Source organism: Rhipicephalus microplus, chromosome 2 (genome assembly GCF_043290135.1).
Source record: "Rhipicephalus microplus isolate Deutch F79 chromosome 2, USDA_Rmic, whole genome shotgun sequence".
Classification (NCBI taxonomy): domain Eukaryota; kingdom Metazoa; phylum Arthropoda; class Arachnida; order Ixodida; family Ixodidae; genus Rhipicephalus; species Rhipicephalus microplus.
The window spans coordinates 200,301,495-200,551,100 of record NC_134701.1 but is presented as its reverse complement, the minus strand read 5'-3'; the positions used below and the strand labels follow the sequence as shown (position 1 = coordinate 200,551,100).

The 249,606-nt window shown below is 44.1% G+C and overlaps 5 protein-coding genes across 16 annotated transcripts; 2 read left to right on the top strand and 3 right to left on the bottom strand.

Annotated features, from left to right (window-relative positions):
- Positions 1 to 6,132: 6,132 nt before the first annotated feature.
- LOC119169603 (uncharacterized) lies at positions 6,133 to 109,472 on the bottom strand. Of its 6 annotated transcripts, none has more exons than XM_075887250.1 (23): positions 109,213 to 109,472; positions 108,481 to 108,591; positions 102,436 to 102,541; positions 95,106 to 95,211; positions 94,539 to 94,644; positions 82,130 to 82,257; positions 74,206 to 74,310; positions 69,233 to 69,608; positions 61,258 to 61,812; positions 58,403 to 58,711; positions 55,491 to 55,558; positions 49,737 to 49,867; positions 46,293 to 46,377; positions 46,040 to 46,183; positions 42,451 to 42,612; positions 41,580 to 41,675; positions 31,641 to 31,753; positions 29,254 to 29,482; positions 25,706 to 25,825; positions 19,909 to 20,013; positions 16,883 to 16,999; positions 12,287 to 12,447; positions 6,133 to 6,417 (listed from the first exon to the last, which is right to left on the bottom strand). In XM_075887250.1, exons 2-22 carry the CDS (start codon positions 108,566 to 108,568, stop codon positions 12,313 to 12,315), a joined length of 3,384 nt encoding a protein of 1,127 aa, XP_075743365.1. In that variant the 5' UTR covers positions 108,569 to 108,591; positions 109,213 to 109,472; the 3' UTR covers positions 6,133 to 6,417; positions 12,287 to 12,312. The 6 variants fall into 6 exon arrangements, with proteins under 6 accessions (XP_075743365.1, XP_075743367.1, XP_075743366.1 ...); XM_075887252.1 differs by having other exon boundaries at positions 69,251 to 69,608; XM_075887251.1 differs by having other exon boundaries at positions 69,233 to 69,605.
- A 2,313-nt stretch (positions 109,473 to 111,785) lies between these two features.
- On the bottom strand, positions 111,786 to 144,355 carry LOC119170486 (uncharacterized). 3 transcript variants are annotated; one of them, XM_075887249.1, is made up of 11 exons: positions 144,218 to 144,355; positions 143,930 to 144,021; positions 143,149 to 143,254; positions 141,656 to 141,809; positions 139,902 to 139,985; positions 139,008 to 139,137; positions 130,628 to 130,696; positions 125,683 to 125,921; positions 121,438 to 121,483; positions 119,671 to 119,766; positions 111,786 to 115,150 (listed from the first exon to the last, which is right to left on the bottom strand). In XM_075887249.1, exons 2-11 carry the CDS (start codon positions 144,015 to 144,017, stop codon positions 115,071 to 115,073), a joined length of 1,092 nt encoding a protein of 363 aa, XP_075743364.1. In that variant the 5' UTR covers positions 144,018 to 144,021; positions 144,218 to 144,355; the 3' UTR covers positions 111,786 to 115,070. The 3 variants fall into 3 exon arrangements, with proteins under 3 accessions (XP_075743364.1, XP_037277562.2, XP_037277563.2); XM_037421665.2 differs by having other exon boundaries at positions 143,930 to 144,019; positions 144,186 to 144,344; XM_037421666.2 differs by lacking the exon at positions 130,628 to 130,696 and having other exon boundaries at positions 143,930 to 144,019; positions 144,186 to 144,344.
- Positions 144,356 to 144,559: 204 nt separating this feature from the next.
- trus (programmed cell death 2 like trus) lies at positions 144,560 to 175,321 on the top strand. 2 transcript variants are annotated; one of them, XM_037421668.2, is made up of 6 exons: positions 144,560 to 144,875; positions 167,229 to 167,401; positions 169,258 to 169,782; positions 170,406 to 170,519; positions 174,564 to 174,721; positions 175,153 to 175,321. In XM_037421668.2, exons 1-6 carry the CDS (start codon positions 144,774 to 144,776, stop codon positions 175,287 to 175,289), a joined length of 1,209 nt encoding a protein of 402 aa, XP_037277565.2. In that variant the 5' UTR covers positions 144,560 to 144,773; the 3' UTR covers positions 175,290 to 175,321. The 2 variants fall into 2 exon arrangements, with proteins under 2 accessions (XP_037277565.2, XP_037277564.2); XM_037421667.2 differs by having other exon boundaries at positions 170,403 to 170,519.
- Positions 175,322 to 231,560: 56,239 nt separating this feature from the next.
- Positions 231,561 to 235,570, bottom strand: LOC119175811 (uncharacterized). Its single transcript, XM_037426798.2, has 8 exons — positions 235,239 to 235,570; positions 234,594 to 234,691; positions 234,170 to 234,506; positions 233,779 to 233,915; positions 233,047 to 233,185; positions 232,895 to 232,969; positions 232,018 to 232,138; positions 231,561 to 231,671 (listed from the first exon to the last, which is right to left on the bottom strand). The coding sequence occupies exons 1-8, from the start codon at positions 235,423 to 235,425 to the stop codon at positions 231,638 to 231,640; spliced, it is 1,128 nt and encodes a 375-aa protein (XP_037282695.1). The 5' UTR covers positions 235,426 to 235,570; the 3' UTR covers positions 231,561 to 231,637.
- A 691-nt stretch (positions 235,571 to 236,261) lies between these two features.
- Positions 236,262 to 238,348, top strand: LOC142761625 (uncharacterized). Of its 4 annotated transcripts, none has more exons than XR_012893873.1 (6): positions 236,262 to 236,491; positions 236,786 to 236,956; positions 237,046 to 237,222; positions 237,296 to 237,370; positions 237,671 to 237,742; positions 238,093 to 238,348. XR_012893873.1 is itself a non-coding variant. In XM_075887248.1 (4 exons), the coding sequence occupies exons 1-3, from the start codon at positions 236,384 to 236,386 to the stop codon at positions 237,217 to 237,219; spliced, it is 453 nt and encodes a 150-aa protein (XP_075743363.1). In that variant the 5' UTR covers positions 236,262 to 236,383; the 3' UTR covers positions 237,220 to 237,222; positions 237,296 to 237,534. The 4 variants fall into 4 exon arrangements, 1 of the variants encoding a protein (XP_075743363.1); XR_012893872.1 differs by having other exon boundaries at positions 238,090 to 238,348; XR_012893874.1 differs by lacking the exon at positions 237,671 to 237,742 and having other exon boundaries at positions 238,090 to 238,255.
- The last annotated feature ends 11,258 nt before the right edge of the window (positions 238,349 to 249,606 follow it).

Sequence of the window (249,606 nt, the reverse complement as noted above, 5' to 3'; positions counted from 1 at the left end):
ATACAGCAGGACTAGCAACCACACTGGCGAAAGGCGTCGATGACATGCACGCCACTTCTCCTCGGGTACAGGTAGTGATATGCACGATACCGGAGGTACCGGTGCGTGATGACAACCTGCAAAGAGCGGTTGTCAACGCAAACCAAGAGATATGGCGGGTGAGTCGAGAGAAAGGCTTTGAGGTGGTTGAAATAAATAGAGAGGTGTATAGGTGGGACAATTTTCAACGAGACAGAATTCACTTTGATGGGCAGCTAGGTCATGAGGTGGGTTGGCGACTTGCAGGACGGGCGCAGTAGCTTTTTTGCGTGGCAAGCAGGCCCTTCGGGGTGCAGGATAGCTAGTAACAAGGAAAACAACCAGGGAGACTCTTTGACAGGTGGTATGGACAGATACGATTCCAAAGTGGCGCCAGTATCTAAGATAGGTAGAGTCCGGGGCAGAAATAGACGTAGCCACGAGTGCCGAGGCCACATAGGGTATATTAACATGCAGGGTGGTAGGAACAGGCTGGAGTGGAAAGAGATAGAAGAACAGCTAAGGAAGGAGAGGCCGATGGTATACGGTTTTGTCAAAACACATCTCAGGGACATGGAACAACCTCTTAAAAATGCAGACTACACGTGGGAATATTGTAATAGAACAGAAGGCGGCAGAAAGGGGGGTGGTATTGGGGCATTCATTCATACAAGTACAGGCTGGCAAAGGGTCAAGCAGGAGTGCAAGGAACATTTATGGCTGAAAGGGAAAGTGGCAGGGCAAATGACACTCCTTGGTTTCGTTTACTTGTGGACGGGAGCAAAGGTCAGAGAGGAAAACCAGGCAATGGTAGAGTGTATATCAAATGACATTCAGGAGTTAGGAGGAGAGTGCGAGATAATTATACTAGAAGATATGAATGCGCACATGGAAGATATAGATGGGTATACCGACCCTATAGGCAAAATGATCATGGATATGTGTGAAAGGCTTGATTTGGTCATTTGCAACAGTACCGAGAAGTGTGAAGGGTAAATAACATGGGAGGTAGGAAGGCTGCAGTCGACGATAGATTACGCACTGATGTCACATAGGATGTATGATAAGCTCAGGGGAATGCACATAGATGAAGGTGGCTCCAGAAGTCTGGGTAGTGATCACAAACGTATCAAGCTAAGTTTTGGAAGAGCGGTGAAAGTGGGAAGGAGACAAGATGAGCAACTACAGGAAAATTTTTATTCAGAAAGGCAAATTGAAATAGCCACTAAACAAATTGAGAAAGTAATCACTGAGGATAATAAAACAGTGTGGACATACACGAATCTAATTAGACTCTTTGAACTAGAGCTTGCTAAGGCACGTGACAAGTCACCCCGGAAAAGAAGACACAAACCCAAAAGTTGGTGGGATGAGGAAGTTAAGAGAGTCATAGCAAAACGTCAGGAAGCCTCTAGGGAACACAGACATGCTAAGCAGCGGGGTGAACCGACAGATGGTGTTCAAAGAAAATGGGAAATCTTTCTAAACTGTAGAAGGGATGCATCCCTTCTGATCAATGAAAATATTAGAAGGAAGGAAGCTCAGTGGCTGGCAGAAGTACATAAAAAGGCAGCTGCGAAAGTTTGGAAACACCTGAACTCCCTAAGAAATGAGACGAGCCTAGAGCAGAGGTTTATAACTACAGCTCAAGGTGCTAGGCTAGAAGGGGACGAAGCTATTGAATATATAAGAACAAGGGTGACAGAAAAATTTCAACAAAGAAGTGCTTTATGCACCACAATAGACAAGGATGAATCAAGTGGCGCAATGGCTCCATTTTCACAACGAGAGTGGGAAAGGGCTGAGAAAAGGGTTCCGTGTAGTACATCAACAGGCCCAGATGGCATTCCAATTATGCTGATAAATTGATTGATATGTGGGGTTTAACGTCCCAAAACCACTATATGATTATGAGAGACGCCGTAGTGGAGGGCTCCGGGAATTTAGACCACCTGGGGTTCTTTGACGTGCACCCAAATCTGAGCACACGGGCCTACAACATTTCCGCCTCCATCGGAAGTGCAGCCGCCGCAGCCGGGATTCGAACCCGCGCCCGGCGGGTCAGTAGCCGAGTACCTTAGCCACTAGACCACCGCGGCGGGGCAATTATGCTGATAAAGACATTAGGTCTGAAGTCTAAGGAGGCTTTGAGAGAGGCAGTGAACCAAATAATAATCGATGGAGAAGTTCCCGATGGATGGAAACTTAGCAGGATGAGTATGATCTATAAAGGGAAGAGGGACAAAGCTGTCATAAACAACTACCGTCCTATAACAGTGACATCAGTGGTCTACAGGCTGGCGATGCAGATTATAAAGGAAAGACTGCAGGAATGGATAGAGGATGAGGGGGTGCTGGGGGAACTGCAGAATGGGTTTCGGAAACACAGGAGGTTGGAAGACAATCTGTTCTCACTGACGCAGTGCATCGAAATAGAAGAAAAAAAAACACAGGCCCCTGTGGCTAGCATTCTTGGATATCAAGGAAGCGTGCGATAGCGTGGCTCAAAAGTAATTGTGGGGAATACTGGACACACTAGGCGTGGAAGATGTAGTCACTAATCTTTTAAAGGATATCTATAAAGGTAACAAGAATTATAAAGCGGGAAAAACAGGTATCCAAGCCTGCAGAGGTAAAACGGGGGCTTAGGCAGGGGTGTCCCCTGTCACCCTTATTATTCATGATGTACCTACAAGGATTAGAGGCCAAATTAGAGGGAAGTGGACTGGGCTTCAACCTCTACAAAAAAACCTCATTGAACAGGCACTACCAGCATTGATGTACGCAGATGATATAGTGCTAATTGCCGACAACAAGGAAGATTTGCAGAGATTGGTGGACGTCAGCGGTAATGAGGGAGATGGGTTAGATTGCAGATTCCGTAAGGAAAAATCCGCAGTCATGATTTTTAATGACAATGAAGGTAGTGAGCTTAGAATACAGGAGGTCACGCTAGAGATAACAGATAAATACAAATATCTGGGCGTATAGATAAGCAATGGGGCCGAGTATCTGAGGGAAAACGAAACATACGTGACGACTAAAGGTAACATGAATGCAGCGGTAATGAAAAACAGGGCACTGTGGAATTACAATAAGTATGATGTTGTGAGAGGACCATGGAAAGGGTCATGGTTCCTGGTCTGACGTTCGGCAATGCGGTCTTGTGCATGAGATCAGAAGCTCAAACAAGATTAGAAATTTAGCAATGTGGAATAGGTAGGCTTGCCTTAGGAGCTCTCGGGAATACACCAAATCAGGGAATACAGGGTGATATGGGATGGACATCATTTGAGGGCAGGGAAGCTAGCAGCAAGATAAAATTTGAGAAGCGATTAAGAGAAATGGGGGAGGAGCGTCGCGCTAGGAAGGTATTCAGCTTTGTACATGAAGAATGTCGATACAAAATGGAGGAAGTGAACCAGAAAATTGACTGGTAAATACAATTGGAAAAGAGCAGGGGGCCAAACCAAAAAGAATTATCGGTTAGGAAGAAGGTGAAGGAAGCTGAGACTGATATGTGGAGAGTTGACATGATTAAGAAGTCCGCACTAGAGATCTATCAAACTTTTAAGCAGGAAATTGCCAAGGAAAGGATCTATGATAATACTCGGGGTAGTTCTCTACTGTTTGAGGCCAGGACAGGAGTATTGCGAACCAAGACATATCGGGCCAAATACGAAGGGGTAGACACGGTATGCAGTGCGTGTGGAGAGGAAGAAGAAACTGCCGAACACTTCATAATGTTCTGTAAAGGGCTTCACCCTGTAGTTCAGGTTGATGGCGCAGAGTTTTTCAAAGCACTGGGGTTTAGGGACAGTGAGGGCAAAATAGACTTTAAGCGGGTAGAATTAACTAGAAGGAGGTTATCTGATTGGTGGCTAAAGTCAAGGCACGAGTGAAAATTAAACCCTTCACTGCAAAGGACGAAAAGGGAAAACAAGACAAATCTAATGGTTACTTCACTAAGTATTACGGCTAGGTGGCGTTAGCCGCCGCCCGATCTAAAGGGTACAGCCGCATATGGGGTCGGCCCCATTGTTTATCCATACGCCCAGATATTTGTATTTATCTGTTATCTCTAGCGTGACCTCCTGTATTCTAGGCTCACTACCTTCATTGTCATTAAAAACCCACGCCGCTGCCATCAGCGCCCCTTGGGGCATCGGCGCGCCGAGTGACCCTCTCGTACAAGCGAAAAGCGCTCCGCTCATCACACCTCCCCATTCTAGCCACCCTACTCTAGCTGTGCCTCGCCGCGAATAGGCAGCGTTGTGTTGTACACATTGGTACAGTGGCATTGTTACCACTTCCCGGCGCTCCGTAAGCATATATATTTAATATACCCCAGCTGCCAGCGGACGGCTGCATGTGGCTAAATACTGGGTAGTAGGTCTGCGTTTCTTGTTAACTAAGGGTAATACTAGCTTGTGAATAATTTAAATACGCACGGACAAATATGATTGTTTTACAGATGATTCCCACGTCCGTGCATGTTGTACCCACTGCTAGGACGCATTGCTACGGTGTCCAAACGCCGAGAGCCGATGAAGGTTGCCACCGATTCTGCTATTGAGCATATTTTTAGTAGGACCGCCTCAATGTTGAATTCGCGGCCGAACATGTAAAAAAAAATAAACATTTCAACTTCGTCGCCACCTGTAAACCTATTGCACACTGCATAGGTCTGAATTTTTAGTTTACAGGAAAACACTATGGCAATTTGATAATTTCAACTATCTCATTTCCACTACCATTGTTCTAAAAGTAAAATTTTGTCGTGACCTATTTTCAGAATAGATTTCTCGACTTTTTTTTTGTTTTACGAGCTACGATTTTGAGCATTGCAAAAAAAATAAACTGCTGCTCCGATTTTGGAAAAAATTTTTTGGGAAAACACTTTTGGCCTTAGGTAGATAATCCACAGTCTTTTTCCAAGTAATCCGAGATGGTCAAGCTCCAAGACAGGGACAGTTGGCGTGGAATGACCTACTGCTAAGTGAGGTTCCAAATGAGTTGCTGCAGTTTCTTTAATCAACCAGAGAGAGTGACAAACTGACTGTTTACCAATACTGTTGCTGCATAGTACTTGAACAGGCAGTCTCTCAGTTAAACTAAAGATAAGTGCTACCAAAAAAATTGTCAGTCTCTTTATAACACACCACTTTTCAGCATATTTCCAGCATATCCATAGGTTGCAGGTTCAGTCTCTATTTATGGGCAAATTTAATTTTTCATTCATTTTGAATTCCTTCCCATATGAGTCAGTTATTACACTACAGTTAAAGCTACATTTTTTGATCAGTGCCCCTCTCTCCTATTTATTTCAGGGGCATTATATGCAATACATATGGAGTGTTCGGACAAAACCGCAAAAAGAAGCCACAAAAGCCACACACTATGATCAACAGAAGTCTTTATTTGTGTCAACAAATTAAAGATTGCATCCACGTGAAAAACAATAAGTGAAAAACAATAATCAGACCTCGCGAGAAAACAACAATGAGGGGGGAGGGGCGCAGTACATTGTACCTAAGAAAAAAAAAAAAGAGAAGCAATCTGACTTTTACAGAGATGCTTCTAGTGTTTGTACTTTGAAAAAGACTAATGGTTACAAATGCAGCAAGGGAAAAAAAAAACATCATGCTGAAGGATAAGCCCTTCAAAAACACACTGCACATGCATTGCTCTGACATAGTACAAGCTCTCAAGCAATATTATATATGAATTCATGTTAGAGAACGTTATCATTGACATGTTCATCAGCGTATCACAAAATCCTGCGCTCTGTTGTCAGGGCAATAAAAACGGGGCAGGAAGTTATCTACAACACTTAAGTGGACAACAATGATAACCCTAACAAATGTGGCAAGGACAAAGATCACAAAACGTTAGCAAATTGGAATGTGTCAGTGCATTACTACAAAAGTGCAGGTAGAAGTCAGTGCATTACTACAAAAGTGCAGGTAGAAAAAAATGAAACTAAGCTAGAACAGCAATGCAATCACTATGACAAGGTGACTATGGAAGCAATAAAAAAAACTCCATAGCTGCAGCCTTATATTAAAAGATTCACTCACAGACAAACAATACTGAAGCCAACAGGAGCAAGGCCACAGGCTCACCACAAAGACTTTTAGTCTTTGTGGTGAGCCTGACACATTGTGACATGACATTGTGGCTGACCAACTGACAACAAAGGGCAAGCTCCGAGTTAGACTGAGGCAGCACCTTCTGATCTAGAGTGAAGAGTCTGACATGCTCTGCTAACAAACAAACAATAATAAATAGAGCAACCTATTTTTATGTAACAACAACAAAAAAGTCACAGTGCATGAGCCTTCTTCAATCCAGGGCAGCTGAGAATCACGTTGGTGCACTGGCTTGACATTCATCCGACTTGCAAGTAAAAGAAGAGATGCATTAGCAGAAAACAGTTCCCAGGGAGAAAAGTACAATGTAGTGAAACCCCGATTATACAACTTTCAGCATACCAGGCAAAATGGTCGTGTAATTAGGGTGTCGTATAATAACAAAAATTTAAGATTATAGGCACTGACACTCAGCCTTGCCCAAAAAACGCGTACTGACTGCCTGAATAAGCACACAGTACGACCTTGTGTCTCTGCAAGAAAGGTAGATTGAATTATTCTTGCCAGTGGCAGGTAATGGCAGCATTACTTCATCGCAGGAGGTGCGAGCGAATGTTTATTTTCAACCTTAAAAAAAAAAAGAAATCGAATCCATAGCACCTATTTCTACCTATTAATATAGTCTCAAAATTTCCAGAGCGTGAAAATGAAACCAAAACTGCATTGCAGGCAGCCTCCCATCGTGTAATACTTAGATACAGTGTCATCCCTATCACATAATGTCGACGGACCACTAGTTTGCATATAATTTTCTAGGGACCAGAGTAGAATGCCTTCGTGCGCAACTGAGCTGTGCGTGTTGCAATTTGTTGTCTAGTGAAGTGCAAGTTCCGCTCGTATTATGAAGTGAAAGCAATTTTGTATGGTGAAAACAGCTGTGTCACGCCCTTATGCGTGCACAAGCCTGCGACTGTGAGAGCGACAAAGGCAGCAGATCAGCTGTAAGTCAGTGTCCGTTTAAACCTTCGAAGCCGAACAGTTTTGACACAACATGGAGCGCTTATATCGTATTTGCGTAGCGGGAAATTCCTCCAAGTGTTAATGTTATTGCCTTCCGTATTGTGCCTTCCGTATTAATTGGACTCGTATGGAGCTACTATGGAGCCGAATGAAATTTCCTACTCTTAGAAACACCACGAAATCGCTGAGTGTTGAGAAGCGGAGCTTTATTATAACTTTATTATACTTTCAGTATACTAAACTATACATTAGTATACTTTAAAAAAAAATGGCAAAAACCCAGAATTGTTAAGAAGAAGCTTTAAAACTGAGACTTGTGACCCAGTTATGTTCACGTTGTTATGCTGGCGCATTGAAATAGACCGAACTTCCATTAAGCTGATGTAGTTCAGGCCTGTCACCGGTGCACCAGTGCAAGATATGCAAAAGGTGGCGATGGCAACACTCCACATTTCATCCACTGATGCCACGCCCCATCATCTGCTGTATCCTCCTGGTGCACTCAGCTGGTGCAGGCACCGTTCAGCAGAAGCAGAAGGAAAAGGAAGATCACTACCTCCCCATAAGTACAACCTTCCCAGCAAGGTTATAGAAGCTCTGCGGCCCACCTATCATCTTTCGGTACATCGTGACGTAGAATCATTAAAATTTTTGCACAACATAACCATTCATACCGCATTTCAAACACAGCATTTTTGTTATTTGCCCAGCCTTCCTCTACTCGCAACTTCCACGAGCTCAATTTGCTACCTATTTTGCATGTACAGATACATTCAAGTAGAGTTTCTTTCCCTGAACAATAGAATTATAGAATTCCTCACCCTGGTCCTGTTCGATCACTCCCCCTGAATGATATTACTATTCTTGTTGAAAATGATTATGTAACAAAAGCTTAACTGCTTTATTGTTATAAATGTGTTTTGTTATTGTTAATGTTGTTATAAATGTGAAAAGCCCTTAGACACAATGCATTAAAACCTCAATTATACGACGCCATTTTATGCCGAACCCGCGTTTCACGGCGATCCACGCGAAGCGAGTGGACCAAATGACGAACGTAAAAGAAGTGTCGTGGGTGTCTTTTGCCGCACCAGCAGGAGCAACCCTTTGCACGCAGACTTTCAGCTGCTTGATGATTGATTGATTTGTGGGGTTTAACGTCCCAAAACCACCATATGATTATGAGAGACGCCGTAGTGGAGGGCTCCGGAAATTTCGACCACCTGGGGTTCTTTAACGTGCACCCAAATCTGAGCACACGGGCCTACAACATTTCCGCCTCCATCGGAAATGCAGCCGCCGCAGCCGGGATTTGAACCACCGCGGCGGGGCAGACTTTCAGCTGCTGTTCGTCTTCCTTTCACCCTCTTAACGGCTGTGAAAGCGGTGTAAAGGGGCGCGGTTCTGGTTTTCCTCATTTTTTTCACACTTTTGAACGACCATTCTCTGCCGCCTTCGTCGCACAAAGGCGTCCGAACGATTTTGTCTTAAGAAGGCTAACCGATGTAGTATCTTAGTTGAGGGGGGGGGGGGGGGCGTTATTATGATGTAATGTAATGTGATGCAATGCTGCACTATTAGGACTTACACGAAAGCACATCTCAAAATGATATCACGTACCTTCAGCAGTTGAGCAACCATCTGCTATCAACAATCACCCTTGATAAATAAATGCATCACTCCCGTTACGGGAGCTTGTACAACCATGCGCATAATGGTCTGAACTCGCAGTCGTGCATGCACAACCTGTGGTCGCAGCTCCATGAGAGTCTTCTCGAGCACGTCACCTCCGCGTACAATATGGCGTACCCACTATCGAAAATGCGCGCTTTCTTGAACACAGAACCATCAGACTTTGCAATGCACTCTGAGAGGAAGCAGAGACGGGGGAAACAAGCGGCACCGGCCCACCCGCGCCGAGGGCGATCCACGGCGCCCGCCTTCCTTCAGAAGCAATGACAAGCTTCTGAAATGCGCTTTTTTTCTGCTTTTACCTTTCAAAAGGGGTTAGTTAAATATCTCAGGAGAGTCAGCTAGGGTGCCGTGGCCCTCTTTTCACTCTTTTTTCTTGGAGTGCGCGTGTTGTCTGCGATTGTAGCGCATGGCTATGCGAGATGTCGCGAAAGCGCACAACTTTTTCGCTAGGCGAAACGCTGGAAATCATCAAAGCCGAGAATCCGCATGGAGCCACAAAAGCAAGTATTGCCCAGGAGATAAAGATAGAGGAGTCTTCATTGAAGGCTATTTTGGCTAACAAGTCTTTGGTTCTTCAGAATGCAAGCAAGTTCGGACTGAAGTGGAAGGATGCGAGAGAAGGCAAACACGAAAATTTGGAGAAAGTAAGCACGGAGCTCTGCCATCAATATTGACGGTGCCATCCTCAGAGAGAAGTCTGACCTTGTGGCATTGCGCCTGGGCATCAATGATTTCAAGGCATCAAACGGGTGGCTGGATCGCTTTAAAAAGCGCAATAATATTGTCTTCAGCCGCTCCTGTGGAGAAAGCTCCTCCAGTGATGTTTCCACAGTGCGGGATTGGAAAGGGTCACTGCCCGACTTGATTATGAAATACAAGCCTTGCGACGTTTTTAACACGGATGAAAGTGGCATATTTTACCACATGCAACACGAGCAGACCTGAAACAGTTCTGAAAAGCTGCCGGTGCTCGTAATAGAAAAATATGGCAAGCCACGGTGTTTCAGGTATTTGCGGATGCTGCCTTGCAGGTACGACTTCAACAAAAAGGCGTGGATGACATCCGCTATATTCACCAAGTTTCTACAGCAGTTAGACAAGAAAATGGGTGCAAAGGCGAGAAAAATTATTCTCTTTGTGGATAACGCACCATGCCACCCACCCAACATGACCTGCCTGCGGAACATCAAGATGGTGTTTCTACCGCCAAACCGCACAAGCTGTCTGGAGCTGCTGGATGCCAGAATCATCAAGTGCGTGAAGCAGGGACAGAAAGCTGCTTGTGAAGCGTCTGCTAGCGCCAATGAAGTGCAGCAAGGAGGAAAAGATTTCAGTGCTTGACGCTATGCACATGATCGCCACTTCGTGGAGCGTGATGTCGCAAACCACAAATGCACTCTCATTTAAGCATTGTGGCTTCGTGCAAGAGACTGCCTCTACTGCTGATGACTCCACATCCTTGATGGACGAGGATTCAAGCGCCATTGACGAAGACGACTTCGAGCATTTGAACCTGGCTTGAATTTGTGGAGGCTGACGACAACGTTGACACTTGCGGTGAACTGTCGCTGGAGGAAGCAGTCATAGAACTTTTCGATGACGACGCTACTGCCACGTCAAACGAGGACAACGCCAAACCGCAGATTCTGCTGTCTCTATGTCATTTGCCGATATGCTACGGCACACAGATGCCATCAGGAGCTACGTTTGTACACGCGACGCCACGGAGGATGTGCTTTCGGACATTTTTAAGCTTGAGGCAAAGCTAAGCTTTTGCGGGTGGACTCAAAGAAAGTGCAGAAGAAGGTTATGAAACTTTTTAAAGTGTGTTCCATGTTTCGCTACGGCTGTTGGGAATCGCACCAGCGGACTGTGGCCCACTCAAGGCTTGTTTCAATGAATCATAACTAGTACCTGCGCGGCAGTATTTTTTTCACTTTGTTGCCTTGTAGTGTTTGTTGGTAGTTTGCGTTGGTAGTTTCTCGCTAATCTGCATTCTGAATGTTTTTTTTTTTTTTGTGGGCGTAAATTTTCATGTTTGTATTTTATGACGCCCGCATTTTACAGCGATTTTGCGCAGTCCCGAGAAAGTTGTAAAATCAGGATTCCACTGTAGCTATTTGAGACACTCTTCAGTATGCATGCTAAATTTCATTACTCTAAGTCAACAAACAGAGGTTTTCTTCGATCACCACCTCCCCCTTAAGTTCTCGCCTGTCCTACGCCTACGTTTACGAAGTGTCCGTCGAAGGCTCATAAACTCTTGTGCTTGTTGATACCGGTGCTTCTATATCTGCGATGAGCCGAAAACTGCCGTTCTATACAAAAAGTTATGACACAACTGTCGAGTACAGTGACAAGCCGCAACTAGTCCACGTTCATTATAACAGACCTGTGTACAAAAGACTTTCAGATACACTGGACAATTATTCAGCTCAGTTCAGAACTCTCTGATCAACTTTGTACCGTCCAGTTGTGTGGGAGCAATAGCTTCCAGTGGCTAATAGGCGGCCTGATTTAAGCAGATAGGCCTTCCTGTGGAGACAATTAAAGAATTTATTTAGAGCAAATCAACAAAAATGGCTGAAAAGCCAGCAAAAATTTTTTTACTTCGGCCAAGCTTTGCTGCTGAGCAGAGATAAATAGCGTCCCTGCCACTACCGCAACTGCGATTGCTCATTAATTAGAACTTGCACTCCGTGTGCTCAGATTTGGGTGCACGTTAAAGAACCCCAGGTGGTCTAAATCTCCGGAGCCCTCCACTACGGCGTCTCTCATAATCATATGGTGGTTTTGGGACGTTAAACCCTACAAATCAATTAGAACTTGCACTGCAATTTTGTTAAACTCTGATGATGATTGAAATCTTTTGTAACCATGCTGTCAAGTACATTCGGCAAGCATAAGCAGAACTGGCCTGCCACATACTGCTGAGCGAAATCGAAACAATTTATTGCCATGTGACAAACGAGATGACAAACATGTGTATCTTAGACTCTCAAAGGGTTAATTTGACCTCCCTTGAGGGTCCTGGCCAGCACCCATACATGAACAAACTTTTATTTCTACTCTAAAACTATATTTTTAACATGATAATTGAAAAACGGTTGCTGATCTTACACATGCCCAACTCCAATAGAGACTGCAACAATAATCCCGTTAACAACAACGTTCGACATCGCGGCATTTAGAGCACAGCCAGTGTTGAAGACTTCAATGCAACAAAGAGCAGCTTAATACAAATTACAGAATTTCTCTAATTTCAAAACGTACCATTATTGTTATTTTGATGCTCCGCAGATTAAGAGGAAGAAACCTGTCGGCCATACAATGCTAAAGGAGTACAAAGGAAAGCAAGTGGGGCGAAAAGCATCCGGATAGAAAGCAAAGATGCTTGGGTGTACAGCAAAGTTCACTTCTAAATACAAGCTGAACAACTTTCGTAAGCAGTGAAAGCTCACCTTGAGGCAGATGGGTAGATGCGCGACTAGTGCAAGCCAGGGCACCGAGTTTGCTTCATGGTTTCAATGACATCGTTATTGATAGACCTGAGCTGCCCCTCTTCATTTCTCCTAAAAAGCTCCACTACAGTCTCCTCCTCGTCCGTCCCTGGTTTGGTCACCTACACACACAAAAGTGCATAATAAACACAAGGCAGTTCACCATGACTACCATATAAACCGAAATATAAGTCTTGATATCTTCAATAAAATAATAAGCTAAAGTTGCCCCTCATCTTATATAGCGGTGTCCAGCCGAAAGTGCGCCGCTGTCTGGCATCATGTGGCTTGCGCATGTGCTTGAGAAGTCGGACGCGGCCATATTTCGCCTCCAAATCCAATCGCAGGCTGTTTTTTTTTCTCTGTCTGTTTTCTTTGTGATCGTTATTTGCTTCCGATCTGTTCCGAATTTTCGCTCTGCTTGACATTGCGCTGCATTTTTAGTGGTATTTTTTTTTTTTCATGCACTGAATACGAGTAGCGGTACGAGGAGGCAGTACTCAGCTGCGTTTAAACAAGATGTTGAGTTCGCAGAAGCGAACGGGAATATGGCTGCTCAGCGCCGCTTTGGTGTATCGGAAAAAAGTGTGCGCTGTTGGCGGGCGCAGAAAGGGAAGCTGCAGATGTGCAATCTTCAAAAAATGTCGTTTCGAGGACGAAGTGCCATTCATTTGCAGCTGGAGGATAAGCTAGCGGACTTTGTGCGGGAAGTTCGTGCGCGCTGCTACCAGTGACCAAGGATACCATTCGCAAGAAAGCCGTGGAACTAGCTCGAGCAGCTGGGCTCACGAGAGAAGAGTTTCATGCGCCAAATTCTTCGGTGCGTCGATTTATGCCACGCAAAGGATCTTCTCTCCAGCGGAGCAAATCCATCTGTCAAAATATGCCAGAGGAGTTCGAAGACAAGCTTATAAACTTTCAGCGCTTCGTGAACCGGCTTCGGGAGCAGAACGACTGCATTATGGGGCAGACTGGTAACACCGATGAGACCACCGTGTGGTCCGACATGCCTTCGTCGACCACGATCACGCAACACGGCGCCAAGGATGTGAAGCTGTTGTCCACTGGCAACGAGCACTCGCACTTCACCGTCATGCTGGCATGCACGGCAGATGGTAGAAAGCTTCCGCCCTACATCATTTTCAAATGCAAAACAATGCCGAAGGAAGTGATCCCGCCCGGTGTTGTCGTTCGCGGCAACAAAAAGAGAAACATGAACGAAGCCATTATGCTCAAATGGATAAGAGTAGTGTGGAACTGTCATCCAGGTGCACTGCTGCGTCTTCGCAGCATGCTGGTGTTGGATGCGTTTCGTGGTCACTTAACCAACGCTGTGCACTCGGTGACAGGAAAACAGACCTCACAGTGATGCCAGGTGGTACGACGTCCACCCTCCAGCTGCTCGACGTTGTGCTGAACAAGCCGTTCAAGGACCGAGTGCCACTGGAGTACTAAAAGTGAATGTCCAGCGACAACCCAAAGACATCGACCGGCCGCTTACAAAGGCCTCTGCTTGCAACTGTTTGTGCTGGGTGCTCTCCGTCTGGCGTTCCTTGCCAGATTTCATGGTAGAAAATGCTTTGAAGAAATATTGCATCGGCAACTCGCTAGATGGCACGGAGGATGACGCACTGTGGGAGGCGGCCAGCAACAAACTCTCGTCTTCAGAAGACTGGTGCTTTCTCGGACGAATAGGAGCAGTTGCGATGGTGGTTGAGGGGAGCTCAGACTATCGAGGTGCGGTGCGCCCGATGCACAAATAAATGTGGTTCGGCAGTTTTGTTTTTCTCGTTTCTTTTTTGGTATACTGAACTTGGAGGGTCGACCTATATTCCCACTTGACCTATAGTCCGGTTTAGACGGTACACAACCACCCATGCAGCAATTCTTTAGAGCCTGAAAAAGCTACTTGGAGAAGTGTATCACAGACGTTGCACGGCACTTTTTAGAGCCCGAAAAAGCTACTTGCAGAAGTGTATTACAGACGTCGCACGGCACTTTTTAGAGCCCGAAAAAGCTACTTGCAGAAGTGTATCACAGAGGTCGCACGGCACTTTGTTTTAACGAGAGAAAATTTCCTCACAATGGACATAACGAACCAATCTTTGTCCGAAACGAGCATTTGCTGATTATTTCGGTACACGTCCATTCAAGATCTATACATTGCGACTATATATACCCATCGGTATAGTGACGATTTACGTCTCATCCCAGCTGCGTAAATTCAAAACTCCCGCCTTGCGCTCTTTGGGAGCCGCCTGCCAACACTATCGAAATGTGCATGGGTGAGAGTCTCCCTGCCTCCCCTTTCTTCAGGAACTAATAGACTCGCCTGCACAACAACTCGCCCTAGCGTGTGTGTCTGTCAGCCTCCCCTCTCTTGTACAACTCGTTAACCCGCCCGCGCATCTAACCTCCTCCTCCCCTTCAGCTCCGCGCCGGGACGGCAGAGACGGTGGTCTTGTTCACCGTCGTTCGCTGTCGAAGAGCAAAACAACCTCTATCAGTTTCCGCCACAAAACGAGATGTGCAACGGCAACGGCAAACGTAAGCACAAAAATATCACAATCAAGCAGGAGTCTAATGTTGAAAGCCGTTGTGTCCGGGGTCAAGAAGAAAAAAGCGACCGAAGACTGCATATAGCATCATTGAGCACGTTGTCGACAATCTTAAGCAAGAGAGAGACCATTACCGGTGCTACCGCACGTGGCGTCAAAGGCAACCGAATGAAGCTGCGAGTTCCCACCTTTAAAGCTATCAAGAAGGCGGTATTCAACTGGTTATTTCAAATCGGAGCAAGCAGCATTCCTGTGAGCAGGGCACTTTTTGCAGCAGAAGGCAAGGAACATCACGTGGATCATGGGGTACAATGATTTTGTGGCTAGTGACAACAGGCTGCAGCGCTTCAAGGAGTGCCACAACTTCGTCGGCAGTGCCGTCAACGGGGAATCGCTATTGTCGACCACAAAGCTGCAGTGGCGTGGATCGAGAAAAACATTGGGCAGCTGCTCGGAAAATACAGCACCAAGGATTTGTTCAACGCAGATGAGACTGCCCTGTTCTATAAGATGTTGCAGCAAAAAACCTTGACCCACAAAGTTTACCTTTGCCAAAGTGGCAAACGGAGCAATGTCAGTGTGACCGTGGTACTATGTGTGAAAAGGTGCCGGCCCTCGTGATCTGCAAGAATGCACCACAAAGATGCTTCAAAGGAAAGCGGAAACTCCAAGTGAGCTGCAAGGCCTGGATGACAAGAGAGATCTTCGTACAATGGTTGCAAAAGTGGGAAGAGTGGCTGGGCAAGCACAACCGCAAGATATGCCTCGCCCTGGATAACAGCGCGGACCACCATACTACAGTAGTGCTTAAAAACATTGAGCTGTGCTTCTTGCCGCCTAACACTACTGCGGTCGAGCAACCCCTCGATCAAGGGGTGATCATGAACTTGATCATGAAGTCTGGTTACCGCAAGCAGACCATCGATTGACCTGTAAATGGTGATTGAGATGTTGCAAGCTGCCTGGTTGGCTGTAACGGCAAGCACTTGGCTCTCAGCAAAGACTTTGGCATTGTCGCCAGTGAGGGTGCCGCGGACGACCAGACCTAAACGCTGTGCTCATCTTCATGCCGCCGTTGTGCCCAACTGCAACATTTTCTGCACGTACGTCGGTACCGATGCTGACGCAGTGGCAACCGAAGAGTTGTCAGATGTGGAAATTGTGCACGTGGTGACAGGGTGCATGATGACAGTGACGTATGTGTCGACACACCGGAGCCTAATGTTAGCAAACGGAACGTACCAACGCCTGCGCAAGCGCTTGGTGTGACAGACCTGCTGCAACCGCTTCTTAGGTGCTTATGAAAACGACGAGAACGAACTTGAAATAGCTTCTGCAGCTGAAAAAGCAATCATCCGCGTGAGGAAGAGTCGGCAAAAGTCTATTAAGGACTACATTTCTTCGAAGTGATCTGCCAGTTGGTGTGCCGAACTTGGCGGAAATAAAGTGCACTGCTATTTATTATTTTGCCAGTTTTTTTTGCCTTTTGATGGAACTTTTCTCTGCGCGGCGGGCTGCTGCGATATTTCAGCTCTTTGGCCAACTTAGCCACGTATTTCCAAGCGGACAATGCAGAAAAAAAACAACAACACGCACGTGGTGCATTGTTTAGCCTGCTGCTACGATGGTAGCGTTTGTTTACGTTTACGCTGGGTGTCCTAGCATTCAATTTTGCAATCTTTGGGCAGCTTCACGTTGTCTTTACTTCCCTACACACGTGACCACGACGATGTTTCCTATCCCAGTCAGCTGACCCTCTGACTCAATAGCCTTTGTGCTCAACATCGCACTAGTGCTCAGCGCAGCGCAGCCAAGGTGAACCATGCTTACCGTTAGAGTGGACAAGCATACCTGTGAGTGTATAGTTCGAGACGCCGTTCAGGCTGGCCATGCATGCAGAACCGAATCCCCCCCGTCGACTTCTTAAAAGCAGGGAACACGCACAAAGAGCGCACTGTATTCACATTCGCGAAGCAAAAGTCATTTAAAAAGCTCTTACCCGACAGAGAAGCTCGGCATGGGGACCCCCAGAAAGAGAAGAGACTTGAGCCGCAACGTCTGCAGACCAGTAAAAGCCATCCTCTTTACGAAGGCCTCGCATCTGGCATGACACAGCCTGAAAGAGTAAAAAGTATAAGAGCACTGCTGTCGATGTCCATAGATACATACATACATACAGTAAGGCCACTTGAACTGGAAGTAAGATAAGCAGGACACATTCAACATACCAGTACGTGTGTCAGAAACAATATAAGAACGATGAAGCCGAGCAATTTATAATCAGTATAATTGCTAAGCGCGACAGCTATGTCTTCACAGAAATGCATGGGAGCGTGATGACACCTACTAATGAGTGCGCCAGCATTCATCGCGACAAGTCTACCAACGATTAAGATCTTAAAGCATCTAGATCAGGGGTTCTCATGCATGTTGATGCCAGGGAACCCACCCTGATAAGCTACATCAAGTGCCGCCAAGAAACCCCCTTCTCCAACCCCCGTAAACTTCTTCCATTTGTATCTTCAAAAAAAAAAAAAATAAATGAAAGCACAGACATGTGCTTATTCACACTTGGGTGGGAATAACGGGAGTTCCCTTGATCGATCACACTTCGAAATTGCCATCTAAGCGAGTTTAGTGGGCGAGTGCAGAATCAGAGAAAATTTATCAGTGGCTCGCGAAACCCCAAGAAAGGCCCTGCTGAGGGCGCTTTGGTTCCGTCGAACCCCACCGAGAACCCCTGACCTAGACCATGAACTGCCCCTTCAGTCATAAGTGTGGCTTATGCCTGTGTCACACACGCAGCCTTGAAAGGCCATTGAGTCAATGACCATTGAAATGTCACAGCTCTATCAACTCATTAGAGTTCTGCTGCTACACAGCAGTTTTCAACAGCCGTTGAGTGTTCGTTGAGTGGTTCAAGTGGTTTCCGCAAAAACTGTGTGGCACCACAAATCCTTATTTTCGTTGTCATGTTATCGTACATGAAAAAAACACTGGTACACTTAAGGGGGGAGGCTACCGTAGAAGGGCAACTTGATTGATTGATATGTGGGGCTTAACGTCCCAAAACCACCATATGATTATGAGACGCTGTAGTGGAGGGCTTCGGAAATTACGACCACCTGGGGTTCTTTAACATGCACCCAAATATGAGCACACGTGCCTACAACATTTCCGCCTCCATCGGAAATGCAGCCGCCGCAGCCGGGATTCGATACTGCGACCTGCGAGTCAGCAGCCGAGTACCTTAGCCACTAGACTACTGCGGCGGGGCGTAGAAGGGCAACTTCTTTGCCGAGATATCCTAATAAAATTTTCAGGGCAGGCTAATAATAAATCCATTTGAATAACGACAAAATTTCATGCCTGTAGGTTCACTGGGTCCCAAGTTACAGCCATTTATCAGGCTAGTCCACATATGTTTCTCAGTCAGGCTCTGATGAATTCAATAAATGTGCTAGCACCGTGAGTTTCACTGTGATGATTCCTACATGGGTGCTTCACACTAGGACAGAGCCCTTTTTTTTTTTCATTTCTTTGCTGAAAATTTTTAGCAGAGCACTGGATTTAGTGTTTGCCATAGAGTTGTTATCAATAAAATTTTAATTATTTCTGACAAAAATTACAGACAAAAAAGTGGCTCTGTCAGTAGGTGGGCTATTTATTAAGGTAAATAATAAAAAAAAAGTGATCGCCCACCTGGAAGAAGCACGTGCCTCGAGAGGCACGTGCTTCTTCCGATCGCGGCTTCGCATCAGAGTTGCGGGAGACCAAAATTTCTGAGAGCCCCCCAATCATGAGCAATTCCCGCTTCGGCCACGCTGCTGATGCTGCCGCAGGTGGCGAAAAAAAAAGCAAGAATTCACGAGCAAAACAAGACCAAAATGGCGGCACTGGGCCGCGTGATTGGTAAATTGCAAACACGCGAAGTTCGGATATTTTCAGCGCTTGCTGGCCACTCCGGCTGCTGCGGCATGTAATAAAATTTATTTGAATTTATTGGGATGTTCACTCATCTTGATGATGCAGCTAAGGCATATGATGTGTAGACCAAAGCCCGGCGAGTCATTCGTCAGCTGTGCCACTCTGTTAGCATGAATCTCTTGTCAGTTCCAAAAAGATTCGATGGTAGCGCACTGAATGTTAGCACATCCGAATGGGCTGAAGTGTTCTTTCGTGAAGTGGCGAACCAAGAAAAGGCCATGCACTTTCGGAAATGTTACAATGTTGTCATCACATATTTTTAGGTTACTAACAGCAGCACAAATAAGGTGATGGGAATTTCAGGCAGTTACTAAGTAGTAAAACTGCAACTTCCCAACAGTGCCTACGGGAATCGGTCGTATACACGCATCACACTTGCGTGGCAGCGTTTTCTGCAATCAATCCTGTGCAACTCCAAAAGCTGCGATCTCGCTGATTTGCCAATGTCAGTTCTTTTCTGCCAGCGTCCAGCCGCACTGTTCTGACTTCAACCAGACTTCAACATGACGCGAGGCTGAAGCACTCGACACATCACAAGGAAAGGCCTAATTAGACAACACAATCAATACAATGCCCTGGTGTTGACTAAACAACATGGCCGCATCATTGACCAAGGTGCTGCGGGCAGTGGTGATGGCGGCAACAGAGCGGTCCAACAGCCGTCTTGGTGATCTTGGCACATGAAAAATTCCTCAATTTATCGAAAAATGAAGGTCGCCTTGAGGCTCTCGACTAAAGAGTAACTTCTAATTAACCAGCATTACAGGCTTTTAACTTTGATTTATTGAGCGTTTCTACCTACAGGCATGCCAGCAAAATTGATGGGAGCGCTTGTTGGCTTCTAATTAACCAATCAAGCTACTTCAAATTATCAAGAGTCGAAAGTAATTGATGCAGCACTTCACCACTGCTGGTATGATGAAATTCTAGAGGGAACACTTTTCACAAAAGATGTTAAAGGGCCCTTATCAAACTCGGTCTAGCAAAATGCTTTAAAGGACAAAGAGTATGTGCACACACACACATGCACAAACATACCTGAGATGGTAAGCGGAAAACAAACTCTCCGAGGCTGTCCACATCTCGCAGCTCTGCGATATAAGCTCTTTGTTCGAAGCCGTGGTCCACAAGTCGAACTTTGAACTGTTACACAGCAGAAAAGAGACAAAAGCATCGAACAGCCTGAGACACTTAAGATGACATCCCTTGCCAGAACATTTTTCATAATGGTAATCAATGTCCAAAGCTTTTCCTGCTGCAACCAATAAACATTTCACAATTTCTCAATTTCGTTAAGCTATTATTTAGTGCACTGTCAGCACTGTCAAGGCGTGTCGCTGTCATACGAAAGAGTAACCATGTACTATAGGTAATACCGTAAAAATTCGAATATAGGTCGAATTAAAAAAAAAACTCAATGAAAAATCTACCCTAGTCATATACCAGTCATTGGCACAAAAAAATTGGAAGTCTCGCAACAATGGGCAGCTGAAATTGAAAGCCTCCATTTCCACCATGGGCATCAGCAGCAGCACTGTTAGGCAAGGCCTACAGTCACAGAGGATGACAATTGCACGATGAAAATTTTTTCTGGGAAAATATCAGTGAGAACAGCTTATTTTATTTATTTTCTTTTATTTTATTTGTACAATACTGCGAACCTTGAGAGGTCCAAGCAGGAGAGGGATGTACACATCCAGAAGACATGCGTACGGATGCAAGACCGACACATGAATGTGAGGGTACATAATCAACAGGTAAGTATGCAATCATTATACATTGGATGATAGCAAGGGTGAACACTATGGCAAAACATTCCAATCGGAAACAGTTCTGGGAAAAAATGAATATTTGTATTGGTCTGTACGGGCAAAGAACGATGTAATACTTCGGCTATGTTTGTGTCGAGACGCTCGACTAGGGTTATTAGCTATGTAATCTTGTGACTGGATTCCCAATTTATTAAAATATAGCTGGTGTAGAAAGTTTAGACGGGCACTTTTACGTCGGTTGGCCAATGGCTCTAGGTGTGCGAGCTCCAACATAGCTGAAGGGGAGTCGCGACGTCTAAAACGTTTATAAATAAAGCGAGCTGCCAATCTCTGAATTTTTTCAAGCTTTTCTTTATTAGTGATAGTATGGGGGTCCCATACAATGCTTCCGTATTCCAGGGTTGGTCTTACAATGGATTTGTATGCAATGAGTCTAAGCGACGAGGGGGCATCACCTAATTTATGCTTCAGAAATCCTAACTTCCTTCTCGCGGAGGAACATATGTTATTTATATGTGTTGACCAGTTAAGTCTGGACGTCAAGGTTAACCCCAGGTACTTATGTTCCTCCACTTGTTTAATCTGATTATTGCCAAGACTATACATGAAGTGAGATTTATTCTTATTGGAGATGCACATGTGAACTGTCTTGTCGAGATTTATAAGCATATCCCATTTATTGCACCATTCCGTATTGCATGCAAAGCATGGTTCAGAACGTGCTGGTCAGCGGCAGACACTATGTGGCTAAATATGATGCAATCGTCTGCAAACAGCTTAAGGCGTAGAGGGGGCTTTACAATTTGGCCAAGATCATTAATATAAATGTTAAATAGAACCGGTGCCAAGACCGAACCCTGTGGGACGCCAGAGAAAACATCAAGAAAACGAGAACAGGCACCGTCATTTATTATTTGATATGCATTTTCTTTCCCCGGGTATTTTCTCGTCAAAAAGCAAGTTAATCCTTTTCTTTACATTCTTACTGTTTCTTTAAAGGGGTCAAAAACTGTTTTCTGAAAATTTTCAACTATGTGTAGATTCAGAATACTGGCCGTTCATTTAAACGGGCAGACTCATCATATTCATTTTTTGTTTATTTCTTCAGTGATCTTGTTCAAAGTGCACAGGATTATGCGGTTTTTTTCTTCTGATTTCAAATATATGATTGATTTTCCTGTACCTCATTTTGTTTCTGAGATAACTTATGTTTACCGCCTAGTGTTAAAGGCCACCATATAAAAAAAAGTGCTTAATTAAAAGTGATATTTAAGATATGGAAACATAGAATAATGACTGAAGATTGAACGTATGCAAGAATTCTTTTGTTTTTTGGCCTTTCTTGGTTATTTTATAGCATTATGAGCTTTCTATTTTCAAAAGCAGGTGGAATTGTGTTACAATTTTCATGAGTATTTAATTAAAAAGGCTTATGCTTTAAATTCTCCTGCCATTCTTGCATTTTATACACGTATAGGCTTTTATTGCAAGAAGAATTATTGTTGTGCCTTCTCTAGCTGCAGGGATATTGAGGCCTAAGTGTTGAACAGGCATAAATTTTCTTTTCTGAGAAAAATGAAAAAAAAAAAAAAAACCCTGGTAACATCCAGTTTGTTTAAAAAAACCCCAATCACGGTGTGCAGGTTTTGCACTCCTCGTAAAGGCGCTCATAAATTAATAGTAGAGCTTCAGACACAGGTCCTGGACTATTATAAAGGGGCCTTAAAATAAACTCTCCATTTTTTAAAGGTTCTGCATTGTGTTAGCACAGTGCAGTATCTGGAATCGGAATGACACTACAAAAAAAATACCACTTCCTGGAGGGTAAAAATTTGTATAGAGATATAAAACTACTTGCAAAAACCAAATATGCCAATTTTAACACCCATTAACGCCAATTTTAAAACTTAATTTTTTGTCACCTGTCGGTCCCAAAGACCTGTCTGCCCGCATATTAGAGGAGCCCTGCAACACTTTTTGAGCATGGTACAAAAACGCAGCAGAAGCTCCCGAGAACACGGGAGCCAAATAATATAGCGCAGAACGCGGCCTGTAATTTACAATAAATTATCAAAGTTAGCTGAAAATTGCTTTCTCTTTTCTCAACAAATGACGGAAAGACACTCAAAAATATCTTGTAGAAGGCCTTCTACAAGCAATTGGCGGATTTGAAGCTGGTGCGCTCGGTCGTTGCAGGGATCACCGCGGGAAGCTCCAACTAGTCCATGCGTGCGCGCGCAATCGCGATAGAAAGGTTGCATATTCTAAGAAACAAGAAGAAAAAAAATGCTCAAGGTCACAAGGCGCACATGACATATTTTCTTTACCCCTGCCATCCCTCCCAGTTTAGCTTCCTCTGCTTTCGTTGGACAAGAAGAGAGAGAATGTGATCGCAGCATGTGACAAATCTTTGTAGCTCTGCTCTTTTAATGAACCTATTTTATGGTTACTTAAAGAAGTCTTCCAGGGCCCCTTTAATACTATACCTCGAATTGCTTCATTGTTCGGGCTCATTTAATAGCTACAAAAACCATTTCGACTCACAGTGATATTTCCCTCAACTGTAGAGCCGACGTCACTTTAGGTCAGCCAATGAGAAGTCTGTCATCAACAAAACATGCCGTTGCAGCGATGCTTGCAGAGCCATATTTGACAGGTTCACAGCATCATACTGTGGCGATTCTACCACAATAAACCCATCACGAATGCTGCTTTCACTTTGATAAGTTGCCTGGCACTGTCTGACGAACATGGTAGGCATAGCGAGGACTAAACCACCCAAAACATGCCGTAATGCATAACTTGCCACACATACATAACATATAACATAACATATAACATAACATATAACATAACATATAACGTAACATATAACGTAACATATAACGTAACATATAACATAACATATAACATAACATATAACATAACATGCTTAACATACACACACTGGAACGCTGAAATGAGCAAAGGCAATACGTGATGGAGCTCAGATGTACATGAAAATAGAACCAAGCCGTTCACTCTGTACTGATACATTCTACACAGCTCCGAGTGTAAGAAGTTTTTTCTATCATATTAAAGAAAAAAAAAGCGAACGCTTTGTTTATAAATGCTGTTATGATGTTTCACTCACGTCACATGTCAAGTACCAACGATGGCCAGTAGGGAGCTCAAGAAAACAGATTTCGTGTGGACATCATTATTTATAGACCGGATATTGCGCCTAAGTACTTCGGAGTAGGCATGTCAAATCTTCACTGAAGCAGGAAAAATTACAACCAGACAGTTTCATTTTCGTTTATTGCCCCCTGTTATGACCGTCGTCAGTAGGTGCCGTGCTGTCGCTGCGAAACGTAGCCGGGCAGCGCTCCCACGCCCAGAACCCCAGTTTCTCAGATCCAGCGGCGGGGAGCGACAAAAGGATTAGAAGACTGTCCGTGAGCCAATGTCCCGACAAGCAATTCCTCCAGGCCAGCTTGTTTAGCGAGACGGTGAAGCAGACCGACCGCACAGGTCATGTCTCCCCCGATTCAAGTATCTACTCCTTGGCTGCCCTTCCTGGGAAAAGCGGAAGATGCAACCCGACCGCCAAATTGTTCCGGGAAGGAACCCCGTTTCCCCTATCGCCAGAGCATTGCATCAAGAGGGAAAATAACTATTCGGTGGACCATGTGCTACTGAATTATGCCCTGTGGTCGGTGTCTTGTGTGATTGACGTTCCAATCAAGGAGGAGGAGCCCGACAGGGTTTATAACGACGCTGCAGAGTGCAGAACGTCCCTCTAAACCATGTAACGGTTCAACAACCACGCTCGTGGTTTGTGAAACTCCTAACCTTTCTATGCTGTAAATATTTGTAAATAGTGCCATAAACCTGTTTGTTTTTCGTATCCCCATCTTGTCAGCGTTCGTTTCCTCAACCCGAAGTTACACAACGCTACCGCAAAAGACCAGGTAGACACCGGTCGGCAACAACGGGTGCTCAGCGCTGGGATTCGAAGCGACTACTGGTGAACAGCGTCGAGAGCCGCAACACCCCTTTGGAACAGCACAAAAAAACACTCTCGAACTTTTGCTCACAGTTGTGGTTTGCGATACTTGAATAGCCCCTTGAATTTCGATGAGCACATGTGGAGAGCAGTTACTACACTAATGGTCAACACTCATCAGAGCCGGGTGAGTGCCCCGTTTTTTTTTAAGTGGTTGCATCAGGCAAGAGAGTGGAAAGTAAAAATCATGCTTCCAGCCACCCCGTCCTCCCTTCCCTCCTTGTAACACTCTCCACTTCGTCGACTTTGACCATGCCCACACACATTTGAGGCATCAGCATGCCTGTGCTCACTGGAGATGTCAACCAATAACTTGTCTACTGTGCGGGAGGCAAGTGTTGGCCGATCCGGATCGATCGGCCAGCCCAGTTCCCATGCCAACCTTGCATTTGACCATTGCGTCATCACGCTTTGTCAGAACGACTCCGAGACAGCTCTCATTCGCAGCAGTGAACAAAAGGGCAGGCAGTGCAGTTACTATTCCGTGTGCGGAAAAAAAAAAACGCTACAATCTGATGAGAGCAGTTTTCTAACGGTTAGGGCTGCAGCGTGAGTGAACTTTCACATAAGAAGCCAAGCACCGTGAGCTTCACAGGCCCAACACTCTCCAGGGCTTGCCACACACGTGAGCAAGCTGCGCGACAAGTACCAGCGGGTGACATGTGGGAGTGACATGCGAAAAGCCCCCCGTCTTCGCTTCAAAAACCGGAATGCCAAAAGTGTGCACAATCATGGCCAGCATGGCCTAGGCATACTGGCCATGATAGTCCATGATGAAACCTTCTCAACAGAGAGAAGGATCACCTTCTTTACAAACCGTTGCATGGGAGTGCAAAAGCTAACATCGCGACCTTGGCAGTGCATTTTCTTGTGGGAGGGAGGGGCAAATCATGCATATTAGCAACAGCCCAAAATTTTGGCAGCACCTAGCACAGAATTAGGCAAGTGCATGCTCAAACACACACACAAATGTTGCACAACTGCTGTAATTGGGCAGTAGCAAAGTGAGGCATACCTCTCCTGACGGAAGTGGCTCAGGTGACACGAGCACAGCTCGATAGAATCTGCTGTCACTGCGGCTTTGACACCCATATATCCTGCCTGTCACAGGGTCGTCAGTCATGGAGTCTGCACCCTGTAAGTTGGAGAAGAAAGAGAAAAAATTTAGAACTTTTTGCCAGTGTGTGCCACACCTCCTGTTGGGTTTTATCGCTGTAAAAATGTGCCCCCCACACCTACCCTCCATTCAGGCATGATGGGAAAGTGTCTTGTCCTGAGGATTCACAGTGAGGCTTAATTAAAGCTGGGCTCATTTTAAACATATCTCATTAAACAAAGGCCTAAACCCATGCCAAAGGCTCTGCATCAGGTGAAAATAAGAGTTTTTTCGAAACGAAGCCAATCGTAGTCTCATTTCACACAGAAAAGATAGAGTCAATGCAACAAGCTAAGCCGCCCCTTTTCCCACCAAGTGCCACCCCGCTTGTTCAGAAAAGAGAAGGCTGAAGGCGAACATTAAAAGTGAACAATGCACTTATTTGCACTCACTGTAAACCTAAAAACTTTAATTACTCAGGAATAATATTTTCAAGAGGCACACAAGGAATGAGGGTCTTAAAATAGCACAAAATTGTAAAAAATGCTAGCTTTCAGGTATTGCAACTTGAGGTACCGTATTTACTCGCATAATCCTCGCACTTTTTTTGGCGGAAAACCAATGCAAAGTTGGGGGGTGCGAGAATTACGCGGGGAAAACTTTTTACTAAAACTTAGAGCGAGAAAGAAAACGAAGCGGCCGCAAATCGGGATTCTCACACCAGCACCTAACATCAAGCTTTGAGAAGAACTAATTAAAACCTACCTCAACAATAAAAGCATAGGTTCAACACAAGACGAGATTTATTTGAGACACAAAATGTGCGAGCAAATAGCATTGGTCGTTCGACAGAAGTCCTCAAAAGGTAAGCGTAGGACGTCAGTTTTAAGTTGATGGCGATTTAACAGAATCGTTCGCAGTTTCCTTCTGAGGAAATAAAGTTTACCATCAATCCCAGTTTTAGGCACACGGCAGTCCCAAAGCGTCTTGGTGGCTTTCAGCCGCTGTCACCAGTAGCAAACACAAAACTCGTAGACTCCAAAGGGCCTTTCAGCGGCCCTGTTGCCGTTGTTTAGTGCATGATCTATCACTTTTAACATAAAAGCAGCCGTGTAGCTTCCGTATCACTCAATAACATGACAAGATTACTGACAACGTATAAAACATGCCGCAACGCGCACTTGCCACTTTGGCTTGACTTGGATTAGATTGAATCTCCGTGCAATAATATTATGCTTGATGCTTAAGAGATCGCGCCAGACGGCACACGCTATATTCATCAGTGGTTGTAACGAGCAGACATTATTGCGGCAGTTTTCAGGGGTGCGATAATTACTCGAAGAAAAAAAGAAATCGTATTTTTGTTGGGCAATGCGGGGGGTGCGAGAATTAGGCGAGTGTGAGCATTACGCGTGTAAATACGGTATATATAGTACAAAGTATTCTTTGGAAAAAATCTTATACCATGACAGAATACCATTTCATTTAGTTGAAAGCTGAATAGATGAAACTACAAATGTTTTTAAAACTTTAAACACACTTTTTTGGCATGGTTATTTTTGTGAAGTAAATCTGCCTTACGGAAGCTTTGAGAAGGTTTCTGTGAAGATATTTAAACAAACATTGTACCATTCTTTTCTGCAGCACCTGAACTGCAGGCTAAAGCTTTTCTTTTTCTCTCATACTTGATAGAATTGTAATTATAGAATAAATATCAGCTCAATAAAGGATGCTCACTTTTACCTTCCCAGTTTAAAAGTTATTTCTGATCAAATAGCCGTTTTGACGTCTTGTTTGCTTCAGCCAGTGGGATGGACCAATTAGAGAAACTGTACTTCCTTTACTGCGAGTTACCGTAACGACCCGTAAGAAGTTACCTCTGTGGAAATTTGTCACTACGCTTCTAAATGAGATATTTGAAATCTGTTTTCAGATTTGAAATCTTTATTTGATGATACATGCGCACGGCAATTTTCACAATATGATAATAAAAACTTTTTTTAAGACCCTCTTTTTCCTTTAAGCCATTCTAGAGCATTTCCTGAGAAATTGAAAGAAAGAAACAGCTGTTGTGCATTATGAAGTGTAAATGCATTCGTCAACTTACAGCGCTACACAGACTAACTTGACTCGTGCGATCAGGCTAGCAACCGACAACCACATTTGCCACTGTTTTTGTGGCACTAGACAGGCTCACTCCGTGAAAACATTTGAGATTTGTAACTAAAGAGATTTGATTGCGTTCGTTCCCTCAGTGCTATGGCAATGCAATTGTATGGCAACTGCCCCTTGAAAATACCTAAAAAACTAGGCTTGTGCGAGTATTCAAATGCTTCCAATGAACAGTAGAGTATTCGAATTCACTTCGAAATATTCGATGATTTAAATTCGAATCGAAGTATTCGACATGAACGAATAGGTGTGTATACTGACCCGCATGTAACCAACCGCCTGTAAATGTAATTCCACGGCAGTATAGTGGTTCTAAGCCATGAAAACAGCTATCCAAACAAAATTTGCTTTGCTGCGAATCCCCACTCCAAATTTAAATGGGCCCAGCAACACTTTTTCAGCATGACCAGCAATCGCTACAGATTGATAGTCAAGGCTGCTGAAAATACGCGAGATAAATATAGCGCAGCATGTGACTTAGAATTAACAATGAATTCTTAAAGTCAGATCAAATCGTTCTCTTTTCTTGGCAAATAAATCAATCATCACTAGCCACTGTACAAGCCATTGGCTGATTTGAGCATTGGGCGTTACTGGGGCTGCTGCGGGTGGCCGAGACATGTCCACACGTGCATGCCCGATCGCATTGAAAAGCCGCATATTCAAAGAAAAAAAAGAAAGAGAAACAGTGCTCAAGGTTACGAGACACACTAGACATATTTTCTTTCCCTATGTCATTTCTCCCGGCTTTGCTTCAAGATATTTCGTCGTGACGAGAAGAGAGAATGCAATTGCAGCATTTAGCAAATCTTTGCGACTCCGCTCATACTGGACAGATTCTAAAAATTTTTGCGGCGGTTAATTCATATGGCAATAAGCCTCTATAGTGAAGCCATTCCATGGTTACTTGAAAAACTGTCACAGGGTCCCTTTAAATGAACGTATCCTCAAATCGATTGATCATTTCCTAAGCTTAAAAGCTTGTTTTGCCGGCTTATACACTGTGTAATAAATAATGTTACGTCTTTTACAGGTTGTCACTTGCATCCTACTGAAAATCAAATTCTCCTACTTCTCGAAGTTGCTCTGCTACTTCTTGAAGTTGAAGACCAGTCTGCCCATAATATATATTCTACTCGAATTCGATTCTAAATTGAATTATTCGACCAAAATCACTATTCGCTTCGAAACTAAAATTCACTATTCGCACGAACCTACTCAAAACAAATCTGTCACACTAACATCAAAAAAGTTCAAACAGCAAGCCTGACACTTATTACGAGACACTCCCTCACCTTACAAAACTCTTCAAACGCACACATGATGTTTCCGAGGGTGTCGAGCCCAGGTCCCATGATCTGCAACCACACCGTGCCAGTGGGGGTAACGTGGCACATATAGCACCGTCCTATACAGCCTCTCTCGGGCAGCCTCGGTGTCATCAAGCTTAGAAACACTGCATGGTTCAAGTTGATTTCCCCAGGTCCCCACGTGTCGAACAGGATTACAGAGACGGGATTTTCCCTACAAAGCATGAACGAGGGAAACAAAAAAAGGCTGTCACATTAATTCACAAAAATGAGGTGAGATACAAGTCCCACCAATTCATTTACTAGTGCAGTCAACGTACTATTTTTCAGACTCCCAGGATACCACGAAATCATCAAAAAATAAATCGAGGTCATGCCTTTTTGCTTTGCCCAAGTCAAATTGCCACAGCATCCGAAGTAGCCTCAAGGACGGAGTTTATTGGGATAGTACAAATTACACACAAAGGAAACAACTTCAAATCTAGCTGCTAAAGATGGCAGCGCTCGGCCCGTTGCTACAGTGCCTAGAATACTTCGATGTGATTACCGCCAAGCGGCGCGTATGAGAACCGCATACACATCAGCCCGCCTCGAGAAATGTATGTTTGCATACTCGACTGCGCGTGTCGTGCGGGCGTTTCGTGTTTTTTTTTCGCTTAAATCATTCCTTGAGTAGTGACGATGACCTGACGACAGAGTCGCTGCTTTGAGCTCCATTGCAAGAGCGGGTATAAATCATGCAAAGAGAAACAGAACAATGTCCCTGCTGGGGCCAAAAGTGGTGAGGGAAGGAAGACTGGACCCTTCATAAACCCCTCCCACTAAAAAAGTTGTTTTAGTACCGTGTGCCCAAGGAAGCGAATGTGTTTGAACAGTGGCAGCACAACATTCCGAGAGTAAACTAGATGCCCAAGCTTGCCTCCCAAATATTTTAGCACCACATCGTGAAATCAACCCCGTGGTGGCACTGATGCTTTGATTCAAGCAAGAAAAAAAATATGGCGAGTAGCCACTCGAGCAACGATGCAGCATAGCGAGGTCCACGATAGAACTGGCTACGAATACCCAAGATTTTAGCATTCCACATCACCTTGAAGAGTTTCACCGGCTTCAAACCTTTCTTATCGATTTTTCTCACAACTTATATTTTCAGTATTTTTCGGTACACAAACAGTCATGACCATTTTGCTAATGCAAATTTTCATTAAGCTAAATATGTGTATGTCCAACAAACCACAGAAAGCAAAATCGTGACATGCATTATTATGGCTGCCTGTTATACGAAGGTTGCCCCTAGTGCTAGTGCACATATTTTTGGTTGTGAAATCACAATGTTTTGTTCGTTGGATCTCATTTGTTTTGATTCACTGCAGAGGCCAAACCTTCTTTTGTGTCCCCTACACTGAATTCACTTTTCTTAACGATTAGTACTTATTGAGAGAGAGAAAAAAAATTGTTACATTTTTATGAGTGTAGGGCCTTCTTATTATAATGTTTGACTATGAAAAATTAAAAAAAGTGCTTTATAATGCTCACATGAGCCTAAAGAGATCTGCCTTATAATATCGTCTTGGGAACACCGGTTCCTAGCGCTTTTTAAATCTTTCTTTTCGACACTTGGCGTCGTACCTTAAATCGGGTGAAATAAGTGCCCTGGACAAGCTGGACAAGCTGCAACTTTGCAATTAATTTATTGTTTCATAGTCGATAACTTCCGTAATGTGTTGATAGCGGATGCTTGGTTTGCCAAATAAAGACGTCACCCAAAAAAAACATACAAACAAAAGCTGCGATTGGAGTTGGAACTGAAATAGTTGCCTTATCCACATGCTATGCAAGCCATGGTTAAATGCAATATTCAAACACGGCTAGTAGCAACGAAAGTAAACAAAAACTTAACGAAATTTAAAATTTACATTGCAAAGACACGCACAGTTCGTAATTAAAGATACTACAAGCACGCACAAGTCGCAGAAAAAAATAGTACACTCAGCCGATTTGCATCGCAGAGAGCAGATAACTTGCTGCGAGTGGAATGCAAGCAGGTGTCAGCGCCACCTGAATATCTTTTTTCGGCGCATCGCAGAGCGGCATTTGAGCCGGCAGCGCGATCTGCACACTTCCCTATTCTAGACACTATAGCTATAACGCTACTGGTGCGCGCGCTAACTTCAAACAAGTTTCAATCTTTTGCGGGCATTTCGCTGCTGCTGGAATGTTTTGAAGGATCACTTTATCACATTTCCCGACCGAATTTAGTGTTACTAATCTGAGAGTAGGTGCTCAGAAGTGTCCCGAAAATAGGTTTTGCTGAAAATCAATTTTTTGGCCATTTTTGGTCGTTCTAAGACAGTTCTCCACTGCAGCCTCACCTCTGTAGGATCTCAGCAACTAAAGTCTTCCCCAGAAGCAATTCCTTGAGGATGTCGACAGCACCATCGCAGTACGCGTACTCGGCAAGCCCATCCAGCTCACATTCAACAGCCTGCAAGGAATGCAAAAGCTTTCTCAGTTTAGGAAAAATATATAAAAAGGCATCAAATGCCTCATGTTTCACAAACTACACATTGTAATGAAAAACTAATTATGTACTAGAAACAAGCCTCACACAAGTATACAACGTCGCTAGGCTTCAACCATATTGACCAAATGTTGGAAACATTCATCAAAAAGCAGCCTCTCCACTTGGCAGATTAGCAAATGTGTAGAACTCTAAGAGAGCTGTGCAAGGAATTTGCAGCAACTACACCAACCACTGCAATACGTTGCACGTGCTTGACCACACAATTAGCTGCCTGGTTACAAGGGTACAAGAAATAAACTTGGGGGCAGTGCAGACTTCATGATGCCTTTCGACTACTGGAGTCGAAAGCAGAAAGCATGAAAAATTGATTTTCATACTTTCGATTGTTATTTAAAAGCGAAGACAGACAGACAGACAAAGAACTTTATTCAGGTCCTGAGGAACTGCATTGTAACGGCCCCGTTTAGGGGGAATCCGTAGCAGTCGCGGGCCGCTCCCACGTAGGGACCGGAAGACCGTGGCCCTCCGCCCTCTCGCAGGCCCTCTGGACAGCCCGAAGTTGAACCAAGAGGTCGCCGCTGTTAAGGGCTTCCTCCCAGTCCTCTTCTTTGTTGAACTCTGCGTCACGTAACGCAGGATATTGCCAGAGCATATGAGGTAATGAGCAATACGCCTCTCCGCAGTCCGGACAATGCGGCTCGATGTTGGGCGAAAAATGACTGAACCTGCCTCGCGAAGGGAAAGACCCCGTTTGGAGCATCCTGTAGGCCAATGATTGCGGTCGCGTAAGTTTAGGATGAGGAAGTAGAAAAGCCCTCCGAGATAGATGATAATGAGTCAAGATCTCGTGGAAAGTGAGTAGCGAGTCCATGTATCTTCCGGCGTCCCCGCCTGCGAATCCGCCGGGACCGCCGCGGTGAGCGATACCTCGCGCACGGTCATGGGCAAACTCATTGGCGTTGGGGACATCAGGATGTACGTTGGCCCCCATGTGGGCCGGGAACCATGTTATGGTGTGAAACCCGGCAGCCCCCTCACAGCCGAGGATGGTCGCTGCCTCACGTGAGATCGAGCCCGAGGCGAAAGCCCTAGCTGCGGAACGCGAATCTGTAAAGACATTAGGACGCGATGGATCCTTCATTGCTATGGCGATGGCGATTTGCTCAGCCACCATTGCCGAAACCGTTCTAACCGAGGCAGAGCATAGGAGTGTGCCACTATGATAGACCGAGACCACTGCAAAGCGATCCTAACGCCCGTACTGGGCTGCATCGACAAAGGTCGCGAGATGCGGTCTGTTTGCAACTGATTTTAATAAGGAACGGGCCCGAGCTATGCGGCGCCCCACATTGTATTGTGGGTGGAAATTTCTTGGAAGTGGAGCTACCGAAAACGTGCCTCTGATCGAGGGTGGTAGTGTTACATTACGCTGGTTAGTCTCCGTAGGACCGCAGCCTACGGATTCCAGGAAGCGCCTACCAGCCCTCGAGGACGATAGTCGCACGACCTGAGCCATCTGCTGGGCCTCGATCACCTCCGAGAGGGAGTTATGCATGCCCAATTGTAGGAGCTTCTCGGTGCTAGTGTGGATAGGCAAGCCTAGAACTCGCTTTATGCTTTTACGCATTAGTGTATCAATTCTTGCCTCTTCTCTTTTGGACCAGCGCAACGCCGAAGCAACATAATTAATGTGGCTCATGAGAAATGCATGATAGAGCTGAAGGAGATTGCTCTCGCTCAGCCCACCCCTGCGGTTCGAGACCCTGAGTATGAGCCTAAGCATGTTCTCCGTCTTGGAGGTGATGCGGGCTATAGTTCGTGAGTTGCCCCCCTTGGACTCTAGCAGGAGTCCGAGGACCCTGATGGAGTCCACTCTGGGTATTTTCTGCCCATCCCGTGTGTATAAAGCTATGGGAATCTGTTCTAAAGGAGTGAGGTTCCTCAGTCCTTGTCGGGTGGGTCTGTATAGTAGTAACTCAGACTTTGCCGATGACAGGCTCAGGCCCGAACCGACTAGAAAGTTCTCCGTGATGTCTAATGCCTCTTGAAGCGCCTGCTCTACTTCGGCGTCGGACCCTCCCATGCACCACACGGTGATATCGTCCGCGTAGGGAGCATGGTTAACCCCGCGCACCGTAGCGAGTCACTCCGAGAGGCCCTTCATGGCAATATTGAAGAGTAGAGGAGAGATAACTGCCCCCTGTGGGGTGCCTCTCGCTCCCAAGGTAAATTCCGTGGATTGGATTTGACCGATCCTTATGGTAGCCCTGCGATCCCTGAGAAAAGACCTAACGTATGCGTGGAACCGTTGTCCTAGACCCATAACCGAAATTGCCTCAAGCACAAACTTGTGCGAGATATTATCAAAAGCTTTGGCTAGGTCTAGAGCTAGGATGCCTCTAGTATCCCTGGTGTTGTTGTCAATGATTTGTCTTTTGATAAGGAGCATCACATCCTGTGTGGATAGTGCAGGTCTGAATCCTACCATATTGTGTGGAAATAGCTCTCTGCTTTCAATGTACTCGGATACCCGATGGTGAATCGCATGTTCGGCCACCTTGCCTACGCAGGACGTAAGCGAGATGGGTCGCATGTTCTCCAAAGCCAGAGGTTTGCCTGGCTTTGGGGTGAGCGCTACCGAAGCTGTCTTCCAGGATTCGGGGACGTGCCCCGTCTCCCAGATTTTGTTGACTTCCTCGGTAAGCTTCTCGATGGATTTGCCATCCAAGTTACGTAAAAGCTTATTTGAGATTCCATCCGGGCCCAGTGCAGAGCGCCCGTTGAGCTCGTGGAGGACCTTCCAGACTTCTGGTTCAGTGAAAGGTGCGTCCAGCTCCGCCACCATTCCACCCCTGTAATGCGGATAGTCCGCATCGCCGGAAGGGCCCAGCAGAAGATAGCTGTCCGCTAACCTCTTTAGGAGGGCCTTTTCGGACACTCCCTTCGCTTTTTGGTTGTGAACGATTCTGTCAATAGCCAATCGCTGATTTCCCTTCGACTGTGACTCATCAAGTAATTGTTTGAGGAGGTTCCATTTGGCCCCCACTCTCATCTGTCCGTCAACCGAAGAACATACTTCATTCCACTGCTGTTTGGAGAGTTCAATAGAGTAGGCTTCGATCTCGCGATTGAGTTGCGCAATTTTCTTTCGAAGTCTGCGATTGAGCCTTTGCGTCCTCCACCGGGACAGGATGGAATTCTTAGCCTCTAAGAGATGCGCGAGGCGTGCATCCATCCGATCAACCCTCAGGTTCGTTTTGACAACCTTGGTCGCAGCATTAGCATCCTCCTTGAGCCTTGCAAAGAGGCTGTCTAAGCTGTCGTATTCATCCTGGTCCTCCTTCCGCAATTTACGAACGGCATCCCAGTCCGTTACTTTAAATTCCTTGGGGGGAGCTGCATTGACTGCTAGGGTAATAGCCACTATGAAGTGGTCGCTACCTAGATTCTCTTGCAAATTTTGCCACCTTGTTCCGGCGACGTTCTTGACGAACCCCAAGTCTGGAGTTGTGTCTCGGACCACCGATGTGCCAATTCTTGTCGGGTATTGCGGGTCCGTAATCAATTCAAGAGAACAGCTAGATACGGCCTTTAGGAGGTTGTTGCCTTTGGGGGACTGCCTGGCGTATCCCCAAGCGTCGTGCGGAGCATTAAAGTCTCCCGCTACCACGATGGGGGCCCCCCTGGCCAGAGCCACCTCTTTTGCCATGATCGAAACGAACCCCTGCCGCTTGTCCGACGGCGAGCTGTACACATTCAGGAGGAATACACTGTTCTTGAGCCAGCTGTTGGGGATTATTTCGAGGATAATGACCTCAGCCTTGCTGTTGCCAAGCTGTAGTTTGTGTTCATGAAAGGAGCACTTTTTTGCGACCAAGGTTGCCAAACCGCGCCTCCCTTGCTCGCCCATTGAGAGGACTCGATAGCCTGGGATAGTTAGCGCATCACCGAGAGTTTCCTGTAACATAATTACGTGCGGTTTGACCGCCTGAGAAGCAATAAAGTGCAGCAGTGGAGTCCTGCGCCTTTTGAAACTGGCACAGTTCCACTGCCACACGACCAGTTCATTAGTGTTGTCCGCCAGAATTACTGTTCTGAGACAGCCAATCTCCTGTCGGGTTGGCTGTTACCGCGCCTGCAGGCGACTGCGCCCTGTTCAGGCCTTTCGGAGGCGAGCTACTCGTAGCTAGCGCTGCCTGTGTACCTTCAAGAGACGACACCCTTTTCAGTAGGGTAGTCATGCTATCAGCCAGTTGTTTAATCGATTGCTGCATGCTTTCCAGAGCCTTGCTGTTGGATTCTGTCTCCATAGCATCCCACTCCCCTTGGGGGGGGGTGAGGCCCTACGTTTTCCCGAGCGCGCCTGCACGTCCCCTGGTGGGGGAATCTGTTGTCTCTCACCCTGCGAGGAGCAATGTTTGCGGAACGACTCAAGGTCAGCCCTCAGCTGTTGAATCTCTGCCTTAAGGCAAGCATTCTCTTGGATCAACTTAGCTACCCTGGGGTCTTCCCTATGCTCTGGCAATGGTACCTGCGTTACCTCTGGTGGCGGCGCCACTGGCTTCGGCTTGGCTCGATCCGCCAAGGTAGGTACTTCCTGGATTCGTACCCGGGAGCAAGAGCGCCCTTTGGTGTGAGCGCGGCCCCTGGAGCGGTCGCGCCGGCGGCCAGCCGGCGTGACGGAACGCCCCTGCCTGGGAGCACTTGCCACGCTGGAATCCCTTGACCGGTCCTCTTCGGCCAGCTGTTGCTGAGACTTATTGACGCGCTTTCGGCGCCGTCGTCTTCTCCGTCGCACGATGTAAGGAACTTGAAAGCGTTCTTTGCATGTTCTGTCCGCCGTCGAATGTGGGCCTCCGCAAAGGGCACATTTCGGCGAGCACTGGTGATCGTCGGGTGGAGACACAAGCCCACAGCCCCTGCACACCCTCTTGTTGGGGTTGGGGCAAACATCGGCCCTGTGACCAAGTCCTCCACACGCGTAGCACACGTCAGTTTGGCGCTTGTAGAGCGTGCAGCGCAGCATGCTGACGCCGCATATGACATAGTTTGGTACCTTCATGCCGTCGAAAAGCACTACCACAGTGGTGGTGTTCTTAATCGTTTTGGCTTCTAGGGCCTTCGGATTTCGCTGGTTGACGATCATCGTTTGGAGCTGGGCCTCGCTGATGTCAGTGTCCACTCCTCGTATGACTCCTTTACAGGTGTTATCGGGGGCCGCGACATATGCCGCCACATGGTACATTCCTTCGCTTATCCGAATCTGTTGGATCGCGGAGTAGGCGTTTGCGTTCTTCTTCTCCGGTGTGGAAACTACGAGAATGTTCTTGGCGATGTTTGGGCAAACGATGTCCCTTTCCGTCTCTGCCGGGGCAAGAGCAGCCGCCATGGCAATAGCCTGTGCGAGCCTAATTTGACTTACTTTTCTGACGTCAAGTCCGTCCCTCGGCCTGACGATAATTCGTATGTGGTCCCTCGGCAGCCGGGGGAGCCTCGATGCAGCTGCGAGGCGCTTCATTGCACCTTGCGGGGCAGCCGTGCGGCGGCCTCCCTTCGAGCCCACATGCGATGCGTTGCCCGCGGAAACTGGCGTTTCTACACGAGCTTTCTTGTTCCTGCCCAGAGCTGTCGTCCAACCCGGGCGATTGGCTTCTTCGTGAGAGATTTCCTCTCCTTCCACCATCTCTACTTCGGGCATGTTGCCCCTTTTCTCCCGCCCCTCGCCGTCGACGTTAGGCTGAGCCCGGTAGGGTTAGCCGAGCCGCGGCGCGTTCCACAAGAAAAGTTCAAATAATTCGGCAAAAGGACCACTCACCGAAAAAAGTCTGGTATCGACGTGATCCTCAGAAGAAACTGCGTCGAATGAAATGCAGCTCAAGCACAGGCACCACAAAAATCCTAACGAAAACATTAACAGAAACGGGAGCCGATCTTCTCGCAACCGCACTGGTCGGCGCCCCTGCGTCTCCCCCCTTAAGCGAAGAGAAATGCGACGCCCGTGTCCAATGGACAGGAAAAATTGAGCAAAGAAAGCAGGGGGGGGGGGGGGAGGCATTGTCAACTAGTATACCCCTCTACCTTGTACTCTCAACACACAGACGGTACAAAAAATGCTTCGCTATCTAGAGCGGCCATCGCAAAGAGGTCACACCATTGTCGTGCCATTTCGAAGGTCCATTCATACGTGTCGTTCGTGCTGTACAGATAGAATCACACTGGTCTAGAGAAGTGGAGCGCGTACCTGTCGACACTGTTGTTAGCCGCGGCTTTTATCTAATGTTAACTACAAGCTTCCCGTTGATGCTTACATTACAGCACAACGGCCTAACACGCAGTACGACTATGTTTGGTAGCAATACGGTGTCTCTTTACATATTTCTCAAGAAAACACCAGCTGGAGCGGCCGGCTGGGCACACTAGACAAGTCCGATACCATCTGTAATTGCATCGGCGTGCAAGAGATGTTTCAGGGGTCTCTATTCACCCAAGTCGCGGATATGAACACCGCACGTGCAGGAAGTTTTTGAGAGTGTGCGGACCTTGCAAATGGCAACACCACCGCTAGCACTTCTCACGGAAGACGTCAAGGCCTTATTACTTGCTATAACAATAGAATTTATCGGTATCGCATTCACTCCTAAGAGCGGATGGGAAACTAAGAAATTGTATTAGTTTAGATCCGATATCGTGTAACTCAAAAGAACGCTCGCTAAAGAGACAATGACCACTCTAGTTGCCAAAGCTTTCGTGCTGTTGGTTATCTAAACCAAAGGAGATGTTAGCAGCACAGAAAGTTAATGAGCACTCTCATTATGTCTCAAGATAGCGCGCACCAGCTACTTCAAGTGACGAAGCAGTCTCCCCTCCACCACCCCCTTCAGAATAAAGCTATAAATGCTATGCCGTGTAGTTCAATTTTTTTTTTAAGCGTCAGCTATTGAACCTAGAAAGCGAGAGGCGGACATGTAATTAGACGTAGCCGCTTCACAGGCCTTCTGTATGATAATCCATGCATTAAGTTTACTAGAAGAAAAGTGTCAACATGTTCTTACCATTTACGTGTTCTTCTGCGGACGCGAAGCATGAAAAATTAGATTGCGGTGCCCAGGCATAGACGTGACTAACGTTGTGGCGGCACTCGTGCAGTTATTAGTGAGAATTGCTTTATTACATGCCATGCAACTCTCTAAACGAAGCTTTCCTGGAACGGACAACATTTGCCAATGAATAACCGCCACAGTTTCACGCTACCGATTAGACTGCATCAGCACCAAACATAGCATCGTAGATTTTAGGACGGACGTGCAACCCCAGTTTATTCAGCGAAGTTAATAGGTACGCGATTGTAACTTTGGTGGCCCTAAGAACAAGGTGTACATGTAATGACGCACCAGCGTGGCTAATGCCAGTCATAGACGCTCCCAAACCCAACTTTAGCACAGTGTGGCGCAATTTCCGTTGATATCAAGATGGAGCAGTAAATCTGATTTGGCACACTTTGGCACCGTTGGGGCAGGAGTGGGATCACTGGGCTTCGTTTATTATTTATTACTGTGTTACGGTTTTGTTTCGAAGAAAAGAACAAACCCTTTTGAACGTCGTGACCCGATTTGAAATGGTAAGCCTAAAGGAATAAAATAGTGAAGCGCAACCGCTGAGCATTTTCCAATTGTCAAAATAAGATCGTGCTAAAGTTTTATTGTTAAAATGTGGTAGCAGTTTATTCATAAGCATATTTATGATGAACTTGCAAAATCGAGCACTAATCTAATTAGTCTAAATACTTTACTTGAAAGCCTAGTTTTTATCAAGCTGAGCCCAATAAATGCTTTTTCTTGTTCCTTTCCTTCCAGTTAAAAATATACCTCATTCGGTGTTTTCAAGCAATATACGTGGGCCTACTTGGCATGTTAGTAGTATTTGGTTTTTGGGGGGCATGAGACGAAGTCCTGATAAGATGAAAAAATTATTGTGGTCCCTTCAAGTTCGTCTTAAAGGGAGTCTACTGTAGTACTGTATTTACTCGCGTAATGATCGCACCCCTAAATTTTGTTGTCTAAATTAGACTTTTCTTTTTTCCCCCCGTAATGATCGCACCCTGAACTTGCCACATCGACATGTCATGTGCCAAGTCTAGCTGAACGCGCCTATCATTGTTTCTGTGATCTGAAAGCGGGCATCACTATGCTAATGCCGTAAATATACTGATTTAAATGAAAGCATTCCTTATTTAGATAGAAGAAACTGTTTTCACGCGTATGATGAACTCACAACCTCCATAACTGACGCAAAGAAGAAAAATAAAGCGGTGGCTTCACTCTGTCAGCCGCCATGTTTGCTTTGACATCCCGCACTGTTACAGCGGCGGCCGCCTGTTGGTCGACCTGTGTTCAACCCGCAGCAATGTTTTTTTTTTTTTTTTTTTCGAGAACACTTTTTTTTTGGTGTGCTTTGTGGTCGTCTGTTGAAGCACCGTTTCACCATGGGGCAGTATGCGAGCTTTACTGTCACGTTCAAGCTGAAGGCGCTTGACTACGCGCTAGAGCACGGCCACCGCGCTGCTGGCAGACATTGCGGCGTCGACGAAATTTGAATTCGATATTGGAAAAACAGCGCGACATGCTCATGGCTACTAACAGCACGCGATGGGCTTTCCGTGGACCTAAATTTGGCAAGTTCCCCGACATTAAAAAGGCAGTCCTCGAATACATGAAGGACATTGCAAGGACGGTTATGCAGTGTCATTAGACTGATACGAACGCAGGCATGCAGTTTCCCGGAGGCTGGGAATAGCCACAAAGGACTTCCGCGCCGGTTTCGGCTGGACGACACGCTTCATGGGGCGGAATGGACTGTCGATGGCGTTTCCAACGCGCTCGACGGAATGGAAGATGACCCTCTGTGGGACAATGAAGACACTGCCGGTTTCTACAGGGAATCGTGCGGCGACGACACTGATGCCAGTGATGCTTCGGAGTTTGAATGAACGTTAGGGGGTCAGAGAGGTAAAAAATAAAAGGGCAGTGTGCCATCCATCTAGCTCCTGCGAAATGCGTGCATTTTATTACAAAGGTAAGCCTTAATTTACTATTATTTTTGGTTATGTTCATGATAGCTACAGTTAGAATTCTGATTAGCGACTTTTTTGCGTTTCCGGTGCTCAGAATATTTCTTCACAGAAAATTTACCCTGCGTAATGATCGCATCCCGAAGTTGGAGTCAATATTATGAAGAAAAAAAAAGTGCGATCATTATGCGAGCATATGAGGTACTTGATCTTTACACACTCCTTTTACAACACACCCAAAGCCTCTTCACTATGGAGGTCTGCTGTAATGAGGTTATATTGTACCACAAAAAGTGGGAAGACTCTGGAGAGAGTGCATTCCATAGCTGTGTAGATCACGATGGCGGCTTTATGTGTGTTTCTGCATGTTTTGATTTGCTGGGAAAGCACACTAGTAGGATTGCATTTAATCGGCCGCTGCACACAAGGTATGCTTCACGTAGATCCAACTTTGTGTGCTTAGGATCTTCATAGCCATTTTTAAATAACACAGACATTCAAGCAAATTTACATGCAATTGCTGCTCGGATGAAAATATAATATGGGCTTTTACGTCCCGGAACCATATGATGCAATTATGGGGGCCGTCGTAGTGAAGGGCTCCAGAAATTTCGATTATCTCACATTCTTAAACATGCGCTGATATCGCACAGTACACTGGCCTCAACCATTAAGTGCGATACGAGTCGCGAACACTGTGTAGCGGCACTCCCTCTGTACCTGATGGGCGAGCTCTGCGAAGTGCTCAGGAAGCTCCCACAGATCTTCTTCACAGATGGGGAGGCTGTTTCCCTCATCAACGAAGCAGCACTCCACCTGTAAAAGATCAACAAGACACTTGCACCACACATGAGCTCAAGGTTTCCTGGACCAGGGCTTGGAAGGGACCAACAAAACCGAACAAGTGATTTAGTGGGTCATATTTAAAAAGGCATAAAAGAAAGCCACATAAACTATTGCTTTATTATACAGCCATCGTTGAATTCTAATGCAGACGCAGTTCTCATAGGTTCGTAATGAAAAACAATGTGCAGCAAATTTTACGATGCCAGAAAGGCAAAAACAAAAATGTACCATGTCTTAAGCTCCGACAGGAATAAGACAGTATGCAAAACTTCGCAGGAAGCTTACTAGTAAATTAAATTTAGAGCAAGCTTTTAAAAAAATTAATATTCTATACAAGATTTTGTTTTCCCACAATCATTGAAAATAAAGCTGTCCCTAGCAATGGGCAAACAGTTTCGCATAATATTGTAATGCAAAGGCCCTCAAAGCAACTGGTGTTATCAATTTATGAAGGTCAACGGGCCTCAATGAAAGTCGCCAAATATGCTGAATGTGACATAATTAGAGGCTTGAAAGATGCACAGAAAGTAGTGTACATATTAATTTACTAGATGAACACAAACCACTCACTCGGCTTACCACAGTTACAGGCTACATTTTGTGCGACTTCAACCAGCGTAAAACATGAATGAAATAATGGTATGCCAAAAAGCGTGTGCAAAAAGAATGGGTGCAAGATGAGTGCCATGTGGCAGCCTACCAGCAGTTTCTTCTATTTTCTTTTTTTCCAAAAGCTCTCTCTCACCTTGCCTTCCTCGGCGTTCCTGAGTGGCTCCACTCGCAGCCATCGACCGTGGTAACAGGTGGCATACAGCTTGGCCACCTCAGGAGAATTGGCGACTTTCGTGGAAGATGCCCCACTTGTGAAGAATGCAGTCATCTCCTGAAGTAGTTTGGTGTACGCCTCCTGCAAAATTTATACCAAGGCATAGTACACTAGACTCTCGGTAAACTTAAAATAACTGCCGCTGAAATGGCACTACCTCCTGCAAGATTGCTTTCTGTTGATCTCTCAGTAAACAGAACTCCTGTTAAATAGAACACATTTTCCCCATCCCTTCAGGTTCCATTTACCGAGAGTCTCCTATATCTAAAGATGTCGGATCAATGACTTTTTCAAAGTGCCACACTCGCATGCCCTGGCTTTAGAAACAATTTAGAAACTTTAAAAACAATGACCACTAGTTCCATTGTGTAAACGTTAACACCTGTTTACTTAAATATACGTGTGTACTTAGGCTTAGGCACCTAGGCTGCTTTAATAATTGCTTATATTTAAGCAATTATAAAAGCAGCCTAGGTGGTCACAATTCATCGAGGTTCCCACACTATCACTTCTGGCTCAAAAGACTTGGGGGCGTCTTGAACTACAAAGCGATTCTCAATATCTCGCTTGCTTCCGTTGCCTTCCTAGAAAACTGTGTTCTCACCATTTTTCGATCAAAAATGCTGTGTTGTGCTGATAGCTGCACCACCATGACCGAGGTGCACCGGGTGCTTAGTAACGCGAAGGAATTGTGCCAGATAGATGATTACTGATGGGCGATAGAAAGACGCTCCAAATTCGTCTTTTTGTTTACAGAGCCACAAATCCGTAAGGCGAGGGCACGTTTTGCCACATCGCGACCCCCTTCGGTGCACTGGCTGCCAACGTCAGTGAACTGACGTTGGGAAAAGAGCGAGATGGCAGCGACGGTGTAACATATTGCATTAGACATTGCAACGCAAGTGCGATGCACGTACGACAGATTTTCAAAGGTGCTGTCGGGAACGCAGCAGAACTACGCATTAATCCGTCCGTCACTTTACATGTGCCGCCGTTAGCAACGAAAAACTATGTGATGACGCCATTGTACGTTACCGAAAGTGCATTGCCTTTTCTATGCTTGCCATTGCACGAAAAAATGCTTCAGCTCATTTGCATGACTATATCTGCTACCATGAAATCATTCCATAACTATGAAGAGAGTATACATGCTGAAGTAGCGGCACAGCTGACGGACGACTCATTAGGCTTCAACTTGTGGGCATATGTTTGTACAGCGATTTATTAGAGAGAACTGGCATGGTTATACCTGAAACGCATTAACATCGTACGTCAGGCTGAGCGCACCCTTAGCTAGTCGCATGCAAGTGCATCGCCTACTAAGCTCCCTTGGCTCCGTGCCCTATGTAAAGAGATATTTTTATTTTCTTCGTGCTCGCTCAGCACAGGACCGAGGAAAGGTAAGAACACAATTTTGCCAGGCCGACAGGACGGCGGCGATTGCCTTCGTTTCCACAAGATACGCACTTGCAGTCCCACGCAGAAGGGCACGGCAGCGGACAGCGTAGTCGGTATGCTTACATGAACCATAACAGCGCTAAACCACTAAGCCACACTTTAGATTGATTGACATGTTTAGTGTTGGTAGGTTTGTCCCGATGACGTGCCACCACATTAGTTGATAGCTATCATCACACTCCCGTGAATTTTCATGCACGCATCCCCGTACTCACGCTGAAGTCGTAGTAATCACTGCATCATCTACTGAGGCTCTTATTGCAAATGCCTGAAATCATAAGTTCTTCCCAGTTACGTATGCGAACGAATATTCGTGAACATCGAATATTTGAGGAATACTTCAGTTAGTTCGAATATCAAAATTTTCAATATGTGGTTATCGAATAAAATACGAATATTACAAATGGAATATTCAATAAATAATCAAAACTTTTGAATATTTGCACACCCTTACCATTTTCCTATGAAGCAACCATAGATAAGGAGGACAGGCACCACAAGGCAAAACTGAGCTTTTGAACAACATTTAAATTTTTAATTCTCACGGTGTCTCAATATTCACGCGAGATTTGCATTAAGTGATTTGTGCATGTGCAGCAAAAGCGTGCACTTAGTATTTGTTGCAAAAGTAGGCACTGCACAACTCAAATGTTTGGTTATGGTCAATAGTAAGAATCACATCCATAAGCTTGCATCGAGCCTCACAAAAAACAAGTAGGTGGGACAATTATAAGAGTAAATTAGAATGTTTCACCAAATAACACAAACAGACTTGAACTGCTGTTTGAATGTAATAAAGCCTTTGGACAAGAAATGCAATTAATGCACTATAATACAGTACGCATCATGAAAGGACCAGTAAAACTTGTACTGTTTAGCAAGTGTGACATGAACAGGGGCACAGAACTGAAGTACAAAATTGACCATATCGATAGATATGTGGGGTTTAACGTCCCAAAACCACCATATGATTATGAGAGACGCTGTAGAAGAGGGTTCAGAAAATTTTGACCACCTGGTATTCTTAAAGTGCAACCAAATCTGAGCACACGGGCCTACAACAATTTCGCCTCCATCAAAAATGCAGCCGACGAGCGGACGCTGCCACCATCCTTGGCCCCCCGGGTGCCATGCCCAGATGTACCCTTCCCCTCCCTCCAAACCAAAAACAAAGAAAACTACTTTTGCGTTGGCAGCGCCACACTTTTAGTGTCACATGTGGAGCCGTGCTGCATATAGAAGGCGCTTTACCAAATGGTTTCATTACTGCATGGTTCCACTGAACGCGTATGGTGTGGCCCCAGATGACGTTCAGTACTGATTTTTTATGAGGACATCCGGGTGATCACTACCAAAGTGATGTCAGATTAGGTGCTCATGGAGACTGTTTGAGACCACGGTGACGACGGATTTTTGGAGGTCTACACATCCTGCGCTTCCGCCTGGCACTGCACCGCACAAATTGACGGGACCACAACTTTTGAGATTAGTCGATTAGCTCTGGTAACATGACGGCACCTTGAATACAATGCAATGGACGCGATAGAAACAAATTGTAATGTTCTATGAAGAAAGGCTGGCAGCTACCTCTTTTGGTTCCAATATTGCGGATCTCCTACAAAACGCTGGTGTAAGCAAGTACGGTCACCGCTCCAGGGAAAAGTGCTCTTTTCACACAAACTCTTCGCGTTGAAAGAGCACCGATTCTTGCCGAAATAGCGCGCTTGCAAGCAATTGCTTGCCCGCGCCATTGAAATTAAAGTTCACTGTTGCTACTCGGGTGACAAGAAATTATTGCTGTAGTCTCCTGAAGTTTGCCATATTGAGGCTTCTATGCATTCAACTTGTTGTCAACATATTACAATTATCTTTAACCTTCGACTTATATGCAAGAGTTAACTTGTGTTTCAACAGACCAGCACTGATAAAATGGCACCATAATTGAACGAAGTAACTACAACTGTCAAGTAGAGCCCACGGCAAGCATGACCTCTCCTGTCGCCCCTTAGCTTCCCGCTACACTGCGGTGCATTTCGCGAGCTATACTCACTTTGTACTCGACAAATCTGAAGTACACCTTGGTAGTGGTTGCCACGCATGAGATGAACACATCCAAATACTCGGAGATGATAGATGGTTCTCCCATGGAGCTGGTGGGTGAGCCTGTCGAGATATCGGAGCTGTGGCCATTTTTCTGCAATTCAGGAAAAACGTTACACACTCGTCGTCTGCCTCAGAACCACTTAAAATATTATACAATGTGTAATACAAGATAACATACCATATAAAAATGCATTGCTTACCACGGGTTCCTGATCGGGTGCACACTTCGTTCTTGTGGATTTAGTCTTAGTGACACTAACAGGGTAAACTATGCACGGGTTTCCCCTGCCAAAAGAAGAGTCGCATGACAATGATTAGTTCTACTCTGGAGCACCTCCTGAAGCATCTCGTTTTTCCTAAAGACTTGGGCAAGTACAAGTCGTTCAGGCACATGTCTGCATAAATACTGTCACGAGGCGTCCTCGTCACCGGTATCCACGGAAAACGAGGGTGCGAAAAACATACTTTATTATTGATGACGTGGATTTGTGCCTCGTACAAAAGAGCAAGCCGAACCAGAGCAGCGGGTACACGCACAGCTGCTGCCAAGCAAAAAACAACCTGCAGCTTATGTGCCACCAGTTTTTAAGCACTGTGTGGTCACACAAGACATGCGCATACGTGTCATCACGTATTACCTGCCTGATGCAATGGGCCCAAGTTTAAAGCTGATCTCAGCCGGCTGTAACCTACTTAAATGAAGTAACTGCTGTCGTTTGACGGCTCCAGCTGCGAAGCCCAGCACAGCACGTGGCAATTCGGGAAACTTTTTTAGACAGACAGTTCACATTCATATGCATGCATTTCACCTTCCTGGGTGACCTGTACAAGTGCCATTAAAGCAGTAGGTCAGCATTTTCCCACACAAAGGCTGTAAACTGCTTATGAGCTCTTTACCATTTTCAAACAAGGAGCACAATATGAACAGTAAAATATATGCCCTCAGAATTCAAAATAAAAAATGTGGAATGAATCTACTCGGAAGAAGCTTTGCTATACATTCAAACCTTAATATAACATAACAAACATGAATATAATTATTTATCAGTTATAATGAAGTAATAAAGAATAGTATGGTCGTAAATACAGTGCCATGAATATACATTTATAACAAAGTTCTGGATGTAACAAAGTACTTTCATGGCAGACATACCATGGTTACGAAATATGAGGGCTCATCAATGGGCATATGAAACTTGCTGACCACACAGCCCGATGATCTCGTCGCCAGTTAAGAGGACACACTGCTCTTAAAGAGGTTTTTATTTCTCTGTTGATTTTGATAAAACTTGGTGAGCTTATGTTCATACAATATAACTTCATTACAATGAATCTGCTTACAACAGACTTTCGGATACAACATACTACCTATTGGCGTCGTTATGACGACTACCCCATTTGTTCCACCGATAGAGCTTTATTTACTACGGATTCGGGTACAATGGACATTGGGTACACAGTAGACTCATTAAATGGAACCTGAAGAGACCAGTAAAATGTGTTCTGTTTAACAGGAGTTCCATTTACTGAGAGATGAGCAGGGCCACACAATGCCAGAACGAAACCCATCTTATCAGAAGCATTTTTTCCATTTAAGCAGCAGTTCCATTGATAAATTTCTATTTACTGAGAGTCTACTGTAAGTGTTCGAGGTATAGCGCATCCAAGACTGGACAAAGAAGAAGACACAGGACACATACACGGCGCTAACTTTCAAACAACATGAATAACCAACAAGCCCGCCGTGCAACCTTAGTCGTCTACTGTAATTGACTACAATGTAAGGCCAGACAGGTGCTTAGGATTCCTATACAGCGAACTTTTCCATTGCGGGCGTCCTAATTTAAATAAATTCCAACTCGCACATTGGCATACTTTTGGGACGGGACCGGTGTGCTGCGGATATCCACGTACAGATTAAAGAACGAAGGTCGCCGATTTGCAGTCGGTTAATGGTTAGTTATGCCTAACCAAGTCGTCAAAAAATCTGCACACAGCATGTTCGGTTTTGCTCTTTGGGGCGCCGAAGCTCGAAATCACCAGCTGCTGCTCCGAGCGGTCGCTGCGCACAAAACTTGGCCGGGTGGTCCGCCGTCGATGCACAATAAATATGCTTATCTACGGTTTTGAGGAGCCAGCGAGCAATGCAATTCATTGCTTTCGACATAGCAGGCTTCATCGCTTTCGCATGTCCGCTAACGCAATGGTCTTGCCCACAAAGTTCAATGCAAAGTTAGGCCTAGCCATGACTTCGTGCAAAAATCTCGGTTTAGATATGCGTGGCCACGGTGCCCAATATTTGAGAGTACGTCATGCTTGATTGCGAGCATAAAGAGTTGTTTTGCGGTCATTTTCGCCCCAAGGTTCGAGCGCTGATAGGCAGCGGGTGCAACGTGACACTATTACAGTGGGCCCAAGACGCCCATGTGCGATGGCTCGCGATGAGTTCGGCGCGCTATAATAGTCTGATAGCTACACTTCTGTTTGCAGCTGCCTTAAAGACATTGTGTCCAGCGAAAACACAACGAGTGCGAGGATGTCAATAAGTAGAGCTGTTTTCAAAGGTTGTGTCGTTTAGGAGATATAACTTTTTTGAATATGCCTTTTTCTTCTGCGACTTCCGCAATAATATTTGCAACCTCAGCAGGCGGAAAAAATTTTTACAGCTTTTCTGCATAGTTTTCAGTGACAATATTTTGGAATCAGATTTTTAAAAATGTGGGTGGGAGGGGCACAGAAACTAAGGGTGATTTTGAGAAAAAATTTTATGCCCCTGTTGAAATTAAATCCGTTCATGACTAGTGATTCTCTCTGCAATCAGATTTGATTCCACATTAATTTGACATGCTGATATACTTTGTAGCACTTAAATTAGACAAAAACTTGCTCCCCAGGACGCACATGAAATAGTGTTTTAAAATTTACACCTTTTACAAGAAAAATAATTGCATATTTGAAATCGGCACACAAACATACGTACACTTTCCAAGTTTTATGAAAATCAAGAAATAGAACTTTTTTAAGTGCCATGTCCTCTCAAAACATCACCAATCAATCACTTGCTGTCATGTCTGATGCCAGCATACTGCGTTGAGTTTTAAATGTTTCGAGCCTATTTTGTCCCGAAACAATAACCCTGATCATCTCTCACCGTTTCTCCTGAATGCTGCTGCATATCTGATACTTGCAGTTCATGCAAAGCCCTCGACTGGTTTATTATTGAAACAAAAGCAGGGGTTACACAGTTCACTAAAAAAAAATCTAGAGAAACATGCACAAAAATCTGTCAATCAGGCATGGATCAAATAATGTCTTGCAAAGCAAAGCAACTATCATGGGCTGGCTCACCACCACCAACACACACACACTCTGATCGCCTTTTATTACTCACTAGATTTCCATATTGTCGGCATCAAGCTATTCTACCAAGCACATCACTGGCGCCTCTACACCATTCCCTATCATCTGCGATACTTTCAAGGTGCTGTTAGTGCACATACATGAAAAAGTCATCTTTAAAACTCTGCTAATAGCTTGCTTCTTGTGGATGAGGAAATATGTGTCATGAGAGAGTTAAATCTAGAAATGCGCAAGGCACACCTGCATCCACGAAACAGCATTGTGTAGCACAGTGAAAGGCATACCTTTCTATGTGAACGGCATTGGACTTCACAAGGTGCTCAAACCAGTTCCCTGGAAGCTGTTCTGAGTAAATTTCCTTGTACTGAGGCTCAAAACCTTCTTTGAGTATTCCGTGCGGTTTATCAAGCACAATCTGGAAAAAAGAAACAAGGCTTTTACAGGAACCGCTATGGAAGAGAAAAGAGGCATTTGCAAATTCTGTGCCAAGATTGGGCAAAAACTTGCTCCCCAGGAGGCACACGAAATAGTGTTTTAAAAACTACATTTCGTACAAGAAAAATAATAGCATATTTGAAATCACCACACATATATACGTACACTCTCCAAGTTTCATCAAAATTGATCAAGAAATGAAACTTTTTTAAGGGGAGATGCTACTAGAAGACACTTTTTTTCTTCAATATTCACCCTAGAGCCATGAAACATGAGCTGTTTATGGAATATCTATGCTGATATTAAATATATAATTTTCTTGCAAGTTGCATACTTTTAGCTTTGCTACATGACAAAGTGAAAACATTAATCCTTTTGCCACCCTCTTTTCATCCCTAAACTTCTGTAATTTTTTACCATTCATACTTCATGTTTCAAATAAAGTGTAGAACGCAAATAACTAATTAGGAAGCACATACAAAATTTGTAATAGGCGTGAAAAATAATAGACGTAAAAAGTCCATATTTACCCTACCCTAGTGAAGGTCCACATAAAATGTTTTATTACACAATAAAATATTGTAATTTCAACTAGATAATTGTATTTGTCATACTTTGAAAAACATTTGGGCAAAATTTCATGCGGATCCGAGCACTATAAGGCTCGAAAAAGAAGGGGCACATTGAAAAAAAAAAATGGCAAAATTTGTGTTTTGAGAAAACGAGTTTAAAGTTAAAATTGAGTTTTTATTTGTGAAAGATATCATTAAATCTTATGAAATTCACACACCAAGAAGAATCCTTCTTGTAGTGGCCACTGCCACTAAAATACACAAGCACCACGAGTTTGTCCCTCTTGGCTTTTTCGAGCCGGCTCCTCACAGACATTTCGCTCACAGACAGAGCCATGAAACACTTGCCAAACTTCCGCTCCATCTGGCAGAGCTTCGTGTCAACTGCAAGCTAGGAAGAAGTTTTACAGGACTGCGAAATCCAAACTAAGTCCAGTGTCATGCCATTTTGCAGCCATGTTTGTGCCACATACCGTCCTACATGATGGCAATGTCGTCCCCGCCGAGTTCCCTCACTGTGAGCTCTTTAGACTTCGCAAGATCGGCGCTGACGTCATCCATTGCCACATCACGAACTTTCCGGCAGACGGGTGTGAATGACTTTGACGCATTGGCTTTTACAAGCCAACAACTGCCGCAAATCGGACCAGCTGCTTGTAGCCTATTCCTACAGTGCATGCTGTACAACAGCTTTCACATGCGAGCAATGGCTTTTTCCATTCATAACAGAGATAAATACACGAGAAAAGCATTGTTCAGCTGCTCAATAAGACATGGACCTCGCAAATAGGCTTCACAGCACATACAGGCGCGCAGTGGCCAATGGTGGTCCCCGATCCGTACCACGTTGTAAGCCAGTCCCGGCGCTCAAAATACGCGCAGAAGCGTGCTTCTATTTATTATTTCTTGTGCTGCATCAGGGAGGGAAACTTGTTATTTAAAAAGTGAGGCTCGACTCTACCGCTGATGTGATTAACAATGGCGAGCGGCGGCGCATTATCGGCGGCAATGTGCTCGAAGACTGGGTCTTTTAACAGGCACCTTGTGCTCTTTAGAAGCAATTTTAAAGCATTTCCAGTTAAATCTCGACCTGTATTTTTTTTTTTTTTTTCATAACAGTAGAGGTACTAATCCTATCAAAACAGGCGAAAATAAAAAATCGGTAATTTTGATGAAAACTCATTTTTCGACCCGCATCTTCCCCTTAGGTGCCATGTCTTCTCAAATAATCGCCAATCAATCGCTCGCTGCCATGTCTGATGCCAGTATACAGCGTAAATTTTAAATGTTTCGAGCCTATTTTGTCCCCAAAGAATAACCCTGATCATCTCACCTACAGCTATTTTTTTTCTCCTGTAAAGCCCTACTGATGTCTCATTGATTGCTGCACATCTGATACTTGCAGTTCATAGAAAGCACTTGACTGGTTTATTATTGAAACGAAAGCAGGGGTTACACGGACTATAAAGAAACACATGCAAGGCTGATGACAATTACAGTTTGGGGATGACATATGCCACAAAGGAGAAAGAATTTATTAAGAATTCTCATGACAAGAATACCTACATGAAAATTTATTCATGGCTCAGAATGCATTGTGTGTTTCTCTGGACCGTAGCAGGAACCATCAAAAAGCATACATATGTCCCAAGATTACATTGTAACACCAGCCACTGCCGCAAACAAGCGTCCTTTAAGATGTAATGAAACTACAATAAAACTCCAGACCACACAGACTGCACAGTGCATGCAGACTACCTAAGTAGCAAAACAATACTGACTGACTAAAACATGTGATGCTAAAAAAAACGAGACCAATGACCTTAAGAATGCTACCGTTTGGTACGATTTCACATTTGCATTTGGTTCTGTCCACTGCACATATCTTCTTGACACACTTGTTCACAAGTATTCAGCTATTTTTACGCAACCTGCATGTACCATACATTTCACATACAGTAGACTCTCAGTGAACAGAAATCATTGAAATGGAATCGCTAATTAAATAAATTACCTTTAACAATCGATTGGTTTAGCTCTTGAACTCTGCACTTTTGTTCATCCCTCAGTAAATGGCACTCCTATTACACAACATATTTTCCAGGCCACTTCAGGTTGCAATGAGAGCCTACTGTATATCACAAATGGAAGAGCCCCAAGAAATTTTTTGTCACTTTGGCTCAGACTTTTTTTTTTTGCAGACATTTGCTGCTGCTGTGCTTAGTTGTAATTATCATCATGCTTAAACACTATGAGTGCTCCAGGCTTCAAACGCTGTCAGTGCATGTTCGTAACAGAATTAGGAAGGCTGTTTTGACCTATACTGAAAAAAATAAAAAGCCAACTATCGCAGGGTGGAAGTTTGAAGTCTGAACAGCAGGAGTGGCAGTGGCAACTGTCACATGACCAAGTTTTAACAGTAGATTCTCCAAAAACAAATCTTAAATAGAACTGCTGCTTACACAGAACTGCTTCTTATATGATTGGCTTCGTGCTTGTACTAAGCACACCAACTGATCGTTAGAACTCCTGTTCAGTGGAACATTTGCCAGGTCCTACCAAGTTCCATTTCAAGAGGTCCTGCCACACTTTTACGACAGCCTTATTTAGCACCAGAATGTGTGTAGCAATGACTGATTAGACGAATGCAACAAGAATGATGGAAATCGATGCATGAAAAGTGAAGTTAGGAGTCCTCAAAGTTAAAAACTTCTACTGTATGCCTGCTGAAGTCACTGACAACAGCAGAAGTTTCGCACAAAAGCAAGACGATAAAAGCAAACGGTACACAAACATGTGCTGGCTATTTTCTGCTTGTCGACACTCTGTATGGGCAACATGTTCATATTTATGGAATAATGCCTACTAGGCCAGGACCAGCTGTTCATTCTTTCTCTGCTTCTCCTTATGTCACAGCAACAACATTTTATCCAAGCCTCACAGTACCAATGACATGTCAACACTGTTGACAGGAAGGGGGGGGGGGGGGGTCATGGTTTGTGAAGTCCAAGACATCTACAGCAATTTTTTTTCTCCTGTAAAGCCCTACTGATGTCTCATAATACAATCGAACATGGATATATCAAACTCGAAAGAGATCGCTAATCATTTCGATATATAAAAATTCTATATAAAAAAATAAACGTAGGCTACAGGTAGGCCCCGAGAGCCTACCTGTCGCGGATCATTAGCTACAATAAGCGCATTTAAGAATGACAACTACCGTAATTCCGCACACATGCCGCAACAGAATGATTTATATGTGTGAAATAAATCACTAATCTTGGCCTGCTTCGTCATTTTTTAAATGTTGAAGACGCTGTTCAAGGCTGTCTAGGTACAACAGCCCGGTTCCCTCTATGTGGCCGATACAACTGCGAATGATGACAAACGCTGCCGCCACTTCAGCGGCGGAGTACACGCGTGTAGCCAGTGCCTCGTCACGACGATCCTCAGCTGTCCGCCTGGACATTGCAGTTCGCTTCCACAAAGTCGTCCGCAGACACTTCGTGTGGAACTGCTGCCAGGAAGCGGGACGACAACTCGCGAAAGACATCTATGCACTCGTCGCCATCGTCATCACCGGTTTCCGCAAGTTACACCGTCTCAAAGCCTGCCTTGCGGAAGCAGTTGACCACTGTGTCAGTCTTCACGTCTCGCCAGGCATTGAAGACCTCTGCAAGAGAAAACTAACCTCTTGTTAGAGATTTCTAATCTCTTCGTCATCCTCTGCTGGATGTCCTGGCTGCTGACAGCTTCGCTTTCGCCAGAATTGATATGCCAACGATGTTGTAGCGCTGCTTAAATCAGTGAAGCCAACCGCTGTAGTCGGCGAAGTTGTTTCACAGAGTGCCGCGGAAAACCATTAGGTCTTGGCGATCAGCATTGGGCCATCCACTGGAACGTTAATAGCGCCCACTTTTAAAAACTTGGCATACAGTGCCTTTTCAACATTCCTGTGGGCAGAAGCGTGCACATGACAGGCTCCCGATGTACGCTGCTCCGCTGCCTTTGCTGCTTTGTTTTTCAACAGAGTACTTAGAGTGCTCTGTCGTACCCCGAAGTCACTGGACGCTGCCAGTGCCAAAGCGCATTCCAACTAGCGCGCGGAGCCGCACTGCTGCGGAGGTCGCAAAAGGGGGTGGGAGTGCTGAAGCACATTTTCCAGCTCACGCACCGTTCGATATATCCGAAGATGGGTAAAAATAACGTTCGATAAAAACGTGCGAATTTTGATACTTTTACTAAATAATTTCAAGGAAATAACTTACGAGTTCGATATACCCTAAAATTCAATATATGTGGGTTCTATATAACCGTGTTCGACTGTATTGGCATTTAATTTGCCGTTTAAATATGTGCAATGAGTACGACCTCAACGTCTTTTCTTTTTTTTAAGGTAGTCTTATTACAAAACACTCAATTTCGATGACTTGCAGAATAACTGATTACGATTTCATTTGAAAACATTTTGCAGCAATGCATATATTGCATATTGATGTCTCTAGCAATCTGTCAATTTGCACTCTCCTGAACGGTCTCATTCCTATTGTCTGCAGAAACACTACAGAGGCAGTCTTGTGCATCTTGCAAGCCAGTTTCCCTACAAGAAATATTATAGCATATTTGAAACCAGTATAAAAAACTGCACAAGTCCACTCAGTTCGATAAGATTTGAACATTAAGTACAGTGAATACCTCCACATGCCATGATGTCCCTCTACCCCTTAAATTCCCATGTCACAGGTACAACACAATGGACACAAAAGTAGACATGCTGGTTTTGCACAATAGATCTGCGACAGGGAATGGCAAAGATATGTGAAAGTTTTGGCTTATGCGTTAATTATACTAAAGCACTTTCTTTTTTTTTTTCTATTTCGCACAGACCAGCAAGACTAGGCTTGGATTGCTTAGCTGTGCCGAAAAATGTGGTTAACAGTGGATCTACTCATGTTTCCAGACAGGCAGGCACGTGAAGAATTGAAATTTCAAAGGTAGTCAACAATGTCGTTTGCTCGGAACACTTACGCTGGTCAAACGGCGCACCAAGACCGCTACTTCATCAGGTGTCGAGGCAGGAGTCACAGGAGTCACCGCTGCATGCAGCAAAAACAAACACTTGTTGAATGAAGCAAAACACTGACCCTGGGAATGTTAAAACACTGCTTTAATGTGACCAGTCAATGCTACATTAGACAGAGATGAAGAAAACTAAGCAGGCAAGGGCAGTTGACGAGTGCTTTATTGTGAAGCTGGGATTTCGCTTAGGAAACTACAACAGTACATCAGCGCAGTGTCAATTTTAGCACTTTTTTTTTTTAGTAGCACTTCGCAGCGGCCACGGCAGCTACGCAGCTCCTGATGCTCAAATCAGTCAATGGCCATGTTTGAGAGCTGTTGAAATGGCACCTGTGGCATCATCCTTGTAGAGAAGAAAGTAAATTCTAGCCGACTACAATATTAATTGTCAATTCTCAGCGGCACGAAGCGCAATGTTTTGCAGACGGGCCTCTTTAAAAGCAGTATTGTAACAGATGAGTTCAACAGTAATTTGGCCTAACTTCTTCGTAATGTCTTTGCTTGCGTCCCGCCGCGGTGGTCTAGTGGCTAAGGTACTCGGCTACTGACCCGCAGGGCGCGGGTTCGAATCCCGGCTGCGGCGGCTGCATTTCCGATGGAGGCGGAAATGTTGTAGACCCGTGTGCTCAGATTTGGGTGCACGTTAAAGAACCCCAGGTGGTCTAAATTTCCGGAGCCCTCCACTACGGCGTCTCTCATAATCATATAGTGGTTTTGGGACGTTAAACCCCACATATCAATCAATGTCTATGCTTGCATTTCGAAATCACAGAAATCGCAAGAAAAAAAAAACGTATGAAGTGGTTTAAGGCATAGAATATCTTGAAGTAAGGTGCAGCAATTTTTTAAAAGCAATGAATGAAACCTGTACTGAATTTATAGCTTGTTATGTATAGGAAGTAGGCTTATCCAAGTGAATTTCAGGTTTGAGCGAACAGTGATATTGGTAGATTAATTTATAATCGAATAATATATATCACACATTAAAAAAACATACTTGTCAGGACCCAACTAACTCGCACAATATTTTTTTTTAATTGAAACAAGGTCTATGCAAATGCCATTATTTTTGGTTCAAATAAGTGGAAACAATTTTCCTTAGTAGCAGGATTTGATTTTCGGTAGAATGTAAGTTTGCATTGATAAGCTGTAAAATAGGTTGCATTTAAATTTTTTTTTCTTACACTTAAAACCAATAAGCCGACATCTTAGTAACTAGAGGGGGGGGGGGGGGGGGGTACGGAGATCAGATCAAAAAGAGAAAGCTTTAGGCCTCACCTCATACAACATTACAACTTGTTCCTATAGTATTAATTGCATCACCCTTGCTGTACAAATGCGACTTCTTTAGCTGTGTACAGCCCCCCATCTTATTTAAAAACCTAAAAGTGACAGTTGATCGCCGAGTCGATAAGCGCGTATAACAGAGTACACCGGCCAAATGAACAAGAATATGGGCATGCGCTCAGTGAGATGTCCTGCACACCTGTCTTTGCTAGGCAGTATGAGAACCGGACACCTACGCCACCGCATCGGAGCACAGTTAGCGCCATCCTTTTTTCTTCTTTTTCTGAACCCTGCAATAAACTTGTATAAAGGATGCTTTACTGCATTCATGAATGGGATAGCAACAAATTGCAAATCTGGCAGCAAACTCTTTTAGATCCGATATCCCGCAGTTTCACAACGCTGGTGCAAGAAAATATGGCCGCACCAGGGAGAGATGATCTTTTCGCAGTGTCTTCGCATTGAGAGCGCAGCAGGAAGAGTTCACGAGCCATTCCTGCTGATGCCTGTAGTGACAGTGCACGTGCATAGTGATTGAAACCGCATCCAATATTCACAGCCTTGACGAAACGCAAACTATAACTGTTTCGATGAAACGAAATAGACGATGTTTCTGCCATGTTTACAGGCACCGGGCTTGAGTCACCCTTCGTGGCTAAATTTGAGTGCTGCTGTGCACTACCCAGCGGATAAACGAGTTTGGTGCAACAAGGCTGGTTCCGCGCAGAATGGCACAAGTAAAAAACATTGGCGCAGAATGGCACAAATGGCGCACTCGTTCCACACGTGCTGTTTAAGTGTTTTCACAGCTTGGCACCCCTTCACGGCAATAAAACCATATTTTACAGTGGGCTACATGCGGACCAAGGAGGATTAGAAAAAAATTGCTGGAGTGAGAGCTCCCACAATGCCTTGCCAGCAGAAATGAATTCAGCTTTTGCCACTGCCAAGATGTCAGAAATATGCTTTTTTCTGATAGTGCCCACTTGTATGTTAGTGTAAATTTTACTTTAGTTCTATATTAAAAGAGTTGTTCCCGTCGAGTATGGGTGACTGCATTTCCCAAGAACTTTGTTTCCAATTAGAAGCTCACTGAGGAAACTTAGTAACACTAAGACTCGCTTTGAGCACCATGTGACACGAAAAAGTTTCCACATTACACTTGTTGGGCTAGCGAGGGAAACGCTCCGTTCTTAATCCCTGAATGGCGATACTTTATCATGCCCCTAGTAAGATGGCCACTGTAGCCGCCATCTTGCCAGAGGCACGGCTTCACTCCAAGGCAATGATTTTCACTCCAGCGATTTCTTTTAATCCTCCTTGATGCGGACTAATAAGCAGTTGGATGGGTCTTTTCGAGGATAGGCACTCCTCCAATGCAGTGAAACCATTTTTACAGAGGAATTACATGCGAACCCATATCCATCGACTTGTTCTTTTCGAATACTTCAAAATTTTTAACAATATAAATTTGTATAGAGTAATATTCGTTTGATTAAAAGCATTCGTGTGTGCATTCAAAGCATGTAAATATTTGCACAAGCCTAATAGGAAGCTTTATTTTCATTGCCTACCTTGTTGGTGAAGCCCAAGCTCCAAGACTGCCCGTGCTGCGGCCACCTCCTTGGCTTCGTCCTGGGTTGCTTTTTCCGTAGGGTATGATGGAAAGTTGCGTTGCCCAAGTCGCAGGGTGGCCAGCCAGGTCGGGGAGTCTTTATTGCGCTTGCTCCGGCTCTGCAAGGTGCTATAGCTATACGGGAGTCCCTCGCAGCGTGCATATGCGTGCACGAGCAAACAGTTGGGAGTCTGGGGGATGTCCTTGTCCTCCACGGTGAAATGCTCGCCCTTTACTGGTTTCTCGTACTCGTCCTCTTCAGATGATGCTACGTACAAATGAAGGAGTGTAGAGGGAGAGAGAGGAGGGGGGGAAGTAATGAACACTTCTTAACCATCGTCAGACACAATAAGGCAAGTCCAGGTTAATTTCGTTCAAACTTCTTTTACTCTTGAGCATACGAGCAAGCGGAAAAAATTTTACTTCTGAGGTACACTGCCAAAAAACAGGCAAAATTTAATTATTTTGGCCAACTAAATCTAATTAAATTTAATAAACAGCCATTAACTACAATTTAGAACACAGGTAATGCATAAAAATTATTTACAACTTCATTGGAGACCATTCAGCAGCATTGTCACACACACTGGGTAAAAAAAAACACGGAAAATTTTCATTTTATGTGGCGTAACGACAAGAAGTTGGTGTTTGGGAAATGCCATTTTAAAACCCGCCGTGAGTCACAGATGCCCAACATAGAGCACCACCTCGTTGACCTCTAAAGCAATGCCTTTCACACGAAAAATTCAAGATGAAAGTAAAAAAAATAATTGCTTCGGAATTTACTGCGCTTGCTAGAATGACCCCAGTTGGGGTCAGAGGCTATTCTAATCTATGCCCCTTGCAATACTCGCTATGTTCATTAAATAGCAGCTGTAATCAGTCCTTTTGCTTATTGGTGCAATAACCTTGATGCTGTACAATCTGCTGTAGAGACCACAGTCTCGAGTGGAAAGCTCTGCACATCCACACACGAGCTCCAACTAGTGGCTCATGCACGAGCTTAAACAAGTAGAGTCTGGCTACCACCACAAAACCAGCCTTTTTGACTCCCGAGACAGCCAGTACCTAATGCTCTACTTTCGCGTGGCACATTTAGCACCCACAGACTTTCTAATCTCTTACAAGTGTTCTCATTACAGTTAGCAAGGGAAAGAGGAGTGTGACACTTACACTTCACAAACTCAAAATATGCTGAATCATGGAAAGTAGCACGACACATTCACCAATAAAAGTGACAAGCATGAAGGAGGGGTACACAATACAGGACAACACAAGATGCCAGGGTAGTTATGCTTGGGTTTCTTTTAGTGATGTTCCGTGCAGAGAATTTCCCCTTTTTCGGAGAATTTGCGCCTGTCATTTTGAGACAAAGGGAAAAAGGAAACTTTTCTGATATTGCAGGGATGATTAAAATATCCTATGACGACTGATAATGAGCAATCAAAGGGCACCTTCATATGCTGTAATCGGTTCTGGCACATGCACCACGCAAGCATAGCCTTTGAGATTTGTTTAATATTTAGGCGGAGCGATTTCCAGTTCACTGGTGGTATTAGCCCACAATGTGCAGTGTACTAACACTATATAAATTGTTGAAGTCGTGTTTTTGTTGTGCGGCAGTGGACGGGCTAGTCATGATTTCAAAAGTCGGCAGTACGTCAGACATGTGTAATTATAATGTGTGTGTGCACGGAGGGGGGGGGGGGCATAAAGTACTGTTGTGCAGAGAATTTCACTGGTAGTTTCGTCAACGTTTGCGGGAAAAAATTCCCAAAATAAGGAATTTTCATGTCTCTGAATGGAAATTCTTCGGCATAGTACAGAACATCACTGGTTCCTTGTTGTTCTCGTTCGTGTTTTTTCTAGAGGCAGATTTATCATGCAGCAAGAACCAACTAGGACAGGAACAAGTTCTCTTGTACGGAAAGAAAGATCCTTGAGCAGTAGTTTTAAATTTTTGTAGATTTGAACACTGGAGAGACTCAAGACAAGAAAACAAGGAAACACAAGCACCAGCATTTGTGTTGTCCATTCATGCTTTGGCCATGTCTGTGTACCTTACTTTCATTTATGAAAAACCTAGGCTCGTGCGAAAAGAAAATTTCAGGTTTGAAGCGAATGATAATTTGGTCCAATAATTTCCCACTGAATTCAAACGGTAATACATCATTATTACAAAAAAATGAGCATGAACCAACTAACTTACACAATATTTTTAAAAAATTCAAACTAGGCATACACAAATGTCATTCTTTTTGGTTTAAAAGAAAAGGAAGCAATTTTGATAAGTAGTGCGAAGACTTCCAGTAGAGTGCAAGTGATAACCGGTAAAATATGTTAAGTTATAAAATTTCCTACATTCACAGCATATAAGCCCACATAACAAGCTTAAGTTGGGCTTCGCAGCAGTGTGGATATTTCTCGGAAAAGTGTATTCACGAAACGGCAATCCTTTAGTGCAGTGAAACCACCTTTACAGGGGTACATGCATAATTTCCTTTTGTTTACTTGAAATACAATTGAAATCCAAATACATTGATATTTGTATGTAAACGCAAATTGGTAGAGTATTTGCACAAGCATACTCTTCTCTCTTTAATTGCTGTTTTTGTCAACTTTTTTTTTTTCTTCTTTAAGCTTGTGCTAATTAAATCCCGTAATCTTCAAAGAAGGTTTGAAGCCTCTATACTAAGAAGTTGCAAGCAAGCCTTGCACATGGCCAGCACAGCATTATCACTCCAAGGTGACGAAATCATGACAAAACTCTATGGCAGGACAAATTTAAAGTGAAGCTTTCTTCTGTTTACTCACATCGAGGCTTGCTCAAGGGCCCTGATGGTGCGGGCACTAGTGTTTTCTGAACTGATGGGGTGGAGGAGTCGGAAAGTAGTAAGGGTGAAATATGCGCCAACAGGGTTGAGGTGGGCTCTTGAGACCGCAGTGAAATGCCGAGCTCTTTTGGAGCAGGCGAAGGCAGTGTGGGTGATGGCAATGTTTTACTTGGCAGCAAACTCGGCACTGCTGCTGCTGCTGCAACTGCCGCTGCCGCCGCATGTTCAGGCGATGGTATTGGGATCTCATCCAGGGAAATTGACTGCCTGAACGGGTCGAAACGGGGCTGGTCTGGTTTGACAGTGGGCTTCCGCTCAGTAAGCTTGCTTGGCCTTACAGAAGGAACTGTACCGATCATGCTAACAGGCTTTTTTGGAATCTCTGATGATGTCATTGATGTTGTTGTACTGGACCCTTGTCTGTCAGCCCATCCGAGGCTTTTGGTGGCTGTCACTGTTGCGACTGGCTGAGCTGGTTCTGCAGAGACGGCTGGCAGCACTGCTTTGACACTAGGAGCAGCCTCAGCGTCTCCTCCTGGAGACAAGAACATTATACATTACCACTATTGGACAATGCACAATGCAACAGAGTTGCTACAACCATCAACAAGCAAAAAATGAGTGGGGCAGACAAGAAGCAACCAGCAAAATGAGAGTCGCTGGACAAGAGTAAACACTGTCATGCTTATCCAAATTTCGTAACACATTGATCTGTATTTCCAGGCGAAAAGCTGAGGGACACATTATCAATGTTGACACAGTCCAGATCTTCCTAGGCTGTCCCAGTTGACAATGTACATATAGACTTACTCCATGCTTGCAAACAACGGTAGGCACCGCAGATACATTTAGCCACTTGTAGCAATGTCGTAGCATGTACACCCCAGCCGATGCTCACGTAAACTCTCCGTGGTCAAGTGACAACTGATGCTGCAAACCCTGCCCTTTGAGCACAGCCCGTCGGCATGCCTTCAACGTTTACGAAGGGGGACCGCAACAGAAGAAATTGCAGTAACTTTAAGAAGGACTCCGAAATGAAATATCACATATTACAAGCAAACCAAATATATTATTATAAGTTATTATTGTATATCCAAAATAATAAACTATACCCCATGTACGATTCTTCTCGATGTGCTGAGTACTATCTCCGTACACATAGTATAAGAACACCGAAAACTAGAACAACCTATGGTCAACAACATATTGATTATCAAATACCGAGTCTCCTCAACAAACTGGGTGACGTACTTGACCTAAATAAGAAAACTTCCAAAAATAAGTTCAAGGAATTTCTCCTTTATAATTGTATTGAATACACTTAATACAGAAATTTGGACTATATATTACTTTCTGTGTCCCAATTGCTTAGAGTACACTATTTGTGTCCTTTTGTTGTTTTTTTTTTTTGCTTATTGTTTGTTCAAGGTGCTTAGGAATGTATGTGTCTCCAGATGCTTTCCTTACCTCACCTATTGTATATATTGCGATGTTTTTTAGGTATTTCATTACTATTTACTGTCCTGTTCTTTATTTATATTTGTGATGGTTACATGTGTGATCAGAATTTGCAAATTGTATCTGTATATAATGATGTTCTCTAATTGCGGCTAAGTTGTGTATGACATGTTATTTTTAGTTTTTATTTTATTTTATTTTGCCAGACTGTATATCGGAGCAAAAGCCTCCGTCAGGCTATGTAGCCTTTTGTTTTTGCTTCGTTTTTTTCTGTTGCACGTACAGAAAAAATAAATTTCAAAATCTCAAATCTCAAACATAACTTCAAATAATTTGAATCATGTGAGCTGTCTTCTTGAGATGTTGCAAAAAGATGGCTTTTGTAATTTGAATTGCTGGAAGATAGCTTGAAAAATAATTTTGTATACTTGACCACACTGTGCGCACGCGTTTCCGTGTGGATGAGTCCATTACTCTGAGGTGCCCGCATAAAAATTTGGTGCTGTAGGAAGAACTACATTGATGAACATGCTGCTTGACTCTTACAGAAGCTGTCAAAATGATTTCAGTTTCAACTGCAGCTCTGCTAGCCTTTCTGCACCACTTTTCCATTATGTCCAGTACAGTAGCTGCAGGGTTGGAAAGAGATGCTGTGCGTGGTGTGTGTCGGATGAATAATCATGCATCTTGTTCGCAAAAACATTGGCACTCTGTGGGCCAGTGGCAGCTGACAGAACACCACGATTCAACATTTTTGTAAAAGTTAAAATGCATTTGATATGGTATCCTGCGACAGCTACATTTCAGAATTTGCGCTGCCACAGTGTGCAGAAAAAAAAAAGCAAGATCTTTTGGGTGAAAGATACAACTACACACGAGTTATCAGCGTGTTTTTAGCATTGCCAAAGCTGCATATACGCTTCACCACAGCAAATACACAAGCCCAATCAAGGTATAACTCATTATCAAAGACTTCGCACACCTGGTCATTGGCAAATCTGGCAAACAGTGGCAATTGTTATTTCTCGTATGAATCTCATACGACTCGTTTTTTATGAAGTGACAAAACTGACAATGCACGTTACAAAGGTCTAAAGGAGCAAAGCATGCAAACACATTATAGGCATCAGGTGCAGCAATGTAATTGTGCCAGAGATTATGTAATTGAGTTATCTGGTTTAAATTCACAAATTTTTAGAAGATTGCAAGGTACGCCACGGAGGAGAACTTCGCTTTACTTTTCATGGAGACTTGTTAACTTCAGCCCAATGAACAGCAAAGGGTGGGTTGAGCTGCTGCCCAATGAACAGCAGCTTAAAACCATGCTGCCAGAAACGCTGTGTGCATGGCAGCATGACAGCATGGAAAATAATGTGTGCTAAGCCCTTGAGCTATCGTTGAAGCATGAACGAAATCTTGTAGCTAATGTGAGGCAAAAGCTGCAGTCAATAGCACAATGGACAGCCACATGCTCTCGACAAGTGCGAGTCTATCTGTAAATCTGCAAAGTTTCTTACAATGCATAGCGGTGTCCATTGTGCTACCGCATTTAAACGATCGTAGGTCAAGCCATTTTTTTTTTTCAAATTTGACAATCCAATGTTGGGGGATCAGCTTAGAATCGAAACCGAACCATGTGCCGCTGGTAACGTCAAAAGAAACGAGAAATCAGGGCAACTACAGTGCGGTTACAACTCCGCACCTATGTTTCCATACTTACGATAAAAATGTAGCATATTAATTTACTGTATTGCATACATTTTGATGTCAATATAGGTGATGCCGATTTTGAAAGAAGTTGGCCACCGCACTTGGAGTGATAATGCTCCCACCGTCTCGTCCGGAAGTGTACTGAACAGCGCCATAACGTGATATGATCGCGGCTCACCGAATGGGGATATTAGTAGTCGATGAAAGAGCCAGGGAACAGCTTCTCTTTGAGATAGCATTTTATAAGAAGCCCGAGTGTTTCTCACTCAGGCTATAAGAAGCTGAGTGTTTCTGTCACTTGTGCTGCTGTGCTTTGCTCAACTGTCGTGCCTGTCATGAATGCCCTGGGCCTGAAGAATTATCGGCGCTCGTTCATGGCAGCGTTCAAACGGGCTGCTATCCTCCATGCCGAGGAAACGAACAATTAGCACCTATGACAGCTGCAGCAGCAGCAGTGAGGATGACTCCAGCGATGATAGAAAAGACAGGCTTATGTTTGCACAGCCCCGTTCGCCGCCCTAGCTGAGAGAGGGCAAAGCTCCGGTAGCTTTGACACGCCGCAGTTTCTTGGTTTTCCCACTGGGCCCACAAAAAACTTATTCCTTAGGGCTTTTATCTCGCATTTTGCATGCAATGGGCACCGCTCCTTCATCATCCTAAAAAGCAAGCACACAATCCTGCTGCATTGTGAGCTGCTACAAATGTTTCAGAATGTCGCAGAGCTGAAAACTGCCCGTGAAGTTCTACAATTCTCAATGCAAGCAGTGCAAGGAGAAAGGTGTCAAGAGTGGATTATGGCAGTTTGTCAATACTTTCACGGTCTTGTCACTTAGGATTTTTGTCTTGCACAGTATTAACAACTACCGTATTTACTCGCGTAATGAGCATACTTTCACAATGAACACACCCCCAACTTCAGTCGTCAAAATTTAGTTTTCCCTATTGTAATAAACGCACCCCCCACCCCAATCTATACACTAAAGTCCAGCTAACCAACACCTGGCGCTTCCTTGCCCTTTGGATCTCTTCCATTTTCTTAATTATGCCGACCCACTCCAGCCACCTCGGCTTGCTTCCCCCCCTCCCCCTATTCGCCGCTGCAGCACGCCATATTGTTTTTCTTCTAACCTGTGCGCGGGACTTCCCTAGTGATTGATTGATTGATTGATTGATTTGTGGGGTTTAACGTCCCAAAACCACTATTTGATTATGAGAGACGCCGTAGTGGAGGGCTCCGGAAATTTTGACCACCTGTGGTTCTTTAACGTGCACCCAAATCTGAGTACACGGGCCTACAACATTTCCGCCTCCATCGGAAATGCAGCCGCCGCAGCCGGGAATCGAACCCGCGACCTGCGGGTCAGCAGCCGAGTACCTTAGCCACTAGACCACCCCGGCGGGGCCTTCCCTAGTGTTTAATTATCTGTGCGCCACACAGCGTTCACGAACGGTGCGTGTGTAGTGTAGAGACATCGCAGCTGACGAGCACACAGCGAGCGAAGGTCATGAAACTGCCCGCGCCAACCAACGATCACTTCCAGCAAATACGAAACATTAAGTAAGGCCCAGCCACGTGCACATTATTTTCGGGGGATGACAGGATTTACTGTCCCCATGGCTGTCGTGAAAGACCAATCATTTCTATCGCGTTGCAGGCTTTTGGAAAACCTGAAAAAATATCGCTTTTCGCTCTGAAAAGATTGTGACTATTTCCACAACATGGTAGCCCCCCGATTCTAGCTTGGGTTGCAATTTGCTCTTCGTGCTTGCTATATGCGCGGACTTCAAGGAATGCAATATATAGGCGACATTTTCTACAGTAACTTCTCATGTGGGCAGCAAGACGGCAACTGTATTTTGTCGTTAATCTTGTTATCGACGGTATATTTTGATGCTTCAGTGGTAGCTTGCTGCAATGCTGGTTACTTGCTAGAATGTCAATGGCGTCGTCATGGTCATTGAGCAAGGTTTCTGCGAAGTTTGCAAAGTGCGTCGTAGCGCATGCTTATTCTGGGCACCCCGAGACATCACAGCAGATACCACTGTTGCTGTTAAATAATTGCAAGAAAAAATAACCGCAAAACGCTTTTATGGCATGCGTGGGCGACGCAAATACAGCTTGCCATAGATAGTGCCATCAGAAGATAAGTAAAGTGCAACAAAGAAGCAGTTTCCGAAGAGTGTATGCGTACAGTAGAGCCCACATATAATGGTTCCACTTAAAGAAAACTTTCACTTAAAACGAACAATATCCGCGTGACCGCGAAAATATACATTGGTTCAATGGCACAAAATCGCACTTACAATGCACGTCTCCGTGTGCACTGATCGGTTACATCGAACGGAGTCGGCGGTCTGCCGACTTTCCGGGAAACTAATTTCGACCACCGATCAAGCATCGACGAGGTGCCCATAAATTTTTATTGTTAAACGTCGGCCCTGCCTCCGCGCCCCTCTAGTTGCCGCTCTCCCCGAGCGCTTTGTTATGCACCCCTCCGCCCTTTGTCCCCTGCTACTCTGAGCACCCCGCATCGCCAGACGAGGCCCGTGTTTTCACACCACCACCGATCTTTCAAAGACCGGTCGGCCATCTACCCCGTTTTTGATCGCTGGTACTGTCGTTGGCGTCGCCGGCCTGGAGTGACCAGACCATTTGCAAACATCGTCAGCCACCGACTGTATCCGATAGTCTGCGCCTAGCGCACGCGCGTACGCTACCCCACCGATTCTGATAATTTGCTATTCGTTTCGTGTTTAGGACTTGCTCTTGCTCACTTCCACGCACGTGCGCATGCCTTCCGCACAAGTGCGGAAGCGCGAAGACGGCTGTTAATTTGTGCGGAACGAATCGCGAAATATCGAAGTTCGTGAGGCCATGCAAACCCGCCAGCGCAACGAAACGATTTTTTGACCACAGCTGCCGATTCTTCGAACACCACTGCGCGCACCGATTCAGGCGGCCATGCACTCTTTCCAGGTTTTTCTACGTGCGAGTTTCACGGACCTTTCAAGCAAGCTACTCACGGCTACCCTTTCCTTTCTCCGTGAAGCTACCCATCCTGCCTCCTTCCCGTGTGTTTTGGTTTTCAAGGTCGCCCTCTCGCTGCATCTTCCCCTCTCTTTATCGCAACTCCTTGCCCTTCTCTCGCAAGTCTGCTCTCCTCTCTTGATCACAACCCCATCGCCCGTCTCCTCCGCTCCCCGACGCCCGCCATGCTGGCTCGAATCAGTTTCGTTTTCTGACTGGAAACGTGCCCAGAGCTGTTCCACGCGTTCTGGCATGTGTGTCATAGAAAGAAAGGGCTGTTCACCAGAGCAATGCACATAGCACTCACTCAAAGACATTGTGTTCGACTTGCTTGGTCCTTCAAATGCTGTCAATGAATCGCTCTCTGTTCAGGTGAGATTCAAATCATGACAACATTTGTACAATATTTTTAAACCTTCAGAAAAAGTCGCAGATGACACTGCACATGCAGGGCGACCAGACAACCGCGCGTGCAGGGGACGTGAACAAGCTGAGAGAGCGCAGGCAGAAGGCCGGTTTTTTGCTAGAAAGGCGGCAAAACGCACAGCGCACCCTGGGCGAGGTTGGGAAGCCTATGAGCAGTTTTCATGAATAAATTTCCTTTGAGTGAACTGCGCTCACAGTTCACAGAAAGGAAACTGTGTGACACTATTTTGGGGGGGCTGACGTACATTCGAATAGACTTAGAATTCTGTAAATAGAGTAGGTTTTTTTTTTTTAATCTGAAGAATGGTCTTAGCTATTCTCATTTTGCACATCAAGCTTACTCTGGTACGCAAGAAAAAAAAAACTCTGAAAAGAATCAAGCTTGTTTTGAGTTGAGAGCAGTTTTTAGAAGTACGAGTGATGCAGAGCTTGTACAAAAAATTGGCCCCGTATGTTACAGTGTTACACTGCAAATGTTGTCGAAAGACGATAGTCTTGCATCTGGAGAGAGTGAACAAAAGGTTTATTTGATGTTCTGCAGGAGAAAATCGATGAATGAAATTCTGGAGGCGCTGCGTTAGAGTGCCTTGAGCGTGGAGCGAAAGAGAACAAGTGCATCAAGTCACGTCACACGTGAGACATGCGCTGTCTGGCATTTATTTTGAAAACAAAGCGCGCGGCTCTGAAACGGGGGTGCGCGCCGTGTCGTCTTAGCAAAGCGCGTCATCTTAGCAAAGCGTTGGAAACACTTGCCTTTTCGTGCAAGCGTTGCATGGTCAGCGCAACAAGATAAACGCTATGGTCCTTAGAATTAATTATGTATGCCTTTTCTAGTAAAAGACACACATGCAGAATATAGACTTGTTGTTATGGTGCCTCAGATATGCGCAATAATTGCTTTTTAATTGACAATCGCACAAGTATGAACACTGAATCTTGAGCAATATTGGTGGGCGCTGCGGATGTGGTAGGCTGTTTGGAGTATCGTTCGGCCACTTTGGTGTCAGTCAGAGTACCGTTAAAGGTGGACACACAGACAAATGTACAGACAGACCAAAATTTTTGCGACAAAGGTCCTCAAGAAAGACTATCGTGTTTAAAAAAGTGAAAAGTGGCCATAGTCTGAATACCTTTCTTTCACAAAGTAAGAATTTCAGGATAAAAACAAGGAGAGAGGGTGAAAAAAGGCACGAAGGGGTGATGTTCGAATCAAGAATAGAAGCCGGTACCATGACCAAAAAAAACTATCCAGCCTGGGACATCATTTTGAGTCATCCGAGCACGACACTAAATTGACGGCACCTGTTTGACACTCTCACAAAGATGTACACACCTGCACTGCAAGCCTCACCGGCAGTTGTCTGTGATGTGGTCACTGACTGCTTCCTGCTGTCCACAGCATCAAATTCCCAGAATTCAGCAGCACTTCTGGTCGAATGCTTGAAGCTGCCCATAGACCAGCTCTTGTCTAGCTTTTGCCAGCTACTGTTCTTGTCTTCTTCAGACTCCTTGAAAGTGATGATGGTTGATGGCTGCCGTGTTGCAACAGAGTTGGCAGCGGCAGTGGGCTCAGTCTTATTCCAGGCATCTCCAGCTTTGCTTGGACTACATCTGCCACTAGTAGAAGTTTGGGCAGGCCTTTGTAACCTTGGAGGAGTCTGGTATGTTGACTGTGACTGGTGACTCGAGAAGGAACTTCGTGTAGTCTGCTGCATGGAGATGCCGACGACATTATATCACACAGAAGGCTAGCAAGAACTACAAGATTTGAAATGAAGCAACACATTCCATTACAATAAAGCAAACCGGCAGACAACAGGCTAGGGATGAATCACTTCAATGCTCCAATGCTAGACAAATCACTTCTCGCTATCCTGATACAGTTCCTGCTAGATTTTTAAAAACATTTCTTCTATAGCTCAACCCCAACACCCCTTAATATGGAGTGGAATAGCTATCAGCGTGGCCACTAATTCAAACTGTAGTTTTACAGACTTGCCTTCGAACATGACAAGAAAGCTGCAGCCCACTGCAGTGTATTTAAAAATACATTTGCACAGCACTATGAAACAAGTCCACCCTCTTTGAGACAGAGTTCATAATGACCACTTTCCAGAGTTCATAATGACCACTTCCTCCCAAAGTACTACTAAAGGAAAGAGAGAATAACTCCAATTTGGCACCCCTCAACCACAAACGAATAAGGCTTATGTGCTGTGTACGCATGATTCCCATGATTACTCGGTAGTTGTAGCATTCTGTGGCTGGGCCTCCCATCACAAAACTTTCAACACAAAGAAGATGCATACAAGGGTCTAGAGAACATTTTCCAAATGCTGGGCACAATGGCTCTAATTAACTCGCAATAAGCTTATCACCACTAATTAACTGTCAGTAAGCTTATCACCATAGGTTTGTCAGCGATGAGCCCTACACTTGCTTTTTGTGAAGGAAGCACCATGTCTCCATGAAATTCCAGTGGTTGCCTGCTAATTCATTTTGCTGGAGCTGTACCACTGCACAGCTGGCCTTGGCAACTGAAAAGCATAGTGCAGCGTCTGCCACAATGAAAGCAGTTTGCATGTCAAACTTTTGCATGTCAAACACATAATGTGGTGCATTCCATTGCGCATGCTCAATAATGTTTATAGCCATTTCCAATGCTTGCCCATATGAGCATCACAGCAGTCATTATCACGGGCCGACCATATTCTGCAACTAATGAGACAGAATATCTCCTGCCGCAAGGCTTGCTGTTAATCCACTCACATGTGTAGAGATTTTTTTTTTTTTTTTTGACAAAGTGATCATTGATAGCCCGGCTGCATGTACAGTCAAGCAGGAAATTTACGGATCACGTGAACACGTGGCACCTTTTAGGAACATTTCCGCTTTTAAAGCAGCAACAAATGGCAGTGCTATGCTATATCGCACCCAACCTTTAATCAATGGCCAGTCTTATTTTTCCACTGAGCACGAGTATTTTCCACCTTTTACATATTAATGCGACGTGCCTTTCAGCAGTCCTGGCTATCTGTTTCAGTCTCGAGAGTAGTCTATCAGCTTACTTACAATTCAAAATCTTTCCTAAAGTGACGTCCACCTAATGACCCACCATTCGAAGTATGCCGTAGAAGCCTTGATTAACTGTAGACATACGACACTCACGTCGCAGATAAGTGCTTGTGTGAAAACAATGAACCAACAGGTAGAGTGTGTGCTCTTTCCCTTATCTGCTTTCTTCCTTCATGGCTGAGCAGTACGCTACCAGAGCGAACTTACGCACGGTAATAGAAAATTAATACACCAATGAATTATAAGACCCGTTTCCGGCCAAACGCAACGGTCTACTGTTGATACAAACTGCTAAGTGGCAAAGAGGCAGTTTGGCATGCACTCATGTGATCCATAAACTTTTACAATTGACGATGTTTGGTGCTTTGTGGCTCAAGGGCCATGTGATGGCCAAAGAGCACCAGTTCACGGGAGAAGAGATGTGGACAATGATTGTGATTAGCGGCTGTTTAAGGGCCTTAAAACTTTGCTCTAAAGCCGGTAAAAACATAGAAGTAATAAAACCATGACCGTGCCATGAAAAGTGCGTGGTGTTAATGGATGACGAAAGTTTGTGATAATAAAAACCATGGTGGACATGTATGCCATTAGCACAAGTGCCTAGATAGTTCACACCCTTACATCCAAGGGCCGTGAGGCAAGTGCTTTGTTGAGTGTAGCCACCGCAGCGGAAACCTCTCTGGAAAGGTCGTGCTACGGAATGCCCGGGTATATGATATGAAAAGTACAAACTTATCTGAAAAAAGCTAACAACGATTTATGTGTGAAAATTGGTTCCCAACTGACGAACATTGCAGGATGAAGTGGTATCTGTTGTCGGTAGGGTAATGGAAAGTGTTGCTTTCTGAGCGTGCAATTCTTTCCACTAGATTAGAATGTGAAGTAAGGTGAGTGCTTCTACATAACTATCACACAAAAGTGGATCACCACCAGACACAAATGAATGTGTTGTTTGTGTATGTCCTGTTCTTAACCTTGTAAGTATTACTTCTGTGGGGCGTGATTTTGATTCACATAAAAACAGCGCCAATAACGAGGGAAAAGAAAAGAAGGAGACAGACAGTGGCATTGATTTACAAGAAGATTTATTTGCCAGAACAGCGCAATTTATACTTGAGCAGTATCTGGCAAATATAAGAGGAATAACAAACCAAAGAAAACAGAATTCACCTATCAACCAAGTAATCATTGCGATAACGCGCCATGAACATCAAGTGTGCAAACGTTCTGAAGAAAATCAATTTGTTTTTGTGATAGAGCAATCGAAGGCCTGCTAACACATACACTGTCCAGCCTTTCTATTTCTGCAGTCTCATAAGTTTCGCATATAATCTGATCCCGATGATGCCTAATGGAGGTACAATGCTGAAAGTCTGGGACACAACCGCAGTCTCTGCAATGAATGCCGAGGTGGCCAGATACTGTAGAAAAGACGTTGTGAGTGTGCTCTTTCAGCCGCTCATTTAAACATCTGCCTGTTTGGCTGATGTACCACTTACTGCAGGACAGGGGTAGAGAGTACACCACCCCATCAAAGCATGGAACATACTTGTTCCGATGCTTAATTTTGCAGCCTCTCTCTCCCCTGGAAACAGGATTCACGGCCTTTCATATCCTAGCTAGCTTCACTGGGGAAAAAAAAAAAAAGTAGGTCTACGTCGCACCTGCTGGCAACTTTTTTGAGGTTGTGGGTGACACCGTGGATATAGGGAATAACGACAGCGTTTCGTTGTCCCTTCCCTTATCCTTTGTACAGGTTCGAGCACTAGTCTCTGGGCTCATTTTGATTTCTCGGAGTAGACACTCAGCAACGGCAGTGAGGCGCTGATTTTGCCGATTAAAGCTGGACCGAATCATGTGATGGCAAGACCTTCGCAGAGGGTTTGTGTGTGAAAACATGCTACGTCTGTATATCATATTGTATATGTGTACATATTATTGTCTTCTGTAGATTCGCCGCAAGTATCGCACAAGCTTCACCGGTGAAAATTCTTGTATCAGAGAGCAGCACGCCGGCTTCCGAAAAGGATGGGCCGACGGCTGCATACGAGACAGAAGTGTTGGACTTTGAAGCATCCGTAAAGAACTCAGGAGATGTGTATTTCTGTTGTAGTTCTAGGAAGTATGTTTGAATATGTGAAATTAGTGCTTGCTTCGTAACCTTCAAGAAAGGCACACCGCAATCTATCGCCTGCCACTGCCATGGTGGCAGGGATAAGTGGTGCACAACTAGCACAACTTACTAGTAGCTGAGCCAACACCTGGCTAAGCACACATGTAAAGCCGCGATATTGATCTTCGAGGCGAGCAGTCTGTAATTTCGAGTCGCGCTCTGAATGGTCTGTGCGTGGTGTAGATCAAGGCACCAAACAAGCGGTATCATTATAGTGCCACTTATAAAAGGAAAGTTGTCCTAGATGCAGAGTCGTCGTGTAACGTTCCAGATGGGCAAGACTTTGGAGTGGACAAAAAAAAAATTGCATCTCTGGAGGGGCTACAGCGCGGGACACCATTGCAGGAACTTTGTGCGCTCTTTCAGGAAGTGAGGCATATCCAATGTGCCTGATGGCACCAAAGATCGTGCACTCTTTGAAGACAGCAATGACAACTTAGAATGAGCGCAGCATCGGCAAGCGCGGCATCTTTATGATGCAATTAACTCGAAGCAGTGCGAAAAAAAAAAACGACAAAAAACGCACACAATAGGACTAGCGGCTTTATGTTTTTCTAGTTAAATGCATCACTAACCAACTGCTTTGTTTTATCTTCATGTCAAATAATTTTTTTTTTTTTTTGTGAACGCTGTTGCTGTTTCGTTCAGTCTATATTCAAGGTAAGTCTTTCCAAAAGTTTCAACAAAATTGTTCCAGAATTCCGATGAAGTTTTTAATAGCAATGACTCCCTTGATACCGACTCCATGACTGCTCTAGTTTACTCAGTGGCAGACACGAGTTTTTAGCTATATTACATGCTTCAGCCACCACGCAACAACAAAATTTTCGTAAATAACAATGCACGTGAACACATCAGTATTGCTAATCGTTTTGAATGTCCACTAAGACTGAACTAGCACTAAGACGAGCGCACACATTGTGCAAAACAAAATAACATATACAAAAAGCAGGACGAATACCAAAAGAAGGTCGCACACATTGTGCAAAACAAAATAACATGTACAAAAATCAGGACGAATACCAAAAGAAGGTAACGAATGAAGTGCTTCAACGTACGGGCATAAAGTACATTGGAGGGATCGGTGAACGCAATACGTAGAGTGGCACAAAAATCAACCGACGAGGCGCACAGGGCCAGTGATGAGCGTAGTCGAGCATGCCCTGCAAAGCGCCGATAATGTCACACGATGCACCTTTGAATTTGATCAAGCATGGTCCGAATGGAACATCCCCCCCACAGTAAAATGGCTCCTTTGCAAATTTTAAGTGCAAAGGAGCCAATCGCGGTCGAGAAACTCAACACTGGTACAGCGACCGGCATAGGCTGGCCAGCACAGAAGATAATGTATTACTTGCGCAAGATACTACAGATCAAGCATGTACCAAACATGCCGGCATCGAAAGGCAACACAATTCTTAGCCAGAGTTCACCATAAAAGCCCGCGTATAGCCCGTTATTTTTTTAAACTTTAAGGTACGAAATTTCAGCCCTATACTATATGCAGGTCCCCAGAACTTTCGGCCAAAATTCAGTTTTGGTTTCGACATAGCGCAGTGTATCATCATCAGGTTTTTGAGTGCTTTTGCGCTATGTGCCAGGTAGTGTTAGCAGCCATAGCACGTCTTGGTCTTACAGACCCACGCGTGCAACAGTGGTCAGTGGGCTTAGCTTCAACTCTGCACACAACGACGGCCATGATTTTGCTCCTGTGATTTTACGCCATGTCAGTACCGCGCAGGCAGTACTCGGCTGCTTTTAAAAGGAAAGTTATCGCTCCTGCCGAAACCATTGGCAACTGAGATGCGGAGCAACAGTTCGGAGTCAACGAGTGGAGTATTCGCAATTGACAGACGCAGAAGGACGCCCCTTTGCTTGCAGCAGCCAGCAAAATCGGCATAAGCCGATCTCAGAGAAGCTACCAAAGAGCTACGAAGAGGACCTTGTGACGTTTCAAAAGTATGTAATTGCATTGCGAAAGGCTGTCCCTTTTCAGCTGGGCCAAATTGGCAACGAGGATCAAACGCCTGTCTACCTGGATATGCCCTCAACGCTGACGGTGCATCAGAAAGGCTCCAGGCAAGTTATCGTGCAATCGACTAGGAAAGAGAAAACACGGGTGACTAACGTTGTCCTGCACTGCAGATGGTCGCAAGCTACCACCCTACATTCCCAACAAATGTCGTCGTCCGCTGCCAAGACATGGGGTGGATGGACAAATCACTAGTGCTTGACTGGATAAAGTTTGTGTGGTGTCGACAACCCGGAGCACTGCTGGGGCTCCCTTCGATGCTTGTGCTCGATGAGTTTCACTGTCAACCGACAGACTCGGTAAAGCAATTGCACTGCACGAGTCCCACATCGAGCTCGTCTGAGATGACATCACAGCTGCAGCCGCTTGATATGTGCCTTAATAAGCCATTTAAAGACTATGTCAAGCGCTTGTACGCAGAGTGTATGATGTCCGCAGAACCAGAAGTGGCCCCTGCCGGTTGGCTGAAATGGGCCTCGCCAGCGATGCTGTGCTCGCGGATAGTCGAGGCTTGAGCCTGGATTCCCGAGGTGCTCGTTTGCCGTGCGTTTAAAAAGTGTTGCATATCGAATGTGCTTAATGGCACTGAGGATGATGTGCTGTGGGAAAACAATTGCGCCAAGGGAGCTCGTGTTCGACGACAATGATGAATGACGTGTGTCCATGCATTTTTCCGTTTTACTCGGGCTATATTCGGGTGAAAACTTTTTTTTCTCGCGTTTGCCATCCCCAAATAACACCCCGAACTATATGCAGGTCTGAGCTATATGCGAGCTTTTACGGTAAGTACTTTGTCACAATCATGAATACCAAGGAGTGCAGCGCTATCCGGTGAAGTATCGCAAAAGTGACACATACCAACAAAATGACCTGCCACTTGAAAACTAGGTGAAGTACAGACCCACAAGCTACACATCTACATAGCTTGGATGAATCCTCTAGACCAGTCACTAGCGCGAAAACTGGCGGAGGTTCCAGCACTTGCAACAGCACAGGCGCTAGTGCCTGCAGCTATCTCGGAGAGCTTTTTGATACCCTTGTCCAAAGAATTGCTTTCATTGGAGAAGGGCATCAATTAATGCGTACACTACATGCAAAGCTGCTGTCAGAACTTTTTGAAAATCAGCTCAGCTCTTCATAGATGAATTAGTAAGCTTATCAAATGACTAGCAATGCTTATGAGCTGAAATCTGTACGTAGGCTAAAAAAAAATCCAAAAAGGGAGGATTCGGGAAAGTTGGAAGCATAAAGAGATGGAAAATTTGTTAACAGGGTGTGTTTAGGAGCTGACATTTTGAACATTTTGAAGACAAGTCTGCTTATTGAAACGTCAGTTCCAGCACACCCCCTATTCAGGCATATTTAACATATTTGGCTGAAGGAAGGGTCGCAGCAAGTCTAGCCAACTATAAGCGCATGCAGCATAAAAGCACAGTATTTCTACGTTGTGAAATACTGTCTGTTCGGGAATACTGTTAAACTGTTCCGACGGTGAACATTATCCTCGTCTTGAGCACAAGGTTGATACCTCCACTCAATGTGTTCTTTGGCAAATTCTATCTGTGTAGTCCCGGCATCAAACTTGCTTTGAGATGCGACTCCCTCAAAGATTTTTATTTTTTCTTTTGTCCATAGAGGGTTAAGATATGCTTCTTAACATTTGGAGAAAATAGTCGAGCCCACTTATAACGATAATGGTTTAAACAAAAATATCAGTTAAAAGAATGAGAAGCTGCTGCACAGTCATCTACTGCATGCTTTCTACGGTGAAATGACCCGCTTACATCAATGCCCACATGCCGCATTCTCGGTTATAAGAAGTTCTGGCAACTGGGTATCCGTGCCAAAAGATAATGTAACAAATCCGTGAAAATAAAGCCTAAAGCAAGAAATTCAAGCTGCTGAAACCACATCCACAATTTCAATATCCCTACGTCCCACTACACTCGCAATATGCTTCACTGCAAGGTGTGTTGGCATTGCAGCAAAGCTTATTTTTGAATTCACTACTGCACGGGAGCAGCATTGGTTTCTGTTAATGCACTTTTGGACATGCAATATGAGCAGAAAGTTGACACTGGGTAGAGTTTCAGCGTCCAAAGGTTCAGGCGCTGTCATACTTTGCTCTGTAGGGCTTGTGGCACTCCCACGAAAGAGTGCGAATTTTCAAGCACTTCTGAAAAACCGGCACCTTCGCCATCCTCATTACTGATTTAGTTGGCACAACCTGCCGCCACTTATTTTGCATTTTTTATTTGGGTGTGTGCAACCTGTCTATAGTAATTATCGGTTATAATCAAAATTTTTGAGGCACTCAAGTTATGTTATAAGTGGGTTCAACTGTAGTCTTTTCTCCACAATCAATCACTTTTCTCCGTATTGGGCCATTACATGTACAGTAGAACCTCGCTGATATGCTCCTGCTTTATACGTTTTCCAGGCTGTTACACTGACAATCGCGAAAACAAAAATAACCCTATTTGGAAAGTATTTTTCCAATCATATAGTTTCCCAGATTGTACATTTATTTTGTGTTCTTTTCCCAATCGTATCAACGATGTTCTACTGTAAATGCCTGTAGCACAATCTAATGATGCAGTAAGTATGCTCTACATACCTTAGCAAATATTCCAATTCATTCAGTTTCCATTTAATGCTTTATTAGAAAAGGAAGCAAGTGAACGTGGCGATCACGTTAAGTTGCCGAGCAGCAGTCACTCGTTACTGTGGATAATAAGGGTTTTCCCTTGACTCCTTTGGAAAAAATCTTACAACATCAAACAAACAAAAAAAGACCTCATAAAAGATCGCCGAAAAACAAAAGCTTACATGTACATCGGCAACTTACCCCACCGATTGTATGCCCCAGCAGAGTCTCCACAAAAATGTGCACAACTGCTCCGCAAGTAGCAACTCGAGCGTATTCAACTTTCAACCACATATGCCCATAACGCACATATGCCTCGTACTACCCATCAAGCCCAAAAGATGGCCACGATCAATCTCGCATCCACACGCATCAGTCCGCTCCCTTCACTGGCTGCGCTGTCTGCTGCTTTTTGTATTCCGATTTTCATGGCTTTCCTTCTCCGGCTATCATATTTCACAGCTCGCGTACTCTTATTCCTTTGTTGTTGAGAGTCATTTTGAGTGTGTCTGGTTCCTATCCTCTCTCCCACATGCTGTAAACAGATTCCACAAGTCCACCAGCAGCCATTCCCATGGGTATGCAAATCAAGTTGCTCTTTCTGTGATTTGAAGCAGCTACAAGGAAAACTAAGAAGTATGACAAGGGTTCAGAAGCTATGCACATTATGGCTCTCATTCTCTTTTTTAACCTGCATTAGCTTTATTATGGTGAAACCCTCATACTAGGAATTTGAGAATATTCAAAGCCTAGAATATTTTATTTCAATAGTTCAGTATTCCAATTGACCAAAAAGGCATTCAAACTGTTCAAAATATTAAAACCTTACAAATCTTGATAGGCAGTACTAAACTCACCAGAAGGAATTGCATACCTATGCTAAATTTCACACCATTTGGCACAGTGAAAAAATAATCTGTTTTGCCTTTTCAGGCAAAAGAAGACATTTTTTTCTTTCTTTAGTATATTACTTTGAACAAGCTTCCGCCGTTTTAGGCAGACAATCTTTTGCACTGTCCTTTCTATACCTAATGTCACTGACAGTGAAATGTTCTGTATAATCTCGCTTATCAGCTCTTCATTGCTGATGCATCCAATAAAAAGAAAAAATTCTGGAGCAGTCCAGTCAATACACAATGGTTCACAGAACTGCGACATTACAAAACGTAAAGCAGTGAGCATTTGACACCTGAGCTTGCATCAACTGAATCCTCTTTGAAACATTACACTGAGTACTGATCTCCACTGAACACGTCAACATAAAACCTAACATATTTACTCGCTTAATGAACCCACTCGCGTTATAAACCAAGCAAGTTTGGAGAAACGCAATCAACTGGGGGGGGGGGGGGGTATTGCGATAGCAATTGTATGAACACTGTCAGCAGAAATTTGTGGTCGCCATAGTACAGGGACCATGGTACAGTCCTGCCGACCACTCGCCTTTCCCTAACTCGACCATCTCCGCTCACCCTAGCTCGACCTTCTCCGCTCATAGCCAGAGAAAACAGGCAGTGTCAGGCACTGTTTTTGGCAACCCTTGCGATTGAGTAAAAAAAACTGAATAAAGCCAAGAATGTTGGAGGAAGAAGGTAAGGATATCAGGGAGGAGCCCTCAATAAACGGGTTGGGGATAAAAGAGACAGTGAGAAGAAAACTGTCCGAATATAAAAAGAGAAAAAATTTTTTTAAGAAGTTTGGACTTGCGAATGGGAGAAGCGGCTGGTTAATCATGGCGGGCGGCTTAAAAAAGCCCTGCCATTAGATTCGAGGAACCCTTGCCAAAGCAGAGCTCAGCTTAGCTCCCTGAGGGAGAGGGGAAAGGGGTTGCATAAAGGAAAGGTACAGAAAGTGCCTGGTAAGGTTCACATAAAAAACAGCGCCAATAACGAGGGACAAGAAAAGAAGGAGACAGACAGCGGCCTTCTTTTCTTGTCCCTCGTTATTGGAGCAGTTTACATGAATCATGTCATATCAACTCGCCCAAGCAATTACGTTAGCCTGGTGAGGTCTGAGCATGCATGCTCAGTTTTCCTTATGGGTACAGGTGGGGGAGAGTGAAGGTCCGTTGCAGCATCAGCCCCTCGCCCCTCTTCGTCCACCCAAGTTGCCGCGCCACTCCCCATTATGTCAATGTAAAGGGTTGACTATGTACTGCCCCCCAACCCCGAAGGTTAACAGCAGCACACCCACCGCTGGCTGCAATAGAACAGCCACTAAACACACTGCGCATTTCAGGAGCGCTCGCCACGTCAGGCAAGCGCTCTTGCTGGAGGCACTCCCTTTTTGCTCTCTTTTTTTCTCTCTCTCACGTGGAAATGCTGGCACATTCAACAGCCAGCAAAAGCATCAACTGTACCACAAGGTCACTGCCCTCCCTCTATTACAACGGAGTTTTTTTTTTTTTTTTAGTCAATGTGCGTGACCTTCAAAAACTGCACAGCCATGTGCGATTTTTTCTGCTCCTACTCGGCAGGCCACATGTCCTGGCACTATTTTTGCCTCTCAAAAATGTACATTGAACCGAGTTGAACCTTGCCACCATCGCGAAAAAAGAAAAAACCCTTTTTACTAAGTGGCCAGACAACTTTGCTCAAGTGGCCAGGCAAAGTGAATGGGTGGGGCAAAACTGGATTTCCGGGAGATTTTCTTATGACCCGTACAACTGGGAGGAACGTTCAAAATCCCGGAGTCTCCGGGGTAATCCGGGAGACTTGGCAAGTATGACCTTGTTCCTTGCAAAACAAAAAAGTACATGTATCTGTGCATTTTATCTGTGTGACAGCCAGTGCCATTGCCAATCAAAACAATGTTAAATCACGTCATTATATCAAAATATCAATGCAATAAAAGTCACAACAGATTAACCACCATGCTAAAAAGTTGTGAGCACGGACTACATCGATTGAAATTTAAAAATTGCGATTTTTTACTGCATAGTGTCATCTGTGGATTGCAGAAGAGATGTTCAGCTCATAGCGCCATGCAAGCACAGCAGTGCAAACACAAAGCAAAAAACAAAGTGCAATCGCACTCACTGCACCAACGGCACAACTTTGCACAGACAACATTTGTGAGCCGCCATCTAGCGCCGCATTTTTGATGACGATCAGCCAGTACGCTAGCAACATGGCCAGTTTTAATGTTAAGGTTGGATGAGCATGCGCTGGAGCATGAGAACTGAGCGACTGATCGACACTTTCAGCGTCAATTCATGCACGTTGGCCTGTACACGTGCTATCTGTACAGCCGTGCAGCAAGTGTCCCACTGCGCCGCATGTGCTGGGACACCTGCCGCACGCAAGCGGAGGGTGAAAGAGTAGCCGCTTGCATGCTGCAGCTGTCCTGGCGCATGCGGGGCAGGTGTGCGGATAGGGCGTGTACAGTTTCGGGTTACGAAAACGATACGTCGCCCATTTCATGGCCCAGAACAGGGACAGTTCCCTTTTGTGGAGAGCGAGGCTCCGTAGTCCTGCCACTGAATTAAAGGCTAGCAGCAGTTGGACAGCTAGTTTTTTAATACCATCATGTGAAATTTTTACTGTTAGAACTCCCTTGACCTTTTTTTTTTCCTCCTGCACAATAAACCCTCTCCCCTTATTAGCATCAACTTTCCTGAAAAAAAAAGGGGGGGTGGGTTCATTACGCGAGTAAATACGGTATGTAGCTATGAACGCACATGAGTAACACATGATTGAGGCAGTCCATTTACCCCAGTGGCATTAGTGTGAAGACCGCAAAGGCCCATAACAGCATCCCTTGACCTCTCGAAATAATGTTTCCTCACCAGCTCATTCTCTTGTATAATATGATACGGCAGTTTTTATGACAGAAGTGGTGGCAATGGAGCGCACACATACTCCCTTTTGCACACAGCAGGCAAGGATGTGTAGGAGGTAGAGTACGTCTCTACGCGTTTGCCATCAAATGAGCAAAGCAACCCATTTCTGCATCTAGCACCGACAGCGTACAACACTACTTACAGCTTTGCGAGGAAGTGCAATTAGACTGCAAATATGCACCGACTTTGATCTAATTACAATTTCCTATAAACTAAGGAATTCATGAGAAAAAAAAAAAGACAAATTAGTGAGAGCAATCCCCTACAAACAGCTGCACAAAGTTCTCATGTGGTATAAAAAAAAAACATACTTGGCATATAAAAAAATGAAGCACTCATGAATGTAAAGAGCTGTTAAAAGAACAAAACGAACTTTTGGACTTCCCAAGGCAATACCAAAGAGATGCTTGTTAGAAATAGAATTCATAACTGTCCCATCAGTTAAAACTGAATTGAGCTCACGTTCGCATTGCTGGCTCCATCAGCCTGTCCAGACCAGCCGTAAGACTTTAGCGGAGACTTCGCTGCTGTACCAAGGCTTCCTCTTTGTTGAGGTGGGTGGTACAGCTCGTACCCTGGTCTCCTCCTGTCTGATCAAGAAAAAAAATAAGAGAAATATAAAAGAGAAATAAGAGAAATATAAAAGAGAAATAAAAGACAGTCCATGGCTTGGCATCACTGACAACAGTGTGAGGGTTGTCATTGACCTAAAATGATATTCTACTATGACACTCAAAGTACTTACGAACAGATGCACACTACACAATCAAGAAAAAACAAACTAGAGCAATGACTCTCGTAGAGCAAAAACTCATATGAGAGCATTTGCCATCCATGGTCATTCACTATGCCCAGACGCATACACAAATAAAAATTATCGGCACAGCCATTCTGCATTCAAATCTCATCAAATAAACACACGAGGTTAGGGTTTTCTAACTACAGTGGAAAGCGACAGTCTGGAAGGGGTTGTGCAAATATTTGTGTCTTCCGAATTTCGCGTCATCAAGACAACTAGCAAAATCAGTTTCTGTCAAAAGAACTTCGTATGTCTTCCTGCAACACAGGTGAATGGACGGGACGGCGCAGCCAGCTGCTGGAAAAGCATGGGCCGAAGCTTCACTTGAGGCCAACTGAAAACTGAATGCCAAAGTATAGCCAAAGTACGCAGATTAACAAGAACGTTACTAGATTCCTTAAACAGAAACGCTAAAACACTTGTAGCTTTTTTTTTTTTACGCCTTTATTGCTTTTAATCTACCACTGTGTAAGCCGCGTGTCCTCAGCTAATAGTCGCTATTGAAGATTGCAAGGACGTGACCGTGGTTTCGCGTGCGGCGGCTGCGGGAAACGACAGCTCTGTTTTCAATTCGCGTGTGCTGGCTGTGCACGTGCCTTGAACACAAAGTTGTTTTTGCAATATTTGATCGGAGCATTTGTGAAAAGCAACGTTGCTGACTGGTTGAGAATTGGATGCACGTGCACTTCCGGGGTTCTGTCAGTTACGTCGTCGCTATGCATGATTACGTCAAGAGCGACCGTGGTTTACGTCAAGAGCAACCGTGGTAACACAACATAGCAGTTGTGTTAAATTACCACAGTTCTGACAGTGCGTGCGGTGGCAGTGCGCGTCACTTCCAGAGATTCGGGCACGCTGCTTTCGATTTTCGTTCGACAGCTTTGGTACTAAAGTTCATACAACCCGCCACGACGACCAAAAGTGTTCGGAACATCTGAATTTCAACCCAATGGGCACAGTAGAATTTGGTTAGGGAATTTCACAGATTCATATCTGCATTTTTATTGTCACTAAGATGCTACTGCACGCTTAATTGAACATTTCAAACTTGTTTACAATAAAATGTGACGGGTTTGTAAAAAGCCTGAATCGGATAGGGCTGTATTTTTGTCCACGCATAGAAATTTCAATTTCTGGGAGATTTTGCTAACAACGGTACAAGCATGAGAACTGGACGAAATCCAGGAGTCTCCTGGAAAGCCTAGAAGACTTGGCAAGTAAGTTGCACACTTTTATTCTTACAAATTAACTAGCTTAGTTACCAGTCATTTTCCCGGCGAAGGTGTACACAAGCACAAATAAGCAACAAATAATTTAATTATGCCTCCTAAAGAAAGATGAGCATAACACAGCCCACTGTAAAATTGTAGACACCAAGGTGGCATTTTAGGCAATTGTAAACTAAACATGCTAGACATGATCTTGGCAAGAAAACACACTCAAGGGGCGGGGCCTTGCAACAGTTCTCCAAGTAAAAGACAAATGCCTTCATGAAAAGAGCTTATTGCCTCACAAATCGGCCACCACAATTTTCAGAATCCATTAAGTACACGAGTTGAGGTTTGTCACACGCTGTAACTACTTGCCCTCTTCTCCCGTCCTGACAAGGGATGGCACCGGGGAAAGTATTTGCATCACGCGCTTGTCATTACCTGGTTTATTTCCCGTGGAACGCAAGGCTTACTTTCAGCTCACGATGCTTAAATTAGTCAATAGCATGATATTTTTTGGGTATGCATGTACGTGTGTGTGTGTATATATACGCGCACGCACACACACACACACACACACACACACACACACACACACACACACACACACACATATATATATATATATATATATATATATATATATATATATATATATATATATATATATATATATATATATATATATATATATATATATATATATACTCACATATATATATACACCATATAATACTCGTTAAATTCACATATATACCCAAAAGTGGCTGGGAGGATATCCGCCATGGTAGCTCAGTGGTCTCGACGCGCATCGCGTCCATTCGAAGTCGCAGACGTTCATGCCCACGGCAAGCTCACTTTTCTTTCTCACATTTACTATCACAATTCGGTCTAATACAACTTCCGCCTATACTCCTTACCTTCTGCATTATTGTCTGTTAGGTCTCATTAATATAGTGTCAAAACACGGAAAAAACGAGCCCTTAAGTATACACTTCTTTTCCTCATTCATTAACGAGGGTCTCGTACTGGCAGACTAGGTGGTCCGTTAGGTTGTATACGAAGGACTATTGTTTAGGCTGCCGCTCTCGTATAATTTACGTGCTACGTGACGCGTACACAGGCTCAGAAAAGGGGGTTCCATGACACTCCCAACGTTCTAAGTTCACATATAAACCGAATAAAGTGGCTGGGGGATAGCCGCCGTGATAGCTCAGTGGCTAAAGAATCGAACGCGTTATTCGAAGGTTTCGTAGGTTAAATTCCTGCTCATGGCACGTTATTTTTTCATCCACTTTTCTTCTTACTTAGGTTACATTGGTTCTAAAAGCTTCCCCCATATATTCCTTGACTTTATTGTCTGTTAGATCTCTGTGTGTATGTATATATATATACATACACACACAGTTGAAACCCGCAATAACGAAACCCCGTGAGTACGAAATCCCCGCGGCAACAAAATATTTCCGGATCCCCGGTGAACGCTCACAGAAGCCTATGTATTACGTATCTCGCGGAAATGAAATGTTTTTGGACAGCGATCCCACATTGATGAATTTTCTACAACGGTGTAAGCCTTATTTTACCCTCCCGCCAAAGGTTAACTGTCGAAAATATGCTCGTATGCGTGTTATGCGCGTACTCAAAATTTGTAAACAAAATTTGCTTTTGCCGCGCTAGCGTGAGTACCACCATTTTTGTTTACTTAAAGGGAGGACGTTGCTTTGGGATCGCGAAAAATGGTGAAAAAAAAGATTTTTTGGATAATCAAGTTTTCAGTTTCTGGAACCCTTTTTCTATCAGATTTCAAAATATGTACACTGAAAACCACGCAGAAGTGCTTCGGAAAATTCATTTCACCCACCTAGGTAGCGAAACTTTTCTGGAAATCGCGAGAAAATGGCGATTTTAAAAAAATTATGGCTTCGCGATGGCGGGGCCGGGAGCCGGCTTTTTGGGCTTATCGGAGAGCATTTCTCAGTGTTTAACTTTGCCGCCTCAGCTGTCTCCTCCCTGTAAAAAAAAAAAAGCGCACAAAAAGCGAATGTTTGAAGGTCGTTTCGAGGCCCTTGATTGACTGTGGCCACCTTGTTGCCTCAGCTCGCTTCGCCATTGGCCCGATGCTCGCTCCGGCAGATCGTCGTCTGCTGCTTGTGCGTCGCGAGGACATGGCTCTCGAAAATTGCTACTTCGTGACGTGTTCACGGCTCAATGATCACTTAAGATATAATTACGCTTTAGTTAGGAGAAGTAGACGGATGCGAGATCAGGTTACTACGAGCGCGGCACGTTATCGGAGTCGTTTTTAGCCCTCATTCCATTGACAGCGAGACTGCCGGCAGGAACGACGCGCTAGCGCACTCGTGGCCACGTGCTTCGTCGCAAGCAATGAAGCTGTAAGCGGAAGCGGCGGCACGGTCAGATTACTACGAGTGGCCGCACTGGATGCACAATCAGATTACTACGAGCGGGCGCGTGGTCTACGAGCGCGGCGCTTCATCGGAGTCAGCCTTAGCCCCAACTTCACCGACAGCGAGACTGCGAACAGGAACGACGCACTAGCGCATTCGAAATAACCCGCGAGTTGTTTTGGATGCGCAGGACACCCTTCGCTCCTTTGGCGCACATGACGATGACATAGCAATAGACCACTTTTTCCAGTGTGAAGGCAGAGCTTTGACGTTGTTGCATGGCAAGGGTCGGCAAATTGCGTAAGTTGACCGACTTCTGGCAATAAATTTTCGTTCTGCTGGCCGTATCACTGTTTTTATGTCTCATACTCGCGGCAACCAAATTTTTCGGTTCTCCCGGCGATTTCGTTATTGCGGGTTTCGACTGTAACATATATATATATATATATATATATATATATATATATATATATATATAGAAGAAAGAAAAGTGGATGAAAAAATGACCAGCTGTGAGCAATTTTTTCATCCACTTTTCTTTCTTCTTATTTACATTCCATTGGTTCTAATAACTTCCCCTGTACATTCCATGGCTTTACTGTCTGTTATATCTCATTAATATTGTGTTAAAGCACGAAAATACGAGCCCTTAGGTATACACTTCTCTCCCTTATATATATATATATATATATATATATATATATATATATATATATATATATATATATATATATATATATATATATATATATATATATATATATATATATAGTGGGAGTAATAATTCAATGGGCCAGTTAGTCTTTGTGGAGGTATGGGATATGGCACAACGGGAGCGTTGTCAACAAGAATAAATATACTTATTTCTTAACAAGGATATATTTATCCTTGTTGACAATGCTCCCGTTGTGCCATATCCCATACCTTCGTGTGTGTGTGTGTGTGTGTATGTATATGTATATATATATATATATATATATATATATATATATATATATATATATATATATATATATATACATATATGGCACGTGCTCTCGAAAGCCTGGACTACCTATCAGCAATGCTCTCTGACCATGATGAAAAACTACTGTCATGCCCCTTAAAACAGACAAGACACAGCTGCGCACGTATCATACATGGTGTGTGATGTTTGCAAGCAGGGGCTAATCCCCAATGACATTGAGCAGATTCCCTAAAAAAAAGAACTGCCACTGGCCAAACAATGAACAAACTCCTTACAATAGCTGTACTAACTGATGCACTGAACTAAAAAGGATTTGTATTTGCAAGTTAATGAGAATAACAGCACTCTACAATGAACCAACTCGCCAAAAAAGAAGTTTTGATGAAGAAAAATAATCTTGCACACAGCCATGAAGAGCGAATGGAGTATGCATATAATATGTACACAACTCCATAACAAAGGACAGTCAAGAAAATGTGAGATGGTGGCCTTTAGGTTGAAAAAAACACTTATTACCTGTGTACCTGTGTATATGTGTGCGTGCACATGTGTGCGCGTGCATGCGTGTGTGAATGAAAGGGGGGGGGGGGGGGCATGGCCCAGAGCCTGTACTCCGAAATTGGCAAAACAGGCACGCACTAGTAGTGCGGGTGATGCTATCAATGCGACAACGCATAGGCAAAGCTAAACATCACACTTTCACATACCATATATAACAACAACAGATAGGAACAGGCTGTGCAGTACTTACAGATTTGATACCAAGTATACCTATCTTTTTTGCCGTATACTTGTAAGCAGGAAAAAGAGAAAAAAAGGAGACCTTTATATCTCACCCCGATTATATGCATTCAACATACTAGAATGAGCACTGAAATCCAGGTACTGAGAAACTGCACTTATAGCGAAGCACAGTAATATTGGACAAAAACTACTTGCGGTAGCAAAGAAACGTAGGTAGAACACATCCACACATTTTGTCCCTAGTCCACTGAACATCTAGCACATTTTCTTCTTTCTCTTTTCAGCACCCGGGATCGGCATGCCCCAACTACGGGAAAAACAATTAAGGAATGTGGAAGGCAATGATATAGCACAGAGCCAGGAGGATGAGTGAAGTCTAGCGGACTAGGCACAGGCTGTGTGCAGTCAAACTTCTTCGAAATCCCTTTCAAAAGACTTCTTCGAAAATCCCCCTCCGAATGTCTATTGGTTATTTTTTTAAATATTTCACTACTACGAATTTAAGAATACCGAATATTTCAGAATCTCTTGAACACTTGAAAATAACGAATAGCAATTTTAAAAAGTTACTCATGGCTGTAAAAATAATGCCCAGCTTCGTACCTACCACTATCAAAAATGAGATTCGAAATGCGGTATTCAAAAATGGGATAGCCCTATCGCTATCCTCATTCCCTGGTACCCGTTTTTTACATCAGGCATGCGGCATCAGGTTTTCACTCCATTAGCCCCATTGAGCTTCAATTAGGCAACTTTACCTGCGTGCCACGGCTGTTTTCGAGCCTTTAGCTTGATGGTTGAACGAAAGGAATGCTAAGAGAGTGAAAAATGTGACGCGAGTGACCTGTGGGATGAACTCGCTGATGTATACCCGAGCATGCTTCAATAACGCTAAACACTTCACACAGTGAGACGACAAAGCAGGCACATGAGCATAGCTGACGACCGTTATGATCCGTATCATTTGTCGTGATAAGAAAACGCTGATGAGTGCAAAGACAACATTGAAACAACGCACGCAAATGAACGTGATGTACACGCTTAATATAGTTTTTCAGCAGACGAGGTGCCCACATCAAGATAGATTGCCCTCTCGCTCGAATAAATGTGCACTGGTATCTTGCGTTTGTTTTTTCTCGCTTATTAGAGCATAACACAGTCGCGAATGTGTACACAGCACAGGTAGGATACTATCGTGTTTGCGTTAACGATTTTTGTGAGAATTTCTAATACTTTCACAACGACTTTTCAAACTAACGAAAATGATTCTTAGCGGTCCCTTAAGATTCGTTGTACCAAGATTTAACTGTAATTAGGCTTAAAGAATTCCAAGAGCCGCTCGCCTTGGGCAAGGAAAACACTTTACCGCCCCTGCTCTCTATTCAACATGTTTTGCGTGGAACACAATGCAACAAAATTCTTGGGAAAGTGATAGAATACCTTGTATTGCAAAGAAGCATAGGAAGCACTTTTACTGATGCAAGCAATTCTATTTTGAAAATTACGAACCACCCAGGAAAATTCAGTCAAATTCTACACAAAGGAAACTGGGCATATCACAATCTAAGCGCTCAATTTACCATTTTCAGGGACTCAATAACATTTCCCATACACATACATTGGTGCTTTACAGGGACACTGAAGGCAAGCAACAATTTATGTCAGAGTATAAGCTCAATGTATTACAACGTCTAAAACAGCAATGTTATCAACAGGAGTGCCTCGCTTGCCAAGAAATTAAGCTACATGCATATTTGCCGACCTTGCAGCACGAAAATTTGGGAGACCACAGCGCGTGGGGGGAGGGAGGGCATGAGAAGTTTTTAGGGGCAAAGCTCCTTGGGGTGTGGGTCATTCCCTCCTCTATAATAGTAGTGGTATATAGCCCATTCTAGTTGGTTTTAAAAATGCTCGCTAGATGGCGTTGTGTGTACATGTATCCTTGAAGATAGTATGACTAGATGGTGTTAGCTGTTTTCATATAGTTGAGGACTTATCATTGACGGACGGACTGACAGACTGAAAACAGACTGTACGGCCCACTCATCTTTTACTCCACGAATATGCTGCGATTTTTTTTTTTTTTTCATATCGTAAATTACGGAGACAGACATTTACAACACGCTGTCATTGCTTCCATCTACTGCGACTGCGAAAGCACTGCGTTTTAAAGCTTCCACCATAGTATTTTCGGCATCTGTAGGCAATTCCTCGACGATGGCAGTTTGTTTTCGTACGACTCTCATCCACACTGCTTCGCATCCAAGCCCTTTGGGAACATTTTACAAAGCAACGATCCTGCATGATCCATAACGCTTAGCGGCAAGTTCTGTTCCACAAGAAGCCCCATGAATAGGCATTCTGCGTGCGCGAACTTTCTACGCACCTATTTTTGAAAAAAGCTTTTGATCTTGTCCTGCCCTTCCGCGACACAAACGTAGTTTCGGTGCGTCTGTAAAGCGATGTGCACCTTTATGACAGCCTTGCTACTGTGCGAAACGCTTACATTGCAAGTGCACGTGATTACAGAATCAGTAGCAGTTCGCTTTTTCCAACTGAACTCGGGCAAACACGTAAACCCAACTCTCCCTCATCCCCTAACAACGCAACAGGAGACGTAGGCCCAGAGTATAGCATACAAATTGTGGGGGTCAAGACGGACAGACAGACAGACACAAAAGTTGTACCTTTTCCCTAACTTTTTTTTGATATGGTGGCAAGCGCTTCTCAGCCTTCACCAAGATGCATGGTGCTATAGTGCCTAGAATATTCACCCCAAGATCGACCTATGGGTGGCAGCACGGTCGCCGCGGTAATGTGAATAGGCGGCCGGCGGCACACACAGAAATGTACGCAGTGCCACTTTTTCTTGTAAGCGATTCGAGCAGATTTTCGGGAAATAAAATAGGGTTTACTGCTGCCTACTCATAACATGTATGCTGTCCATTGCAGATGGGACGCACAAAGCTCGCAGATCATTAACTATTACTAGCGAGAGAAACACGATCGGCCATTAAAACCATTAAGAAGGATTTCTGACACTTGGTGGCTGTCGGCGTTTTCCTATAGTATGTCATGTTTCTTGTATTTTTATTTCTAAGGGTGGAGCTTGTGTCTCTACTATACACCGTTGTAGTGCGACTGAATTCGTTCATTGCTCCATGCATGCAGGTCTTGGATACCACAAAAAAATATCCCATATTCTTGGGCTATGGCTAAAATAACTGCGAATACGCATTTGCATTTTCTTTATTCAATTCTCCATGAAATGAATGTAGGACAGAGGATATATTTATTCAAAAAAGCTATGTTGCCATCAGTGCTTTAGCGCTATTGTTCTTTCTCTAGTAACTGTATAAAAAGGCACTAGTTCAGCACACCGCTTTTTTCGATTGATTACCTGCATTGCAGATGCAACAAAGGTTCTGTTATTACCTTCAAGCGAAGAATGTCCGCTCTTTTACTTGGCCTATAACAATGCCGCAAAAGCGCGCAGGTAATTAAAAAAAAAATGGAACTTTGCATGAAATTATACGACACGCCGTCTACATTAATTTTGGTCATCTGGAGTCCGTAAAGCAAGCCGAAGTCTAACCACATGGGTCTCTCTGTATAAACTAATCACCTCCACGTCATTCCATTTTCTGTTATCTTTAAGGGAGAATTTAAATACAGAAGTGTCAGAATTTACTTGACAAATATTTTTCTGTAGTAAGACCAGGATCGTACAATTAAAAGATATCTCGAGCCCAATCAATGCCCATTGCATAACCGATAAGCAATAACGCTGCAGTTAGACTGTCTAACAACAAGGAAAATTTCGTTTATAACCGAGTCACTAGATCACTGCATTCACACAATATCTAATGCTCCTCATCTGACATTAAGGGCACTTTATGTGCTTAATGCGCTTAAGGTGTGCTTAAGGTGTGAAGCGGCACCTGCGCCAAAATGATCCTGGCGAACAGATTTGATTGATTGGTTTGTGGGGTTTAACATCCCAAAACCACCATATGATTATGAGAGACGCCGTAGTGGAGGGCTCCGGAAATTTTGACCACCTGGGGTTCTTTAACATGCACCCAAATCTGAGTACACGGGCCTACAACATTTCCGCCTCCATCGGAAATGCAGCCACCGCAGCCGGGATTCGATCCCTTGACCAGCGGGTCAGCGGCCGAGTACCTTAGCCACTAGACCACTGCGGCGGGGCTCCTGGCGAACAGTGGGTACAATAACAATACACAGCACTCCAGGCATGTGCGCGAACTGGTCTTATTGCCCTCGACTAGCATATTTGCACATTCAGCCAAGGAAGGCCAAATGTTTCTACAGATCGTTTTCTACAGCACAGCGAGACAAACCGCCCTGTGAGGATGAGCTTGACATACGCAAATATGCTAGCCTTATATGGCTAGCAGACAACGCAGGGAGCAATCCACATTAGGCATGCTTCAGTCTGTGGCCTCCAGCAGGCAGCGACTCTCCTCGATCTCGAGGCGAATACTTAGCGGTACTCTGCGGTATCATTACAATGAACTACAGAACTAGTGTCAAGTGCTTTTCCACAGTGCCACAACTGTCGCAGCAAGAAAGGCTGACGTATGTGTGAGATAAAAAAATGCCTCTGCTGTGGCGGTCACTTTTCTAGAGATTCAAGATAGCATTCGTACACTCTGGATATTAGGTAAAAATTCGGGAATCCCCCCGGACAATTCAAGGGAGTTGGCTGGTAGGTAGTTGTATCACATGACGTGCACCACGAGTGGGACATTGGCGAAATGAGCCCAATGCCGTGAGAGCATCGAACTACAAATCTCTAGTAACCAAACAAGCTGCTATGAAAAAACGTTCTATGCATCAAGAGGCATAACAAAATGCTTCTTGTTCGTTTCCGTTTTATTTATAGAAAAAACAAGAGCCTGGCATTACTATGAGAAATGGCGCAAGTGGTTCAAAAGTTCACTTTTGGGGTCGTTAAGCTGAATAAGTAGTGCGACCTAGCGAGGATCAGTTGAACAAAGCAAGGAGAAAATTGTTTAATGGCCGTTGTTGCTGCCGTGGCTCCCGCTTTCGTTCTGCCGCTACAAGTGTCGGTGGCCACCGTGCAGTAAAGCCAGTCAGCATTGTGAACGACAACAATGAAGCAAGACATACCACTTTCAGGTGGGGGGGGGGGGGGGTGATTTGAAGTGCGAGAATGCAAGGCGGACCTTCCAAACAACTTTATTTGAAGATAAGCACCTCTTTGGCACAAAAGTAGCACTACGAAGTTTCTGGACCGCTATTTAGCAATCAACATTGACTTATTTGTCTTTAGTGCTCCTTAATGTCTTCAGACTACTGCGATTTCGACATCGATTACGCATGCTGCCATCACACAAGGAAAGAAACACTGTCAGCTGCATAGCATAAATTCATACATTCGGAGTCCGAGACAAAGCTTCGCAAAATTGAATGCATCCCTAAAGATGAAAGCTGTCATCGCAAAGCACCAGGAATGCTTTTTACACACATGTACTAAGACACGTTCAGTGGGACAGTACATGAAGTGCTCTTTATATACTATAACCAGTTGCAGAGAATACTAACCATGTGTGCAATGTATTTTAGGAAATTTGTCACTTCTTTTATGTGCTGGTTCTAATTGCCGGACTCATTGACAACAGCCAGGTTGCCAACAGACATGTTTTTCTGCTGGTGGTAGCATTTACACTAAATTCAACTCCCTTCCACCAGATCGGAGTGCATGCAGCCAGCATAATACTTCACAACACACCGCTATATTCACTTGCTCCCGTTAAATGAACTCTGATAAGCTTACCAATACTCATTCACACTCGCTCACATGCTTTCCACAACACTGCATGGCCATATTTGTTTACAAAAAACCCATAGAGTTTTCTATAAATACACTAGAGGGAACTCTGGCACTAGTGTCTATGGAATCGCCCACGCATGGCACTTCAGTGAGCATGGGAATGATGGGTAGTAGATGGATTCGTCTAATTTTCATATTTTCGGCTTTGGTTAGCTTCGCATGGCTTGGAGCTTTTTCACAAAAAAATTAGCACATGTTTAGCGTTTACACTTCACCACCCTAGCCTTTTATTTTAGGCTTACTATTTCAAATCGGGTCACCAAGTTCGAAAGGGTTTGTTCTTTTCTTCAAAACAAAACAGAAACAAAGCAATAAACGAAGCCACAAGTGCGATTCAAGCCCTGCAAGTATGACGACCAGACAAATTCGTGTACTACCCATAAATCCCGTCGTCACAAAGATCACAGTGCCAGAGCCCCCTCGAGTTAATTTTAGGGAACTGTATGAAAAAACCAATATCCTTCATTCAGCAGGTTGGTTTTTTCTTACATTTTTACTTATAAACTCCTGAGAACCAGCAATAAAAAATTTGACAAAACACTGTATTTAACACCACTCAGTGCTTGTTTCCTCCTTGGGAAAAAAAGAAAGTGTTGAAACGTGACTGGTAGAGTATACAAAGAATACACCACCAATCGAAAAAAAGTGTTTCTCTTCAGTGTCCCTTTTACGATGGTTGGTAACACACAGAACTAAGCAGCACCTGAAAGAAATTACCTTAGTAATGCAGCTTTTTCTTTTTTTTTTTTTTGTTCTTTTGGAAGGAAAATTTGCTTATTCTTGGACAACCACTGGCTGAACACACACACATGCACACATTATCACACACAGAGGCAAGAGCTTGTGAAAATGCCCTACCTCCAGACGATGCAGGCGGTGGTCGCGGTTGAGTAAGTCTTGTTAGCAGGCTATTGGGCCTGTACCCGGCATTGTAAGAACCTGGAGGCCGCCGATAAGACTTTTTCTGAAAGACAAGGAAATGTAGAAATGTCAAGAAAAAGTGAATCAACACACTTCCAGCTATTCTATCACCAAATCCAAGGCACAACACAAGCAACAGTTTCAAGTGAGGATGCCTTTGCTTAAATTTGCTGCCCTCAGCAGACAAATGTTTACCATATTGTGAAATCAACAGCATATTATTTTGTTCTCCATTAGATCCTAACCATTCTGTTAACTATTGACCTGCCTCTAGCACACTGCTCCCGAGAGTTGCAGTTGCTTTAGAAGTTTCTGCACAAAATAACTAGTTAAATCCTTCATCCTTCCTGGAACACTTAATAACAGTCCCTAAAACAGGCTTACTTGACATTTCTAAAGGCTTTTACGCTAGTTCAGGGAGACGTCTCCGACAACCTTTTAGTTTTTACTAAAACCATAGCTTTTCCTAAGTATGAAAGTGAAACGAGAGGCAGTGTTACTCACAGCCACGGGCCTTGGTTTGGCAGACTTTTGACCTCTGACCATTTCCGCAACATGCGCCGTAGATTCAGTGACAACGACTGACACTACCAAGTTGCCTTCTGCATTCCTGTAATGACAACAGATCATTTGAAATGTAGCTCACAGAGCACCTTTCATCATCATCACCATCAGCCCAACTACGACCATTGCAAGGCAAAATCCTCTCCATGCATAGTAGGAGGTGCGCATCATGCTGTAAAAGCTTGTAAATTTGAATCTGTGGCCCAGTCAAGCCGAACTCAACGAAACCTCTTGTAATATAAAGTGATGTATAATTAACGTGCCAGTCGGGTCCACTGCGGTCGGCTTTCCGATTAGTGATCTCTTTCCATGCAACACCACAGCCGACAAAACTTGACCCCCCTCCCATCATTATCATGCCCTAATGTCCATCATTTATTGACACCTCAGTGAGAGATCAGTCAAATTTCGAAGGCTATGCTTTCTGATCAAAGCATGCCATGACTGCCTTGCACACGAGCATTTTTGGAGCTGGATGATAGCATCAGCATCAGTAGCCCACTGCAACATGCAGGGAGACACGTAGAGTTCGGTCCACTGTTAGGGGGAACACGCGAGCGCGCGGCCGTCGATCCACGATTGCAAGGGCGGCTCATGCCCTGTGTCGTCTGCTACTTTCCCGCCCAAGCGCTCGGCGGGCGCTAACACCATGCTATGTTTCATGGTTGGAAGGAAGAGCTGGCTATGCTCGTTGCAATAAGCAATAAGTTTCTTGTCTGTTATAAAAAGCAGGCGGTAGGTTCAAGTGCTTGCGCAATGCTTACGAGTGACATTTTAGCGACACTAGGTTGCGCAAGTGATGGGCTTCGTTTTCGCTTTCACAGAATTGCACAGCTGGGGGCGTTATTTTTCGCTGAACAAATTTTTGGTGGCGCCAGCTCTTGGATGTGGTATGGCCAGGGTACCTGTGGATGAAAAGCTCCACATAGTTGAGCTATACACTAAAGAATACAGTCAGCGTGCCGCCGGTGCCATAGTGAACAGGTCACGCAAGGCTGTTAACAGGATTATCCTGGCTTTAGTGATTGAAAATAGAATTAAGGATGCCCATTGAAGACCAAGGTCATGAGTGACTGCTCAGAAACGAGATATGTATATTGTTTCCTGCGTAGCCGACAACCCACGAGCTTCTTTTAATAAAGTACGCCAGTGATTTCAACTGTCCGCTTAAACGTCCTTGGACCACTTGTGCGCATACAAGGTGCCCAGCAGAAAAATATAAGAATATTCTGGACACACTCGGCAGCTGCCACAAATCACCAGTCGCACGACACCGCAGCGTGGCTACATTTTCTAGCACGACCGCTCGCCGGTTAACACGGCAAAAAAGATAGACCGCCTACTACAGCAGCGAAAAATGACTGTGCCCCCCCCCCCCCTTCCCACCGTCCCCTAACTTGAACGTAAATGAAGACGTGTGGGGCAGAATGAAATCATCTCTTCTGCCTAAGTCTCCACGCAAAATCTGTGAAGGATCACCTCTGCGCTAGTGTAAACGAAGAATGGGAGCAGCTTAAGCGTGATTCATCCTTCACGGAAGCTCTGTGCAAGTGTCTCTGCCTGCAAGGATAAAGGCCGTACTCTATGTTGGAGGTGGCAATGCATCACCCGATACTAAACGAAGGTTTTCCTTATTCTAATGCTGAGATACCGTCTATCTAACTTGGTTGATCTTTTGTCACAAAAATATAACAAATAAATTTTCTCTTCCACGTTTACTCTAGTGTATAGTTCTACCTGCGACATTTTTCATGCGGGCACATGTTGGTGAAGCGTAGTACTTTTCGTAGACGTGCATGTCGCTTCAGTGAACTCACACAATTTAGAAAGTAGAAACTAATATTTGCCGGAATATTGAAAGTTTTCGAAAACATTTCATTCGCAAGTGTTTACTTAGCTCGGGACGGTGGTGTAAGGGTCATGGTGCTCGAGTGCCGACCTGCAGGTCACTGGATCAAATCCCGGCAACCGCATTATCGATGGAGGGGGGAATGCTCGAGGCGCATGTCCTTAAATTCAGGTGCGCATTAAGAAACCCCAGCTGGTTTAAATTTCTAGAGCCTTCAGCTGTGCCTTCTTTCATAATCATATTGCTGTTCTGCCATGTGAAACACCTTTATTTATTGTTATTAAGCATTTAATAATGTGCTTATAATTTAAATGCATGGTTTTTCATTGTTTATCGCCTTTAATCAAAATTGACCACTGTGGGCGTCGAACGCATCGTATCAGAAGGGGTCAAAAACCACAGCAAGAAACAAGCTGCACCTTTTTTGTACCTGCTAATTGCCAGACAGGGCACCGGCAGAATGGCAGCAGCATGAATCGCGCCGCAGAAAAATGAGAGCGCTCGGCAAGCGCCGAGACTGAGAGTAGCAGACGAAACCGGACAAGCACCGCCTTCCCGCTTTTATGCGCATGCGCGACATTTACAAATCTCGCCACGAGTTCACACCACGCAGGCCACCGGCGACGCGTTTGCGTGTTTCCCCTAACAGTGAACTGTACTGTACATTTACGAGTTTATTCCTCACATTCAACAAATCGCTAGCACTTCTTATCTGAATATGTCGAGCAAGTGTCATAAGATGGGCAGTGATAACTCCGAAACTCGCTAAGGTACGTTTGTGATTCGCTATAAGCCAGCACCAAAATGACATTGTGGTAGTCCTTTGTAAACAGTGAAGGCTGCAAACACTCGAAACATGCTGCCGCAACATGACCACATCAAATCACACTTAAATATGGTTCGTGAATTCCGCTTGTTACAAACACCTAGTCTGAGTACCACTGTACATCGCAATCTCACCACCGTAGAAGACTATATGCTCTATCACAAGCTGCATCACTATTCACGTCATAGAGCAAGTGCTCGTGGAATTTTTGTACAGATGACTAGTTACATGTTGTTACGACTCGCACCGCCTCTGACACTGTTGCGTAGTACACCTAGGTCACGGGCCGCCAAGGTTGTTTGGTAGCATGGTTCTCAGCACGCGGCTGCTTCTGCGCAGAGCTGATGGGTGGACAAGATGACGGTGAGTTAAAGCAATGTTTGTGTACAGCACAGAAATAGAGGCGTTACATATTCGGCACTGGGGCAGCTTAGGGACTTGAAGAGCCGAGATGTCTTCCCTGTGAGGCATACATCGGCTGCTGGCGACGCGTCCCTTGGCTGTTTTTATAGGCCCCGGGTGATTCCTTACACCACCCACGTCGCTGACTGTGATGTCAGATTCCTCCAGTCAGAAACCGTTGGGTTGCACCCATGAAGGAGAGATGTTGCCACGCATTGCGAAGACTCGCCAGACTGGATAGCGCCGCTTGCATCATCGGGCTGCTATCGGGCCCGTGGGTAGAGGGAGCTCGCCGTGCGTTGCTAAGACACACCGGCACCGCCGAGCTCGCTCGCTGGCCTTGACACAGATTGCCTTTGCAAAGGCAATGACGTTCGGTCTAAACTCCCAGGCGTAAATGCGTAAACACACAAGCTAACCCAAAAGCTTAAAAACAGACACTATACGGCCAGTAATTATAAAATCGCGGTGTTCGAGATGTTCTGAAGTTTAGTTTTTCTCTGGCGATCGACACTTCGATGCTAGCACATGGGCACTTTGTAAATGACTGCCGCAGCTGCCTTGCATCAAATAGACAAGATAGGATAAAAATAAAAATGACAATTCTCACTACCATATCGCTATTTCGCCACGTCCTTTATTTCCCTCGATATGTAGAGCTGAGCTCGTTGGATGCCACATGCGCTTTCGAGTTGCATGCATCACAGTAATATACTCAGCAGTAGCATTACCATACAGCTGAAGCAGCAATCACGATCACCCTTTGAGAAATGAGAATATATAGTATCACCGATTTCTTAAGTAAAAGATGATGGTTCCACAGGCGCTACCATTCCATCATATGCAGCCTTTAGTTCGCTACTTCTGCTAGTATAAATTTCATTTCCTTAGAATTCTCCCAGCAACCATAAGGAATTTGAATTAGCAAGCTTCTAATGTACTTTTGCTACATAATCTGAGACGTTATAGCCATAACAAGTCAAGAGAACAAAAGTTGAACGCCTTTACAAAAGACTCATTAGAGACAGTTTTTATCCCTTACATAAGATGTCTATGACAAGCAGAGGTATCTTGTTTTTATTTCCCAATTACCTGCTATTCTGGTGTGTAACTGCCAAAATAAAATCTGTAGCAGATTTTGGAGCAGCGAAATGTTACTTCTGGAACACTAAAATCCGAATTTGGGGCAGGTTACTGGGAAAAAACATTTTTTTATCATGAAAGACCAAATTTGGAGCAGTATAAGAAAAAAATGCTTACATTTAGTAAAAAAAAAAAATGCATGTACAAAATATCCAACCCACCCAAATCATGCAGAGTGAACATAAGCACTGCTATTTATATAAAAGTACTATTCTGAATTAGCCCACTGAGCAAACACTGAAGTCCACATTAGCATATTCCGCGCTTGTCAAATTTTTTGACAGACTCTGCGGATTCAAATGAGGTGCTGCCAAACTAGAAAGCTTGGCAGCACCAGAAGAAGGGGTGGCAAAAAAAAAAAAAAAAAAGAGAGACATTGCAGCAGAAGTGTCATTCGCTGCTCCAAATGATTTCCAGCAACTATTTTTGGTTGTCAGCTATTGTGCTTTTACTCACCACTTTTATGAGGTGCATACACCCATGAGTACAGTATAGACCTCATATAAAGCAAGTTACGGGAGTCGCGAATGTTCGCACTATAAGCAGTACCACACTACCTTTTTCAAGGACCGCAACTTTGTGCATGCAGCCTCGCGTGTCCAAAAATCGAAGCATGTGATGAATGGTGCTTACAAACATTCAAATTTCCAAATGTTAAAAAAAAGTTAACTACCAAAGAACTGCATTGCAAATGAAATTAACGCGAAAGGGTGTGGGGAAAAGAGGGTCTAACAATATAAAGCAACATTGCAAAAATTTGCCGAGGATTTCTCAGACCACCTTGATTATTCACATTACACAGAAACTAGTATGTCGAATCACGTCTGAAATTTCACGCACTGAAATATCCCAATCGTTCGTTTTCATGGGCGTGCCAGATTTAAAACATCGCAATCAAATCACGAGTCACCATCCAAGTGCTACACGTGCCACCATCGCTTTCATTAACGAAATTACTCTTCCCTTTAAGTACAGCTACCACAATGAGTTTCATTGAATCCTTTGCAAACCACAACCTCGATTGCACACGACCGCTACCCAAAATGCAATTAACGCTGATTAGCCCTAAACCTGCTGTTTGGTATGCTGTCGCAGGAAGTTTGACCAAGACGTGAAGATCAAGACGAAGCTTGCTTTCGCGACTAGGTGATCAAAAAAAACCTGCAAAGCTAATGTAAGACCGCGCACTAGCTGCAAAAGCGAAAGCTTGCGTGATAAAGCCATAAGTTTTCAAATTTGTGGACCAGGTAGCTAACCCGATACCTGTAGCAAGCTCGATAACAACAACGCTTTTCCTGACAAGAAAATCCAAAACACAGTTTATTAGGAAGAGATCACACGTGTCATGTTTAGCCGTATGCAACCAGAAGCAAGCGGCCAGAGCCACACTAGTGAGAATAGTAAATTATATCCACATTGGCACTGGTGCAAAGGCTTCCTGGGCAAATGCCCACGGCCCTTACTCGGCAAAGGTGTACAGTGTCCAACGTTTTTGTTTTTCTTTTCTTTTTCCTCCCTCCACCCACCATTTGTTCCCCCCCGCGTTCTTTCCTCCTCTATAATGACCTCGTCGCTCACTGCCCAGCTGCGCACTCGCTACCGCGATTGCCCTAGAGATTTTCCAGCAACCGCATTTTAGCCGGTTTTTCAACTTGCAGGACTACAGAATAAGAGGTATGCCTATACATGAGGATTCATGAGAAGGTAAACCGGGAGTTGATATTGACCACATTATAACTGGTCCTGCACTATAAGCGGTTACCTTGTAAGTGGTCTACAGTGAAATTGAACAAAATGTGCTTCATCCCAGTAGCACCAACTGCCCCTTCCAAATCGTAATACACTTTTCCGCGGGACCCTGTTTACAGCAACAAAGGTTGCTTAAGAAGCATTCATCACAAGTTTGAACAAGGCCAAGCAATTTTCTAACCGCTACACCCCCCTCCAACCCTGCGCCCACTCTTTTTTTTCACGGTGGGGTTAAGTTTAGGGCACAACTTCCCAACTGGCTTGCAAGGCACATTGAACTATATACAGATAAAGCAACAACAGTGCATGCCTGTTGGCCCGACAACAGCGCCGAAAATTTATCACTGGGACGACGCAACTTCAAGCCAGAAAAACGTGTTGGATAGCAACAACGGTGTTTTCAGCATATTGACCTTGTTGGCACATGGAAGACGCACCATACGCTCCTAACATGCCATAACCACATTTGCCGACTAGGAAATTCATAGTTCCCGCAATGTGTTGGTGACTATAGCAACACTTTCTTTTGCTTGAAGTTCCTTCGTCCTACCAATAGGTATCCACTGCAGTCAGCGAACCGATGGACACGCAGCATTGTTACTTCATCTTATCGTGTCCTCATTAAAATGGAGTGTCCTCACCTAATGAGTGCATAACTTACACCGTGGTTTAAAGTTAGGGTTTGCGCTTGATTTGATTGATGAAGCAAAGTGCAGGTGGCCAATGTGGCCACCATTTCTCGCTGAAATTAGTGCACCTGAGATAATTTTGAGGCTGGTCGGGCATTTTGGTGCAACGTGATGCAATTTCAGGAAATTTCATGGTTTTGGCACAGCTCGGCACAACAATGAAGAAACGTATCAAATCGGCACAATTGGCACAGCCGTTGCACCGCTGACTATTTCAATGCAAGTACACATCAACACACTGTTGTCTCTCTCATAGATAATTGTCTCTTACAAACGTGTTTAACTGCACCAAACAGCCCTAATGATGACTGGATGATCTCAAGCAACAAGTGCAATGTGGAAACAGCTTGGACCACTCTGGCACTTTGCACATTGAAGAGATTACATGTGCAAACAAAGGGCTGTGTTCGCTATCATCATATCAATCAATATATCATTACATCACTACTAGTAATAAAAGTGTCATTAAAACATGTCAGCATACCGTATATACTTAGCAGCACTTTTTTCCCAATATTGAAAATGCAAGAAGCCACAGTGCCATATTCCTGGTGAAAAACTACAGAACTATGCAGCATTGCCTAAAACATAAGTCTTCCAGAGAGCACTTACCTGCTCAACCGAACCACATCAGGAATGCTATAAAGATATTCTTCCAGGGTGTTAAACCCCAGCTGCCTATAAGGAATCCGCATTCCTGTGAGGGTCCTGTATTCGTCTGGAAAGAAGCAGTGAAATGCTGCGTTAGGATTCGCAGCTATGCCCACACAACAAAACGTCAAACTAGGAAAGGGAAAAAAAATGCACTGACTGGTTCTGCAAACCCACATCCATTAAGTCATTCTGCTGCGCTATAAGGCTGGCAGGATATCTAACCAATCGCATTGCTTTGTGCCAAGCTTCCTATGACATGTCCAGGAATTCCAAAACAGGCAATAATAGATATATGTACACCTCACTTTTGATGATGAGACAAGTACAAAAGACTGGTGCTTATTTGTCACCCTCAATCTACTGCTAACTTGCCGGGGAAAATGTGTTACTAAAAAAGTGCGTGAAAAAATAACCTGCCGTGAGCAGAACACTACGCTGCAGAACAGAACAGATACGGTGATGGCAAGACTATACAAGCAGGCTGCTGAATGCAGTAGATTGCATGACAACTAATTTTAGCATGGCATCCTGCTATCCTTTAAATAGCTAAACAGTTACAAGTTTTGTACAGCTGAAGTTGCTAAATTTAGTTACACTGTGACTGGCTGGTTTCCCAATTTTTTTCCCCTCCCAAGTTTGACCACAGAGCCCTAAAAAGAGATGTTCAAAAGTCTCTGAACATTCTGAATAAATATGAAGATATGATGTAATAATATAAAATAGCTTTGATATTGTTTCCTATAAGGTGTATGCATCATCACGATGAAAAAACGTAGGAGCAAGGTCACTTTTATGAATGTCTGCTGAACTATTATCTGGCCACATAAAATGTAGCACATGAGGAGACAATCAAGTGAGTGCAATCAGCATCAATGTCGTAATGACCTGTGCCTGCACAACCAGAATAAACTACTTCACAAGGCCCTGCAAAACTTTTTCAGCGTGGTGAGAAAGCGCTGCTGATTGGCAGTCGAGGCTCCCGACAACATGCAGCCTGGAATTCCCTTCCTTTCCTCTCGACAAATGATGCTATACACTCAGAAACACTGCATCATATCCTCAAATTCCATGCCATTGGCCAATTGAAGTATGGCAAGCTCCGTAGTTTCCGCAGCCGCCACAAGAGATCTCCATGCGCCCACATACGTTGCGATACCAGTGAAAAACTAGTGTTCAGAGCAAAAAAAAAAAAAGTGATCCAGGTCACGAATCGCACGAGACATGCCACGACAGCGTGCGACAAATCTCCGCTTCTATTTCACGGATTCTGTATATTTTCATGCCCGTTTATTTACGTGGCACTAAGCTCCTTTAAGTGAAGCCGTTCTATGGCTACTTAGAAAAGTGTTGCAGGGCCCCTTCAAGGTACCGCGAGGGTTGATATGCAGTATCTTTTGATTATTAAAGCAAAAGCCTTATATTTCATGCAAATGTGAACTTGAGCAAAAAGTCGGGGTGTTTTATTGACTCGCATGACCACCTGCTCGCCTTGATCCATGAGGCATGTAATCCACATGTTCACTTCATTTTCTCTGCACCTGCTTTACTAAAAAGTTCTAAAGGTGATACCAACACCTGAAGGCTTTCGCATTTTGAGTTATCTGAGGTAGCTCCATAAGAAACACTGCGGGTTCTTTTATTTCTTTGTTCCGGAACCTACATGGCCCATGTTGTCATCATTGCAAATATGGTCCAAGCAGCTACCAGTATAAGACTGAAGAAAACAACAGGAAAGTTCAGATACTCGCTTTTGATTCTAACTGCTCCTGAAATTTAAGCACAAAAGAATGCACGCACCACCACATCTCTACAATTTATTTGTGGAACCCTTTTAACAATATCCTTTTTGAAAGATTAGCAGTATGGGCTATGGGTATGGGCCCACCATGCAGGATCTTAACTGTATCAATAAACAAACCAAAACAAAATTTTAATAGAACAGCATTCTCATTGCAGAGATTTTTTATCTAGCTTGCTATTCAAGTTAATTGCATTTTAAGGAGAGATGCTACTCGAAGACACTTTTTTTTTATAACATGCACTCCAGAGCAATGAAACATGAGCTCTTTATGTAACTTAGTATGCTGATTTCAAATATATAATAGGTTGCATACCTTTCAGCTCTGCGGCATGACAAAATGAAAACCTTAACCCTTTTGCCCCCCCCCACCCCCCCTCTTTTCATTCTTACTTCCGTATTTTTTTACCATTCACAGTTCGTAATGTTTCAGTGTGGAATGCAAATAACTAATTAGGAAACACATACAAAATATATAATAGGCGTAAAAAATAATAGACGTAAAAAAGTCCATATTTCACCTACCCTAGTAAAGGTTTACATACAATTTTATATATTATAAGAACATTGAAAATTAAACTAAATAATTGTATTTGTCATACATTGCAAAAAATTTGGGCAAAATTTCATGTGAATCTGAGCACAAAAAGTACCCAAAAAAGTAGGGGCACATTGAAAAAAATGGCAAAACTTGTGTTTTGTGAAAAACGTGTTTTAAATTTTAAAATTGAGTTTTTATTTATGAAAGATATCATTAAATGCAATGAATTTTGCACACCAAAAAGAATAACCCTTCTTGTAGTGGCTACTGTCACTAAAATTCGCCAGCACAATGAGTTCGTCCCTCTCGGCTTTTTCGAGCGGACTCGTCACAGACATTTCGCTCACAGACAGGGCCATGACATGCCTGCCAAACTTCTTCCGCTCCATCTAGCAGAGCCTTGTGCTGTTTGCAAGCTAGGAAGAAGATCGACAGGACCGCGAAATTTAAATTAATCCAGTGTCGAGGAACACAACAGTGCCGATGCCATTTTGCGGGTACGTTTGTGCCAAGTACTGTTGTACATAATGGCAATGTCGTCCCCTTTATGTTCCTTCGGCCTCCCAAGATTGGCGCAGACATCATCCATTGCCGCATCACGAACTTTCCAGCTGATGGCTGTGAATGACTTTCGATGCATTGGCTTTTGCAAGCCATCAACTGCCGCAAATCTGACCAGCTGCTCGTAGCCTACTCCTACAGGGCATGCCGCCACAACGGCCCTCACGCGCGAGCAATGGCTTTTTTCATTCATAACGCAGATAAATACATGAGAAAATCATTGTTCAGCCGCGCTGCTCGTCAACACATGGAGCCCGCAAGTAGGCTTCACAGCACATACAGGCGCGCAGCGACCAATGGCGGTCTCCGATCCGTACCATGTGATAAGCGAGTCGCTGCGCTCGAAAAAAGGACAAAAACGTGCTTCTTTTTATTATTTCTTCCACCGCATCTGCGAGGAAAACTGTCCTTAGTTGAATAGTCAGGCTCGACTCTTCACCTCATTCGATCGACAATGGCAAGCGCATTATCGGTGGCAAGGTGCTCGAAGACTGCACGCTTTGACCATTTAACAGGCACCTTGTGCTTTTTAGACCCAATTTTAAAGCATTCCCTGTTAAGTCTCGACATGCATTTTTTTTTAGAACAGTAGATCGTATCAAAACAGGCGAAAATAAAAAATCAATCATTATTAAGAAACTCGCGTTTTTCAACCCCTATCTCCCTTAAGTTCAGTCAGTAGAACAAAAACACACACACAGACATTTGCTCAACACAGAACTGGTAAATGTGGACATGTGAAATGGTAAATGTGGGCTCATGTGAAAAACAAGGTGGGTCGCAAATGCTCCGTATGTATGCGTATGTTGCCAATCACGAACTTGACCAGCTTCAGGTTTTAACCTATAGACCTTTTTACTGAAGGCTCTCTGGGTGCCGCCATAAGCCCCTCTGGGCTGTGCATGACCAGAAGGGTTAACATGCGTAACCTCCCAAAAATACAGGGCCAAAGCTTTGACGTCAGCTTTCGTTCTTCCATGCAACAGCCCAGAAAGGAGAGTATCCTCCTCTTTGTTAAAAACGTCTATAGCAAGAGGATTTCAATGTAAAGGGCTTTCACTGAATGAAATGAACCAAGTCCAAAGTGTCACGTCACATCTTCAAACGTGCACCAAAATATACACTCCAAGATGAAATACAGTGTTTGGGGAGTAATTCCTGCCACAAAACAATTCTAATCAAGGTCACTCAAGCTGCCTTTCTAGAAAACTCTGCTTTCTGCACTTTCATGTCAAAAATTCCATGTTACGCTGATAGCACGCTCGACTTCTGCGATCAGGGATTGCCAGTACCACGGTGATAACGCAGAGAAAGCACACATGGTAGATGGTCATCGCTAGGAGTGTGCATACGCTTCAGGTAACACCCTTGCCCAGCCCGAGAGCTGGGTTCGAGCGGGTTGTGCCAGATGCAAAAGTTCAAATCAAGTCAAAGACGTAGATGTTGTGCGAGAACCGTCTCCCACTACGTAGTGCCTTTTCCGCTACTAACTGTTGCCCCCTTTCTCAGTTATCCTCTTTATGTGTAAGGGAAGAGGGCAAAGTTACATAAGATGAGCTATACAAAGAATAATCCCCTTTTCCACATTTGACGTACTAGACTTCTGGATGGACAAATGGTATAAATACTTCAAGCTTGCTACGCTTCCGAAAAATGTTTTGGCAATTCTGGTTACCAGTGCGAGCAGCGAACGGACCTTCAGTTAGGTGGGACATATGTGACGTAAGAGCACTGCCTTTCACAGAAGCTCAAGTCGCTGGACAGCTTATTCACACACAACTTGTAATTGTTGCACATAATGACTGTCATGCGCCATTTGTTTATGTTTCACTTTGATATGTTGAATAAAATGCCACTACTGAATAAATGCCATTATAGGACAACATCCCTCTACAGCAAACCTTCGTAATGCCATGCCGTGGCCATCAAACCGGGCCAGGCAGGCTACCAGCCGACCTGGCTTAGCATCAAGCTCGGACAGGCCTTCAACGCAGGCAGCGGGCACAGATCCAGCTCAGGCTCTAAAATTCAGCCTGTGCACAGTTCTGATTGTAGCTGCGTATCAGAAACACTTCTGCTAATACTCTATTCTTAAAGAGCATAAAAAACCCATTTTAGCATTCTTCGCCCCTACTAAGTTGCAATAGTCCAGCCAAAGACTTGAATCAAATATTTCATGCTCCAATGGGGACCGCCAAACGTTACAATGCCTTACACACCGTCATACAGCCAAATAGCATTTAAATTCAGCAGAAACTTTAGAGCCTCATCATTCAGGCCACTTATTCTTACCTTTAAGTTTACAAATATCATTTCACCAACCATTGCATAGTATGCTACACAACCGCTCAATGATTGGATAGGCACAGTCCGTACGAACTTATGTTGTAACACATACAATGATCATCACGACCATGTTTTTTCTGCACCTAGCCCTTATCATGTAAAATAAAGTACCGCTGAATGTGCATATTGAATATTTTCCACCTGCACTTGACACTCCACCAAGACACTAACGGCAAGCAGGTCTCTCAGTACGGTTAACATCGTTAGTGCAGTATTCGAACTAGTTTGCTGATAACCTATTCACAACAAGGCACAAAATCCCTTTTCTTAAAACCTGCAAGAAAATACTTTTTTTTTTTTTTGCAAATCGCAAAGCAGGCTTCAAGCACGGCCCGTACGGAGATTTAAATTGTTCGCGAAAGCACAGACTGTTGAACGCAGCACAAACGCTTTCCCCGCATTCTTGTTCGTTCGCGCGTTTAGAAATAATGAACGCCCACCAACTGGACTGGACCACATACCATTTTTAATTACAACTGTGGAACGGATGCCACCTTCGCGCGATAAGCTCGGTCCACTTTAAAACTGCAACGCCGCGGGCGCGTTCTTACACCCCGTATTCAGAAACGCTGCTTGACTTGCCACCGACCTCAACGCAGCACAAACGCGTTTCGAACGCGCTGTCTTTAGGCGGTGCCAAGGCAGCACAAACGCCCAGGCGCGTTTCAAACGCGCTGCATTGAAGGCGGTTTCAAGTCAGGTTCAAGTCAATGAGCGTTAACGCCGAACTTCTAAACAAAAACATGCGTGTGCTTACTGTCCAGGTAACGCAGTTGTATGCCCGCCTTCTCGCTCGTAAGGATTGAGCGGAGTATCGTCTTCACCTCCTCCATGGAGTCCCCCATTTCTCAATGGTCGACGTATCAAGCTGCCAAAAAAAAAAATGATGAGCGTCAATTTGAGGGCAGAAGTAACCACACCTAACTCACGAACGTACTAAGTGCGCGCAAACGCAACATCAACAACATCGTGTCGGATTCTTACCAGCAGACGCACTTGGCAACAGCAATTACTGTTAGAAGCATGCCCCTTTTTCTTATTTGAGACTTTTAGCCGAGCACCTTTCGAGGTGCGCCGCTAGAAACCCAAAACAAAGAACAAACTGGCGAGACTCATTACCCATCTCGTATCGAACAAGCCTCTTCTAAAACACTACTTGCCGCTGCAGCTCTCAGGCCCCATACAGGTAACTGCTCAGCGCAAAAAATTTTAGACAATCAACACAAGAGGCGCGGACCAGCGCTTAATAATGGAATACCAACTAGCCCAATCCCACTCTTTAGCCAAGCAGGAGAACCTGAAATGAATGCACAAATGGCAAGCTCTTGAGAGAACTTTCTAACTACACCTCTAACCCTGAAGTTATCAAATGGCCGCGCAACATTACTAACGGTAATGCTTGAGAAGTTATGCACATTTTAGACATAAAACCGACAGTATATTGCGACACGCCACGAAAATCTGACGAAGCAACAGTTTCAGAACAAACCGTTAAGGTGGCAAACGCAGGAGAAAAGCGGTCCTTCCGCGCGTTAACTTGGGGGGGCAGCGGACGATGGGAGACGCGTGACCGTGCTCGAAAGGAATGTTCTGAACACTGACGCCGTGCCAGAACGAGCGCTCTCGTTGCCTGATTACGTCTACTAAAATTAAGATGATGATGATGTCACCAATTTTACGTTGTAAAACGCAAGGGCGATTCCCACTGCCGCGGTTCCACTGCACACACCACAAAACGACAGATATTGGACATGATTGGACCAGAGAACAGCTACCCTCGACTCATGCGTGCTCAGCACCAGCACATGAAAACGAAACCAAAGTCTGCTACCTCCGATTTGTAAGATAAAAATGTCATTGCATTTCGGAATTTCGCTGGCTTATAAGAGCAGCGGCCAGAATTTACAGCATTAAATATGCTCGCACGTTGGTCCGGCTGAGGGGGACGTCTGATTATTTAAACAAAATATTTTTATACATTTCCTATTGCCTAGCTTATGTTGTGGCCAGCAGCACTATGCCAGCATAACGGGGTCTCCAACACGTAGCCAGAAAAACTATCGAGAACTGTTGCGCTGGTCAAGTTCGACGCGTCCCAAGCGTGCCCGAAATATGTTTCGGCACTAGCTCATATGAAGCATAGCCTTTGAGATTGCAAACGCGTGGCGGCGCGCTCCTGCCATCTCGGAAGGCCATGTATAAAGCAGCATACAGATTAGAAACATAAACATGTCTACGGTGGAAACAAGGGCTGTTAGCGGGAAGTAAAAAAAAAGGCAAAAATAAAGAGCATTAAAACCAAAGTTACTCCGTAGTAAAAAGCGCTAGACCGAAACAAAGAGTTCTTGAACTTTATTGGCACACAGATCACTATCGGTCATTGAGGGGACACTCATAGCGTTATAGTGTTCTAGAATAATTTAATAGCGTCCAACCTAAGCACATCTACAGTGGCTAGAATAGATTCCTTTTCTAGCCACTGTAGCACAGCCTCCTAGATTTCCCTTGCCTGTCGAATTATCGGTGGTCACTTGGGAAGTGGCCATCGTCGGAACTGCGGAACTTAATGTGAAGTTGTATATGATGGTATGTATATGATGGTTGTGATGATGGTAGCAATGAGGGCATATTGACAGGGCTTGTTGTTCTACTGAGTAATTTTGCTGAGGATGGAGCCACCAAGTTGTACATCTACTGCAGTAGTTTAGGCTGACAGCATGTGCACCTCGTACAGCTGTAACAGTTTGTATTTTCATAATTTTTCACCAGTATGTCCAAGGGCATGCATCATCATCTTGTGCTACAACTGAATCAATAATTACGTAACACTGTGCGTTTGAGTCTCTTTATTGTCACAGTAGCTGCAGGATTGCGCACTGACTACGGTGGGCCAATTCTGGAAATAGCACGATACTGAGCTGGGGAGATTTACGAAGTGTGCACCAAACCAGAAATCCTAGCAGCCAAAGCATAGAGAAATTAGCTTTATTAAATGATGCCTGCTCTTATTTATATACATTTATGTCACTCGTCTATTTGGTGATCGTTAGTGCAGGAAACATATGCAGTGTCCAGCTTAGCTGCTGATGAATGGTAACGCTTATTGATGTTGCTCAATGGACATAGCTTATGACTTTTCACCGTAACATGGATAAATGGCTGCCCCTAGATACCTCAGGCAACACCACCTAGATAACTCATTTAGGTGGTGTTGCCTCAGGCCATAGCCTCCTATATTTTTTCGTCTGCCGAAATAAACGTGAAATGCCCGTTATGTATAGCGGCGCCACTTACGTAGAGTTAAGGGTCTTTGTACTTGGCCTTTGAGATTAGCAATTATGGCGTTTGCAAATTTCAGAGGCTATGCCTTGTATTGAAGGGGTTGCCTTACAAATGAGCGTGAAACGCCCGTCATCTATGGCGCCGTCACTTACCTAAAGTTATTTATAATTACGTTTACGCCTTTTTACAACTTTTTACGTAATTTTTGTTGCATATAAGCTTAAAAACGTAAAACTTATTTGAAGACAACCCTACTGAAGAATGGCTGCCTGGTGCTCATGGATGTGTCTTTTATGGTTTTCAGTGCTTACGCTGCAATGCCTACTCTATAACATATTGATTGATTTGTGGGGTTTAACGTCCCAAAACCACCATTTGATTATGAGAGACGCCGTAGTGGAGGGCTCCGGAAATTTTGACCACCTGGGGTTCTTTAACGTGCACCCAAATCTGAGTACACGGGCCTACAACATTTCCGCCTCCATCGGAAATGCAGCCGCCGCAGCCGGGAATCGAACCCGCGACCTGCGGGTCAGCAGCCGAGTACCTTAGCCACTAGACCACCGTGGCGGGGCTACTCTATAACATAGGAAACGTGCTTGCATCAGGCATAACAAAAAAATTCACGAATCAGTGTGCTCTTGCACTGTAATTCGCTCTGCACTTGCAGAGATGTAGCTACCCATGTTAGATCGGAAGGCGGTATTGGGTACATAACACAGTGGCACTTGAATTTTGACTCTCCCACTGTACCTATAACATTAAACACTGGAACCCTCATTCACACAAATCGGAAACTCAATTTATTGCTGAACACAGTGACATACATTTGCCATAATGTGGCTAAAAGCTTCCCAGGACATTGAGATTTTCTTGTACAGCACAGGATCAGCATGCAATAAAATGTGTTATGGCTTCGGCAGCCTACACTGGCAGTTCTTTGATTATACCAGCATTCAAACTTATCACGATTGCGAAACGCACGGTGGCTCTGTAAACTTTTGCATTTCGAAGAGCACAGAACAGTCAAGATTGCAAGTGTCTAATAAAAGTTGATGCAATAATGAAAAGAAACTATTGAGAAAAAATAAAACAGGGGAGATAAGATACAAAGCTGTGACAACAACATATATTCTGCCCATGCACTTTAATTGGACTCCACAGGGGAAAATATACGCTTCTCCTATTTCCCAACAGCTCACGTGCATAATATATAAAATGATTTAAATTACTTCACTACAGGTGCAACTGACCACATTGACCAGTTACTTTACCATGAAGACAGTTGAAAGACCCCCTTAAACCAAATTTGGAAACTTGAGATTCTTGTATTGTTTGAAATTCCCTCAAGCAAAGGCACTTCTGGTTAAGTATTAGTGTCGAGTGTTGCCCATAAGATATTTCAATTTTGTTCTTAAGGAGTTGGTGAGTGCTCATTGGAGTTATCAGCACCAATCGACATCATGCTCTCTGGTTTCACATAGACCACAGAGAAAGAAATATTAGGAGGTGGAACTCCCATTAGAACGGGCGTCTGCGGGCGTTTAGACTAAATGTCACATAATATACAAAAATAACAAGCTCCGGGGACATTTTAGTTGGCGGCGCCTTGCGATGCAAAGCTGCAACGACGAAGAAAGTAGACGAAACGCTACCGGCCGAGCACAGCCGAATGTGCTCCATGCCTCCGCTCCATGACTGTAGCAGACCGCGAGCAACATGCCCAACTGGTTCACTCGGAAAATGAAATGGCGGCAATTCTCTTTTCTGTCGCAAAACACCGCCAGCATGTAGTGACTCTCCAGTAATGTGACATTATCTGGTTGCCTCAAGGAGCGGAGTTGCACCTCCTAAATGTGGAACCCTGAGTCGGGTTCTACGAGTAAGGCAAGTATTGTCGACGTCGTAGAGAATTTGCAGGGCAAGCACAATACCCCGACAGGCACACGGCAAAGACTATCATCAGCCCTCTCGCTTTTTTGCCGGGCTTCTCTCAAAGTGGTTTGGCTACTTACACCAAGAATGATTTTCTTTTTTTTTTTGAGGGGGCCACTCTCAAAGCACCTACATATTTTCACCCTTCACCCCCTCCCCCCCCCCCCATTTGAAAACGGCACATTGAGCACCACCGAAGCTTGAACGCACACTGTCTCAGGCATCAGGCACTTCCCACTGTGGGATGCTTATTTCTTACGATATTTAGGCGGCATTTAATACTGACACAATATTGCTCCGAATTCACCATGCTAGCATTAATTACACGATGCGTTAGAGCATTTACGATTCAATTTTTAAGGGTAACCAGACACTGAAGAGTAAATAATTGTAAAAAAGTTGTAAACAAAACTTTTTCTGCCAGAGATCTTTGAACATGCATTAAAATGAAATTGATTACTGTTTAGTAGCTTTCTGGATAAAACAAATGGCACAAAATAAATGAGTGCAGTCCGGAAAAAAAACCTGGGACAATAGAAGCCCCTGCTCTTCACGAAGCAAAATCACAATAATTTTTCAATATTTACATTAGACATCCTTAGTTTTTTTAGCTGAAAGAGCAGCAGCAACACTGAAGCAACGTACATGCTGGAGGGTATAAATTGCGTTGTGATGTATAAACACCTTGCATGCTAAATTGTGGCTACTCAATGCTGTTATACTCATAGAATGAGCTACAATAAAGTACAGGGTCGCAGTTTTACACATTTAGGCTACAAAAAGAAAGGAGAAAAACTCATGATGGGCTCCATAAAAATCTGATAATTCTGTTTGCAGGTGTCCTATACAGTTTCTTTCATCAAAAAAAAATATAAATTGCATGCAATAAGGTGCTGAACAAAGTAACAGGATTACTGCAAGCATTGTTGAAATATGCAGCCAGAATATTAACGGGAGAATGAAATACACAGACCACTACAGACATGAAAGCAGTTTCCTAGATTTGACAAGAGCAATGGTTTCACATGCTATCCATTTATGTCATGTTTGCTAGCCACCGATCACACCAAGAGCTGAACGAAGCATGGATGTGCTTTACCATACAAACAAGTTTGCCATTACAGGTGGCCAGAATTCTACAACTGGCCGCATCAAAGCAATATAATTATTTACACAATAAACAAGGCTGCAAGACAAATGAAATAATTTGGGGAATGATGACAGAACAGTGAAGATTAGGAACTACCACAGTGCACACAAATTGTAATTCAGTTTAGCCACATACATACATGCGTAACATGACAATGCCACCCAGAGAAAGTATCAGTTGCTCAGATCTATATCATGTTAGTGTCCTGGAAACGTTTTCTTCGAGTGATTTTAAATTAAAAAGTACTAACACAGAACTTTTACAACCACATTAAAACATTGCTACAACAATGTCAGTGACACTAAATGCTTCATTTTATGCTCAGCTGTATGGGATACACCTAATGGTTGACCTACATATGTTTAGGTTATATTCACTGTTGATATTTTCTGGATGACACATGCCCACATCGATCTACCTCACAAGTTATCTGATCTATAAAGTTTTTCATCAGTACTTTACCAAAGCAGCTCCAAGCAAAGACTATTATTCTAAATATTCTAAATTATTCTAAAACAATTTTTCCTGGGCTTGGAAAAACAAAAACAAAGGGAGAACAAGAACATAAAACCAGACATTTAAGTCTTGCCAGATTATTGTACCATGCAATGATCTTGAATAGTGTACAAGTGGTTTATTCACAGTTTCAGGAGTCTTAAATCCATTGGCACTTTGGTGTTTGTACTTTGGTCAGTGGTAAAGTTGATCATGCATTAACATTATTAACACTGGAACACTCAAAGAAAAATTGAAGACGCGAAAATCACACATAACATCAGGTACGCACCTAATATGCCATGCCGCTGCCATTTATATTTGACGTTTTTCACCTGTCAAAGATAAAGCACAAGAACAAGCAACAATCGATCTTTGATAGAAAACAGGGAATCGCAGTTCGATCCCCACACCTTCCCAATAAGAGCGTCCGGCAGTTTTTGACGGGTGACATGGAGCATCACAACTACACACGTGTCGAATCTTCAATAATGCCACCCAAGCCTTTGTTTGACTGAAGACTCTCCAGCGGCAGACCTCAAGTTCAGAGAAGTCGTAATGAAGCCTGCACGAAAAAAAAAAGAACCAAATGTTAGCCAGCATAGAGAGGGTCCCGAACAATGTTGTCAAACCTGCAAATACATATGTGTGAATAACTTTGAGTTTATTTTATGTGGCCACGAGTTGAATGATTGATTTACGGTGTTTCATGCTTCAAGACATTACTGGGACTAGGAAAGGTACCACTGTAGAGTCCTTTAAATAAATTATAACCTCATTTTTTGGATGCGAAGCAGCGTAGGGTTGAGCTCAATCCGGTGAACGGCGTGACCACCTGTACTGCGCGCATGCACTCTCTCCCCCTCTTTCTCCTCTCACATGCTCCCCCCCTCTAAAGCCTCGCAATGCCGACGCAGCCAGACTATGCTAGAGAGTTTCTTGATTGAAAAAACAGACTGCTCGCGCTGTAGAATCGTTCATTGACCAACCCGACATTGACATCCAATGTAGTGCCGGTGAGAGGTTTCTCCTGTGCGTTATTGAACGATAAAAATTCACAGCATCCGTGTTAACTAAATGTGGACTGCGGGTCTCTGTGTCTAATAGGAGTCTTCTGTCTCTCATTTCCTATTAGCAGCGACTGGCATGTTCCAGTAGGAAACACCGATCCATCACTGCGTGCTTTGCGCCTCCTTAGGTTTCTCTTCTGCGCAACGCCACCGCCAGGGTAAGCGTTAGCGCTTGCTGCTTCGCACCTACATACGGTTTCCTTTAGAGGGAGATGGCGTAATTTTTTTAATTTGCAATTACATGAGAATTTATGCACTCTTACCCCACTGAGATGTGACCGCTGATGGAGAATTGAAGCCGTAATGTTACTCTAAGCAGTAAAATAACCTAGCCAACAAATCACTGCAATGGGCACATGTGCACCTGTGGGCTACGCATTACTCTATTTCTCAGTAGACAGAGGCCATCGTGCTGGTAATAACTATCTGCTAGCCCCATTTGAGATGTGCTTTTTTCAGTAAATTTTCTTACTTTTATTACTAACGAAGAGCTTGATATCTCCAAACTGCATATTGGGCGATAAGGGCCCCGGCATTAATTCAGACTACATAGGGCTTGTTCATACCTATTTAATGAATGATGCACGAAGTTTCTCACGTTGCTCCACCCCCCCACCCCGGCCACTACATAAAAAAGGGCTGCAGCCTCCAGGGCCTCATTGCTGTCAATGGGCAAGCACATCTTGGCCAAGCTGACAGTTGCGGCTGTTGCTTTCGGTGAGGGCACCACTTTTTGAGGACGCAAGACATATGCCGGTTCGTGTCTGAACATGGTTCCGGTGACATTTATGACTGCTTGTGTGCTCTTTTATGTGATCATGTGCGCAAGCAAGTTTTTCTGGCGTTTGTCATGTTTCTTTGATGTGTGCGTATGTGGAAGGTAGCCTTCTCTGCAGTGCGATGCCAAAACTGTTGAGTTGCTCTGCGATTCAAAACCAGAATACACCCCCCCCACCCCGACTATGGAATATCACAATTTAAAATTATATATACCTTAGCATACGAATCGAGTGCTTGTAAACCAGCAAGGTCACTTTTCTTAAAAGAGATAAGAACATGAAATATATCTATCAAGTACTTCCTTGGAAAAGTGGCAGGGGGGGGAAGAAGTCAAGGCCCTCCTCTACGTAATTCCCGCCTCGGATAAATTAAATATTGAAATGGTGTGTGAACGACCCTGCTTTAGAATAAGTGTGAATAGAGACAAGTACTTAAATCCAAGTAAGGCTAATACTAATGCTGAAGCTCAGCAGATATGACCATAGGTCAGCACAAAAAAGTGGAACTCACTTGGACTCACTAAAAAATATATTTTGTGGTTTGGACACGTTCAGACTCAGACTCACGAAAATTTTCTTGCGCCAAACTGACTCAGACCCACACTCCCGAAAGTTTTCAACTGGACTCACACTCACCAAAATATCACTCACCCAAACTCGCTCACACTCAGACTCGCAGCTCGAACTGAATTTTAGTGAGTGTGAGGGAGTCGATTGATAAGGGAATTCACCGATCTTTGGCCCATAGCTTTTAAGAATGCTACCTGTGTCCTGCATCTCAACTTATTCACCACGAATGCTTGAAACAATGCCTCTTCTATTTTAGTTATATTTTCCTAATTTAGTCTTCATTTCTTTTTACTATTACTAATTGCCAGAAAATCGTATAGGTGGCAATAGAACGAAGAGCAGCTTTGTCCCATGACGATTTGTGCAACTATGCAGCCATGCACCCTTGCATTTTTTTATTTGGGGATGATTGGCTAACCAGCAATTATGTGAGCCACCAAAAGCTTTCTTTGTGCGCTGATGGTTTGATTGTACCTTGAATAATAAAACCACAGCAAAACAGTGGAATACGACTTATCATCACCACTGTGACTACTGCTGCTTCACCTTGTGGTGACTGTTCTCTCAAACAGGTTTCACAAACAATGAGCCCTAAAGATAATCTGCCATTGATACACCATACCATCTGACAAAGTATGATTCTAGCAAGTATGATGTCTCTAGGTATCACACCAGAGTTCTGCAACATTTCTCTAGCAGCTGTTCACAAAGAACTAGGTTTCAAACTTTACAACAACATTTATCTTGCATTGCCTGAACACAGAGATGATATATTTATCATCTTTGAGAAGACTGCGTTGATACAAATTTGCATAGTTTTCATGCTCCCCAAAACTTTATTGTACCAATACTGCAACACAGAACTACTACTTCAAGCAGAGGAAAGAACCCATGCATTTCAATGGAGACAGGCATGTAATATGCACAACTACAAACTTTGCTTTGAGTCTCCCAGACTTAAATCAGCATTCTGAGAAATTTGACTCAGCAAGGCACATATGACACAACAAAAATTACAGGCTTTGCTTTTATCATGCATGTACGAAAACTGTTAAGTGCTTGTTGCCATTACGCCTGCATACCATGCTTTAGTTTGAGCACCCGGGTGCGTCTAAGCCGGTCGCCTACTACCCAGCATTCATTCTCAGAGGTCGCTGGAGCAGGAACCCATGACATGCAGCAGGAAAGTCATTTTAGTATGTCTTACCAAACCAGTTCTTCAGGATCTTGCAATGCAGACTACCCAAGAAATGTTTTGACAACTTTTCTTTGCATGTTAAGCTAACTGCTGGGGAAGAGTAACATGAAGTGCAAATACATGGGAAGATTCTCGGCAGCACTTCGTGCACCACTGAAAAGCCATGCCTGAAAATGAATCTTGCATATATATTTGCAATTATAAATAACTGTAGAGTTTTGCCAACTTGGGTGCACATTATATGTGCAAAAATACAGAATGCACATGTGTTTTCAATTTTTGCAAACACACCGCCACACAATTCTTAGCCACGTGTATTGTCAGCAGCACTGCATTTGCATTCAGTTTATCCAGAACGAAAATTCTCCACTATTATTGTGTAAATGCAATGAGGTGCACTGCAACTGCGTATTCCACTACGGTTCGTTCGCAGACATGAAACATGCTTTGCACCATAAACGACTATAGCAGGGGTGTGCAAATAGTGATGACACCGAATCAAATGCGAACAGTCATCGGATACTATTCTTAAAATAGTAAGTAGACAGTTTCAAAACAGTCTTGGAGCACCACGGCATTTCATTTGAGACAAATATTCACAAAATTTCATCAGACTATCAGGCTTACTTTTCATCAACTGTAAATACAACTACAATTCCAAACATTAAGGTAAGCTCATATATAGCAGGAACCAGAGCATTCATAATATTTTGTAACTAAAGGTTCAAATTAGTAAAATTTGAACCATTCACAAATGCAGTCAATGTGAGACTTTGTCACCTAATTTTCAATAAAATTGGGACACAAAAACTGAACATTTTCCACCAAACATCACGGATACAGCTAAAGATTTAATGAGGTGGATCAATCTGTTATCCCAACATGGCTGGCGCACCGAAAGCAAGTAACAATCACTGTTTCAATCTACATCTGCAAGAGAAAGTTATGCAAACGCAACACCCACATCTGTTTTTCGTCACGAAGCTGCAAGCCCTTATTACAAGATGAAGACCGCAGCTTTAAAGTGCAAGGTGCAAAATCAGGCACAGACCTTGTTTCTGGAAATTAAACCTAGGACAAGTGATCCCTACATATCCCGAAAAGTCGCCCTGTTTTGACTCTGGTTGAAGGTCTGCCTCACTTTTAGCAATTCTTAAAGGACCGGAATTTTGAGGAACCTTGCTTCAGACAATGATGCCCTTCTGACACATTGTCTGATGATGCCCTTCTGGCAAAATGTCTTAGTCGAAGAAAGCTGAATATTTATTTCTGCATAAAGGCGCAAACCAGCGATGAGCAGATAACATGTATAAAATGAGTGCCAGCAGGCCCGAAGCCTACAAGTGACTGCAGAATTTCACAAGTGAACCAACAAGTATCAGTTTGTACTCAGAACAAGTGCAACAGCTTACCCTCACAAAAATGCATTAGCTCTAAAAATAAAATATCACGACAAATGGTGATGTACCTGACTGATCATGGTGGTCATTGGCACGAACCCATCTTCTGTTGCGGCGCCTCGTGTTATGCCCCAATCCTCGAGAACCATCTTGTTGTGCAGAGGCTGCACAATAAAGGGAAAGTAACCTTTGAAATTGACTTTTGATAACACTTGGTGCTGTGAATGTACTAGAATTACTACGTACACTGGAAGTGACCGATTTGGGCAACATATATGCTAAATCAGCAGTAAAACACAGTTTCATGGTACTAAAACACTCTCTAGCTTTGGGCAGTGCTGCCATGAACATTATGTACAAGGACAGTGACTTTCCATAAATAGGAATCTTAAATAGAACAGCAACTTAAATGGATCTGCCCCTAATATGATTGATTTCATACCTGAATTCTGCACCCCTACTCCTCTTTCCATAAACGAAACTCCTGTTAAACGAAGCACATTTTCCTGGTCCCTTGAACTTCCATTTAATGAAAGTCTACAGTATTCTTTCTACTGTATGCAGTGAGTAATGTACAAACTTGTACAATCATTTGTCTTGTTATGGCCATCAAGTGTCATTTCATAGCTGCTCTAGCTGCTAGTGTTATGAACAATACAGGAGAAACAATTAATTGAATGATTACCATTAGTGACGAATTATCTGTGCTACCAGCATTGCGTCATTACAAAAACTTCTGGGATATATACCAGTCAAAGAAAACAATACAATTATGATGTGTGCCACAGTGGGGGGCTCCAGATGAACTTTTACTACCTAGGATTTTTTAATGTGCACCTATCTAACTGAAAGCATATAAGCCCTTTCTGAATGCGGTCACGGAGACCGAGCATCAAACCTGCATCCTTGTGACTCACATGTCATAATGTGCCTCAGAGCTTGTTTCATTATTTAGCTAATGATAGAATTACACACTGAATGCATAGGACTCGAAGGTGAAAATTTGGCAGAAGCCTGCCAAGTCAGGATGCAAAATTGGAGAAAAAAAGAAAACTCCAACCAAAATTTTTAAAAAATCCGACCTTTTAGAAGCATGACCAACTTCTGAAGAAGTAGCCAATATTGCATCAAAATGTTGGACTTCCTAAATTAAATTTTATTTAGACTTTTCTCTTGTCTCCAGCATGCGTAAGACTGCTCTTTAACACTCGCACCTTCTTAGTGTCGTGTTATACACAAAGGAATTTTTTTATGTAAGGGAGAGGGCAAATTGATTTTTGATAAAAATTCTACGATAGTCACGCTCCTGCCATCTTTGCCTGCCAACTCTACATCGAGGATAAAATGCTGGAGCCTAAGTGACATCGAAATGACTAATAAAAAGATTCTTAACTATTTCATTCTTGATTTGAGGGCACTTGTTTACTATCGAAAAGTAGCACGACGTTAAAATTTATTGCATACCTGTTCGTTTTTTACAAACAACAAAGTTGCAAGCAACTTGAGATACAGATGAACCCCTTTGTATGAGGCACGAATTAAAAGACCACTGGGTAAAACACACACCAGCATGGCTGCATCAAAATAGACATTATTTGGAAAAGCAGAATGTAATACCCTGCTTTTAAGAGACCTCTTGTATAAGGGACAAAAGCTACTCCTCAGGGCATTTCTCTTACAAAGGAATCGAGCCGTCTTCATCATCAAATTTTAGTGACTACATCGAAACTGACCGCATCCTGTACACAGAAAACACTGCGTGTCGTCACTTCCGTTAAATAAAACTACTACGTGAACACTGGCTTACACAAAAACGAACCTGGAACCCCACTCACCTACATCAAATGCAACAGGGTATCCCGACATACCCAGACGATCTTCCTGCAAGAAACAGCATGGGACATGTTTCGTACACAGGGCTGTATAAACAACACACACTTGGAAGAGGAAAAAGGATAACATGCCATAACTGGACATTTACTAGAACACAAATAACTAAGAAACCTTCATGAAATAAAATCCAAGTTTTATTAACATTAAGTGCCATAATTTGACTCAAATCTGCACATCCCATCAAGGTCAAAAGGGGATGCTGGGTGAGGCCATACATGAACTCTCTCAATACTTTTTTCGCTCCTTGCATTCTTAACCAAGCATTAATGTACAAAATATGAAAGATGTTGCCACGTCATAACATAACGTGACAAGGTTATAAAACAAGAGTATATGATTGAACACTCATCTCACAATTAACAAGTCACTGATCAAGGACAGAAAACGAGGTTCCGAATTTTGTGTCAGCAATAAGATCAGAGAAAACATCACTAATATGTATACTTTTCTTAAGCCTTCTCCAGTTAAAATCTTATTATGAGAAATTTCAAACTGCGACTTTATAGAGCCTAAAGTATTCGTTACTGTCATTGCTCATCCTATGCCCACTGGTTGGCGCGTACCACTGTCGCGAGCTGTCGACAGAGGTTAACTGTGCCCTTGAACACGTGGTGCGGCCGACAGCACAATGTCCTGTAAAAAGCCTTCAATCTTATCGGAAAAAAAAAAAATGCGGGAAAAGGCCTATCAATGATTGAGACAGCGGCACCAGTACTTGCAGTGATGTGACAGGTAAAAGCTACGAGCCGGCTATCTGCCCAGCAGTGCTATTATTTCATGGATGAGCCTTTCCCCGTCACCTCCCTCCCCCCTTGGGCAGGAACACAAAATGCACAGTGGAATGTGCACTATTGGCAGAAGCAAAACCGGCTTGCACTAGCCATGTTGAGCCAACAGGATGCTCGCCAAATGCATGGCAACTGTGCACTGACAACAAGGGAGTGAGAAATAACATTCCAACAGCAAGTGCGGGAACACAGTACAGCAAGGGCCCTGGTAATCACACCTATGTTATTCACGTTTTTCGTGTTCTGAATAGTTTCACTTGAGACAAGGCCTCAGACCGAAAAAGGGAGGAGCCATTTTTCAAACACACAAAATATAACTTTATGACATCTGCAAAAACAAAAAACAAACAAGCAATCGCAAAACAGAGCGAACTGAAGCGATAAAACTACCCCTATCGGCAATGCATTAGCTATGCAATACTTAGGACCGTTAAAGAAAAAGGGGGCGGGGGGGAGGGCAACGTCATCAGTTGTCGCAATGCTTGCATTGGCTTGGCAGCGTAGCCGTTGTGGGCACGACGAGTCGGCGGCACGAGCAATCGTGGGGTGGACAAGGACACAGGTAGGCTGAGACGTCTCTGGCACGGAGGAATCTAGGCACGGAAGGCCGGCAATCCTCTTGCCCACGTACATCGCACACAGGCGAACAGCAGGCCGTTGGTGTGAATGGGCGAAGCACCCGGCAGCAGGAACCGTGAGTGACTCAGCTGCGGAGGCCCATAGACGCTGTTGGGCGCTTCATAGTCGCTCCCGAAGGACAACAGTACGGACGCTTGCACCAGCGTCGTGTTGCTCTCTTGCTTCCTTGGGTCTCACTCGGTAACTGGGGCGGCAAAGTCGGCTCGCCGCAAAGGTTTGGCAGCCTGGATCAACTGTGAGGATGGAGGTAACGCCTTGTCTCCAGGATCGCCCATTTCCAAGGACGTCTGGGGACAGACGGTGTCAGGCCCTATGTGCTCAAACCCGAAGTGCAATGGCACAGACCCTGACACCTGTGTCTTTTCTTCTGCACTCTCCAAGTCAGACTCTTGGCATTCTACCTTGTCGTCGTACTCTTCCTCTCTCTCACTGCCGTGCCATCCTCTTATTCGACATGATTGCTCTTGTCATTTTCTCCTCTACTGCTGCCGTGCCGCTTTTCAATTGGTCGTGGCCCTTTTTGAAGTCATCTGTTGACACGTGCGATTGCCCGCAAACGTCTTTGTTTTCCTTGCGCCACAAGTGTTCGTTGCACACGCCGCAGTCATGTCTACGTCACCGCATTCGCCGCACTGGCAACACCCAAAACAAAACACCGAGAACACATCATTGCCACAACTGACACACTGAAGCCACCCTCACTCATCCGAACCAATAAATAGCAGACGATGTATTACATGTGACTAAAAAATTGACTAGGTGCTTCAGCAGGTATCGCATTTAGATGCAGAAGATGAAACATCATTGAGAGGACTCCCTTCTTGTCAGTGCACAATTGCCACGCATGTGGTGACTGTCTTGTTGGCTCAACATGGCGAGTGAAAGCGTGTTTTGCTTCTGCAAAAACCCCAGTGTTTGCTCATGGCAAATCACTGTGCAGATGCATGAGCCATGCGCGTCAGGGTTAGCCAGACGAGTCATCTATAGGGCCTGCTGCCATTTCAGTGATTTGTGTGCTACCGTCTTAGTTCGCCATTACCACCATGCTTTCATATGGACATGCGGAAGAGCAGGAATATCTTTGGAGCTTTAGTAAATAAAGGTAAAGAAAGGGCCTCATGAAGGGCACTTTCAGCCAACACTTACTGTGGCATCGCATCAATTTCTAAGCAATGATATGCATCAGGGTGTGCAAATTGTACATCACAGTTACTGCAAAGTACTGTTCTGTACATAGTCATGCCGCATTTCTGGCAGTCTGCCTCTTTCATGGTGCCACCATGCATGCACCCTTTTTAAAATGAAAAAGTCACTTTACGCCTCCGCATATCTGAGGCTTTTGCTCTGACAATACCGGTTGTCCCGGGTCCCGAAGAAACCCTACCACAGCGCCAGAAGGTAGCAAGAAAAATAGAAAAGGTGGTGGCAATTGATTATGTTTTACTATAATCACTGAGAAATATGCAGGACGTGCTCATTACCTTCAAGCTCTTTCAGTGGTTTCATACTCCATTTCAGCCACGTGAGAGGAGCAGTTCATTTCTTACCAAATTTTATTCTGAAATTTTTATCTGGCATATGTTGTAATTTTGCAGTCTTTAGACAGATGTACTACATTAAAACGACTGTCGGGAATGTTACCTAAATAATGCTAGGAAAAAGAAAAGGATATGTGTGAGCATAACATTGCATTCTAACACCTCAATTAAATGGATAGAGGGTTTTTCTCACTTTAAGATGTGTTGTTACAACACATACGCAGTGCTGCACCAGGAAATCTATCCCTACTCCTGTAAATGATGCCTTTGACCATTGGGATGTGGGTGGCAAGCATTACTCACCAGAAGTTTCAAGGCATTGTGCCAATGGCCACGGCTCGTGGGGTTCGAATATGAGCCGCATCTCTTGGAACACACGGAGACAGTCGCGCACGCATGCAAACTAACTTGTGTAAATTTATTCACTGCATGATGAGCTCGCCAGACAAATTCAATATATCACTAGAGATGCGGGTAAAAAACACGAGTTTACTAAGAAATTACTGATTTTTTATTTTCACTTGTTTTGGCAAGATTACTGCCTCTACTGTTTGGAAAAAAAAAATCTATGTCAAGACTCAACTGGAAATGCTTTAAAAATTGCTTCTAAAGAGCACAAGGTAGCCAAAAGTGTGCAGTCTTCGAGCACCTTGCTGCTGATAATGCACCGCCACTTGGCATTTCGATCGTGTTAGACGAAGAGCCGAACCTGACTCTTCATATAACTACGGTTTCCCGCGCTGCTCCAGCGCAAGTCCAGCTCTGGGCAAACATGGCTGCTGGTTGTTGCACAGGTCTCACATAACCAGCGACTTGGACGTGATGCCCAAATGCTTATAGTAGGAGCCTTCAAGAGATGAATAATTCAATGCAATAACTACCAAATATCTGAAAACTATCAAGTTTATGGTTTTCTAATGGACCATTAATATTCAAATACTCAATTCATATAATGTTTTTCAAATACTCGGAAAGAAATACAATTTACATAAAAAACCTCGTTTCTAGAAATCTCAGAACTTCTGAAAAATCATAACTCGAGAGGATGACTAGCCAAACTTTTGATTTTACCGAAAATTCATCTTCGTGCCATGCCATCAGGCTAACTAATCTTTGACCTGAATTTGTCAAGCCACTACATATCTCCACAAGAGTGACTTGCATGCTGGCAGCATGCACATCACCATCGGGGAGGGCCCACTACCACATGCTCAAAACTTACAGCCATTGCCGAAGACCGGTGCATGGCATGGAGCAGATGGGCGTGCTCTTGGATCATGCGGATGTCACGGTAATCGCAGATGCCCATCTGAAAAATGTCCTGGCCTGTGAAAAGCCACATGCTGCTTGGTGTCGCTCCATGCCACATCAGAAGCTTGGCGTACACGGCTGCCCTCTGGTGGATCACACCAGCCGCAGATAGGAAGGACGTCCACGCCATCACATTTGAGGCACGCCATTCTGCAATGTCATAAGAACACTTCAAAACAAGACACAATGGAAAAAAGCAAGACAGAACAGCCCTTTAAACATGTGAATTACAACACAGTGTAATTTTTTTAAAAGGTGTACTGACACGATTCTTTACGCACCGCAGTTAGCCAACACGTATAAAATATTTTCTTTGATTTTAAAGTTTTCGCCACTGGGCATCAACAAGCCAACCCCACAGCAATGGTCAATATCCCAACGAGTCAACACGGTTCTATTGAGCTTGCGAACTCTGTGTCCTGCATGCCGCCTATATCACAAAAACCACTTCTGGGGTCACTGGAGACAACGCGTGCATCATTGTTTACGTGTAATACGAGCAGATGACGGTTCTGCCGCTAGCATATTGTGAAACGCTGCCTCCCTATGATGTTACACTGCCACTACATGTCACGGAAAAGCTATTCTCTTGATATTGAAACCGAAAGTGTCTTTTTAATGTAGCGGTATTAAAATATATGCGACGCATTCCCTGGCACCAGAGTGCTCTTGTTAAGGTTCTCGAAACCAGCGTTCATATTCAGAATAATTATCCCAAAATGTTTTATATTCCTGTCAGCCCTTCTTTGAGGCTTCAGATGAAAAAGCGTCCGTAATAAAGTAGGAGAGGAAAGACTTTATTGAAGAGAAAGAAGAGAAGGCAGCATGTTAAGAGTGTGTGTTTAACTCGTCACTATAGACGTAAGCATGACCAAGGGCAATGATAGCAGTAACTTTAGTGATATAAATAGTATCAGTCGCAGAGCCACCCGTACGCCCTTTAAATAGAGAACTAAGAACAGATACAAAAAACCACTATTACCATATGTTGTTTCAGAGAAACATTGACATCCAATGTGCAACTACAAGTTAAGCAAGAATGACGTCGCAGAAGTCCTCCTCTCCATATTTGGTTGATGTAGCAGCAGCTTTGATGCGGCACGTGCCATTTTTACTTTGGGGACTCCAGATTTCGAAGGAAATGGCCAACAGAAGCAGAACAAAACAAACTGATTAGATTAAAACTAAATTTCTTACCTCAAAAAACAATGTCATCACCATCATCGCACGAGGTTGCAGTGAAATTTCAAATGTGGTTGCTCCACACACACATGCACACACACACATGCACACACACACAAATATAACAAAGGAACTCGTGCCATGTACCTTGCATTATGTATGCCATATTTGAAACATGCACGGCACAGGCCCATAACGCCATTTTGAAAAAATGTTTATCACATAGAAGAAAGAAAAATCATGTTTCATGCAGCAGCATGCATATGATACCATTTTGCACATATGTTTGAAAGAAGAAAGCAAGCAGAAATAAATTAGTGAAGTAGACATGGTAAAAGGAATAAGAATTGTGCCGCAGTTTCAAAATCACCCAACACAAATGAATTTCTAAATTTAGATACAGGTCCTCTTTTTCAATGTAGAAAGTATATTTTTAATCAAATAGACTAGGAGGGACCGGTAGTTTATTAGATTACAGTTATGCTCACTTCAGAAAAAAAAATGAAAGGACAAAATGATTGCAGAGTAGTTGCAAAGTAGAAGAGTTGAACGTCCTGAATTAAACCAAATACTAGTTGGGTTTAATAATCGATAACTCTTTCTTCAAATACTGCACGTAATTAGGTGAACTTGACTTAGCATCAAGCTGTGGGATAGAAATGCCGCGTTTCACATGATGATAGCCCTTGAAATGCATTAGAAATATCACAGTTAGCTTCAAAACTGTAGGTGCATGATTTCTCAAAAAATTAAAACCCCCAAAGTATTCACATTTCACTTTTAAATATAGTTAAATGCTAAGAGTGGCTAGCTTCATAGCTGCCAATTCACTTAACACGAAATACCGTATAGTCACAAGAACACGAAAAATTCGGAGAGTTAGCATCGACTTAATGTGGCAGACAGTGTGTATGATGATTGTGGAGAAAGGAATGGTGAAGGTGAGGACTGAACTTAAGCTTCGACTCATTCACAAACTGCTCATCTCTCATTATTATCAGCACAACAGGGGGCACAGAAAATGGCCTTACCTTCCTGATGTCTTAAGATTTATTGCCATTTGCACGGTGCCACATGGGAGAATCAAATTGCACGCTGTTCGTCACCTAATGTCTTCGCTAGAACTCATTTGACTGAGAAATAAGCACTCTCGGCACCAAGGCATGCTCAATGCAGTACAGTGAAACCCCAATTATATTACTTTTAGGGGATCACGCGAAACAGACATATAATCCGGGTGTAGTATAATCGACGAATTAAGATTATAGACCGTGAGACTCAGCCTTGCCCAAAAAACGGGTACAGACTACCTGAATGAGCCCACGGCACGACCTTCCGCCTTTGCAGTGAAGGTAGATTAAATTATTGTTGCCAGTGGTAGCTAACGGCAGCAATAATTAGTTGAAGGATGTCCGAATGAATCTTTATTCTCAGCCTTAAAAACAACCAAATCCAACACGCATCTTTCTACCGATAAATAGAGTCGAAAAATTGCCTGCGCGTGAGAACGAAACCGAAACTGTGTTGCCATGAGCCTCCCATCAGAAGAGTGGATGCAGTGTCGTTGCTATTGCATAATGGCGACGAACAACGAGTTCATGTGTGATGCGTTCGTGCGCAACTGAGCTGTGTGCGTTGTAATTTGTCGCCTCGTGAACTGCAACTAGTGGTGTCCTGCTGTTGTTATGAACGTTGACGTCAAGTGAAAGCAAATTTGTACAGCAAAAGCGGCTGCGTCGTGCCCTTATGCGTGGGCAAACCAGTGACTGCGAGTGTGACCGAGGCAGAAGATCAGCCGTATCTCGACCAGGAAATGTTTTCACAGACCAAAAATGTGAAAATATCAGCTTCTTGGTCAGCTGCACCTACTCTATGTGCATAGAGCTTGACTAGGTAACGACCCCAGATACGTATGCATGCGATTGACATGTATGTAGGAGTGCATGAACTTCCGAGAGAATAAATTTTCCATTTGATCAAGATGACTCTACTCTTCTTGTAGTCCTCCTTGGGGTATGCAAGTTCATAGTATTTTGCACTTGTGAATATTTGGTTGACATGTGATTAGAGTAAAGGTGGTTTTTTTCTTTTCGACGGAATCTGAATGTCAGTGTAAGATGCGGGGTCGATGTAAAACTGCGTCATATAACCAAGGTTTTTAATACATTGTTTCTATGGGGATTTTGCCAGGACCAAACCGATTCGTAGTAAAATGCAGGTCGTCGCGAAACCGGGGGGCGTATAATCAAAGTTCCACTGTACACATACAACATTTGAAATAGAATCATGTTAAAAATACTTTATACAAGACTTTTTACACATAGGGTGGTTCCCAGTTGCACTGCATGTAGTAAAATATACTTATCAATTTTAGCAAATTCAACATGACAGGCACCATGTAGGATTCTAGGCTATCGTTTCAACGTGCAATGGGCAAACTTGCTGGTTGGTTACATTGTAAAAAGCAGGAACAGACTCCAGCTAATGGTACCATAATATGCATTGCTTACTTCTATGTTTCCCTGCTTGTGGACACAGAGCGGAGTTGCTGAAATGTGTGTTTATATTTTATTATTACTGTAATATTGTTCATTTCAAAAGTCACTGTTATGGGCATCATTAGGTGAAATACCATTAGATTCAGACATGTGGCAGCTAGGCCAAAAAAAATAATTTTATCCAGGATGTTAGTGCCTGAAGAGAGCACTACAGAACATCTATGAAATATTAAGGGCAAATGTCTAGCATAACATATTTAAAATCGATTTTAAAGAGCATACCACGCCACTGAGTAAGGTGCAGAGCCCCTCGCGACGCCGAAATCAACACGGAGGGAACGTAACCAAACCGATGTAAGAAGTTTGTGTTGGCTTTCTTTTGGCATGCACCTTGCGCTTGTACTATCTGCGATTAGTTCCTTTGTGCCTGCAGCTTTGTGCGAGCTGTCAGTGCGGTGCAAACGCACGTGGCATTTACGTCACAGCTTTGCATGGTCACGTAGCCAGCAGTGTTTACCTTGCCACAGGAGCTGCTCCTCCCTAGCTTGGTGCTTTTTGAAACCAAAACAGCAACTCGGCGCTCCAAAAACGTCTTTAAATAAGTAACCGTCATGCACTTGAGCAAGCGAGGTTCCCAGCCATGACAAGTGGGTCATAAGCTACCCATTGGAAGAAAGAAATGAGCAAAATTTTTGTGTATGTGGTCCTTTAACTATTGAATGTCATTTCTTGCGCTCGTGTAGCCCGGGTATTACTCTAATTCAGTTACTTTTTGTTCCCCTTTTCTGTTGTCATGCTATGCAATATCTGAGCAATTTCTGTAATTTACAAGAGTTGAAGTTCAACACTCATCTTGCATGCTTGGCCTTCATCATTCGTGTTGCATGTTAGGCAGAAGCTCGAAAGGTTAGCCCATTTGCTTCTCAGCATTTATAAATACCTGGATAGAGCAGGCCTAATGCAGGACACTGACACACAAGACGCACTTTTTCTGTGTGACATTGATCTTCCTGTGTCCCGACTAAATCTGCACTATATAATATGTATTTATAAGTGTGAGTCAGCTAGTCCATCAACGTTACGCTGCTCAGCCATACAAGTGCTTCCTACACCCAATGTACTAACATTTCCTTTAAATGTGTCAAGCGCATGCTTTCATTCCTTGTTTCATGCTACCTTTTTTTTGCTGTGGCTGCTGGCTATCACCGGTAACGTCCCTGTCATCCCTAGTGCTGTTATGATGACCTGAAATAAAACGTGGGAGATGCGATGACTCAAGAGCACACGCGATTCGGCACAAACCAAATTCGCAATGCAGAATCTCAAATCGTCAGGGTGACACTTTACCGCTAGGCCCAGTGCCACAAGTGAGTTACACATAACATTGGGGTAAAGTGACAGCATTAATTGTGATGAATAGGAAGTGAAAGCTTAGCGAACACTATTAGTACAGTGTAGACCACTTATAAAATAACCGCTTATAGTGCAGAACTGCTTACAATGCGGTGTTTTTCTACTCCCGTTTACCATCCCACATGTATACACATACCGCTTATTGTGCAGTCTCCCAAGATGCAAGATCGGTTATAATGCGGTTGCCAGAAATTGTTTGTGACAAATGCGGTAGCAAGTGCGCTTCTGAAAGGAGGTGCACTGAGTGCGCCGCTGGAGAGAGAATGACGAGATTGTTACGGAGGAGGAGGGGACACAGAGTGAAGAAACGAAGGGCGGAGAGAAGAAAAAGAAAATGAAAAATAGACCACAGGACACTGCACGGGGACTTACGTTATAAGCGGTCTATACTGTATTCAGTAGATACAAATACATGATTTGAAAGCTATCGTATGAAGCGAAGTGGTTGGTGAGACGTTGTACAACTAAGCAAGACGTACACAACACTTCAATTTCATTTTGCAACATACTCACACACTGCACCATTCACAAGCTATAATAAAATACACACATGGCAAGCACATACAAGGTCATAAATACTGTATTTACTCACGTAACAAACCTACTCGCACAATAAATGCACCCATAACTTCAGTTGTCAAAATTTAGATCCCCCCCCCCCCCCCGCGTAATAAACGCATCCCCTACATTCATCCGCTGCAGTCCCGCTAACCGACACCTGGCGCCTACTTACCCGGTAAATATCTTCCATTTTTTGTCGCGTGCCATATTGTTCTAATGCAATTGCATTTCTTAGTTGGGCTATGTCAGGTGTCCATCGGGATCCGTCCACCACCCTCTCCCATAGCAAAATCTGCAGGGCAAGCGTGTCCCTAGCAACCGGATGTTTGCTCTCTCTCCTCCCTACGCCCCACTCTCCTGTCCGTTTGCGCCTCACTCTCGACCGTTCGCTGGCTAAACGTCTCTCAAGAACATCCGGAAATGTGTGCTCGAGATGCCAATGCAAAACGCCAATGCCGAGAACACTGTTTGTTTTGTTCACTTCATAGTACTTTTTTAATCGTGCACGCTAGCTACTAGTGCTGGAAACGCATACCGTGTTTCTCGCGACAAAAAAAAAAAAAATCGCCATGAGCGGTGAACTATTGGCTGCACGGTATTAAAAAAAAAAAAAAACAGCTCGCGGAATATAGTGCCATCAACCAACGAAGATAAGTAAAGGGCAACAATGTGGGTCCGGCAGCGGCATGATGTGCAGTCGCTACAGTGTCTTCTGCTTCATTTTGCAGATTGCCGCCAGTCTGGGAAACCACTATCTCCACTTGCATGCCCCTTCCAAAAACCACCTTTGCAACGCGCCCTTCAAACGGCATGACGAAGCCTTCAATAACAGCACGTGCGCCAAATCATCGACTCTCTGGGACGTGCCCGCTGCCACGTGGTGCTCGCCCGTCGGCTGGTCCATGATCAGCTGGCCAAATTGCACACGGCGTGGGACGGCAGCGACACCTACCTGGAGGCAAACGGACATAAAAGCATCGTCGCCGACGCTCCCCTTCAGTGGGTCCGGCAGCGGCATGATGTGCAGTCGCTACAGTGTCTTCTGCTTCATTTTGCAGGTAGGGAATCCGTACCGGTATAAATGCCATAGAAGTGACAACCGTTTTTTGCTGCTTCTGCCGGACCCTACCTGCGCATGGCTTTTGAGTGTTGTCACTAGTGTAAAAATTGTCTTGAGATTTTTGCTACTTTTGTCTGGTGACGTCGAGACCAATCCAGGCCCCGCATCCAAAACTGAACAAATGTTATTAGAATTGCTAGCTGGGCAAACACGTATTAGCGAAGATATATTAGCACTCACCACAAGGGTTGCAGCGTTCGAAGCCCGTCTAACAAAGTTGGAGTCTAGTGTCACTGATAATAACGATCTTGTGAAACGTGTGCCGGAAATGGAGATTAAAATTAACGATCTAACTAAAGCAGCGCACACACTTGATCGCAAAAACGACGACTTGGAAAATCGATCACGACGAAATAACCTTATAATACATGGATTGCTGGAACCACATGATGAGAAACCCGAGCAGCTACTACCGTCGGTCGTGAACCTTATATCAACGAAGCTTGATATTGAATGTGACAACATCGAACGCTGTCATCGCCTCGGAATACGCAGAAGCGACAGTCCAAGGCCAGTAATTATCAAGCTACTCGATTTTCGAACCAAATCCGAGATCTTAAGCAAGGCTAGCAAATTAAAAGGAACGGATGTCTTCATCAACGAAGATTTTTCAGTCAGGGTTCGACAAATCCGCAAGGAACTATGGCAACACTCTACTGACCTAAGAAAAGTAGCCAAAAAAGTACGACTACAGTACGATCAGTTAGTAATTGACAGTGTTCGCTACGTCTGGGACAACGTCACAAAGTCAGTTATTGAAGCGTCTAGCAATCGTGTTCCCCGTAGCAATGAATGACTTTCTGGAAGCCAGCGTAAATTAGTGCTTCTGAACGTAAATGCTCGCAGTTTGGTGAATAAGACTGTAGATTTTAATTGGCTCATCCAAACTTACGCCCCATCACTAATTTGTGTTACTGAGACATGGTTAAATAATACTATTTCTGAGGCTGAATTCCTACCCCCGGGTTTCTCGGTGCTACGTAAAGACTGAGAGGACAGCCGCGGTGGCGGTGTCGCCATCTTCTTAAAGAATAGTTTGAAGTTCTATCCATTACCCGACCTTCCCGAGTCAGAATCTTTATGGTGCAAAATCAGCGTTGGGGGGAAAATAACCGTATTAGGCGTAATATATCGGCCTCCTGGTACTGACCACGTTGTTTTTCCTGCTATTAGTGATTATATATTGAAAAACAGGCTTCACAAATTTAAACTGATTTTATGTGGTGATTTTAATGTACCGCATGTTGACTGGAATTTACTCTTACCCACTGGTCGCGATAGGGCACTCAGTGAAGCTTTAGTTGACCTTGTTGTGTCGTTTGATCTTACCCGAGTAGTCGATGTTCCTACGCGGGAAAATGCAATTTTAGACCTTGTATTCTTGAATGAGGCTGTACAGCAGAATGGTTTTGAATGTGAAGCAGTGAATGGGGTATCTGACCACAAGGCTGTCCTTCTTAGCTTGAATGTTGCCTGTGAACCCAAACTTCCGACGTACAAAACGGTTCTGGATTTTACCCACGCGGACGACAATTCAATTCTTGCAGTTCTAGCAGCGTCTTTTGATGATTTCTTGTTCAATAGCAACCAATGTCATGTGGACTTGTTAGTTGATCAGTTTTATAAGATTGTTGAACACTGCATACACACATATGTCCCACAGAAGTGCCTAAAACGAAACCCTCGGCATCCTTGGCTAAACAGAGAAATTATTCAGCTTACTCGGCGAATAAAGCGACTTCGAAGGCATCGTAACACTCTCCTAAACAACCAGCACTTATTGAACTCTCTGAAAACAGAGCTAAGAGAAAAAATGCATGCTGCCCGCAAATTCTACTATGAAAGTTCGTTAACAACCTTTATGAAAAACGACCCATCTAAATTCTGGAAAACTCTTAATCCTGCAGGCCCGACATCTTCCTTACTTATTGTGAACGAGCAGCCCTCTTCGGATTCTTTAACTATCTCGGAAGCGTTCAATGGTTATTTCAAATCAGTGTTTAGTACAGATGATGGTACCAGTCCCGCTTTCGGTCTTGACAGTTAATTGCCTGCCTTCCCAGAACTACAGATTAGTTACGCTGGAGTTGTCAATCTCCTACTGAACATCGACACAAATAAGAGTGCCGGCGCTGATAACATCCCTAACACATTTTTAAAACGTTACGCTGAATGGAATGCGAGGTATTTAACAGTCATTTTTCAGAGATCCCTTGAAACAGGAATTGTACCGCAGATTTGGAAAAATGCAAAAGTTGTTCTGGTGTTCAAATCTGGCGACAAACAAGTAATTCCAAACTATCGACCTATTTCATTAATCTGCACCTGCTGTAAAATTCTAGAGCACATTATTCACAAACATGTAGTCACATATTTAACTGAAAACAACCTCCTCTCCCAAAATCAACATGGCTTTCGTGCAGGATTTTCAACAGTCACGCAGTTGCTGGGGTTTACGCATGACATCGCTTCGACTTTAAACGATCGCGGTCAAGTGGACGCCATTTTTATTGACTACTCGAAAGCGTTTGATACTGTTTGCCACAATAAACTCCTCCTCAAATTAAAAGCCTTTCTGCGCGGCACTCACGGCATTCGCTTGTTATCTTGGCTTTCAGATTACCTAAATTTAAGGCAGCAGTTTGTCGCGTTTAACAATTCGCATTCGTCATCCCTCCCTGTCACATCAGGTGTGCCGCAGGGCTCGGTCCTTGGGCCTCTTCTTTTCCTAATTTATCTCAACGATGTTGTCGAAATAACAAAAAATACAAAGGTCAAACTCCGTCTATACGCCAACGACTGTGTCCTCTATTCTTGTATTAGTACCTCTCGTGACCAAATACAGTTAAATAATGTTTTTTCTTCTTTCCGTACCTGGAGCTCAACGTGGCAAATGGCACTAAACCTTAACAAAACGGTAAGCATGACATTCACAAACAAGAAGGAACCCCTACGTTTTTCCTATGGCCAGAACATGAAGCATGTCAACGAATACAAGTATCTTGGCGTAACATTCTCACCGAACTTAAAATGGCATAAACATATAAACCTAATCTGCTCGAAAGCGCTCCGAAAATTGGGCTTCTTGAAGCGAACGTTAAAAGATGCAACTCACGAATGCAAACTAACAGCATACAAATCCCTGATACGGCCTGTTCTTGAATACGCCTCCGTTGTCTGGTCACCTCACTGCGCATGCGACATAGCACACTTGGAAGGTGTTCAAAAAAAAGCAATAAGATTCACATATCACCGTTATGATCACAATTTTTCGCCTTCGTCACACGCTGTACGTCTATCACTCAAATCACTTGAACACAGACGTACTTGCGAGCGTATCGGCACTTTACATAAAATCGTGAACAAGATAATCACCATTGACATGCCCTTTTCCTTTGCCAACTCCGTTGCAAACACTCGCAGGTCAAACCCCATTTACATCACACCCTTCATGCCATTTCTAGATTGTTTTAAGTTTTCATTTTTGCCTTTCACAGCGGAATTGTGGAATAATCTGGATGTTTCTCTCCGAAAGTTGCCTACCAATAGTTTTTTGAATGAACTACCAAACCATGTGTTTTGTTAGTTTAGTGTGTATTCACTGTTATGGACCCACTCCTGCAATGTCTCGAACTGTGAGACAGCAGTATTTGTAAATAAAAATAAAATAAAAGAAGCTGTTTCCAAACGGTGTACGTGTATGTTAATTGCGAAAGGCTAAGGGACCTAACTTTTTTTTTTTGCATTACCACATTTTTTGCTCATCCCGAAAAAGTTTTCATAAAATTTGCCCCTCATAATAAGCGCACTCCCAACTTTGCTCCGATTTTTCGAAAAATAAAGTGCGTTCAATACGCGAGTAAATACAGTAAGCACAATGTGATAACACAGCAGTACTAAAGGGCAAAGAGGATGTTTATCGCTTCATTCACAAGACAAGAACTGTGAAGAAAGGTGCATGTAGATACAGGTATGCCACACACATAAATTGCATCTAAGGCTTCTATACACTTGGTGTAAGAGACCCATGTCAAAGACCTACTAGACAAGGAACACCCAAGTAAGTAGGTGCACAACGACTTTTATTGCTTTTTTTTATCCTTACTTACCTGCATAAACAGTTAGTACAGTTGAGCCCACTTATAACGAACCTGAGCGAGACGCGGCATCCGTTCACTGTATCTCGAAGTTCGTAGTAAACGAAACACGGCTTTTAAAAAAAGTTGCGAGTGAAAACACAAACTTTTTTGCCCCAAAAAGTCTGTGATGCCCGTGTTTCGAAGAGCAGAAGCGATAATGGCGGTCTCGAGTTCATTTAAAACGGCAGAATGCTCGTTCGCCGAGGCCCATCGCATAAGCTGCATGAGGCACTGGCTCCAAAGTTTCGTCGTTCTCGCAAACCGATTCCTCCAAATCTCTCTCGCCACGTACTTCACAATGCCCCAATCCGTGCATGGTTCCGCAGTGTCATCTACTACATCATCGCTACTACATCATCTACTACTACATCATCATCGGCCGTAATTAAACCATCGCAGCAGATGTCCCACCTGCTCTCCCAGGTCGGAGTCGACGACGAGGTGCCACAAATCGCCGCCGCAATTCGGAAGCTTCATATTGCCACATGGTTTGCTTGGGTGAGATCGAAGAGTGAAAGAAGAAAAAGACGATCTCTCTGAGCCGCTGCTTGAGTAGTCGACTAAACGAGCCCATTTTTTTTTTTTTTTTTCAAGCTTAGCATTGGACCTGACGTCGACGAAGTCGGCCGCGCGAAAACAGTTTTGCACGCATGTAGTCGTCACCGCCGCCCACGAAATATTCACCATCTCTACAGCTGAATACCGAGACGTTTGAAGCGGCAAGTTGGCTACCAGGTGGTCAACAGCTATGAGCAAGCGTTCCGCAACGCCGCACCTACCGCGCAGATTACGCTCAAGCCAAGCGGTCACATTTTCGACGTTTTGTTGAGCGCAGTAAAAAGTGCGCTGGTGCTCCCGTCGGCCATCATGACCACACACGCACACCAAGAGCGAACAAGAGCGCACACGCAACACACGTGCCGCCAGACCACGTGGAACAGCTCTGAGCCCGTTTCCAGTCAGAAAACGAAGCTAATTCGAGCCAGCGTGGCGGGCGTCGCAGAGCGGTGGAGACGGGCGAAGGGGTTGTGATCAAGAGAGGAGAGCAGACTTGCGAGAGAAGGGCAAGGAGTTGCGATAAAGAGAGGGGAGGATGCAAAGCTGTCGGGGAGAGCGAAAACTAGAGGGTCGCGGAGGCAGGGTCGGCGTTTAACAATGAATGCATGGGCACCTCGCTGATGCCCGATCAGTGGTCGAAATTGGTTTCCCGGGAAGTCGGGGGACCGCTGACTCCGTTTGCTGTAACCGATCAGCAGCACTCGGAGACGTTCGTTGTATGTGCAATTTTGTGACATTGAACCAATGTATATTTTCACGGTGATGCGGATATTGTTCGTTTTAAGTGGGGCCGTTATATGTGGGCTCGGCTATAATGCTGCTGAGTATCCCTGCACTATGAGCTTCTGCAATTAGCTAGCATCCTGCAGAGCTCAAGTGGTGGAACAACAGTGCTAGAAAAGTCACTGGAGGTCCCGAGTTCAATCCCAGTTCGTTGATTACAACTACTTTTTTTTCACAGTGAAACCTTATTGCGTGATAAACCAGCATTGGGTTTATATGTTGTAGTTTGACCATGGCATAGTGCATGACAAAAACTTTCCCTTTCACAATATGTATGTTCTTTTGTGTAGCAGTCTCTCAGATTGAAGTTGCACGGCCAAAATGTCACCTCACACACGTCATAAAGTCAGTGTCGTACATACAACCGGAGAGCCACAAAGAACAGCTTGCGCCTATTCAGCGGCATGTGATAAATCTGTAAAGCAATAGGTTGGACCAGTTCGACAATGCTGATCAGACACCAGCGTAGCTCAACATGCTGTCTGCATTTACCTACATTGCAGGAGAAAGGCTGCAATAAATTCCAGCAGCAAAGAGAGCCCATGCCAGTGGAGAGCCCCTGAGTAAGAGCCCCGACGAGCCTGAGGTAGTTTCTGAACACTGCTTGTTCTTATTTTATGTAAAGTTTTCTACTACAGCTGAGAGCCTTCTTCTGTTGCATTATACGTGAATTAGGAACTTTTTTTTTGCAAATGTAATAAGCCTCATTATATATGCAGGGTTGTAGTGTAGGTGTATTATGAGTAGGTGTGTCTGATGTGTAATGTAGTTTAAGAGTAATGTAGGCGCATACACTGAAATGAGCAAAAAGGTTTTAATATTTGGACCTTTGAAACAATAAAAGAGATCCATTTGAACATGAGCAAGTTTCTGCCACTTGCCCTTCAGCACTTTGACAAAGTTCAAGGCGACTCAGTCCAGCTGTTTTACTGTCTATACGCACTTACTTTGAATCATGAAAGTGCTATTTCTTCGAGCTTACCGTCTTCATACGTCCACTTTACAGCCATGGGGAGCTTCAGGCTCAGAGCTTTCTGATTGGCTCGAGGTCTGCTCCAATGCCGTCGATTGCGAAACCTCTCAACATTTCCAGGAAGTGCGATCAGTGGTTTCTGCAACATCCCAATAATGAAGACCAGCGTTAAAATGTCCCTGGAAAACTATTGGCAAAGTAACCTTCCATCACACATTGCCACTTAAACTCACACAAGCAAAATTCTAACAATTCTAGGTGATGCACGAGGAGGAAAATAAAAACAAAGAAAACAGCCAAGAAATAAAAACAATGTGAACGAGGCACTTCATAGTGGGAAACACCAGACAAACTTTGACCATCTAGTGTTCTTTAACGTTTAACACAGCACCTTCAGATTTCACCTCCTCCATGACTTCGCCACCGAGGGTGAGAATAGAACCCGCATACACACTTGGGCTCATAGCTGAGAAATGCTGTAGCCACTCAACCCCACCATGAGTAACCTCAGAGTGCTCTGCTAATGGTTAATGCAAATACCACAACCATTTGAACTATTTTAAGCTGCACAGTTTTATTACAGCGTGCAGTATATTGACATCATTTCAAACTAGTTAAGCGAAATCTGCATGAGACCTGTACCAACTGAATATCACATGCAGGTGTGTCAAAATGGCAGTGGAGACGAGTGAAGACGAATATTTCTGGTTTGTTTTCGACAAGATCCAAAGCAAATTGCGAGCAATAACCGAGTAAAATGGGAACCGAACCTTAGAACAGAAAAGCGTGGAAACACCAAATGATTGTCATTTGTTAAAGTGAGCCAAGCTCTTACTCTGTAAGAGATATATTCACTGTGCTTACACTTAAGTTAAAATTAAAAGGAAGTATATAGCCACCTACCCTCCTGGGAGCACGGAAATCCGTTTGCGCCTGAGCGCGGCCTGCAGCTGCTGGTCCCGAGGCCACACCGCCGGTGCGATTCGCCTTCATCGAGAGACAACAATTCCCGTGTGATTATGCCCATTGGACTTGTTAGATGTGCATGCGAAAAATACAGTTTACCTGAAATTCTTAGCAGTCACAACCTCATACTGCACTTACAGACCAAAAGAAACTCTGTTCCCCCCCACCCCGTTTTTCTCATGCTATTGCACACACAGAAAAGACTAACTGAGGCACCAGCAATTGAAAAATGTGAAAATAAGGAACTGTCTCAGCAACAGCACGGTAACTCGAGTGCATGTACCATCAGCGTCATATAAAACCTGAACAGCGGCAAGTCTTCGTGATGGTACAGTGTGCGCCGCTCAATTATCATGGACAGGCACGCATATATGCGCAGAGCTGCCGAACAGGATGCGCGCGCCTGTCAATCGTGATAGCTGGATGGCGTGCACCATACCGCCGCAAAGGCTTGCCGCTGTTCGTGCTTCATTTGACGCTGATGGTACTCACATGTGAAGCATAATTAACCACTACCAAGCTCACAGTGATGATCATAGGTTGCTATTATATCACTTTTTTTAAAAAGCCAATGCCAAGGCATTCTTTTTTTTTTTTCAATGCACGAGAGGTAGATGAAATCATCAATATTTTGCTACATTTCAGCTTGGTAACTGTGCACTACAACTCTATGTGCAAGTTACTAAATTTTACAATAAAAAAGGAAAATTAATAAAAAAAAGAAAAGGTATCATCATATGTCTTTTCTAGTTTTATTTAAATAATAATAATACAAGTGCAACAACAAAAATTGCTACTTACTGAAAAAATAGTCCGTAAAAAAAAAATGCCTTGCTGTTTCAGTGTGAAAATCGATCTCTAACACAAATGTGTTTGTTTACGGTGTGGTTGCTACAGGCCTTGTTGATTTCACAGGTCTTTGGGTATGTTTGAGAATTAATAAAATAGAGATGCATGGCCTTTTCCCTGCCAGTAAAATGCATTACATGGAGGCATAAAAGTTTAAGTTCGGAGTGCTACTATTTACACTAACTGCTTACACTACTACTTCACAAAGCCTTTTCATCAGACAGAAAAAAAAACTTTTTTGTTGTCTTTATTTTCTGGGCTCCCTTAGAGGACCTCAGACAGCCAAATTTTTTTTTGTGTGACCGGCTAGTAATGAGAATAACATTCTTGAAACAATTTAATCAATTGCATTTTACACAAGTGACTGGATATAGTACTGGTTCTCGCAACCATTACTACGCCAAACTGCCGCACTTAATACCAACATGACTAATGTAACCCTCAAGTGTGGTCGGCCCAGAGAAAAGAAAATTGTAACGACTTGCTGCTTTCAGCACAACTGCTATAAATATAAAAATGTTCGCAGAACTAGATTGCATGCAGCCTGTAAACCACTCGACATGCCTACAATTCCTGAACTCCGAAGCCTGTGAAGGGAAATGTCTCGGAACAATCCATACACGCAACCGATATATATCACATCGCAGTGAGCTTTGATTTAAATAGCCATGTGCTGAATTCTTTCTTGCTTTTCTTTTGCATGCGCTACATTACCTCGTCCTTTTCTTAAACCAGCACCAACTGGGAAGTGCTACTCCAAAGAAATTTCGAAATTGTTACTCTTTTTGCAAGCTCACTTTTTTTTTCTAAAGAGAGTTAGAGAAAAACCTAAGTCCACCCACCTTCTGGTAAGGATGAACATTCCTGTGGAATGGTCGCTGCACAAGCTGCCGGCGTGCTCTGACTGGGCCTGGCTTCTGCTCTGCCACCATTTTCGTCACATGGGCTGTCAAGGCATTGTAGGCCGCACGTGCAACAATTTCTCCATCTGGGGCCCTAGTAACCAGGAAAACAAACAAAAAAAGTAAATCCCATTAGGACAAAGCTTAGGCATGCTATAGGAGATATGCACGTCAAAGAGTTCCTATAAATACACTACAGGGAACTCTTTTACTAGTGTCTATGGGAGCTGCAATGCACGGTACTTCAGTGAGCATGGGAACGACTGGTAGTACACGAATTTGTCTAACCTTCGTCCTTCTGGCTCTGTATGGCTTCACATGGCTTAGAGCTGCGTTTTCGCGAAACAATCGCCAAATGTTCTGCAGTTGCTCTTCACCACCTCAAACTCTTAGGCACACCAATTCAAGTCGGGGCACGAAGTTCCCAGCGATTCGTTCTTTCATCCAAAACAAAACACAGCAATAAAGAAGGCCACAAGCTTGTTCGAAGCCAGCCATGTATTACCGATCATTCCCACGGCCGCTGAAGCATCGCAGTGCCAGAGTCCCGTCTAGTTAATTTTAGGAAACTCATCCGCAGCAGGCACTAGTGCGGAAGTTGCCACACTCGTGGCCTCGCGCAGAAACATCATCGGCGTACCATAACCAAAGTTCTTGGCGGCACTTGTTATGTTGATATTTTGTTTTAATAAGAAAGCAGGTTAGTGAGGTGCAGCGCCACCATATATCACACTGTCACATGCCGAATCCCCAAAGGACCACGGCTATGGCGGCGCACTTGCTGGCGCCGCCTGGTGGGAAGAGATCAGTGAATAGCTCCTATTGCTGCATATGACCCGAGGGCAGCTGTGACTAATGACACACATTTGGCACATGAATGCAGCACCAAAACTTCTGACACAGCAATTGTACAAAAGGCATGTGCGCTGACTCATGAACGTAAGTAGAGCAGATATCTGCACCTTCATCTCTTTGAATGAAAACAGTGCAGATTTTATGAAGCTCGGGGCAGTTACATTTACATCTTCAACACTATACACCATGGTAATAATCAAGTCCACCTACACGAAGTGTGCAAAAAAAAAAAAAGATAAGGATTATCCCTGCTAATAATAAATATTCCACCTCGATTCCACTTTGTAAAAGCATACGTACAGCAGCTAAATAGTGAGAAAAACACCACCACAACTGATGTTATACAAAAAATACTACAACTGCCAATGCAATACATTTATTTACTGGCACTTTCCAGCGGTTGCGATGATCGTTTTGTTTGAACTCAGTTTCAGGACCAAAAATTCAGCCACCACCAAAGAAGAGTACGAGCAGCCAAACTAAATGCTCTCACATGTAAAAGCTGCCTTTCGGCACACTCAAATTGAACAGCGCTAGTTAAAAGCAAAGTACAAAAATGCTCCACAACCATTTTATACCTCTGCAAGGAAACTACCTGGGGACCACTTTCCAGAAACTCGACCAAGGTATCATATCCAAGCTCCTGGTATGGTATACATGTTCCAACGTTTTCCCGGTACTCATCTGTTCAGAAAAGCAGCAGATTTGTGAGCAAAACACACATGATTTCAAATCGTGATAGCTTTGCGACTTTGTTAACCAATTTTTTTGTAAGCTTGGTTGCATCTTGCATCTTCATAGCCACAATTATATAATTAATACATTCCACGATTACATGTTGTATACTGCTATGTAAGAGCTTTTATTGTAATTTATAAACAGTGACATTTTTCATAATATGTATATTTCCGCTGTAAATTCATGCTGTACTGTGGCTATCATTTACTATTATTGCATTGTATTGTCTCTTTGACCTTACAATATTGTTTTTAATGTTTTACCACTCCCCTCAGTAATGCCTGCTGACCCTGAGGGTATTATAAAAAATTAGACGTTATATGTTCCCACGACTAGCGGCTAACGTCTCATTTCAAAAATACTCCCTCGAGCAGCAGTTGTTGAGATCTCAGAATGTCTGAATTCACCTGCAGCATTCGATAAAACCCGACTGCACGAAAACGTTTAGTAACGGAACTAATAGCCGCTATTGAAACAATGCACAGGGTTCCCTAAAAGCCAATCGAGTAAGAAGGATCACGTCTTAGATTACACAGCGCTAAGCAGTAGAAACGAAGAAGGGCACAATGCAGGCACGGTGTTAACAGCCCAACATAGCCCAAACGGTGTCCTCGTACTCACCGTCTAAGGCTTGCAAGGGCAGACCGTTCTTCTGGCTTGCAAGGATGGAGCTCACAATGGTTTCCACCTCATCGCGGTCTGCGGCCATCTCTGAAAGGCATAGGAACGTGAAAAGGCTTTCTCCAGAACACCTGTCCCGTCCCTTGCTAGGACAAGGAACTTCGCCAGGTAAGACTGCCATCGCATTCAACTTCCGACAACCATGGACTGACTACAGCCATTACGAACACAACGAGAGAGTCATAGTAGAATTCACCTTTCACTTTACCGCGTTCTGGACGTTTAACTTAATGTTTTTGGTCGGAGACACTAGAAGCGGTTGACCATGGACATTAGCTCACAACTGAATCAAGCGCGCATAACCCAACGGCATGTTTTGCTTCCTCCGTGCCCAACGGCAAGGAGCACGTGCACCGTGGACATCGCCAGCTATTCTCGGCCGCGTTTTCGAATTTGACACAACGTGCGGTCCTACACAATATTTTACTAATGCTCACAATTCATTGTATATTTCTGTTAAATAGCAATTATAATTGATGTTTATTTATATAACATTTGTGTAAACGAGGATACCTTACAAGTGACAAGTTTTTTTTTTTTTTTGAAGTCAAGTCAATCCAGTAATTGTGTTGTCTGTTGCGCGTCTCAGTGCACTTTGAGCACACCGGATTGTGTTGACAGCGTTGTTAGTTTCTGTTTTGCGGTTTGCGCATCACAAAAACTGACAACGGCACAAACTTGTTCGTTCTGAAAAGTATAGCAACTTATTATCTCTGTGCTGCACTGAAACCTACTTCTGGCTGTCGACACCGCTCATCTATTGAAGCACGTGCCGGCCGGGGACATGGCTGAGAAAAGCCAGCACTACTACTACCTTGGCATGGTAGATGAACCAGTCGGAAGCGACAGCACGTCATGGCAAACTAACAAAGTCGGAGGAGTACCCGTAAGTGTTCAGTCGCTGTTGTTGAAATGGGCAGCGCAAAAAACGTGGGCATGACCTACTACACTCCTGACCTGTTCAGATAGCGGGGTTCCTATGGGAGCGCGTGTCCCCGCTCTCGTTCAATCGCTCGCCGTAGGTGGCGCTACCTATAACCTGTTCGTCTGTTTCTTTACGGTTGTTTTGTAGGCGCTGGTATAAGAATGCCTGCATTCTGCAGTGAACTGGCGGCATATATGTGACTATTTCTTCCCATACATTGCTGGTTAAGCAAGGTGTTCAGAGCGCTTGAGTATTTATAGCACACTGGTTGACAAACGTGGGAACCCGTAGATTTACACGATGTAGGGCAGCCTATGCGTGGTCGCGTGCATTTTATTGCAAAAAAATTCTGAATGTCTTTTAGTATTATTATTTCTGAATAATTCTAAATTTTGGATCATAAATACGCACTACGAGTGCTTTGTTGGTCAAAATTTGACCACAAAGAGTGAAGATGACGTCAGCGAGCAGGTGCTGACTAGCGCCACGCCGCTCGTAGGTTACGGCCCTAGCGGCAGAAGGTATGAACTAGAACGTGGGCGCTGGAAGAGGTGCTCTCTGGGCAGGTCAGGAGTGTAGTAGGTCATGAACGTGGGCCCCCGCCGCGGTGGTCTAGTGGCTAAGGTACTCGGCTACTGACCCGCAGGTCGCGGGTTCGAATCCCGGCTGCGGCGGCTGCATTTCCGATGGAGGCGGAAATGTTGGAGGCCCGTGTGCTCAGATTTGGGTGCACGTTAAAGAACCCCAGGTGGTCGAAATTTCCGGAGCCCTCCACTACGGCGTCTCTCATAATCATATGGTGGTTTTGGGACGTTAAACCCCACATATCAATCAATCAATCAAAAAACGTGGGCACAAAAAGTACGTATTGGTACAACACACCACACGGAGCCATTGTATGTTTGTTGCCCGTGGACACTGACACATACCCACTATGGGGCATTGTTTGCTTGCTTGCTTGTTCCTTTCTTTTGTGGCTCTCACCCACTAAGGGGGATTGGCGAAAAAGGCGGTGGTTAAAGCAAGTCGATACCTTTAGGTTTTCTAGACTAAGGGAATATGATTACTGTGTTTTGACTGTGAAATTAATTTGGCACATTGTAAAAAAAAAAGAAAAAAAGGGGAGGGGAGGAGAGAAATAATAGAATTTGTTGAATATCTGAGGTGTAATCGTTATATAAAATTCTTCTGAAAGAATCATTGCAGTGTATCAGCTAAATAATAAGTGGTAGTGAAATTCGAGAGCTGATCACTACTAAGCAAGGTAATCTTCTTGTGTTATATAGGAATTTGCAGAGAGCCCTGCAGATGTTCCTGTCGCTGTGTCCCAATGAAGCGGCCTCAAGACAAAATATTGGGGGTATTAAGTGATATTCCTTGTTTTTAGAATAAAATTTCGAAGCAATTTTTTGTTTGATTTTTGAAACAGTGACATGTGATAAGAAAATGGTCGATATGTTCAGGTTCGTTACAGCTTGAGCACTGAGAGGATGGCACCATACCAGACCTGTTTAAGTGGAAATTAAGAGGTGGTACGTGGAAACGTAATTTTGTTATCAATACTTCCAATTTACTCGTGGGACACCATTTATTATTCCATGTAATGTGCAGGTGCAAGAAATCTGGATTCGGTATCGTGATTTTTGATGAGTCTTCAAGAAGGGAAAGTTTTCTAAACCTCGCTGCTGTTACATAAACTGTAGGAGGCATGATTGGCACAATCGGATTATCAAGAGATGTTCGCGCAAGTGTGTCAGCCATCTCATTTACAAATATACTACGATGGCCTGGCACCCATATCATTCGCACTAGACGAATGTTTGCTGGGATTAATGTTTTGAAAGTTTCTAGTACTGCTGATGCCGACGACGATGATAAAAATGAACACACGGAATACGAGTCGGTCACTGTCACAGCTGTCGAATGAGTCTCAGGAAGTTTACGAATATCTAGTATAACGGCCATTAATTCCGCTTCAAATATTGGTGCATAATCTGGGAGGCGTAATGAAAATGACCAGAATAATGAGAGAGAAAAAATACCCACACCTGCCTTCTCACCACTCATAGATGCATCTGTTGCAATTACTATATTAGTACCTAATTGAGACAGGTGTTGTTCTAATAAACCAATCAAATATTCAGAGGGCAAGTGTTTAGCGCTCATGGGGAATATATCGTCAAATTCTATTTGCACTTGGCCGATTGGTTTGACAGATGGTGTGATCTCAAATATATTAGCATTTAAAGCATCTAGAAGTGTTTGGACAAATAGCACTCGGGGTTTATATACACGGGACCAATGCTCATTGAAAAAGACACCAGGCTCGGCAAAGAATACAAACTTTCGCCTTCTTAAAATGGATTCAGAAAATTTTAAGTAGGTTTTGACTGTTAAAATACGGAATCTGCAAGCAAGGGTGGGTATCCGAGCTTCTTGATACAAAACATTGTTAGCTGTGAATTTTGGCACACCTAAACAACTACGAAGAGCTTCCTGCTCTAAAAGAATCGGGGGGTTTATTTTGTATGCTGGTCCACCAGAGAATAGTACACATCTGAATTCAAGAATCGGATGAACGTACATGCGATAAATCATGACGAGCGTATCTCTGCGAAGACCGAACGGAGGCGGCCAAGCCTACCTATCATCCCAACAGCGCGTGTAGCCTTAATTTTAATATGTTCAATGTGGTCAAGCCAGCTCAGTTTTTGATCGTACAGTACATCCAGATATTTAATACAGTTAACCTGGGGAATTATTTCTTGATGATACTGAAGAGAAATAGCAACAGGTACGTCCAATGGAAAAACTATTATAGCACTTTTAGTTACGCTCGGGTTCATATGAATTTTCTGAAACCAGGTTTTAATGTTGCCAAATAAAACTGTAAAGTCGAATGTAGTAAATAAATATCGCTGTCAGTTGCAAAGAACGCGATATCATCTGCATATACATATACTTGTACCTTATCACTCAGTGGTATTGAACTTAACAAAATGTTAAATAGCACAGGCGATAGAACAGAGCCTTGACGAACAGCTCTCGTTTGGCTATACTTCGGTTTGGAAACACCTCATTGGGAGCAATAAAATTTTCTGTCTGAAAAATTCGTATATCCAATTTGTTATGTACTGCAAGAACGTAAGCTCTTTTAGGGCATTGATAAGAATAGGATGTTCAACACTGTCATATGCCTTGGCTAAATCAAGGGTTACTAGGGCCGCATATTGTCGTCTGTGGCGAGCAAGCTTTATACGAGCCTCTAAATCAACATGCGCTCACCATATAGAGTAACCTGGTCTAAATCCAATGTGGCACGCACTGAGTATCGCATTATCTGTTATGAACTTTGTAACTCTAATGTGAAGTATTCTTTCTATTAACTTAACTACAAGTGATGTTAAAGCGATTGGCCTAATGTTATCTATCTGCATTCCTAGTCCCTGTTTTTTAAGAAGCGGTATTATTTTTGCAAGTCTCCAGTCAGGAGGTATCCAACTATTTTCAAGTGAATAGTTGACAACGTTAAGGAGGTCTTCAGGAGAGATGTCGAATAATATTTTTAACATTTGTGAAGTGACGCCATCTGGTCCAGGACCTGTGTTTGACAGAATACGAACGACGTGCGCAAGTTCATCCCTACTTACTTCAATAAAATCATTTCCGAATGACGGTTTTGCACACTTTATTTTAATTTGGGATGTAAATCTCTTCTCCAATCCTAATGCAATTTCAGTTAATGTATCTTCCAACTCAGTTGGAAAAAAAATAACCGAGTCAATATTTACGTGTGCTGTAATAGCTTTACGATTACGGAGAAATAGAGCTTTCTTGTTGCCGCTCTTAGATAGATAGCTATACCGTTTTTCTTCATAATCGTGTTTTGCTAATGAAACTGTTCTCTTAAAGGTAGCTTTAGCAAATAAATAATTTCTCCAATTAGTCGGACATTGGTTGGTAAGGAGTTTTTTTCCATGCAGCGTTGCGGTGTTGTTACAAGCTACCACTCTAGCGTCGCCAGCGCGAAGTTGGCGGCGGGAATGACTGCAGGTTAGTTCGTTCTGTACGCAAGCAGAGACAGTGAAGAGATCAGAGACGTGAGAAAACAAAACAAACTTTACTCTAGTGATATTGTAGCACACGGCATCTAGTACAACACTTCACTACAACTAACAAAATACATTAACACTTGATACGACTAAAAAATACATATAAAAACAATAAATCAGCTTACGAGAGAGAACTATTAGAAACTACACAAACTAACAGAAACTACACAAACTAACAACAATAGAACTACGGAGGAGAAAGTTCGAAGATATAAACAGGTGAAGGCATACGTGTGATGACCGGCAGCGTTGCGTTCCCGACGATCGGATACGAGAAGTGAGTGAGCAAACTTTATTTAACCAGCGGATTGAGGCGTGGGCCTAAGCCGCACCAGGGGCGGTGGAGAGACCCTGTCTCTCAGCCGCCTCCCGTGCTCGCTGGATGGCCCATATTTGATGTGTCCGATCTGAGCTGATCAGCGCGGCTCTCCACCGCGCCCCAAGCTGTTCTGGGGAGACTGCATTGGCGTCCTGTAACTGTGTGCATTCCCATAACATATGCTCTAGGGAGGCGCGTCTCATGCTACATAGTTTACACGAGTCATCTGGGTATAGTTCGGGGTAGGTGCAATTTAGGTGCTTCGGGTTGGGAAATGTTCTAGTTTGAAGTCGCCTCCAGTCAACCTCCTGAGATCTGTCTAATGTGGAGCTAGGTGGTGGAAATCTGCGCCTCGACTTTTGGTAGAATCGGATAATGTCGTAGAACCTAAACATTCTGTCCCTCTCCCAACACTCATCTCCTCCCAGTACCTCATGTGAAGCTCCATTGCGAGTGCGATATGTGAGACCTCGCGCTACGCGGTGAGCCTCCTCGTTGAGGTTGGGAATGAGCGACACACACGGGGTGTGGGCTGGGAACCATATAATATACCTTTCCTCGAATTCCTCGAATGATATGAGATTTGCCTTGCGGAGGAGTATGTTGGCTGCCTCGGGGGATATTCTTCCTCGTGCATAGTTACGGATTGCTGACTGCGAGTCGCTGATGACATACCTACACTTTGGGGAAATTATGGCCTGTGCAATAGCCACCTCTTCCGCGATTTCTGAATTATCCGAGCGTAGGGAGCACCCGTTTACGCATTTGCGGTCGGTGTTTATTACTACCGCAACATAGGATTTGTGACTAGGGTACTCCGCTGCGTCTACGAACAACGCTTCCTTGTCTCTGCCGTAGGCCTTAAGCAGAGTTCTAGCGCGGCTTTCTCTTCTGCCCTGATTAAATTCGTGGTGCATGTTTTTGGGCAGATTGGGGACCTGGATCTTTTCCCTGGTCACCTTTAAAACCGACACTTTACTTCCTTGTTGCCTATGGTAATTTATCCCCAACTTGTCGAGGATACTTTGTCCGGTGCGCGCGCTGGCTAGTCTCTCCAACTGGGCAATCTGTTGCGCTTCTATCAGCTCCTCTAAAGTGTTATGTAAGCCCAGTTGAAACAGTTTTTCGTTGCTGGTGCTATCTGAAAGGCCCAAAGCTTGTTTGTACGCCTTTCGTATGAGTGCGTTGATTTTGAGTTTTTCGGCTGTATACCAGTTTAGATATGCCGCTACGTATATAATGCGACTTATGACGAATGAATAAATAAGCCTGATGACGTTAGCCTCTTTCATGCCTTGGTGTTTGTTGGTGACTCTCTTGATTAGCCGTATTGCGTTGGTGACTTTGGTTACTAACCTCTTGACGGTTTCACCGTTTGTACCCTTAGACTTGATGATGAGTCCAAGGACTCTGATTTGTTGCACTATAGGAATAGTCCTGCTGTTTTTGGTGTGAATTTGGATCTCTTCGTAAGCACGGTCCCGGTTGTATCCCTTGGGTGGTCTGCCTTTAAGCGTGGGGCGATAGAGGAGGAGTTCGGATTTATCTGGCGAGCACTCGAGGCCAGTACCATCAAGATACTCCTCAATAGGGGTGACGGCCTCCTGTAGTCTCTGCTCTATCTCTCCGTCACTACCTTCACACGCCCAGATGGTGATATCATCTGCATATATAGAAGGATGTATTCCGTATATTGAGTTCAGCCGCGCCGGGAGTCCTATCATTATGAGATTAAACAGCATTGGCGATATGACTGAACCCTGCGGGGTACCAGCACGGCCCATAAGCCTTTCCTCAGATCTCAGTTCTCCCATTACGATAGATGCCGTTCTGTCTGTTAGGAAGTCCTTGACATAGTTATACGCTCTTGATCCTAAGCTTAATTGGCAGATCTGATGTAAGATAGCCGTATGCGATGCTTTGTCGAAGGCTTTTTTAAGGTCTAACCCTAAGATCGCCCGGGTAGCTCTTGTTTTGTTGTCTAGAATTTGCTGCTTAATTTGCAGCATGGCGTCTTGCGTGGAGAGCCGTGTGCGGAACCCCAACATGGAATCTGGGTAGATTTCGTTCTCCTCAAGATAAGTGTCGATTCTGTCTAGAAAAGCGTGTTCCATCAGCTTCCCAGCACAAGACGTTAGTGATATGGGGCGTAAATTCGATAGATCGGGGGGTTTCCCGGGCTTGGGGATGAGGATTACTTTAGCTTTTTTCCACTGTTTTGGTATAGTGCCCTCGGTCCAGCACTCGTTAATATATTGCGTGAAGTTCTCTATGGCTTGGTCGTCAAGGTTCCGTAGTGTTCTGTTAGTGATCCCGTCTGGTCCCGGTGCAGATTTGGTGTTTAGCTTCTGTAGCGCGGCCCTGATTTCAGCCACAGTAAACTCCTCATCTAAGAGCTCGTTCTCGCCTCCGGAATATGGTCCGTGCTCTATGACAGGCATGGCGGGAATGTACATGTTGCTAGCCTCAGCGATAAAGTCCTCCTCACTGCCGTTATACTGGTGCACCAGTTTACGCAAGGTTTGCTTGTGTGCTGATTTGGTGTTATCTGGGTCTAGCAGGTGTTTGAGCATGCGCCATGTCTGACCAGCATTCATTTGGCCATCGAGACTATTACAAACTTGGTCCCATTGCTGTTTGCTTAGCTGCTTACAATGTTTTTCGATCTGTTTGTTGAGCTTGGCTATGCGCTTGCGCAAAGGCCTGTTGTGCCTCTGTCCCCGCCATCTATTCTGCAGTGATTGCTTGGCCTCCCACATGTGTGCGAGACGACTATCAATCTGCTCTAGGGGTGGACTTGAAGTGATGCTTCGCGTTGCCTCGCTGACGTCGTTATTGACATCTTTGATCCAATCTTCTATATTGCTAATAGGGTCTTGTTTTTTCGCGTTTCTGACTTTCCGAAACTTATCCCAGTCAGTCCATCTAATCTGTCTCTGAATTTTTGCGGCAGCCATGGTTTCTATCGTGATTTCTAATATTCGATGATCACTCCCCAGATCATCGAATGTGTTTTTCCATTTAGCGGTCCCCGCGTTACGAACTACCGTTAAGTCTGGAGTGGTGTCTCTTGCAAGCCCAGTTCCCATACGCGTAGAGGAGTCGGGGTCAGTGATGAGTGTTAAGCCTGTTTCTTGAATATCCTGCCATAGCGTTTTTCCTTTGGCTCTTCTGTATCCGTATCCCCAAGCACTGTGTGGAGCGTTAAAGTCTCCACCTATGACGAGTGGATTGGGTCCCGCTATATCTACGGCCTTCTTAAAGAGAAGAAGGAAGCATTGTCGTATGCGTGTGGGATTGCTGTACAAATTCAGAATAAATATGCTCGGACATTTTTTTCTTTTAGGGGCAAGTTGTACGAGTATATGTTCAATTTCTGTGACGCGGGTGCCTTGGCAGATTGCTACGAGTCCCTTCCTTACTAGAGTGGTTAGTGTTCTAATATCCCCTGTTGAGGGGCCGATCGCCTGATATCCCGGTAGCGTAGCTAAAGCATGGGTTTCCTGCAAAATTAGAACATCCGGTTTGGTTCTGTCTCTAAGGTGTTGTTGCAAGACAACACCTTAGAGACAGAACCAAACCGGATGTTCTAATTTGCTCTCTTCCCCTCATAGCTCCTGCAATTCCACTGCCAAATAATTAAGTACCTTTTTCTGGGCTTCCCTATTTTGAGTTGGCTATCGAAGAAGGAGGAAGGTGAAAGGAGGCAGGCCTCATGAAATTAGTTGATATAGCCACTGATGTGGTGCCCTGAGATAAGTGTGAATTTCCTTCAGTGCTTATCGGAAGGTTGGTAGCTGGAAGTACCGGAGGTGTCCTAGGGTTGAGATTGGCTACGTTAGCTTCGAGTTTATCTAGTCTATTCATGATCATGGATATTGCAAGCGAGAGGTTGTTGGTTGCCTATGCCTGTTCCTTAACTGCTTTCTGTATTTTGGACAATGTTTGATTAATGTTCGAGGTTTGCGCCGTAGTTTTGTCATTAGACACCTGAGCTTTCCTTTTAAGAGGTGGCGGGGTACTGTCCTCGTCCATTCGGTTATCTGGCATTTCTTCGGGGCGCTCTTGGGCCGCGCAACGCATTTGACAAGAAGTTCTATTTGTGCAGTTTTTAAGACTTTGAATTTCCCGAGTAAGTCGTGATATCAATTCTCTAAGCTCAGCGTTTTCTTTTTTCAGCTCCGCTATATCACTGACATTATGCGCAGTCTCCCCCGAAGGCTCAGGGCGCGTCCCTTTAGCCACGTCTGACCAGCTCACCGTGAATGCCGGGTTCCCTTGATGGCCATTGCCACCCTTTGGCTTAGACCGGGATTTGGAACGGGATGTAGTGCGCCTTCTCAGTCCCGGAGACTGGGTGGTGTGGCCGCGGGGCGTTGCGCAGGACCAGGACCTTGATCTGGACCCAGGCGTTGCCCTCGTCCGGAATTTGGACCTCCCGCGTTCGGTTGGCTTGGTGGTAGGGGGGTAGTTCTCCTCGAGCGTCTATTGAAGTTGTCGGAACCACTGGCGTTGTTTTACGATGTAGGGTGTCTTGAACTTGGCCTTGCAGAGTTTGTCAGCCGTGGGATGATCCTTGCCGCACAGCTGACATCGTGGCTGACAGTGGTGGTCCTCGCTCGGATCAGGCATTCCACAACCCGCACACAGCTTGTCGTTCGGCCTCCAACACACGTCACTCCTGTGCCCAAGTCTGTTGCATTGTTTGAAAAAGTCAACTTGTTTCCTGTATAGTGAACAGCGTGTGAGCACTCCTCTGTACATAACGTGCGTCGGGACTCTGCTGCCGTCAAAAAGGACTATCACTGTCGTGGTGTTGCCAAGACGTTTGGCTGCTATCGCCGTAGGATTTCGGGCTGTAATAATAGCTGCGGTGATGTCCCGTGGGTTTTCATTCAAAGGAACTCCTTTGATTACACCTTTGGCAGTGAGTTCCGGAGCCGTCTCGTATGCTCCCACCTCATACAACTTGTCGTTGGCTTTGATGTGCTTGATGCCTTGGTACTTGTCTGCATGGTCTTGGTTTGGGGTGCTAACGACCAAGATGTTCTGAAAATTATTCGGACAAATCGTGTCCGTCTCTCTTTCTTCATAAGGGATCTCGGCCGCTTCATACACAGCTTTGTCTAGCTCCGTTAAGCTGAGCTTGGATAGCTGCAGTCCTCCTATTGGCCTTATAACTATCTTGAAGTCGCCTGTCGGCAGTCTTGGCATTTTGCTGGCTCTGATTATCCGGGATATCAGATTTGCACCACGCGTTCTAGGTGTTCGGGTAGGGCTAGGGCCACCACGGCGTTCCTGGCTACCTTTCTTTGCACGTTTTCTGTTTCGAACTTCTGTCCACCCGTTGCCTGTGTCATCTTCCTGTAGGGTGACGTCTTCGTCTTCCCGTTGGGTGGCGTCTTCATTCTGCTGCGATACCTCCATTATTGATGATTACGGCCTGTATGGCGCGAACGCCGAGGCCTGGCTATCGTGAGGCCGCCCCAGTCGACGCGAAGCGCCGGTCGTGGGAATAGTAGACGCTGCTTGGTGGGGGCTGGTTTTCGGTCGTAAAATCTCGAAAAATGATCACCCACCTTAGAATATGGTCTCTTCGGATTCTTGGTGACGAGAAGAATCAGATGGTATATAAATCCGAGCGGTGCCTAGCTGTATTCGCTGCGAAATCATTCTATGAGAACGGAGCCGACGTGAAGAGCGTCCATTCACCTCGGTGACCGCAGCGCCTCCCCGGATACGAGAAGTCGAAGAGAGTTCTGGCACGACTGCGATGTCAGCGGTGTTGCAACGCTGGTGGCTCCGGGAGGCTAGTGCTTGCAGGTGACCTCGGGCAGGTTGAGCTAACTCGAGGCGAAGTCCTGATGTCTACGTTGCAGACGTTAATATCGTGCCACAACTAGACGAACAGCTAAGTTTAGGTGGCCAGCCGATACAGAGCCACACTAAAAACTTCTAGAAGAGATACTTGTTGATCTGTTTCTACACCATGTTGGTCAGCGACTAGTCTGCCTAGCAGGGCAAAATCCTGCGCTTAAATCCCCCTCGTGTCCCCTCGCTCTCTTCCTTGAGGACTAGAGACCTTTACATGGGTCCAATAATGCGCGTTTCATTGATGGAAACTCCGCCCCAAAAATATATTGACCCCACCCCTTTTTAATTAGGAGAGGGCCCTCAACTAGCGAGAGTGACAACCTGTTGGGGTGTTGTCATACGGCTTGGCCACGAGAGGTTTTCCCACGATTTTCTCGTGGGAACGGTCAGACTGTTTGGCTCTCAGCCGGAGCGTCCCGTAGTCTAATCCTTGTTCGGGGTACATCGCGCCCTTCCACGACCCTGCAGACGCCGCCGCAGTTACAAAGGATCAAACGTCGGCGGCGACGTTCGAAGAAGAGCACCCCATTCTGCACTTCTCGGCTCTCTTTCATGCGCCCGCCGTTCCCACGGTCAGTGGGGGAGTACGGCGCCCGTTAATTGCCGTGACGCGGGGTCGCCAAAAATGGCTGTCCGTGACAGGTGTCTATAATCTCTCGCAAAATCCACATTTCACCAGGCAGATATGAATTTTCCCTTTGTTGACGATATAGTGAACTGTGATTTTTTAATTGTACACTTTAGGGTAGAACAAAGGCTCATAGCTTTCATATTTGCTTCCATATTGGGCAAGGAAGACAGCGTTGACTGTAAATTCTTTTTAAATTTAGAGTAGTTTAAAAAAACTTTGCACCTGGCGATCTACCGTCACTAAAGAAATGCTGACTTCAAATACCAGGGGGCAGTGATCACTACTTGTAGCTGTATCTAGAACAGTCCAAGACGATATTGTCACACTTTAGCTTGCAAATGTCAAATCTAAAAAGGACCTCGAATTACATCGAGCGAATGTTGGAATTCTGGAATTCCAACAAATAAGGTTATTCCGATTAGTCCAGTCCCACAACGGTTTTCCAGATGAATCAGTGCGGAATCCCCACGACACGTGATGGGAATTGAAGTCTCCCGTAAATAGTATACTGTTTCTGCAAAAACTCACAGTCACATCAAGGGCTCTTTCATCTTGTATTCCAGCCGGAAAGTAGTTGTTGACTATACATAGTGGCGCGCATCCGGGAAAGTGAATTTCCAGAACCAATACTTCATAATCGTGTGATATTTGTTGGTAAACTAAGTGTGCTTTATGACAAATTTTGGATGAAATGAAAAACATTAATTCTCCACCACGTGAGTCTCTGTCCAGTCGAAAGCACGGATAGTTTTTTAAATAAAAGTTTTGATCAGCAGACAGCCAAGTTTCTTGTAACATTATGATGTCTGGAGATTGTTGAGAAATTAGGTATAATAAGTCTGTAGTTGCAGAGAGAATTGAACGGCAGTTCCACTGAAGTACTCTAAGACACGCTATGATGATAAGCAAGCAGTAGCATTTGCTTGATCTAAGATACTGTCTTTTAAGAAGTCTGCTTTAGTCCTAGGTTCCTTCACACTCTTTTTTATTTTTGAATGAGAAGAATTATTAAGTTTGCTTGTAGGTGATTTGGTGTATTTCAAAAGGCGAGCATCCATGTCTACATCCTGATTACTTAATGATTCTGAATCAGATATACCTTCCTGCTCAGTTGTGTTAGATCTGGAAGGCATTGCCTCATTATCGATAGAGGCATCTGACTGATGTTTGGCAGGTTTACTGATTGAGGCACTAGGAGGTTGGATACGCTTAGTTATTCGATCAGATGCGCCCAACATCTGTGAATCCATAATATTATTGAGTGAGTCAGACAGATTGAGTAGAAGTTTTTCTAATACTTTTTCTACGGCCTTTTCTACCATAGCTGAAATGGACTGAGAAAGTGATGCATCCATAGAAAGAGTGGACGGGCTGCTATGCGGGCATAACCCTAATCCTGCTTTGAATTGCTGCAATTGCTTCTCTACGAGAGCATCGTCTCCTTTCAATGATTTCAATCACCTGAAGTTCCTTTGATCTTGCAGGGCAGTGAGGATCGTCTGCAGCATGATTTGCCTTGCACAAACAGCATGTCTTATTGTCTGATTGGCACTCAGCAGTACTATGACCAGCCCCGTATATGGCCCCGCATGTGCGGCATCGAGTCCCCGATCGACAACCTTTAGTACTGTGCCCAAAGCGCCAGCATTTAGCACATTGCAACGGACGGGGAGCTAAAGCTTCAACCTTATAGATAAGTGGCCATGCCTTGATCTCCGAAGGGCAATCTGTTTTAGTGAATGTGGCAATTACAGTTTCAGTGGGAACTTTCTGTTTGTTTTCCTGTTTGGTACAGCGGTAAACAGAAATAACACCTGCTGGGGAAAAGATGTCCAAGACTTCTGCTTGGCTTAGACTTGCGTCTACCCCCCGAACCAATCCTTTGCAGCAAGCTAGATGAGGTGGGATAAAAGAGCTCACCGGATGTGATGCAAAAGTAGTGCACTTCAGAAGGTCTTGGATGCAAGCCTTGTCTAGTGAGCAGCATAGTGTCCCCCCGCGTCCAAACTGACGAACCTCTGTTATCAGTAGAGAGTGGGGAGTGATCGCACGAAGTTCCGCTTGGATTGTCTTGGGATTTTTCATGCGGGTGAACCCACCGGTGGTCGGCACCAAAGGGATAGGAACGCTACGGGTTCCATTGCAGAGAAACAACCACAGGGGCAGATCTTGAGGGGGAACAGAGGCTGACCAGAGGGTAGGCCTCTGGCCCGGAGAAGAAACAGACATGAAATAAGATGAAGTTACACTTATCAGTGCACTAAAACAGTTGCGGAACAAGAGGTAGATCCAATAAAATAAATGTAACCGCCGGCTACTTGACCGCAACCCTGAGGATGGAACAAGGAACGTTGGGACCTGTGATGCAGAACAGCTTGGCCGCCAGCCCGCGGTTCGAGATCCGCGGTTTGGATTGTCCAAAGGTCCTCCCCGTTTCCTTTTTCTTTTCTTTTTTGGCAGCCCATTTTAAAGACTCATAATCAGTTGTACTTGCCAAAATGTCAATTCTCCTGGCTATAACTCATTTTCTTTTCTGGCAACGGCCGCTTGAAAACTGTTGGTAATTTTATGCCTCGCTGTCCGATAATGAAACCGTACTGTGCTGTGTTGTAGTAATTTCGAAATACGGGTAAAGGAAGTTCAAAGGGTTGTTGCTGTGGACGATGAAGTAGAAGGGAAAACGATCGCCACACACGGCAATTGTAAGTTACTTATACAAGATTGCATTGTAGAATTCCGCAACTAAATTATTATTTGCATAAAGTTGGTCTTTAAGCGTCACTTTCATGTCAGGCTTGCGAGGAAATGGAAATGATAAATGATTTCTTTTTGTTCTGTCGCCAATATTTTTATCTGCGAAAAAGATACCTGGCAGCTCCACTTGAAAAATTAGGATTAGAATTAAATGTGGCAATAATTTTTTCGTTTGGCAGCATTAAATTTGGTTATAGCCACAGGGTCGTCTGCTCTGCGGTATTTGACTACATAATTGAAACAAAGCGATTGCCATGTTAAACTGCCCTCTCTCCTCTCTCTCTCTCTCTCTCTCTCTCTCTCTCTATATATATATATATATATATATATATATATATATATATATATATATATCATTCATTTTAGACCCCCCATTACCTCTGTCTCAAATCGCATCTGATAACCTGCATCGATCCCTGCTCAGATATACTCCTTTTTCGATTTTTTGCTTTTCTTTCTATATAATTTTTTTTTTCAGTCCATGTATCGTGCTGGGTCATGCTGACCATGACTCATGATGCGCACTCCGGTGCGCACCGACCGATTATGCCTAATATAAGCGGCGACAATAAACCCGGCAAGGCATTTGCTGCATCCTGCTTCATCGGTGACCGTCTCAGTCTTTGATCAGCCTACCTGGGTCTGATACATGGTGTCAGAAGTGGGATCGACGGCGGATGCTACCACATCGCTTCGCCGGTGCCGACAATCATGGAACTACTGAAGCCACCGGACCGACTATGCCTGACAGGAAATGTTCAGAAGAACTGGCAGCTTTTTAAACAAAAGTTCGAATTGTTTCTACAAGCAACAGAGCCAGCTACACGACTGACAGAAGCTGCTAGAACAGCCAGGCTCCTGACTGCTGCTGGGGACGACGCTTTAGAAGTCTTCAATAACTTTACATTCGCAGAAGGCGAGAACAAGCAAGACTACCAGACTGTGGTAAAGAAATTTGAAGAGTACTGTGCAGAGCAGCAAAACGAAGTCTACGAAAGATATGTCTTCAGGACAAGGACGCAAGATGAAGCTGAACCAGTGGAACATTTCATAAGAGACCTGCGCAAGCAAGCAAGGTATTGCAACTTCGGTCCGCTTGCTGACTCGATGATACGCGACCAAATCGTATTTGGCTCCTGGAACACTAAACTGAGGGAAAAGATGCTACGCGAGAAGGACTTGACGCTCCAGAAGGCCGAACAAATCTGCAAAGCAGCAGAGCTCGCGAACAAGCAAAACGAAGCATGGCAAGGTAACGAAGCAAGAGTGGACGCCACCGAAAAACGTTACCTACATCGCACCCAAGGCCGGAAAGCTCCTGTCCAGTGCTGCAAGTGCAATCGAAGACATGAGCCTAGGAAATGTCCCGCCTTTGGCAAAATATGCCGCGCCTGCGCAGGCCGAAATCATTTTGCGGTTTGTTGCAGAAAGTATGAGGTCGACGAAGTACAAGAGGAAAAGGAAGACTTTGCAATCTTTGACGTCACCGTGTGCGGAATCCAGAAAACAGATTGGATTGTTAAGGCCCAAGTTGGACAGCAAGAAGTTGCATTCAAAGTAGACACTGGTTCCCAAGCCAATTTATTACCACTGTCAGTGTACAAAAAATTCCGAACGAATCCACCCCTCAGGGCAAGTAATTCCGTTTTACGATCCTATAGCGGAAATGCTATCATGCACTACGGAGTGACAACTCAGGTGATTACGATCAACGAGCGTCGGTGCCTTGCAGATTTCTTCGTGGTGAAGCGGGGCCAGAGTATATTAGGTCTCGAACTGGCTGAATCTCTAGCACTTGTCTCCAGGGTGGTTGATTTCGTAACCACTGAAGGGATGACTCCAATGACGCAACGGTCTCGCCCAACGACGCAGAAATTCAGCCACCTCTTCGAAGGCACTGGGTGCGTGAAGCGGCAATATCGTATGGTACTACATGACGATGCGGTTCCAGTGATCCATGCAGCGCGACGCGTTCCTTTGGCCTTACGGGAACCCCTACAGAAAGAGCTGGTGCGCATGGAACAGGCGAACATTATCTGCAAGGTGGACGAACCAACTGATTGGGTAAGCCCGCTTGTTATTGTAAGAAAAAAAGACGGTAGCCTCAGGGTATGCATGGATCCAAGAAGCGTAAACGCATGCTTGAAACGCGAACACTACCAGATGCCACAACGCGAAGACATTGAGGCGGAGCTGTCTGGTGCGAATTTCTTCAGTCGACTAGACGCTAACGCAGGGTTTCACCAAATTCCCCTTGATGAACCTACCTCAAAGATATGCACGTTCGCCACGCCGTTCGGGCGCTACCGATTTCTTAGACTTCCATTTGGCATTGCATCTGCCCCCGAAGTCTTCCAGAAAACACTGAGCGAGATTTTTGACCATTTACCCGGAGTTAGAGTGTACATTGATGACATTCTCGTGTGGGGAGCAACCAAGCAAGAGCATGACAGTCGCCTTCAAGCCGCTCTATGCGCAGCCCAACGCGCAGGGCTAACATTCAACAGGGCGAAGTGCCAGTTTGGAGTGCAGAAGATAGTTTTCTTGGGCGATGTTATCAGCTCAGCAGGAATTCGTCCAAATGCAGCTCTTGTAGACTGTTTGAGCAAAATGCCCGTACCAACTGAAAAACTTGCCGTACAACGTATGCTTGGAGTAATAAACTATTTTGGAAAATATGTGCCAACTCTCGCTGATAGAACGAAGCTTCTTCGAAGCCTGATACGGAAGGACACCGTATTTGACTGGACCGAAAAACACGCTCAGGAATGGCACGCAGTCTGCGAAGCGCTGCGCACTGCCCCGCTCCTCGCTATATTCGACCCCGCGAAAGAGACAAAGATAACGGCAGACGCATCTAAGGATGGCATAGGGGCCGCACTGCTCCAGCGACACTCCAGTGGCTGGCGTCCTATCGCCTACGCGTCACGAGCCATGACCGACGTTGAAAAGCGTTATTCTCAAATAGAGAAAGAAGCGATGGGTATAGCATACGGTTGCGAGAAGTTCCACCAGTTTGTGTACGGTAGGAAAATTGTGGTCGACACCGATCACAAACCGTTGCTAGCCATTTCGTCCAAAGATATCGGGAACATGCCCCCAAGACTTCAAAGATTTTTTCTGCGCTTATTAATATACGACTATGTTCTACAGTTTGTTCCAGGCAAAGAATTGGTCCTTGCTGACATGCTCTCAAGGGCCACACCGTCAGAGCGTGAAGACACAGTGGATTTTGGCGACATTCAAGTACACGCAGTGGCCGTTTTGTCATCTTTAGTGAGTGAAAGAACGAAACAGCTTTTGTCTCGGGAAACATCTAACGACCCGGAGCTACGTGCGGTAGTAGAAAGCTTGTCGTTAAACAAAGACTTCGAAGGAACACTCAAGCCGTTCGCCTCTGAACTTTCAGTTGTCGACGGAATTCTTCTGAAGGGCTGTAAAGTAGTTATACCAAAGAAACTGCGTCCAGAAACCCTAAGCCGCATTCACGAGGGCCATCTTGGTTTAAATAAGTGCAAAGCTAGGGCACGGCGTTTAGTATTTTGGCCTGGTTTGAACTCTGACATTGCTGACGTTGTACGGAATTGTGCTGTCTGTAAAACCTATGCGTACAAACAACCGGACGAGCCCCTCTTGCTACGAACCCCTCCTGATCACCCTTGGTACCGAGTGGGCGTAGATCTTTTTTGTTATGCTGGAGCCACGTACCTGGCTGTTTTTGATGCCTATTCCAATTTTCCAGAAGTTGAAAAACTCGAGGAGACATCGGCAACTGCGGTTATCGACAAGCTGGCAGCCATCTTTGCAAGGTATGGAATACCGATGGAAGTCTGCACAGACAACGGCCCCCAGTTCGCAAGTCACCAATTCGCCACGTTCTCCAGACGGTACGATTTCAAACATATAACTTCGAGCCCAATGTTTCCACGTTCCAACGGGCTAGCAGAAAAGGGTGTCCAAATTATAAAGCGGCTGCTTAAGAAGACTGGGACCACACATGAAGATTTTTGGCTTGGGTTACTTGGTTACCGCTCTGCTCCCTTGCAGGATGGCCGGTCGCCGGCGGAACTTCTGCAGGGCAGGCCTCTACGCACTAGGATCCCCGACTTCAACCTGCAGCCCAAGAGTCCTGTAAAAAAGCGCCAGCAGACGTCGTCTGGACGACCGCTGAGACCACTCCTACCGGGAGACGTGGTTCGCGTGAAAGGCCAGGCTTGGTCTCAAAAGGCTAAGGTATTGGGAAAAGTAGCCCCGAGGTCCTACAACGTCGCAACAGGAGAGGGGAGAACGCTGCGGCGTAACCGCCAACAGCTGCTGGCAACCTCGGAGCCATTTACGTACTCCAGCGACAGTGACACTGACGTCGGAGATGATGACGCAGAAGAGCCTCCACATCAGAGCCCGCCTCGCGTGACTTCGCCGGCACCTAGAAGATCCGCGCGCATTAGGGAGGAACCAAGACGTTTAGCATACGGCCCCAACTTTGCTCAAATAGTTTAGCGGCTAGTTCCGGCGGAATACTGTTGAATTTGTATTTTTTCTATCGCATTGCACTTCTTTTTTACGCCTTGTTAAAAAAAAAAAAAAAAGGATGGGAGATGTATCGTGCTGGGTCATGCTGACCATGACTCATGATGCGCACTCCGGTGCGCACCGACCGATTATGCCTAATATAAGCGGCGACAATAAACCCGGCAAGGCATTTGCTGCATCCTGCTTCATCGGTGACCGTCTCAGTCTTTGATCAGCCTACCTGGGTCTGATACAGTCCAAAATTACTTCGTGTTTGAAAAACCATAGGCCTTTTACTTAAGATCCTGCCGCCCGGTTCTTGCTGATCCTCCTTTGTGGGTGTGCACCAGAATAACAAAGATCATCATCATAGTAAAGCCGATTGCAGAGGAGAATTTCAATAAAGTGACATGAGCGGAACTAGCGGATGTAGTGAGGCACTTACCTCCTGCAGCATCTGGACCAGATGGGGCAACCTCAGCAGTGATAAAAGCACTGTGAAATCTGTAATATGGTTAATTACTCTTTGAAAAATTCTTGTATACCTGTGGATTCGAAGGTTTTCAAAATAATTATGATACTTCAAAAACAGGGACTTGGGTTTGCCTTTGACAATGTAAGGTCAATTTGTATTACATAAAATTCGGTTAAACTAATTGGAAGAGTTTTGAATGCACATGTAATGAAATACATTGAGGAGAAGTCAATACTGAGCCCCAGTCAAATTGGCTTTAGATCGGGATGTTCTATCTGGTGTGCGCACATGGATTTAGAGAGTCGTATTCAGTTGGCTCGGTGTAGAAGATAGTATTGTGCATTAGTTGCTCTAGATCTGGCTAAGGCATATGACAAAGTGGAGCATAAAATACTAATACAGCAGATGGAAATGTATCGCTTACCAAACTACATGACAGTATAGGTAGCAGAGTTTCTAAGGGAGAGAGAGTTTTATTGCTCTCAAAGGGGTTGTTTTTCCAACCAACAGATATCAGCAATACCGTGGCGTACCACAGGGGGCAGTACTCTCACCATTGTTAAACATTTTCCTCAGCTCGATTCCAACACATGGCGATATTCAATTATATGTGTATGCAGATGACATTGCCTTCTTTGCGGCAAATAGTGATCTGCAATTACTTTATGGGACATTATAGAATTACCTAAACGTGATAGAAGAGTGGCTTGAAAAGATTAAATTTTTTAAACATAAACGAAACCGCGCTTCTAGCTTTCTCATTCAAAGGTTCTGTCAACATCTCCCTGATGTATGGCACAGAGTTGATTCCTCATGTGGATTTACTCAAATACTTTGGCATCATATATAACAGCTCGTTAAATTGGAAAAGTCACATCGACCAAATAGGGTCTAAGGCAACACAAGCCATGGGGTGGTTACGCAAGCTCAGTAATAGAAAAACGGGGTTGCAAAGAAATACATTGGAAATAATCTGTAAAATGTATATGCATCCTATCATAGAATTCTGCTGTGCGTTATTTTCTGGGAGTGCGGCTTATAAAATCGGACTGCTCATACTGTCAGAAAGGGAAGCTTTATGATTGTGCCTTGAACTGCCCGTTTGTTGCTAACAGTGCTCTACATAGAAGCGTGTCTCCCTTCATTGTTAAATAGAATTAAAATACTTACTATCGAAACATTTTTAGAACTATACACTTCGCCCCAGAGAGAACCGTTTTATGCTTTTATTAAAGAGCCAATCTTATTTTTTTAAACTTGGTCGGGATTCCACTCCCCACAAACCACATTCGTTCGAGCGCTGCTGGAATCACTGGATGTCCAAATCAAACATATTTTCTGAACAAGTAACTTTAATTTAGACCTTCAAATAAAATTTGAGAACATTTACCCCTCTCATCATCATCATCAGCCTGACTACGTCCACTGCAGGACAAAGGCCTCTCCCATGTTCCGCCAGTTAACCCGGTCCTGTGCTTGCTGCTGCCAATTTATACCCGCAAACTTCTTTATCTCATCTGCCCTCCTAACCTTCTGTCTCCCCCTAACCCGCTTGCCTTCTCTGGGAATCCAGTTGGTTACCCTTAACGACCAGCGGTTATCCTGTCTACGCGCTACATGCCCGGCCCATGTCCATTTCTTCTTCTTGATTTCAGCTACGATATCCTTAATCCTCGTTTGTTCCCTAATTCACTCTGCTCTCTTCTTGTCTTTTAAGGTTACACCTACCATTTTTCTTTCCATTGCTCGTTGCGTCGTCCTCACTAACGCGAAGCAAATGCCATTCCAGTATTTAAATGATCGGCTACAGGATTACTTGGCACACGTGAACATGAACAACATTAATGCGACTGATGCATCCGTATCAAATGAAGAGGCTGGGTTAGGTATCTTCTCGCATTTCACTGACTGGTCTTTTTTTGTTAGGCTTCCGGATTACACACCAATATTCATAGCAGAATTATTTGCTGTTCTACTGGCACTGCGAAAACTTCCTTTGGGCGAATCAGAAGCAGTTATAATTACAGATTCTTTTTCAGTATGTGCTGCTCTGTGATCGGGAACCAACTTAACGCTTATGCATATGTTTCGACAGCTCATACCGACAAACTTGCAAAAACTTTAGTTGTTAAGGGTACCAGGCCATTGTGGCATATATCTCAATGAGATGGCGTATTCATTAGCCACAGTATCTCTTAGCGGTCTCCTTATCCCAATTTTGCCTGATACAGCTCATGCGACAGCAATAAGGTTTAGAACTAAACCTTTGTTTACAGAATGAAATCAAAGCCTTCTCATTGGATAAATTTCGAGATTTCGGATAAATTTTGAGATTGACAGTGGTGCTCAATACGGAAATTGGAAGTTCCGCATCTAAATTATTATTTGTATAAAGTTGGTCTCAAAGCATCACCTTTATGTCAGGCTTGCGAGGAAATGGAAATGATAAATAATTTCTTTTTATTCTGTCACCGATATTCTTATTAGCAGAAAAGATTCCTGGTAGCTTCACTTGAAAAATTAGGATTAGAATAAATGTGGCATTAATTTTATCCCTTGGCAGCATTAAATTAGGTTATAGCCACAGGGACGTTTGCTTTGCGTTATTTGACTACATAATTGAAACAAAGCGATTGCCATGTTAGTGTACTTTTTTTTTACTTATATCTTTCGTTTTGGACCCATCATTACCTCTGTTTCAAACCACATCTGATAGCCTGCATCCTTGCTCAGATATACTCCTTTCTCGATTATTCGCTTTCCTTCTATACGTATATATATATGTGTGTGTATGTGTTTCAGTCCAAAGTTACTTTCTGTTTGTAAAACCATAAGCCTTTAACTTCCTGTCAATCCTGCCGCCCAATTCTTGGCCGATTCCCCTTTGTGGGTGTGCGCCAGTATTATAACGATCATCATCATCAGCTCAAATGGTAGATCTTCGGGCACTTGTCTGAATGTTGCAGTTTCGGTCCCTGCCAGTGGCTGGTTGTGTCTTCGTCCACTTTATTTTGTTCACATTTGTGTCATTACTACTACACCGCAGTCAAAACAGTACAGTTAATGACATCTGCACCTTCTTTGGCTTCGTTGTTTGTTGGCTTTAATTTAGGCTATATCAATAAAAAAAATAAGCTTTCATAAAAATTCCCGTTTTTTTGTTCATAGTTGCTATCATTACACTTCTAATGAAGCAGCAAGTGGAGATGCTCCTCTTTATCGACTGCTTTCCTTTTTTTTTTTTTCAACTATTCAAGAAGAGTTCATAACACACACCAGTTGCAAGGATTCACTTTCCCTCTTCTTCATGCAGCTACATGGGGAAGCTGAATGGCCATGCATCATGCAGACGTAGATTCCATTTGCGGCAGCGTGCTAATAAGTGTCAGTGGGTGTAGATAACTTTCTATTCGCGGGAATGCAAGCCCGAGTAATGAAAGTTGGTCTTGCACTACAGTAGCACTTGCTTGCCCTAACTCCTCTGTAAGAGAAAGCAGTTGTGATTCTTGCTTGTTCTGATATGCAGGAATTTTATCTCTAAGCTAATCTGAAGAAGATTTGTTGCCCATGAAAAAGGGGGAAAAGTCAAACGTTATCACCACAAGTCATGTTTAATTCACTGCCTTCACTGTTGCAGGACTGGACTACGAGTGCCTTGCGGTCATTACCAGATCTGCAGTGCCCTCTTTGCACGAGGAATATGTTGCTGGTGATTCAGGTTTACAGCCCTTTGGAGAAGAGCGAATGGTACCACCGGACGATATACATATTCTGCTGCATTAACCCAAGCTGCTGGAACAAACAGGAAAGGTATTTGAAGTTCGCCCATAATTGGGCTGTCTCTTGTCTACACTGTCGGGCTTTATGAAATGGAACACGCAAGCATAACGCCTGCGCTCTGCGGCGGCTGCCAACAACACCGTCAAACCACAGCCAAAAAAGCACGTCAGCTTCTGACGTGATCTAATGGCAAACAAAGTAAAGAGTAATGGCCGTTGAAGAAGTGCTGCTAGATAACACTCCCACTCTATTCTGATAACGGCCGGTGCCGCCAAAAACAGGCGCGCTTTCTTCAGTCGTCCGTTGATGGTGCTGTAGGCAGTCATTGCAGTGTGCAGGCCATGCGCTCGCGAGCTTCCTTTCATAAAGGACGGCAGCATACACTGATGAAGTAGATTTATAAGCACAAATTTAGAGCAAGGTTGATGGGACAGATGTACTTTTAAGCAGGAATCGGTGAGAACTTATTGTGTGAGAGCCCTGTACATTACTGTGCGGGGTACTGTATGTCATGCTGAGACTGTATACCTTACTGATTGGATAGCCCGAAAGCTTAGTACATTTGCTGCAAGGGCACATAAGCTAGGGTAGACTTTTCAATGTCTCAACATTTAATGCCATTTACACAGTCAACTCGGCCAAAGCCATACTTTGGTAGGGCTAAAATCTGAAATTTTATTAATTTTAGTATGCATCTACATGTGAGTTTTCACTGCTTTTAAGGGGGGACGTGGCAATGAGAAGTGAAATTAGGTCAAAATGTTCAGTTATTCAATAAAATTTTTTCTGTAATCCTGAGACCATGTTTTACATCATAGTGTTGTTTTAGATCAAAATAAATGGTAGAAGTTGAGAAACGAACATTTAACTGGTGGGCTGTCATCAAAAGCTATGTGAAAATTGGGCATAGCAAAATAAAAATTTGCCGCTTTCCCTAGGCAAAGTGCCACCATATTGGCATCATCATAAAGATGACAGATTGGAGCTCAAGATAGCCACCAAGATGCATTTCTCCAATGAAAAATAAAGCCAGCTTTCTTCCGAGTTCCGTTTTATCAGCTTCTAGCTCCACTTTCTTTGAGCTCCATTTTCTGAGGTTTCACTTTTTGAGCAGCTACTGTCAGTCATCCCTGTGCCATTTCACAACAAATTAAGCTATAGCCATTTAATTTCCTGCACTTGGATTCTGAGACATTTGTGAGCGCTGTAAAGGTGTCCATATTTGTGTGCACATCATGCACGCTTTTGTAATTGGCTTTTTGTAAAAGTTTTTGGTAAGACAATATGTCCAGGACATTTTGGAAAAAAAATGTTGTGTGCTTACTGAAATATTAAAATAAACCTGCATCTGCATCACGGCACAAAATGGACCCTTGTAAATATTTTTATGCAAAAATTTTTACGAAGTTGTCTAATTAGCTAATTAATTTTGTGGTGACAATGAAAGTATATCAAGTGTTATAATTTAAAAGTTATATTAGATAACTCAAAATTGATTTTAGTTATGATATCAGCACAACAATTGACATCTGCATGCCAAATTTCATCCTATTAGCTTCATAAATAACAAAGATAATTTTCATTGCCACGTCTCCCCTTAAAAGGCACAAGTTAGGCCCGTGTGCTCAGATTTAGGTGCACGTTAAGGAACCCCCAGGCGGTCGAAATTCCCGGAGCCCCCCACCACAGCGTCTCTCATAATCATATGGTGGTTTGGAGGCATTAAACCCCACATATCAATCAAGGGGCACAAGTTAAAACAAGGTGTAATGTAAATATCACTTCTCTGTGTGTGTCCAGTATATGTATTAGAAGATGGGCTTAAATAGGCACACAGACTTCTTAACACTATCTGGAGAAATATGTTTTCGAACATTACCTTTCAGCTGGAAGGTTGTCAGAAGCCAGGAGCGTTCATTGCAAGCAGAGAAGACCACTCTTCCCAGCAGTTCGATGGCCTCCGCATCTTTTCAATGGTTGGAAGACCAGGACGACTGGGGGGACGATGACGCTCAGCCTGACAGGCTATCACCTCAGAAAGCATGCAGTGCCAACACTCAGGGCCTTGAAGCAAGCCTTGGCTCCCTCTCGGTGGCACCTGGAGTCACTGCTCCAGCATCACCGCCTTTGAACAAGGAAGACACATTTGATTGCGAGATGGAAGAAGCAGTCGAGCCTGTGCCTCTGCGATCTAGTCAAGCTCTCGAAGCCATGGAGGTCCTGAAAAAAAAGGAGCGAGAGCACAGAGAAATGCTGAGTAGCTTGAAGCAACCGAATGCGTTTAAGAGTTTTTACATTTCTGTCGAGGAAGAGAGAGAAATACCTGCAGGTGAGGTTTCGGCTAATGCCCATGCCAGGAGGTTGTTGCAAGAGTATGAACTGGGAGAAGGAAATGCTTTTAGGGTTTCCAGGTACCTACTTTATTAACTTCAAAACTATGATGGTATGAATGGTGTAAACACTGACACAAGCATGTTGATTAGGGAAGAAGGCAGTGATTGAGGGTTTATACATTGCAGTGTGTTCATGTGTGTAGTCCAGAGACAGACACTGATTGTTTTATGCTTATGAAGCAAAGTTTTGTACAGGAAATGAGGTGCCATCTGCGAGCGAGAGTGGTATAGTCATTGGCGGTATACTTGCCATCCTGTAGCCTGGAATAGTTAAAATCCTGTGGCCGTCATGCATTTCAAGAAACGAAAATCTGCCTTGCACTATGCGGTATTCATATGCACCTTATTCAGAATGAGGCACAGCATGCAAGCAGCAGAGAGCAGCAAAAAGCAATCTATTGTGGTGTCTGATTTTGCTTCTTGGGAGTTTGTTTTCTCTAGCAACTTGTGTGAATAAACATGTTCAAGATCACTGTGCACAGCATTGCTAATGTGGCCTGAAACTATATGCTATGTGCAATGCATTCTTTCTTTGTACTTTGGGCATGCCTCAGTTTCATTAGCCTCTCTGCACTATGGACTGTGCAAACAAAAGCTCTATCAGTGTTTTACTAACAAACCGTTGTGTATTGTTTTAGCAGGGGGCAAGGATGCGTGACATATGCACAGGAGTTGTACGAGAAGGCTTACCGCAACGACGTCGTGTTCCACAGGTTTCATAAACGTGTGCAACCTTACGCACATCAATTAATGAGGTAAGCGTTTGGCTGATATGCATTTAAGATGCAGAAAAACATATCTCGTAGTTGGTAATTACTGAAATGCATATTGTCACTAGAAAGCACGTATACACAGAGGAAAAACTTTCTAAACATCACTGGCATTGCAAAACAGAATGTCGAACCGAAAAAGTGTGGGTGCCAGTTTGGTATTGATGCACTTCATTTCACGCTAACTTTGTTCTGCTTCAAAGAAATGAAAATTTATGGTGGTTATTGAACTGGCTAAAGCAAAAAAAAAGGAAGGGTGCAAGTGATCGTATCAATTCGGAGGTATTGGCAGATATTGCAGTTGAAGGATACCTTGTGGTTATTTGAGCCGCTTGTTTTTAAATTCGACAGATTTTTCTCTCAATTCAAGTTCAACTGAGGATCAGACGTGTTCCAAAAATATCTATTTGGGTTTGGAAGTTCGCAAAGGAAGCAGAATTTACCGGAGCGTGCATGCTAATTATCTTCATCAAAACGATGGCCAAGGTGCTGTCTGATATGTATGAAACAATGCCTGAACTTTGGAGCAGTTTTTTTCCAAGTAGAAAGCGCACAGTCCTTGTTTACAGGAATAGTCTTGATTAAAATATGACCTATCGTAGTGGTGGCCTACCATAAAATTCTGAGCAACACACACACACACACCCCTGTCGGCCTGGTGTGCGACCGATGGCGGCGCTGCGAACCGCGCTTGTATAACGTCAGTATAAGGATTCGTGCACTTTGGAGGCACAGCACCGTATAGAAACCACTGTCGTGGTAAAACTCAGCAAAGACGCAATTCAATGTGTTGTCTTGTGTGTGGTGGCTACCGACATTGTTTTAACGACTCTGAATGTCAGCTTTTAACGCTCTATGTATGAAACAATGCCTGAACTTTGTAGCAGTTTTTTTCCAAGCAGAAACTGCACAGTCCTTGTTTACAGGAACAGTCTTGGTTAAAATATGACCTATTGTAGTAGTGGCCTACCATAAAATCTCGTGCAACACTACCCCCCACCCTGCAACACGCACACACCCCTATTGGTTTGGTGCGCGACTGATGGCGACGCTGCAAACCGCGCTTGTATGACGTCAGTAAAAGGATTCGTGCGCTTTGGAGGCACAGCACTGTATAGAAACCACTGTCATGGTAAAACTCGGCAAAGATGCAGTTCAATGTGTTATCTTGTGTATGGCGGCTACCGACACTGTTTTAAAGACGGTGAATGTTGGCTTTTAACGCTCATTTTAAAGGCACAGCGCCTTGTTTCTTAAAATTGTGGCCGCTTGTCTCCGCGGCAAGTGCTGTGCAATGGCGTAGTACTGCACAGTGCTTCTATATGAACATCCACTCGTAAAAAGGGTGTTAGCTTTCACAACTATCCTAAGGGCTCGAAGCCGAGGAAGAAGTGGATAGTCAAATTCGGAAACAGAAAGCGCCCCACTCGGTCATCGATTGTGTGCAGCAACCCCTTCGCTGGCAGTGACTTTTGCTATTCCCACCCTACGCTGCACTTTTCAATAAGCTTTCAGCCATGTCTCAGCGCCTTGCCAGCCATTCATTGCACGCATGCTATAGGCGTAGTCTACTTGCACCAGGTGAGATGCCGTCCCAAAAGCTGCGGGGAAAATCCTTAGACAGGGAGCCGATGACACAGCCTCCGAATTGTCTCTGGTAAGCGCACCTTGTGAGCGCAGCTGTGCGGCACAGGACGTCTGAGACTACAGCTTTATTTGGCGTACGTACATACTTATACATAGTTTACTGATCAAGGCAAGCACGCGTCTGTGCACTGCTTACCATACATTCATAGGTGCAACCAGCTCTTGTTGTTTAGTGCACAAACACTCAAGCTTGTCACATTATCTTTGTCGCCCTGTGTGCAGTATATACAATCAGCAATAGCTGTTTGTTATATTCCAATACCCGAGCTAAGGCCCTGTGTGGCATTAATATGAACTACTTCATGATGTCGCTCTCGTTGAACCGACATTACTGAGATAAACTGCAGTCATTTGCATCGGCCAGGGGCATGCATTAAGGCGGAACTTGCCCCCTTCCAGAGTCACACAAGTACCTACCCCTCAAAACTTTTCTACTACGATACAACACCGGCTTGCGCCCTGTCACCACCCATAACGGCAATCCACGCACGATTATCTAAATTTTGGTATTTTAATGCTGATTTGCATTTGATCGCCGAAGGCGCAATTTAAACGGCTGCTCTGAAGTAATTATCTCGTGTTGCTTGCGAATGCCAGGGTGGCAGAAACCAGCGATTCTCACACATATCCTCGTGTTCACTATCACTATTGTTGCACTGCAAAAGAAAGTATTCTAAGGGAAAAGGCACTTCTTTTCGGGACTTTTGTGAAAGCTAATGTTCTTCTCACAAGCGGACGAAGCCCCCCCCCCCCCCCCCCCGAGGCACAGAGCAGTACTTCATCATTGCACACAACTCGATAGCCACGGGGACGTTGTGTGGTGGGTTCGCAAGTGCACATGTTTGCAGAACCAGATCTGTGGCGATGATGTGATCTTCATTGATGGCACCGCCTGCGCACATTCAACAATGTGGCTTGCATCGTACATCACCGTGCCGTCGAGTAGACACCACGACGTTTTGATTTTTGCATCTACGTGCTTGTAGATGCTGGAGAAAGGCACGCTCATCGAAATTTCGAAACACTTGAACTAATTAGTGTATCACGACGAAAACTGCAGATGACGAGCAAGAACACCCACATAGTTTGACTTTCTGCCAGCAGTGCGGTCGGCGGCATCGGCGTGCTTATCGGCCATCCGGTAGGTTTCTTGGCTCTGCCGATTGAGCTGCAACCAAAAAAAATTTCATAATTGCACTCAAAACATTCCTTGTGGGCCTCAATCGACCTTCGCGAGGCTGTTTGTTCGACAGAGTTCCCCACCAAAAAGCAGACGATCCGTGCACAGGAGGAGCGGCTGCTGCAACACGGTTGAGAGCGCAGTCCACAAACTGACGTCACAAGCGAGAGGGCACCACTCCAAGATATCGAGGCCAATGGTGAAGAATAATCTGGCAAGATATGGAGAAGGCATGCTCTTGCTTGGTCACTGATCATAATTCAAGATTGCAGCAAATGAGCCATTATATTAAGAATAAAGAATGCACAACGATACTTCTGGCAAAATACTTTGTTGAATATGCACTCACTCACTGTTTTTTTTGCCTTTATTGGACGAATAAACACAGTAAACGTAATAGTAAAAATGGAAGGAGGAAAAAAAGGGTGCATATTTTAAATATATCCTGAAAAATGGACACAATCAAAATATCATCTCAGAGAAGTTTAAGTGCACCAACACCTACACAGTGAAATGTGAGTGAAAGTTGGCCCTTGCACTGTCAGCTTTTTTTTTAGTGTAAAGCAATCACAACTTTACGTCTTCATTTGACTTCAATTTTTAGTCTAAGGAAAATAAAGCACCATTTTAGCTTCGAGTTGTACTTTACATCTTTTGTATGCTAACTAGCGTTTATGTGCAACTACACAGCTGTCACAGTACAGACCACAGTAAACAGTAATAAGACGGTAAGTTGGGCCACTTGGTTAGGATCCATCGTGAACTTACTTACAGTGCAACACCAGAAAAAATACAGGACAGGGAAGGAGCAAAAAGAAAAAGACAGCGCCGTCTTTTTCTTTCTCTTTTGCTCCTTCCCTGTCCTGTATTTTTTCTGGTGTTGTGCACAGTGTAAGTAAGTTCACGATGGATCCACAGTAAACAGTTTACTGATGTTCAAAAAAAATTGACATCAGTTTGAAGGGGCACATAAGAGAAGTAGTGGGTCAGTTTGAATTGCTAATTAAGTCATTTCAAACTTGGTGCTTCTTCATTTCTTTTTTTATTGCATTTTACAGTTACTTACTAAACCAAGTGAACGTAATTTTCTCTTCAGTGTCCCTCGACATCTAAAGCACCATATGCATACGTATTACTCGTATAAACTAGATGTTCTTTTTATTTAGTCTTCTTTTTTATCTTTTCATGTGAAATTTGGGAAGGTTTTGCTGGGAAGGAGAACCACTTTTTATTTGCCCTCCACCACCATCTTGGGAGCCCAAAAACTGCGAAGCTTGCGGCGCCCGACGTTGTTTTGAGCTTCAAGCCATGCCAGCACTCATTCCAAGCTTGAAAATCGAAGGCCTTCACAAGCTGAAAGGTAAGTTGACCTTTAATCTGTTAGCGTGGTCATTAGCTTGGACTCTGTGAATTATCTGAATCACCTTGCTTCACGAGACGCTTGTGGTGGAGAGGATGTCATTTTGAAATATATACAGCTCTTGACATAATGGCAAAAACAAAAGAATGATGTTCACAACTCGCTCTATAACAAACTTCTAATTACAAGAAACACAGCATGACAGACGAGTTTAAGTTTGGATTACACTACCTTTGATTGTTTATTAACGCTGCTGGCATTCGCAAGGAGTATATGCTTGAGAAGCTCAGGCGTCTTTCATGCAGCAAGGGCGAGTGAAAATGTTGCGGTGCCTTACCTTAGGGAAAATGACGCTATGTAGGGCTAGTGATGGCCGCCTTACTATGCGGCACATGTCATAGCACTGTTTCCATTGCATTTGTGTGTTCCAGATGCACCTGTAGAATTCGGGACAGTGCTTGTCTACTCATGCAGTGCAAGCTGCTGGAAGGACGGAGACTCCTGGCGACCTGAAGTGGCTCTTGTTCAGCCAGATCCCGATGCTGTATTTTGGGAGCATGGCACATAGCAGAAATATATACTATGATATAGTCTTTCTAAGTCTTCCGTGTCTACAATAGTATTTTCTTTGTATGTCTAGTCAAACTTCCATCAAGATTTCGACCATAGTGTGGACTTGGGAACACATTGGGTGTGCGGTATGGTTCCATCTGCCCGATGCTATGCTAGAGCCGAATGCTGTTACCACACTGCCTGCCATCATCGTCTTACTGCCACATCCATACCTGCCAAGTCTGCCATACTTGCCGGATTTATTCGGGAGACTCCCGGATTTTGATCATTTCTTACGTTTGTACAGTTGTCAGGGAAATTTTTGAGAAATTGAAATTTCTGTGCGAATATCCAGCCATATTGAGAAAAATGCATTCCAAGTCATCCAGGTTTTTTGTGAACCTATCACATTTTATTGCAAACGAATACCGTATGTACTCACGTAATGAATACACTCCCATAATAAATGCACCCCCAACTTCAGTCATGAAAATTTGGATTTTTTTTCTTGCGTATTAAATGCACCCCCTACATTCATCCTCGGCAGTCCCGCTAACCGACACCTGGCGCCTCCTCACCCGTTGGATCTCTTCTGTTCTTTATTATTTTGCCACCTCCCCAGCCACCTTGGCTCCCCCCCCCCCCCCCATCCTTCGCCCATTGCCGCGTGCCGTATTGTTTTTCTTTCTATCTGTGCACAGAACGTCCCCTGTCTTTTCTGTGCGCCACAGCGGGGTTCACGAACGGTGCGAGTGTAGACATCGCAACTGATCAGCATGCAGCGAGCGAAGGTCACGAAGCTGCCCGCGCCAACCAACGATCGCATCTTGTGAATATGAAAAAGCCCAACCATGTGCACTCAATTTTCGAGCGACGACAGCAGGATTTGCTGTCGTGTAGGGTCATGTGTCGCTATCGCATCTCAGGTTTCTGAAAAACCAGGAAAAAGTAGCTTGTTATCTACAAAAAATCGTGTCAATTTCTGCAACTTGGTAGCAGCCCCGATTCTCGCTTTGCTTGTTATCCACGCGTAGAGGAACTTCTCATGTAAAAGCGAGGCGGTGGCCGTATTTGGCGTTAATCTTGTAATTAACTGTTTGTTTTGATGCTTCGGGGGTAGCTTGCAGCAATGCTGGTTACTTGCTGCAACATTAAAGGCGTGGTCGTCGTGCGAGGTTGCCGCGAAGTTGGCAAAGTGCGTCGCTGTGCAAGCTTTTGGGCGCCCCTCGAGATCACAGCAGATATTGCAGTTAAAGGATTGCGAGAAAAGATAGCCACCAAACGCTATTATGGCGTGTGCAGGCGGCCGGGAGACAGCTTGCAGAAGATAGCGCCATGAACCACTGAAGATGAACAAAGTGCATCAAAGAAGCCGTTTCCAAACAGTGTACGCGTATGTCAATTGCAAAAAGCTAAGCAGCCGAATTTTTGTTTTTGCATTGCCGCATTTTTTGCTCGTCCCGAAAAAGTTTTTATATAATTTAACCCGCGTTATTAAATGCGCTTCCCAACTTCATTCCGTTTTTTTTTAGAAAAAATGTGCAATCATTACGCGAGTAAATACAGTATAGGGCAGTAATCTAAACGTACAGCAAAATCTCAATGTGAGACCGGGAGATACGAATTCGTGAAATTATCCAGCCATAGTCTACTATGTGTCTATTGGGCCAATATTTGGAAGTTTCGAACACTGTTTTTCGTCGCGGTAGGTTGTATGAATTACAGTACCGAAACCGTCAAATGAAGGTTGAGCTTCGGAAGAACTCGAAACTATGTAAAAACGCGCGCGGTCAGCGCACACTGTCGGAACTGTGATTATCGTTCGCCACAACCACTGTGGACGAAAGAGCGGTTGCTCTTGACATGATCATGTATGGCGACAATGTAACTGACAAAACTTCGGAAGTGCACGCAGTTCCAGTGCTCGACCAGTCAAAGCGACGATGCTTTCCACAAATACTGTGGACAAAGCTGCTGCAGATGCGATCATAGATCGCAAAAAAATAATAAACAAAAAACACGATTTGGTTTTGAAGGCACGTGCGTAGCCAGCGCACGTGCCTGCAGAAAAGGCTAGATGCTTTCTTGGCAGTTCTTTCCAAATAATCTAGTAACGTTCCTGTCTACCTGCGTACTTTGGCTATACTTTGGCATTCAGTTATCAGTTGGCCTCAAGCGAAGCTTTAGCACGCACTTTGCTGACAGCCGGCTGCGTCGTTCCGTCCGTTCACATGTGTTCCAGGAAGACATGCACAAGTTCTTTTGACAGAAATAAATTTTGCTATTTGTTCTTATGATGCAAATTTTTGGGAGACACGAGTATCTTCACCCCTTTTGAATTTTCACCCCGTTTGAGATTTGCATTTTTTGCTGTAGTTGTGGAACCCCACCCTCGGGTGTTCGGCCGCTCCAAGCCAATATAAGACTGCAACGGCGATGTTTACTGAACCCTCCCCCTGCCCCCCATTTTTTTATTTGCAATGTTTTTTTTAATGTGCAGTAAAAGGGGGCCACATAAATTGGCACGGCACTTTCCCCTCTCCTCCCATGTTGCAGAAATCTCCCGGATTCAGAATCCTAGAACATGGAAGAAATGCACATCTATTTTTAGCCAGCTTACAATGTTTGGTGATCTCTGTGCTGGCACTCTGGCATACTACAAAGAAATTAATTACCTGCTGCTTCTAATACTCGGCTGCTACGTCCAACTTGCTCATTATTTGCAGCGTGTAGTATCACCTTCACAATGTCGTGATCCACTTCTGACGCCAAATTTAACATATTCTACCTGATGGCTGTCTTCAAGCACATTTCTTTCTGCACCTTGCCATTACGATGAGGCTTTTCAGCCAAGAGGCCCACTGCACTGTAGCCCTCAGCATATAATGCGTGCTGTAACAATTCCCTAAGGCTTGTGTCTGCCAGATTCTATCCCCACATCAATATACATGCCGGTACACTGTTGCAGAAGAAAACCGCTGAAGACCCGTTTCAACCGACAGCTGCCACTGTTTGGTTCTGGTGTCTTAACACCTTGTTCACTTAGTTTGGATTACTGTGGAATTAGACATCAGGATCCAGGAATTCAAGTACGGAGTCCTAAGTCCTGCAGTGTGTCCTCCCACATGACATCAGACCCCTGCTTTTGCCTCTTATAACCGGGCCCATGCCTTCATGATGAACTGCGAGAGACCAGTGCACAATTCTGCAGCACAAAGTATCGCCCTTTGCCAAAAACTGCGTGTTACGTGACTCACCTGCACCACCTCCTTTGACGCCTCCTACCTTATAGTCAGTCCAGGTTGCTTCTCTCATGATGACCCCCAGCCACCAAAGCGGTGGCTACCGCATTCCCGCAACAGTTTCATCATTGAATGGGATATTTTATGAAAATGAGTGGTACCTTTCATTATCACTACTACCTGTCCTGGCATGTTCCCTCCATGCACACATCTTCCTGGACATCATCGACAGCTCCCAACAGTACATGTCATGCCTGCTGCTACCATGTTGCATGCTGTCACTTCTTTTCTGTACACCATGTTGCCTACTGTTTGCCCTCTCATTCTGTAGATGTCATGTCGTTTGATCTCGACAAGCACTCTGCGTCGGCCCCAGCTACTGCTGACTTCTACCAAGACGGGAACATCTGACTACACTCATGCACCATTATTATATACACTTAATATATTTCATTTGAGGTTCATCCCTGTGAGGGTAGTAATATACAGCAGGGGCTCTCAAAGTAGGTTCCGCGGAAGCTTAGCGTTCCGCAGGCCCCTCCTAGGGGTTTCGCAAGCTACGGATAAACTTTTCCCTATTCCACACTTGCACACTCAACTGACTTAGATGGCTATCCCGAAGTGTAATCGATCTAGGGTATCTCCATTATCCACGCACGAGCCTCCATAAGTACGTCTTGGTGCCCGAGAAATAAATCTCGCCTGCAGTTTGTAGCCAGCCAGACTCCGAAAATGGGACGCCCGGTGGCTTAATCTTGGGGGGGGGGGGGGGGGGGGGCGGTCCTTATATTACCACCATGCGTGTTTCAGCTATTTGAAGACTGGTGCTGCTACGCCTCTGCTATAGTGTACCTCTTCTACGCTCGTTTGTCCACCACCACAATTAGCCCCGCATGCGTTGCACGCTATGCTTAACCCTCTAGACACGATTTTGCGTCGTTCAACATAAGCAAAAAGGTTAAACACAGAGTAAACACAGTTTACAAAATTTTTTTACAGTACTGATTTTGAATTTCAATTTATTTAAAATAAAAATTAAAAACAGCTCTCTAGAAGAAGGGGGGGGGGGGGGGGGGTTTCCTGGCACTTCATGCAGCTTGGCAGGGTTCCCCGGCACCAACATGCTTGAAAACGCGTGGTCTGTAGCATTATCGGTGCTCATTATCATCATTTGCCACCACTACTTTGTAACGCTTGCAGAGCTTATACTGTGTGACTTGACTCGCAAGCCATAAATAGAATGCAAGCAATCTTGGCCTGGATGAAAGCTGCAGTTGCCGCCATCCAGCTCTCGAATCTGCCTGTCGATAACGGGGCTACAACAGCACAGCCACATTAGCCACTGCGACGTCTCTTCTCTCGCACTACAATTGTTTTTTTTTCCACCACCCTTTTGTGGCCAGATGTAATTCTATTCAAGTCTGCACATTTTGTTGTGAAAGTGATGCCCAATTGTGAACATTTCATTCATATTGTTACGGGAGGGCACACAGGGAAACGAGGTTACAGCTAAGATATATTTACACGACGCCAAGCCTAAGCTGAGATGGCAAGCGAGAGCGTGCCCTACATCCCAGAATCACGTCGTCTTTCTCGCAGTCTGTCTTGAGTCATCAGCGTGATGTAGTTGTGTAACATGACCCCCGGGTGCAGAAGCACCATCTCGGTGCTTTCTATGATGTGGAGTGGTAGAGCTTAAGTCGGGAGACATAAACAATGTCTGTAGACAATGGAGCGGAGGGAGATGACGACTTCAGCGGGGCTATCTCGTAAGTAACGTCGGTCACCTGGCGCAAAACGCGGTAGGGTCCTGAGTACCGGGAAAGCAGCTTCTCAGAAAGACCAACATGCCAAGTCTGTGTCCCCAACAACACAAGGGAACCCGGGGCAAAGGAGACGTCATGATGATGTGCGTCGTAACGTTGCTTCTGTTGCTCTTGCGATGCTAAGAGGCGTTTCCGAGCGACGTCTCGTGCTTTGCGAGCTCTGGTGACAGTGTCACTGGGGTATTCAGTCGGCGAATCAACAGCTGTCGGAAAGATGGTGTCGAAAGGTAGAGTTGGGTCGCGGCCAAATAAGAGATAATATGGTGAAAACCCAGCGGTATCGTGGCGTGAGGAATTGTATGCAAATGTGACAAATGGCGGCAAGGTTCTGTTTGGCGTTACATAAGTCAGTTGCCAGACTTTGGGTGGTTGTTGCCAGACTGCCACCAAATTTAGTAGATAAATTTGCCCCTGTAGTTGTGGCTTCTTTGTGAGGGTTTGGTGTCGTCCGCGGTGCATTTTGCGAGTGCAAGAGCTACGTTTGGTGAGCTACCTTGGTCATTTGTGCTTATTGCGGGTGGAGCCCTGCAAGCGACGGTGGCTGGTCGGTGGGGTCCTACACTTGTTGCGCACACAGCAAGAGAACGCGCGATTCACTGAGTTAATTACGTCTCGCACACACTCGTGGACAAGTTCATCGCACTCGTGAAATGCACGGCGGACGACGCGTCATTGATTCCCTAACTTTGAGACACGATCTCTTAATTGCACAGCAAGAGAACGCGCCCCAACGTCTGCAAGGCGCGGTTCGTTCCGTTAATTAAAACGGCCAGCATCGCTCATGCACTCGCAAAATGCACCGTGGACGACACCAAACTCTCGCGAGGAAGCCACAACTACAGGCGCAAATTTATCTACCAAATTTGGCGGCAGTTTGGCAACAGTGACCCTCTCAGTCTGGCAACAACTTATGCAGTGCCAAACAGAACCTTGCCCAAATGGCAATGCAACGTCCCAGTCTAGGTTGTCAGAGGAGACGTACATGGAGAGCATGTCAGTTAAAGTCTGGTTGAATCGTTCAATAAGCCCATTAGTTTGTGGATGGAAGGCCGTCGTAAATTTATGCTTGGTTTCGCAACAGCGAAGCAGGTCGTCAATAACTCGGGAGAGAAAATAGCGTTCATGATCTGTGAGGAGTTGGCATGGAGCACCATGATGGAGGATGACATCGTACAGAAGGAAATTGGCAACATCTGTGGAACAGCTGGTTGGCAAAGCCCGTGTAATGGCTTACCAGGTTGTATGATCCGTAGCGACAGCTATCCATTTGTTTCCGGAGGTAGACTGAGGGAAAGGGCCTAGGAGATCAAGACCAACTCGAAAGAAGGGGTCAGTACGAAAATCAAGTGGCTGGAGGAGTCCGGCAGAACTCATAGGGGGTTTTTTCCGACGTTGGCACTGGTCGCATGCGACGATGTAGCGGTGCACGGAGCGATAAAGCCTTAGCCAGTAAAATTGATGCTGAACACGATCATAAGTCCAAAAGAGACCAAGGTGACCGGCGGTGAGGGCGTCATGGAGCTGGGCGGTAACACTCAAACGTAGGCGGGAAGGCACCACAAGGAGCAGTTCGCGGCCATTTGTGTTGACATTGTAGCGGTACAAAGTGCCTTCTTTAAGTACAAACAGTCGAGTAGACGGATTTACTTGGAGAGTTCAGCTTCTTAATAATGTCACTCAACACGAAATCTCGGCGCTGTTCATCACGGATGTTGCTCAAAGCAGAGAGAGAGAGCACACATGGCGGCACTTCATCTAAAGTCTCAGGAGGGTCCACTGGATGGTGGTACAAGCAGTCAGTGTCATGGTGTAAACAGCCAGATTTTTAAGGCTCTGAGTAGTCATATTCTTGGAACCGTAGTGCCCAGCCACCAAGACGCCCAGTGGGATCCTTTAACGACGAGAGCCACCAGAGGGCGTGGTGATCAGTTGTGACGGCGAAGCGACGACCATGTAAGAAGGGCCAAAATTTGCCAACCGCCCAAACTAGAGCAAGGCATTTCCGTTCAGTGATAGAGTAGTTCTGCCCGTCCGCAGAGAGCAGACGGCTGGCATATGCGATAACGCGAGCGCAGCCGCTTTGATGCTGGACCAAAACAGCACCAATTTCATGGCCGTTGGCATCAGTGCGGACTTCTGTTAGAGCAGACATGTCAAAATGGACCAGAATAGCTGGTGTTGTGACCAACGCGATGAGATTAGAGAACGCCGAAGCCTGCGCAGCGCCCCAAGAGAATAGAAGATCCTTCTTCAGCAAGTTCGTAAGAGGTTGGGCCACGTTTGCAAAATTGTTTACAAAATGTCAGAAGTAAGAACATAGACCTAAAAAGCTGTGGACTTTCTTAGTGCTGGTTGGGATGGGGAAGTTTTGCGCAGCTCAAACTTTATCAGGATCAGGGCGTACGCCAGAGGAGTTCACAAGATTGCCCAACATGGTTATTTGCTGACGTCCGAAGTGGCACTTCGCTGAGTTAAGTTGAAATCCTGCGTTACGAAAAGCAGAAAGGATGGAGAAAAGGCGGTTGAGGTGTGTTTCAAAGGTCGGGGAAAACACAATGGCGTCGTCGAGGTAACTTAGGCAAATTGACCACTTAAACCCATGCAAGAGAGTGTCCATCATTCGTTCGAAGGTGGCTGGAGCATTGCATGATCCGGACGGCATAACCTTAAACTGGTAAAGACCATCAGGGGTCACAAAAGCAGTCTTCTCGCAGTCCATGTCGTCGACAGCAATTTGCCAGTACCCTGAGCAGAGTTCTATGGAGGAAAAATACTTAGTGCCATGAAGGCTATCCAGGGCGTCGTCAATGAGCGGTAGCGGGTAGACGTCTTTCTTAGTGATCTGGTTCAGATGTGGGTAGTCGACACAGAATCGCCAACTGTTGTCCTTTTCCTTTACAAGAACAACAGGGGAAGCCCGTGGACTGGAAGATGGCTCAACTATGTTTTTGGCGAGCATCTTTTCGACTTCCTTTTGAATGATTTGACGCTCCGAAGGAGAAACGTGGTACGACCGTCGATGTACTGGAGATGCATCACTGGTGTTAATGCGGTGCTTCACAATTCTGGTTTAACCTAGTGGACGGTCACAGAAATCGAATACGTCCAAGTACGATTCCAGGACGTGACAGAGCGCGTCAGTTTGATGCGGCAAAAGGTCCACCGCGATCATTTTTTCCACAATAGAAGATGGACTCTCTGTCGAAGAACAGGCTTGCGTGCAGTTGGGGCGACGTACATCATTGGGGTACAAAGCTAAGATGACGCAATCCTCAGAGGGTGTCAGCGTGGCGAGGTCTATTCCACACGGAAGCACTTATGGACACAGAGAAAAGTTCAGCAAAGTGATGCAAGCACGGTTCCCCCGTAACGTAATAATAGTGTGCGGAAAAGTAACACTGCGAGGCAGAAGGACGGATGTAATGGGCGTGAGCACATAGTCTCCATCCGGTACAGGTGGCTACGCTGTTACGGCAATGCAGGTAACTGTTTGCAGTGACAAACGGACATGTTCATAAGAGTAGCGACGAACTTGGGGCGGACTTGGCGTATCAGTTGTACAGGGCAGGTGAGTTGCATCATGCTAGCTGGACAGTCAATGAGGGCCGAATGGGCGGACAAAAAGTCTAGACCGAATATAACATCATTGGTGCAGTTTGTGAAAACAGTGAAGAGGACGGAGGTTTGATGGCCGGCTATAGTAACGCGTGCTGTGCAGACACCAACGACGGCAGTTGCACTGCCATCAGCAACACGAACACAGTGTGAAGAGGCTGGAGTCAAGACTTTCTTTAAGCGGTCGCGAATGTGCGAGCTCATAACAGAAATTTGGGCGCCAGTGTCGACTAAAGCTTTAACAGGTAAACCATACACTTTTACATCAATCAAGTTCCGGCTGGTCGAGAGAGTCAACAGAGAAATTGTAGGGCAGGTCGCAGCAGCAGCGTCACCTCCAGGAGCTGCACCAGTTAGTGTCCCGAAGGAAACCGTCGGGCGAAGGACGGGGATGGGGAATGGGGTGGCGGAGGAGGCTGCGAGAATCTACGTCGTGGTGAAGGCGAGCGGCTGTACTGGGCATCGCTCATGGCGGTCATGTCGTAATGAGCTGAGTCATCACGGTGGGGTGGTTCTTGGCCAGAAGGGCGGGCTGATGTGATGAAGTTCATGAAGTTTAGGCTTGTGCGCGAGGGCAAGGTCCACATGCTTCGGCAATGATGCGAAATGTGTCCCACTCATTCACAACGGAAGCAAATTGGCCTGTCGTCAGGCGTCCTCTATGCGTTTGAATCTCGGTTACGTGGAGCACAGAACAAATCGTCTGAAGGCCCGTGTTTGCCAATTGTTGGCGCACAACACTCTGTATGAGAGATATGGTGGCCTGAGGATTGCTTGGCGTCAGGACCCTCAAGGGTGCTGGTGACATCGCTTCGATTTCGCGTCGAACGACCCTCGTAATGTCAGCAGAGGGTGGATTGGGCTGGGTCTCAAAACGGAGGTCCTCACAAGTTGATGTTGCTGCGATGTTAGGAAGACGGTTGAAGTGGTGGGCAATGCGACAGCTTTTAGCCTCTTGGAAGCGTTGGCACTCCTTAATGACGTCTTGAACTGTCGAACAGCCTTTAAATACAAGGAGGCTGAAGGCATCATCAGCGACGCCCTTGAGCACGTGTGCAACCTTGTCGGCTTCGGTCATGGTGTTATCAGCTCTACGGCAGAGGGTCAAGACATCTTGAATGTAGGCCAGGTAAGACTCCGTGGATGTCTGGGATGTCTGGACACGGTTACCAAGCTCTTTCTTAGCGGCCTGCCTGCACCCGGAAGATTGGCCGAACAACCCGCCCAACTTCGTCTTACAGACGTCCCAGCTGGTGAGCTCTTCCGCGTTGTTGTTGAACCACGCCTTCGCCGTACCTTTCAAGTAAAAGATAAGGTTTGCCAGCATCATGATTGGGTCTCATCTGTGGTTTTCACTTACGAACTCGTAGAGCTGAAGCCACTCATCGACATTTTCGCCGTCAGTGCCCGAAAAGTTGCCAGGATCGCGGGGTGGAGTGGTCACAATGACCACATGTGAGGTGGGTGCCGTTGATGTGCGAGGCATGGCTGTTGGCGCAGCATCCCTGTCGGTAGACATGTTAGAAGCGGCAACATGGCATCCGCTGCGAAGCTCCGTCGTGCTTTGCTACTCCGCACCTTCTACCAAAATGTTACGGGAGGGCACACAGAGAAACGGGGTTACAGCTAAGATATATTTACACGACGCCAAGCCTAAACCGAGATGGCAAGCGAGAACGTGCCCCACATCCCAGAATCACGTCGCCTTTCTCGCTGTCTGTCTTGATTCTTCAGGGTGATGTAGTCTTGAACAATATATTTGGTTACAGGGACCCGTTTCTGCCCCATGTAAGGGATTGAGCCCAACCTAATTACACTCATACCTAGATATAACGTACCCAGATATAACTAATTATTGGTTATAGCGAAGTAAATGAAAAATAGCTGTGTCAGAGATACAAGACTACAAATTTATGTTTATAGTGAATTTTCGGATATAACGGAAGTATTTTTCTGGCAGGTGTGACTGTTGAGTTTTGAATGTATCTTGAATGCTACCTCTTCTCAAAAACATACAGTATGCAGAGAAGTCTAGCTTTGCTTTCTGAGTACATGAATGCTCTGCATCCCTATGGCAGGCACTTCTCTGACAGTTAATTACCGTTTTTTTTTTTTTTTTCATTTTCATGTCAGAAAATTGGTAGTAGCATTTCTTGCAACCTGCGCTCTAGTGGGAATGACTATGTTGTTAAATACATCAAACTGAGAAGTTAAAAAACACATGTCAGCAAAAAATATCCAATAGCACTGTAAAAAGCGAAGTCTAAATGCTGATTTTTTATGTGAGCATGCTGATATGACCGTGCTTACATTGTAAAAGCACGGGAAAAATTGGGGAGTGGTTTAGGGATTCTGAAGGACCTGTTGGGCTTAGTAAAAAAAACTGTTCGAATAGCAAGAATTACTATAATCAGCTCATCTAAGCTTTGTAGTCATGCATGGCACAAAGAACTTACAAGCTGCGTGTGAAGTCGACACTTTTTTCAATCTCTATTTTTTCCCACAGAATCCCATCCTCGCTGTACTCAACACCACCAGATTTCATCATTTAGCAAATTACTATTGTTGACTGATAGCCAACACAAGTTAAGAGAATCATTTCAGTCAGACACACTTTTTGCCAGTTGGCAATGCCATGCAGTGGCGCTCTATAGTGTGTGTTAAAAATTACTCAGTGTGAACTATAGTGTGCACTAGAATTGCACCAGGATTGGACAAATGTTTCATGACATACACACACTCAAGTTGATCTCATCTGACATAGCTTCTTGCCCTTGCGTAGCTTCCAGCTTGATGTTAATGCAAGCCTCAAGGTCACAAAGCATTGAAGCACATGCTTGTTCGCTTGGCCCTCTATTCAGCTCTAATCACATTTTGTCGCTGCTTCGGTAGTGTTCTTGCACCCATAAGGTCTGTTCACTTGCCATGCTGGCCCAAGTTTTGTTTTCAACTGAGGTACTTCACTTTATTTGCAAGGCGTCCCCTGAGAAACATTGCGTGAATGTGTGCATGGTTTGACCTGTTTCTGTCTTTCACATTCATCGGGATTTTTCGCTTGCATCACCGACACTGGTATTCTGAAAGAATAGATCGTTAGCTTTCTTGCTAAAACATGGTGAGATGCAGAATGTAGTGCCTATGATGTAGACTGCGTGACCTGCTTTACTGATACAAGTATTAAGAAATGAGTTTGCCTTTGTCCACATGCACAGATTAATTTCATTACAAATGGCAGGTTTGTATTCCTGTATAAGTGGCAAGAAGAAATATTAGAGACTGTGAATGTCGTGATGTAAAGAAAGTAATCTATGGATTGTAAAACCTTAAGAAATGCGACTATAATTAAGTGTGTGCAATTCGTCACAAATCTGCTTTTGTTATCCAGGTAGTTCTTTGCTAACCCATATGGGATTTCCATTTGGGCAAAAACTGTCAAGGTTGTCATAATTTCGATATTCTAAAAAGGATTATTTGCAGCTTCTGTGCCTCAAGACAGGTTTTTGGTCATAAAAATATAATGTAAACACGATAATTTCGATATTCTAAAAAGGATTATTTGCAGCTTCTGTGCCTCAAGACAGGTTTTTGGTCATAAAAATATAATGTAAACACGTAATTCTAGCATCATAATTTAAAAAATAGCCTGCATCTTTATTGCACAATTTCTTGTTTTTTAATTCTATGGTGTGCCAGGCAGGTGCCCCCCACATTTAATTGTATGATTCGATGCTTGTCGTTCCTTGTATTTTGTGTGTGTGTATGTGTACGTGCATGCATGGTATGAGCGGTAATATAGTATGTAAAATGCTCATTTCTATTTTGTCAAAAATTTTCTTAATATGGTGGCTGAACAAAGCTAAGGCATCCCTTGCTCTTTAGTACAAAATATAGTACAAGGCATTGCTGAAAAGTAATGGAAACAAGAGTTGCTAGCCAAAACCTTCCCTGGCCTTCAATCACTAACAGCTGCAACAAGCTTCTGACATTGTTTGTGAGCCTCTTAGGAACTCTGAAAGTTTCTCTCGTGGAATCACTATAAGTAGCATAAGTGCATTGAATATACACAGTATCTTTTCAGCATGTTCCTTTTGGTAAAGCATTTAAACCCCTAAAACACACACACCTAACTCATTGTTTCAAGCTGTAGACTTGCAATAAGATTCCTCGAGTCTTCTGTTTTCCCTAACCTAAAACCAAGTTTGACCTTGATGTGTTGCCCCATTATGTACTACATTTTGCCTCGGCACCAATTCTCACACTAATTCCATTAGCTTGATCTTGTGTACATAACTGCTTCACTTTGGCGGTTCATGCGACAAGGGGCGCTTCCCAACCAGCGCAGTTTCTTGAACATATGGGACTATTCACCAAACTATTGAGATATACCTTGTATTTTGCTTTTTTTGGTAGCCTCATCTTTTTCTTGACGGTACTATTTAGATAAGTTCATTAAATAAAGTTAACAGTGCATGTGGTGATTGACAAAGTGTCACCCTGAGACAGTTCAAATACGTAAATGATCATGAACAATGCTGCTGCAGTATTTAACAACTGAGCATTGCTGTAGGGTATGAGGTTTTTGGGCATGCATGTGTACCATGTTTATCACAATCTAGTTCTCACTAATCTCTCCTTAACTGTTGTGATGTTAGTGTAGTTATGCTGCACGCATTAATTTAATCTTTACTAAGTTATAATCGGTAAGTAGCCTGAAAATCAAATATCTGCCACAAAATAACAATTTCGTTGCATTACCTTTAGTGACTCTACATTAAGGATGTATTTTAAGGCCGTATTGGTTATATAAGCGTGTTTAGGGCTGACAACAGCTTGTGTTTTGGTTTGCTTTTAGTAATACATTATTTTCTTTCTTTCCATAGGTGCATGCCCGCAAGTACCACAGCACTGTGTGGTCACTCTTGGACGAAAAATGTTACATTTGACTCCTAGTTCACATTATTTTGAAAGTGCTATCTTTATTTGTTTCAATGGCTGTGTTCTGTAATTTTCCTGCATTTTTGTGACTGTTCCCTTGAGTACATTATGTGTCTTGGATGCAATACAAAAGGAGTGATCTATTTATTTACGTATGTCAAGTGTTTTTCTTTTTCTTCACTGGGACCTAGCTGATGTACTTCTTTCCACAATTCATTTTGTGTTATGCTGTTAATTTAATTAGGCTCCGGGAAATTACTGGACCCGGTGGTATAGGGATTATGGTGCTCGACTGCTGAATCGCTGGTCCTGGGATCGAATCCCAGCTATGGCAGCCGCATTTTTGTTGGACTTTAATATGCCCTAGGCTTGTGCTTATATTTAGGGGTAGTTAAAGAACCGCAGGTAGCCTAAAGTTCCAGGGGCCTTCACTATTGCATTTCTCATAATTATATCCAGGTATTGGGACCTTAAATCTTACCAATTTTTATTAGTATTATTAGGCTCAGAAAAACTGACTTCATTATGCGTAGATATTGCTTATTACAAGCATTCAGCGCTATTAATGCAGCTGCTTTAGAAACTGATTCACTGAAAAGCGAGCTTTGATTGCGCTGGCAATTTTTTTCCTGGGTTTCCCCCCTGATATATCGTAGATTATCAGGTGCACGCGCCGAAGAACATACCGATAACACGTGCCTCCACCCCTCGCCACGGCGCATGCTCCGGCCTCGGGCCAGGGTATTAAAACCAAGACAGCAGCCTCGTGAATAAACATTGTTCCTTCTTGTTCTGGCCATGCATCGTCTTATTCTTCGCCCTTACGATATTACAGTGGCGACGAGGATGGGATCCGGTTAATTGCACTCCGACGTTGAGACCAGAAGAATGGGATCCCGACCCCCTGCCTTCGACGACGCCGTGAGTAGCTGGAGCACGTATCGTGTCCGGTTGGAAGCCTACTTCGAGGGCCCCTTTTGTGCGGAAGGGACACGATAGAGGAATTTCGCAAAGCAGGCATGTTGCTAGTAGAAGGCACGTCGTCTTCGGTGAATGTTGTTTACGCCGACAGCCAGCTAACCGCACTTCTTGACGAGTTTCCGGACCTCTTTGAGAACCTCGGATGCTGTAAGGGACCACCGGTGAAGCTGTACCTCAAGGAAAGTGCGCAACCTCGATTTCTGAAGGCTCGGACAGTCCCGTATGCCATGAGAGCGCAAGTCTCCACCGAAATTGACCGACTGGTGGAAGTGGGCGTGCTGTCCCCAGAGAGCGTGGCTGAATGGGCAACACCGGTCGTGCCCGTAGTAAAGAAGAACGGAGACATCCGGCTGTGTGGGGACTTTAAGCTAACAGTTAATCCAGCGACAAGAACAGAGCAGTACCCGCTTCCGAAAATTGACATCTTTGCGGCGCTATCAGGAGGTGAAGTGTTCAGCACACTCGACTTACGAAACGCATACAACCAGCTTCCCCTGGATGATGATGCTAAGAAGATAACTGTGTTGAATACACACAAAGGCCTCTTCGGCTACAACCGCTTGGCTTTTGGCATTGCCTCAGCGCCTGCGCTGTTTTAGCGGCGCATAGAAGCCGTGCTGCAGGGTATACCAGGGGTGAAAGTTTACCTGGACGACATTATTGTAGCAGAAAAAGAGTATGACACAACGATACTGCGGCAAGTGTTCGAACGACTTCGGGCGAACGGCCTAACACTGAACAAGGAGAAGTGCCACTTCCGGGAGAAAGAAGTGGTATTTCTAGGGCACTGAATCGATGCAAAAGGCCTCCACCCACTGCAGGACAATTTGGAAGCAGTGCTAGCGGCACCGCCACTGACTTCGGTAAGCCAGCTTAAATCATTCTTAGGACTGGTCACATACTATTTCAAATTTCTACCGAACTTGTCGTCCACCTTGGCCCCGTTACACCGACTCTTGTCTAAAGGAGCACTGTGGTGTTGGGGGCCCACACAGAGAACAGCATTCAAAGAAACCAAGCGCGCCATGAGAAGGGCGAACTTTCTTGTGCATTACGACCCCCAAAGACCCTTGCGGCTTGAGTGTGATGCGTCGGCCGAGGGTATAGGCGCAGTTTTGTTGCACAGCATACAAGGAGTGGATCATCCCATAACGTTCCGCTCGAGAACTCTAACGTCGGCGGAACGTAATTATTCACAATTGGAAAAGGAGGCACTAGCGCTGGTCTTCGGCGTTGTAAAATTTCGAGATTTTTTTTTGGCAACAAGTTCACTCTGGTGACCGATCACAAGCCTCTGACTGGTTTGCTAGGTCCAGATAAACCCATTCCGCAAATGGCAGCGGCCCGCATTCAACGTTGGGCGCTGCTCTTAGCAGCTTATCAATACGACTTGGAATACAGAAAAGGAGAGCTAAATGCAAATGCCGACGCTCTAAGCCGGTTGCCATTACCGGTTCGCGATAATGGCTGGGAAAATGAACTAGCCGAATATGTCCTGCACGCGCAGGCTATGGATGATTTTGTTTTGTCTGCGCAGAGTATTTCAGACCACACCAGCAAAGATGACGTACTTCAGCAAGTGAAGACTTGGATCTTGCAAGGCTGGCCAAGGCGTCTCGGTTCAGAGGAACAGCAGTACCAACCGTATTTTGCACGGAGGCATGAATTGGCCGTGAATAACGGGATACTCTACTGGGGCCACCGTGTGGTTCTGCCTAAAGCTGCCCGGCAATTTGTTTTGAAAGAGTTGCACGATACGCACCCAGGCATGACGGCAATGAAGAACCTCGCGCGCTCAATTTTCTGGTACCCAGGGCTAGACGGTGAAATTGAAATGCTTGCAAAACGGTGTCCCCAATGCGTGCAGTGTTTGCCCATGCCCCCAGCGCAGGTTCCGGCAAACTGGCCAAAGAACAATAGACGGTGGTACCGCCTACACGTGGATTTTGCTGGTCCCGTGGAAGGGCATATGATCTTCGTCCTCGTCGATGCCGAGACTAAGTGGATCGAAGCAGTGCCCTTGAAGACGGCGACAGCAGCGACTACGGTAGACACACTTAGGTGCATTTTCGCGCGATTTGGCATACCACGGACTGTCGTGTCGGATAATGGTCCGCAATTCACCAGTGCAGAGACAGCGCGGTTCTTCCGGGAAAATGGGGTGCGCCACGTAACGACGGCCCCATACTACCCGCAATCCAACGGTTTGGTGGAACGGGCAGTACGCACCATCAAGGAGGGCCTGAAGAAAAATCGGGTGGGAACGCTGCAAAGTCGGCTTGCCAAATTTTTGTTGCGTTACAAATTTTTGTTGCGCAATTTTTTTCCTGGGTTCCCCCCCCCCTCTTTTTTATTGTTCTCATCAGGTACCTTCTCTATTTTTTTTTCAGCCTTCCTATTGGTCAAAAAATAATTGTGAAAGAAAGTTGTTGATGTACTTTTCCTTGTTCATACTATTATAAATGTAGAATTTCTGGTATTTTTAACTCAAGATGTCGTCTGTATTAACATATTGTTAGAAAATGGGGAATGAAACTACACGGGGTTCAGTTACTATACAGTAAAATCAAATAATTCAGAGGTGTTATCTGGTTCCATCGAGCATGTGGGCTCTTTAATGGCACCATACTCATTAACTAGGTCATATTTGGTCGCAAGGAATTTAAATTTGACTGATCTTTGGAGCATACCAAGTGCAAAGTATGGCAAATGTGAACTGCAAAGAACGAAAACAGTCTTCGCAGACAGCCAAAACGGCCGTGGGCTTTCTGAAAAATAGTGTCATCATCCACAATTGTGTTGTTGGTACGTCATAAGGCATAGGTTCAGAGCACGCTTCGGCTTAAGATAAGGGGCCTCGGGCTGCAGTCACATTGTGAAGTTGCGAATGATGAAAATTGGGGCTTGCATTGCTCTTCCGCAATATAGTGAAAGTGCATTAATATAATTGAAATTTCTTTATTGTTTTCTTGATACTTTTAATAATACAATACTATTTGGGTATTTTGGACAGTTTTTCGGGTCCCATGAAACTTCTGTTGAAAAACTCTTACTGCATTTATTTTCTTTTCTTCTTTCTTTCCCTTTTGTATTTGTAGTTGTTTACCGCAACCCCAATATTGGGATTCTCCTTTTTTAGATATGATCTGCATTGTCTTTATTTGATCACTGACTTCATTTTTAAACTGTATGATTAGTATATTGCAAAAGTTATGGTCTTTCTAACTACTAATAGGCTTCAGGAGCATTCTAAAGCTGCAGCTAGCTTTCCCACAGCAGCTGATATTGTGTGGATTTCATTAACATGTTCCTTTTGTAGTTTTGGAAAACCCTCATCACTTCTTCAGTGAAGAAACATTATTATGAGTATAAGTGTTCTTGAAATCAATATTATTAGTATGTAATAATTAAAGCAATGTACAACCGCACTTTGATAGATATGAAAGTCAGAAATGCTTGTGTACTTTTTGGTACTTGATGGAATCTCCTGTGGTCAAGATTAATTAAGGGCCCCCCGTTATGACATGTCTCACATTTAACATGGAGCTGTATTGTAATTACTTACAGCTTAATTTCATAATTATGTCTTCTACAAAACTCAATATTCTAGGGACCTGTTTTTTTTCTCCGTGCAGCATTTTCCGGCCCTCCAGCAAATAAGGACAATCGAAGGTCATGTCGGCGATGCTGCTACCACTGCGACTTCTGCGACTACGAAACTAATAATACATCCCATTTGAAAAGACACATCAGAATTCATACAGGCGAGCGGCCGTTTCAGTGCCACTTTTGCCCTCGGAAATTCTCGGCAAATCTCACATTGAAGAATCACCTGCGCACCCACACAGGAGAGCGACCATACAAGTGCCACGTATGCTTCAAGACCTTTTCACAATGGAGTACGATGAAGGATCACCTGCACATACACACAGGCGAGTGGCCACATAAATGCCACCTATGCCCCAAGAGTTTTCCGCGAGGTACGTTACTGAAGAATCACCTGCGAGTCCACAGAGGTGAGTGGCCACTTAATTGCCACTTATGCCCTCAGACATTTGTGCACGAAGACCACCTGAAACGACATATAAAGCAGCACGAATGCAAGTGACCATTTTAATGCAAGTTCAGCTAAGCCACCTGAATAATGAAGGGACATTCGAATAGTTGTCACAGTGTCCTCCCACTTCAAGAAGTTGTGTGCAAAAAGTTGAGTGTGTATGCCTAGTATTGACAGTGTGACTTCATAATTTCCACTATAACGTTGTTGTACATGCATTAAAAGTTACTATGGGAGATTACTTTTGTTTAAACCCCCTTATGTGTTCTCGACTAACCGTCATATGTGGCATATGTTGCAAGCTGAACGAAACTTCTGTACTATTTATGTTGATCTACGACCGCACCTTTGCTTTGCCAAGCTCAAATTTTTTGTACAAACCACTCAGTTGAACTAATTGAAAATACAATTCTATGATACAACCAAAGACTCACCAGTCATGGTTAAATTGAAGTCATTCTGCGTACACAATATAGTCTTGGGAAGTGTTTTTAGGAGATGTCCGAATGAGCATTACAGGTTTGGCTTCTAAAATGTTAGTGTGCTGAATTGTAAGAAATTCTGTTGTTGCTGAATTATAAATATTTTGATGCCTTGCTGTGTGAGAGCTAATCAGCATTTTGAAGTTCTAAAGAATGACAGTGCGGATACCATAATGCAGGCTCTTATTTCATTTTGTCCTTGGGATTTATTTTTCTTCGACTATTGCTCCAAATAAATGAAAAAGATACAATCAGTCATGTTCTATCACTTTGTCATTTACATATTGAAAGAGGAGAAATGGCATACCATTTCTGGTTTGTCTTATGCCTCTGTTACCAAACAAAACTGTGTCTGGTCAAACTTGCACTGCACCTTTGCAGTGTGCACCAAACTAATTTGAAGCATGAATAAGAATCACGCTGTTCACAGTCAACACGATATGACAAAGTGATAGTGTTAGGGCTTATTTCGTACCTCAGTCTTTTATAATGCTCATATAAGTTCATCCAACCAAGCTTTTTTCAGCAGACTTGTCTTGGCTTGACAATTTCAAGTGTCATTCTTTGCAGCATGCACAATATTATTCATTGATTCCAAGCTCAAGTGAACTTTCTACAGCTCAATATATTTTTCAGTAAACATTATATAGTTATGTGTGACGTTAGTTTTTGTTAATGACGGTGCTTTTTCATTTTCTGACACTTTTCTGCATGGTAGTCAGTTCACTATGTGTCACTTTTGTATGTAATATTTATTTTATTTATTTAATACATACTGTGGACACAAAACCTATGCAGGGTAAGTAGAACACAATGAGTTAACAAAAGTAAAACAATCTTGTAAGTTGAACTACCGTGTGCTTAGATGTGGGTGCACGTTTAAAGAACCTCTGGTGCTTGAAAGTTCCAGAGTTCTCCACTACAGTGTCTCTCATTATCATATGGTGGTTTTGGGGTGTTAAACCCCACATATCAATCAGTATTGTAAGTTAAACTATGTCATCTTGAGCATACATTTGGTTCACTCGATCCTTTCTTTTATTAAGTGCATGTGTCTGTTTTTTGTAGATTTTAATAGCTCTTGTATTTTTATTTTGTAATTATTCAGTTGTCTTGGGTCTGAATAATAGCATACATTTTGGTGTTCTCGTAATTGGGCATGCTTATACAAACGAATGGCGAAAGTATTTTGTTAAATATATTGTTTAAATAGTGTGACAAAAAAATTACATTGTATATATTTACTACATTCATATGTAGTATAAATATATACCATAAATGCCCACCACAACTCGCTATATCATGAATATGTTCTTGTGACTCTGCCTTATTTTCTTTTGGTCTCGGAGGTCAGTTTTATTCTTTCCTTGTGATATGACAGAATCAAAGAGGAACATTTGGCAGAAGTCTGCCTGATTGTGATAGAACTGGCGATAAAGGAAACATCGGAATTCACACAGGCGAGCAGCCATTTTAGTGCCACATGTGCCCTCGGAGATTTTCACTGAATTGCACCCTGAAGAAACAGCTGTGCATTCACATGGCGAGCGGCCTTATGAATGCCACATATGCTCAGGCAGCTTCAAACAGTGGGCCACACTGAATGATCACCTGAGCCACTACACAGGCGAGCGACAATTTAAATGCTCCTGTGCACTGAGACATTTATGCGGAAATTCTTCCTTAACAAGCACCTGCACAAGCATGAACACTACTGACCGTCTTAACGAAAGTTCCGCTAACCCAGCTGTTTTACTAAGCCACAATCAACTGGTGGTTTGAGTGTAGGGTTGCCACCTTTCCCTTGAAAAAACAAAGCGAAAGAAATTCTTGGCAGAGACGGCTGATGAGTTAATAGAAGATAAAATTTCTGTTTAATAATACACATCCTGTTAAGTTCTTCATGATTATGCAATGGCAAGATGAACATCTGTGATTGGAGTGAGGCTTTTCAACTGAAAGTAAGTAATCTTTTGTTTATCGCTGTGAATGTGCTGCACTAAAAAGGAACCATGCATGCTTCATCTATAAAAATCTCTTCTTTGCGCCTGAATCCACAAGACGAGCCACAATAGAGATACAAAATGTCTTCCGTGCATATGGCACAAAAACATGTAAATACATCCATGTGCAATAATAAGCTCTGTTCCAATGATCGCTATAGTTGAATGGATCTGAAAGGGGGTTGACTAAAAGCGTAAGAGTGTTTGGAATTAACGATAGATATATATCATTGCAGTTGTTGAAGTTGTAAAAGTGCACCAAAAAATAAATAAGTGTGATATTATGGCCAAAAACGTTCAGCCAGCTCCGCCTGACAGACTGATAAAACAGAAAAATTGGAGGGCATGCAGGGGGGTTGAAAGAAGTGATACAGAGCGGCCGATTGCAGTGAGAGTAGTGGTAGTGGCATGTATCTGTAGCAAAATTTACCTGCGTTTTCTTGCTAAATTTCACTATAATATACAATGGCCCCCAGACATGAAGGCATTTAATTAAAAGTGGCTGCACTGTTACAAAAACTGCAAATGGCAGCCTGTCTTCGGTGCGGACCAACATCTAAAGAACCGCCGGCTGGGCCAGTCTAAAACTGGACAGGTGGCGGCCCTATTGTAGTATCCTCGGAATGTGCTAAGTTATAGCATGAAAATGTCAAGTGTATATCCAGTTTTTACACCTCGTCATTGCCACTAGAGCATGATTATACATGATGTAAACTTCGTTCTTATGTTAATTACTTTTTATCTATTCTTTGTGATGATGGCTTCCTATGTGTAATGTCAGCTTCTGTTTTATTCACACTAATGTGCGAGCACACCTTTGGATTGTCATTCCGGGTCTTTTTTTTTTTTTACTAGCTACTCAGTTGAACGTCTTTGAGGATAACACTACTGTTGTACCACATATCATGTATGAATTGAATATTTGCTTCTGTGTGAATATATTTTCTTAGGAATTCTTGTTCTTGATGTTTCAAGTTTCACTAGAGAATTTTGCTGTTATCCAGTGAGCCAGCTAAATGTTTTAGCATTCCCTTTTCAGCATGAACACAAGAATAGATGTTAGATGTTGTTTTCCTCAAATGTTATTGTAAAGAACTGTAGAATGTGCCTGGAGTAAAAAAAGTGTATTGACACTCTACTGTTTTAAAACAGAGCAACTTACTAAAGTTCTAAAGAACACTACAGTGTAAATACAATAATTCAAATGCTTACTTCATTACGACTGAAAGACTGTTTCTTTCTTTCCTGTCTGTTTCCCTCAAAATAAGTGGAATAGATACCTCCAGTCCTGTTCTATCACTGTGATTCACGTAATCGATTTTTAACGATCACACGAGAGAAAAAATGACATACCATTTCCGGATTGTCTCCATGTCTCTTTTATGAAACAAAAGCAATGTTCTGGTCAAACTTTCAGTAAACCAGTTTGGTGTAGACCAAACCAGTTTAAAAGTAATAAGAATTGCTCTGTTCACAGTCAACATGATGTGACTACTTGATAATGTGAGTGCTTATTTCATATTTCAAACCTTGATAACGCTGATAGTACTAGTTCATCCAAAGTTTGGATTGACAATTCCAAGTATCATTTTTTGCACTATGCAGAATAACATTAGCTGATTCCAAGCTGGCAATCTTTCAACAGCTGTGCATATTTTTTGGTAAATCTTGTGATACTGCAATGTGTGAAGTTGCTTTTTGTGTGTGAATGGCTGTTATTTGTCATTTCTCTAAACAGTCTCTTTGAATTGTGTTTCTTTTGTGTGCAATATGGCTTGGTCTTTTTTTATTAAAAGATTACTGCATGTTCTTGGAGATTTCAAAAGGGGCATTTTTCATTTTCTTGACGTGCAGTGTTAACGCTTTCCGCGCAGCGGAATCTGAAAACATGTATAAAATACTTGACCTTTATTTTAATATTTCCATTGCCCTGTATCTGTAAACAATCCCCGTCTCAAGGGAAATTATGATAACGACTTGGCCCATTCACTGAAATCACTTGATGGCAGTGCTATCATTGTTGTTTTATAACGGAATGTAGACTACAGCAGTAATCATAAGATGTCACAAGTTGCTTTCACTTGTTACTTAGACATAAACCAGTCAATATTTATGCATAAATGTGAAGCCAAAAGTGGTTTTTAAAAGGTAGCGTTATTAAAAAAATGCATTCAATGCATTTCAAAGCACCCCAGTACTCTTCTCGGGGTTCATGACATCAGTCCGCATTCCGCATTCAACCTGCAGAGGAGAGCTCGCGCAGCCAGAAAGGAAGACGAAGCTCTTGCCCGGTCCTCTTTACGAGCGCCTTTTATTTTAATTAAAGTGAGCTCTTCTATATCGGACTCCTGCTTTGTCTGCATCGTGACACTGGTGGAGGAGCTGGGTACATGTCCAGGACACCTTCCAACAGCGTGGGATCCAGTCCACAAAGACTTCTGCTCGTTGAAACACCTGTTCACCGCGCCAGCCGCCGCCTGTTAGGCCTGAGCCCAGAGTTCGGTCCTTGGACGGAAAACATGACTGTGCCCGGAAGCAGTTGCCCCACCCTGACGAGCCCAAGCACGACACAGGTGACTGTTTTCACCCATAAAATTCCTGTGGACTTCCATGGCAACACATATGAGGACGCAGATGACTGGCTTGAGGAGTTCGAGCGCACAGCCAACGTTAACGGGTGGAACGCCGCACAGAAGTTGGGGTACGTGTATTTCCCTCTTCAAGACGGGGCTCGCACATGGTTCACGAATCGCGTGTGGTCAACGTGGGGCAAGTTCTGGCGGAAGTTCCTGGACATCTTCGCAAACACCGAAAGGTGGGAGCATGCACGACGACTCCTCGAATCACGGATTCAAAAGCCCAACGAGTTTTTTGCTATGTTTGTTGAGGACATGGCTCGTCTCTTTCATCGAGCCGATCCCGATATGTCCGAGAACAGAAAGATCAGCCACCTCATGCGCGGTGTTAAAGAGCAGCTGTTTGCTGGTCTCGTGCAGAACCCACCTTCAAGCGTCGACGAATTTTTAATGGAGGCGACCGCTATCGAACGCGCACTACAGCCACGCTACCGCCAGTACGACCACCCAAAAAACAGCGGACAAATCAGCGCAACCGCCGTGACCACTGTGACACCTGACGAGTGTTCTTTGCGTGACCTGATACGTGAAATTGTGCAAGAAGAGGTGAAAAAGCTCGCCGCCACACCGAGTGACTACGCGATTGCGTCGGTCACAGAAGTTGTTCGCCAAAAAATAAGGCAAGTGCTTTCACTTCCCGAGCCGAACACTGAAATAGTTAGGCCAACATATGCAGATATTCTCCGTCGACAGCCTAGATCTAACGTGCCGCCACCTTAGCAGTACCACCAGCAACAGCCGCTGACAGTGCCTTGGTACTACACCCCGCAGGGGCGCCTGCGCAAGTAGGCGTTTGGTGTGTAGCGACACCACGGACTCGAGCTAACGGGGGAGTTTCTACTCCCTCCCACGCCTAGCCGTGCGTGGCTTTGCCGTGTCCGGGGAAAAGGGGATCCTGGGGGTTGAGCCGACGCTGGGTGATTGCACCTTTAAGGGGCAGAGGCAACACACCCCTTTGGCCCCGGCTTCACGTAGACGGCACCCCTGGGCTGACCCACCCAGGGGAAATCGGCAGTCGCCTTTTCCTATCTCTCTCTCCCTACATCTTCATCTTTTGTTCTCACTTTACATCTTTCCTGTATTCTCCTCACTTCATTTTACTTCCAATTTTTCCTGGCGGCAAGGGTTAACCTGGTGTAAATATCCAACCTTGGGTAGATATATTAGGTTATAGCGGCCATGTACGGCTGGCACCTGCGTCTCCTTCGCGTCTCGCAGCGTCCCCTTGTTGGGCTCGGTGGTAGGTGGCTGGCATGGCCGCCGAATAAGCTACTAAATTTATGGGAACTCCTAGCCCTCTCACAACCAATCGCCCCTCCAAGAGGTGGTGCACCGACGCAATTTTTGAATTTCTCCCAAACAAAAAAGATAACTTCCCCAAATACCACATCATTCACTGTGAAAGTACAGAAAAGAAAACTAGAAGCATTTCACCTTTCCTTGTGTCCAGATGCCTTAGAGAAACGCTGGGTGCAGCCTACAAGGCCACAAAGACCGCCAGTGGTGACCTGTTACTCGAAATAAAAGACCACGCACAGTACCAGAGACTGCATAAACTGACATCATTTGGGGATCAACCTATCACTATCACACCGCATCGAACCATGAACATCGTGAAGAGTGTTGTATCAGATGGAGACCTGATGGACCTCTCTGATGATGAACTTCTAACAGGCTGGAAAGAGGAAAATGTCATTCAGGTACAGCGTATCAAAATAAGAAGAGAAAATAAGGAAATCCCAACGAAGCACATCATACTCACTTTCGCATCTAGCACTCTCCCCACTGAAATAGCAACAGGATATCTTAAATTGCCAGTCAGACCATACATATCCAACCCGCGGCGCTGCTTTAAGTGTCAGAGGTTCGGGCACGGCTCCCAGAGCTGCCGAGGACAGCTTACCTGCGCGAAATGCGGCACCAAAGGTCATACCGCTGACGATGACTGTCAGCTACAAGCCCACTGCGCAAACTGTGAGGGGGACCATCCTGCATATTCCAGTTCATGCGTGGCCTGGAAAATGGAAAAAGAAATTATAACTACAAAGTTTAAACTGAACATAAGCTTTCGTGAAGCGCAGCAGCACGTTTCCCCGCATTTTGCTGGGAACACATCGTATGCCGAAGTGGTGCGAGGGGGGTCAGCACCACTTCGGTTTTCGGCAATGCCTTGGACCACGCCCAGCGTGCCGAGGCAAACGCCACAAGCCCCCATGGGGGGAGCAGCCTCGGCTGCCCCACTCTCCTTGAATACAGCCCCACCGAAGCCCCTGTGAACCCTGGCAGCAGCCAGTGCACTACACACAATAAAGAGGTCCTCTCGACCTCCATCCCGGTGGGGTTTAAGGCTCCGTCTGTCACGACGAAGCCTACAACGAAAACAACATTGTCTGTCGTCTCTCCTGAGGCGATGGACAGATCAACTGCACCGGCGCAGACTGCGCCTAAAGAGCGGCGGGGTTCTCTCGACCGCTCTAAAAAAGACAAAACGGTAATTACAGGGCCTTCTAAAGGCTCTGTAAGATAAGTCACTTCTTTGTTTATACACCACACACTCATTTCGTACACACAGCACTTATTTACTCCCATAATGGAGGCACAAATTATGCAATGGAACGTCAGAGGACTACTTCGAAACCTCGACGATGTCCAAGAACTTCTAAACAAACATTCTCCAAAAGTGCTGTGTGTACAGGAAACACACTTAAAATCCAAGAATACAAATTTTTTGCGTTGATATGTTGTCTTTCGAAAGGACAGAGATGATGCTGTGGCGTCATCTGGTGGTGTAGCCATTATTGTTAATCGAGGAGTAGCATGTAGCCATCTACCACTACTAACATCCCTAGAGGCGGTGGCTGTCCGAGCAGTTATTTTAAACAAACTTGTCACTATCTGCTCTTTGTACATACCTCCGCACCACCGTCTTGAAAAACTTCAATTCCAGTCTTTAATAGACGAACTACCTGAACCTTATCTGGTCCTTGGGGACCTGAACGCACATAATGGTCTGTGGGGTGACTCTCGCTGTGATGCACGAGGTCGTCTTATTTAACAATTCCTCATTTCATCAGGTGCTTGTCTGTTGAATAGAAAAGAGTCAACATATTATAACCTTGCAAACAATACTTACTCCTCCATAGACCTCAGTATCGCATCTCCTTCACTTGTACCATTACTTCAGTGGAAAGTCATAAATAACCCATAGGGAAGCGACCATTTTCCTTTGGTTTTGAGTACACCAATAATACATGAATGTCCTCCACATGTTCCCAAATGGCTGGTAAACAAAGCTGACTGGGAACAATTTCAAAAGATTACTCACTTAAGTTGGACCGAAATATGCGAATTAGGCATAGATGAAGCTGTGCAGTACTTCACGGCTTTTCTTACTGACGCAGCAGCCAAGTGCATTCCACAGACATCTGGACTGCCCGGCAAACGACACGTCCTGTGGTGGAACACTGAGTGTCAGAATGCGCGAAAGGAACAGAACAGGGCATGGAGGTTGCTGCGGAACTCGCCGACAGCGGAAAACCTTGAGAGCTTTAAGAAAATAAAATCTCGACGCAGGAGAACGCGTCGACAGGCCAGAAGAGAAAGTTGGCACAAGTTTTTATCAGGGATAAATTCATATACACAAGAGGTCAAAGTCTGGAACATGGCTCTTAGGGTAGCAGGAAGAAAAGTACACTCACTCCCACTCGTAAACACTCAGGGTGATACCTTGGAAGGTCAGGCAAACTTCCTCGGTGCACACTTTGAACGGGTATCCAGCTCGTCCCACTATACTGACACTTTCCAAAAATACAGAACAAGAATAGAAAAGCAGAAACTCGAACACAAATCCACTAGATACGAGGCATATAACCAAGCTTTCAGTCTAGCTGAGCTCCGAACATCTCTAAACTTCTGCAGTACTGCTGCCCCAGGTTCTGATCGTGTGGTGTATGAAATGTTAAAAAACCTACCAGCAGAAACACGAAAAACCTTACTTTGTTTGTGCAATGCTATCTGGTTTTCTGGTACTATCCCTACCTCCTGGAAAGAGGCTATTATTATTCCCATTTTGAAAGAGGGCAAGGACCCTTCTTTAGCTTCAAGTTATAGGCATATTGCACTTACAAGCTGCTTGTGCAAAGTCTTCGAAAAAATAATAAACTGCCGACTTGTACATATCCTTGAAACAAACAATTTTCTCGACCCATTTCAGTGCGGGTTTTGAGAAAGTAGATCCACCACAGACCACCTTGTTCGTATCGAGGCACAGATCAGAGACGCCTTCGCCCATAAGCAATATTTTCTCTGTGTGTTCCTCGATATCGAAAAGGCTTATGATACAACATGGCGTTTTGGAATTCTAAGAGACCTGTCCCACCTTGGCGTGCGCGGAAGAATGTTTCACATAATCGAAAGTTACCTGTCAAACCGGACATTCCGTGTCCAAGGGGGCACGGTTCTTTCCCAAACATTTGTCCAGGAAACAGGTGTGCCACAAGGTGGTGTACTTAGTTGCACACTTTTTATTATCAAAACGAATTCCTTGCACTTGTCCATCCCCCGCAATGTGTTGTATTGTACATATGTCGACGACGTTCAGCTTGGCTTCAAGTCATGCAACTTGGCAATGTGTGAGCGGCAGGTTCAGCTGGGTTTAAACAAGGTCTCCAAATGGGCAGATGAAAACGGATTTCGACTTAACCCACAAAAAAGCATGTGGGTCTTGTTCTCTCGAAAGAGAGGCATGCACTCCGAACCTGACATTCGACTGAATAGGCAACGTCTGTCTGTCAATGCCGAGCATAAATTCTTATGCTTAATCTTGGACAACAAGTTGACCTTCATACCGCACATCAAGTATTTAAAAACAAAATGCTTAAAAGCCATGAATGTTATAAAAGTGTTGTCACGTACTACTTGGGGTAGTGATAGGCAATGCCTCATGAATCTGTATCGAAGCCTCATTCGCACCCGCTTAGATTATGGGGCTGTTGTTTATCAGTCTGCAACACAAAGTGCTTTGAAGATGCTGGACCCCGTGCACCATTTGGGCATCCGCCTTTCTACGGGTGCTTTTCGCACCAGTCCTGTAGAAAGCCTTTACGCTGAGTCAAATGAATGGTCACTTCATCTACAGAGAACTTACATGTCCTTTGTATATTTTCTTAAGGTGAAAGCAGACAAGAAGCACCCCTCATACTCTACTAATAGTGATCTGTCGAGCTACATTCTGTTTCAAAACAGGCCTTCGATGAGGCAGCCCTTCTCAGTTCGCCTGAAGGGTCTAGCTGAGGACACTGGAGTGTCACTCGAACACAATTTAATGGCTCCTGTAGCATACCTGCCACCGTGGCAGTGGCAGACTGTAGATTGCGATGTGTCTTTCCTAGAAGTTACTAAACATGCGCCTATTGCCCATATTCGAACATACTTCTTGGAACTTCAACACAGATACACACGTCCTGAGTTCTTTACAGATGCCTCTAAGTCTAACTCTTCTGTGTCTTACGCTGCTCTTGGCCCTTTCTTTTCGGATGCTGGCCCTCTACATTCAGGCACAAGTATCTTCACAGCGGAAGCTTACGCGATACTTGTGGTAGCTAAACACATCAAACAATTACAAAAGCAGTAATTTATAGACTCCCTCAGTGTGGTAACGGCTCTGCACAGTCTTAAAAAACACAAAAACCCAGTCCTTGTCTCACTTTACTCCATTTTGTGCACACTCCACACACTCAAACAACATGTTGTAGTGTGCTTGGTGCCAGGGCACCGTGAGATCCAAGGCAACGTGAGGGCGGATCAGCTCGCTGCATCCGTACACAAAAGCACTGCCCCTACACCCTTATTAATCCCGGCCCTTGATCTTAAGCCGTCTCTCAAACGAAACCTCAGGGACTACTGGCAGAGCAAGTGGGATACACACACACAAAACAAACGTCACGTTATCAAGCCACACCTTGGCCATTGGTCACCAGTATCAAAATCACGTCACACAGAGGTAACATTAACGAGGATCAGTATAGAACACACATACCGGACACACTCATATCTTTTGTCCGGTGGCGATCCACCATTGTGTGACAGATGTGGTGAAGCACCAACTGTTCTTCACATTTTAATTCAGTGCAAACAATTGGACACTCCAAAAAAACAACACTTTCCATCACCCTACCGACAACATATACCTTTACACCCTGCAATGTTCGTCGGTAGGGAACCGCTTTTTAGTCACAAATCATTGTTAGCGTTTTTAAAAGAAATTCATAGCTTTCATGTCATATACCCTGGCATACCGAAGCACGACCTCTCCAGAGAGGTTTCCGCTGTGGTGGCTACACAATAAAGCACTTGCCTCACGGCCCTTGGATGCAAGGGTATGAACGAGTGAGGCACTTGTGCTAATGCCATACATGTCCACCATCGTTTTTATTATCATTAACTTTTGTCATCTATTCGCATTACACACACCTTTCATGGCATGGTCATGACTTTATTAATTGTATTTCTTTACCCGCATTACCGCGAGGAATTTTATGGCCCTTATACAGCCGCTAATCACAATCATTGTCCACATCTCTTGTCCCATGAACTGGCGCTCTTTGGCCATCAAATGGCCCTTGCGCCAAAAAAACACCATATATCATCATGCCTTGGTACTACAGGGAAACGTCGACGCCGATGCAACCCCCACTCCGCAAAACCGACATATGGCGTACCCCTGACTACAGGCTCCTGACTACAGGCTCCTGTGCTTCCAATGTGGGGAAGCAGGCCACATCGTGGGGTATTGTCCTCATCGCGTTGCAGGGTATCAAGGGTTTCCGTCCACTACCCCTCGGCGCTATTTCGACGGAAGACGCAACGTTGATACGAGCACGACAATCCCGCGGGACGTTTCTCCTGGGTTCCGGTCACGCTCGCCCTCCCCTGGTCATTTTCTCCAATCTAATAGAAGTAGCACCACGGACATGGCGAGAGAAAAATCTCCCAGTCCACGCCGGGCAAACTAAAAGCAGCGACCTTAGGGGGGAAGGTTGTGAATTGCCGAAGAGTTCAAAATCCCCCTGTACCACCGCACATTTCGAATGAACCGACGAAAGACGAGATTGTCACTGCTGACATTACACTATTGATTGACGGTCACGACGTGACCGCACTGGTCGACACTGGTGCGGACTTTTCAATAATGAGTGCGAATCTGGCCGACAAACTCAAGAAGGTAAAAATGGAATGGATGGGGCCGCAAATTAGAGGAGCCAGAGGCCAGCTGCTGACGCCTACCGGAAAGTGCACCGCACGAATCAAGATTGGGGATTCATCATTCGTCGTGTTATTCTTTCTGAGTATTGTAAACAGGCCATCTTGGGTATGGATTTCTTGCGGGAGTATGGTGCCATCATAAATATACCGGACGGTGTACTGACCTTCTCAGCGGACCATAGCGCAGCGCTGCAGCACAAGCCCATGCACGTGATTGGCGACGTGACCATGCCACCGTTCTCATGCCGCCTCGTCTCTGTCACGTGTAACATGCAGTATACTGGAGAAGGTGTTGCGAAACAAATATCGATGCTTTTACTCTCTCGAGGAATCGCTCTTGCCAGAAGTCTCGTCAGTGTAGTGTCTGGGCAAACAGAGGTTCTGTTGACGAACTTCAGCAACGAGCGTCAACACATTACAGAGGGTACCACAGTTGCAGACTTCGAAGAAATTGTAGAATTCCACGAGTGCTTCGCAGTACAACAGGCAGAGATGCCGGCTGCTTCAACACCACTGCCTGTCGACGTGAACACAGATTTATCGCCAGCGCAAAGGCAGAGTCTTCTAGATATTCTCGGCCAGTTTGAAGATTGTTTTTCATCGACCTCGAGGGTAAATCAAATGCCACTGACAAAGCACCGAATTATAATGGACGAGACGGCAAGACCAATTCGACAAAACCCATACCGCGTGGCACCGAAAGAACGCGAAGCGATCCAAGAACAAGTCCAGAAAATGCTCAATGATGACATCATTCAGCCGTCAAAAAGCCCTTGGGCATCACTGGTAGTGCTAGTTAAGAAGAAAGATGGCAGCTTACGCTTCTGTGTGGACTACCGCAAGCTGAACCGCGTGACAAAGAAAGACGTATACCCACTACTGTGTATTGACGATTCACTTGACAGGATGAGGCATGCACGCTTCTTCTTGTCGATGGACCTGAAAAGCGATTATTGGCAAATTGAGGTCGATGAGCGGGACAGAGAAAAGACTGCTTTTGTTACGCCTGACGGGCTTTACGAGTTTAAAGTCTTGTCCTTCAGATTGTGCTTAGCCCCAGCAACATTTCAGAGACTGGTGGATACCGTCCTATCAGGCCTTAAGTGGCAGACGTGTCTGGTATACCTCAACGACGTCATTGTTTTCTCAACAACATTCGAGGAACATCTAAGACGGCTGCTATTAGTATTTCGAGCAATACGGTCCGCTGGCTTAACGCTGAAACTTGAGGAATGTAATTTCGGTTTCAAGGAACTCCGATTCTTAGGACATGTGGTGAGCCATGAAGGTGTTCGTCCGGACCCCGGCAAGATCGGACGCCGTCCAAAAATTTCCGGTGCCAACAGAAAGAAGGCCGTAAGACGTTTTCTTCGCCTTTGCGCCTACTACCGCAGGTTTATCGCCAATTTCTCGCGCATAGTGTCGCCCTTAACACGCATAACAAGAGACGATGTTCCATTTTTATGGGGCGAAGAGGAACAAGCAGCATTTGACGGTCTACGACAGCGCCTGGACACACCACCTGTGCTTGCTCACTTTGACGAGGACGTTCCAACCATGATCCTCACCGATGCCAGCATTGTAGGTTTAGGCGCTGTACTCATCTAGTGGCAAGACTCATCCGAAAGAGTGATTGCATATGCAACTAGGACGCTTTCCCGTGCAGAGTCCCATTATTCCACAACGGAAAAGGAATGTCTTGCTGTAGTATGGGCAGTTCTGAAGTTTCACCCATACCTCTACAGCCGTCCCTTCCACGTAGTCAGCGACCACCACTCCCTTTTCAGGCTGGCCAACTTGAAGGACCCATCAGTTCGGCAAGCGCGCTGGAGCTTACGCCTACAAGAATTCGATATGAGGGTCGTCTATAAGTCGGGACGGCAGCACTCTGATGCTGATTGCTTATCCAGGTCGCCTATAAAGCAAGATGATGTCTCAGAAGATGATGACATGGCATTTTTAAGAGTGGTCGACACAGTCACCATTTCGTTTAAGCAGAAAGAAGACAGTGAGTTGCTTCCTCTTATTAATTTTCTTAACGGCCAGTCTACAAGCGTTCCCAAGATATTTGCAAGGAGCCTGCCATCATTCTGCTTGCGCAGTGGTGTCCTATACAAGAACTTTGCCCCCAGCGGAAATGCCCACTTACTTGTCGTTCCAACATCCATTCGCGATGCGATCCTGAGCACTTGCCACGATGAGCCAACCTCCGGCCACCTCGGATACACACGCACATTGGCCAGAATCCAACAGAAGTACTACTGGCCGAAGCTTCCAGGCACTGTAAAGCATTACGTCCGCACGTGCCTCGATTGTCAACGACGAAAATCGCCACCTTTAAAACCAGCCGGATTGTTGCAACCAGTTCAAGTGCCCACCATGCCTTTTGCACAAATCGGAATGGATCTCCTTGGACCATTTCCGACTTCACATACTGGAAACAAGTGGGTAATTGTTGCTACGGACTATCTTACTCGCTACACAGAAACAAAGGCTTTATCAAGTGGAACCGCAGTAGAAGCGGCACGATTTTTCATTGAAAATATCGTTCTGAGGCATGTGCTCCTAGAATTATAATAACGGACAGAGGTACCGCTTTCACGGCCATGCTCCTCAAGTCAGTGCTTGAGTTGAGTGGAACAGCGTATCGAAAAACTACCTCCTACCACCCACAAACCAACGGCTTAACAGAACGCCTCAACAAGACAATTGCTGATATGCTCAGTATGTACATCGACGTGGATCATCAAAATTGGGACGTCGTTCTACCATACATGACGTTTGCCTATAATACGGCGCAGCAGGAAACTACACGGAGCACGCTATTTAGTCTTTTTTATGGCCGTGAAGTGACGACAATGCTTGACGCCATGTTGCTGCATGACTGCGACGATACAGACACGAATGTTCAAGCCTTTACCCAACGAGCTGAAGAGACGCGGCCAGCTAGCACGTGTGCGAATCGCCCGACAGCAGAGTTACGGCGCACAACGTTACAACCTGCGACACCGATACGTCACTTATCAACCAGGCGAGAAAGTGTGGGTGGGTCTGGAGCCCTATTCGCCGACGCGGTCTTTCTGAAAAGTTACTGAAGAAGTACTTTGGTCTCTACACTGTTGTACGGCACCTAAGTGACGTGAATTATGAGATCATTCCTGACAGTTCCTTGCGAGCTCAAAAATCTGAGATTGTACACGTTGTGCGGATGAAGCTATATTGCAGTGAGCAAGTTGCGTAATACGTCAACTACATACACCGCATATTCTGTAGCCGAGCATCGTGTCGATGCTCTTCCTGGAGGAAGGCAAATGCCGCATTCAACCTGCAGAGGAGAGCTCGCGCAGCCAGAAAGGAAGACGAAACTTTTGCTCGGTCCTCTTTACGAGCGCCTTTCATTTTAATTAAAGTGAGCTCTTCTATATCGGACTCCTGCTGTGTCTGTGTCGTGACAATATCGAGCAACAATTTGAAAATTTCTAAAATTTGTGTCGGTAGTCATTTAATATTTAGATTTTTCTACATTCGCTTTTGTTACAGCTATTATATGATTATTCTTCTGCTTTATGTCTGCCCTGTGATGTTGAAAATATTACACTTGCATGTTGTTTTAGAAGCAAATATATATGATTGATACAAGTGCTTAATGAAATATCCCTTTTGTTGTGAGCGTAGTTATTCTTTTTAGTTACGTTGTTCAGACATTCATGTTAAAATGGTTATTGCACTTTGAAGACGGTTTTCATCCTACTTTCCATGTTGCATAGCATGCATTAGGCTTTCCTGGCATTCCGAACATGGTCACTTGAACAGATGGTAAATGTATTAGAATGTCTTGTGAAAACAGGAAATAAATGTGATAGGTCATATATTTGTCACAATCATGTGTAGTTGTGTACTGCAAGTCACAATATCATAAATTTCTACTCTAGATATGGCTGTGCCATCTTCATTTGGTCTCATCATTTCATTTGGTCATTTCAAATTCATTGGTCCCTGTTAAACTTCCCTATTGTGACCCTGAGAGCATGTGGGTTTTCAAGCTAGCTTTCAAAGCCCGTAATACTGAGGCTAAGCATAATGTTCGCTCATTTAATGTTTTTTTTTTTTTAAGCGAAAGCTGTTATCAGATCACAACACAGATCACACGTGGAGGTGTTCATTACAACTATCGCATAAAATAAGGAAAAAAAAACTCGAGTAATACACCAAAGGCATGTGGTGACATAAGGAGATTCGAACCCGGGCTCACTGTGTGCCAGTCCAGTATTCTATCGCTGAGCCACGCCGGTGGTTGGAACTCGTTCCCAAGGTTTCCTTAAGCAGGCTTGATGTCTGGAAAAGAATCGTGTTAATGTGAGTAATGAAGCATTTTAGAAAACAGCAAAGGAACATTCAGGCATCACACAATGCGAATTGCATAAGTAGTGTACCATCAAATGCTCCAACCCATTACGAAACCTTCAGGCAGAATTCATCAGCGTCTTCAATCACAGCATCAAAATATTGCACCGAATTCTTTGCAAGTGTGCAGCAGGTACTACGCTTCTCCAAAGAATTACGAAGGATGTCCCAGTGAACACCTTTCTACTGCACTGTAACACAAAAATTATGGTGATTAATGGCATAGTGGGTACCCTGCAGGTGTGCTTGTAGCAGTTACTCAAAGAGAGGTTAAAAAAAGGCTCTGAAAGGCCGCTTTTCCAGCTTTCGTTGTGACTGTGCTGCGCATTCCACGCAGGCCTGTCATGTTTTAGAATCCGTTTAGTACGAATGGAGTTGCTAGAATTTTTGGCATGCTTTAAGCGCTTTCTGTCTCCTGTGCCAGCGAGCATGCTGCAGGCTACTCATGGATGGGAAGCACAAGGTGGCAAAACGATGCGACCGTCCATCTTCAAATGTCATCACCTCGAGTTTTTTTTTTTTTTTTCCTTCAAATGCGTGGCTTACCTTCAGTGTGGTAGCAAAGGCGCATGCCCCCTCATCGATCACGGAAATTACGCAGTTCATGATGCTCAAATAAGCGTATTGCCATGACCTTGGGGTTTGTACTGTCATTCGGGTTGAGGACATCATTTGTTGAGAGAAGAGCAAACAATTTTTATTTGAGAATCAATTGTAAATTTTAGTGTGCGTGGAATGTTTCGTTCAAAGGTTCTCAGGAGCCTCGTCTATTGATCGGCAGCGTTTGCTGACTATGTTGAAAAAGTTTTGCAGGGTGCCTCAGAAGTTTCATTCTTTGCACTCGGCTTGATGTCGTGCTAATTTGAAGCTCAACTATTTATCTATGCTGCAACATCTCTCTTTGTTAACCTTGAAAAATCGCATTGTGTAACATTACTTTTTGTGAATGTCTCTTCTCTTTTTTCTCATGGTTCCTTCAGTGGATACTGTGTAAATTTTCTATACAAAATGGTTTGATTGATTTTTTTTAGCTGATCTATTTTTCTCTTTATGTTTGGGTAGATTCATTTGACTTTAGCACTGTTTTATGATTATTATTTGTTTTTGTGTGTCTGCCAGAGATGACTTAAATACACTGCTACAGTGTTGTCTTAGAAGTAAGAAATATTAACCCAACTGCCTAACAAAACAAATTCACCAAAAATTTGCTTTCGTCTTTGCTAGGTGTTTTCTTCGTTTAGCAATTTTTTTTAATGTGAAGCATTCCTTAACAAACTGAAGGCACTTTGAAAGTATGAACGTTCTGTATCCGTACCTCCGTATCTATCTAGTCGCCTACATCTGGGTTCTCTCATGATTGCCTCTGTAACTTACTTTTTGTGAATGTCTTTTTTAATTTTTCTGACGGTTCCTTCAGTGGATGTTGTGTTAATTTTGTATACAAAATGGTCAGATTTTTTTTTAGCTGATCTATTTTTCTTCTTTTTAAATGTGAACCATTTCTTGGCAAACTGAAGGCACTTTGAACGTATAAACGTTCCGCATCCGTACCTCCGTATCTAGTATCTATCTAGTCGCCTACATCTGGGTTCTCTCATGATAGCCTCTGTAACTTACTATAGACCAAAACTAGTATGGGAGGGTAAGAGAGCTTGAGGAGTATCACTGTCCGGTCACAACGTCAATAACATGAAGGTTTTGTTGTGTACATCGTCAAACCCTTTTCTCCAGACACTGGGGAACGCACCAGAGGTTATTGAAAGTTGATATCTACCTCGGAACGTCGAGCACAGACATTAACTTAAATGTCAGAGCGTTAAGAGAAACTAACATTGGCAGTATATACCTGATAAATGCAAAGAAGTCGGTATCTCAGCAGAAATTGAACCAAAGCGCTCTGTGTGGCAATTGGGTATTTTGTCCCAGAGCCACACAAGGTCTTGAAACTGCTTTGGAGAAATACACTATGCAGGGGTAAGGCCAGTAAAACATTGATTGTGGTTGCGGAGCTGGCTATCTAATTTTACAGCGAAAGCCGTTATGAGATCACAACTCGGGTCACATGCAGTTGTCTGCCGCCACCGGTGTCCGTAACCACATCGTGCGAAATTAAAAAAAAACCTAGCACCAATGACAAAGTGGGACTCAACTCCAGGTCCGCTGGGTCCCAGCCCAGTACTCTACCACTGAGCCACACCGGTGCTTGGGACTTGTTGGCAAACTTGCCTTAGGCACTTATGCAGGCTTAATTGTAGCTGTAGTTTGTGGTATGCCAGTTAAATTCTCAGTCGGATGTGACAATATACCTTCTTTAGCGCTAAAGGAATGCATTGACATCCTTTGTGTGCCTCTAGAAAAAATCTTTAATTTATCATTTTATACGTCAACCTACCCCAAACTTCTTAAATTGTCAAAGATTATCCTTATTTACAAAGCAGGTGACAAAAACATACCAGAAAACTACCGTCCTATTTCCTTTTTAAGTATCGTAAATATTGTACTTGAAAAATTAATAGCTAAACGAATTATGTCTTTCCTAGAACACGAAAGTATTCTTACAACCTGTCAACATGGGTTTAGAAAGGGCAGGTCAACCGACACAGCTGTTTTGTCACTTTCCGAACTTATCAATTTTCACCTAGATAACAGCAGAACAGTGGTAGGCAACACCCAATCAGAGTTTTCTAATACAACTATAGGAGTACCCCAAGGTTCTGTTCTTGGACCAATATTTTTCTCTCTGTTCATTAACGACTTGCCTAGCGTGGTACAAAACTTCTCCATATTTATGTATGCTGATGATACAGCTCTTATATGCGCTCAAGATTCTTTTAACCAAACCATAGCATCTGCGAACTCAGAGCTTGTTGATATCCACCAGTGGTTCTCTTCAAATGGACTAACATTAAATATACAGAAAACCAAGTACATTGTGTTTACTTCACCACGCAAAACCCTTGAGGAACACACATATACACTCACACTAAATAATTCAATGCTGCAAAGAGTACATACGATAAAATACCTAGGCGTTACCCTTGATGAAAATTTTAACTGGAAACCTCACATTGCCGAGGTCTACAAAAAATTAAGTAAAGCTTGTTTTCTTCTATATAAATGTCGAGACCTTTTTGATTTACCGACTTTACGCGTAATTTACTTTAGCATATTCCATAGTCATTTAAACTACTGTGTTGTCACCTGGGGTCACACATACCGCACGTACCTAGAACCGATAATAAAACTTCAGAAAAGAGCAATACGATTTATAACGAATTCGGATTATATGGCACACACACTACCACTCTTCCAAAATCTAAACATCATGTCGTTCAACACACTAATAGATTAAAAAACAGCTCTCATGGTCCATTCAAGTATAAACACTAACTATCCAGTTGCCTCAGCAAATTTTTCATGTTCCAATTATGAAAGCCGTAACAAAGTAAAAGGAAAATACCTGACTTAGCAAACAAAGAATGTATATGGTAAAAGAAAACTTACTGCTAATAGAGTCGCCGTGTGGAATAACCTTCCACAAGAAATAAAACAGAATAAGAATTTCTCTCTTGCACTAAAAAAATATTTATTAAGTAAAATATAGACGCCCAATGATACAATGCTAGAAATAGTTATATTAAATACATTTTCAAAGAAAAGTTATGTAGCACACTATTACAATACTTACATACATGCCTATATGCAATTATATAATATGTATGTATGCATTAGAATCTATTTTCTTTCAGTCCTTAATCAGTATTGTTATGCTATACAGATACATATGTCATTAGTTTTCATATATCACAATGCACTCAATTATTTGTTGTGAAGTTTGATACCTTCTCAAACGATGCGTTACATACCTTTTTTTTTCCTTTTTTTCCCCTTTTTTTCTGCCTGCATTCATGATCATGATCATTTGCCAAGCACTGTAAATTCATTACGTTATGTTCAGTTCTCCATGTGTAAAATACTTGCATTTGTAAACTTTCTTTTTGTGTGTAAATAACATGCCCTTTTCTAAATTACTTTTTTGAATGAATCCCAACTATCCTTTGGCTAGAGATTCAGATGCATTTTCTTGCACTGTTGTATACTGTACACTATTCTTATGTCAATAAAACTCAATTCAATTCAATTCAATGTCGGGAAAGCAATCGCGTTAATACAACTTATAAAGCGTCTTAAAACGGTGAAAGAACAACCAGTCGTTGCACAATGCAAATAGCTCTACAAGTGGGTCGTCCAACGCTTTAACCCATTACAAAAGCTTCTTCTTGTTCCTCTGTTAACTGTGGCGCATACCCACTTCAGGCATGATTCCTCATCATCGTCAGCCACTGCATGAACAATTGGCACTAAATTCCTTGTAAGTGTTTAGCGAATACCACGCTTCTCAGAAGAATGACAAAAAGTAGCATAGCGAATGGCGGCCTACTACCCAAAAAATTTTATTATTGATCCTGCAGTGGGTATTACGCAAGTGTACTTGCAGTAGTTACCGAACAAGTGTTTTGAAAGGCTCTGAAAGGCCGCTCTTCTAACTTTCGCTGTGTCTGTGCTGCGCCTTCTGCGCAGGCCTGGCTTTTTTCTTATAATTCAGCAATAAACATTGCATATTGAAACCTGCAACAATAAACATTACATGTGTAAACCTATGACATTAACGTCACACTGGGTTAACGTCAATTGTGGTTCTGATATTGACCGCACTTTTATAGCAGTCTAACAAACAACACATTTGTATTCGATACATTCATTTATTCATGGATGTCTACATTCATCTACTTTGTAACGTTATACAAATTTTAAAAGTGCCAATGCTAATTGGCTTTTTTAAAACTTGCTGTTTACATGCTTCACAAATCATTGATTGTCTCAGTATGTGAGATTTGCAGAATTTTTATCCTTTCATTTTTTGTGTGTGTTCTAATCAGATGCATATTCTTTAGACTTCTAAGTTGAAGCAGTTTTTGGTCTTGAAACCTTTTCTGTCCTGCTTTTTCTTGCGCATAAGAGCTAGCATTTTGATGTTTTGGTATTGTAAAGAGACATATTTATATTAACAGGAAGTAAGTTTATTAAAATATTCTAAGGAAACAGGGAAAAAATACCTAGAAATATGATCAATAAAAATGTGTGAAATTGTCCACCGCAATCCACAATATCAGGAATCCGTACTCTAGATTTGACCCTTCTTTATTTTCATTAGGTCACTGTTAAGCCACACCATGATGAGATAACAAAAAAAAATGAGGGCGTTCAAACTCGGTGTCAGAAGTAGCTGATATTGTGACCAAAGATAATGTCCTCTACCTTAAAATTATTTATTGTATATTCTACAAATTTAATTTGTGGTGTTGTGATATATGTGCGCATGTTTATTAACATGGTTGTTCAACAGTCACAGAGAACTTTAACGGGCACACCTGAAAGGTTGACCTGCTAGGTCTAGAATTGACCTTAAAAGTGCTTTAATTGTGCAGCTGTTTAACTTATCGTGGCGCTGGGTAGTGTGAACAGAAGTTAACATCTTTATGAACTGGCCCACTCTCTTCTTGAGCGCCGCCGCGGTGGTCTAGTGGCAAAGGTACTCAGCTGCTGACCCGCAGGTTGCGGGATCGAATCTCTGCTGCGGGGGTGCATTTCCGATGTAGGTGGAAATGTTGTAAGCCCATGTGCTCAGATTTGGGTGTATGTTAAAGAACCCCAGGTGGTTGAAATTTCCGGAGCCCTCCACTACGGCGTCCCTCGTAATCATATGGTGGTTTTGGGACGTTAAACCCCACATATCAATCATATCTATCAAATCTATTCTCCATCGCCTTCCTCCTTGTTACCTTCACTCTCTCAACACATGCCTCGATTTGTCTGACATGGAATGCAATAACTCAAATTGGCAAGGGAATGGCTCAAAAAAAAAAAAAAAAAAATCTCGGCGAGGCGGGGTTCGAATCTGTATACCACTGATTCTAAGACGAGTGTTGTAACCCCTCTTGTTATCTAGGCACACTAGCGTAGCATAGCATAGCCTTGTACAGTAGACTTCCTTTCAACCATGATCATTTGTTGATTTTATCAAGAGGTTGTCTTATCAGAAGTGCCCAAAAAAACCAAATGCTAGCATGCCAAATATGCCAGAATTATGTAGCTTGAAAACACTGAATAAAGTATACTTTTAATGAGAAGAAAAGGAACAAGAAACAGCATTTATTTGGCTCAACTTGAGAAAAACTGTGCTTTCGAATAGAGTATTTAGACTGATCTAACGAGTACTTGAATTTGGCAGTTCATAATAAATATGCTTATCAATAAGTTGTCATAACATTTTAACAATAAAACTGTAGCACAACCCTGTTTTGATGATTAGAAAAGATAAAAAAGGAGAGACAAAAACAATTTTCCTTCAAAGAATAGAAAATTTATTATTTTGGCAGTTCACCTTATGAGAGACAGTTTTACTGGCTTTGCTATTACTTTTGCATACGCCTTCATTGCATAACACCAAGTTGCTTATGGAAGTCTATGAGTCTTTCTTTGAGGTTCAGAACTTTTCCTGAACTACATGCAGCTGAAAATCTCCATTTACACTACTCAACGATCACAAGCCTTTGGCACACAAAAAAGACACGACGCAGCTATATTTAAAGTGGAAAAGTACTTTCCTTTGTCGTGCACATTCATAATGATTATGGCGTATTACAATTTGCTGCATTTCACTGGGAACAGATACCCCGCAGGGGCGCCTGCGCAAGTAGGCGTTTGGTGTGTAGCGACACCACGGACCCGAGCCAACGGGGGAGTTTGTACTCCCTCCCTCGCCTAGCCGTGCGTGGCTTTGCCGTTTCCGGGGAAAAGGGGATCCTGGGTTTGAGCTGACGCTGGGTGATTGGACCTTTAAGGCCCCCCGGCAGAGGCAACACACCCCTTTGGCCCCGGCTTCACGTAGACGGCACCCTGGGCTGACCCACCCAGGGGAAATCGACAGTCGCCTTTTCCTATCTCTCTCTCCCTACATCTTCGTCTTTATCTCTCACTATTTATCTGTCCTGTCTTCTACTCTCTTCTGCCGGCTTCCAAACTTCCTGGCGGCTAGGGTTAACCCTGTGCAAATAGCCTACCTTGGTCTAGGTGCATTGGGTTATAGTAGCGTTGTACGGCTGGCGTCTGCAGGTTTCAGCATCTGCAAACTTGTAGCGTCCCCTCGTTGGGCTCCGTGGTGGGTGGCCACCAACGCTTCTGAAAAAAATTAAACTGGAATGCATAGAGCGTTTCCCTTGTTAAGTGATCGTACCGCCTTAAAGCGCGTACGCACCGAAGACTTGGGCTTTTTCAACCGATCAAGTGAAAACTTCCCCCATTTTCATGTTATACATAGTGAGATAAGCAGCAAGCAAGCCAGAACTGTATCCCCCTTTGTAGTAGCCAGATGTCTCACAGAAACTCTTGGAGCCGGGTACAAAGTTACCAAAATGACCAGCGGAGACCTCCTCCTTGAAGTTCGAGAAAAAGAACAGTTTGAGAAGCTACAGAATCTTTCAACTTTTAGTAACACTCCCATCACTGTAACGCCACACAGATCTATGAACACAACCCGTGGAGTAGTATCTGATGCTGATTTGCTCGGCTTGACTGAAGAGAACTTCTGGAGGGGTGGAAGGGTCAGAATGTGACCAATGTACAAAGGATCACCATTAGAAGAGACAACAAGGTAACACCAACGAAACACCTAATACTCACGTTCGCTTCCAGTAATCTGCCAGAAAGTATTCAAACAGGGTACACGATGACGTCGATCAGACTATACATACCCAACCCGTGTCATTGTTTTAAATGCCAGAAGTATGGCCACGGCTCACAAAGCTGTCGGGGTTACCAAACTTGTGCACAATGTGGAGTGTCAGGCCAAAATTCTGACAATTGCGAAGAACCATCACACTGTGTGAACTGTGGCGGAAATCATGCCGCATACTCGCGGTCTTGCTCATTTTGGAAAAAAGAAAAAGAAATCACAACATTGAAAATTAAAGAAAATATCACATTCAAGGAAGCAATTCGAAGAGTGTCGCCATTTTATGGCGCTACATATGCTGATGCGGCGTGTCAGGGGGCAACGCCGCACCAGCCCTCGCCACTTCTTCGGCCTGTGCAGAGCGAGCCGACGGCTGTGGCACCTGCCCCCAAGGCGGCAGTAGTTCAGTCTACTCCGCCTCCAAAACAAATTGAGACCGGAGATTCCAGGGTCCTCTGGTCTCAAGGCCTCACCTCACCAGGCGAGGCCTAAAATCCAAACCACCAGCTCGCATGTGCGGGCATCCAGTGCCTCTGAGGAGGAAATGGATACAACGGTACCCTTGGTACCGAAAGAGCGGCGCGCCTCCTTGGAGCGCGCCGAGAAAAGCAAAAAACCAATAACAGGGCCGGACGACCGTCCTGCCACCTGAATTAACGAGCTCACTCCAACACAGGATACTCTTTGTACACACAGCAGCATCTCTCTTGTTTAAATATGCAGACAAAAATATTACAGTGGAACATCCGAGGCCTTCCTCGAAACCTCGATGACTTACAAGAACTCCTCCATGAACAAAATTTAAGAGTGCTGTGTGTACAAGAGACACACTTAAAACGAACAAACACAAACTTTTTACGTAACTACGTAATCTTCTGAAAGGATAGAGATGATGCCATGCCACCATCCGGTGGTGTAGCGGTTATAGTTAGTCAAGGTATAGCATGCACACAATTACTCCTTAAAACTTCCCTCGAGGCGGTGGCTGTCCGAGCAGTTATTCTAAACAAACTTGTCACTGTCTGCTTTTTGTACATACCTCCGCACCACCGTCTTGAAAAACTTCAATTCCAGTCTTTAATAGACGAACTACCTGAACCTTATCTGGTCCTTGGGGACCTGAACGCACATAATGGTCTGTGGGGTGACTCTCGCTGTGATGCACGAGGTCGTCTTATTGAACAATTCCTCATTTCATCAGGTGCTTGTCTGTTGAATAGGAAAGAGGCAACATACTATAACCTTGCCAACAAAACTTACTCTTCCATAGACCTCAGTATCGCATCTCCTTCACTTGTACCATTGCTTCAGTGGAAAGTCATAAATAATCCATACGGAAGTGACCATTTTCCTTTAGTTTTGAGTACACCAATAATACATGAATGTCCTCCACATGTTCCCAAATGGCTGGTAAACAAAGCTGACTGGAAACAATTTCAAAAGCTTACTCACTTAAATTGGACTGACATATGCGGATTAGGCATAGATGAAGCTGTGCAGTACTTTACGGCCTTTCTTACTGACGCAGCAGCCAAGTGCATTCCACGAACATCTGGACTGCCCGGCAAACGACACGTCCCGTGGTGAAACACTGAGTGTCAGAATGCGCGAAAGAAACAGAACAGGGCATGGAGGTTGCTGCGGAACTCGTCGACAACGGAAAACCTTCAGAGCTTTAAGAAAATAAAATCTCGAGGCAGGAGAACGCGTCGGCAGGCCAGAAGAGAAAGTTGGCACAAGTTTTCAGCAGGGATAAATTCATATACACAAGAGGCCAAAGTCTGGAACATGGTTCGTAGGGTAGCAGGAAGAAAAGTACACTCACTCCCACTCGTAAACACTCAGGGTGATACCTTGGAAGATCAGGCAAACTTCCTTGGTGCACACTTTAAACGGGTATCCTGCTCGTCCCACTATACTGACACTTTCCAAAAATACAGAACAAGAATAGAAAAGCAGAAACTCGAACACAAATCCACTAGATACGAGGCATATAACCAAGCTTTCAGTCTAGCTGAGCTCCGGACATCTCTAAACTTCTGCAGTACTTCTGCCCCAAGTTCTGACCGTGTGGTGTATGAAATGTTAAAAAACCTATCAACAGAAACATGAAAAACCTTACTTTGTTTGTGCAATGCTATCTGGTTTTCTGGCACTATCCCTACCTCCTGGAAAGAGGCTATTATTATTCCCATTTTGAAATAGGGCAAGGACCCTTCTTTAGCTTCAAGTTATAGGCCTATTGCACTTACAAGCTGCTTGTGCAAAGTCTTCGAAAAAATGATAAACTGCCGACTTGTACATATCCTTGAAACAAACAATTTGCTCGACCCATTTCAGTGCGGGTTTCGAGAAAGTAGATCCACCACAGACCACCTTGTTTGTATCGAGGCACAGATCAGCGACGCCTTCGTCCATAAACAATATTTTCTCTCTGTGTTCCTCGATATCGAAAAGGCTTAAGATACAACATGGCATTCTGGAATTCTAAGAGACCTGTCCCATCTTGGTGTGCGCGGAAGAATGTTTCACATAATCGAAAGTTACCTGCCAAGCCGGACATTCCGTGTCCGTGTTGGCAGTGTTCTCTCCCAAACATTTGTCTAGGAAACAGGCGTGCCACAAGGTGGTGTACTTAGTTGCTCACTTTTTATTATCAAAATGAATTCCTTGCACTTGTCCATCCCCCGCAATATGTTCTATTGTACATATGTCGACGACGTTCAGCTTGGCTTCAAGTCATGCAACTTGGCAATGTGTGAGCGGCAGGTTCAGCTGGGTCTAAACAAAGTCTCCAAATGGGCAGATGAAAACGGATTTCGACTTAACCCACAAAAAAGCACGTGTGTCCTGTTCTCTCGAAAGAGAGGCATGCACTCCGAACCTGACATTCGACTGAATGGGCAACATCTGTCTGTCTAAGCCAAGCATAAATTCTTAGGCTTAATCTTGGACAACAAGTTGACCTTCGCACCGCACATCAAGTATTTAAAAACAAAATGTTTAAACGCCATGAATGTTATAAAAGTGTTGTCACGTACTACTTGGGGTAGTGATAGGCAATGCCTCATGAATCTGTATCGAAGCCTCATTCGCACCCGCTTAGATTATGGGGCTCTTGTTTATCAGTCTGCTACTCAAAGTGCTTTGAAGATGCTGGACCTCGTGCATCATTTGGGCATCCGCCTTTCTACGGGTGCTTTTCGCACCAGTCCTGTAGAAAGCTTTTACGTTGAGTCAAATGAATGGTCGCTTCATCTACAGAGAACTTACATGTCCTTTGTATATTTTCTTAAGGTGAAAGCAGAGAAGAAGCACCCCTCATACTCTACTATTAATGATCTGTCGAGCTACATTCTGTTTCAAAATAGGCCTTCGATGAGGCAGCCCTTCTCAGTTTGCCTGAAGGGTCTAGCTGAAAAAACTGGAATGTCACTTCAACACAGTTTAATGGCTCCTATAGCATACCCGCCACTGTGGCAGTGGCAGACTATAGACTGCGATGTGTCTTTTCTAGAAGTTACAAAACATGCACCTATTGCCCATATCCGAACATACTTCCTGGAACTTCAACACAAGTACACACGTCCTGAGTTCTTTACAGATGCCTCCAAGTCTAACTCCTCTGTGTCCTACGCTGCTGTTGGCCCATCCTTTTCGGATGCTGGCCCTCTACATCCAGGCACAAGTATCTTCACAGCGGAAGCTTATGCGATACTTGTGGCAGCTAAACACATGAAACAATTACAAATACAAAAAGCAGTAATTTATACAGACTCCCTCAGTGTGGTAACGGCTCTGCACAGTCTTAAAAAACACAAAAACCCAGTCCTTGTCTCACTTTACTCCATTTTGTGCACACTCCACACACTCAAACAACATGTTGTGGTGTGCTTGGTGCCAGGGCACCGTGAGATCCAAGGCAACGTGAGGGCGGATCAGCTCGCTGCATCCGTACACAAAAGCACTGCCCCTACACCCATATTAATCCCGGCCCTTGATCTTAAGCCGTCTCTCAAACGAAACCTCAGGGACTACTGGCAGAGCAAGTGGGATACACACACACAAAACAAACTACACATTATTAAGCCACACCTTGATCATTGGCTGCCAGTATCAAAATCGCGTCATACAGAGGTAATACTAACGAGACTCGGGATAGGACACACATACACGACACACATATATCTTTTGTCCGGTGGCGATCGACCATTGTGTGACAGATGTGGTGAAGCATTAACAGTCCTTCACATGTTAATTTCGTGCAAACACTTAGAAACTCTAAGAAAACAGTATTTTCCATTGCCCTACCGACAACATATACGTTTACACCCTGCAATGTTCGTTGGTAGGGAAGCGCTTTTTAGTCATAAATCATTGTTAGCGTTTTTAAAAGATATCAATAATTTTCATATCATATACCCGGGCATCCCGTAGCACAACCTCTCCAGGGAGGTTTTTGCTGCGGTGGCTACACAGGAAAGCACTTGCCTCACGGCCCTTGGACGCAAGGGTATGAACGAGTGAGGTACTTGTGCTAATGCAATACATGTCCACCATCGTTTTTATTATCATTAACTTTTGTCATCTATTCGCACCACACACACCTTTCATGGCATGGTCATGACTTTATTAATTGTATGTCTTTACCCGCATTACCGCGAGGAATTTTATGGCCCTTATACAGCCGCTAATTACAATCATTGTCCACATCTCTTGTCCCATGAACTGGCGCTCTTTGGCCATCAAATGGCCCTTGCGCCAAAAAACACCATATATCATCATCACTGGGAACAGATATGACGCACACAGGCCCTATGCGAAACAATGAAAACTGACACCAACATGTGCTCGGGCGCCATTGTGTGACGGGGATGACAATGCATCTGACTCCTCTGATGGGAGTGCTAGTGCCGCTGTCACAGAACGAGCGCTAAAAATGGGCGCGCCGCCAAATTGTTGCGATAACGCGCGGGAAAGACGCCGGGAGGTCAAAAGAAAAAAAAAGAGAACAAACATCCAAGGCTCCCGGGCGCGCGCTCTCGGAAGCATGGCTTCGCCGACGAACCTTCTCACCCCACATCGGCGGCCGAGCAAGCCCGCGAAATTTCTAGAACGAAAGAGGCGTGGTCATGCCGAGTTGAGTCATCCGACGCGGAGGGCATTCGAACCGTCTCGCCCTCTCCCCAGGCTTCGCTGCGTATCGCGCCGACGAAATGACGAGAACCTTCTGGAATCTCGCGCGGAAGGTATTTAATCGAGCAGCCGAGACGAGAGATCAGGAGAAGACGGAAGTTAGCGCCAGAGCACGTAGGGATTCCGCCGTGTAGTCGGCGAAGGTTTTGTCCGTAGGGACAAAGCAGGAGAAGAAGAGGATTTCCACCTGATGGGTGAAGGCTCGAGCTACAGGCAAGAGCGTGTGTTTACCGCTATCGAGCGAAGACGCGTGGCAACAGCTGCGTGTGTGAAGCCGACGTGTTTCCGGCGAAGAAGTCTGAAGCTTGGAGAGTGGCCTATTGAAGACGTGAGGTTTCCTGGAAGAGAAACTTCGGCGAGGTTTCCTGGAAGAGAAACTTTGAGGGCCGCGGAACGACAACAACGCTGGACTTTGAGTGAGTGATTGTCGGAAGAGTATCATCTAGACTTTTGTTCCAAGAACTTTGGACTGAATAGGTTTTCTATCTCTTTAGTCTTTAAGTGTCTTGGTTGTTCAATGCATGCGACTGCATTGTAGTGCGTATTGTTGTCTGTGTCCGTTGTTTCGAGTGTGGCTGATTGTACTGTGTAGTACGTTGTTTGATTGGTGACATATTGTATGCAACTATTGTGGAGTGTGCATTCTTGTGTATTGTTTTCGATCTGCCATTATTGAGAATATAATTTTGTTTGTTTATCAACTCTCGGCTCTGACTTGTTCTTTGGGCCACAGCCGGCGTCCGCTGGCGCGCCAAAAAGGACCACTTCTAAATTGTCCACGCTTTCGTGGTGCGATTCGGGGGGCCGATACTTCGGCCCTTGGAATTAGCCCGGCGATCGCCTCCCTATTTAACGGGACCTGTGTGACAGCCGCATATGTGGTTTACTTTTCGTTTGCTTTTAATGTACAATCTTTGTTCCCGTTTTCACTTTCATATGGCTTTTTCTCACCCCCCTTCCCTTGCATATTCCCATTTAGCCAAGCTCTTGTGCTTTTCTGGTCTCTACTGTACTCCTGTCGAGGAACTGAAAAACGCTTTTTGAGGGTTGACCAACCCCTTCTCCTCGTACAGGCTAGGGGTGAGGGAGGTACCAGCTTTATGTGCTGACCTTTCTTTTCCACTCATATCGCTTTTTTCCTCTACATCACAATTCGCTCTTGATTTACTTTGAGTCTTTGCGCCAGGAAGTCTTTTTTTTATTTTACTTTATGTTGTTCGGCCGAATGCCTCCATCAAGGCTATGATGTTTGGTGTGCAGAATCCCTGTTGTTGTTGGTCACTGCTAGAGTTTGTCTTAACAAAAGAGGCCTGTTATGCAGTTTGTCTTAAGCAGACTTTTTTTTTTTCTGCATTGAGTCTATGGGAAACCAAGCAAACACTCCCGTGTCGTTCTCCTTAAACAAGAATTCGTCTTAATAGAATTTGTCTTAATGGGAGTTTACTGCATAATATAGTGTAGGAAGGCAGTGGGAAAGGGAGTGGGAGAGTGATGCTGAAAAGGGAAGGCAGGACGAGGAGGGATAAGGCATAGAATAATAAAAAAAAAGACAGCAAGAGAAAATGAAGATAAATGTTATATGTATATATGAATATAAGAAAGAGTAAGAATAGTGATGAAAAGAAACATGGATAGAAAAAAAGCGAGAGGAAGAAAGAAATGGGAAAGTAATTGAAGAAGGCTGCCCAGCTCCACATTCCTTCTGGTATGGAACCTCTAGTTCGAAGCAGTTTAATAGTTTTATTGAATTAAGTGCTCGTTATTAGCATTACTGTGTGTTATTTTATTTATTTCACATCTTATTGCTAAGGTGATTATTAAAACTGAAGCACTTTTGTACATATATTCCTTTTAGCATCAATTTGGGTACACAATAGAAGAACCCAGGTAATTTAAACTATTTTGCACAGGCTCGCTATGGCGTTGCCGAGTAATCACAGCATTGTTCCTTGTTCTCAATTTCAATTTATAATCACCTTCTTTCTTTCTATGAAGACGATAACTTTGAAAACCTGTCTTTTTTCTTTTGTGCAGCACCTTCCAGCCCTCCGGCAAACAACAAAAAGCCACGTTGGAGTTGCTGCCATCAGTGTGACTTCTGTGGCAGTGCCTCCTTTATAACTTTCAGTGCCCGGTAAAAGTGAAAGAGAACAATGGGACTACTCCGCCGGCGCGAGTGCGGCACTTCGCCACCAGGTGCCGCCACCTAAACAGGGTGCTGGAGTTCGCTACGTGCCACAGCCGCCGTGGCTCTGGCTCCGCGCTCAAAATTAAACAGATTAAATCCTTAATGTCCTGTGCTCAAACCTCAATATATCGCGGCTGTAATCGCTGAATTATGTTACCGAGTGTTTCAGAGATCTGGTTGCCAGCTTTCACACACTAGCCGCAAGCGAAGAACGCCTCGCTAAATGATTACCGAAAACATGCCGCGTACGCACTCACCTACATGCTTGAACATGATGTACATGAATTTCCAACGTTGACTTGCCATGCATAGCAGCTCTATATTCTGCAAAATGAACCCAACTGATGCGATAGGAATACATTTTGAAAAGAGAAGGAACATTTATTTGTAAGTACCTCTATTTTCGGTTGCCTCGCAGTTTTGCATATTTTCTTGACAGGGGCTTTTTCGCGAAGTACTTGAAAGCATCATGCTTGTCGCTGACAGTGAATGCATAGTTCACCAGCAGAGGCCGCAAAAACCGAACAGATATTAGCTCCATGAGCTTAGCTCTGTGATTGTCATCCATCTCCTTGCACTTGAACAGGTTTGAAGCACACAGTGCTGGCACAGCATACTTAACCAGAGTAGACAATGGCTTTTTTAGAGTATGATTGTCCTTCAGAGCACGATCCACGAATGCCCTCAGCACGTCAATGGCAAAAAGCAACTGGTCTGACGGGTAAAATAGACCACCTCGGTCCTGGCTGCGAGTGAACTGCAAGATAGATTGATTGCTCGCTGGCTTTGTGCAGACTGCAGTGCAACTTCCACCACGCATGTGCACGTATGTGACGCGGCCAATATAGCCCCCAACATAAACAGTTGCCCCCAACATAAACAGTTGCAGGAATCTCAAGTGACGGCAAGTGCTGAGGCAAGACTGTTGCATTGAGCCGTTGCAAAACACATGCAGCTCTCTGTAGCTGAGGCGGCTGCTGTGCTAGCGAAAGAGAAGCTTCAGTGAGCAGTGGGCCTGTTGACATTTGGGCACATTCTCTGTGTGCAACGTTTGATGCCATGCTGGATGCGGCAAGTCCAGTTTTTTAAAACCTTCTCCAGCCCTTGCAAAACCGAACGAACATTCAGCATGTCATTGCATCCAGAGGACATCCGCAGTGTTCCAAACAGCGACTCGATGGGGTCACTATTTAACTTACGAGTGAGCACAAACAAGAACTTCTCCTTTGTGAGCAGGTACTTGATACAGGCAACTGTGGAATATGTGGTCAGGAGAAATGCTTCAAACGTTTCTTTCGTCAAAAAATTCCTTTTGACTTTGACAGCTTTTTTCCAGTTCATCCAAGTACATGGGCAGCGTGACCTCGAGCCACTCCAGTCTTGCATCTTCAGCATCGTCAAATTGCCGAGTGTCAGGCCATTTTTTGTGGATGTGCTGGATCGTTTGCTTGTAATTGCGTCGTATTGCTTGTATCATGCAGCACGAACCAACGATAGATGTTTTGCATGAAAATAGCTGCACTTATCATTGCAAATTTTAGCAGAGACAGTGAAGCACTCACCTCAATATGATTATACATGATGAGAAACCCTTTGAAATAATTTTCAATTTAAAATCAGAGCACTGGCACACGGTGTCTTGTTTCCTTGATGTTGCTTTTTCGTAATGCTCAAGAAAGAAAAGTAATAATCTGGTCAATCTCGCATTACACCAATTTGGGGAAAATCAAGCCGAATGAACACATAAGGACAGTTTTCATCATGATGAGCACCATATGGCACCATGTTCATGGCAATGCTTACTGAATATTTGATTTCTCTATAAGGCTCACTCCAGTTTATCCAATGAAGTTTTCAACAGTATATTTGTGTTGGCTTGACAATTTAAAATATGTAATTCCTTGATCTCACTATATTCTCATACACCAACAGTAGACTTTGCTGATGTTTCTACATCTCTTGCAATATTTTTTTTGTAAATTTTGACATCAACTTGTCCATATCTTCACACTTGCTTTGCCTTCTTAAATATCCCTGCATGCAGTCCATGTTTTTCTTCATAATAGGTTTTAGGGTAACATTGCTAACATTGCAAAGAAAGTAAGCATATATTTGCTGAAATAGTGTGCCATTACAGAATGTGTACTTGTAGTGCCTCCCACTAAAAAAATTGCCCTGGTTAAATGGAGTAGGCATGGTTTAAAGTTCTGTAGAATGATAGCTATTGGAAAACTGATGGATGTAGAGTGTAATGCCTGTGTTCCTCTTTGGTACATTGAGATATGCAACTAGTTTGAGTATTTGATCAGAATTCTCATATTTAGCCGCTATCATTCACACTGTAACTTTTGCTTGACAAGACATGGTGATGTCAGACATGTTTGTCAAAATGCTTGAAATTGAATAGTGCATTTTCTCGAGCATCCAGGAATCATGGTTTCTCCTTAAAAACCCTTGATTTTCCAAAGTAATACACCTCATGAAAAGGGTTCCAAGGTCACCTTATTTATATTGCCTTTGATGTAGCCAGAGGTCAAATGGCAGAAATACACCTAAAAGGTTGCGGTTGGTGAAGCCTATCCCTCCCTATATGGTGACATTTGTATGTCTATAAAATAAATGTGCAAGCATACAGACACTGGCACAAATAGAAAAAAGAAGATATCATCCTATTCTCATCCTACCGTCCTTCTAACTGCCCCACTCATTAGCTTCCCTTCACCTCTTACGTTCTGTCTTTTGGCTCCTATTATAGAAATTTATCGCAAAAGATTTTTACACATCTGACATATTTAATGTTGTATTGTTTTCTCTTTTTCTTTTTGTCAATCAATTAATGCACATAGGTATGATTTACTTCACATGTAGCAATGTTTGTCTATGGAATGGTTCAAAATGTAAAGCTTTGGAACTCATGAACATCACCAAATATTGTACGTGAAAGTTCAAACTCCGCTGGCCATTTCCTACATGACTGTTTTTCTCCACATTGCAGCAAAGGTGCGTCTAGTGTTTTTGAAGTGTTAATGTAGTGAAAAAGCATGACATGGGGTTGATGGAATCTTAATAGTATTTGATTACCATTGCATTTTTGTCCCTGAAATCTGCACCAGCACTGTGAAGAGCACTGCATTTGGTAATGTTGTCTTTTGCTAGTATGAAATGTCTACCTCAGACAGCAGTTCAGTTGCCCTTTATATGTGTCTATATCATGTCACTACTTTTGCAATGTTACATTTCCGACCCAACTGTTTACCACATTTAGACCGTGTGATGTGACACTTTGCTGTCAGTTATTACTTATCCTGCATGTGCGCCTCATTTGCGATAAAATGTTATCTTTCTGGATTGTGTTAGTACATTCGTTACCTATATGCTCTGAACGTTCTTGTTTCATGTTCTGCTTTTTTCTTAACTCTTTCACTGCCTTTTTTGGAAACGCTTAACAATCAAGCATTTTTTCTTGTTTAAGGAAATCAGTTGTGCCACTATGTTTTAGCGCACTAAATAAACACCATTGTTTTTTATGTGCATTATTATTTCTTAATGATACTAATTGGTAATAATAGCATGTCAAACATGTTGAATTTTACTTTATTGAATGCTCTAAGAGATGTTGAGTGGGCACTTTTCTACACTTTACTAGGGTAGCTTGGAATAAGGTGTTGCAGCATTCGTCTAAGCATGATGTCTTTTTTTTTTCTCTCGAGAAAACTTACCGCAATATTGCTTGTATGTTGCACTGCAATACAAAAACAAAACTGAATTTGCATCAATCAACTGCATAATACACCCTTCCTATTTTCATCACTAGAAGTCGAATTATTAGGCATTAAGAAGAGACGTTTTAGGCTCCGAGCATTGGCAGGCAAAAGGCTTCCAACATCGTAAAAATAGGAACAATAAAATTTTACATCAGTGCAAGTAATTTAAAACAAAAACATCTGTAACCTTGTCTGCGACAGTAAAATGGACTATTTTAGCATACATAGGAATGTGTATGCTAAAATAGTGTTTTTAGCATACACAGGTGTGTATGTTTTAGTCATTTGGATATTGTAATAAGAAAGTACAACACGACAAAATAAAGAAAAACAAATTTGCTACGCATAGACGTGCTTTCCCAGTCAAAAATATTCAATGGGTCCAACTGGAAAATTTCCATTTAAAATCAATGGGTGTTGGACCAGTAGGATTTTCGCCACCCATTGAACATTATCCCGTTCGAATCAATGGGTAAACCCTTATATTCCAAAGGGGGATCCAAGTGGCTCACCACTTCAATGCAACTGGTTCAACAGGGGACCCCATTGGCTACCAGTTAAGTGTGGCTGGTGCTGAGCAATTGCCAGTTAGTTGCAATGGTGCGCACCATTTGAAATTGGTTGGTGACAAACTGGTAGCCCCTTTGGCCTCACATGGCCAGCCCATGAAAACGAAATGGTACGCTGGTGGTTGTCCAATTGGTGTGAATTGGCTAACCCGTTGAATCTAACTGGTGGTCAATTAAATATCCCGTTGATTTCAAATGGTCAACCCATTAAGACTAAATGGTACGCAGGTGGTTGTCCACCTGGTGTGAATTGGCTGACCTGTTGAAGCTAACTGGTGGTCAATTGGAAACCCCATTGACCTCAAATGGTCAACCCATTAATACTAAATGGTATGCAGGTGGTTGTCCACCTGGTGTGAATTGGCTGACCTGTTGAAGCTAACTGGTGGTCAATAGGAAACCCCATTGACCTAAAATGGTCAACCCATTTATACTAAATGGTATACTGGTGGTTGTCCACTTGGTGTGAATAGGCTGACCTGTTGAAGCCAACTGGTGGTGAATAGAAAACCCGTTGACCTGAAATGGTCAACCCATTGAAAATTAATGGTAGGCACGTGGTTGCCCGGCAGGTCTCAGTAGACTAACCCGTTGAAGCTAACTGGTAATCCTGTGGTTCCAGATGTTTGGCCCACTGATCGTAACTGGCATTCCAAACAGCCCCCAATTCATTCTAGTTGGTAAGCAAATTCAATGTGGCTGGTAACCACATGACTTCCCACATTGTTGCAAATGGTCAGCACTTTGATGGTAATTGAGACTCCAATGATTCCATATGTTTCAATAAAAGGTTGAGTTGGGCTAGTTGATACATACTTGGATACATGCAGCGCGAACTTAGACAAAGAACACAGACAAGCGCTCGTCTGCGTTGTGACTCTCTGGTCTTCGACCAAGCTGCACTGCATGTATCCAGATGATTGGCCCAGTGACAAAAGCTGGTGTTTAGCCAGTCACCATTCTACCTGGTAAGCCAATTTAATATGGCTGGCCATTAGTTTCTGGTAAGCACTTGGTTGACGCTAAATTGCTAACTGCATTTCAGCCAGCCAGTGGTTGGTATACAGAGAGAGCCAACTGAAGCTAAGTAGTAGTGTAGTAATTGCAGTCTCTTGGCTGACCTATAAACATGATTATCACATTTCTGCGGATGCAAGTAGAAAATGACAATCCTGTAGAAGGCTGGCTGTCATCACACTGCACTTCATTAATTGCAATTTCACAACACAGTGGAAACAGCACAGGCTGGATTACCTAGTGTGAATGTGACATTAATGCACACTCAAATGCATGCACATACAAGATAAAAACAATGGTAGAGAAAAAAAAAATATGAAAGAATGAAAATTTATTCACACATTCCATAATATTTACACTATTTAGAAAATGCACCAATGGTCCTCCTCTGTTAAACTTCCGCAACGCCCTGGTTGTCCTTCGCCCTGCAAATGTTTTGCAGAATTTATACATTTAGTCAGCCACACAATGGCTTACATTCTTCCAAGTCTAGATGTGATTTAACATAAAAACATTAACATAAAAATAGCTATGCATGTTGAAGGGGTACAACAGCTGTGCCAATTACGCGAATTTGATACAATTCCCCGCTTTTGCGCCGAGCTGCCAAAACCATATTGCGCCACGCTGCGCCAAAATGCCAGACGAGCCTCCAAATTTTCTCAGTCTCTTTCTGTACATGCATGTTGCAAGCAGATGAATATGGCCAAGTTTCTCTTAAAAAAAGGGGGGGGGGGGAGTCCTTTGACACAAAGAACACACTTATCTTACCGCTTGGCAAGCTTCTCAATATCTGAAAGCTTCTCAACAATGAAGTGGTTCATCTGTTTGACTGCCAACGGCAGTACTCCTGCAGGCACGCCTTGATGCTCCAGACGTGCTCTGTAGCAGTCTGAAACAACAAAAATTATCAATAAATAGCCTTGAAGAAACCAGCTGCTTAAAGAACTAATAGCATCGATATTACTTTAAGAACACAAAAGTTCAAAATTGAACTTTTAGTCATATTTCTTGATGCAATGAAGTGTTATATGCTGAATGGCCTAGAATATGCCTTAGCAGCACAGGCTTGAACAATACAGAAAGCATTCTCCAGTTAGCAAAAGTGTTCCGTTCCAGCATTTATTAGAAAAAGGAAACTGCGAACTTAGCGTGCACATGCACAAAAATAATCTAAAAAAGTAACATTTCACAGCTCTCCACTCGCACCATGTAACTGTGTGGATTTATATAGTGCAGGAAGAAAGCAGAGAACACTATTTCTTTTTTTGTCATTTTTTATGAAAGAGATATAAGTTATGATGAAAAAAATGCTGGCAGTCTACACACTAGCTCTATTGTTGGCTTTTCTTTTTTTCGACTATCTTTTTGAACTACCAGTGCATTTAAGAGACTTAAGACTTTCACCTGCCTGCACTCCTGACTAAAACAAATGAATTTAATAGTAAGTAAGAGGCAAGGTGTTGGGTCACATTTTTACAACTACATAGTTTATGTAAAATTGTGTTCATAACTGAAGTCAAAGCAGACAGTAAAGTTTGTAGTGGCTTCAAAATAGACTCAATTGCAACCGAGCTTTGCTGTGATTTCATGTACTAAGAATAAGATTGGTTCAATATGCATTCCAAGAGACTGTCTGCACACTTACCACGCATTACGTCCAACTTCCACGGTGTTAGGGGAGCCTTGCGTGGACGGTTAGGGTACCGTGGACAATGTTTTCCTGCATAACAGATATCCACAACAACGAATTCCCCCGTTACCAACTGACACACACTATGCTTTTGTATTATAACCAACCATGCAGGGAGCGCTCCTTAAGGTTGTCTTTCGACCAGATGGTGACTAGCAGGTCCTTGACAAATAAGGAATCCTTATGATGGGACTGCACATGTTCCCATGCACCTTTCTTGACCATAAGCCCTCGTCCAATGTCCACCTGCACGGAACATATGCATTCTGAAGGCATCCATGTGCAGTGCAACCTGTATTGCATATCATAAACAACAAAGGTCTATTCATTTCACCAGCACTTTGTCAGCCAGTTTTGTGGTGCTGCACTCTAGCATTCTTTCTATGAACTGCACATGGTGGTGTCAGCACCACAGTATTCATTGAGAGAAAGTGCAGCCTTTGTGCAAGACCAGTTTACAAAGTGCCTGCACCTTCTCAGTGAGGTTGTGCTGAATCCGCGCAGCACGAGATGGCTAAAACAGCAGCAGACAAGGCCAAGTGTATTCCTTAATATTTCTGTCCAACAAGTACGTTAGTGAAGTTGTTTTAGTAAGTTGTGTTGCTGACAACGAAATTCATTTTTTTTGGTTGTTCATAAGTTCTGCTTAAAATTTACACATATCTATAATGATCACTGAACTCTTTTTGGAATGTCTTGCTCAGCTGTGCAGAGACAAACTTCTATGACAAGTAATCTATAATGCTCAATCTTGCTTTATATTATTTTAACATGCTTTCAAAAGAACAGTTGTTTGTAATTTGGACAGCTGCACATTATTGACATTCCAGATAGAATACCATTGTTTCACTGTCATTCGGTTGCGGATTGGATGAACCTGGGCGAAGGGCTCGCTCTGTCAAGGTGTCTTGTAGATCCTCAGACACGGAGGGGCTCGACTGGCTGCCATCCATGATCCTTTTCATAATTCTGCAGCCTGCATTTATACATGAGGTGCCGTGCTGTTTGCATTGCCCAGAGAGGAAAAAGAGCTGACAAAATATTTTCATTAAATTTCATCAAACAGCTGTAAACAATAGCCATTTGCAGTCTAAACTCGAAATATCTTCACTTAAAGACTGCCGAACGTTTTATGGTAACAAGCTGTACACACTGCTAAATGTCAGAAGAATGGCATTAATGCTTTCACAGCACAAAATCAGTACAATGAAGACATTTTCTGCTTCATACCTTTCATGTCTTCCAGTGCAGAAATAACCTTGTCCTGAAGCTCCATGTTCAGTCTTCTGAGTTGAGCCATCTCCCTGTCTTTTTCTTCATTTTGTTTTCGCAGTTGGCGAATGATGGTAGATTTTTTCTCTACCTGCTCTTCAAGGTTATCAATGGTTTCATGAGCCCCCTGAAGGCGCCCACTGTCCATTGCTTCTTTGTGGTGCTTTTTAGAATGTGGCCCATCTTGATTTTTCGCCTGCCTCTTCATATTTTCTTTCTTGCTTTTTAAAAGCTGAAGCAGGCGTGCCTCTGCACCACTTGTTGTTTTGTTTTTCGTTTTTTCTTTGATAGGGCTCTGGGCGAAAATAGAAAATAACTTGTTACACACTGTTTACACAAGTGTTGACAGGACCTTTTGTAGGAGGTTTAGATAATAATTTACCTCCGCTTCATTCTCGTAGTCCGAAGACGCCGGCGAATAAACCCTCTTCGGAATACGCGTTCTCTCTCTGGCCTCTGTCTCCGCGAAGTCCTCCGATTCTGGAAAACGTGAGGGCGGATTGCAACATTAACATTTACTGAGTTAGTGTCACATCATCCTCTGACGCGTGCACATTTCACGATCTCTAGCATGCACTTTTATTAGTTTTATTGCATTGTAAATTAACCATCGAACCTCGTGTGAATGCTTAAGTACCGTTGTAACACAACGTCATATGCCGCGAGCGAAATAGTAGCGTATAGACCTTGTCATTAGGTATAAAAGCTGCAGTGCCACAAACAAAGGCGCGTCCTACCGCAAAAGGGCCTTATATACTCCAGGCTGATATACCCGACGCTGTTGGTATCTCTCTGCGGCCAGGTAAATACCAGCGTCATCTCCGTAGAGTTTTCAGGTATATGCATAAATTAATAATGACACCATACTTATTTGCGATTGCACGCGGTAAATTAACAAAATGAACTATGCTAGTGGAGATTATCGATAAAATACTTTGTAGTTACTAACGGTGAACAGTGCTTAGCAGTCAGCCAGGCCAAAGAGAATGCATTTCGCCGGCAACATATCAAACAAAAGCAGGCTTACCTCCCAGTGCCAGAATCCGGGCCCTATAGTAATCGCTGTCTCCACTGTCGTCCGTCCATTTGACTAAATAGAGGGATTTGGACTTGAAGTCTTGCTGGTGACGGGGGAAGAAATCTTTAACGTCTTCTATTGGCACCGTTCCAATTTTTTTATCATCTTCGTACCGGACTCGAACGTGGGTAATCATCTTGCAATGCTGAAGAAAACATCTACACACGTGCGCTACAGCTGGTCAAACGCTGGTCGCACACAGCAAGCAACAAGGGTCGACCGCAGCTGCGGATCTGATAGTTTGTCAATGAAAATGTTATTCTTCATTATAAGTAAACAAAAAATCAGAATAATTTTAAAAGTATTTTTTTACTTTTATAATGTTTGTTTAACGCTACGCTGTTTCAATCAATTCACATGCAGACTGCTGGCTGCAGGGTGTCTATGCCATGACCTACTACACTCCTGACCTGTTCAGATAGCGGGGTTCCTATGGGAGCGCGTGTCCCCGCTCTCGTTCAATCGCTCGCCGTAGGTGGCGCTACCTATAACCTGTTCGTCTGTTTCTTTACGGTTGTTTTGTAGGCGCTGGTATAAGAATGCCTGCATTCTGCAGTGAACTGGCGGCATATATGTGACTATTTCTTCCCATACATTGCTGGTTAAGCAAGGTGTTCAGAGCGCTTGAGTATTTATAGCACACTGGTTGACAAACGTGGGAACCCGTAGATTTACACGATGTAGGGCAGCCTATGCGTGGTCGCGTGCATTTTATTGCAAAAAAATTCTGAATGTCTTTTAGTATTATTATTTCTGAATAATTCTAAATTTTGGATCATAAATACGCACTACGAGTGCTTTGTTGGTCAAAATTTGACCACAAAGAGTGAAGATGACGTCAGCGAGCAGGTGCTGACTAGCGCCACGCCGCTCGTAGGTTACGGCCCTAGCGGCAGAAGGTATGAACTAGAACGTGGGCGCTGGAAGAGGTGCTCTCTGGGCAGGTCAGGAGTGTAGTAGGTCATGGTCTATGCAATATGGCAGCCGCTGTGGCCGCAGGCAGCCGGTGCACATTGTCCTATCGCTTACATCGCCGTTTCTGTACTTCGTGTCCCGGAGTGAAATAAGCCGTCTTGTTGCTTCAAGACCTCGCGATGGAGCGCGGTCCGAAGAAAAGAAAGAGAGGACCCTACAAGACTTATTTAAATCCCAAGTCTCAGTTCCAGCTACCAAGGAGCACCGCACGCGCTTGCCCGCCGACCGTAAGTTCTGATCATTTTCAACATGGATGGGCACTTTCGATCGGGGTTTTAGCTTGATCCGGGCCCTGCTGGTATCAGATCAGCGGTTGTCCACAACATTAATCTGCATGTTGCTCAACGACTTCGATCGTTGCGCCGTGTTTTACGGTCTTCCTTTTTACCACCCTTTATAGTTCTGCCCGCGAATGATCGAATGTGCTCGGCCGTGTTAAATTGCTATTTTTTATCAGTGCATTTTCTTTTTCATTAATTTAGCGCAGCAATTTAAGTCCAAATCTCATTATTTTCTTCTAGGGTGCCAGCCCTAGCATGCCTTCTTCGAGTGATGAGGCAGACAGCGACACTGAAAGGGCAGATCCACCAAGTCGAACAACATCACTGAAGAGCCGGAATAGTCACATAGCTAGTCCGGGCTCCGAACGTCCGGAAAGTGAAGAAGATTTCCCCGAGTCCGATAATGAGCCGGTAAATTGAGCTGGTAGTAGAATGCTACGAGAACTATTGTTTCTATACGATAAACCGTTTACTATATCGGCGCACTTGTTCTATCACAGGTAACGTCAAGTGGAGGCCGGTTAGGCTCGTCAGCTGGCAGTGCTATGGAAGCTCCTGCTGCAGCCCCTGAAGCACAAGAGCAGAGGAACAGCGCTGATCCGTCACAGAAATTTCCTGCACGCGAGCCTCACGCCCCAGCAGATGAAGTTATTTTACTAAGGCTTATCAGTTAATTAGTAAGCATACACATGCTATTTTATGCTTATGTATTACGATGGGAAATTATAAATTTTGGTTGGTTTTTTTTAGGACTCTCCACTTCAAGACGGCATTGCAAGCCTTTCTGACGCAGATGATTCGTCACTGTTTGATAAGGATGAAGAGGTAACTTTTACACACTAGTTGCACTCTACAAATATGTGCAGCTGGAAGATTCACATCCACTAGAATAGCCTTGAGCAAGTGCATTGGCACTGTGGTTTTCTCTTGCATAATCAGTTCAAGACGAGTTATCACTTGGGACAATAAACTCTGGGAACAACCTGCAACAGGTTTTCAGACCATGTTCTTAACACTGTCTGTTGTCATGTAATTTACGTGCTATGAGTGAACTAGCACAGCTAACTAGAATAGGCAGATTGGGTTACTGTGGCACTAAATGCTTCTTTTTTTTTTTCTTCACAGGAAGCTTTTTCAAGTGACCATGCTTCACAGCAAGGTTTCCCTGGAGATTTTCTCACATTAGATGATGACATGGTGTGTTTGTTTTCACTGGAAATAACTAGATTTATGGTCAGGTTTTAAGGGCACTACTTTCACAGGCTCTTTTATGTACTGGAAAATGTCTGTGTAAATTGGGCACTGTTAAGAGGGACACGTAGCGGTGATTTGGTGAATGATTCATTTCAAGATCACTGGCTCTTTCATTTTAAAGAATATCTCACCAGTTGGTCTGTAAAAAGTTATCAGCCTAGCAGGCATGATATTTTGTACTGATCAATAACAGAGTTGTTTGCTCATATTCATTGGGCTTATCACGGTTCACTATAACTGAATTCTGTGATAGCTTCATTGACGAAAGCTTTTTTTTTTTTTACTTTCAGCAGCCTGCTGCAGATCCAGTGACAGAGCCTGATCCATCTTGCAAGGCACGCTTTGGAGACCTTTTTACACAACTTGTCACTGAGAAAGTGGTTCTTTCGAAGGGAGATATTCTCCTAATGGCACTAAAGCATGCTGTGAAGAATAATTTGACTCTTTTGGGTTTAACTAGCTTAATAGATTTAATTAACAGAATTTTTGATAAACCTATATTACCTCACTCACAGTATCACCTACATAAACTTTTTAGCGAAACTGGCACCACTATGACTTTTTTCTTTTTTTGTCCGAGATGCTTTTCGCATATTGGCAGTCTTGAGACAAATTCTTACTTGAAATGCTCGAAGTGCAGTCACACAACTTTTGTGTCTTCCCTTTCGGATGCCCCCTTTTTTGTCACTCTCGATGTGGAGTCGCAACTTCAAAGGCTACTTAAGGACTGTGATCTTCTTGATTTAACAAAGCCCCTTCCGACGAATGGGACATTTTCAGACATCTGGGATGGTACAATGTATCGTACTTTTGTAGCCGAATCTCAACACTGTGGACCAAGAATCAGTTTCTCGTTGAATGCAGATGGGACCCCGCTTTTCAAATCAAGTGGGACATCAATTTGGCCCATCCAGCTAATTGTTAATGAGCTCCCTCCACAGCAAAGAATGTCCAAATTGGTCCTGGCCGCATTGTGGTTCTGGAAAGAAAAGCCAAACATGGCACTTTTCCAAGGTACTTTTGTTGAGAAAATGAACGAGCTGTGTGAGAATGGCGTTGAATTACAACGTCAAGGAAGGGTTGAAAAATATAAGGTCTATTGTATCTGTTCAAGTGTAGATTCTGTTGCTAGGGCACCGATGCAAGGTGTAACCCAATTTAATGGGTATTTTGGATGTAATTGGTGTCTCCAAAGAGGTGAGAGAGCTGGCGGGGCAACTAAATACCCAGTTGAGGAAGTTGAACCCACAGAAAGAAGTGAGCTCCAAATGCTAAATGACATGGAGATTGCTTTGAAAGGGGGGGTGCCTGTGCAAGGAGTCAAAACAGTGTCACCGTTGATAAACCTGCCCCATTTTAACATAGTGTGGAGCTTTGTGCCAGACTATATGCACTGTGTCTTGCTGGGGGTAGCGCGCCAGTTCCTAGAATTGTGGTTCAATTCTGATAGTGCCTGTTCAATAAGCCGACATCAGCACATAGTGGACCGCAGGCTTATGTCTATTAAGCCACCAATGGATGTGAAGCGATTGCCGAGGCCGACAAAAGAGCGGAAATGGTGGAAGGCCAAGGAACTTGAGAGCTGGCTACTTTGTTACAGTGTCCCTGTTTTGCATGGCATTCTTGAAAAGCCATACATGCAACACTGGGCTTGCCTAGTTGAAGCCTTGCACATAATGTTGCAGCGTGCAATCAGCCCAACTGAGCTCACCATTGCCGAGGGGCTATTGTTGGAGTTTCATGTGCGTGCAGAACTGCTGTTTGGCAAGTCAGTCATGACATTCAACATGCACCAACTGACTCATATAGCAAAGAGTGTGCGCCACTGGGGACCACTTTGGGCACACAGTGCGTTCCCATTTGAAGCTGGGAACGGCAGCCTAAAAAAAGCTGTAAAAGCAGCTAACGGAATTCCCCATCAAGTCTGCCAAGTCCTACAGATGGAAAGCATGGTAGTAGAACTTCAACGGCAGGCTATCAGTCCAAGTGTAGCAGAGTACTGCTCGTCTTTTGATGGCACAAAAACGCAAAAAAGCGTACTTAGTAGTGGTGGCTACCGTTTTTTCGGACACGGTTCCCGACGTGCATCAGCAGGTTTGCAGCCATCTTTACATGACACTACCCTTGAGTTCACCAAATACAGAAGAATGTTGGCGAAGGGATCAATTATCACTGATAGCATGTATGCATCTAACAAGAGGACCAATAGCTCTGTTGTTGAACTTCAAAATGGGCATTTTGTTATTGTTGAAGAAATATACCATGGCAGCGACAACAAAGCATATATATCTGCAAGGAAATTAAGCTGCAGTCCAGTGATGTACAACTTGGTGGCCATGTCACATGTGCTGAAAGTAAATCACAAGGCAGCGAATACATCACTGGTCGAATGCTCTGAAATCAGAAAGGTGGTTGTGTTTGTGGAACTCGAAAGAGCTTCCTATGTATGCTTCCCTCCAAGTTCCTTTACATTGTAATGTATTTGAAGTGAAGAACCTATGCTGTGTAAGTTTTAAAGGAACCCTGTTTAGTGCACACTATGCCTCAAAACATGAGCGTTTTTTTATGTGAGTGGCCCTTGAAATGCCTTGAGGCGATCGACGTGAAATCGCCACCCGTGACTAGTTAGCTCTTCTAGTAGGCAAGATGTTTGTCATGATGACTCATACCATTGAAACAATTCCGTTTGAGTATATATAATGTATATAGTTCATCAAAAAGTATATAGTGAATCCAAATGTAAATTAATAAACATTGAGTATGTTATGTATATATAACATTGCCACGTCTATATATGGTAATAGAAGATTTGTACGGAGGATTCGCGGGTGACCTGATCATCTCCAAGCAAGCTCACCTAACATCATTCACTTTCTGGATATGGTGATGATTTTTTGTTTCACGATTATGTTTCAATGCATGGTGACAACATGGTGTACCTCATAAAAATTGTTCTTTAGAGCAGTCATGCCTGTGTAGCTCATGAACATACCAAGAAAATGTTTTTAAATGTGCAGTGAAAATGGTTATGTGTGGGCCCGCACATGAGAGCCTCCCCGGCTGCATATTTGAGACCACTGATATAGAGGGATTTATCGTGCTGTGCAGATTAAATTGATTGACCACATGGCTGTGACAAATTGTGAAATATCTGTCTGTAAGCCAGCTTGCTCTCTAGGTTTGATTGTTTTTGGAAATATTTTTTTTTCGTTAAAGTCTAGTGTTTTGCATATTGTATTAGGTATCTGAATATTACCGAAAAGAGATCGGTGGGTCTGAATTTCTTTAAATTTATTATGTCTCTTTTTGTGTGTATTAATGTTTTATATTTGCATTGTGTACTGAATGTTTTCCTATATTTATTCAGTGGGTGCTGTATTTTTTTTATTCTTACTGCTATTGTATTCTTTATTTTAGTGTGTGTGTCGGGGTACTGCAATATTACATGACGCTTTTTATTCTTTTTCATACAAGTTCAGTCTTGTACACTATGCATAGAATGTGTGCTTGTCATTCATACATAATTCATTGTGCCACTGTGAGCATCCTTAAAGGCCAACTCCAGCGATTTTTCGACCATGTCAAGGTAATGGTGTTTCTGTGTTCCTGAGACACTCTTGTCACGAGCCCAATAGCTGAAATGCTCAGGAAATTCGAAAACAATTTTTAATAAGCAAAAAGGTGCAAAACCGAAACCCGACCGGGCGCCCGGTCTGCATATGATGTACTATTTGTTAAGAACTGGAGGCCGTATACTGGTTCTGCCGGCACGTAGTATGAAAACTGTGAAAGCCAGACCAGCGAAGCACCGGCAAAACACCACAGAGGAAGGAAGAAAGCTCTCCCGTGCTATGGTCGTGCCAAACACCACCGCTGTCGTCTTGGGGCCAGCACAATAAACAATGTAGGGGCCAAAGTAGCGATGCCATCGCCTGCGTCACTTTCGTTGACATGACAAACTTGACATCGCACTGACAGTGTTGCCAATAATTCTGGCAAGCGAGGCGAGTTTTTCGAGGCAATCTTTAAAATTCATTTGCAAATAATCTGCGCATCTCTCAAGCCTGTAATTGGCATAAATGACAGGAATGTGCGTAAGAGTGTACCCAGCGAATTTGATTGAGATTCGTTGACCTCGAAAAACCACCGGAGTTGACCTTTAAGCATCCTTAAATAAGTAAAGACATGCTGTTCACGTGTAAACTGTTAACCTGTATGAAACCTGTTTCTCAGTGCTTTACTGAAATGCCAGTTGTATGGCAATGCCTTTTTCCTCCTTTGGAACTAAAATTCCTTTTATTGTGATTCAATTTACTGTTATAAGTATTTGTAATATTTGAAGTATCTTGTACGCCTTGTGTTGCAGCACTGGCCAAGAAATTTTTTTACACCAAAATATGTTCTGTGCTATTTAAATCCTGTTTGCCTTGAAATAAAATTCTTTTTTTTTCAATGTTATTGTTGCCTTTCATACCTTCTTTCGGATATCTTGTTAGTGAGAACATCTAATTGTTTTCTCTTAGTTGCATAACCTTTTCTATCGTATGAATATTAAAAAAATTCAGTCATATCCTGCAGCAGCATTATATGCAGTGACAGGTAGCCCATAAACACGTGACATCAGGTGCTCACTGGTAGTTAGCCATATTCCCTAGTTTGGGAATAAGACATCGTTGGTACATTGTGATGCTGCAAACAGTAGAAGGTGCGGTTCCAATGTGTACTAGTACTTTAACTGCTGCATTTTCATGATGCATATATGGAAAGCTTAATCAGATGCCCTGATACAGTGGTTGTTTGTAAACCAGGCAAGTGTTGTAAACAAGCTTAATTTAATCCAAGGTTTAAGTAAGTGACCGAGCTCAGGGATTCCAAGCTGAAGCACTAGCTCGAATTCTGTTTGGGTAACACACATAAATGAATTGCTTTATATGGAGGGTTGGATGCATCACCGTAGATTTCCATTTATGACTTTCAATACTGCTCAGGTAGAGAATTGTAAAAAATAAACTTCAAAGTTATGCATGTACTGCAATTGGGGTGTCCTATTGGACTCTCCCATTGCAGCTTGGGTCCCATTGACGTCCATTTGAGTCCCATTGCAACCAACTGGAACCACCTATCATGACAGCAGGTCATCCTGTTAGAACTTCAAATATGCAGAGTTGGTTAAAATGTTAGAAGCCACTACATGGGAAGTCCAATTGGACAGTCCCATTGCAGCATGCACTTCCAATTGGGCACCAGTTAGACACCATTTGAACCCCACTTAGCCCCCTTTGCCACCCATTGCTCCTAACTGGAACATCCAGTTGGACCCATTAACTATTTTTGACTGGGTTGCTGTCAATGTTGTAAAAAGACGATAGTCTTGTGATGGCCTTTTTTCGTGCATAGGTTGGCATTTTCAGCGTAGCCTAGGAATACTAGGGTCTTTACAATTACGTATCTATGTAGTTCTTAGTAAAAGAACACACCACTCAATACCTACCCAATGATATTGCACCTCAGATACTATACATAATAGTACATGTTTGATTTTTGATTGACAATGTTCACAAGTATAAACAAAGTCATCAGTTCAAGATAGCTGGGCGTTAAACAAATGCTGAAACTTTGGCTGGGTGGCCATATCGTTTCGTGTGACCCACAGACAAACAGATACAGACAGAACAAAATTTGTGCATGCAAATATATCAACAAAGACTGTCATCTTTAAAACTTACATGTGAATTTTACGGTTCTGAGCTTTGCGCTCCTGATCATGGCCCACATGGAAAAATAAAGAGAAAGAAATCACAAAACTCAACATGTACATTGTATGCACAGGGGTGGAAGTGCTGCGCCGATTGCGCCATGCTGCGCCAATCTGACCTGCTGCACCAAGCCGCATCTGAACGGCAATTTTCAGTGCAATGCCAAATTCAGTCGAGAGTTTTATTATCGACCGAGCAACGCGCGTGGGCTACACAAAGAACGGAACTGCATCCATATGAAATTCCGCGTTCTATCAAACGCCGTATTTCGGATCATGCATGAATTTTGCGTCACGTGAACACAATTCATGATTCTTGTTAGGGTGGCATTTGTGTGCACACCTCATTATGTGACTCTATATATGTTTTAACAGCAAAGCTGTTAGACAAACTATAAAGACGGCAGTGGTGCTGCAAAAACTCACTGCACTGTTGCTGAGCGACCGCCAAGCGCGTGCTGTGCTCGGCGATTGCTCGACAACGGTATGGCGAGTTTTTCGCAATATAAACTGAAAAAAACTTAAGATCGCTGTCACTGGCGAAGATATGACTGCAATAGCAACAAATTGTAATGCAATAATGATGCCATACGTGCTTTTTCCTATTTTTGTTACCGCACCATTACGCGTGTAACGCTCCATTGTGCAAACCACGCCCAAATGACTGGGGACCATCTAGATAATCTCAGAACCTTCCAATGAAATCACCCACACAACGCGTACATTACAGGTTGTTCTGGAACTTAAGCTGCCGCTAGCAATAAGGCTGGAATATTCGATGTCACATGTATAAATGCTGCGCTCTTTGCTGCGTGGCAGATTATCGATGGGCGACGCTTCATGTTCGCTGCTATCAGTTTACAGCGTGCATCGCTTGTAGAGGAACTTTTCGCTTCCCAGACACAGGTGCGCCCAAGTAAAAAGCTCACTTATGAAAACAGCGGCTGCTGCCTTTGTCGAGTTCACGACCCTATCAATACGAAGGCTGACAGCGAACTCTTTTGTATGGCACCCACAACTACAAATCGCTGGTGTAAGAGAATAAGTGCATCCACTTCAGATAGGAATGCTCTTATCGCGCAATCTCTGCCCGTTGAGAGCATACCACATAGAACGGTTTACGAGCCACGCGCTAATGCTTGCCGACATCGCGCGCGGCAGCTATCGCAACCACGTTCTTGATTAGAATCAAAGCTCACGGCTGCTGCTCGAACGACCCTTCTTTTCCCCTGTGTCTTCATGCTCGTTAAACACGGGCGACGTGTCATTTCTCTGCTTGAGCATTCGACGGCAGTTCTAACACGTAGTGGGACGCTAATGCGTGCTCCCTCCGAGCGACAGAGATTGGCCGTCTCGTTTAGTCCCTGCTTGAGCAGCACTCGTCACTTCATCTGTCGAATCATAGCCTCCTATAGAGGAGGCTATGGTCGAATGTACGATGCGCGGAGAATGGTACAAGCTTGTACTTTACGCGGAACCGTGGCGGCGACAGAGAAAACCCATCGAGGGGCCATGTAACTTCAATTGTAATGAAAAAAAACAAAAAACAAGACACTTCATTGGCGAGCTGGCACGGCGAGCGCATCTAAATTTTCTCGTGATTCTCATGTCGGCTGTGGCACTTCAATGACTGAAACATAAGTTTTCTTACATTTATTTTTATAGGGCCCTATGGGTTTAGTATGAAGATAACTTTTATTTTATTGTAGCTCATCTCTTGTCTTGAGCTTCTGTTTATGTTGGATGCGGTGTTTTATTCACATTTTGAACATTGCAACGTTTCAACATTAAATTTTTTCGTTCGTCTGAGGTGTAGTTGCTGTGCAGACCGCCGCTTTTGTTTTTTTCTTTGAGTTGCTGTGCTTTCACCTTTGATGTTTTAAGGTTTAATATATATAAATTTTGGCAAGTCTGGTCACTTGATCAGCATTGCATGCTTAGCAAAAACCACTGAAATTTTTTAAACAAGATTATGAAATGGGCTGATGTAAACCGGTTTCGAATAAATGCACAAAAAAAAGCATGTGCATCTTATTCTATATATATATAGCGGCATTCATACTAAACCTGAAATAGAACTGCATAGACTGCATCTAGCTTTAAACACTGAACATAAATACTTAGGCCCAATCGTAGACACCAAGCTAGCCTTTCTACCACATACAAAGTATTTTGAAAACATTTGCTTGAAAATCATGAATAGTCTGAAAATCTTATCATGCACTACCCGAGATTGTGACAAGTGTTTGATCAATTTGTATGAAAGCCTGACATGAACGCACCTAGATTATGTGGTCATAACTTATCAGTCTGGGACACCGAGTGCCTTGAAGATGCTGGACCCTGTCCACCACCTAGGCACTTATTTGTCTTTTTGCGGGTGCTTTTCACACTAGCCCTGTAGAAAGCCTGTTGGTTGACTCGAACGAGTGGTTGCTGCATCTCCAGAGATCCTGCCAATCTTTTCTATACTTCCTCAAGGTGAATGCAAACAATGAACAACCCATACATTCAACTATCAATGGGCTGTCCTGTTTGACAACCGCCCTGCCGTGAGATAGTCCCGCGCTCTTTGTGTGAGTGGTCTAGCCAAAGAAGTGGGCAAGCCAATTCTTGAACTCTGTTAGGTTGTTCCAGCTGCATATGTTCTACCTTTGCAGTGGCGGCTCATAAACTGCAGTATTGTGGAAGTTGCCGAGCGTGTACCTATTGCACATATTTGTACACACATCCTCGAACTGCTCTATAGATACCCTTGTTCAGTATTCTTTACTGATGCCTCAAAAACTCGCATTTTTGTCTGCTATACAGCAGTCTATCTATTTCAGATGTCGGCACACTGCATCAGAATACCAGCATTTTCACAGCAGGAAGTTATGCGATACTTGTGGCGGTAAAACTCACTAAACAACTGAAGCAATAAAATGTTCAGTAGTATATACAAATTCCCTTGGCACGGTAAAAGCCCTTAGAACTCTCAAAAGACACAAGAACACCCTATCCTTGTTTCGCTGTACTTAATTTTATGCACACTCAAAAAACATCTTGTTGTGTACTGAGTGCCAGGGCACCAGAAACAGAAGAAAACGTCTTGGTGGACCAGCATCAGCGAACGAATCCACTGCCAATACATCAATAGCTATCCCTCCATTTGACATAAAGCCTCTCCTTAAACAAAAGCTCAGGGCTCATTGGCAGAACACAGGGGATAGGCAAACACAAAACAAATTACACGTTGTCTAGCTGCAACATGGCTTTCGGCTGCCAGTATGAAAATCACAACGCAGAGAAGTAACACTTACAAATCTAAGAACAGGGCACACACACAGTACGTACTCATATCTTTTGTCTGGTGGTGAGTGACCTTTGTGTTAGAGATGTGCTGAAGCAGCAACCATGCTTCATATTTTAATCCGATGTAAAGAATTACACATGCTTAGAAATCAACACTTTACATTAACCCACCGGCAACAAATATTATTTCTTAAAAAAATTTGTTGCTGGGGTAGTTGGTTTATACATCTTAAAACTTGGAAGCACAAAATCGTCGAGGACAGGAATTGACATGATACACAGGATAGGGCACAAATCTGTATTCCTTCCCTGTCAAGTTTGAAATTACCATGTCACCCATCAATGTTCATCGATTGTGAACTGCTTTTCAAATATGAGTCATTGTTAACATTCTTCTTGTACAGTTTTCATATTCTATATCTAGGAAACCTGTAGCATGACCCGCATGACCCCTGAAGAGAGGTTGCTGCTGCGGTGGCTACATGAAACAAAGCACGTATATTGCAGCTCTTGGATTCAAGGGCGTTGACGAGGCTTTTGTGCTACTGTTATGTAGCTCCCCCTTAGTTTTATTATCATCTCTCGCCAATCATTCTTGACACACATATTTCACGTCACTTTCATGATATTCGTATTCACATGTTTTACCCACTTTAACGCGAGAAATTGTAAGGCCCTTATACAGTCATTAACCTCAATTACTGTGTACATCCCTCTCCATATGACCTCGTGCTCTTTGGCCATCAAATGGTCCTTGTGCTACGAAACACTATGCATTATCATCATCATCACATGGGCTAGAGTTGATGTTATGGCGATACGGCCGGAACTGAAAGTAGCAGGAACTATGGTGGCTAGAATTGGGAGGTGACGCCAACGGGAGCTCGGAGCCGCTCCTTCGTTTCGAGCAGCGCGGCGGTGGCGCTGTCGGCGAAATGGTGATGCTAGTTACGCGCTGCGCGCGCGCCTTGAGCGCGCGGACCTTTCAAAGATGCTGTTGCTGAAGCATGATTCAGATAAATTGGCGATTCAGATAACTCACTGTGACGATGGCTGATAGAACGCCATTTCAAGCATTAAAAGAAATTGGCTGCCGCTGCAAGACTTCTGTGACGTTGAATCTGCGCAAATTAAAGCTTTCGTTCGCATATCCCTGCAGTGTTTTGGAGTGCAAGGCGACGGCGTTTTAAAAAAAAAAATATTACCAAAGTTCTGGGCGAGGAAAATAAAACAAATATTTATTGCACATCATATTATTAGGAAGATCTATTGCACATCATGAAATACAGGGTAAAATAAAATAAAATGAAAAAATACGCACATTTACATACGCTCGGGAGCAGTTAAAAACATTGAAACATTGCACACAGACAGCGCATCGCTTGGCACTAAGTAATAAGAGGCATACAATCACTTTCCACTCGGCAAAAAAAAAAATCAATAGAGCTTAAAGTTACAATATCAAACTCAGAGCACGCGTCTAAGCTTCAGCAATTTCATTCTTTCCTGCTTAGCGTTTCGTTTGCTGTTCTGGGCTTTCACATGAAAGTGGAGCCTAGTAAGAACATAAAACTTGATAATTTTGTTTGTGAGGGACATACTGTGGTCAGGGCAGCCAACAAGTGTAAGCTTTCTTAACTGCAAGAAGGAAACCAAGTCCATGATGCTGTCAGGTTTGACTTCTGTAACACTGAAGCAGTGGGTAAAAGTGTTCTCGAGAGTGGTCACGAGTTCATTGAGCTTGACTGATGGGTACAGCAGGCCTCCTCGGTCAACAGCAGCCGTGAGGGATGCTGCAGCTGGAGATGGATCGTTCTCGCCTTGTAGGAGCTGCTGGCTGCACTCTGCACATTTGGTGCTTGCAACGCTTTTTCTTGCCACATATCCAGCCATGTAGAATATGAGTCTGGCATCGCTGCTTTGCACGACCATGTCTGCATGCTCGGTGCCGTGGCCGTATTCATTGAGCACTTCATGTGCTTCGGCAAGGTTTCCTACGTCAAGAAGCTCGTCTAATTTCCTCCGAGGAGTGAGGTCCTTTCCGTTGTCAGCTCCCAGCAGACTTCTCAGCAGTCCTGAGGACACATTGCTTCCTTTCGGTGGTTTTGCCAAATTCTGGAAGCTCAAAGTGTTGACCGAGATTAGGAACTGGGAGGCAGTCGGATGATCATTGCATCCAGACATTTGTCGGACGATTCCAAACAGCCTCTCCAGGGGGTCCTGACTCAAGCGGCATGTCATCATATAGCTGAAGTTCAACTTCATCGTCAGGTAGCGGAGAAGGTGTAGCGTGCTTGATAAGGTAACAGGAAGCCCCTCGGCTGTACTGCGGCTTAGGAAACCTCCGGAGCCAGCAGCTGTTTCCCAATCGTCCAGGTAAGTCATGAAGTTTTGAATGCACTTCTCGTGCATCCCTCCAGGCTTAAGTGCACCCGAACTGCACCTTGAAGTCATGGCCTCAATGAGCCTTCTCATTCTTTCCACAAAGCTGACTGTCGCCGCTGTGCTCCCATGCTTTTCTTCGATGGTTGCATTGTACAAGAAAAGGCCTCTGAGGACTTCATCACTGTAAAGCCGCACTGCATGATTTACCCTCATTTTCTCAAAGCCATTGGGATGCACAACCGATTTGCTAATATGAGGCATGGCTTTGAGAGTCGTGTCATGCTGTTCATCAAGCTTCCGGGCACAGTCAATAGGGTCAACACTGGCATGGCCTTCTGGCAGTTTCACGCCCGTTCGAACAAAGGTGTTCCTC

Excerpts from the sequence above, each read along its gene's own strand:
- LOC119169603 (XM_075887250.1), bottom strand. The coding sequence starts at position 108,568 with ATGGGGGACTCCATGGAGGAGGTGAAGACGATACTCCGCTCAATCCTT. Across the intron at positions 55,559-58,402 it reads GCTTGGGCTTCACCAACAAG|CGGTGACTCCTGTGACTCCT; the intron begins GTAGGCAATGAA and ends TGCTGCATGCAG. Across the intron at positions 31,754-41,579 it reads TCGCAGAGCTCGCCCATCAG|GCTGTTGAATGTGAGCTGGA; the intron begins GTACAGAGGGAG and ends CATTCCTTGCAG.
- LOC119170486 (XM_075887249.1), bottom strand. The coding sequence starts at position 144,017 with ATGGCCGCAGACCGCGATGAGGTGGAAACCATTGTGAGCTCCATCCTT. Across the intron at positions 130,697-139,007 it reads AAAGTGGACGTATGAAGACG|GTCATCATAACAGCACTAGG; the intron begins GTAAGCTCGAAG and ends GTTTTATTTCAG. Across the intron at positions 119,767-121,437 it reads CCCTGTTGCATTTGATGTAG|CCTCTGCACAACAAGATGGT; the intron begins GTGAGTGGGGTT and ends TTTATTGTGCAG.
- trus (XM_037421667.2), top strand. The coding sequence starts at position 144,774 with ATGGCTGAGAAAAGCCAGCACTACTACTACCTTGGCATGGTAGATGAA. Across the intron at positions 167,402-169,257 it reads TGCTGGAACAAACAGGAAAG|CTGGAAGGTTGTCAGAAGCC; the intron begins GTATTTGAAGTT and ends ATTACCTTTCAG. Across the intron at positions 174,722-175,152 it reads AGGCCTTCACAAGCTGAAAG|ATGCACCTGTAGAATTCGGG; the intron begins GTAAGTTGACCT and ends TGTGTGTTCCAG.
- LOC119175811 (XM_037426798.2), bottom strand. The coding sequence starts at position 235,425 with ATGATTACCCACGTTCGAGTCCGGTACGAAGATGATAAAAAAATTGGA. Across the intron at positions 234,507-234,593 it reads ACTACGAGAATGAAGCGGAG|AGCCCTATCAAAGAAAAAAC; the intron begins GTAAATTATTAT and ends ATTTTCGCCCAG. Across the intron at positions 233,186-233,778 it reads CGAATGACAGTGAAACAATG|GTGGACATTGGACGAGGGCT; the intron begins GTATTCTATCTG and ends TGTTCCGTGCAG.
- LOC142761625 (XM_075887248.1), top strand. The coding sequence starts at position 236,384 with ATGGAGCGCGGTCCGAAGAAAAGAAAGAGAGGACCCTACAAGACTTAT. Across the intron at positions 236,492-236,785 it reads CACGCGCTTGCCCGCCGACC|GGTGCCAGCCCTAGCATGCC; the intron begins GTAAGTTCTGAT and ends ATTTTCTTCTAG. Across the intron at positions 236,957-237,045 it reads CCGAGTCCGATAATGAGCCG|GTAACGTCAAGTGGAGGCCG; the intron begins GTAAATTGAGCT and ends GTTCTATCACAG.